Source organism: Trachinotus anak, unplaced genomic scaffold (assembly GCF_046630095.1).
Source record: "Trachinotus anak isolate AG129_WGS33_773 ecotype Australia unplaced genomic scaffold, CSIRO_AGI_Tana_v1 ptg000025l, whole genome shotgun sequence".
Taxonomy (NCBI): Eukaryota; Metazoa; Chordata; class Actinopteri; order Carangiformes; family Carangidae; genus Trachinotus; species Trachinotus anak.
The window spans coordinates 5849332-6137689 of record NW_027273876.1 but is presented as its reverse complement, the minus strand read 5'-3'; the positions used below and the strand labels follow the sequence as shown (position 1 = coordinate 6137689).

The following is a 288358-nucleotide window of genomic DNA, read 5'->3' as shown; positions in this document are numbered from 1 at the left end:
CTGGTTTGTATTTCTCCCCTCAGATTTAACAAAAATCGTGATCTGATCGCTTAAGACTATTTGTAGATGTGTCTTTAGTCTTTTATCCCTATTTATTGTAAAATTCATTCAGGTGATAAGGTCTGGCTCTGTTGGTGATCCAGTTTATCTGGATGTGGTTGTGGTCAGGACAACAAGAGGTTCCTCCTCACCAAGAACCAATATATTAATAACACTGACAGACCACAGATATGCATACGTTTGACCACATCATGAACGTTTATAATGATGTGAACAATGGTAGTGATGATAAAGACCATGGTGCAACTATTGTTTCATTTTTACCAAATTATTTGTTCTAACTCTAGAAACACGATCAAGAAAAAATTATGAATGAAATCGAATACAGAAAAAAGAAATGAAAATTTTGGAACAACTTTTAAAAACATACTTTTGTGGCTGTAATCTAAGTTGCATTTTAGATGTTCTGGTCTCATGTTTTCAGAATTATTATAAATCCTAAAATCTCCCTCCACTTTTCTTCTCCTCTTGTTCAGAGGTTCGTCCCGACTCACAGGAGGAACACGTCCGACTACAGCAGCGACAGCTCCAGCACAGGAAACTCTCCAGACACGCAGCATAACGTAAGTGGAACTCGTGTCGCACCAGTGCAGTCACGTCTGCTTGAAGCTGAGAAAAAAATGAGTTAGTTAGACGTTAATGCTGTTCTGTATCTCTCTCTTAAGGCTTTTGGGTTTAGACCCTGGAGAAACCCTTATTATCTGACCTCGAGGTGGCTGCGCTATAACGTGGGTTGTTAGTTTGAGTGTTCACCTGAGCTTGATCCATAGATAGCGTCTATCTATGATGGGGCAAAAGGTGTGACTGATCACTCAACAAGTGTTTGTTGTACTTGAACAGATGTGTTTCATTCCCTGCATCAAACACTGTGATCATTTGAACCATCTTGTCGTTCATATAGTCATGTTTTTCCCCTGTTGGGACAGGAAAATCATTGTGCTGTTGGTCCTTTTTTTTAATCATATCACCTCTCTGTTTCCCCAGACTTTAATGGAAGGATAGTATTAAAATTATGCAACATTGGAAGATACTAACTAGATGTGTGTGACTGAGGCCTCATAGTAGCTTCAGATAAACAATAGAAAGAGCTGTAGTTGTCCTTTCTTAATGCTTTACACTAGAATTGCATCAGAAAGTTATTTTTTTTAAGGGTCAGTATGAAGTGGAGGAGAGTTTACAGCAGGCAAAACCTGTCTTAATGTACACATGGGAACCTGACTCTTGTTTTAAGTTGGGCTTGAAAAATTGTGGGCCCCTTATTCAATCACAGTCCAGAAAAATGGATTTGTGTAATGGGCTAAATTCAGCCATAGGTCCTTTAATGTGGTCACTGATAAAATCAAGGTGAAAGAGGCAGAAATATAAAAACATGAAAAAACCAAAACCATCAATGAACTGATACGTATTATCTCTCTGTGCCATGGAGCTCCACTGTTTCCAAAAACTATTAAAAACACATCAGTGAGTCACACTGTTACACTGGGTGACATGTTCCTTCCTTACATGAACACACACACCCTCAGACAATAGTTTATTTTGACTCAATCCCACACACACTGATGTGCTGCTGGAAATACTCACTAAAAAAAACCAACTAAATCTCTGGCTATAAATTTGTGCCATTGTACCTTTAATTCCTGTTTTAGTGACGCAACAAAAATCTAGAATAACACCAGCCTAAACAGACGAGACCAATTTTTCTGTTGATTTGTGTGTAGTGATGCTGAAACTACAACTTTCTTTTATCACAGTTTACCACACAATCACAATTTGCCTCCTGGGAAAGTCCCCGCTGTGAGGAATCCATCATTGTTCACACTGTAATAGAGAAGTCTGGATGTGAAAGCTGCTGAATGCTGTCTCAATGCATGACTTTATTTAGTTACAGCATTGTAACCAGAAATGTGCGTCTCCCATGTCATCACACACCTTGACTTTACACATCAGTTCAACAATTATATATAATCAACAAAGCATTAAAATGTTGTTGTTTTTTAACGTTTTCAGGTGCAGAACTTGGAGAAAGCTGGGATTCTCAACAAAACAAAAGTGTCTGAGAACGGCAAGAAAGTAAGGTAAATTATAACCTTCTTTTTCTTGCAGGTATGACATTCTCACGTTTCGGATTTTGAGTTTGGGTGTGTTTGGAGTCATGTCCCCCCTCCCACCCCCACCCCCTGAAGCTCTCTGTGGCTTTGTTCTGTGTTAGTCACATGCTTATTCTCCCCATTTCAGGAAAAACTGGGCCCAGACATGGACGGTTCTCCACGGAGGAGTGCTGACGTTCCACAAAGACCCAAAGTCTGCAGCGACAGGGGCCTCGGTATGATACACGCTTCTTAAGTAATGGACTCGCAGGAGAATAAAAGCGTTTATCATGCATTAATAAGAAACTCTGACACATGAATGCTGCTGCTCTTGCTGCATTCTGTACATTTCTGAGGGGGCTGTGGCTCAGTGAGAAGTTACAGACAGAATTAATCACTGGCTTGTCTTTATCTTTTTTTCATCTTGAAGTTTCAATACATTATCTGAAACTTTTTTTTTCATATACCCTGCACTTTGGTGCCATGTTTCATATTCCTAAGAAGGGAAATGAAACATTAAACTGCAGCATAACGCAGGCTGTTGTGCCACCTTTAGAAGGAGTGACAAACCCTCAGGTCATGAGCTGACAGTGACAGGGACAGCTTGTGTTTAACGCAGCTCATCTCCTGGAATGCCGTGCCGTCAGTTTGGTAAACAGCTGTATTTAAAATTTTTTTTACTCTGTGCAGAACAAGACAAATCAGATTGTTCCAGAGGTTGCGGTGGATCTGCGAGGAGCGACGATTGGCTGGGCCTCGAAGGACAAATCAAGCAAAAAGAATGTTTTAGAGGTGTGTTCATTTGATGACAGGTCTCCTCTCCATGGAGGTTTTTATCTTGAGCAAACAATATGTGCTTGTACGTTTAGCATTTACAAAGCTTCTCCACTAAAACACGATCTCATACGTTTATGTCCAATATTAAAGGTCCCGTATTTTACACTATTCCAGTATTTTATTTGAAGTGATGAGATTCATAAGAAGATATATTTGTGGTTTTAAGAACCAAAGCCAATCTCAGTGTAGTTTTAAATCTCCTCTCTCAGGCTTTTCTCCGGAGCTTTAGTAACAACAGGTCAGTCAGCCAATCAGAAGAGAGACTCAGAGCTGACTGTTTTTTGAGTGATCAAATAAAAATATATCGGGTTTAAGGTAAACACTCAGAGAAACCAAATCATGCAAGGCAGGATGGTGGGTCCAGGTGGGCTGTGCTCAGGGCTGCTTTGTTGTGACATCACAAAGATACAAGTACTGACGGCTGGTTTTAAGGCTCAGTTTCTGAATACAGGCTGTGTGCATTTCTCTGTGGACTGAGGCTTTGATACTTTCACAGTATTAATATAGAACCTCAACCTGCTTTATAATCAAAAAAGACATGGACATTGCACTTTATACAATATGGGACCTTTAAATCAACAGTTGTGAGTTCAATTACTAGAAGCAGATGTGAATGATCTGTGATTTTTGAGTTACATCCTCATCTCTAATGGCATAAATAATGGCACTAAATTAAAAGCTGTGGGATCATTTACGTTAATAAGTCACCCTGAGGAGGACATTAACGTTAGCTCTGAATTTCACACTAATCCATCCAATAGTCAAGACACTGCAAGAGCTACGCCAGCATGGCAAAAAAGAAAATCAAATTTTATTGACAGTGATCACACAACTGACCCACTGTCATCAGATACTGATTCAGAATCAAAGCAGTTCTAACTTTGGCATAAAATAGTGAGTTCATATTGGACCCCATCAATCATATAACTGATATTAAGAGGTAATTTAAGATACAAGACATCTATGATTAAGTGTCCTCTTTAATGAATTATCTCTCCTTCAGTTAAAAGGCAAGAACGGTGTGGAATTTCTGATACAGTACGATACAGAAAGCATCATCAATGACTGGCACAAAGTCTTAATGGACACCATACGACAACTGGTAGGTACTTCCATTGTCTGCAACTGATAATTGAAAATTATCAGCATTACACTCCAAAGGAAAATCTGTCTGTAATTGAATAGTTTGTCACTGCAGGAAAAACACTTTCCTATTGAGAGTTATATAAGATGATTACAGACTCTATACCACTCATATTTAAGACAGACGTGAGAGGGAAATGAAAGTGATTAGATGCTGTTCAGTTGAGGTTTGTAATTGTTGATACAGAGGTCATTTATATTTCTGTTCATCAGGAGTACCAGGACCATCACTCAGAGGAGGAGGACGGGGATTTATATGAGAAGATTCCCAACATAGAGCGGGATGACAGGTCTGGAGGTGCCACAGACAAGCGAAGATGTAAGTTCAGCAAATTAGATTTCCCTTCACTGCGAGAGAAAACCACGTCTGATTTAATTGTGGAATGAATGATGTAATGACCTAGTTAGGTATATTAAGCCCATTCAGAGCGACATTTACAACCATTTTAAAAGTCTAACATTGCTTTGTGCAGCCACGAGGCCGAGTGTCACATCCTCATCCAGCTCTGCAGGAGACGCAGACCAGAAGAGGGTTCGAACCAAGCTGATGAAGTTCCTCATGAAACGCCCGACACTGCAGTCTGTCAAGGAGAAAGGCTACATCCGAGGTACTTTCACACCCCGACGTACTGATTTTAGATCAGTTCGGATCTTTATTGCCCTTTAGGAAGAAGTTCTTTTGGCAGTAAAGCAGTACAGAAAACAGAAAACATAGACACAAGTTGAGATAATAAGACAATTTAAGATATTAACAGTGTTGACACTACATATAAAATACACAATAAAATAAAAGGTCCGTGTGGTAAAAGCAAAGATAATCTTTAATAATAATGATAGGGATGAGTAATAATATTGGAATTAAGAGTTTTTGTTTCTCATAAGGTGAGTGCGATTTGAACTAGTTGCACCTGGATCTCTGTCCAAAGGGGAGGATATCAAATTACTCCAAGAGATGATGATCCAGACTTGGCTTTCTGTGTCATTTGAAGGCTTTTGCTCCCCACCACCTGAAAAACAGTGATAATGTTACCCAGTTAATTTTCTGATTCTGAGTTAATTCCCCTGACAGCAGCTCACTTTTATCAAGACTGGTTTACATATTTATGTAAAACTGCTGTAGCTGTTTTGTCCCTAGGAAAAGTAGCTGTTGCACTAACACATCCTATTTATTCATATTACTATGAATGCGATGTACTGTACATTTAGCCCATTGTGTGTATTTTTAATTTTCTGATACTCATTTGACTATTAAACTCTTTACATTTATTTATTTTGGAATTATTTTATACTGAATGTATGATACGTGCTATACATCTGTCACATTTCTGTTGTGATCTATACTTTTTATAATTATTGATGTTTGATAGACAGTCTCTACTTAGATGTACAAATGCTGAAATTGTAGTTCGTTTACAACTGTTTTACCTCACAAATATTGTCTAGTTTTTGTTTTTATGTTATTATTTACCAATGTAAAAACTACATTTTCTCAAACTGATTTTATTTTCATTCTGTCTTATTAACAGGATTAACAATATCTTCAATATGCACATCTTTGGTGGGATGATAAAACTGCTAATAGAACTACTACTACATTATTAATGCTAATAATAATAATAATTACAATGATAATGTTTCTATTCCTTTCAGAGAATGTGTTTGGTTGCCATCTGGCCTCACTGTGTGTACAGGAGAAGACCACAGTCCCTAGTTTTGTGGACAAATGTATCAAAGCAGTAGAAAAGAGAGGTAATCCACCTTGTTTACATCAAAATCACACTAAGGTTGTTTTGCTGTGTGCAGCTTAGCAGTTAACTAATGTGTTGATTGACAGGTTTAGACATCGATGGACTCTATCGAGTGAGTGGGAACCTTGCGGTCATTCAGAAACTACGCTTCAAAGCAGATCATGGTAAACATCAGGTTACAAGTTCACATGTATCAAACTGAGTAATACAGTCAATGAGCGTGCAAACAGAGACGGTAGATGTCATAGTGCATGCGTGGATTCACTGCAGTATCTCAGTGTAGACAGCAGTGCCCTCTGCTGTGTTTTAATGGTCTGTGCACCTGTTGTGTTAAAACAGAGGAACTGGACCTCGAGGACGGCCAGTGGGAGGACGTTCATGTCATCACCGGAGCGCTGAAGTTGTTTTTCCGAGAGCTCGCTGAGCCGCTTTTCCCATACAGCCACTTCAATAGCTTCATTACAGCTATCAGTAAGCAGATTTTATTGTTGTCCAGCTACTTGGAACACCCTAATATCACCAAATGATTATACAAATGATTGTATATTTGGTCTTACTACAGCAAATATATAAATTGATAATATGACGTTATGATAATGCATTTATAACTGATTAAGAACCTTTGTCCTGTTTTTCTAGGAGTTCCTGATTATAACACAAAACTGTGTCACATGTATGACCTGGTCAAATCACTTCCTCCTCCAAATCATGATACTATGGAACTTCTTTTTGGGCATTTACGCAGGTATACGTCATTGTTTTTACTTCTGAGCACTACATGTTTCATCACATAGTATGAGAACGAGTACAGGAGGTGGTTAATGAAGTTGATTTAATAAGGTAATTGGAAAAAGTTAAATTGAATGCACAAGTCTTGCCTTAGCTGCTCAAGGCACATCAATTATAAAAAAAAAAAAAACAATATCAGGAATATTACCACTCCTCACGTTGTCATTTTATTTCTGCTGACAGGGTCATTCAGTTTGGGGAGGACAATCGCATGACTGTGCAGAACGTGGCAATTGTGTTCGGCCCGACGCTGCTTCGGCCAGAGATGGAGTCGTCCAACATCGCGATGTACATGGTGTTTCAGAACCAGATAGTGGAGTTCATCCTCAATGAATATGAGCGTATCTTCTGCTCCAGCTAAAGCAGTCACAAGCCTCCAGTGCAGACCTGGGCAAATGTCTAAATGTGCTCAAGTTATTTGAAGTGCTAGATTCACATGCATGCACATAAACAGCTTCGGTGCAAGGCCTGAAAATGAAACTGTTCTTGTAAAGTAAGTGAAAGGGCTTTTTAGGTTTTCTCTGCTCAGAATATTTGAAGTGTAACCTCTTAAAACTACACAGAGGAACCTTCAAAGAGTCTTTTGCTGGGAATATTTGAAGCATGTTTAACCACTGTTTTGTCCAGATTTACTCCATAGGAGGCTCACACTGTTAGAACTATCTTTGGCAGTATTGTAGAATTGGAAATTGAGCTGCACAGGTGTAGATAGGTGTGGTTTAGTTTCCCGTCTCAGAGCTATTGAGCTTGTTTCTTGGCTGGAGGAAGGACTGTGTCAGATTCCTCTTGCTCCCTGAGATTGTAGCTGTCTTAATCTCACAAGTCACTTTCTGGAGATTTTAATTGTTTATTTTTATTTTCATTTTTGTTTTGTTTCAGTTTGTCTAAATCACAGTTATACTAGAGGCCAAGTCAAACCTGGACAGATGCATTAACTCTCTCTTTTAAAATGATCAACGATTGCTTCCATCTTTATTTTAGAAAGTTTAATGACCTTTAAATATTATTTTGGATTTGAAGTTAAAGTATATCACACATTGCAATAACTGGGATTGTATTCTAATATTGCATTTTTGTCTTTCAGTTTCATTTTTACCCATGAATTATTTTATTGTAATATAGGAATGTATAAAAAAGAAATATTAATACAAATATCTTGCTGTGAAGTAGACGGTGACCTAGAATACTTGTGCAACCCACTGAATTGTAAAACACCATTTTTCAATCATGCAGTACTTGAAGAAACTGTATAATAACAACATAGAAATATAAATAAGTAATACATCTTTTTGACAGTTGGCTGTAAAGTCAGTCTGACCATGAAATAGAAAAGTGGATATTAGAAGAGATATATGTCCTGTAAATAGAAATAGATGGCATATTTATGCTGGAAGTTGTTGAAAATGCACAAGTTATTCCATAATAAAATAACTTTGTAAAGAAAAAAGAAGAAAAAAGGTATAGTTGTGTGTTTTCTTGTCAAAAAGCTCATGAAAATGTGACAAACAATGTACGGGGCACGTGGTAGAAATTCAGTTGAACTTGATGGACGTTCAAGTCAGACATTTTTCAGTTCTGATTCAACAGAGACTGTTCATCAGGAACATACAAGTGATTCACAGTGGTGGAAGATGTGTTCAAGATCCTTTACTAAAGTAGAAGCAGCAATACTAAAAAAAAATACGCTCTTACAAATAAAATGTACTCATAAGTGATATCAGCAAAAGATACAAAAAGTATAGTAGTAGTCACTAAGCTGGATGCCGTTTTCAGAGTATCATTGTCAGGCTTGCTTTATTTTTATTTTAACTGATGCTTCACTGTGCAAGCAGGCATTAAATGTTGCATCTTCAGTCAGTCCAGGTAAGGCCTGTGTGTAGTTTCATGGGCAACAATCCATCATATTTTGTAAACTCAGCACTTGCTTTCTGTGTAAAACCTTAATCTGCAGAATAACTAGTAGTTACAGCTGATTACTAAATAAAGTGGGATTTAAAAAAGTGCAATATTCCCTCTGAGATGTAGTGGAATTTAAAGTAACATGAAATGGTAATGATATTTATGATTACTGCTGCTTTGTATACACTGTGTAACCCATGGATGTATTATAATACATCCATAGTGTAACCTCACTGGCCACTTTAGATTTAGGTTACTTCCGGGTTATGCGGCTCATAGAGACTGCGCAGTAGTGTCACTCCCATCATGCCTTTGGGCAATGAGAACGAGCGAAAAACGTTCTCGATCTGGCGCTGCGCGTTCACGAGCGCGTTCACTGTGTGCGCATCCTCCTAAACTTTGATTTATCAGTGAAAAAACTGTTGCTGAGTGACTCTCAGGAAAATGGAGACAACAAACATGTTTACAAGGTCTTTCACCTGCATTTATTTAGGTTTGTTATTCTGAGTTTACTGTGTGAGCCATCACCACTGGAAGTGATCAAACACTCATCAAGCTCATATCATTGTACAGGCTTTATATCTGAAATGAATTCAAGATCTCGCTGACTGAGAAGAAGAGTGCATTGAGGTGAGGGATCAAGGTGGAGCTGCAGAGGGAGCAGACTCAGGCCCACAGCTGGTTGAATCTCTGCTGTGACCTGGGATCAGAATAACGACCAGACTCCTGTCTCTCAGCTTCCAATCACTTATTGTGATACATTTAAATTCTTTAAATCATGTGTCTGGTCATTTTCATTGAGTTGTATTGATATAAGACACAGACGGGTAAAACAAGCTGCTGCTACTGCCCCAGACGAAGTGACGAGAGACGAGGAAGTGACGTCCTCACTGATGAGATGACTGACAGACTGAATTTTCATTTTGACCCCTACAGAGTGTAGTGATCTGTAAATGTACATTTTGTATTTGAATATTGCCACTTTTCAATTTTCATTTTATATGGTCATAGGGCGCCCACATGAGTGTGTGAAAATGAAAATGCTAATTGGATTGCTGCATTTTGTTTTTAATGAAATGGTGTGTACTGTGGGATGTGGGGTCACATGACTGCCGGCCTGAGCAGGACAGGTGAGCTGACTGGGCAGCTCACACAGGTGTCTTGAGTTTTCTTTGTTCTGTGTCCTGAGCTCATTCTCTGATTGGCCTTCAGTTGAGCTGCTTCCCTCTATCTTTCCACCTTTGTTCCTGAGTGTGTAGAGTGAGTAGTTTATTTCATTATATTTCCTCAAGTCATGTTTATCCTGTTGAACATCTCATCTTCTTGGTGAGCTGGACTAGTTACTTACTTGAGATTCAAATGTTGGCAGTTGTGTTGTGTTCACTTCACACTCAGACTTTATGACAGTGAAGTCTTGATTGGTGCGAGGTGTCAGATGAGGTTCAAGTTGTAAACTGGACACCACTGAAATCCAGGACGACCACAGCTGCTGTTTTCAGTTTGCTGCAGAGGCTTTTCTTTATTTTGAAGGAGGCTCAGTTAGTCTGGAGTTTGTGTTTGTGGGTCACCTGTGGAAAAAAAATCTCACTCATCTTAATATTTTTTAAAAATTGTATGAAACTCAACAGTAGTTCGCAGGTTTCTGGGGCAAGATTACTCAGCTTTAGCAGCAAAAATCCCCAAACACACACACACCAAACAAACCTATTCAAATGATATGGTTGTTATGGTTTAATATTTGAGTTCATGGTCTTCAAGAAAACGCATGTTTAAATAGTAGGAACCTTGTCTGGTTTTCTTGTTTTCTTCCTGAGTGTTGAACATAGTTCAGACACAGAGCAACACTTCAGTCCTGTCACTAGAGGTCACCACAGACCTGCAGCTCAGAGAGGAGCTTCCTCCTGTGGGCTCATCGTGTGCACATCCTACTAAACTCTGATTTATCAGTCAACAAACTGTTGCTGAGCGACTCTCAGGAAAATGGAGACAACAAACATGTTTAAAAGGTCTTTCACCTGCATTTATTTAGGTTTGTTATTCTGAGTTTACTGTGTGAGCCATCACCACTGGAAGTGATCAAACACTCATCAAGCTCATATCATTGTACAGGCTTTATATCTGAAATGAATTCAAGATCTTGCTGACTGAGAAGAAGAGTGCATTGAGGTGAGGGATCAAGGTGGAGCTGCAGAGGGAGCAGACTCAGCTGATGGAGATTCACGCCCAGAGATAAATTCTTTAAATCATATGTCTGGTGATTTCCATTGAGTTGTATTGATATAAGACACAGACGGTAAAACAAGCTGCTGCCACTGCCCCAGACAAAGTGACGAGAGACGAGGAAGTGACGTCCTCACTGATGAGATGAGACTGTCTCTCAGCATCTTATCACTTATTGTAATACATTTAAAAATCTTTAAATCTCATCTCTGGTCATTTCCTTACAGGGAACAAGCTACAACCACTGCCCCAGTGACAGAAACATTACAATTGACAAGGAAGTGACGTCCTCACTGATAACCTGCCTCAATTAGAGGACTGAGTGCGTTTTCATTTTGAGCCCTAAAGAGCGCAGTGACATGTAAATGCAGTGGCCTGAGGGCTGTTTGTTCATTATGTTTAAATACTGTCACTGCAGAGCAGGTTCAGTCTTTGAAAATCATCATTTTAATACGTTCGTAGATGAGTACACACATGAGTATGTGAAAATGCAAATTGGAGTACTGCATTTTCTGAGCAGCACAGGTGGAGAACTGGGCAGCTCGAACAGGTGTCTTGAGTTTTCTTTGTTCTGTGTCCTGAGCTCATTCTCTGATTGGCCTTCAGTTGAGCTGCTTCCCTCCATCTTTCCACCTTTGTTCCTGAGTGTGTAGAGTGAGTCGTTTATTTCATTATATTTCCTCAAGTCATGTGTATTTTGTTGTTCAGTGGTACATTTAATCTCCTTGGTTTGTTCTCCCACGATTATATATTTAAAGCGATAATGTTTGTACTGATTTTGATTTAGAATTGTTTGTTGATTTATTCAAGATAAAGTGACAGAATTTGACCTGTATGTTCGCTTTCTTTCATTTGTAGACATGTGACCACTCACACCTGACTGACTGCAAGCAAAAGATTAAACACCTTCAGCTGGAACCTGCTTGTCCTGCTTTGCTCACATTCATTCAGTCCAGTGTTTTATCCTAGAACACATACATGTGTCAGAAATCTCAATCCTATCATGGATTTTTTTTCAGTTTCAAGTTTAAATGATAATTCTGTTGAAGTCTTCTACAGGCTTTTGTAATGACCTTAATGTTTAATTGAGTCTGTTATTTTTCTGCTTTGAGGACAGACCACTATAATCATGGATTGAACGCTACAATCATGATCAGGACTGTGCATTTAAAGGAGAACCAACCCTCTGACAGAACTCACTGTTCTTATTCCTGAGTCTCAGAACAGTTTGGTCAGTATTTGTGAACATGCAGCTCTTCACTGAAGTTAGAAACCAAAGAGGGAACATTAATGTTCGATGTCGACCCGGTTTGCTCTTTAACAGTGAACGGGGCTCTGATGCTGTGAGGCCATAAAATGTTTATATCACTTCTTGGCCTGAAATGAGATTCAAATTTCAAATTTTGTGCCCAATTTAAAGCCAAATGAGACACAACACAGCTACTGTAGATTATAGGGTCAGCACGGTAACTCATTTAATTTCAGCTGTAGATGAGAACAAACCTTTGACTTTTTTAGTCGATCGTTCCAGAGTCTGTTTTTCTGCTGTGTTTGTTCATTTGCTCTCAATGTGAGAGATTCAATTAAAGACTGATGCCTTTCCTGCATTAAACATTTTCATTGATCACTGACAGATTTTAATCAGTGTTTTGATGGAGGACACAGCTGCTAACATTTCAGAGTCAGTGTTGTTGTGTTGTCTCTGGAGGATTCTCTGGTTTCCAGCTTCAGGACAGAGGGATGTTTTCAGACACAGACTTCACTGGTCCTGGGGCCCAGGAATCACTGGTGACATTTAGGCCTTTTATTTATTCAAAATGAACTGTATGTTTCTGAATGTTGTGATTATTATTTACCAGTAAGTTAAACTTTGTGCACAGCTGTTGTTGGGCTTCTACCTTCACTCACCGCTGCAGTTTATCAACTTTAAACATTTCCTTCACCGGCACTTCCTGGTTTTTCTGGCCTTCATGTTTCTGCTTTAATATTTCCCGTGTGTCCGTGAGACAAACCGGAAACAAACTGGTCAGACTCGGTCGAGTCTTTGCCAGAATGATGTGAGTAATGTCAGAAATATAAACCGGGAACAAACACAGAAACAGCTGATCCTTGTGACAGTGGTGGAGCAGGTGGAGCAGGAAGAGGAAGCCGCAGAGCCGCAGAGAGCCGCTGTTTATCCGCTGCCCTCCTGCGCTGATTGGGCAGAAAACGCGCGTTTTCTTCTTTAAAAAGCAACAACAAACAAACATGAGGCAGAAACTGAGGCTTTGCTCTGTCAACAGCCTCCAGCGGATCTGCTCCTCTGCAGCACCGAAGGTAAGAGAGGTCACTTTATTCATCAGAGCCTGTTTGGTTGGAGGACGAGGCCTTTGCATCATGAGAGAAATGAACTGAAATATTGATGCTTATTGTTTTGTTTGCAAAGAGGGAAACTCGGCACAAATGAGACGCTGAATATGTTGAACAGAGTTTTTGTAGCCGCTGAATCTCTGAGAAGTGATGTTATTGTTGGAGACACCAGTGGTGAGCTGATGCAGAGACGATGAGACAGAAGTTGTGCTTTTGTTAAAATCTTTGTGCAGACAACTGTGAAACCAGGGCTGGGTGATCTCACTTTGGCATATGATCAACTTTTAATATGAATGTACAGATGCCTTCATTAAAGCTGCTATATTCAGAGAGCCCTGGTTAATGTTCAGGGTTAACGCTGCTAACCTGCCCACTGCCACCTGTTAAACAGCTAGCATGCTAACAACAGCTAGCCTGCTGCTAACCGCAGCTGGCGACAGCGGCCCTTGTTCTGCAGCCTGGAGCATTTGGCTCACAGACATATATTATATTATATTATATTATATTATATTATATTATATTCTTCACCTGAGCAGAACAAGAGCTGACGTCACCAGCCAATGAGACACCTGCGGTAAAGGCGGCACACAGGAGGCGGGGCAGCTGGTTAGCAGCTGGTTAGCGGCTGGTTAGCTGCTGGTTAGCAGCTGGTTAGCAGCGACTTCACTTCCAAATCAAAGCGCTTATAAAACCTCATAAATAACCGTGCTGTTCAAAAGAATACTCCATATGAGCTCAGCGAGAAATGTGATTGGCTGTGGCACAGTTTGTACATGTAAGACAACATTGTTGGGGGAAGAGCTGCTAGCTAGCTAACATCTGGAGCTGGTGTCAAAGCGGCGGAAAAAGACGTCGTTACTTCCGGTTAGGACTTTCACAATAAAATCAGTGGAAACACTGTAGATCGTGATAAAGCTCGAAGGATTGACATATGACCTGTGGCCAGATCGCCCACCCCTATGCTCAAAAATGACAAGTACACATTCTGACTCCTTTTTTTTTTAACTTAATCTTATTGGACAGCGGCAATCCCACAAAGCAGAGTCCAATCAGAGAGCAGGTGGTTCCTTTACCTTCATCTCTGCCTATACCCTGAAAGGTGTAGTAGATTTTCAAGCCCATGCTGTCCTCCATCTTGAAAATCTACTCCACCTTTCAGGATCTGCCATGGAGCTGAACGCAACTGAATGATCTGCCCTCTGACTGAACTTTGTGATTGGATTGTCGTTGTCCAATCACTAAGGTTTAAAAAAAAAAACCAAAAAAAAACAACTTCTCTTTTTTTTGGCACCAGTAAATGCCACTTAAACCACAACCAAGTAATGTAAGGTTTTAAAAATCTTTCCAGGATTCCTGTTAACAGTATCTGCGGTTGGAGCTGTGTGCGGTAACCTCCTTTGAGACTGATGGGAGCTAACTTCATAACTTGCACTGAGTTTATAATGGTAAGTGAAATTAATTATTTAAAGCAAAAATGTTTCTCAATATTGTTTTGTGAAAAGCTGCCTAAAATGTCTTGATTTGCCCTGCAATGGAAAATGTATTTTAATATAACTGCATGTTTTCATAGAGATGCCAGAACCCACCTCAGGCCAGGACCACATCCTGTATGGTGCCCCACACCCAGCAAAAAATGGTAAGTCATGGGCATGACTCCATCACATACCTATACCTAAACTAGGATCAAAAGGATTTTGAGCTTATAAAGTGATGTTCACAAATAATTCCAAATGTAGTTTTAAATCAATCTTTGTAAACCTGCAAAATCTGTATGAGAAACTCAAGTATATACACGTCCTCAACACAAGCACACGACATTGTGCTTGTGGAGAGGAGATTTGTATTTGTAAAAAGGCCGTGTGATTTTAAAATCTGACCAAATGAAATGAGTGGTGAGGTAACACAAAGACACCGTGGAAGAACTGCTTTTGTCAATGTCTGTGTATAGAAACAAAGCAGACAACTCTGTAAAACTTGGTGTTCAAAGTTCCTACACAGTGTGTGACACTGAATTTACAAGCACACTTTTGACGCCATCCTTACACCTTGAAATGATTGAACAAAGACAGTCCAATCACAAAGCAGAGTCCAATTAGAGGGCAGGTGGTTCTGGTATCTTCATCTCTATCGCACATCCTGAAAGATGTGGTAGATTTTCAAGATGGGCGACAGCGCTGGCTTTAATATCTACTACACCGTTCAGGATCTGCGGCAGATGAAGGCAACAGAAGCACCTGCCCTCTGAGTGGAATCTGCTTTGTGATTGGACCGTCTTTGTCCAATCATTTTTAAAGTGTAAGGATGGAGTCAAAATTGTGCTTGTAACCTCAGGGTCGTACACTGTGAAGGAATTTTGAGCATCAAGTTCTCCAGTTTGCTGCTCTGTATCTGTTCACAGATTTGGCAAAAGCACCGTCTTCCACAGTGTCTTTGCGTTACCTCACCACTGATATCAGTTGCTCAGTTTTTATTTTTCAGTTCAGTTTTTCTTTTTACAAATACAAATCTTATTTGCCCTTTTCACTGTACACTAATAAGACATAACAAGCTGTACTTGGTATCAAATTAGACAAAACTAGAATTATGTTCTTAGAGGGTAATTTACAACACATTAGAACAGAACTATGTTGTAAACTTTTTTTTTTTTTTTTTTTTACAGCTTGCATAGCTTTGGTGAGCAAAGTGATGCATCAAACAGATGTTACAGAGTAGCTCCTCATTACTTCGTCATTATATCACAATGAATGACTTCACAACGAATAGAGACGGCAAGTTTCAACACAAGTATTCATATTTGTAATCACATCCATGTTGGTTTTTTGATAAATTAGTGATGACAATTAATATACTTGTTTGGAAACTTGCTGTCTCTGATTGGTTGTTAAGGAACTTATTTGATGATATAATGATGAAATGAGGAACTACTCAGTAACAACTCTGTTTGATTTATCACTTTACTGACCAAGACTCTACAAGGTGTAAAATATCACTTTATCTACAACTTTGTCCTGCAATGGAAAGTCATTTTATTTAATACAGTACCATTGTATGTTTTCATAGGGATGCCGGAATCCAACTCGGGCCAATACCACACCTTGTCGTCCTCCACAACCAGCAAAAATGGTAAGTCATATTCATGACTCCACCCCATACCGATATAGGCTCAAATTAGGGTCCAAATGATTTTGAACTTGTGAAGTGATGTTCACAAATAATTCCAACGTTTGTAGTTGTGAATCAACCTTTGTAAACCTGTGAAATGAATCTGTATGAGAAAGTCAAGTCTGTGCATGGGAAAATAATTTTGTCCTTTTGACAAAGACATTTGTATTTGTTACAAAAAAAAGACTTTGTGACTCAAAACTATGAACAAATGATCAGTGTTGAGGTTAAAAAACACTAAATAAATAAATGGTTTTGTCAACAACTGTGCTGATATAGAGCAGGAAGCTGTGAAACTCTGCTGTGTGTGACCTGCTGAGTTTTACAGTTTTCAGCTTTTTATCTGTACACAGACATTTACAAAAGCATTTCTTTTATGTGTGAAACCCTCACCACTGACCATTTGTGTAGTTTTATTCAGAGAGTCTGTCTTTGGAGCAAATACAAATGTCTTTGTCAAAGGATAAATTTTTTTTTCACATGCACAAACTTCCATTTCTCCTGCAGTTTTATTTTACGGATTTACGAAGTTTGATTTACAACTACAACTTTTGGAATTATTTGTAAACATTACTTTACAAGCTCAAAATCATTTGGACCCTAATTTGAGCCTATATAGGTGTCGGGGGAGTAAGTCGGGGGAGTAAGTCGGGGGAGTAAGTCGGGGGAGTAAGTCGGGGGAGTAAGTCGGGGGAGTAAGTCGGGGGAGTAAGTCGGGGGAGTAAGTCGGGGGAGTAAGTCGGGGGAGTAAGTCGGGGGAGTAAGTCGGGGGAGTAAGTCGGGGGAGTAAGTCGGGGGAGTAAGTCGGGGGAGTAAGTCGGGGGAGTAAGTCGGGGGAGTAAGTCGGGGGAGTAAGTCGGGGGAGTAAGTCGGGGGAGTAAGTCGGGGGAGTAAGTCGGGGGAGTAAGTCGGGGGAGTAAGTCGGGGGAGTAGCCTCGCGCGAGGCTGAACGAGCCCGATGGCTGGGCGCAGGGCCGCCTGGGGGTCGGGCTGTCCAGCCTCGCGCGAGGCTGAACGAGCCCGATGGCTGGGCGCAGGGCCGCCTGGGGGTCGGGCTGTCCAGCCTCGCGCGAGGCTGAACGAGCCCGATGGCTGGGCGCAGGGCCGCCTGGGGGTCGGGCTGTCCAGCCTCGCGCGAGGCTGAACGAGCCCGATGGCTGGGCGCAGGGCCGCCTGGGGGTCGGGCTGTCCAGCCTCGCGCGAGGCTGAACGAGCCCGATGGCTGGGCGCAGGGCCGCCTGGGGGTCGGGCTGTCCAGCCTCGCGCGAGGCTGAACGAGCCCGATGGCTGGGCGCAGGGCCGCCTGGGGGTCGGGCTGTCCAGCCTCGCGCGAGGCTGAACGAGCCCGATGGCTGGGCGCAGGGCCGCCTGGGGGTCGGGCTGTCCAGCCTCGCGCGAGGCTGAACGAGCCCGATGGCTGGGCGCAGGGCCGCCTGGGGGTCGGGCTGTCCAGCCTCGCGCGAGGCTGAACGAGCCCGATGGCTGGGCGCAGGGCCGCCTGGGGGTCGGGCTGTCCAGCCTCGCGCGAGGCTGAACGAGCCCGATGGCTGGGCGCAGGGCCGCCTGGGGGTCGGGCTGTCCAGCCTCGCGCGAGGCTGAACGAGCCCGATGGCTGGGCGCAGGGCCGCCTGGGGGTCGGGCTGTCCAGCCTCGCGCGAGGCTGAACGAGCCCGATGGCTGGGCGCAGGGCCGCCTGGGGGTCGGGCTGTCCAGCCTCGCGCGAGGCTGAACGAGCCCGATGGCTGGGCGCAGGGCCGCCTGGGGGTCGGGCTGTCCAGCCTCGCGCGAGGCTGAACGAGCCCGATGGCTGGGCGCAGGGCCGCCTGGGGGTCGGGCTGTCCAGCCTCGCGCGAGGCTGAACGAGCCCGATGGCTGGGCGCAGGGCCGCCTGGGGGTCGGGCTGTCCAGCCTCGCGCGAGGCTGAACGAGCCCGATGGCTGGGCGCAGGGCCGCCTGGGGGTCGGGCTGTCCAGCCTCGCGCGAGGCTGAACGAGCCCGATGGCTGGGCGCAGGGCCGCCTGGGGGTCGGGCTGTCCAGCCTCGCGCGAGGCTGAACGAGCCCGATGGCTGGGCGCAGGGCCGCCTGGGGGTCGGGCTGTCCAGCCTCGCGCGAGGCTGAACGAGCCCGATGGCTGGGCGCAGGGCCGCCTGGGGGTCGGGCTGTCCAGCCTCGCGCGAGGCTGAACGAGCCCGATGGCTGGGCGCAGGGCCGCCTGGGGGTCGGGCTGTCCAGCCTCGCGCGAGGCTTTTATTAAATGTTAATTATTAAATTAATTAGATTATTAATTATACAAAACCTTTTGGTGGGAAAACATAAAATCTGACACAAGCTATGATTCTAAGCAAAATATTTTTGTCTTTGAACGTGTATGAATGTGTAAATATTTTATTAAGCGTGACCAGGATTCAATTATTCATTCATTAGCTATACCATTTATCCTTTTAGGGCCACAGAGGGGCTAGAGCCAATCCCAACCGACACTGGGTGAGGGGGGCTACACCTTGGACAGGTCACCAGTCACAAGAAGGACTAAATTTAAATTCTTTTACTTAAATAACACACACTGTGGGAAGTGAGGTCACATGACCACTGGGCCGAAGAGCAGCACAGGTGTGCTGACTTGGCAGCTCACACAGGTGCCTTGAGTTTTCTTTGTTCTGTGTCCTGAGCTCATTCTCTGTTTTCTGTCTTAAATTGAGCTGCTTCTCTCCATCATTTCACCTTTGTTCCTGAGTGTGTCGAGTGAGTCGTTCAGTTCATTATGTTTCCTGGAGTCATGTTTATTTTGTTGTTAAGTAGTTAATCTGATCTCCTTGGTTTGTTCTCACATGATTATATATTTAAAGTCAGAATGTATTGATGCACTGATTCTGATTTAGAATCGTTTGTTGCTTTATTCAAGACAATATGATGGGATTTCACCTGTATGTAGCCTACGCTTTCTTAATCTGTAGAAATATAACCAGTTCACTAACTACTCACACCTGACTGACTGCAAGCAAAAGATTAAATACTTTCAAATGGAACCTGTCGACTGCTTCTCCTCCTTTGCCCATATTCATGAAGTCAGGTGCAGTATAATCCTAGAACACATGCATGTGTGAAAAATGACATTTTCAAGTTTACATGATTGTTTTAGTAAAGTCCCCTGTAAGCTTCTGTAATTACTTTAGCATTTATAGTTTTAGTCTGTTATTTTTCTGCAGCAGATGAAACACTATATTATAATCACGGTTGTGTATTTAAAAAAGAACCCAACTCTTTTTAACTATTCACATTTCTTATTCCTGTGCTCCAGAAACCAACGGTTAAAAATGTTGAACAGTGAGTAGGACGCTGTGAGGCCATTAAATGTTTGTGTAATCTCTTACACCAAGATGAATGTTTCAGATCTTAAACTTTATGTCCAATATAAATTCTGGATGAGACCTGTTACAGCTTAAACCACACAGCTACTGTAAATTACGGCTCAAACTACTTTCAACTTGAGTAGCCTGACTGAGGAAAGGAAGCATTCAACTTTTTGAGAATGAAATTTGCAAGCAAGTCTATACTGCCAGACTATGTTTTTGTTTTTATTTAGTTCATTTGTACTCAATAGCTCCTTATGTGGGGGCGGGGTCAAAGAGTAATACAATTTCTGCATTCCTCACTGAGGACATTTAATTGATATTTTAATGAAATGCAGAATCCCTGATACTTCATTAAGTCAGTGCCTTTTGATTTGTCTGTGGGGTGGCCCCATTTAAAGGTTCTACGGTGCATCCGGAAAGTATTCACAGCGCTTCACTTTTTCCACATTTTGTTATGTTACAGCCTTATTCCAAAATGGATTAAATTCCTTTTTTACCACAAAATTCTACACACAATACCCCATAATGACAAAGTGAAAAAAAGTTTGCTTGAAATTCTTGCAAATATATTAAAAATAAAAAACAAAAAAAATCACATGTACGTAAGTATTCACAGCCTTTGCCGTGACACTCAAAATTGAGCTCAGGTGCATCCTGTTTCCACTGATCATCCTTCAGATGTTTCTACAACTTGATTGGAGTCCACCTGTGGTAGATTCAGTTGATTAGACATGATTTGGAAAGGCACACACCTGTCTATATAAGGTCCCATAGTTGACAGTGCATGTCAGAGCACAAATCAAGCCATGAAGTCCAAGGAATTGTCTGTAGACCTCCGAGACAGGATTGCAACGAGGCACAGATCTGGGGAAGGGTACAGAAAAATTTCTGCAGCACTGAAGGTCCCAATGAGCACAGTTGCCTCCATCATCTGTAAATGGAAGAAGTTTGGAGCCACCAGGACTCTTCCTAGAGCTGGCCGCTGGGTCAGTCTGAGCGATCGGGGCAGAAGGGATTTAGTCAGGGAGATGACCAAGAACCCCATGGTCACTCTGATAGTGCTCCAGCATTGCTCTGTGGAGAGAGGAGAACCTTCCAGAAGAACAACAATTTCTGCAGCACTCCACCAATCAGGCCTGTATGGTAGAGTGGCCACATGGAAGCTACTCCTCAGTAAAAGGCACATGACAGCAAGAGTTTGCCAAAAGGCACCTGAAGGCCTTTCAGACCATGAGAAACAAAGTTCTCTGGTCTGATGAAACAAAGACTAATACATCCATGGTTGGACCCCCTGGTTGGACCCCCTTTTGTCTTCAGAACTTCCTTAATTCTTTTGTGGCATAGCTTCAACAAGGTGCTGGAAACATTCCTTAGAGATTTTGGTCCATATTGACATGACAGCATCACGCATTTGCTGCAGATTTGTCAGCTGCACATCCATGATCCACAACCCAAAGGTGCTCTACTGGATTGAGATCAGGTGACTATGGAGGCCATGTGGGTACAGTGAACTCATTGTCATGTTCAAGAAACCAGTCGGAGATGATCTGAGCTTTGTGACCATGTCTACATGCCTAAATGCATTTAGTTGCTGCCATGTGATTAGTTGATTAGATATTTGGGTGTATCAAACAGGTTCACCTAATGAAGTGGCCGGGAAAGTGTATATATTTTTTGATTTTTTTTTTTTTTTTTTTTTTTTTTTTTTTTTTTTTTTTTTTTATTGTACCAAAATTTTCACATTTAGATATATTTTATTTTGTATGTGTTTTAGTCTTTGGTAAATGGGTGTAGTTAGTTTGGATCATCCTTTATATTTCTCTATACATTATTTATTTGTCTGGTAAATCTGTGTTGTTAGTCGGACCCATTTGAGAGATCGGACGCGCTTCCGGAAGCTGTCAGCTGTGAACACCGCATCAAGTGCAATGAGTTTTGAGTGGCCCTGGCAGTACAATTTTCCTCCGTTTTTTACGTGAGTCAGCTTTTTCTGAACCACATTTTAAAAACACTGATTAGCTTTGCTTATTAGTCTCCGTTGTTTATGTGTTATTCAATCGAAGTGTGTTGATTTGCGAGCTAGCATCACGTTAGCCGGCTAACTGGCTAAACGAAACAGCTAGGGAAGTGGATTTACACAGCTACTGTCTTTCTAAAGTTTTTGTAACAGCGTTAGTCGATTTCGTTCAGCGACTTAGTAACACTGCAAACATTAAAAACACAACATGAGTGATTAATCATAGTGTCTGTAAGAACCACTGTAGCTGTAGCTAGCTGTTTTGATAGCCAGCTTTACCTCAATCTCAGCTGTCAGCTAACAAAACATGTTTATAAGCGTTTATAAATAAAACTTACAGGTCCATAAAATATTGACCAGCGTTAGTTAACCAGTCCTTTGACCTATTTGATTCTGTGACACGATGTGGAATTCCAGCCGTATACTGACACTTAAAAATGTTTTTTGTTTTTTTTATCATGGTCATCCTCAAGATATAGATAGATATTGCCATAACATCACAAGAAACAAACACAAGTTAAAAGATCGCGGTAGTGGTAAGAATAAAGGTGCAGGTTAACAAAACTGTAAAATAGGCTGGTTTGGATAAATACACAGAGAGTACATTTGTTATGTTGATGTTTGTGCTGGTATAAGTATGTAAAGTATCTAAATTAATTCAGTTTATGCGCAGTTTTTGCATACACCTTAATAAAACTAATACAGTCTAATAAAACAGTAAATCCTACCTTCATGATTTGTGCTGAAACTGTTTTAGAGAAATGTTGATTCAGCCATTTTTGAGGCTCTGATGGTCCAATTATTTTATCCACCCTGTTTATGTCAAAGAGGGTGGGCTAAATAACAGGCACATCTCTCACACTACTCTGACCTCTCACACTACTCTGACATACTTGTAGCCTGCCAGTACCTAGAAAGACCTCAGTGCTGAAATTCCTTTAAAACAAATGTAACAAAGATATAACAAACAGATACAAGGGGAATTATCATTTCCTGTGTGCTGATACCAAGTATAAACTGGATGTCTTGTGCTTTACACTGGCAACCGTTTTAAATTACTGTGAATGCAACACACAGACTGTTGAGAAGTGTTATCCCAGGAATTGTTTAAGTTCCATTGGTAACGTCAGCGATGCTCCATTAAAACTCACTGATAATATGTGATAACTATGTTTTATCTCCTGTGGTCTCTTTTATTTAGAAATGCTGATTATTTCTTATAAATCATTGTTAGATAAATGAACAAGGTTCAAACAGAAGATGCTGTAGTAGCCTTTTATTTGCACAATTTCATTGCTGCTGTTTGGCTAGCAGCCTATTTTAAAAAAAAAAAAAAAAAAAAAACTAAAAAAAAAACTATTAATAACAAAGTATGAACAATGATGCATCATGCAGTGATGTTTGCCACTTGGTGACTGTGCTTTCCATGTTTTGCTCATCTCATTATGGACAGGCTACAGCCCAATGTTGACACGAGACAGAAACAGCTGGCAGCATGGTGTTCCCTGGCTCTGTCGTACTGCCGGCATCACAAGCTCTACACCCTGGACGTCATGGAGGCTCAGGAAAGCCCCGTATTCAACAACAAGAAGATAGAGCGTATCCTAGCAGTCTGCCCGTGGTTCAGCCACAACCAGGATTTTTACCATACATTATACAGCTTAATTTATAAGCTGCCTCCATCACTGGGATATAAAATTACACTCCACCCAGAGGATATAAATGTTGACACACATTGCAATCAGGGTAGCTTTAAAATGCTTTTTTATGTACCACCTTAGTAGCTGCTCTCTTGCTCTGCCGTAGCTTGTGTTAAATTGAATTTGTGTCACTTGATGTCTTTTAATTTTGATGAGCATACACTCAGCTGCCAGTGTATTAGGTGCACCTATCTCAAACTAAACAACAAACCTGCAATAATATCAACAGTGATCCTTACTCCATGAACACGCAGTTTAACAGCACCACAACCTGAATCCTCCAAAATGATCATAAAGTTGAACCAGTTTTAAATAAAATTGAACTTTATATCCTTCGTAAAGGGAGGATTTAGGTGTTCTTGATAAAATGGCAACTGAATGTGCGTTTCACTTTAGAGGTGAAATCATGTCAAAATGATTACTGAAAACAGTTAACCTCTACAAGTCAGTTTTTCTGGTGTTAATGTGAGTTTTTGAACTTCAAACTACTGTTGTCAGCCCTTAATTGAGTTCCAGGAAAACTCTCAATGGAAGCAATTCAAGTTGTGTTTGAGGAACTGAGGAAAAAGGGTAAATTTTGTTCTGTCTGGATGTTTGTGCTGTGTTGAGATTAAGACTGATTATCTCTTTGTCTCACTGCAAATTGATTTCATTAGCATTAAACTTGTAGTATCGTTGTTTTTGGCTGACCTCAGGCAACCTGGAATGGCTGGACAAAAACAAGTCCCGGTGTTTAGTAATGTGGCGACGACCAGAGGAGTGGGGCAAGTTAATATACCAGTGGGTGAGTCATCACACCAAGAGACACCCTGTACTGTTTGTCACACGTTTGCATTTTGCATTTCTGTTCATTAGTGGAGCTGACAACAGATGAATGGAAAGCAGAGTGTTGTTTAGTGGCTAATTTGCAGAACCATGTAAGAACAAAAAGATCTAGACTGGTTGGACCTTTTTTTTATAAAAAATATGTACACATAGAACATAGAAGAACATAGAACATCTACGTGTTGTGTCACTACTAAAGTCAAAATAAGTAAATAATGCTTCCAAAATAAGTTCGGGGCTAGGAAAATGTTAACTAACTGATCTGATGCATGTAAACACATATATCTAGGTCGCTACAGTGCATGTCAACATGTTGTTGGATTACCATGGTAACCAGAGCGGTGTTTCATAAAGGAGGCTCAGAAAAGCAGAGCTTATTGTTTAAAGCCTGTGTTGAATTTTCCTAACAAAATCAAGTTTAGTTTATTTCATGATTTTGAAACGCACAGACCAAGCATCATGTGATGACAACAGACATGTTAAGACAAAACTGAAATGCCTGTGGCCACAGAGCAACAAAAACAAGCAAACAATCACTGCAATAAACACATGCAAAAGAGAACTTTTAACAGGAAGTTGTAGATGAACTGCATGCCTGTGGATGTGAAAGACTCAACTATTAAATAACTTTGACATGTCATATAGGACAGAGGTGTGTTGTTTATACTTACCCATTGCTCTGTATGTTCCACTGTACTTCTCAAACAGTTTATAATTTTATTTTTTTTTTTAAGAACTGAGTGCTAAAAGGATCTGTCTGGCAATATTCAGTATTATTGTCAACAGATGCTTTTAAAAGACCAAAACCAACAGTGGATCGATTCCACTTACAAGAATAGTGCTGTGTATTAATCCGCAGCTGAAAATAGTCCCCCAACAAATGCATTATTAACTCCTGGATGAATAATATTTGCTAAAAACTATGATGTTCAGTTGTTTCAGGAAATAACTGAATTTAAAAAGAAAAGAGACTGTATATGTGTGTATATGTATTTTAAAGCGGCAGCAGCAGCAAATGGGATTCATGCTGAGGAAGTCGAGAAGTATTGAGAGATGGCCTCACACATTGTTTGTGCACACCTCACTAAAGGTAGAAATCTCAGCTGGATGACTCACCATGAGCAGACCCAGCATTCTTCATGTCTGATGAAGACCTTAAGTTTGTCAAACCCTCATTAAATGCTCTATTTATACTCGTGCTCCAGATCTCAGCCCTCCTGTGTAAAAAAATAACCTTTTTTTTTTTTTTTTAATCAGACAATGAAGTAATCTAAAGAGAGCACGTGTTGTGACTGTTGAAGGAAACCATTTATTACATTAGTTAAATAACTCTGATGTTAGTTACTTTCCCAGAGAGTGACCATTATTCTGTTTTCTGACATTTTAGGTTTCCAAAAATGGGATGGTCAACTCTGTGTTTACACTTTATGAGCTGTCCAACGGTGATGACACAGAAGGTGAAGGTATGGCACCACTAAAAGGTTAAAATGAATCGGGATGAATACATTGTTTCAGGCTGATTGATTTTGTGTTTAATTGTAGATAAATAAACAGTGTAGACCTTGTTGAAGTCAACATTCAGGAAGTGCACACAGAACCAGTGATTTCTATTAACTCACGTGTCAAAACTACAAAAGTCGCTTTTATTAATGCACGAAGCAAAGTGCATGCACCCAACTACTGTAATTATTCTGAGGTACTTTAACTTAACTTGAGTATTTCCGGTTTGTGCTACGTTATACTTCCATTCCACTACATTTATTTGACAGCTTTAGATCTTTTCAAATTAATATTTGAAATAAATTATGATGCTTTACTGTTAAACTAACCAGTAGAATATTAAGTACCTAAAATAATAGTACCTATTAAGTACCTAAAATTACAACATGAAGTAATAATATCCTATAATACAAAGTATTATTGATAATATAACAGGTGTGTCTCTGCTTAATGAATGTTTTTACTTTTGATATTTTATGTACATTTTGCAATAAATACTTTTGCACTGTGTCATTTCTGAAGGATCTGAACACTTTTCTGTTTATTCCACTTTCTTTCTTTTCATTATTCTGTTTAATTATTTTGTACTTTTAATTGCCTTTTTTTTATTGTTGCCCTGAAATGTTTCAGTCTTGATTTTAACCCTTCAAGCACCTTGTCCTATTATTTTGAAATGCGCTGTATAAATAAAGTAAATTTTTATAATTATTACTATTATTATTATAGACAGTAACTGTTTATTTTAATTGTTCCTTCTGACATAAACTCTGCTTTGTTTCTTTCCCAGAGTTCCATGGTCTAGAGGACTGGATGCTCCTTCGCTCGCTGCAGGCTTTACAAACAGAAGGCAAAGCAGAGATCATCACCATGGATGATGGGAAGGGTGTCAAATTCTTCTGAAACGGTGCTGGAATCACACACACTCTGTCTGGGAGCCCTCATACTGTACCTTACAGGCAAATGTTAAGATTTAGCCAATTTACGGCTACACATGGTGCACCTCATTGCCCAGCCCAGAGGATGCTGGTCCAGTAAATGTTGTTGCCTTTTGGTTCGCCCAGTTTCAAAGCCTTTTCTTATTGGAAGAGAACCAATATCATTTATGCGTGCTTGGGGAAAAAGAGCATTTGAGGTGTCACAGGTAACATTTGTTGCCATTTAAACATGCAATGAGTCTATCAGGGGACTAAATACTATCATATCTGAATACTTTAGGGAAAAATCTTTCCCAACCAGCTGTAACTTTACTTTTTCTTTGTTGTAAATAAAACTAGTTTTATGCCAATTTTCCCTGTTAACAAATTCACGCAGTATAATTAGCTCTGGACCTCTGCTCGGCTGTTGTTCCTCTACTCCAAAGAAATCCCAGAACACAACACCAGAGGGACTTTTTATTTTGAGAATAAATGCTTCCAGAAGAGGAACACCGGGGAGACTTGGACCACCAATCCTGGCTCGACTCAGCTGAGTGTAATAATAGTGGACTTCACGTACAGATTGCTGTCATCCCATTATTGTGCAGTAGCTACTGTGACACTCCTGTTATCCTCTCTCTCTGTCTATATTCAGTTCCTTTTTTTCATATCCTGTAGGAAAATAAATTAGAAATTTGCTAAATGTGTGTTTTTCATGTCTCGACAGAAAGCTTCCATTTTTTTTATCCCAAAAATGTCCTTGAATTCTCTCAGAGGATGCGTGGAAAAACATGAGTGATAACGTTAACAGTGTGCAGATGTGCTGAGCCAAACCACAGTGATGGATGTGCTCTGCTTTCTGCCTGCAGCTGTACAGTGAATGAACGGGGCATGTTCCACTCACATCATGTCCCAGCCTGTGGGGATGATACAACTCCAGGGAATCCTGTGTGTGTTTGCTGATAACACCCAGTGTGCGTTCTTGCGGGACAGGTGGGCCCCTGCGTGGCCTTGGCTGATAAAAGTGTCCTGTTTCAGCAGCAGTGGGCGACAACTCTCCGCGGTATGGCTCCCTCTGCAGGTTAGGCCCGTCCGCTGCGCCCCCCCCCCCCACCTCCGTGGGCCCCATACAGTATCTCTCTCATTCACGCTAATCAAACGACAACATATTGACACAGATTGAGAGAAGCTGGTGGTGGGGTGACCCACCAGTTGGAATTAAATTCAGAGAAATTTGACGTCTTTATCAGTGAAGGGCCAACTGGAGGAGGAGGAGGAGGAGGAGAGCGCTTTCTGCTGCTGATTTTGCGGACAAGCTGTGAAGGGAGCAGCACATGTACTTTTGGGAACCTGTTCAGGTAATCAATACAGGGAAATACCAAAAAAAAAAATAAGTTCATGGATCCTCTCATAAACCCTTCCTATCCATCTTACATGCATCCGACCCCACGATACTGCTCCAATTTAGATTTTTAAAGATCCTTTTTGGACACCAATTATTCCTAAATGAAATGAAACATGAAAACACTAAGATGAGAGATGCTGTGGTTTTATGGAGCATTAGTTTGCAAACACTCCTTAAGTCAGGCTGTAATTACTCCCTCTGGCTCGTCCTATTAGCGCGTCAGAGCTGCGAGGGGCGGAGTCGGGAGAGCGCGCTGGGAGCGCACAGGACGCGCAGCCCTCCGGAGCTTTGTTGATATAGGCAGCTCCGTCCTTTCAGCGGAGGTTATGGCTGAGGACTTTGCAAAGAGAGGAGAAGAGGACAACGGGGATTATTTGATGGGAACGATGCGTTAAAGTGCGTTTATGAGAAATTTTTTCTACACAGCGCCTGTGATGAGTGAGTATGTCTTTATTTTTCAGTTTTTTTTAATAAACTTAGAAGTTATTTCTAAGGTTGACTAATGCTACAGGTGAAGGCAGCACAGATATTAAGTGAGTTTATGTTAAAATTTTGTTTTGTTAGTCATGAAACAAACCTGTTATTTTGTGGTCATCCATTGTTTAAAGCCACTGACATCATGGAAATGTAACGCTCAACTTAAAGTAACGGTACTCTGTTGCCCTAATGCCATTTCCACATTTAGGCTCTGAATCAAGAAGGCGTTGAACCTGCTGCAATGTCACACGCACAGGTTGAGATACCAGGACGCGGTTTCCCAGGCCTCTCTTTGGATATGACCGACGACTGCTTGTCCCGGGTGCCATCCGTGCTGAGGACGCACGGCTTGGGCGCACGGAGAAACTCTTACGGGCTGCAAAAAATCAGCATGGACATCGATTCGCCTCTGTACAGCGGCGTCCTTTCCAAAGCCTTGTCCTGGTCAGCGGAGAATATCCCAACACTGACAGAGTCCAGAGCTGAGGACGAAAAAACTGACGAGTCTCCGCCGTCTCCGTCTCCACTTTCCAGCCCGGGGACCAGCTCCAACACGCCCCCAAGCAGCAAGGAGCCCGACGCCGGGTCCCTCACTGGTAACTGGGAGCCCGTCCCGAGGGCCAACGCTCAGGAAGCCAGTTCGGACTCTGAAAATGAACTTCACAACAAACAGCACAAGGTCCTGTCTCGCATCACGTTTGATACGCAGTGGGAGCAGGAGGAGAAAGAAGACGTGGAGACCAAAGCGGTGGCGACCTCACCTGATGGAAGATATCTCAAATTCAACATCGAGATTGGAAGGGGGTCTTTCAAGACGGTATATAAAGGGCTGGACACAGAGACAACAGTGGAGGTGGCGTGGTGTGAGCTACAGGTAGGAGGCCTTGTTTTTATGCTTCACTTTAGACTCTAAAAGTCTGTAAACTGGAGCCGATCAGCCTCATTTAGTGTAAGTTAATTTAATCAGTTAATTAAATTCAAGTAAAAGCAGTGATAGAAGTTTTCAGCTTCTTCCTATTCAAAAATCAGTGCCCTCACAGCAACAAACCTGAGTCAACTATACAGGTTAATATCCTACTTTCCCTGCTTTCTTACCCCACTCACCTCTAATCCCACCCCCTCCTCCAGCCATCAGGGTTGATGGTGAAGCAGCTAATCTACTGCATATTATTCCTTGTTGACCTTGAGTTGGGCTGTGTCAGGCCTGCGCATGGTAACCCAGGTCATCCCGTCAGCAGTCAGCTCCAACTGAACCACTCGGTCCGCCATGATCCCCTCTAATCTCTGTTTTCATGATCAACCGGTGACACCAAGGCTGGCTCTCCAAGTGGCTCACGTGCAAACCTAAGAACAACCGGGGGGGGGGCAGCTGCAGGGTCCACCACTGTCATTGTTTGTGTGTGGTAATGGAGCCATACGTGCTTTGAAATGTTTCCATCCTGCAGGACCCAAGCCAGGAAGGGCATTCCTGCACACGTGTGTAGCATGTAAACATCAGAAGTAAGACAACGACTGTTTGCTGTTTGTCTTTCTCTCTGCTGATGTAAAAATTGTAGAGGTGTCAGTGCTCCTTTTTTTTTATGTTACAATGTTTGGCATGTAGACGCCAAACAGCCTGGGTAGCAGCTGCCGCTTCTCTCGCTTACATGGTTTGATAACACAGCGGGGGATTTAAAGATTTAAGCTTTAACTCCACCGTTAACATTTGCAGTTGTGTGTGACGTGCATCTTTAAACCACTGACACTGAACTACATACCTGCTGGCAACAGTTGCTTTTAGTCTGATCAGTCCGATCTCGGAAGTTGTGTTAAGATGAAGCTGCACATGAAAGCACCTTCTCCCATCGCTCGGTGACAGACGCACAGAGGTGGTCTTTGTCTTGCATTTAAAAATCTGCATGAAGCATCAGAGCACAGACAGCCGGGGATTATCTTGGGTGAAGTGAATCTGCCTCCAAGGCTCAAGATCCAGCACCAGCAGGTGGGGACTTCTGCCTCAAGGGCCCACCTGTCAGATCACACAACAGGTGTCTGTTAGGGGGAGGTGGAGACACCGTCACTCCCGAGGCTCTGGTAGGCACATATGTCCCTTCACCTGCGCTGTTACAGCACAGTCATAGACGTTTCACACCCTGGAGGCAAAAACAAGCAGGGGTTCCTCAGTATCTGTGGTTTTGACTTTTTAAAGCATCCCCCTGCTTTTAACTTTTGTGGACAGAAAAGTTGCAACACATTATGCTGCGGCTCTGTGGCTGGGGGCCGTGTAGGAAACAAGCATGTTATTTCATCTCTTTACTTGAGACATGAGCCCAGTTAAGCTCCTTAATCGTTCCTAATAAGCTTAAAGGTGACCATTGTTGATATGGTTACTGTTGTGATAAGTTAACCTCACAGAGACAGACTTGGCGGCAGCAGTATTTCTCGACCAAAATCACCACCCGCCCTCCACATGTGCCCCTGATTTCTTAAACGAACACAAAAGCTGGCTGTTGGTGGCTAAACACAATCACTCCTGTAGTGTTGACGGAGCAGCAGTCGAAGGTGCGTCATTACAAGTCAGGTAGAAATGCCTTAAGCTCTCTTAACTATGTATTATTAAGCCTGAGCTGTAATCTGCAGGCAGTTTAAATCAGCTATTCAAAATGTGGAGGAAGTTCAAGCAACGTCTGTTCCACCTGATTCCCACTTGTACAGATCGTCATTTGAATTGCTCATAATTCCCACTTCTCCTGTGCCTCCTGTGTCAGTGTTACACCGAGCGCAGGTCTGCCTGGGCGGTGTCCACAGGAACTTTTTGTTCCAGAGCACAAAAAATAAACAAAACATTTAGATTCTTCCATGACATGCAACACCAAAGATCAAGACAGTACAAAATCCAGACAGGGCTCACATCACTGCTCTTAAACTAACCAAATGTTTATATCAAGACTGTGATATAATAGAAAAATAACCAATCATTCATCCTTAAACTTGTATTACCAAAGTTTGGACCTTACACAGGTCTTCCTGTGTAGGAAGGAAATAAGTAATCACAAGATATTTATGTAAAACATAATTTTTTTTGATATCCAGCACTTAGCTCACTGAGGTGTTGAGTATGTACATATTCCAGCCTGATATACTGACACTACAACATGCACAAACAGTCACACTGCTAAAAGAGGATCAGAGTCTCACTGATATTTTGCATGGATCCTATTATTTCAGCTCATTACCAGTATGTCAAATCAAGAAACGTCTGCACAGAAATGCCAAAGACATTATTAGATTAATAATGTAATTGAGAAAGTGTTGCCATGACAAGAAAGCAAAATATCCTGCCTACTACATATCTTACAAGCAGTTAATAGCTTAATAGACTAATTTAAAAGGATCCTCACCAAAAATATTTGCATATCTTATATATTTACCTTAAAAAAAATGGAACAATATTTTATTAGATCTTTTAAACTCTCAATTATCCCAACTTACCAATACTTGATAAGCTTTAAAAATCGTGAGTTTCTATATCTGATTATTATTTCTTTACTTGTTTGGGGATCATGAGCAAACTGTCAGATTCTCAACCTCTGTATCCCCCCCTGTTTCTCCCCCTGCCTAATCCATGCAAACTACATTATGAAATTGGAAGGAAAATATCAGAAATTCCTTGGCTATGTAGACTGACAGAACACTCTGCTCTCTTTGATAAATGAACAGGAACTCTATGAGATATACTTTTAAACTGTGTCTGGACTCCTGATGCCAAAAGTCAAATCATCCTGATTTCTTTGTGCCACTGTGTCATTCTTTGAGAAATTGAAGATTCGAGACTGATGTAGTTTTTTTTTTTTAAAGGAATCTCTTACATTTATCAACCTGTAGACCTGTAGAGCTATAAAGACGTGTGGCTGTAAGTTTAGAGCTGCCTGGTACTGTTGCTAAAAGAAGCATGACAAAAAAAAAAACTTCCCAGGTGGCAGCTACCTAGCAACCCTTCCCCCACAGACCAACAGGTGAGTCAGGTGCAATTTAGTCAACATAGACTGAGCTTTGAAGGAAATGTGGAGGTAATAAAAAATAGATGAGCCATTGTATGGGTTCCTCCCACTTCTATTCATCTATTCAAAAAGAAGAGTTCTCAGCCTCCTGGAACTCTGCTGCTGTTATGTCATCGTCATTGCTTCCAGCACAAACCTGAACTAAGTATGAAATGCTGATCATCAGTGTCTGCGTGGACCTGGCCCCCCTTTTTTTTTTTTTTTTTTTTTTTAAAAGGGCATTGGTTGTGCAATAGCTGATCTTATTCAAGGTTGGCAGTTTCCAGCAGTTTCCCTCGGCCTGCAGCAGACACTCAGACACTTTTATACTTTCATCTTTCATTTTCAAACCCCAACCAACTCTGTAATCACGCGCTGTATAAACAGCTTCACCATGCTCTACTTCACCACAGCCACCTGTATTTTCAGTATTATCAGTGTTTATGAGGGACAGGCTTAACGCGAGATCGGCTTGAGTGCATTTAAAAATACTGCTGCACCCACAACCAATTAGTCAGTTCTTTTAATGCATAAATACAGAACTGTTGATTATGACGAACCAAGTTGTAAAAATTGGTGCACTCCTTGTGTGGTCATGGTTCTGTAGATGGTCACAAACTTTTTTTTTTTTTTTTTTGGCTAATTAGAAGATTTCATTGTGGTAACAGTTTCCGAAAACATGTATTATCAGGAGACATTCTGTCTCCTGGAGATACTGCACACTGGGTGCTATTATTACTCATTTGCTCGCTGGCGCTGCTAGGTGTAAGTAGATAGCTTCAGTGCAAAGAAGTCTGGCACAACTGCAGAATCAAGTCTATGGTACTAACAGTATTAAGTTTAAACTATAATGTACAAGTGAACGTTCAAATAGAGGCAACAGCAAGGATCACTTTTATGATGCAAACCAACCGTGGAAAAAGTCATTTTCATTGTCGTCAGTAGAGCCCGGTATTGAATCCCAATATGTTTTGGAACCAACTGAAATTTGTATTTTCTGATGAGTGTTGGAAAAATGCCAAACACGGAAAGCGACTTCCACCTCTCTGGTGTTTGTACGCTCAGCATGAAGCTACAGCCAGAAAGTGATTAACTTATCTTAGCATAAAGACTCAAACCACAGAGAAACAGCTAGCATGGCTCTGTATAAAGTTGCAAAACAATCTGCAAATCTGTCCGCTGATTTTTACATTTAGCAAATAACTTCCCCAAAATGTCGAACATTTGGAAAAAAGGGTTTACTGAGACTGTATCAGCACTGGTATCCAAATATTTCCAGTGAAACCCAACTATACTCATCATTTGGTTTCTGTTTTGTCTATTTGTGTTAGTGCAGAAGTAATTAATTGACACAATTACTAATCAGTTCACTGTTTCAGTAATTTATCTTTATTTATTTATTTATGTGATAAAAAGATTCAAAGATTCACTGGTTCCACTTTGTGAAATGTTTTTAAGCTTCTGAAGTTTTGGTTTTGAGAAAATTACAACTTTAAAAACTGATAGTAGATAATAGCTTCACTTAATCTTGATTTACTTTTACTTTAATTGAAATCGTGCATCAAGAATCTAGTGCTAAAGCAGTAATGGCAGAAAGTAAATCAACAACAATTTTGATGACTGAACTTAAAGTCAGACGAAACAATTCAATCTTGTTACTTGCATTTTCATAATTTTATGACATTTTAAAGAGTAAACAATTAATTGGTTGAAATTTAGTTAGTTGCAGCCCTTATCTGTTTGTGTAAAAGTCATTGGTCTCAAGGAAGCAGAGTTACCTAAGGACAGACAGGAGGAGGAGGGGGAGGTGTGTTGGTGGTGGGAGGTTTACATCAGCCCTGCTGTAGTAAGAGTTGGAACCATTACTGTAGCTGTGAAAATGGGCTCATGGGGTAGAAAGAGCTGGAAGCTGCACTGTTTACATTTCAGCTCAGAGTTTTAAAGCTCATATAATGACGCCAGATCAAATTGAATCTGTAAAACCTTATTAACGTCTTGCTACTGGGTCTGCACAGTTTGTATTTTGAGCCATGAGATTATACAACAAAACATTAATCTAGTTTGGCACCAATCCTGGATTTCTGATGCCTCTCTCTCTTCCTCTAGCCAGCCTGGGCTTGGTAAAAGCCTGGCTGTGTAACCTTTATCTGAATGTGGCTAGTGTTCAGTGCCATAACACAAGCTGCGGGCTTCCTATCAGTTCTACTGTAGCCAACATCAACACTGTCTTTCCTCACTGGGCCCACAGAGGAGCAAGATCCAGCTTATCAGAGCCAGCCAATGTTCTCTGAGGAGAAAGTGAAGGAGGTCCGCGGCGATAGCCTACATTTACACATGGCAGCACGTCACCTTGACGCGAGGGCTGTTTGTTATTTTGAATTAGCTCTGCACAGTCCTGAAAGGAAGGCCACACTGTGTCACCTATAAAACTTGTACTGTACTAAATGTGCACTCATTTGATGATTGCCCTGCATGATACAGCTTGTCTGTGTCATACAGTGTGCATTCAGTGCTGAAACTAGATAACTGTGTCGCAAGGGCTGCTGTTGATAGTGTATTAGTGTCTTTTTTAGGGTGGATACTGTAGTTACAAGCTGGGGCAGCATGGCTGGTTGTTTAGGGCCCTGGGGCTGGTATGTTTGTATGTTTCTGTTGGAAACTGAAGTGCTGGTGGATGTGACGATGAGCGTGAATGTGTTTTCTATACGTCTTAGCCCTGTGGTACTGTTGACTGTACCTGACCTCTTGGCTAATCCATGCTGGGGGAGGCTGCAGACCAGAAAATAGATGAATAGATGTCTGATGGTCTAAAAGCCTAAGAAAACTACACACAGAGGATCAAAAACTCTGCTTGTTGTGCTTTAAATTCAGGAGTCATCAATGTTTGTCCACGTAAAATAAGTAGCACATTTAGAATTAAACATACAGGAACCAAATAATAAATTAAAATACTCTTGCTTTGTTTGTAAGAAAGTTTTATTTCTATCAAATGGTTATAGATGTATGCTACATAAACAATTTCATTATTAAGTTTATGGATTGAAACATTATACAATAATGTGTTAACAATAGCTTAAGCAAGGTTAGGAAAGTTTTGATTAAGGGGAAGCTAAACACAATAGCTCAGATAAGCCAGTATTAGTCATGCTGCTGAGACCTACAAACACAGTAATCTGACTTTCTATTTGTTTTTCTATTATATTCATGTTCTGAACAAACATTCAGAATATTCTATGAAGTGATAACATTGAATATGTAAAGATGTCATTGATTTAAAACGATCTTCCTATCATAATAATGAAAGAATTAGGAAAATGCATCAATCACTAATGCAAAGCTTCTCAATTGGTGTTACATGTAACTCTGCCAGACACAAACTGGGAACACTGTGTGGAAAAAACTGATTAGAAACTGGTTTTCCATCTGCCAGATGTCATAACTGAGCTGTTCTGCTTTTGCGCACACAAGTGTGCCATTGGCAAAGGCACTCTCTCTGCTGAGTCACTGCTTTTATTCTTTTATTGGGTTCCCTCTGTAGATCAATTCTTCATGTGAGACATTTCAGTAAGTAGTCCAGGTTTCTTTACAGTTTTCCAGCTTCCAGTAATAGTTTTCTGGTGCCCCATATTTTATACAATCACTGCAATCTGCGTCATGTTTTCTCAGATGGAGCTCAATGGAAAGCTGGTTTCTTGTCATTGAGGTTATCCTCTGAGATCCTTTCAAAATGACATCAGTATCCATCCCTCTGGAAGGTTTTCAGTGTTTACGGTAATCGGGTTGGCTCTCTGTCTTTTAAAGGAGCACTGATATATTCCCTTTTTCTCTCATCTTCCCTTTCTACTCTTTGAATGTGTGTTTAAATCCTGGATGCTCATACTACTTTCAGATTTTAATCCTTAGCCAGATTAGCTCCTAACCCTCTATCACACTGTTTGAGATGGTTATAATGGTCAATCTGTGTCAGACAGAAAGATTTAAACTGGTCAGATTGTGTGATTAAAGTCTTTGATTCATTAATTGATTTGGCTACATATTATCAGAAAATATTGACAAATGTCCATCATAATTTTCCAAGTCCAAGTAGACTTCATCAGAGAACTTTTTGTGTCCCACCAACAGTCCAAAACCAAGATATAGAGAGTTGTTGGCATTTTGCTTGATAAATAACTTAAATGATTAATTAATTATCTAAATTGTTCATCATTTTATTCACTGTAATTTGACTTTTTTCTTTGTCTTGTAGTCGCATAATTGTTGCAGCACTACCATGAACAAGGATTTCTCTGTGGCTCTCTCATGACTGTCAATGTTTATCTGGGACAAAAAAAATCTGAGTGTATAGCAGCCTTTAGAAGAAATAGTTTGGAAAAAAGTCTTCTCTCCTCTGTGTTTTTGGTATTGACAGTGTGTGACTGTGCAGCCGTTCCTTTAGGGGAAAAACATGTGGTCACCCTGCAGCTTGGGCCCTGCAGAGGCCCGAGTCCTGCTTCCTAAACAAACCAAAGACCTCAAGTTTTAATAGCTGTTGCTGCTCTGAGGCCATAGTTGGTAAGGGAAAGGACTGCTCCACGGGGTAACCTCTGGTCACGTCTGAACTGACCATGTGTGTTGGAGCGTGCAGGACGGAGGCGTCAGGAGTGTAAAGTGCTCTAAGTTGCCTTGTGAGTCCTGGCATGAATCAGCCATTGGTGTACACTAATGGCTCTACCTGTTTTGGGTCCGGCACCTTGCAATACCCATCAACAAACACTATAATGTGTTTTCTCAGTCAACAGAAAACATTAATTTGTGTTCTCCCCAGACTTGAACTGTACTGTCTCAGTTCGCATTTATCTTGAAGCTCTGTGGGTTTCTAAAGTGGGCTCTCAAGCTATCGGTCATTTTGACTCTTTATTGGACACAGCTGAGCAGAGAGTCGAGGATTCATAAATCCTTCATGTTGTTGCCTTCCTGTGACGAGGGCAGCACTCACATACCATCACTTCGTAAACTATATCCGGTCCTGGTTGCCAGTGGCACTTGATAGCACATCCTTGTTTGTGAGTGTAACACTATGCTCCCCCCTCATGTATCCAGAGGTAGAGTAAACTAGCTACCAATCATACATTTTCAACATGTAACACGTGCTTCATATTTCAGTTTGTCAGGCTAGTACAAAAACATCCATCCAAAAAAAAAAAGATCTTTATTTGATGACACAATGTTGCAATTCTTTCGAGGTATTTGGATTTTAAAACGATATTTGAGGATTTCTAGCAGCTTTAACTTCACAAAAAGTTATATTAAAAAAGACAAAGCTGCATCGAGATGAAAGCACCTTCCCTGCTCGCTGGCTGTTGCTGAGCCTCAGGTCATAACAACTTCAAAAGGCTTTGCTTGAACGCCCTTGTGGTCAGATCTCTGTCAAATAATAGTTCCCGGCAAAGCTTAGTGTTACAGTATTGTCCTGTTTGGAGTACCAGATGTGTGGAGACTCTTGCATCAGGATGTTTTCATCCTTACAAGACTGTACTTGAATGACCTTCAAATACTTCCTGTGATTGTCTAGAAGAGAGACTCCCAACGTGGGGCTCACAAGATGAAATTATAATCAAGCTAGGAAAAATATTATTTTGGAGCCACTTTCTTGTAGAGCACCATTCAGGAAGTGTATTTTAAATGGTAACTAATTGCTTCATTAATGATCAATCATTTACAAATACTTTGCTGATTTTTTATGACCCATGCATAAGACCACCTTGTGGGTTGCCAGAGTTTGAAAAAATCCCTTTTAGATGCTGTTTATTCGGCTCCAGCATGATATTTGATTTGTCTTCATCAGGAAAACTGAATTCAGTTTGTTAACCACTACAATTTACAACTGCACACTCAATTGATTGATGTAAAAACTCTTTTGTGTGTAATGACTTACCAACATTTGTTACTGCACATTTGATGAAGAAAGTGAGAAACCCAAGAACATTTACTGATGGATTACCAACATGTGTAACGGCATTATTTCAAATAGAGAGTGAGAGTTTGTTCACAACCTGGGAACCCAAATGTTGTTTGTATTAATGGCTTATAACTGATAAAGCATGAGTTAATAATTTATTAACCCATAATAAAGCCATTACTTATAACTTATAAACTTCTTTAAAAAGTTCATTTTGTCCTCTACATAAAATTGGGTTTAGTTTTCAGACTTCCTCCTTTGTGCTTTTAGGAATAGTGGGGAGATGTTTGTCATTGGGCTTGTAGAAGACTCTTGAATTTAAAGTTTGGAAACCACTGACCTAGAGACTTCCACTCTCCTTCTCATGTTTGATAAAATCCACCTATGTATCACCTGAGTAGACTTTAACAAACCATAAAAGCAAGTATGTGTAAATACTGTTTGGCCCACTTCTTTCAAACTGTTACTGTAAAAAACTGGTGCCAGAAGGAATCCGCCCACAGGACATACCTTTAAAACTGTCAGATATGTATTGTTATGAACTTGTAGAGGCCTGTAGTCTGTCAACGGTAGCCTGCATGAGAAATACTGTACAGGTTTTAAGATAATTAGGGTTGAGGTAATTCTTGGAAGCAGATTGGATTTGGGGTTCCAACTACTGATGGTACTGATTAGAAGAAATTTTAGTGCTTCCAGGCTGCTATTACAAATGTCAGAGGTAAGTGGTAAGCAGCTGGCACATTACAGCATTTTCTATTCTGTGTACAGATCACAAAAATGAATTGCTGTTGCAACCCCCAGAGTGGCTTGTTCTTAGGAGGTCAGTGACATAATTCAAAGTCACACAGTAGCAAATAAACCATTCTTGTTTTATTATTCAATAAATGTGACCCCAAAAAGTACAAAAGCAAAGTACCAACAAAAATGATGACGTGAATTCTTGCACTATAAAATATTTACAGTCAAATATTTAGTTTAGTTTAATCAGGTTTAAGAGCCCACAGGTTTTGCCTCTGCCCTTTTATGACAGCGGAAGACGTAGCTGTGACGGAACATGAGAATCTGTTATGTCCGCTGTGCCGGTGGTACCTTACACACAATTTAAAATAATGTCCAGTAATATCCCTCAGTGTGCAGGAAGAGCTAAATATATATTTGTTTATTTATGGAAGTGCAAGAATCTCATGTGACACATCACTTGTTTATTGAATTCTCACACCGCGGCTCCATTAAATAGGCTTTTCACATCAGTTGCAGCAGGTTGCTAGTAAGCAGCGGTGAACACAACCAGGTAAAATCCAGTTTTTCAGCTCCACAAAAAATGTTGCTCTTTGTTAGATTTAATGCTTCAAATTGCTGCTGTTTATGAGATTGTTTGTCAGCCTGATATAGATATCGTAATCTTGTTTAAACACTGGTCATCATAGAAAGTATGTCATCATACTTGTGTGTGATTGCATTAGCAAAGTTAGATTGTATGACCCATAACTAAGCTCTTTCCACCTCTTTGCTGTTTCTCCAAGTCATCTTGTTGACCCAGCTTCTTTCTGTATTTTTGAGGACAAAACTCTCACAGGCTGTGTCCTCCAGGCGTCTTGTGATCTTTCCGTGGTTCGCTGAAGAGGACAAAGTGTTTGTTCCACTCACACTCCTCTCTTCAAATGCCATTACACTGAGAGCGCTGCTAATATACTCTCCTCTCCAGCATTTCACAAGCTTCCTTCCCTTGCAGGGTTATTTAACCTGAATGAAGCAGGAATGTCCTCTTATCTCTGTTTTACTCTGACCTGAGATGGCTCAGAGGTCACAGGAGCCACAGGTCAAGACTGGCCCTCAAACTGTTGCACACACACCATCCAAGTTGAGAGCTAAAACCACAAAAGCGGCACTGATTATAAATTACTGATAAATTACTGTGTGTGACCATCTTACATGTTGCCAATTCACCTTGAAGCACAGGGCTTATAGGTGAGAGGGAACGAGGGGAATGAAGCAAGGAAAAGCCACCAGTTACTGTAATTGCACAACACAATGCTCAGCTTGAAAGGCAAGAGGATTATTTAAAAAGAGACTTTTAAAGGAGTGTGCTATAAGTGCAGAGCAGTTTATAGAAGATGAGGTTTCAGTGAGTAACTAAAAGCAAACAGCAGAGAGGTTAAGTGATGTCAGGAATAACAAAGTAAACAGACTAAAGATACAAGATCTCCCAGCTCTTGAACAAATCGGTCTTAGTCTCTCAAACGAGGTGGTGCAATACTTTCTGTACAGTTCAGAGGACAGCCTTGTACTTGTGCAGAGGTAGACCAGCCAATCTACCAGACCAGTATCTTGGCTGATATATATCACTATCAGTCTGAATATCAGCCAATAGCAGGACAAATATGCTAAACTAGGTTTGTGCCACCTTTTACATTTACGTTTGTCCGCAAAGAAGCTGTAAATGTGCTGCACGTGAATTTAGGCCACAGTTAAAAAAAACAAGAAAGCTAAAAAAGTAATTTACATTATGTGTTTATAGTTGAGAAAACTCCCAAAAATATAATCTGATATATCATTATTTGATTTTTCCAAACTCGCAAATATCAGTATCTGCCTCAAAAATCCGGCACAGGTTGGTCTATGAAATCTGTTCATCTAAAACAAACATCTACCCCCATTTGGGCAAAGACGTGCTTGACAGTCCACTTTTCACTATTGAGACACAAGAGAGATACTACATCTAGGTCTCTTTAACTTGCGCAGGTAATTAGTCGGGCGCCACAGGTTAGGTCAGGTTCTCAGAGTGAGAGCAGCAGTCAGAGGCTGGTTTTGAGTCCTCAATCCTTATGAGATTAATGGCTAACCTCCCTCTGCCCGCTCCATTTACAGAACATGTCAGGTTTTCCTTGGAAGGAGTACACTGGCACCTCAGTTCTCACCGGCAAACATCTAAATGCAACACTGTACCAGTGTGAGTGCCTACGTGCATGTTTATACGAAGCGTGTGTCAGTCAAGGCGAGTATGTCAGTCTTAGAGGTGTGAGGTCAGACGTTTTGTTTTTTTTTTTTTCCCATGTTGCCTTTGACCTCAATCCCAGATCTTGGCGAGTCTGTCGTCACCACTGATGGACAGTGGTTTGGTAATGCTGAAGCTGCGCAGGTTCTCTCCTGCATACTCTCAGTGAACTCTGGTCTTTATCTGCAGGGCCGCTTCACTGTCAGCAAATCGAGCACATGAGTTATGTCCTGTTAACAGCACTTTAAATAATAAGTTAATGACAGGAAGAAGAGGGAAGCTTTACCTGCTCCCTAAACTCCTAAAAGGGTTCAAACAGAGGTCAAGGTAGATGGGAAAGTATGCCATCTTAAATTGATAATTTCTGTAATTGCACAGAAAGTTATGGCTCACCCAGCTACTATTAAGGCCTGCAACAGCATTAATTCCCCCATTATTTTGTCAGTTGATTGAATAATTGTTTAGTCTCTACAAAGTAAGAAAATTGTAAAAAATATCTATCACAATCTCCCGGAGCCCAGTTGTTTGAACGCCACAAGACGAGACAAACCAACACTTTGTTTGTTTTGGTCATTTCATGGTCTTTGTTGACAATAAGTGAAATATGGAATAAAACCAGCCTCATCCTTTTAATAAATAATCAAATATCAATACATTGATAGGGATGGGAATTGATAAGATTATATTGATACCTGAATACCTGATATCTATTATCAGTTCTGTTTATCAGTCCGATTCTTTATCAATTCCCTTGATTCAAATGTATGTGTAGAAAAAAAAAAGTAGGCCTCCACAGGTTTTCAGCATCAGTGCACCTGTTTTATTATCTCCGGGTCTGAACACAGTGTAAAAACAGAGCAGGAAAAAGCTGTGCATGTACAAAAAGCTCCACAGTTTAGCTGCTGTTCAATGAAAAAAAAATCTGCTAAGCCTGCCTGCCTGGCACTATTGTTATTATATAGTCTACCTTAGTGACGGGCGTGCGTAGAGCGTTAAATACATGGCATTCCTGAGAAAGAACTTTCAGCATATTGCAGATGTTTCCACCCTTACTTGAAATTACTGTTTTATAAAGTCACACTGTTGTCATCCTTTTCTGGAAACGAAGCCACATTTTGGGCCATTTGTTCCTCTCAACTATGACCGCCTCCAGGTTTCCAGCAGCGTAGATGCATGAGTTTGACGTCAGTGTTTTACAATACACCGTCAACCAACCGTCAGAAAAACACGCAGTATCCATAAAAGGAATTGATAAGCTCGAGGGCATATGAGTCTGGTGGTTTGGGCAACTTGGAACTGCTTCTCGACTCCCATCCCCTGTTCCTGAGTAACTGTCTGTCTGTTGACTAATCCATCCATCATCAGCTCTACGCTTAACATCATTTTCAGTGCAGATCTAAGTGTTCAAGACAAAAATATGAAAAACTGCAGTGGAAAAGCTGCTTCTAACCCTTAACACACATCCCTCCAGGCTATAAGTAGTATGACTGAATCCATTTTTGCACTTGCCCTACTTTTCTCTCTGTAGTTAGTTGAGATTCCTACAGAAACCACAGCCCGTCCACACACTGAGTGGACGTTCCCAAATCCTGGCTGCACCTATGGCATCTATCTGAGTGTAACATCAGAGCAGTGCAAGCTGTTCATTCCCGTATTAAGCCACGGCGTACAGCACCTGGTTTGGGGTAAATGTTGGCTGACACTTCGTGTCCATGTCCTGGTTGTCATAATAGGGGCGCTGACAGGGACTTCTTAATACCAGTGGCCCCTCTACCATCAACACTGCTTATGTAAGTCCACTTACATGGCACCAAGCCCAAGTATTTCCGACCCTGGCTATAGCAGACCCCCAAGTCAACACACACACACACACCTCCCAGATGCTAAGAATAAATGATCCAGCTGGAAGAGAAGACATTATAAAAGCCAAAGCTGATTCACACACTTCTGAATCTGTGCTGTTTTTATGGATATACCCACTTGTCTTTTCAAAACACAGATGGTTTGTTTTTGTGGCTTCCCCCCTGCATCGCTTTCTCCAGTGTTATGCAATGTTTTTTGGCCTCCTTAGTCAAAGAAGGCAGGCAGCGAGAGAGAGGTGGGGGCAGATAGATGTAGTCAAATATCCCATGGAAAAGTTAGATAAAAACCTTTCTCAGCTGTCAACAGACGATCCCTCCAGAGGAAATGCCAGAGGCCCCTGACTAAAGATAGATATCATTATCTCTAATTGAAGCAGTGTATAAGAATCAGTAATAATGAAAGGAATAATCACGGTGATTAGACTTTTCTCTGGTTAATTGGTGGCTGTTATGATGTGTGAACAGTCTTAGTCAAGCTTAAGCGTTACTGCATGGCTGCCTTTTATTTCTGCTGTTAGCCAGAGCTTAAGTGTGTGTGTGTCCGCTGGGAGGAGGCGTTGTTATGTTACCCTGAAATTAGCCAGTAACAGTGCAGTCAGATCACAGCCCGTACTTGTGCTTTTGTTGTCTCCATCTGTGCTTAATTTTCCACGACTCATTAGACTTTTAAAATGTTTTAAAGTTTGGTGTTTTGATGAGTCACATGAAATAATCTGTCCAGTTTGTTCAGCGGCTCACGTATCATGAACCGTGTCGTTCAGACCGGCCGCGGCAGGATTTTTTGCCCCTTCCAAGAAGGCCTGCATTTAGCATTTTGACATTTTGCAATCATGCCATCATCCAGCGTGCCAAGCGGTAGTAAATCCTGTGGTTTTGGAAGCGGCAGGTTCTCCAAGAGCCTCGGCCGCGTGCCACAGCTAATGTGTGTGTTACCACAGCCGTCATTTCTCTGTGCAAGCGATTATCCACAGGAGACAAAGCTTGTACGCGGGGGTCTGATGTTATCACACTTAGATACATAAATAACCAGATGCACATCAACCCATAAACCCACTGACTCACTCACTCACCCTCGCTCACACACACACACACACACACACACAAAAACTTCCATCCACGCCATGGTTTGTGTCACATTGTGTGCGTTTCCTTTTTTTTTTCAGAACACAGTGATCTATTGCAGCTGTAAACCTCAGCATCCACGTCTATAATTTGCGCCATAAAGCTCAATTGAGTCTATCCAGCACAAATTAAATTGCAGACTGACTCAGAGAATGTATGTATATTTGTATGATCCCATAGCCTTGTGTTTTAATTGTCACTACTTTTTTTTTTTTTGCAAACCACTCAGCATGTCTGACAGAAGTCTTACATATGAGGAATAAGCTGCAGCCTGTGTTCACATCATAAACTGATCACTATCTACAGCTGGGTCAGAAGTCACCTCTGTGTCTTGCTTTTGAGCTCGGGGCCTCATGTTTGACTTGCTGGTGTAATATGACAGTTTGACAGGTGACTGACGCAGGTAAAAGGGGCCTTGTCGTTGTGTGACTTCAGGCAGCGCAGGTCCTCAGACAGTCTGCCTCCTGTGTTGATGCGGCAGCACTAACAGCAGCAGCACCTCCTCACTTACTGGGGGAAAAAAAGCAGAAAGGAAGGAGAAGGGGTAGCGGTCAAGTTGATTGTAAGCATAAACATATGCAGAGCTTTTTTCCCAGAAATCTGCCTCAATGCAGGATTCATGGGCCCAAAGTCTCCCAGGAGTTTTCCACCAACCACCCACCACAGACCGAGCTACTCCAGCAGCAGTAAAATTGGGCCATTCATCCTAAAGGAAGCACAAAAATGTCTTTGTTCATCCAGCGTGATTGCAGTGTTTGGTTCAGTTTTACGTGGATTTTGGAAACCTCCTCCTTAAATCTGTAAAGTCAGAGCTCTCCTTATTGGAAAATGAATGTGATTATGTAACCGGGGGGTCACCCAGATGGATGAACCTGCGGTTTCCAGTCCCGCAGCAAGCTCATTAGCTAAAGTAACAGTGATTTATCAAATCAGCCCCGTGTATTTGTATGTTACGTTTATTGCTACTTGCTTACGTAACCACACACAACCATGACAAGACCGGAGCACGTGTGCGTTGAACCTTCAGAGCTCATGCATTTAGAATCTATTCTGGAGCTTTTGATTCTGTCACATGATATAATTTTATGGCTTCTTTTTTTTTTTAATGGCAGCACATAGCGTGTTTGCACATGTAAGCATTATATTCTTGTTTGGGTAGCTCAAAACAAACCAAAGCACCCACCCACCCAATAAGAAATTTAACTCAAGTTGTTCTGACTCATTTCCCCCCAGTGATCAAAGTAAAGTCTTATGTTATATCAGTGGCTTCGAGATGTTTAGGAATCGAACAGCAGCACACACATGATCAGAAACCCTGATACTTAACATGTTATTTCCTCCCTGCAGACCCGCAAGCTGACCAAGGCAGAGCGACAGCGTTTCAGCGAGGAGGTGGAGATGCTGAAGGGGCTGCAGCACCCGAACATCGTCCGCTTCCATGACTCTTGGAAGTCGACAGTGAAGGGCCACAAGTGCATCATCCTGGTGACTGAGCTCATGACGTCAGGCACGCTCAAAACGTGAGTCTGTGAATCCAGCCTCCGCTCTAAACTGCAGTCCTTCAAGTTATCCACGCTTAAAAGTGGTGTATTCCTTTTGTAAGACGGTGCCACATTTCTCAAATGGCGGATATCCTCTTTCCAAATAATACTTGTCTTGTCTTCTGTACAAACAGATCATTTGTGTTATGTTTGACAGCCTGTCTTTTACTTTAAAGCTGTGATAAAGGTGCAGAATAAGGATCCAATGGATCTAATGTTCTGGGAGCAAATTCAGGAAACTAGCTCACTTTAAAACTTCCTCTTGGATGTCAAAATAAGAGATGAATTATTCTGCGACACCAAAAGAGCTTCCTCCTCTTGCTGTATTTTGCTATGTTTAGACTGGCGTGTTTAGTCTTATCCTCCTTTGTTTTAGGTACTTGAAGAGGTTCAAGGAGATGAAGCTGAAGCTGCTGCAGCGCTGGAGCCGTCAAATCCTCAAGGGGCTTCACTTTCTGCACACACGCACCCCTCCCATCATCCACCGGGACCTCAAGTGTGACAACATCTTCATCACCGGCCCCACCGGCTCTGTCAAGATAGGAGATCTGGGGCTGGCCACTCTCAAAAGTGCCTCTTTTGCTAAAAGTGTCATTGGTAAGTGCAAATTTGGTCTGCGTGTGAGTGTTTACCGTGCAAAGATAATTAACACAGATTTCACTGTCCACTGATATCTAAAAGAAGTGGTGTCTAGAACATAAATATGCTTAAGTCCAACAGTTTACAGTTTTCTAAAACTTGACTGGAAATGGGCCAAAGCATGCCAAATGCCACCAGTCGTGAAATGTTGGGGCTTTGCAATGAAATGGAGCCTTTGTTTAAACTTTAAGGCTTCTTCTTTTGCTTAAGAACCTTCCTGATTCTCTGGTTTGTATCTTTTCTTCTTTTCCAAGAAGCCATGGATGCCTCTGTTTAAATCCCTGCCTGCATTTTTAAATACAGCATCAATTACTCAAATGGCTTTTAATGTCAGTGGGAACCTGCCCTTCCCATCAGATACACACAGGGAGCGGCAGTCATCGGAGGCAATATTAAGACTTGTTGATACTTGATTCTCGTTGAAAGTGATTTTCAAACATATATTAAGTTGGTATTTACCTTACAAACCACATGGAAGACAAGGAAAAAGCTCTACATTTGGATAAACTCCTTCTCTTTATTCTTGCTGTGGCAGTTTACTTGAAATTTATTTTGAAATTTTGCACATAAACACACTATCGGAAAGAATGCTGCTGTATCTATAACGTTATAATTGACGCAGTTTTGGTTTTGTATAATTGTTACTGGACGATATCTTGTTATGTAGCTGTTCTATATTGTACTGTACTGTACATATTCTGTACTATACTCAATATTTTTACATGAACAAGCTTAATCAAATGTGTCATAGTGAAAAAAAAACTGAGAAATACAACAGACGTTTTAGCGTCTTTCAGCTCATTGTTTAGTTTCATTTACTCAAGCTTTACTGTTTCTTATTGCATCTGTAGGGAGTTAAAAAACAACTCCAAATTATGTTGCTGTGTTGGATGTGTAAATAGACAACTGTTCACTAACAACCTCACAATATCATCTTTATGAAGTGACAATATGTCAGTGAAGTGAGGATGCTCTTTTGAAAAAGATAAGTCTGAGCTATCAGTACGTATATTACATGTTCATATCGCAGTAACTTTTCATAACACAAGAGGGAACGTTCTTCATAGTGCTAGAATGGGTGGAACAGTCAACTTCATGTGTTAGTTCAATAAAGATTTAGTTGAAGTGAGTGTAAACAGGAGATTTTCATTGATTGAGTCGTAATGATGGAATAAGTGTTGACTTTTACCGCTGCCCTCTGAACCCTGACAGGAACGCCAGAGTTCATGGCCCCAGAGATGTACGAGGAGAAGTACGACGAAGCGGTGGACGTCTACGCCTTTGGAATGTGCATCCTGGAGATGGCCACCTCCGAGTACCCGTACTCTGAGTGCCAAAACGCCGCCCAGATCTACCGCAAAGTCACCAGCGTGAGTAAAAGGAGAAGGACCTGCTCGTTTGTTTTAACCTGTATTTAATGTAATTGTCCACATGTGTTGGCTTTTTCCCATGTGCACATTAGAATTAGACAGAGAGGAACCAGGATTTCTTGTGTGTATGTCTGGATATCCTACATCCTTGGAAATAAGTGGGGCCCACGTGGAATGAAAGCCTCGTTTTGTCTATTAAAGGCTCAGAATTGACCATTACAAGCTCAGGGAGCAGAACCATACCATGATCTGACTGTTTTTACTGCTTTCAGCCCACGATCATGACGCAGGATCGTGCATATGTTTGACTGACTGATTGCCAGTGTCTTTACCAGTTCAAAGATTTAGTCTAACTGGTTCTGGCTATCATCGTATTCACTGGGATATTCTCTTCTCCATGAAATGCTGTTTGAATTGAAAACTAAAGTGACCTATAAGCGCTGACATTTGCAGAATTTCTATCTAAACTCTTTGTTAAGACTTGCAGAAAAAAATTTATTTTAAGAGACAACAGATGTGTTGGGAAATGAAATCCATTCTTGCATGGTAAGATAACTGTCTAAAGATGAAGAGGGCTTGAATCCCAGCCCAGAAATCACTTGCAGAACATAAACTGATGTTGGATTCAGGCCGTATCAGAGAATTTATACAGAAAAAGACACGTGGGACTTCTCAGGAAAAAAGTCCAAAGGCACATCAGTGAGTTTTTTTAAGAGCATAGCATTACAGAAGCTGGTTTAGGCTGCCGTATTTCAGGCTGCTCTCAGGATGCCAAGTACAGTGATGATGCCATGGTGGGCAAGAGCAGGCGACAGTAGAATTATATGTTTTGGAAATTGTGTCTCACTCCCCGCTCCACAAAGACGGCAGTTTCTTTCTTGCATGTCACATATGCAAAGCAAACACAGTCTGACGGAGGCTGGAAAGTGAGAAAGCGACGATGCCAACAAGCCAGAGTGGGTCTGGCTCCTCCACAAACAACACAATATAATAATGGTCCATGTGCAGACGGAGAGGCCGCGCAAAAAAGATTCAATAAAAACCATATTAACTGTGTAGCCTTTCACAATTTGTTTGCTTTACGTTTATGTGCAGCAAAGACAACATGTGTCCATTTATTACTATGGCAGTTACATTGACTACCTACCTATAAACTTTACGTGACTTTGCACTTATATCACTGACTAAGGGGCTGAAGCCTCACATATGAAAGGTGGAACATATACAAATGTTGTCTGGTTCTTGAAACTTGAATGCAGGCTTTTCATACTGATAATATTATATATCTGTCTGCAGGGATTATCCAATATTTGTTTATTTTCATTATCAATTAATCTGCTGTTTATTTTAGTCATCAATCAAATAGAATATAAAGCCCCATTATGGCTCATATTGGCAATAGCTTGTTTTTCCTGATCCACAGTCCAAAACCCAAAGAGTTTCAGATTATTATTATATAAGCTGAAGAAAACCAGCAAATGTTGACATGTTAGCAGGTGAGACCAGTGATTGTCTGGGGGATTTTTGCTTTAAATATTATAATATCAATGTGAACTCACTGTGCACATGGACAGGAAAGGGTGTTCCCCAAACTGTTTCCACAAAGTTGGAAGCACACATTTCTGTATTTTAACATTAACATTTCTCCCTTATTTCCCTTATATGTGCTGGGGTGTCCTCATACTTTTAGCCACAGAGTGATTTTCCCTCTGTGGACTGAAATCTGCATTAAAAAAAACAAAACACATTTTGCTTGTAAGCCATAAGCATACTTTATTTTCATATTTGTGCAGGGCAATTGTTTCGTGATTCACCAAACAAAGTCAATATGGCACCAGCATATTACTCAAGACCTTATCGAGACCTCTGTCATCACAGGAACGGTGCGGAGCCACAAATTAGATTTGGACTTATGGAAAAACTGATTTATTCAGAAGGTGCCTGTGAGGACAATGAAGCAAAGCGCTTGAACAAAGAAAACCTCTGTGCTCTGCCTCACATCTCACATTGTAAGAAAACCAGCATTTTCTAATCGCATTGAGGCTTTTTATGTGCTTCCCAGTTTGTGTTTGCATCAGACTGGGAGTCACATGTAGGAAGCTATAGGGTGATTATTATGTAACACAACAGTAATCATGCTGTGAAGCCAACAACAGAGGCCACACACAGTTGTTGCAGCTCCTTTGTGACATTTAAACAGGAAGCATAAATATCTTGAGAAAATGAATTGTGGTCATAACAAAAAAAAAAAAAAAAAAAAAAAACAGTTCCTGTGTCAGTCTTTAAATGTGATAACAAAATGTGTCGCTCAGCCCTTCACTGGTAGATCTGGTTATTTGGGTGTTTCGAGCAAACATCAGCTAGGGTTGCTTGGCCATCTGGAGGCCAAACATCATTTTGACCTTGGCTCTTTGCTTACTTATCAATGTTTTTACAGGGTTGGGAGCTCTGCTGTGATCTATGTTCATTCTCATGATAGCGTTTTTAAAAAAAAAAAAAAAAAACTCCCTTATGTCTTGAAGTGCCTGAATATTCTCTGTAAGGAGGACAGAGGGCATTGCGGGGTTTTTCCATTTTCATGAACTCTTGCTATTGTTTTCCCTCTGGTGTTGACACGACTGCAGAGCAGAATGTCATGCTGGCTAGTGGCAGATTTCACAAAGCAGTGCGTTAACATGAAGTGCAGGCTGGGAGTGGCTGTTCCTGATTGGCTCCTCTGACAGGAGAACTGTAGGATAACTGCACAAGGAAGAGATCACTGTTGCTGAGCACTTATTCTGCTTAAAGCACCAGTCTGCTCCAGAAATGTGTCAGAAAAGGACCTCAGGTTCTTGCACCATGAAACCCTGCAAATGAAGTGAAACTCACCTGTCTCCCCCGACTGTTCTTACAGGGAATTAAACCCGACAGCTTCTACAAAGTCAAAGTCCCAGAACTGAAGGAGATCATTGAGGGCTGCATTCGTATGAACAAAGATGAAAGGTACAAGTGAAAACATGTAAAACATTTAACAAACAACAATAATAAAATATGTGTATGTATATTTTGTTCATGGAGTGCACTGTTTCCCTTTTTTGTGCAGTAAAGTAACAGGCATTATCTAGTTTCCTTATCACACTGTGCAGATAAAGATTTTTTTCAGCACAGGAAACAAACTTGTAAGGTCAATTTTCACACTTTTAGGAGAAAGTTCTCTTGATTAGCTTCCACAAATAGCTAGTACAGGATAGGGCAAGTACGAACTGCAAGTCTTACACTTGTGTTTTTCAGTTTAAAAGTTATTAAAATGCTCTTATCTCTTATTTGTAGTTGCGCATATCACAACGTCAGCAAAAAGCTCCAAGTCAAAGATAAAAGGATTCTCACTGAGGAAAACACAGAACAATTCAGGCTTTCAGTTTCATAAAGATTAGACTTCCAAAAAAACTCATTTTGCAAAAGCGAGAATCTCACAATAAAGCCAGACTTGTCTTTATATGTTATTCTAATGAAGGGGTCACTAACCACGTCTTCTCTCAGGCTATATTTATTATATTTTTTTCAGTGTTTGTTTCAGTTGTCAGAGAAACATGGTCTAATAGAAAGCATATTTTGCAACTCTCTTTGCATGTTCGCTCAGTGTCTGAAAGTATATCCCCGATTTCCCTCCTTTCCTGCAGGTACACCATTCAGGACCTCCTGGAACACCCCTTCTTCCAGGAGAACAACGGCGTGCACGTGGAGCTGGCCGAGGAGGACGACATGGTGAAGTCGGGCCTGAAGCTGTGGCTGCGCATGGACGACACCAAGAAGCTGCACGGGAAGTACAAGGACAACAACGCCATCGAGTTCCTCTTTGAGCTCTACAAAGACGTGCCTGAGGAGGTGGCTCAGGAGATGGTGAGCCAACACACGGGCACTCGTGGTCCTGAGGTCAACCTTCACTGCTTTACCGGCCCAGTTTGTGGCAGCCATTAGTGAGGAAATTGAATAATTGATTCCAGATCAACAGATAGAGTTGACTTGTGTTCTCTGCATCCTGATATTGATTTATGAGGATAGCTTTTTATAGGTTTTCTGGGGGAAGGTTGACTGAATATATAGAAATGCCGGTAATGTTTTTTACCACAAATAAGCATGAGTTTCCTCCTCACAGAAGAATTGTCTTCATTGGGATGCTTTAAAGAAAGGGAAACTTCATTAGATAGTAGACTCATTTGTATGGGCTCTAATTATTTCCCCTTATACAGCAATGAGATTCAGATTAGACAAGAAGTGTACATTATTACATTATGTGACATTATTCGTGAAAGAAGGATTTCTCTTGGAGGTATCTGTTGACACTTGACCCCAGACAGTGAAAGCAGCCTCACTAATGCACCCCAGCATCGCCGTTGCTTCTTTTATGGTTCTGCTATGACAGCGGAGACGCTGAAATGTGCTACCACCCATAAGGAGAAAGCCTTTCGCCGCATGTGTCAAGGGCACGGCTCAACATTTAATCATCAGCGGTTCGAAATGTGAGAGCGTGTCTCAGGAAGCGGCCGAGGTCACGTCTTTAATAATATAATGGCTCTCTTGCTTGTTACGAAACCGGCCCTTATATCCTCAAGAATCCCACTCCGCAGAGGTCACTTTTAATGAAAATGCAAGCTACAATTCCTTACTTGTTTACCACTTTGTGGTAGTTTTCATCAAGATCAAATTTGTTATCAGCAGGGGACATCTGGTCCGGGCGATCTGCTGTAATCCGACTATGTGTTGAGAGGCAAGCTCAGACTGAGTGTCCCATTCTGCTGGACTGGGTGTCACAAGAGGTTGTGCAAGACGCCATGATCGGCATGAATGCAGTCCGTGTCTGTTGGTTTTACAGAACAAATGCTGTCAGCACAAAAGCCTCTGTCACATCAAAACACTGACCGCTGATGTCACAGCTTGCATGAGCAGGTCATCCAGTGCAAAAGATCTGCGTAAATTGCCTACATATTGCAGCAGCGCACCATGGACCATGACTTATACACTTGTGTATGTTGTGCCCTGACCGTTTTTGTGTGTTATTATACAGGTCGTGCTTGGCTTTGTGTGCGAGGCAGACTTCAAGCTCGTGGCCAAGGCCATACGGGACAGGGTGTCGGCCATCAAGCGGCAGAGGGAGAAGCTGAGGCGGCAGGCAGAGGAGCGGAAGAAGAAGCAAGAGCAAGAGGCCATAGACGAAGAACCCGAGCCTCAGCTCACATCAGTTAAAGTCAGAGATGTTGTTGCAGCAGAGTCCCCCACCCCTGCCCTGACACCTCCGGCCCCCATCTTGTCCCCCGTCACAAGCTCAGCGGACTCCGGTGTCAGCTCTAACTACCCTGCAGAACCAGAGGAGCCCGAGGCAGACCAGCACTTCCACATCCGCCACAACAGCCTGTCCTCCGCTAACTGTGAGCAGCCAATGCCATGAAAATGTTGGAGGCTCTCTCCATGTGTGGTGATTTTCATGTTGTCAGTTCAAGAACAAGGTGTGCAAGCTTTTAGGCCCGTGAAACACTTCTAAAACCAGTTGGATCATGACACGGACTCAACTTTTTAAACACGCCTGACAACAATGTACTACATTTTGAAATCAATGGTGGACAAAAAGTATTTAAATCCTTAACTTGAATAAAACTAGCAATACCTGACTATAAAAATACTCTAATGCTCTTACACAATCTTAAAAAGTAACAGAAGTCAGTGCAGAACGGCCCTTTTAAGAGCATTATATTACAAATATTAAATAATTGGATTATTATTACTGATGCATTCACAAGTAAGCGGCACTTTAATCTTGAAATTGTTCATTAAAATTAGGTGAAGATTATTTTAACTCTTTTATATATTGTTGGATGGTAACAGTGAATTATATTTTATAAGTCAGTCATGTTTTTATCTCAAAAGTAATAAGTAACAGCAAACAGTAATATATTTTCCTTCAAAGTCTAGTGGCATAGAAGTAGAAAGTAGCATAATATTTAAATATTCAAGTCAAGTATAATTACTGCAAAATAGCACTCTTATGTACAATACTTGATCAGACATACTTAGTTATATCCCAGCACTGCTTGAAACCAATTTTCTACTAAAACTTACTGACCCTTTTGTGCTTGTCAAGAACTCGTCAGAGACTCTGGAGACAACTGTTTTTCATAGTCTTCACTGTACAATTGTACAGCACAGAAAGCTGTTCAGATCTCAGAGCACATGAGCGGCGTACGATACCGTGGATAACTAAATTATTCAGTCCCTGTAAGTCTTATGTCATGCTGTTTGTGCGCGTATGCTATTGAATATTTCTCTGTTTTGGTCTAAAACAACAGCCCAGATATTGTTTTTGGAGACTTCTGACTTAGTTTCAATACGTCCAACATCTCCCATGTTTGTCCAGAATCCACTCTGAAGCCCTCTAGGTTTTCTGCGTTAGTGTCATTGTCATTGTTTATGTGCTTGTGTGCGTGGAATGTCTCAGTTTGGGTTCATTAGTTGTGTGTCTGTGTGTGTGTGTGTGTGTGTGTGTGTGGGGGGGGGGGGTATTAGTCCATCAGGCCACACACTTGGTCACATGCTAATGGTTGATGTCCTTTGTTGAAACAGCTGACTGCGAGACGGACGGCTATCAGAGCTCCTCTGGGCTTCATGATCCGCCGGAGGCCGGAAGCTTCAACACGCCCGCGACCCCTCCCACCACACACACCGAGACCTCGCCTGTAAACGGTCTCCCCATCCCAGCCCTCCGCTTCCCCTCGGTGAGTGGCCTCAATAAAGAGCTTGTTAGCAAAGAGGAGAGCTCAGGGTGGTGGGGGTGGGAAGGATGACTTTCAGGCCTTTACGAGACTTCCTTTATCAACATTACTCACTCTAATACAGTGCAGACACAGAGTTACGTAAAGAATATATAGCTGAAAAGGAAACATAAAAACCTGAGGGGTGGGTGAGAAACTCACACCATCATCAGGGAATGACTAATTTGCAAAATGGAAGATTTGTTTACTGATTTACTGTAAAGTATCCATAACTTTGTGTACCTGCTTTAATAGTTAAATTATTTTCCTACAAAGCAATAAAACTGCGTCTCAAAGTGTCAACGCTAACATGCAGATGTTTTACAGATATGTATACCATGTTCACCATCTTCATGTAACATGTTAGCATGCTAATGTTTGCTAATTAGCGCTAAACACAAACTCGTTCTGCAGGTATAGAGTCATAAACCAGAGTACAAGGCAAATTCTGACCCATTTGAGGTGCAATGTGAAAAGTTAAAGAATCCAATTCACCAAATTTATTACAATTCATCGAACCAGTGACTTGCCTGCTAAGAGCATCTGCGATCACGTGGTGCGAGCCCTAACCATTTGGCTATCGGGTCACCCCGATATGGGCTTGTTTTTACCAAAGTAAACTGCCAAACTGAGGAATCTAATGTTTACTTTGTGTAGAGAAAACTGCTTTGAAATAAATTAGATCCTGAAGCTTTAGTATGTGGAAAATGTTGCCTGGCTACTATCTTGTACTGAAACTTGAAAAGAAAAATCAATGAATGAAAGTCTTTATTCATGTTTACCATACCACATCCCTCGCTTCTATTCATAGAGTATTGCAGTTTCCACCAACACAGAACATGGCAACTCTGGGCCCCCGAGTGGCTTCAACTCCCCTGTGGACAGGTAAAGCTCTTCATCCTTCCTTTTTTTTTTCTTGCCACCCAAGGAACAATGGAGTTCAATAGTTCCCTCTGTATTTAAGCTGGAGACCTGAAAATCAATGCGAATCTAGTAGAAAAGTCTGGTCCTCCCTCTGTAACTCCTCCTCCTCCACATCTGTGGGGCTGTGACAACAAGCTGGAGGCAATCGACAGCCTCCTCTGTGTTTTTATTGCTGTGAGGCAGAGTGGACCCTCGCGGGTTTCTGTGCGACTGGGTCTCAGATGTTGTGGAGGCCCTGTTTTCCATGTTGGTGGGATATTGGAGAGAGAGGGGCTTTATTCTCGGCATGAGAGCCGTACATTGTGTCTGTGTCTGTGTGTGTGTGTGTGTGTGTGTGCGCGTGCTGAGGGGTTTTGATTTAGCCTCTGAGCTGCAACTAATGATTGTTTTTCTATTTGATTAGTTATTAGGTTTATTTTTTCATTTATCAATTAATAGTTTAGTGTATGAACTTTTAAAAAATAATTCAATGACAACAAAACCCAAAGATATTCAGTTTATAATGATGTAAAATGAATTAAAGCAGCGAATCCTGATTTACATGATTAATATATTGTCGAAACTCTTTTGTCAATTAATTTTAAAACTCATTTGTGTGATTCCAAAGTAAATTTTTCTGCAGTTTGTCCTCCATGACTGACGCTTGTCATGGCAGATTGAAATAAATGTCAAGTCTAGTTGAGCATCGTGTTTCATAACAGCTCAGGCACGCAATAGTCAGGACCCAAAACATCCTCCCAGTTTTTAAATCTTCCTCTGAGAAAAGCTCTGGATTACTGATGAGCAGAATTATTTTCAAGAATCATTTCCAATAATATTACAAATGATTGACCTTAGTTTTTTTTTTTGTTTTTTTTTTTTCATGTACTCAGTGTTTAAAGGTTAAGACAGGCTTTGCTTTGACCTAACGTTACCCATGAGGTGGAGGTTTTTAAATAGAGACAAGTGGACGCTGCCAACCAGTAGCCCTGTAAATGTTTGCAGCCAGTGCTTGGGGAGGTGGATGGAGGGGAGTCTGTGACCACAGTAATCTAAAAAGACCCAGGAGACGCAATTAGCAGAACCAAAGCTTTTTATAAAGAAAAGGAAAAAAAAGCAGAATGTTCTCCATTTCTCTGAAACCTAAAACTCGTTCATTGTGTAAATACAACAGGTCACATGAGCACATTGCTTCCTCTGGATGAACACCAGCTTCCTATAGCCTCTGAACAGGCCTGCGTTGTTTAACTTTAGTGTTTACACCCGAGAGAAATGTCACTGTAGCACATCAAGCCTGTATTTGACATTTCAGAGTGTTGTTTATTATTATGTGTGATGCCAAGATAATTAGCCGTGATAGATGGTCTATTCCTGTTACGCATAAGCTGCAGATGATGAACTGACTCTGTGAGGGAGGTTTCAGTGGCGTATTTTCTAACCAGTAGCTGTGTAATTTATTTCTTTGCAGCTACGCTTCTGATGTGACGTCGGGCTTGAGCGACGGCTATGAGGGCCTATCAGAGAAGAGTGACAAAACAGCTGCAAGGCGAACTGCTGCGAAGCTGTTCAGGAGGAGGGCGCGCTCAAGGCTGCGCATCACAGGGGTAATATAAATTATAAAGCTTTGTTTATTTGCAGCCGCAGATTCATTTAAGAACATCATAAACAAATCAATCAATCAGATGGACTGAATGATTGAGTTAGCGGAGGCGTTTTATTTAGGAGTTGAGCGGTGAGGCTCCACCCTGGTTGTGTAACATTATCAGTGGCCATGTTGTTCTTCCGCCAGCAGCCGCAGTGCATTTCTCTTCTGATCAGGACGCTCTGTGGTCTTTTAATGAGTGTGTTTGGACTGCAGGCAGAGACAAACAGATCACGCTCAACCTCACGTGCACGCAGTGGTGCAATACACACATAAACACAACTGTATGTTGCAGTTGACTCACACACACGTTGCAGCGTTTGCTCGCACATAGACAAAAAGCACATTGTTCCTCCCGTGTTTAACCGTGCTCAGTGTTTCAGAGAGTAAACAGACACCTGTCTTTACCATTGATCCTGTCCCTCTCTGCAGCTCTCTGATAAAGTGGACCGGGTGGTGGAGTGTCAGCTGCAGACACACAATGACAAGATGGTGACCTTCAAGTTTGATCTGGACGGAGATAACCCTGAAGATATCGCTGCTGTCATGGTGAGTCATTAGTAGAGCTCAGTCACCAGCCAAGCAATGATCAACAGATATCACGCTCAGAGTGTCAATAATAAAAGGCTTCGATCGGGTTAAAAGAATGAGGGTTTCTTTTGTTTCCAGTTATTTATTTTGGCTTTGGACCAAGTAAAAACTGATTACATACAGATCTGGGATATCAACTTTTTTTTTTGTTATGACTGTGAAAGAAGTGCAGATAGAGTCTTCAATCTATAACCTAAGAAATCTATTTAATTTCAAATTAGTATCATAGAAAGAAGGATGGTGGAGATGGCAGAAATTTGGACTCATTGTGGGTCCTAGATAAACGTGAACCTATGTAACCTTTGGTAGACAGCGGGCAGACATGCCGGGCACAACTACCAAAGGATTCCTAACATGATGTGGTCATACCACATCAAGTCAGGCAGTGCCAGCAAAAAGTCTGAGTGTATGGTAGTTTTTATTGATTTAATGATTAAAATTTTCGTCTTGAAGAGCAAGAATATGGTGTTCCTCCTTCCAAACATCACGTGTATCACTTGAAATGAGATACAAGATGTTGATTTTGCATGGCAGTCATTTAACCTCTTGATTCCCATAGATTCACCAGTGGGTGAGTCAGTTTATTTCATGTTATAGAGGAGATCCTGAAGTTTCCATCATGTAGCTTCTACAAAAAGCTAAATGAAGCTGATACAGAATATATAAGATGCTCTCAGACAATGTGGAGAGAAATGAAAGGGATGTTAAGGGGTAAACAAAATTATAATTCTTCTTGAGAGACTGAAGCTACTAGGACCCTTTAGGGTTTGAACAGAAATGAATAAATAAACTCATCCTGTCAGCTGATAAGTCTGGCAACTTCCTGTATCTCAGCCAAATATACACATGATTTATCCTGCCCCTAGTTAACAGCCTTTTGTTTGTTGATGTGAACTCTGGCTGATATAGTATCAGACTTACCGAGAAGTGAGGGAGTGACGCAGGTGAGCAGCGCCACCCCCCTGTTATTGTCTTTAAGCTTCATCAGAGGCTGGAGTGTAGGGAGGTGTGCAGTGTACATACAAGATGCCTGCGTGTTGAAGGCATGATGAGGCGGCGTGTCCAGCAGCACTTTTTTTGTTCACTGCATGTACTGTTTCCCCGACTCTTAAAACACAGTGCGCTTTTGTTTACCGAGTCTTGGCGCAGCGGGGGTGCCTGGCATCACAACAGCCCCTGTGGTTTTCTGCAGAGGGTTTTAAATGAGGTGAATTATGCCATGCTGACAGGAAACAGTCACCACGCCCCAACCCACAATTCACAGCAACACTCAGGACTGAATGAATATGCAAAACTCTAAACCTCGTTTAATAAACTGCTGTATTTTGGATTTATATGAGATGATTTATGTATTTTTTTCCAATGAATAAGTATTAGCTGAGGGGAGGTGGGTGTGTGTTTGAGTGGGTATGTTTCTCAGACAGTCACACAAATAGACACAAAGAAGTACATCTTGTATACTCAGAAGCATGTATTCTCTTTTTGCAGTACTGGAAAAATACATTTAGTCAAGTACTGTGCCTGAGTACAACCAAAAAAAGAAAGCATATATAGTATATAAGTATATAATTTATACTACTCTACTTCAATCTGGTGCAAAATGTATTTTTTGTATTGCACTTAACTAAATTTACAGCTATTGTTTTTAGTAACTTTGCAGTTTTTTTTAAAAAAAGAATGTGATAAACAACTGATAATGTATTAACAATTGAGTAATATACTACACCAACACTCTTTTCTGCATAATGAGAATGTTTACATTTACATTTGACTCTGATCTACTAGCAGTGTTCCCAGAATCAGAACCAAGCAAGGTGAAGCAGCTTTTATTTTCTCTGCTCCTCACCTGTGGAACAAGCGTCCTGAACACCTGAGAGCTGCTGAAACTCTCAGCTCATTTAAATCAGGTCTTAAAATATCACCAATTGCTGCAGTTTACCAATAAATTACACACGGAACTCGTCTAACGTTTTTTTAATCTTGTGCATTTGCTGGTTTTTAATGTCTTTTGCATCATTGCAGCAGTTCTTTTAAAACAGCATCCTAAGTTTCTTATCTGATTTTATGCAATCTTGATTTGACTTATTCAGATATTTTATTTTTATTTATTCAAATTTGTTTTTATTGTTTTTAAATGCTATTTAATGTCATCTCAATGTTCTATTTTTAATGTATTTCCATATCTCTGTAAAGCACTTTGCATTGCCTTGTGTCTGAATGGTGCTATATAAATAAACTTGGCTCACCTTGACACTTTATATACATTTTGCTGATAAAACCTGTGTACTTTTGCTTAGCATTTACATCTAAAATTGCAATAACTTGTAACAGAGTGTCTTCAGATTGTGGTATTGCTGCTGTTGCTCAAGTAAAGTATCTAAATGCTTCTTCCATCTCTGTCGCTTGCATCCTGTAGGTGCACAACGAGTTCATCCTGCCTTCAGAGAAGGAGGGCTTTATCCACCGCATGGGTGACATCATCAAACGGGCTGAGGCTCTGATGGCCAAAGAGCAGCCGGTGCACAACAGCCTGCACCGACTCACCCAGCCTGCTTTCCACAGCGGGGTCAACTCTTTGTCTTCCTCACAGGTCAGCAGCAGCACCTGCTCCACATCGCAGTGATATTAGCTGAGAACAGAGCAGTAACAGTGACTGTGCTGTCCGATCGTCATAAATTACATCAGCTATAGTGAGTCTAGCTGTGCTTATCTAAGGCAGACGCATAAATCTAGTGCAAATGGAAAGCTGTAGAGCAGAGCTTCCTGCACTGGAAGTAAAAAAAAAAAGAACTCACTCAGCTGAGTGCTTTCCTCACTGTCCTCAGTCCCTCCAGAGACTCGCCCCGAAACATAAAAGGTTAAGTGTCCATAAAGCCACCTGAGGGGGCTCCTTCTTTTAGAACATAATGTAACTAAAAGCACTAATGTCATAAAACCCTGTGATATGTGGAAACATACCCCATGCCTCCTTTTTTTCCCATTCATTTGTTCCAACAACCACAGATCCTTTCCAGTTCTTACACCATAACGAACTTTCCAGCATATCTGCCCACATTGAACTGGTAAAATAATTTATGTTTGGATTTATTAAACCTCTCTGAATCAAGCTGTAAAATGAAGACATCCAAGAAAAAAAAAGAGGAGCAGTGTCTTCCTGTACATGATATGACCTAATGTCTAATCAGATACTGTTTGTCCGCTGAAGGAAAAAAAGTGTATGTTCTGCCAGGACATGAAGAACAAATCTCATTGTGTCCTCTAGTAAAAATAGTCTGAGATTTTTGTAAATGATGGAGAAAAGAACAATGTGCTGTTTCATGTAGGAGACAAATAAGAGCGGTGAACCTCTACCTTCAGCTATATTGTTCATTACGTTTCCGACCCCCTGGCTACATAATTACCCCAAACCACTTTGGACAAATCTCTCCTGGCTTCACTCCAGCACTTGATTAAAAACACTGCATGGACCACATCCCCCTAAAAATCATTGTGGCTGCGCTCCCCGGCACTGTCCTGCCAAAAAACCAGACCCAGCCGGTTAAGTCAGGAAAAAACCCACAAGTCTGGAGACTCATCGATCTATCTCTGTTCTGGTTGCGGTGACTCTGAGGTAGGCTGCTATTCTGAGAGCTCTGGGAAGAGACGCTGTATAAATGGTGGTTGAATCCCTGGAAAGCTATGCTTGTCACAGCTGTGCTTTGTGCTAAACGCTAACATCAGCGTGCTCACAATAACAATGGCAACATGCTGATGTTCAGCAGGTATAATGTTTCCCATTTTTACCAGCATTTGCTAAGTAGTTTTCCAATTATTTAGTCTATATTGGAGAAATAAAAAATTATAACCAATGGCGATGGTGGATGAAAAGTAAAGGTAAGGTTGAGTCATTTCACTCAAAACCATGACTGTCATCCTCATGGAGGGAAAGTCAGGGGATCACCAAAATCATTAGGATAGACAATCTGGGAGCCACAGATGTCTGCACAAAATAGTTGTTGAGATATTTCAGTCTGGACCAAAGTAGTGGACCAGCCGACCCACTGACAGGCCTTCACTACCATTCCTCGAGCCATGCTGCTTTCTAGCACGGCTGAAAGATAATCAGCCGAGAAAAATTCTGTTTACGTGCAGATGGAGCTAGATTAGTGTGGCCAGTTATCCTGATAAGACTTTCCATAAAACCACCTTGTATAAATGCACAGTGAAGCAATAATAGCTACATTAACTGGTTAATAACATGGGATTTATTATGGAAACAGCTCTTCACAATTTAACAATAAAACCTTTACAGCCGTCTTAGCACTAACACAGAAAAGAAATCAACTTAACACGCGTTGTACTACACTGACAAGCCATACATCATGGTGTACCCGAGGTCAGGTCCCGGGGTCACCTACATCATCTGATGTCCAGGGCTTTAGTGGCTCATTTAAAGGGTCATTGCATGGATTTCACATGTCAGAGTCACATTACTAGGAGTTAGTTAACAGCCTGTGAAAACAGTTGCATAATATCTTTCATTGTTTTTGGAGTGCTACATTAATATGAACACAGTACGCTCCAGTCCAGCTTCTACCCACCTATTGGTGCCAGTGATCAGTGCTTAATAGAACATGTTCACATTTTTGTCAATAATGAATAGAGGTGGAGACTGAGATTTATCAACTGTGCTCTTTTACAGCCGAATCTGCACAGTCACACCCTGCCTCGAACACACTCGTCCTCTTCTCTGCCTGGTAAGCCTCACGTCTGCTCTGACTAACTCATTTCACCCATCAAGGAGAAACTGGAAAATCTAAAGCTCCAGGAGATTAAAAATGATATGAAAAGTGAATGAATGTCTCGGCTCTTTGGCTCCTGTGCTTTTTTTTTTTTTTTCATTATGTCATTAACATCTGAAATTCATCAAATAACATTAAGTGTGTGTGAAGTGCATAAAGACTTTCTTTTGCACAGCATGTCACATTAACTCACATTTGTGTCTTGCATCTTTTTTACTGTGCATGCTCATTGTGTGTGTGTGTGTGTGTGTGTGCAGACATGTGTGCACGGGCATCTACTCATGCATGTGTGTGTCTTGTCTTAGACTTCAGTGTGGCTAACCCGAGTGTAGGGGTACGTGGCTCTCCCCCGTGCCCAAATGGAGACGTCTTCAGTGCAGACATTACTTCATCTGGGCGACCTCTAATACGCTCACAGTCTTTCCACAACGCCCCAGGTAAATAGCCTCTCCGCCCCTCCCTCCGGTCCCTACGTGAAGAGGCCTAGCATTGTTTACTGTTTCAGCACACTGAAAAATTGTTACAGTCCTCTGGCAAAGAATAAGTCAAAGCAAAGCTCAGCTACCTCATAAACCACCCCTCCCCTCCTCAGTGCCCGGTTCTGGTATTGTTCTGACATTCACATGGCGCCATCCGCCATCCCCACACCTCAAAGCCTTCGTCTGTCTCTGCCTTGCAGCAGGGCCTCTTGGGTAATTACCTCACCTGAAGGGCGCTTTCTAGCTTTTAGGGAGCTGTGAATGCTGTCGCTGTAAACCATCAGCTTTTCTCCAGAGCTGCGATAGTCGGCAACATCTGTTTGCCAGCACAAACTCCTACAGAATTTCCAAGAAAACCTCCTCCCCCGTCAAAGTCTCCTTTCCCCACGGGGGTGGCATTTGAAGTAAATGAAAGAACACATATCCTCCATACGCCCCCTGTTTCAGCCTCAGCAGCCATCTGAACATCCTCATCCCCTCTTCTCCTGTGTCCTCTCTGCTGGATGTCCACTGCACGATCACTTTCGCAATGCCTCTTGGCCACCCGCCACCCTTATAGAGTGTTGCCTAACCTATGTTTCCGTCAGCATGGAAAAAGCAGAGGCTGGTTTGCATCATCAGCAACAGGAGGTGTGGTTTATAACTGTGGAGCCATTGTTGAGGTAAATGTCAAATCAATGGACGGAGCTTGGATATTGGCATCCTAAATTATTCCCCAAGGAGTGATGTCGAAATCCCGACTTCTTTAATCTCACAATCAGGCCCAAAAAATTTGCGTACGCACACGTGTGTTCCATTTAAACTCCTCTAAAGCGTCACGAGTAAAAGCCTCTCTCGCTCTGTCGATGCCGAATCCCTCACAGCCATGTAAGCCTGGTGTGCAAGTGCTGCGGCTTACAAATGCAATTATAGTCGGATACTGCTTTAAACAAAATGTCTTTGTTCACCATGGAAACCCATTATTTGAGAGGAAGGGAAAGATTTATGCTGCATGTGGCGTATGTCTTGGCAGGGGGCTGAGGGAAAGGGGAGAGAGGAGGAATGAGTGATCTAACTTGTCTCTGTGGGTCAGCTCAGTCCAGGCTGTTCGATTACATCTCTCAGGTTTTGATGGACAAATTGAACAAGGATAATAGGAAATATTTTTACTTTCCCATACACGTTTCTTTTTCCACAGTTTATACCCAAGTTTACTGACTTCAAACCACGTCTTTGTCTTCCAGGGTCTCCTCTTCACCATCAGCACCACCCTGCATCTCTCCTGCCCCAACACCAGCACTACAACTTACCCTACATGGGCCACACTCACTTCCCATTCCCATACCCAGGCTCTCCGGGTTCCCCCAAACCAGCAGGGATGCATCCTCCCCTCACACGTGTAGCCAGTAACCCCAACTTCCCTTCTGTGCCCTCCCCAGCCCCCGGGTCCCCCAGTGCTCACAATGACACCTCAAGCCCTGGCAGCAACGAGAGCATCACCATGTCCCCACCTGCTCCTCAGCATCCCAACATGTGGCCCCCCCACTCACAGCCCCTGTTTTCCTTGGCAAATGTCATCTCCATGGCCATGAGCATGGCTCAGTCTTTCATCCCTCCTGCAAGCCTGCCCACCCAGGGGATGCCCTCCTTTCCAGGCTTTCACCACCAGCTACCCACTCACATGGCCCCACAGTCAGGTTACCCCTCTGTCTACCCACAACAGTACCAAACCCCGGTAGAAGTCCCTTACCCCACAGTGGGCATCCCAGCACAGAACAACGTCTACCACAGCCCAGAGAATACGCTTCAAATGGATGGATCTGGTTTTCCTCAGAGCAGTCATCCAGGCTGGACGCACCCTGTCTCTCCACCTTCCTTGCCTTCCACTCCTCCACTGGCTCCTCAGGAGCCCCTGCAACAGGTCGGACTCTCCAGTCCCCCCTTACTGACCCAGGAGGACAGTCTCCACACTTATGTGGCCCCATACTCAGCGCAGGTTCCAGCCCAGGCTAAACCCAAACCACAAGTCTCCAGTTCAAACTCCTCATCAGATCTTTCCCCATCACCGCCAGAGAGCCCCGAAAACACTGTGAGTCGTTTTCTCTTATCTCAGGGATTATGTCTGTCAACATTATCAGAGCCATGTTTTGTGTATGCAAATTAGTGCTAAAGTAATCAGTCAATTAATCAACAGAAAATTAATCAGCAGTTGTGATTTTTGATTATTTATTAAGCACAGATCTCTGTTTTACATTTTTGTAAAGTGAATATCTTGACGTTATGGATGATTGATTGAACAAAACAAGATATCTGAAAGCACCAACTTTGGCCATGGAAAATCTTGGGAGGCATTTTTTGGCCTGAATTTGAGGACACTGACAAAGAACCATCTGGGTCAATATCCAATCTGCTGTTAACACAAATGCCAATAACATTTATTTTTCCTGTCTAGTTATCATCCTTCAGCGCTCAGTTGCATCCCGCTGTACCTGAGATGATCGCCAGTACCCCAAAACCGAAAGCCTCTTCTACTCAGTCTGGTAAGAAATTCTGTGCATGTTCTCATGTTCCTAAAAAATTTCCTCCTCCGTCTCTGGATCATAAACACCTGATGTGAAGCGTTTTACGAGCCAGAGGCTGTGAGAGCTGGAAAATGACATACTGTATGATGTTTATGTTTGCACCCAAAACAAACCTGCACACATGCTTGTGTATACACTCAAATCCACCCATAGCCAAAAGTTACAAGTCTTTCTCCTCTGCTGCATTTTATGATATATTAGGTCTAAATACAGCCTGATGTCCCAGTTACAGACAATTTGCCTTTCGAGTTGTTTTCAGTCCCTCATTTTTTCTCTCCATCGTTTCCTTGGTGACATTGTCATCTGTTGGTGGTGCCTCGGGAGGCGTTGCATAACCGTCTGGATGTAATGTTCCATTCGAAATGAACACAAACGTAGGTGTGATTGGGGCCCTACCCACCAACATTGACCAATCAGTGAGCAGCGTCGCTCATTACAGGCCTCTCCTCCCACCTCCACACCTGTCAGTATTTATACACTACTCGGGAGCCCACATTTAACAGAGTCCCTCTGTTTCATTGGGCACGGACCCAGATGCTTTCTGTGTTTACTGTAAGAAGGACACTTAGTGGGCAAACTGAGGCACTGCAGGATTTTAAGCCCTAAAATTGTTTGCAGCTGTGAGTGAATGCGGACACTTGGTTTAAATGTGGCATCAGATAAATCCCAGTAATCAGATATTATCCCTGCTGTAGATTAAGGCTCCTTAGAGGATATCCACCCACACTGGGAGATTACCATTTTAGGAAATAAGAAACCTTAAAAAAAACAGAGTGATACCTCTTTCAACACTGCCAAGAAACACATGATTAGATTATGATCAAACCAGATTAGTCAGAAATGAGTGGAGCTTTGTCCTAATGATCAATCAGCTCTGATCAGATTAGAGAACAATCACTGCTGTTTAGCCAGTGATTGGCTGTCGCTCATATAAATTAGCTGCCCAGATGCTATAACTTGTTATTCATGGGCAGTAAAAGTAAGTACTACAACTTACTGTCATTGATGTTAACCAATATAACCTATTTCTTAAAGAGAAAAAACATACATTTTTTTCTGAAAGGGATCTAATCAAGGTAAAAAACACACTTTTTTTTGTCTATGTTACAGAAGCCAAGTCTGCACCAGTGACTGTTGGGCGATTCCAGGTGACGCCCAGTATGGACATCCCTGCGCCTGCTGCACCTGTAGGTGCTGTGCCTGCTGCACTACAGCCTGAAGATGGGGGCAGCACCCCAACAGAGAGCAGCACAGAGGAACAGGGGGAGTCTGAGACCAGCCTGGGCACCTCCCTCACCATGTCCCCTCCTCACCCGCATCCCCAAAGAGGGTCGACAGGGCCCCTCCAGGAGGTTGACGGGCAGCCAGGATGGGCTGGGAGCCATGAGCAGCAGCAGCAGCAGCAGCAACAGCAGCAGCAACAGGACAGGGAAGAGGAGGATGAAGAGGAGGATGAGGAGGATGAGGGAGAGGTTGTTGGGGAACGACAAAGGTCGAGGAAGAGGAGCAGGAGGAGGGCGTACAGCCTCAGCCTGATGGGAACGTCTGCGGACAGCGGACTCTCGGTGACGGCTGCTGAGACAGAGGGGAGGCTGTGGGACGGAGCGGTGGGCAGCCCGCAGTACACCAATGCCCTTCACCATTTATGGATGATGACTTACAACCGCAACGCTCCCTACCTAAGCAGCGATGACTCAGACAGTGATGACGAAGAAATGCTGGAAGAGCTTCAGGAACTCAGAGAGAAGTAAGTGACACCAGTGACCAAAATATAGTTCTGTACTTTTTTTAAAAATGACTTTCACTATTGTATTTGATGGGACTTCATGTTTTGGGGTTACACAAGACTTAAGTCTAAAATTAGATTTGAGGATTTTTCCTATTCTGTCTGTATATTAAGAAATTAAGACTTAACTTCTGCAACTTCACAAGCTTCAGAGGATTTTCGAGGAGCCTGGTTTCATTTTTCCAGGCAGCAGCAGGAAACATGTAACTACTTATTTATTACTTAGTTGCTTATTTGTTACTTCTTGTCCCTTTTCAGACATCTGACAGAGGTGCAGGCCCTGCAGGCTGCCCAGAAGAGAGAGATCGAGGAGCTGTATGAGAAGATGGGGAAGGTTCCTCCTCCAGGCATCGTCTCTCCCGCTGCTATGCTGTCCAGTCGACAGCGCCGCCTGTCCAAGGGGAGCGGTTTCCCCTCATCCCGCAGGAACAGCCTGCAGCGCCTGGACATGTTGCCACTGCAAGGTGAGGAAGAATGTCCACATTTCTTTCTGATTATGGAGTTGTCAACATGGGACACTGTCATGTCTAAATGAGTTTTATAGCATATGTACCGTTTTCCTAGGTATCATTAGGAGAAACTCCCTTGGAGGCAGCAGCAGCGGCTCCCAGGATAAACCAAGCAAAGGGGTCACCTTTGCCACTGACATTAGTAGAATGGTGAGTTTTCCAGACTTCATATTAATATTATTCCCCCTGTAAAACTCAACAAAAATGCTAAAAAGGGTAAAGTCTTACTTTGTGTTTCTTCCGTCTCACTTTTCCAGTGAGAAACAATCAGCCAAGCACGCTGTATATCTGGACTACCTCATCTGAAGTGTGACTGCAGTGGTCAAACCCGTCCTGAAGGAGGATCACGTTAACACTTTTCACTGGCACACACATCAGCAAAAACTGCTTCCCTCTACAAGTGGTCACGAGGTTCTGCCAGTGGTCATTTACCTCAACTGTACAGAAACTGGATTTGCACAGGAAGTGCAACATCCAGTTTGCAGCCCTTTGTCAGATTTGGTGAAATTTGTTGCCGCTGAAACACAGAATATCTCACCAGTCTGGTTCATGTTAAAACTCACAAGTTCATTTTTTTGCTCTCTTGTAAATAAACCATCAGAGCCAACGGTTCAGAAGTAACCAGCTTCAGTCCAGGCAGCCACAGTTTGTTTTAAAGCTTTTTTTTTTTTTTTTTTTTTTGCATTAACGCAGTCAGGTGAAATACAAAGTGCTGCAGAGCTGTGGCCTCTTGAGCCGCGGCGGCACTTGGTTTGACTTTGACCCAGAATGACTACATTTGCCGTTTTCCTGCTTGTCTGACTCACTGCCGTTAATCAATCTGAGCACAGTAATGTGAACCACAGCCAAGCTCTGACTCTCACTGACAGTTGTCGTGCACAGATGACAACACTTTGGATAATCACAGTTTATTTGCTGTAGTTTGTTAATAATGTCTCAGCACCTGCTGACTGCACAGTGAATATACTCTCATTTAGAGGAGCTCTGATCTCTTCCCAGGGGCTGACGAGAGCAGTCAGTTTGATTTATTCTGAAAACATTTTGTTGTAGTACATCGCTGGTTCCTTTAGTGGTTTCGACACCTGATAAGATCACCTACACTCTCTAGACTCAGCCTGGGGAGGTTTGACTGCAGTCCTGACATTTTCAGATGTAGTGAAGATGATGATTTTCACATTTTGCATCAGTACAATAAGGGGATGTTATAAAGATGTTAATGCATCAGGAAAAAAAAAGTTGTACAACAGTTATAGAAGTTGGCATGCAGTTTGCTTCAGCAGGAAAAAAAAAAGTTTTTCAAACTGTTAAAAGCTGCAGAAGCATAGAAAACACTGTCAATTTTCAGTTACTATAGCTGGCTTAAAATGGAAAAAATATATATTTCTTCATATTGATTAGATGTGAAAAGTCCACCTAGGTTTTAGACTACTGGTTTTTCCTGTTGTTTGTACATGTGTATATAGTAGAGTGCTTTTATAGATCTTGTTTACAAGTTAAGAGTAAACTAAATATTTCAGCAACCTTAATTCTTGCTCAAGCAAAAATCATATTTGTTGCTTGTTCCATAGATCGAGCACCTTGTGCACTTTAGCAAATTCTACTTTAACTCTCAGACATTTAACACGTTTGTGGACAAAACTGTGCTCACTTGAGGAAGAGCCGATATGTTTTCCTGTTATTTTCCGTAAGAGAGGTAGAGGATATTCTCCGGTTTATGTTTGATCACAATATTTCATATTGGATCACAGTAATGATGATCTACCCTCCCACACTTTGAAATAATTAGTATATTGTGGGATATGGAGAAATCAATCCAAGCTGTGAATCTGTAGCTGTTGCCTTATTAAAAAATAAAAAATATTCACAACACACACTGAATTTTCTGGCAGTTAAACTCCTGTAAGATTCGTAATATATGTATTCAAAGAAATTTCTAAATTTTGAATGTAAATATATAATTGTATTGCTTTCTGAAGCTGCTGTCCTGCCATGCTGAATCTGTGCCTTTCCCTTACAATGTCTTATTTTATATTTTTACTCTCAAGATTTGGTGGCTAGATCAGACTCTGTATATCAAATTTTGACATAAATAAATGCAACTGTAAATACCACTGCTTGTATGTCATCCTTATTGCATATAATAACGCATGATTGTGTTAAATAAATCAAATACATTAGATTTTTATTCAACGAATCATCATTTTCCAACATAAATAACATGTTTTTACAGGTTAATCTATGTGTCATTTCAGCACTGTCACTGGCGGTCTTTGCTGTTAAAGGCCACTGTAGATTTAACATCATTTGCTGACTGAAATTTAGTATATTCCTCCTCACACTGTATTCACGTCACATGATCAGGTAAGGGTTTTAACTTCTCTTCTGGCTAGCATGTAGGATCGTGTTGAGGTCAGTGATTAGTCCTTATCACTGACAGGCAAGCTTAGTCAAAAAATCAAGACACATCTAGTTTAAAGTCAGCAGCAGAACCACACAATCACCCTTCGAAATCAAGACAAACAAAAAGTCCAGCGCTGTCTCAGCATGAAAAAACACAGCGACCAGTCCATGGAATATGAGTCAGTGGCATCAGTGTCCACATGAGTCCCTTCTCGGTTAAGTGCAGGACAGACACACAGTCCAACAACAGCCAGGCAATTCATGTGTCTCAGTTGGCCCCGGTTCTTGGTCCCTGCATTCTTGCACGTTTGGCCTCCTCATCTATTTCATCCATGATCTTTTCCTGGGAGACTGAGTAAAATGTGTAGCCGTCTAATGCGGGGAGAAAGTGGTCAAGGCAAATAAGTGGATGCAAGAAACATAACAGACAGTAACAGCAGAGGCAAAAACACACTGCCTTAATGTTGTCTTTACTCATTAAAATACTAAATAACACCCACCTCATCCACTGAGTTGCCAGTTTATGAAGTACACCTAGGTAAAACTAATGGAGTTTCATACAACAGTCCTAACCCGAATATATAGAAGCCCACATCAATCCCTAAAATCTAAAAATCCATTCTCATTCTCAAGGTAAGACAAAATCATGTGATAGTTTGTTACAATAATGCAGGTGAGAGCCAACATTTTATTAATGTCACTTTGTAATTGTGACATTGTAAGTGAATGTACCCTGTCTAACTTTTCATTGAAAAGCTGCAGGCTTCTATAAGAATTAGTAAAACTACAAATTAAAACTTCAAGTATTATTTTTCTTCTTATTTAGATACAAAAACAACATAGTGGCACTGGCTCGGACAAATGTTATCTTCAGGTTTCAAACATCAGCCCTCGCAGGCATCTATGATCTCAGGAAACAGGTTTGCCCGAAACACCGCGAAGGCACCAGGAAGCTCATCTTCCCCAACTCAGTTCCCTTTAAAACATTTTAAGTGTACAGTTAATTAACCATAGTGCTAATTAACCGGCTTGACGTTTGTGTTTTCATTTGCTAATAAGCTCCAAACCTCTTTACAGTCGTGGACTTTCTGTCCTAGCTAACCGCCATGTTAGCAATGATTCAGTCTGTCCAACGTTCAAAAAAATGTAGTTTGTAATACAAGCTGTGTGGATAAATTAACGCAAAGCTGTGATAAACACCGTTATCTAACTCAAAGCCAAGGACTACAGAGTGGCTGTAGCATGCTAAGCTAACGTTACATAGTTCACCTTGCGTTAACATTAGCGCGCTTGGCAAGGATACAGATCCCCAGAACCAGTGCTCCGATGGCGAGTCCCGTGACCGTGTTTCGTCCCCGCAGCATCTGTGTTTTCTTCTTCCACTGTGTTCGCTCCACCTGCTTGATGAAGTACATCTGTTCTTGAGAAAGACCCTCTTTAGTCGGGTCTATCCTCTTTGCAAAGGGGGCATCGGACTCCTTCGGCGTCTTGTCAGCCATGTCTGCCGTAAGCGTGGGGGGGGGGGGGGGTTGTCAGCCTGTTTCACAACAGTCAAACCCACAGCTACTTCTCAAATGATCTGCCAAGTTTGCAGCGTTTGTCTGCGACGGAAGTAGCCCATCATTACGGTGTGAGATCTGCACCGAGAAGAAGGACCCGGAAACGATACTGTGCAACATCGAAATGAGTCCCCGTGGCGGCTTTGGTTCCTACAAGGAGACGTTGAAACGGCTCTGGAGTAAAAAAAACCTCGGGAAAACAGCGCCGCCTTCCGGAAAATATAACATTCAAACACGGTTTACTTTTTGTTTTCTAATTTATTTATTTTTACAAAAGTAACCAAATACTTAAACATAAACGTGGCAGTTGATGATTTTAACGTTTGTGCGTTTAGCCGTTAGTGACTGTAAATGGCGGCGAGATTGTTTTGTTCTCCCAGTCACAGTGTCAAGTTTGGGGAAGCCTCTTTTGACCTGCTCACAGATTTTCTAATTAATCTCAACAAAAGAAACAAAGACAACCTCAACAGTTTATCAAAATGTAACGGGAACTTCAAAGATAAGAAACTCGCTGGTAAGGACAAACACATTTTAATTATTCTGTTAATTAGATGAATGTTAGTGAAACTACGTAAATGTGTCATTTTTAACGCATTGAATTAGGACACTTTTAATCATAATGGTAATTTCATGTTGCAGCCTTATTCTATATACATTTAAATTCACTTTCCCTCATTAAACCACACACAATACCCCATAATAACAAAGCAAAAAAGGAAAAACTGAAATATTGCATTGACAGAAGTATTCAGACTTTTTGCTATTAAGCTTCAAATTTGCCTCCCATTTCTATTGATCATCTTTGAGATGTTGCTTAACCTTGATTGGAGTTCACCTGTGGTAAATTCACTTGATTGGACATGAGTTGGAAAGGCACACACCTGTGTATACAAGGTCCCACTGCAACAATTCTCGGACTAACGGAGACTAAGAAGCAGAGGAAAAACTCAAGAGGCGATGAAGAGTTCAAAATGACAGTGTCTTTCCATACACAGGTGGTCAACTGTGTAAAGTCAAAAAACAAGCAAACATTAATAGGCAGGGAGCAGGCAAACAACTAAAACCCAACAGGCAATACTAAACCGCAAAACCTGGTGGAACAGATTGGGAATTGGGAACAGATGTGAATGATCGAGGGGCAGGGGAGACTCAAAGGCAGAAACTCAAAAGATGAGAGAGGTACAGGAAAACAAGACATACACCGAACATTGCAGGATCTTACGCCGACAGCTGACAATGCATATCAGAGCAAAAACCAAGCAATGAGATGCTTATGTCAGTGTGACATCTCAGTTTTTCCCGTTCTAATGAAATTTTTCATTCTCGGGTATTGAGTCTAGATTGATGAGGGGAAAAATGAATTTAAATGATTTTAGCATAAGGCTACAACATTAAAAAGTGAAGGGGTCTGAATACTTTGTGAATTCACTGTGCACTTAATGTGCAGACTCTGCACTGCTACAGTCACTTCAACAGTGGGATACATTTAAAATGTATAATGTATAATATATTTACATTTAGAGTGTATATAGAGAAGGCTATCATCAGTAGGCCTATAGTACATTATGTGTTTTAGTACTGCAAGCAGCAATAGTTTGAATCATTTCCTAGCAGGTGGGATTGACTTAGATGTTCAAGACTAACTCTGAGTGGCCCACTAAGCTTCACTGTACCCTGTCATCACTCCTGAGTCTTTGATACACCTGGGATTGTGAGCCCTGTCATTACTGAGGCCAAATCTCCACACAAACTCCAGGTAGCAGAGTATCCCAGCTGCCAACAGCTCAGCAGACAAACCCTGCCAGAGCAGAGGAACAGATGGAAAGCGGTTTTAATCACTGCTAATGAACACTCATATATCTCTTAGTAAAATAACGCCCCAAATACTATTTATTTAAATAGATTCTTAGGGATTCGTCTTTGATGAGTTCTCTTTAACATGCTTCTCGTGGTGTCACTGCTGGCTTACTGAAGTAACCTGCCATTCTCTCAGCATGGAGGGGATTTCCAAATAAATACTGTCTAAATAGTGTCTTTCAAACTGACTTGTCAGTAGAAAAAAACCTGCCAGTGTTTGGCTGGTGGGTGGTGTTGAGAGCCCTGCATGGTTGTGATTCAGTGTTTTACGCACATGGCTCTTAGCTGTTATTTCACACAAAATAAAGACTAGACTAGATAATCTGAATTTAAAATGAATATTGATTTATCCTTAATGATTCCTTTTTTAAAAATGTACTTCATTAGGCCATCTGGGCCTATGTGTTATTTTATATCATCATCCAGTGGATGATTTGTACCTGATAAAAGATGCAAGATATTGATAGTTTTTCATGTCCAACATGTTCAGTTAGCATGACTGCAGAGAGCTCATAAGTGGCAGTGAATGCTTGGAGAGTTACGGCTCACATTTCATTTTATTGATCCCATTTCACAGAACTACATGAGATCTCTCCCTGTGTCACTTTACACAGGATTGCCCAAACACATTTACTGCCTCCGTTTTACTGCATGCATGATATTGCCTTACAAATTCCTCTCTGCAAATGTATTTTGTATGTTCCATTATGGTCTCTCAACTCTTTCCCAACATGCTTTGCTCATGCTTCCGCTCAAAAAAAATGACTGTTCTGTTTTGTTCTCTGCTTTTGTGAACACCCTGCATCCCTCTCTGCTGTTACTTAGAGTACATCTTCCTGATAACTAAAGAACTGACACTGGATCCACTGGTTGGATACCATGCCATTGAATTGCTCCAAAGGTAATAAGAAGCAGCATGTTCGGCTCTCCCTGTCACGCCTTATATATTATGGGATTAGACATGCCTTTATGTGAATAATTATCTCCATCAGGTTTATGGTCAAGCACCTCACAGATTTGCTCACCACACCCACACCTCAAGGTGCAGCTGCTGATCAGCCAAGAAGTTATGAAGATGCCATTTTTGACAAGATCAAGGGGAAATTCCACCTCATCATCTTCTCCTGTGTGCAACTCGCGAGCAAACTGTCTTTGCACAGTCATGTAAGTTCTGAGATGTCTGTTATTTATGACTTTCAATTCCCTGTGATTAAAAATAAGGTAATCTCCCACATTTTTTCAAACAACTTAGATGATCGACAACAATACTGCTGTACACTTTCTGCATTCAGTCGGCCACAGTGTTTCCAAGCAGACTCTCTTGGAATCAGAGCTGATGATCTTGAAGGGACTTGAATTCAGACTAAATGTCCCAAATCCTCTGATATATGTTGAAATACTTCTGGAGGTGCTGGGTAAGATCTTTTTTTTTTTTTTTTTTAAAAAAGGGGAAATATAAATGGAAAGGGCTCTGTGAAGATAATTATTTCTATTTAGGTGTTGTACTGATTTGTGGTGATTAAACTTTTATAGGACACAATGAGCCATCCAGCCCTGTGGAGCGCCTCTATGACTTGTGCCACCATGTTCTCCAGTTTGTCAGCCTACAGAGGGCTGCCATCTACGACACCTTGTTAAAGACTACTGTTCAGTGTGTCAGACCATCCAGAGAACAGAGGTATTACATTTATCTCCAAGCCCCATTTTCTGATGTTTTGGGACAGGTGGTTACTGTCATAGTAGAGCAGACAAGCTGCCTGATTGACACTTGAGTAGACTGCAAGCAGCTGAGAACTGTCGATGTTGTTTTGGTTTCAAACTCTGTCTTGTCCTATCATGTTTTTCATGGCTCGTCGCCCCGCAAGACATTTACCCAAGAGCTATTTAATTATGACTGAGTACAGCCGTTTTTTGGACCACTTGGAGGCAGCAGAAACAAGCTGTGGACACAACATTGACACATGCTAGCGAACAGTTACACACCCAGCATGGAGCAACATTGTCATTCATTTGAAAGTTGTGTTCATGGCCACCTGGTGATTATAAGTCCAATATTGATTGCAACAAACCTATTTAAAACCAGAGAGAAGTTTGTGACAGTGACTGAAGACTGCATGCTTCTTGGTGTTGGTGTCATCGCTGTGGCTGCGTTCATCCTCCGTGTCAGAAAATGGGAACAGGTGAAACGGTTGTGATTTATATGAATTATGAAAAACCATATATTTTAATCAGACCAGCAATATTATTCATCCTCAGTGTTTTGAATGTCAAAACTGTAGATAATGTGCAAACATTGCAAACATATCAAGCCATTATCCAAGTTTAATAATCTGTCACAAATATATTCCATTCAAACTGCTTTTATTTATCTCTTTCTTTACATGCATGGCAGGTCGTGGGAGAACTGAGCCATATCACAGGAATCTCAAGGAAGAGCATCAGTGATTTCGCTCATGTGACACTGAAGCATATTGCTAGATCAACTTGAGTCTTAATAACACTCAACCACCAAACACTGTGCTCTACTGTCACTGTTTATGGTGGAGTTTATTTTGCAGTTGTAGATGTTGGTGTGGAAATGTTGCTAAAAGAAAAAATCACTATTAAAGTAGTCTGTTAGTGACTGACACGTGTCTAGATTATTTTTATTGTACATTCTTCAAAGCCAAATGAATGTTGATATTGCAGTTGTGAAAATACACTGAAGATGTTGACACACACACACACACACATATATATGAAGAAAGAATGAATAACCTCACTTGATGCCAAATACAGATTTTTAATTTTAAAAATATAGTCACTGATAGTTGGCAGTGGTGCAATACGAGGCTGCCTTATTTGGGGGTGAGGGGTGAGACTGTATTCGTCACTACCAACAGGTTCTGCCCAGTGAACAGTGAACTGAAAGACTGAGCGCTGTTAAGAGAGGCTAGTGGAGGCAGAGCTTGATGGGAGAAACTTTTCCCTGGAAAGGTGGTCAAATCTGTGTGTGTGTGTGTGTGTGTCCTGCCAGTCGACTAATGACTCATCATCTTCCTCCTCCTCTTCAGAGTCACTCAACAGTGTATCAAATGTGGGAAGATGTGGAACAGTGGTGTTACCTCCCAGGAAGTCGTCCAGAGCCTCAGCACTGGAGGGACACTCGCTGTCAAATGATCTCCTCACTGTTTGTTTTGTTGAAAAGGTGTTTCATCTTGTTCTCTGCTCTTCAGGATATCTTGGCTTTGTGTTTGTTTGCCTGCTTCCCCCATGGGTGGATCCGTTTAATACGCTGTCTTTAACATGCTCAGATCTGTGCTTGTTATGATACTGCGCAGGGTGTGCTTTGTTGCCTTGGAAAAGGAGAAGGAGAAAATCCGTGTTCAGAGAGAACTTGCAATAAAAACACAGCCGATATCAAATAACAGTTGATATAAAGAAATACCATAGAAGCTGAAAAAGTAAATGGATTAAAAGAAAAACCACCAGGTAGAGAGAAAACTGGCAAGTTGCATCCTATAACTTTCAGTGCAAAATGTATCCCAGAAAACTTACATCTGGATGCCAAGGGAGGGGGGCTTTCCTCTGTGGGGAATCTTTGAAGTCATTGCCAGCTCTGCAGTCATGCTATGGGTTCCACTGGAGATAGCTTGAAGGCAGGACACCGAGCCTTTGTTCCACGGGCTCCCTGGCTCAGACGAAGCACTTTTCCCAAAGCCGCAGGGGAACGACTGCAGGTGGCAAACAAAGAAGTTTTGGAGTAAGACTGTCTTGGAAAGCTGTATTTCTTGAGAGGAGTGTTGGATGTTGCTATTATGCAAGTAGGGTTAAATGCTGTGGGTATATTGCACAGCTAGAGTCATTTCAAAATCCTAAATCCATATAATGTGAGTTCTTATTGCTGTGTTGTTACCTTTGAAACCTTCTCTGCAGGACTGTGATAGAGGTGAAAAACTCTTCACCTCTGTATCTGCTCTCTCTCTCTCTGTCCCCACTTTGATCCTGACAAAGATTCAAAAGAAGCAATCTGGTTCAAATCTGGTCTTTCCGTTGTGCCCCTAACATATTTTATGTTACTCCGGTTTTCAGCACCGCGTCTCCAGGTTTTTCAGGTACAACCTTCAAACACAAAATAGCCTACAGTTACATAGTTATAACATAACAGATGGCAGCCAGCTTGTGTGGTAGAACATCTGCAGGCTCGGACATCATCAGGTGTGAAGTATACTTGGAGAAAGCGAGACTGTAGTGAGGGGTAACACCTGTTTCCACTGTCTGGTGGGTTAACTGTGTGGTAGGCTGCTATCATATTCTGCAGCCACAAAACCAAGGTCATGTTACAACGTCAGACATGCAACGTTATCCACAAGTTGTTATGAGAGGAAATGTCACCTGTTTTGACACCCAGAAACTGTTTCCATTTAACATTTGATGTTGATATACATTTTTTTAACCAAAGACATATTGTTTTTATTATTACTGTCCTGGAAATAAAAGTCTGTTTTATATGGCTGACTTACCAAATGAGCAAGTCAGCTCTTTGGGGCTCTGCCCTGTCTCATCCTAGCAACTGTTGCCATGCCCACTGTTGCTGCTGTATGTTCAGTGAGAGTAGGCACAGCCTGTCATTTCCTGTTAGTTGCTATTATCATTAGCTGCAGCAATCCCCTGTTTCTTTCCAGTCTCAAAAATTCTTTGTTATATATTATTATTATTCCACCGTTTTTTTATTTGCATAGACTACAAGGAGGTCTGTTTAAACTTTATAATGTTCAGCTCAATTAGGATGTTATCAGATTTTTTCTGTTTTAAAAAAAATATATATTTCATACATTGTGTATTTTTTATTAATTTTTACAAATCCCTGTTGTGTGATTAAACATTGTTGATTAAACATTACTTAAATTCACAATACTGGGAGCTCACAGTTACCAGTAACACTAAATACTTGTTTTTGCCCTGTCAGTCCTAACCTCCACCTGCCTGCACTGATACCCACAGCTGGGTGGGTCTCTGCTGTGAACTGGGATCGGAGTAATCAGACTCCTGTCTCTTCTTATCACTTGTTGTGATAGCTACATTTTTCCCACAGTGTGTGTGTGACCCTGCAGTGACAAGTACACATTTTGACCATGTTTTTACACCTGAATTTGATTGGATAACAACAGTCCAATCACAAAGCAGACCCCAATCACAGGTGCAGGTGGTTCTGTTGCCTTGATATCAACAGAAGATCCTGAAAGGTGAAGTAGATTTTCAACCCTTCATTGTCGTCCATCTTGAAAATCTGCTACACCCTGGACGCTGGTTGGCACATAATCAGCTCTGTGTTGCAGGGTTCTTCTCATTCCTGGTGATCTCTCAGTCTCATATTAGCATAACATCTGAGCATAGTTTGAAGGATACTCGCTGGCATCACATGTAGTTTTGCCAGACGAGCTAGAGCTCCAGTAGATTAGCAGAAGATCCAGAGCCAGGCCTCACTAAGTCGCCCTCTTCTCCGGCTCCCTCACGACTCTGCTGATCTCCCCACAATCTTGTGTGAGGCTCCATTAATCTCACCTCCCTTTGCAGTCAGTTAAAGGGAGAGTGGGCTCCACACTTTAATCTTTTCATTCTTCATATTCAGACAGAGGTAGAGTACAGGGGAAGGCAGCGGGGGGGGGGGGGGGGGGGGGGGGGGGGGGGGACTGTGACAGGATTTGATTCAATGCCACTGGTAAGCATATGTTGTTTCCAGAGGTGGGAGTGTGCCACTCGGCTATCTGCAACCACCTCTTCCTCCATCGCGCTCAGCAGCACACGTGCCCACACGCTGTGAGAAACCCTGCACCAATGCCAGTTTCCAGGGCCTCCCTGAGGTATTTCTCATTAGCATTTACACAGAGGGGACCTTTTAAAGTACAAATATGCCCTTTGGCAGGTCTGTTACATCTGCCAACTGAAGGATATATTTAGGTACATTGCTTACAAGCTGAGATCTATGATGTTGGCATGTCTTATGTGCATGTTGGATTATTTAATGAGGCTTTTTTGATATAGAGTGCACCATTTTTTTTTCGATATAAGAGAGTACATCAACCTTTATCAGTCAAATGATTATTGAAAAGATTCATCTTTATTAAATGAAAGACGAGCACTGAAGATACACATATATTACAATGTACACAAGAAAGTTACCGAACAAAATCAAACAAACCCTGCAGAGCTCACACCAGAAAGGACAAAATAATGTCACACAAACCTTTGATCCTACAGGTGTTTATTCACTATGTCTTGATAGGATGTTGGAGAGGGTGTAGTCTTCAAATCTGTGGTGCCTGAGAGCTAAATCTAGTTAGTGTTCACTGAAAAAGAAGAGGCTCCTCTTTGCAATGAAGAATTCCACCTCCTAAGTTCATATCTTAAGACCTACTGGCTACGAATTAATCACACAATAAGAGAATAAGTAGATTACAGCCAATGCTAGAAAAGTAGATTATCATTCACCTAATAATCAGTCTGAATCAGCACTTAATGCGGTGGTAAATAAAGAGTGTTTAAACTATTACCACCAGTCATTATAACAACAACAACAACAACAACCACAAATGTAATCAATGTAAATTGTTCTAAAACATTAATTTTTCCCTTTTAGCAAACAATGTGTATTAGTGTAATTATGATGCATTACAGTGATGCCTTACAGGTTCAGGCCGCTCATCTGAAGGCCATTCATATGCCACAGTTAAGCACTTTGTATCGTTAATTTTACCTCATACAGCAGGCCTGTAATGTTATTGACTGACCTGAGGAAGAGGTCAGGATAATGTCTGACACCGAACCAACCTCTTCTCCATCTATCATCTCTAATGGCAAGCGCCATGGTCTGCAGGGGGAAGGAATTGAAATTTGATTGGCATCGACCTTGTTTCTCTTGAATAATTATGAATGATTTAGGTATTAGTTCCTCCTTTGATCATGAATAATTCATTAGACCTGCCTGGCTCCCACCCCCACTGTGTGTGTGTGTGTGTGTGTGTGTGTGTGTGTTCCTGAGCTCCGTCTGTTCGCCGGGGACTTCAGCGGTGTCAAGCCGCCCACAGAAAAACAGATTCATACCGGAAGTGTGGCACAAGAGCGGCATGACGTGACATTTGTTTTTGTAATGTTCATACATTTTCTCAGTATATTTAGATTTATTTATTTATTTATTTATTTATTTTTGCGCTTTGCACCAGGTGTGGCGAAGGTTGCAAGTGTTAGGGGTTTTTATTTTGAAGGGAAATCCACCGGAAGTGCTGCATTTGCTCGCTTTGACTGACTTCACGCAGTGATAGGCAGGTCAGCGCTCCATGTTGCGGCGCTGCGTGGCACTGGGCACTGGCTGGCTCCGACTGCACCGCGCTCACACGCAGCGAATGGCCCCGACTCCTGGCACATTCTGCGGGCGAGAAGACGCCGTCAGCCCGGACACTGCTACCTGCTGCAGACCGAGCCTGCGCCGCGTACACCCATGGGTGTCGCTCCTGTGACCGTCTCCCGCATTTGGACTGAACGTAGCCGCTGCGATCGGTGCAGTTATTTTCAGAGTCGCTCGCTCGAGCTATTTCGGACCGATCGGAGACGTGCGGGCTGGTCCGGGTGATTTGGATTGAGGAGGCGCACGGAGCTCTGCAGCAGTCACGGTGCCGGAGCACCAGCAGCAGCAGCAGCAGCAGCAGCAGCAGCAGCAGCAGCAGCAGTGGTGGAGGCACGAATGTGATGCCAAAGCTGACCAGAAAAACAAAGGTTGAAGTCTAGGAAAGGTAATCTGTCTTCCTTTTGAACACCAACTCATGCTGCGTCTCAGCTGCGCCTGTATTTCATGTTAAAGTTTATTTGATCATAACATTAATAAAAGGTTTGTGATAGGGGTGTCAAGCTCCTGCAGCAGTCAATCCATAACCTATAATGCCTATATCTTGCCGCTGCTCATAGGCAAAGCCCAGCCAGCCAGCTAAGCCAATAAACACCCCCAGTAGTGTTTAATGAGATAGACTTAGCTGCTCCTTTGTATACAGTAACAGGCAGGTTTGGTCAGCACACTGCAACATGTGTAAATTACATTTCCACGACTTTCATGTTTGAACTGTGCAACACATTGTTTTTCTATAACATTATATTTTTATTTTGTTGGTGATGGTCATTCACAGACTTTGCTGATGATTTTAAAACACAGGCCTTGCTGCATTGAACAAGGTGAATGAATATTATCATTATTATGTGCTAATTTCTACACAAATATACAGTCACCTTGCATTGTGAATATACTGTAGGTTGTACTCTTCCTTTATGTGTAACCTATATTCATCATGTACCACCCCAAGATTAAAGGGGGGTTGCCCACCCAGTCAACAACCTGTCCACAAAGCCAAGAGGTTTATATGGAAGAAGCTGTTCTTACTTGTCCAATGGCTTCAGGCCAGCACCTACCTCACTCTACACAGCCTATTATCTGACATCTGGTCCTTCTCGACAGGGACTTATGTGGTAATAGTATGTTTCAACAAAGGCTGTTAATCTGTGTAATGCCTGTTGTTTGCAAGGGAAAACGCTTATTTCCCTATGATCACCATTCAGCGCTTTGTAAGGTGGAAAACAATGCTGCTTTGGATGGGGAACCTTTTGAGATGTGAAAACCTTGGCAGTTGTTTTTAGATGTTTTATGTTACTCGGTTATATGGTTTGGATTTGACATGGTAGAGGTTTGCAAAATAGCAAAACCATCACTGTAGAAAATGTCTTTTTTGGGGCATCGTTTACACTCACACACACACACACACACACACACACTGACTTACAATCACGAGCCATGCCTTCATGGCTTCTAGAGAACTGCTGTGATAAAGCATTTATCAGAAAAATAGGTCTGCAGATTGGTAAGATTTGAGCTCCAGTACTCATGGTTTTTGTATGAGGCTGGAGATGCTTGCTGCTGTCTCGCTGTGCTTTTTTTTTTTTTTATTCAAGTTCTTGGTTGTCAGCTCGGCTCGGCATAGATAAAAGACAGTCATCCTCAAAGCTTTCTCTCATCACATCAATGACATGCGCTAGTTTTGCTTCTCTCTTGCTACCCCCAGTCCTGACACACATCTGTGAGTTCACAGTGTGGAGGTTTTCCATTATGAGATCATGATGTTTTTCTTGTTTAGTCGACCAGCCCCAAACTTTTTGTCTTTCAGTGCTTATCTGTCTCTCTCTCTCCCTCTCTCTGCGCTCAAGGGGGGGTAGTGACAAGGCCTTGTTTTCCACAGCCCGAGCCAACATAGTCCCTTCTGTCACGCTCACTGACAGGCCAAAGGTTAAAATAAAAAGATTCTGCTGCAGCAAATGGGCGAAGGATTTCTCAGGAACTTAAGTTGACAGAAAGCAGCCTTCAGGCTCACATTGCACTTAAGAAATCAACTGTATATATAAAATGTGCCTCAAATCTTTGAATACAAACCGACTCTAAAAGTAGTCACTCTTAACTCACTATGCCACGATTGCACCAGATCAAATGTAATTCACTGTTGAGAGCAAAATCATTATCGCAGTTATTATATGATAAATTATGCAGCTCTGATTGAGCAGAATGATCAGAAATTCAGTTTTATTCAACAAATGAAATCTCAGTTTGCATCTCAGTGGCCAGTCTTTAACAGAAATACTTCCCCATAACCACTAAACCTCATTAAAAACAGCCGTCTGTGACATTTAGCATTCAGTCCATATTGTTGATTGGTATGTTTTTCCTATGTCATAGAAGCGTCCAGATATTTTTATTGCAGACTGTTGTGTTTCTACGGAACAAATGACAGTGTAGTTGAACAGGGGGCACTGAACCCCCAACATCAACAGTTTCAGCAACCGCCCTGAAACAACGTTCTTCGATACTGAAACGACAAAGGCTTCTGCCAGCCATAGGAATTATGACAAGAAACACAGGAGGTTGCTGTTTGTTATTGTAACCATGACGACAGACAAGTCTCCTAACCTTAACAAAGTAGTCATTTTAAACCAAACCAAGATTGTTTCCTAATCTAAATATGTATTTTAACCCAAACCATGGCCTTCCCTGTAAACCTAACCGAAACTTGTCTAGTCCTCAAACTGATTTAGAAAACAGGAAACACTTCTTCACTCTCGTTTTAATTTGGAGGACCTGTTGGTACAGGGGGAGATCTGTTGTAGAAGACACTAAATTACCAGTTTTGCTACTGATAAGAGTCTAGATTGATCATAATGTAATGCAGCCACAGGTCATAGTTACATAAGATGTAAAAATCCCTTTTTTCCAGACCCCCCCAAAAAAACCCTCTTATTTTGGCACGGCTATCATTCTTTTCACATAACTCACTGCTAAAACGCTCAAGCGCATTCGTATTGATTGGGCCACTGAGAGTCATTTTTGGAGATGTAGAAAATCACTGATTAAGTCAGGAGTGGATGTGACAGGCTGAGGCAACATCAAAACAAGGCACTTTGTCAGTAAATAATAAAGACTGTTATTGCACAATGTTGTCTAAGTGTAATAAAGTTTATGCCTTTCAGTTTTCCTTTGAAGAGGAGTCACCAGCGGCTGTTTCTAGACAATTTAATACGACTTATACTCGTAACAAATATACTATACCTGACACTGCACTTTGTGTTCTTTAAAGTGGTCCGAGTTAATTAAGAGACTTCTAACCGCACAAGGGTGTTTGACTGCTCCTTCAGATATGAAAAGGTCTGTTTTTTTTTAATGAGCTAAAATGGCTCTTTTGCTGTTCCATCCACGACCGAACCAGACAGCACTGGGTGTCGCTCTCTGAATCTTATCAGCTCTGAAAATGTGAGCTTGTTTCCTGCATGGGGAATAAAGGTGTCATCCTCAGGGATGTTTTGATTCATTTCCCTGAGCGCCGAGGCAAATGGCTCTCCTTTATGCCCTTTTAATCAGGAAAAGCAGTCAAGGAAACCAGGAAAGCCTACTGGAAAAAACGCTGGGCTCTTCAGTTTTTTATGTACATGATTGTGCAACGTATTGGTGTACTGTGGTATGAATAGCATGATCATCAGTTTAGAGAAAATGCAGCGTGAAGGGAATTACAATTGATATTTTGGTTGTAATTTATTTCCTTCTTTGCCAATAACTCAATTTAAGCCATTTAAGCCAAGAGTGAGCAAGGCACATTAGAAATGCAAGGCAAGGGGGACTTTATATGGAGTTAATGAATGGCAGTATAGTAAAACACAGGTGCACTAATTTAAAATATGTCTTCATAGAAGAAATTGGCTCATTTGGAAGAAACGGTGCACTGAACTCCTTTAATGAGGGACGGATTCTCCCCAGGCATGTCCCTCATCTTCGGTGTGGCCCTTTGATTATGTAATAATGATGCGGAAAAGGCGTCTTCTTAGCGCCTCGTTCTTTCTTTCTCTGAAGCAAGCCGGGGCTTTTTTTTATCTTGGCTTTTCAGCTCCTCTGCCATTGAGTTGTGATGGGTTCATTTCGACTCTGTTTCTCATCTACTTGCTCAGACAGACTCTTTGACTAGATGAAGATCTTGAAGTTTGTATTGGGAATGAGCCCTCTGTTGCCGCAGTTCAGTCCCAGCCAATTGTGCTTGTTCTGGGGGTATTATTTGTCACAAATACCACTTCACATCGCTTTCTGTGGCTGAGAGCTTTCAACAAAACCATGACAAAAAAACAGCGCACCAGTTTTTTGTGTCTGTGCAGTTCTACGCAGGTCTACGATTGCAAAAAAAAGAAAAAGCCCCAACAGAATGGGTTCAAAGAAAGGTGCTGGTGAGACTGTTGTGTACTTCTTGTACATGTTGTTGCCTGTTTCTCTTCAAAGGAGTTGGATATACACCTTAAACAAGAATCCAGCAGCTCAACCAAAAATACAGCGCAGGATCAAAGTGATGTAGTTGTTCCTCTGCTATGTACAAGGGAGGCTATTATGATATGTAGGCCTAGTTACGGTTTCATAACAATAAATGGGAGCACTGCATCAATTTATTATAACTTGAGGTTTGTTTTTTTTTTAACTTCATATTTTAGTCTGTCTGCTACACAGCCTTGTGTTTTGTATATCAGGCAGAAGCATGTGTTCAGTTGCCATGAGCCGTTGCTTACAGATCATTACAGTAGTGTGGTAACTCTTTTTAAATGTCCCAGAAGAGAAGGTGCGTAATAAGATCTGCTGTTTCAAATCTGAGTAGAAAAAAGTCTGTGTATGTAATATACTGTATAAGTCACTGCTTTTCATTTTCGTCTGTGCTTCCAGATTAAAACCTGCGTCTGATTTCTGGAGCCTGCAAAAAAGCCCTTTGATTTGCACATAAACAAAAACGCTCAGTGTGTGTGGGTCACAGTCCACTTAGCTGTCTGCAAAACATCTATCCGTGCAAGCCGAACGTCAGAATTAACAAAACTAGTAATAATCATATTCCATCTTTACCATCATTATCAGAAGTGACTTGCTGGCGCACTGTGTTCTGAGCAACAAACAATAAACAAGGCTTTGAAAACAGTGGAAAGCCACTTGGTGTAAATGGAGTGCAGCTGCTGGCTCAAGTGGCCTGTGAATGCCCTGCAGAGGAAATTTAAGTGGCACTCTGTTGTTTTGGCATCTCAGTGTGGATGCAGAAAATTTTCTTTTAAAAAGCCTGAAAGATGCTGACATGCAACAGCAAGTTCAAACTGATGTGTTTGTGTGAACACAGCCTGAGACTGGAGGCTTATTCTAGCTGAGCCGGGGAGGTGTGGGAAGTCATTTCTAGCCATTCCCACCCTTAGTTTGCACAGATTTATTTCACATTGGCAGGTACTGCTGGGACTGGAGACTTTTGTTGCTGCATTGCAGCTTTAATGAAATCAAGTTAATCACTTCTCTCTAGACAAGCAGAAGTGTTACACGCATTATTTTCTATGTGCCACCTCTTAAATTACATGGCATTACCTGATTCTGCCAAGATGGCTTGGCTGTTAGATAACAAAGATTGGCTATGCGGCTGTATCCAATCAGTCTGCCACTCAAACTTTCCTCCTGGGAGCCAAAGATCCCTGTTAGCCTATTAGGCCGCTGCTTGAGCCGGCCCCAGCTGCTGATGGCAGATGAATGGCAGAGCATTCATCAGCCTTGAAGGCTGTGTCTCAAAGCCGGAACAACAGCTATGATAGCAACAACCTTCGTTTTGCAGTGTTGTCGGGAGCAACCGTGACCCCCCGAGATGGTGAAAGTACATAGTTTTACACCCACCAGATACTTTCTTATGTCTCCTCTGCACACCAGATGCCTCATCATCATCATCATCATCATCATCATCATCATCATCATCATCATCATCATCATCCAACTGTTGCACTCATCCTCCCTTTTCTCGTCAATCACATCTGGTGTCAATATTAGCAGATTATCAGGGACATTTTAACTGTGCGCTATAAAAGGTTCAGCGTAAGATAAATAGAGGTTACCACCATGCCACCTACTTAGTGCCTGTACATTGACGCCGCCGCTGCCAAGGCTTTGTAATGTGATCTGTGGGCTGGAGTGAAGTTGTCAATGAAACACTAGTGCTCTGTCATATCTAAATAGCTGCACTGTTCCTCTGTGTGTGGTGCTCAGTTAGCAGTGGGAGATGGGCCTCAGCTCTGTGATGTGAAGAGCCCTTAATGGGTTAACTTCATTATAATTTGCCAGGCATTTCTGCGTCTGTGGAACATAGTGGACACGTTGTTGTTAATCCAGCAGCCTCCAAAATGGCTTTGTGTGCTAAAACAGGGTGTGACGATGAGTGTAGGAGTGTAGAAGAAAAGGATTTCATGAAAAGTAGCATTGTTTTGAGTCGGAGCCCACACTGTTTTCAATGATACCCTTTGTGCTAAGGAGCTAGAATGGATAAATAGCTATAAATCATGATGGCCAAGGTTTAAGGAAAGGAGGGTCTGTCTCACCACCTTACGTTACTAACATGTTTGACATGGTTGACAAACCATGTCATGTTTGTTTTGTCAGCCATTGCTTTTATTCTCAAAGCCTATGAGCTTGCATCTCTCTGAGGAGTGAGGTAGCAGCCAGTGAGTGGCCCGTTTACACTGTGGTCAGGCAGAGTAAGCTAAATTGGGCAGGTGACTAGTGTTTTAGATATTCACAGCTTTGTTTGAACATTCCTGTGAGCTGATGACATTAGTTTCTTATCGGTCGTCAGTGGGGAATTCTCCGGGTTTATCGTTTCATCTTGTTTGTGATATTTCATCCTTATCTCATCGTTTGGCACCAACTTAGACAAAGCGTCTCCAGGTTTTCATTCCAGCTCCATTGGTCCACATCTGCGCGCTCACATGAGCTGATCTAGGATGAAATGTTTGCGAGAGAGGAAAAAACTGTGACTCTGTTTTGTGTATGACAACAGTGCGCGTCAAATACTGAAAATGATTGATCATCATTACTAAAAATGAACCAAAAGCAATATAAAAAAGCTGTTTTATTATTAAATGAAAATGACAAACACTTGTAGAATCCAGCTTTTTCGAATCTGAATCTTTCAGCCCTGACTTTGGTCCAGGTGAACGCCCTGTGAGGTCAAAACCACTCGACATTTTATATAAGGACAAAATCAAAGCCTTTCTCCTTGCACTGCCTGAGATTGCATGAAAAACCTCTTTCATTCATCCTCAGTAGCACCTTAAGGTTCCTCAGACTCAATGTGAAACTGACAAGAGGACTTTGAACTCTCATCTCTTATGCTGAAACTGAATCCCTTGAAAAAGTTTTTTTCATGTTGTTGGCTTTACATCCTTGCCATACATTTGTCTTTATATCATGACACTTATTTAATAAGTAATAATCAATCCACAAATGAATTAATATCAGAATTGATCACCAGTTGCAGCCCATTTCATTACATTTATGCTTCCAACTTAACTCAAATATGCGATACAGCCGAGTTTACAGAGTGCAGACGCCCCACAGCTGAAGTGTGACTAAAATTGGACATTGTTGATCTTCCTGCTGTGTAGTGTAATTGTGTAGATTCAAATTAGTGTGGCTGCCAAATAAGCCAAACATGTAACATTTGCTGTTAGCACAGTAAACAAAGTAAAGCATCATTTCAAATTTATATATTTTTGGACATGTGCTTTTTTAAAATTTATATTTATATTTCATTTATATTTAGAATCCGATGTAAGCGTTACACACTGACAGTGCTTGACCAAACATACTGAATGCATTCCTCACAAACAACAAAATCAGATTAAATAAATCACAGCTAAGTGAAGTGGCTCTTGCTCTGCGTGCTGTCAGTCTGGAGGCCTGTAATGCTACGTGGCACAGCGTGCAAGCTATTTTTAAGATTCCTTTTAGCCACACTTTTGTGTTTTACTCAGGCCAAGATGGTTTTACTTAGGCCACGCACACTTGTAAATTTCAAGAGAGAAAGCGCATGTAGATCAAAAGATTGCACTCAGTTTTTTTTTTATTTTTTTAGTTTAACCAAATGTCAGATTATTGACCACAACGCTTGCAGCTGTATGGGCTGTATTAGCTCCGTAGACTGTGGGATCTTCAGTCCTCTACCCCCTTGGTGGCACTTGGTCCAACACTGGGTTTTAAAGATCCTGCATGTGTGTGTAAATGCAGAATATTCTGTGTGAGATGACCAGCAAAGCATATATAAACCTTTTTTTAAGGATTAGCCAGTTTTCCATGTTATGAAAAGATAAGTGGCCGTGGTGACAGACCCCATACACAGCAGCAGGGCTCGTCTCGGTGAGCGGCTTTCTTCAGGAGAGGCTTGTTTTTAAGGTAGGGGAGTGGTCTACTGCTTGGCCTCCAGTCACCAAAATATGTCCTTGTTCAGGCATGAGAGTTCATTGTGTTTGCAGTCAGAACACAGAGTCCCCTCTGAGTCTGTCTAAAAATACTCCATACCACCTCTGCCCCAAACTGCACAGCAAGGGGCAGGAATAAAGAAGAGCTGCATGAGGCTGGGTGAGTAAATATGCTAACATGCAGCACACACAGGGAGCCAAATGCATTTCTCTGCAATGCACCCTGTAAGCGTGAAAGCATAAGAGACCAACTAAGCTCTAGATTCAGACAGTATTGGAAAGTTACTAAGTACATTTATTCAAGCCTGAGGTATACTTAAGTATTTCCATTTTATGCCACTTAGTACTTCTGTGCTGGTACATTGCAGAGGTAAATGTACAGAAGACAGTTGTAGCAGAGCATCTTTTCAATGTGATATTGCTGATTTTAGTTCAGTAAAAGATCTGTGCACTTTATCACTGAATTCAGGCAACTGTTGGCCGTAGGTTTTGTGCGCACACTACTGTATCATCTTATAATAAAAGTTGTTGGATCTTGAATGAGGATGAATTTGCAAAAGCTACATCTGAACTGGTTCAAGACCTGGATCTGTTTTTGCTCTTTAGCTCTCATAGCAACATGTTTTTTTTCTTTTCCTTTTTTAGCATATTTCCAAAAAACAATGTGCTTTCTCAAATCTTAAGATTTCAGAGATGCGTGCCTGATGCAGTTGCTTGACAGCTGTTCTCCGAGCACTGAAAAGACCGAGAGTGCTGGCCTTCCCTCAAGGTAGGGGTCAGCCGGTTTCACAGTGGGGGGACAGGAAGCCAGAGGGACTGCCATGTCTAAATGCCTAATGAGCCTCTAATTGATATCCAGCTGAAAACCCCACAGAGTGTTAATGCCAGTTGCAAGGAAACTATATTATGTCCCCTTTTCATTTAGCCAACGAGACACAGGAGGCCCTGCAGCATACATTTTTAACGTGGAGTCACAGAGGTAATGAGAGATAATGACACAGAGGTTGGCCAGAGAAATTGTCAGTGTTAGCACAGATAACTAACAGAAACACACATACCTTTAAACATAGTATTTAGATTTTTGTACCATTGAAAACAGGTGGAAATGAATTTGGACCATGCTTTTTTCCTTAAAATGATCTTTCTTTGGTCAGTCATAGTTTTTATGCTTCCTCTAGCCATATGTCTGGGATCCAGGGAGAAACACATTTCCCTTGAGGATCCACTACAACCTTAGTAGCAGTATTACGGACCCAGTAATATTCCCATCATGTTCCACTCTTTTATGAGATGTAACTGCTGTAATGAGACAGATTTTAAGAAAGGGGCTAATCTTAGGCAATGCTCTAAACCCGCTTCCTTAACTATATCCCATTCTCAACGCTTTGAAGGCTCCAGCCCCTTCTGCTGGAGCAGCTTTCAGGCTGCGCTCGCCCTAAACGTTTTCATTCGTCTTGATCAACGCTGAATAGGATCAAGCCAGTAGCTCAAAATAGCAGTGGCTGCAAAGCATCTGCAGACTTTTTATTGTTGTTTGTTGAGTGTAGGCCGACAGATGGCACGTGTTTGTTTGAGAGAGTTGGTCCCTGTTAATTCAGAGACACGTCGTCATTCAAACCCGTGCCTGCCACTTAAAGCACGGACACCTGCTGGGCTGCTGCTCAGGTGTTCTATTTTTGTTTGCCATGATAAACTGGTGAGCACATTTTAGGTTGTCCTCTTAAAGTGTAAGTAGGTTGTTGGAGGTGGAGCTCACACCTATCTGCTTAGGTTCTTAAGGGCCCCATATTTTACACTTGTCTGGTGTTTTATTGTCCAAAAGAAGCTGTATTCGTGTTTTGAAGCACTCTCCCTGGAGCCCTAGTAACAACTGTTTGGTTGTGTAGGCTCTGAGCCTCTCTGCTGATTGGCTGACTATTTTCTGAGTGAAAGAATACATTTATGGTAGATTTCAGGTGAACCCTGAGAGGTTGGATGATGGGGACATAGCTGAGGGTGGAGACTGTTTTGTTGTGACATCACAAAGTTATAGAAGTTCTGACGGCTCATTTTAAGGCTTAGTTTTTGAATATGGGCTTTGTACGTTTTGTCCGTGGACTGAGCACTTTGATATGTTGACAGTATTAATATGGAACCTGGACCTGCTTCATACTGAAGAAAGACATGGAAATCTCACTTTCTACAATATGGGACCTTTAAGAGAAAGTCAAAACCTCTGTGTCTGGAAGCCACACAGTGCTTTTTCAGCCTCTGTCTACATCCTAACGATATGATCTTAGCACAAGAAGCAGCATTTCTTGTTTTGGGTCTGGGATGAAAAGGCACCTGTGCTTAAACAGTGTTGGGGCAGGTGAAAAAGAGAGTTGCGTTTTTCAGACTGTCACATTAGAAATGACATTTTGGTTGTGGAGGAGTTCGGGGGGGGGGGGGGGGGGGACAGTACTTCCGTGTCAATTTTAGGAGAAATGCTTCGTGTAGAAGCATGAGTGAGTGAATTGCCTCTGAAAACATTGTGGGACTAGAAAGCAACTTGGGAAAGAAAAAAAAATCTTAAAAGTTAAAATTTTTTAATTAACTTTATGCAAATGATGGTGAAATACTCCTGGAAGCTCTGAAGTGTTTAACTGAAAAAATTGGCAGTGGGAAAATGACGCAGTGGTGGTTCAGGAAGTCTAGTCTTAACCTGATGTGAATACACAGCTGTGGAGGAGAAGTTTGTTACTCTGGTTTCTTGAATTCTACTTTGATTGATCCTTTGCATTCAAAGTTACAGATACCAACAAAAGGCTCGTTTATTTAAGGACACAGTGATGAATGAGAAGGGGTAGAGGCGACGCTTTTGTTCCCCTCGGTCTTCAATGTAATTTGCTTCCCTTTGTCTTTAGTATTCTGTGAAATAACAGAGGAAAGTGTGAGATGACCATTTTGAGTTTTGATACGATGTAGACGTTTGTTTAGCCATATTCTGTTTTGTATATAATGAAGACATTTTTTGTAAGGAATCCCTAAACTTTAATTATTTAAGAGCTGTGACAAATATGCATGGACCAGGATTTTTTACAGTTAAGCAATAAACTTCATTATCAGAGATGACAATAAATAGAACAGTGGAAATTAAATGAATATAGATAATAACTGCAAATGGAACCACCAATAAAACAAACATATTTGGCAAAACTGTCAATTAATCAATCTATGTTTTGACAATTTGGCTTATCAACCATGTCAGTGAGAGAATTAGCTACAAAGAACATATGAACAGTTGATGGGATGTAGAAGGTTAGTAGCATGAAAGGCAACTAAAGACCCTGTTTACAGATTGACTCTTGTTCTCGGGTTTGTTAACTTGTACGTTGCAGAAAAGCATTTTCATAAATGATATTTTTAAAACCTTATTTTCTGTCTTTATTGTGTCACTTACTGCAATTTGCAAGACTTCAGACTGACTCACAGAATAAAGACAGTATTGATTTGACTCTCAATTTAGTCCACATCCAATACACAATTACAGGAGTCACTTTATTTGCTCTGAATTCACTGTGGCTTGTTTTCTTGATCTCCTGTTGTAACAATATAATGTAAATTAAATGGTGATAAAACTGGTAGGAGATTTCTTTTTCTTTTTTTCTTTTTTTTTAAAGCAGTCTGCAGTGCCTGGTGTTTTATTTCTTCAGCAAATAGAAAATATGGTCCGGGGCGAAGTCAGACACCTTGCTGTGAGCGTGGAGTCTGGTCTAAGCCGGCCAATTTGTCTGAGTGCCTGTTCCTCCGGTCGGCAGACGGAGTCTTGAAGCAGCGGTTTCTTCACGATGTGAAGCAGCAGCACACGTTGGCCAGTGATTAGAAGGCAAACACGGACTTTACACAGAGGCATTTGTATTACATGAAAGCTGAAACACCCATGGCCTCTGAGAAGGAGATGAGAGGGAACGCTTTAAATGCCATATTTATCAGTGAAGTGGGGATTTAGAGTGTCGGTCGCATAATTTGTTTTGATCTAATTTCTGGCCTTTTCAGTAAATAATACAAACGCCCAGTGGACAAAGGAGTATTATGCATTCTGTCACATGATTGAGATTTGAATGGGCTGTCTATGGGACTGAGATTTCTGTGGATGGCTTTTTTTTATATTATATGCCAGCTTTTGCTCCAACAATCCATTATCATTGTAAACCAGACAAATAGCACAGGGAGGTGTTTTGCTCTTGCTTCTCTTCTAATCATCATCTACTGGGGGGGGGGGGGGGGGGGGGGGGGTGTGCAGCTGCCCGAGCTTTTGTGACCCTACTAGCTCCAAGTGACAAGTGGAGCTGACCTTGGAAAATATTCTGTATTTTTCTGTAGCCTCTGCCATTTTTATTTAACCTTAAATCATTGGCTATCGTCTCCAGTAAAACTCTTTCACTCACACATCAAAGCTGTTCGAGCAAATCGAGAAAAAAACTAAACCCAAAATAGACAAGTAGTTCTTGATTGAGGAGATTGCATTTCATTAAATAGGATTTCATAAACATTTTTAAATTACTTTAAATCTTAAAAAAAGAAGCCACGTTACCCCAGGCATCACAGAAGCTACTTAAATTGGCCCTCTAAGCGTGCAAAGTGCCGAACAGAAACACTTCCAAAAAATCGAACTGAGAATGATGGAGATATGACTTTCTTACTGTTTCTCATTATTGTGGCTGTAACTTATTTAGACTCCCATTGGTTGGCTCGGCTTAATTAATGTGTTGGCAACTCAGTGTAAAATTCAGATTAAGTCTTACAAAGTGTTCCCCACAGAGAGCAATGTGCAAACTATAATTAGAAAGTGAGAAAAGTATTCAAAGTCCACGTGACACCCTCGAGGAAACTTGATTATGGTGTTGCAGTTTGTCACTTCTGCACAAAAGAAGTCGACAGACATTCTGCTTCCTTTCAAAATCGATGTCTTAGTCGTCCTTTATGAATAAGAGGAAGTTGACTGCATTGACGCTGGAGGATGTTGCAGAGGCAGAACTGAGGGGTGTAACAGGGGCTTTCTGTGAAGCTTGAAAGAATTTGTTGAATTTCACTGAGAGATGTTTTTAGTGTTAACACTTAAGGAATTTTTAGTTCAACAAATACTGGAGAACTTTTCTTGTAAATTGATTTTAAACTGAGTAATGTGCTCTTTCTAACAGTGTGGGCTAATTAATTCTCCATAGAGCAGCTTAACTGCTGTAATTGCCGGATAACTTGAACATAACTGGGCCATTGCAGCTTTAAAGGACCTATTTGTAAGTTTTGCAACTGCTACATAGCCATCGTTAGCATGAACAGCTCTTTAATTACCTGCTTGCGAAGAGCTTCAGCCATCATCGAGTAAAGGAATGAACTTTGAATCTGAACTTGGAACGTTTCTTGTTAAGTAGCAGATGCTAATGCCGATGTTGACTGTGGCAGTGGCGAAAGTTACAAATAGGTCCTTTAACTATCAGTATTTTTAGATATTTAGATATACATCATTTGTTTTATGCAGAGGATATAACAGGAAGAAAAAGAATAAGTCAAAGACTAAATGTTTTCATGTTTTGTGACTAGTTAAGATACGAAATAATAAACTTTTAGGAGGCAGAAAACGCGTAATATTTACTTCTCTCCATTTCTCATCATTTCTCACGACGTGACTGCTAACGTCTCCCACACAAAAGTTTCAGGCCCCTCTCCCCCGTCCTCAACTTAACAACTAATCACATAATGACACATTTGGTGTGAGTGCTTTAGGGGCTGTGTGGCTCTACATCACAGCTCTGAATGCAGCACTTTATGTCAGATACACCCCCTGAAGAGAGTGACAACTGTCCTCTGTCCCAGTCTGCCCTTTGACAACCAGCCTTTGTGGCCACCCCAGACAGTGCTGTTTGCATCATCGACCACTGTTTGTGCTCTCTGTTTGGAAAAAGATCATCAACAGTGAAGAGAGTGAACAGTGACAGCCTGGGCCATCCACTGCACAGACTTACCACGCCACATGTCAGATTGCCGTCTGCCGTTTCTGCTGTATGTCAATCAGGGGCTCTCTCAGTCTGTTCCTCACCTTGAGTTAAAGTTTTTTATTTCACTGTGGTTGCCTTTGTAGAGAACTGTCGGGTGTCCCCTCTGGAGAGGGATCGGGACCGTGGTTCAGCACAGCGCAATGTAGCGCCTCACTGCCCCTCAAAGCCGGATTTGGAGACCTGCCTGCTGTCTGCTCATGGTGAGTCATCTCTCAAGTTTCATGGCACTTGAACCAATGTATATTGCTGGGACCTCTTAACACCTATTGATGCATCACACCAGAGTCATCACGTGAAGTAACATTCAGAGAACAATAGACGCATTGTTAACCTTGTGTTTTGCAAATAGACCAAGGACGAGAGTACAAGTACATTCTTCTTGTGTAGTGTGTGGTGATTCCTATGGATGAATGGGTAAAATTGCAAGACTTGCATGTGTTCTGTTCTTTCCTATTTTAACCTCTGAAATAACATAACTGTGTTATTGTGTGGTACATTTACTTAAGTAAAGGATCTGACTACTTCTTCTACAACTGAAAGTCACACAGTAACACAAACAAACTAACCGATTGAAGTAGCGGTAGACCAGCAACTCCTGTGATTTACAAGGTAAAATTACTGTTTTTATCAATGAAGTCTGGTTGCTTTGAACACAGTGACGTAACGGCTGTTTCTGGTTAAATAAAGTGGATCTTATTCTTAAGGAAAAAGGTCTGTGTCTGTAAGAATCCTATCCATAATGTTATCAGACATTTATAGTAACAATCTGAACCTGTCAGTGGCAAAAACAAGCACTTTTATTGGACATATGTTGACGTGGACAAATTCATCATTTGATTACATGTGTCTCTATCAATTATTTACACCCAGAAACGTGGGGAAATGAGACGGGTTTGAGTTATCCTTTAATGTGCCTTATCAGTCAACTCCATCTTGGCATTTTATCTTGCATTATCATATGGGCCTTCAGCATGTTTAAACATGTCATGTAAAACAATTGGTGCATGAGTAAACTCATGGGACTCGTCTTAAACCACTTGTTAAAACTACCACACGTCATCAGACAGAAGAAGCTGTTAACACGATGGCAAAAAGTGACCAGAAATAACATTTACCCTTCCATTTGCTAATTTTCTAAATAAATTTAAGCTCGAGCTTTTTTCATTATTCAGGATAATTAAGAAACGTATTTGAATGCTTATTGGCAGCGCTGCAGAATTTTAAAGAGTATTTTCTCCAAACGGACCAGCTCAGCTAATGTCCTGATGTACTTAGTGGTGATGCATCTTTTCGGGAGAGCACTGCGGAACAACCCTGCTGTTTATCCAGGAAACCTCTATCGACATTTTCACAATACGTGTGGCGGAGGTGCCGTCGCCTCTTCAAGAAGCTGTCTGTCAAAAGTAGTCTTATTTTTAAGAAGTGTCCCGAGTACTGATCGATGTGTCGGCTTGGAGCCATATGTAATTACTGTGCGACTGGCCAGCCATGAAATTGTTGTTTGGCTCTGAAATGGATCCAAAGACATTTCATAAGAAGTTTTTTTTTAGAGCAAGCCAAAGTCCAAATGAATAACCATGGCAGCACCAGGAGATGTTTTGCCAGTAAATAAGGTAAGAAGTTTTAAAAAAAAAACAAAAAACATAAGCCAGTGACCTCTGCAGTCTCATTACCAGCCTTTAACGTCGTCTAATCCAAACACATTATGTCTGTAATCTGTTTAGTTTTTTTAAGCGTGCGCCTGAAGACAAACAGCTTCTGTCAGCTGTTAAAGGCAGTGTGTGGAGCCCCCGGTATGCAGAGAGGTATGCGCAGTGACAGTTGCTGCCTCACATGCATGCAGCTGTGGCCTGCAAGATGCGGGCCGGCAAATGGAGTGGAAGAGCAGTCCCATTAAACCTCAGCTCTCCTCTGAGAAAGAGGCTAACAGCTCTGAATGCTGGCCTCTCACTCCCTGACAGAAAGTGCTGACACAAATTTTTTTGTCTGACTAAAATGCCTCCTGACCGCATGACACTGGCTCTTTTCTTCCCCTGAGAGTCCATGGCTGTAAAGCCCAGGCTGCACAAAAGAGACACAGTCTGCAAGTGCTGCTTAGGAGATGGCATAAATTATAATCATGCCATAAACTGGCGCAAAGGTCTGCATTACTCACATTTTAGAGGGTGAGGAAGGAATTTTCTTTGTTTGAGCAGTTAATTGGGTTTGTATGTGTTAAACCTTTATCTTGCACATAACATATCCTGGGAAACAAATGAATTTTTGTTCTGCAAGCCTTTCTGTCAAACTCTCTCTCATCTGACAGCCTCACATATACAGTATGTTTCTTCGACATCTATTCAAAGATGCAAACCCTGTAATTTGCATGTGTCTTGGACTGGAGAAAGGCTGCCTTGTCCCTTTTTGGCCTGCAGCGTGGATCTGTCAGGTTGTGATTGACGCGGCATGGCTCCTGTTGGTCACTGGTGCGGATGTGCAGAGGCAGGACAGTGTTGCTAGGCGCATAAAGCACTGGCTTCTTGTCCTTGAATTGTGCAAGTCATCAAATGTGACGTGCTGTTAACCTCCAGAAGATTTTGGTGGTGTTTTGCAGAGGAGAAAGTGTGGTTACTCATTTCTTCAAGCCTCGTGTTCCTGTTACAGTAGAGCAGCTGCGTTTGTTATTCTTCCAGTAGTACTAGTCATGCTTTGACCAATCAGATGCTTTAGGCAGTAAATCTCTGGTGAGTGCAAGGGAGTTGGGTTGGGAGGTGGGGGAGGGTGACGATGATGAGAATGATCAGTGTTGTCAAGTTGGTGAATCTGGATCTGAAGAGGATGGTTGCTCCCCAGTGGGGTTTGTGGGTGTTGATACAGCCCACAGCTACTGAAGGGGAGTTGTGTCAAATCTGACACGCTGAAACCCACAAACGCCAACACTGACAGCCAGTTGTGACGAAAACCAATTTACAGGCAAAATAAATTCAGTTTGAATTGCGGGGGAGCTCTCCTCCCTGGCTTGATCTTGCTGCTGTAGTTTTTGTTTTTTTTTAAGTCATCCTTGTATGATGGTAGGTTGGCTGGTTTCTCTTTGGGCTCCGCTGGGACTTGTCATCACAAATCCACCAAAGATTCAGATCGAGTTGAAGAGTTTATTTTTCCAAGTAGCCACAATGTTCAAGGAACATGATGCAGGTAGCATCAGGTTGTGGCTACATCCACACTACTATGTTTTTGTTTTAAACGCATCTCTTTTTGCCACATTCGAACCTGCAGTCCACACTACTCCAGAGTGTCCGACCACCTACAGTGGAGTCTTCTGGAAATATTTTAGTTTGAAAACTCGTGGGTTGCATTGCAGTCCGGAGAGGCAGAAACCAGAGACCTTTGGAAATGATGACATAGACGCCGATGGTTGCTCCCTGACTGGGTCTTATCAGCCTTGACTACCAGTAGTGAAAGCAACACGAATAACAAATCACAAGTGTTACCGACCTTGTTGTCTTTGCAAGCAGCTGTTGTGCAGTTAAATACACTACATCTGCCTTTGCTGTTCCTCCTTTGTAGTTTTTTGTGCAACTAATCAACTGCAGAGCGGACAATCTGCTTCCTGTTTACACCGGCTCGCACATGCTCAGTGTATGGGAATGGTCATGTATGTGTGGGTTTTCAGTTTTGGGCTCCACTTAAGATGGACAGTTGAAGTCTGTAGTTAAATTGAAGGCTTTTAGCTTTACAAGCTTTGGTTTTTCTGAAAGGTGATTGAATGAATTCACTCATGACTGAATGACTGAAAACATTAGCAATGGCAAAATAATGAGGTGCAACATGTTCTTAAAATTGCAGATATTGTCAATGACAATTCTTATCCTTCGACACACCAGCAGCCTGCCCGTTGCAGCTCCTGTCATTTGCACTCTGGCTGGGAAAAAAAGATGCATGGCTCTATTGACTGTACAAATTCAGAATTCCTCATAGAGCAAATGGCATAAAAAGCCTCTTGAAGCTCTTTCATGTGCAACTTTCCATATTTCGCCCTGAATGAGCAATTCTCTGCTTAAAGCCAATGCAGCTGCCTCCCATCTGAAGCCACTGAGTCCAGAGCGAACCAATGTGTCCAGCTTCAAAGCTACCAGCGTGAAATGTTTTAACAAGCTGCACAACAATTAAGGCTATCAGCGTACAAGCCAGCAGACACTGTAGAGCATTTGTTTTAAAGCGGCGGCGTGTCTAAGACGTGACAGAGAACATCAGGAGTTAAAAGCACTAGTTGGCTGGTTGGTTGGTTGGTTGTCCCCAAGATGAACATGACACTGTCACCAGCCACTTCTTTTCAGGTCGTCCAGGAAATTCATGCTATTCACCTCGGATCCCAGCACACAGAGGGAGTCGTAAGTGCAGTGAAAAGAGCACAATCCCTCACTGGCTTCCCACTAAACTGCCAACAGCGGTAACAGGAATGGATGACTAATCCAGAGATCACCATACCAGGAATCTAGCTTAGGTTTCTGTGGCTGAGAGTTTTGCCCATGTGTCACCCCTGTATGATACTGGAGACACAACAGGGGCACAAGCATGCCACATGCTAGAACACACCAGCCCATTTGCACAACTACAAAGGCTCGTAAAGCATAATGGTGCCCGGCTTCCTGTCCACGCTATACTAGCCAGGCTCCAACACAGGAACTGAAGGGGACTGAAAGCAGTCTGTGCTAATGTATGGTTTGAGAAATAACACAGGATGAACAGCATGAATAGAGAATCTGTATTGTAGTCTAGACTGAGCTGTACCACAACCTCTTTTACATTTTTTTCTTTCTTGTTTGATTTCATGCATAATAATCGTGGGGGTAGAAGATACAGCCCAGCAAAATTGTAGTGAATTAATTTCCATTCTGTCAAAATCAGGACTTCTTTTCCACTACTCCACTCAAAAACCCCACCTCACTATGTCCTGTGCAATTTGTCGAACTGTGTTTGGACATAATGCAACATGACCACAACATCTTGTGGGTGTTTCTTAGATTACCCGACTGAATGAGCAGGAAACCAATAAGACATTTCATGTGGAGCCTGATTCTGCCAAGTCAATCATGTTTTCCGCATCTCTATCACAGTATTTAGCGTAATTAATGTCTGCATGGGATTGTAGATATGCAGCAGATGCAGAGGTAAACAGAGACATCAAGTTATCATCTGGGCTTTTGAGGGAATTCTTTAAAGTGATGCTCCATTGGGACTGTGTATGCACAGGTTTGTTGAAAATCAGCTCCTCCCCTCTCATCTCTGCCAGCCCTCATTGACAGCTGGGCCCAGCTAACAGCTGCCTCCCCCTCCCCCAGAATCTAATACATTAAAAAAAAACAAAAAGAGTTGGCAGCAAGCGTGCTTTGTAGGAGAGCAAATCATTTTGTAAAGCCGCAGTGAATTTGTGGGTGGTCCCTCTTGAACACAGTCACAAGGTGTAGATTGGCCTTTCAGTTCAGTTTATTTCAGGTCAGTCCTCACTGCCCAGGGGAAGATTTGGTGGAATTTTAATATTGGAGTATGGTAACGCAGCAATGGTTTGGACAAAAACAACAAATAAAGAGACACAATAAAGCAGATGATCACCTGATGTCGATAGTAACGACGATGATGGTGATAAAAAGGAATGATTTTGTTTAGTGGGCCAAGCCAGACTTTGGGGTCCATTATGAGGGTGTTCTCTCTCCTGGGCCTCCCAGGGCCTCTATAAAGTTCAGTAATGAAACCAAACCTGGAGCCTACAACGTGACTTTTTTCTCATTTTAATTGGTTTAAGTAAGATTATGTGGCTACCTTTTTATCCTGATCTTCTGTAGACAAGTTTCAAAGATATTATTGGTATTTCTTTGTGAAGGACACCCCATAGATTTGTGTTTTTCAATGTTGTTGAGAACAAGTGATATGAAATGTATTCATGATTATGGGTTTATGCACCTGCTGATGAGTGCAACCAAAACTGACAGGCATAACAAATAGATGGTGGCAATTTTATGTCACCTGCAGCTGACCTCCAGTATAAACTCCACTATTTATTCCCTGGTGTTGTCTGCTCTTGGCTGTAATTAATGAAATATGCAGGCTTTAGTTCGATCCAACAGGGCCATTGATGGACTTTTAGAAAGTTATTTCTCCTTCACTTATTCCACAGTCCCTCCCTACAGTCACGTTTTTTTTGTTTTTTTTCACTAGTTACACTCAGTGCAGACAGTGTGTATAAAGCTGACTCTTTCTATCTCAAGAGGGCAATAGAACCTCGTCTGTTTCTTTTGCTGATGTTGGCAAGGCCTCGCTCAGCCTGCTAATGTGCGTGGCAGAAGGCCCGATGAAAGGCGCACTCATCTGTCGGCGAGTGACCTTCAGCGAAGAAGGAAGGACTGGAGGTGACCCCGCGTGTTTCCATCAACATAATATCTCTGCACCCTCACCTGCATTACCTGCCGTTTCAGGCAGAGGAGTGCAGCCTCTATTCGCCACCTTAATCATCTTCTGTCTGATTCGCAGGTTCACATGTCTTCAGCTCGTGTGTGAGGACATTTCAGGCGCGCACGCACACACACACACACACACACACACACACAGACAGACACGTGCCTCCTTGAAGACACATAGCGGCTGCTGCTGTATGTGACTGATGTTCTGCAGACATTATCTCCCAGAGGAGGACGCTGTACTCTTATTAAGAATCCTCTGCCTTCTTTAAGTGAAATTAATAAGGACTAGACAGAATGAAGATGCCCTTTCTTGTATGTATAGATCATTAATTTTCACAACAGAGCCTCATCAACCCAACACTTTGGATTAGTCATAATAACACTAGACAAATAATTGCAATGTGACATGAAAGCAATCAAAGTCATTTAATGAAATGAGTCATGATTAATATCTCTCAATTACAAGCCACTAAAATGCTTTGCAGCTGAAGTGGAAATGGCATGGATGACTGCCAGCCCGAGACTTCATCTTAGTCTGAATCTTCAGACTTAACTAACTTCTTCCAAGCCGAGCTCATGGTGTTACGTGAGTGTGGGAGTAAACTGCAGCTCCGTCACTCTGTGCCTGAGCCCCGTTTGATTGACAAACGGCTCAAACGGTGGCTGCAGTTGTAACGGACATTTATTGGTGGTCATCAAATCGCCATCAGAGGTCAGTCGCCAGCTAACGCGCTAATTGGGTCTCGGATTTTCCCGTGGTCTTGTCTGCGCTTTCAATCAAACGTCGGTCCAGCCTGACAGCAATCTGGTGGTGGGCTGAACTGGAAGAGCAAGTAATTTAAGATGTTTTCTCTCTCTCTCTCTCTCTCTCCCGCCCACGCTCCCTCCTATCCTTTGTACCGTCTTCTAACATCCAGATTCATAGTCACAAATAGCAACCCTGAAGGTATCATTGTCCTTGTGAGGCCCACTAACGTGTTTCTTCTTTGTGGTGTTGTATTGCTGGCTGTGGAGTAAATAGTGAGTCTGGAGGAATAAAGGAAAGCACATCTCTGAATCTTGAGATATATGTAAGGGCAAAAAATAAATTTAAGATAGGCATCACATTTCTAATGACAAAACTGCAGTTGGTTGTAGAATTCAAATCCTTTTTTTTTTTTTGCTTTCCACAAGCAAGAGTGATTACATAAAAAAACAGTAGTGCAGCACATCCCTGGAACCTGTCAGCCCCTCTTCTCCACTCTTAAATTAAGTCATTTGCATGCTAAAGGCTTACACACTTATCTCCCGCAGAAACTGTCTGTGGATGAGATGAAAGGAGATTAGAGAGGTGCTGCTAATTCACAGTGGACAAAGAAGTTCTTCACAGAGTGAGTTTGAGCACGATGCTGGTGCACATGGAAACACAGGGCTGGAACAATGCATAATTCATCGAGAAATAGATTCGTCTCCTCTCTCAGTGAGTGTGCCTATGCTTTGGTGCTTATATCAACGCCAGTGTAATTCACAGATTTATTTCCCCAGACGTGAACGAAACCGGAGCCGCTGTCAACAATCACTTTTGACAATTGGACCTGTTTTTCTGTCTTATTTAAGTGTGGGCAGGCACAGTTGAGGGCAGAAACTCATTTGGCTGGCAGCAGATGTCATTATGGGCACACCTAAGCTACTCGCTTCTTTCCTTCTGTTTCTCCTCCTGTTTGGTCGGATGCTGATACTTTATTGATCTGTTCTGTTCTTGTCTCGTGGCTTTGAAACCGTACCCACCCTCTGAATGTCTGAGGACTCTCTGCCCATACCTTTGGGATGCGCTGGGCACATGGACTCTTTGTGGGTTTTTTGTGACATCACCGGCACTATCTGCAGATGTCAGAAATAGAAAGTATAAACACATAACCTCATCGTCATTGGTTCTTTCACCTTCACCTGACTGACAGTCAGAGATAATTATTTTTGCTTCTGTTGTCTCACACCACAGTGAAATGAAAAATGAAAAATTTAATACCTCGATAAAGAGACGAGATGTAAGTACATCAGCTCGGCAGCCTAAAGAATTTCCATCCATTTCAGACGATATAGCACCTTGTGATTCATGCCCCATGCAACTGAATGAAGTACTGTGCCCTTTATGTAGCGAGGCAAAAATTACAGAGTGGATAGGACTGAAGCGCTAATGACTTCAGTGCAGGAAACAACAGTTCGCATTCTGTCACAGAGCTGTAATCAAATTCTCATTTTTAGTAACTGTGACCTTTACCAAGTGTTTCAGTTGCCTAACCTTAGCCCTACCTTAAGTATAGTTTATTTGCCATAACTGGAGAGTCTCCAAGTCTCGCTTCTGATTGGCTTATTTTCTGAGGGGGTTGAATGAAAATATAGTAGATTTCAGATAAACACTCAGAGAAACCAAATCCTGCAAGATTGGATGGTGGATCCAGGTGGGCGGGGCTTGGGGTATGGCTGAAAATGGTCACTGTTTTGTTGTGACATCACAAAGATACAGAAGTCCTGACGGCTTGTTTTAAGGCTCAGCTTCTGAATATAGGTTGTGTGCATTTCTCTGTGGACTGAGGCTTTGATACTTTCACAGTATTAATATAGAACCTAGACCTGATTTGTAATCAAAAAACACATTGAAATCTCACTTTATATAATATGGGACCTTTAACCATGCAGTATCTTCTACTTCCAAAGTTTAAATTTGAGGTGAATCTGGTCTTGTATTTCTTGCACACAGCAAGTGTAAACATCCAACTGTTGGTGAATCTGACTTGAAATACAAAAAAACAAAAAAAACAAACAACAGTATGTCATTTTGTTTCATAGTGAGCTATAATTGAATAGTTGCATTGCTGCAGTGCAACATTAGAAAATATACGACTCTGACACTTATTTTGTAGCCGCAAGCAGCAATGCAAGTCGAAGCAGCTGAGCTTTGCAAGTCAAAGTGGTGCGCCTAGCATTTTTTTAAAATGATGGCTGAAGCTTTGACTTGTGGTTTGTAATGCTTTTCAGCTGCATGTGTCCATATGAAGGGTGAGACGTTATTCCGCACAGCTGCAGTGTGTCTCCTCTACTACACTTTGATTTAAGTTAATTTCAGATGAAGACTTTCGAAACTGACGATTCACAAAGGGAGCCAACCCCAGAGTCCCCCCATGGTTTTCTTTCACTTAGAAGCCACGTTAAGCCTATCAACCACCCAGCTGCACTTAATACACAATAGCCCCAGGCAACGAAGTCCTACACTCTATCTGGCTCTGCTGCTCAGAGATACAAAGTTACTACAAGCCCTCAGCAGGCCTCTGGCTGAGGAACGTGTGGTCAGGCATTTTAAGGAAATGAATTTAACTTGGATGCGCACATCAACTTAAAGAAGAGCCAGTGGCAGCTTGTGCTAGTTGGTTGTTTAGTTATTCCCTTGAAGTGGCCAGATCAACCCATTTAGGGACCATCTGAGGGCTAGTTATTTCGGGCAGAGAGAACTGACAGCGCACAGGGAAGGAGTGGCACTTACAATTCAGTGTGAAACCAGCTCCAGGCTGGCACTGGATCCATGTGACAGCTGAGCCAGGACAAGATGTGTGGGGATGTTATGAGAACTTATCACAGCCATTTTAGCTTCAATTTGGAGCCTTTAAAAGGTATTTGCAGCTTTTTATGTTTTATTCTTTTACAACACCAGATCACTGTGGATATGAAACTTAATTGACTAGTAATTTAATTAAATTCATAAATATAGGAATAGATGACATATAAGCGCAAAAATTAAATGATGTAGGTCTGAACACTAGACTTTTTCAAGACAGGGTTTCAAGATTAGGTCAGAAAGGACCCACCTTTAGGTGCAGATACAGTAGGGCTGGAGTACGGTGGGGCTCCTGATGTTACACGTTGTCACCAGCCGCGTCTTTTTTCACGTGCCAGTGATGAGCTGCACTGGCAGCTTCATGCCATCTGTTGTAAGTCCCACCAGCCTCTGTGCAGGCACCCTGACCAACCTGTAGGAGTCAGCTCTACAGGATGGGATGTGATCCCCTGCTGGCTTCCCACTGATGCACATGACCAGTTGTTTATGTCTTCTGACAAACACAGCCCAGAGTACCATGAGTCAAATGCAGAGTCTCTGCAGTGGTGGGTAAGAATTTTGTACAGATCGACCTTTTCTATTGATCAGTGTCAAATTCAGCTCAAATGCATTCACTGTGATTGAGCATGAGGGATAAATACCTCTGTCTAGACACTGCAGTTCAGTTTAAGATGCCTGTTTTCGTGGAATCCAACCCCCCCCCCATCCCCTTGTTACCTTATTGTCTCACAGAGTGTGATTACAGCAAATAAAATCCCAGACTGCACCCATAAAATGCCACTTGCAGTACACCAGGAGATCTCAGTCTGACATAAATTTAAGACACGATAAACAAGTAAATGAGGAGTGAATGACACCAGTAGATGCTGCAGGACCCCAGCCTGTTTAATTCCAAAAATTCAATCTCAGCGTCTGCCCAGACCAGAGACACCAACTGATTTTAAATGCCTCTATCTCAATGCAAATGTCGGCTTCTGCCGATGTTGATTACCTGCCGTTAGCGGGCTTCTGCAGAATGACCTTCCCTCCTCATGTCATGACTGTATTTGCCCCTTTAAGCTGCCTGTCAAACATCGAACCATTCTTCTTCCTGAAGCTCGGCTCTATTTGTTTGAGCAGGATCAGGACGGTAGAGGCATACAAATGGGAGCCTCTGGGAGGATTTATGCAGAACAAAATTTTCTGTGCATTGGACAGACTAGGTGATGGACAGATCAGTGTCATATGTCAGCAGTGAAGATGAAAGGCTATGATTTAGAGTAGGTTTAGATTTATCTTTTCATTAATACATCTCCTGGCACCTCTGCTCAGCGTGTCAATGCGGATGGTGCAGCAGCACTTCCAAACGGCCAGCAGGTGTAGCAGTGAGGACTGTGAATGAAGAGGCAGTGATGAAGATGGGGAGTGGAGGGAGGACTGGAGGCAGCAGTCAGCGGGATTAATCGAACTGTCTCACTTAAGCATGCTTCTCTCTTGTGGAATCCAATATTTAACACAGTGTTTGACCTTTAGTGTCGTCATTTAGATTCATTTGTTGGTAAATGGTAAACTTTTAAGGATGCTTCATTATGTCCTAACCTTGTGGGATTTACTGAAGGTGATGCTGTATCAGTGGGGCTGTCCCGGTACTTAAACGTCACAGTTTGGAAGATGCTGAGCAGCTCATTTGCCCTCGATTGTGTTTCTCCTCCCTCCTCTGTGTGCAAAGCATGGTTAACTTTACACCGCACATTCACTGCTGCTCATCCACACAGTGCCGGGTTATTGTTCACAGCAGCAACCAAAGGAGAGCGAGGGAGCAGTAAAGTAGCACATTCACAAGATATTAAAATCAGAGTTCTGCTGCTGTTGTCTTTTTGATGTCTGCGGGGGGGGGGGGGTGCTTTTTCATTAATCACTGACAAACCCCTGCTTCTGCACTGTCTGCCTCTGAAGAGATTACGAAGAAGACATGCAGCTGAACTTAAAAAAAAAAAAAACAGTGGTCATGCAGCTCTGAGAGAATAAATAGGTTTTATGCATTTAAATGATTTCTTTCCGTCCTCGATCTGGCGAGGGGAATTTTCTACACCTGCCCACATGGCTCACAGTATTTCATCCCATTATTTGGTCTTGCCGAGACATCCTCCAGAACAAACTGGGGGGAAATAAAGACAATGAATTATGTCCTCCTTCATTTGGCTCTCTTTGAGTCTGATAAAGGTTGACATGCTATTTCAGCCGCTTCCTTTGAATAGATTTGAACGAGAGGGTGAGAGAGGTCTAAGCTGGTTTAAACTGGGCATAGATTTGGTAATGAAACTGCGTGCCAGTTGGCCTGTGTAGGAGGACTTCTGTTTCCCCACGGGGAGATGACACAACCAAAGCACGTAATAATTCACTTGGCTATATGTGGGCCATGTCAGTGTGCTGTGTCTTTGCCTGAGCAGCATGGACCTTACTAGAAAACCTGCAAGGAGAAGAAACCTGCTCAGACCCACAGCTTGATGGGCCATTTTCTTAAAGATCAGATAAGCAGTCGTCAATCATGGAACATGTCACGTTCAGGGGCTCTTGGGAACCTGAAACTTGTCCCAAATGTTGACTTTGCTCTTTAGCATTGAGCCCTGAGGGGTTGAGGTCACAGATGGTGTCCTGACAGTAAGATTTAAATCATGAATCAGTGGAGAGCAGAGCGGGAACTAGTTTCCAGTTTGTGACAGCACACATGATCTGAGTTAACGTCAATTTCCAAAGTGTATTTTAGTAAAATTATCCAATTGCTTAGCTTAAGATAAAGTGAGTTTCTGGGTCAGTTTTAGATTAATTGTTATTGTTGTGTGGTTCTTGGTTCCCACACGTTCCGAATTTGGTAGATCTCTCATTCGGACCTTGTGCTGGCTTCTTCTCCATAACAACTGTGGCTGAGGTTCATAGGGATTGTAGCATTTAGAGAGGTGATTTCTCAGAAGTTGATGTCATTAAGTGATCCTGGCATAATTTTGAGGTTATCTTTAAACTGGAGGTGCACACGTGCATTCAAGCCCAAAACGGGGAAGGTGCTGGGGCTGAAAAACGAACGAACGAACAACGACAGAGAAATGGCTTATGCACAGCAAGGCTCCAATTTTCACTTATTTACTACACCAAAAAAAAACAAAAAACTGTGACGTTTTGAGCACCCCTGCTCTTCATCAGACCGGTGGAGCCCTGCAGTGTGCGAGGATAAATTTAAAACAATATATTTAAATAGGAATTTTCTGTCAGGAAAAAAACCTCCAGAGCCAGAAGGTCCATCAACTTTGCAACTCTATTACTATTAGAGATTCAGTCTTTTATAACAGGTGTTTTTCTTATAGCTGTTGTCACAATGTCAAAAGCTGAAGCACATTCCCATTCTTGCAAAAGTTAAACTTCTTTGGTAGGCTCTGTGTTTTGAAGTATGTTTTTTGAACATGCTTTATCTCCCATGAAGAACTCGTAATAAAGAGCTGAGGACAGCGATCCTGGCCACCCTGGGACCGGCTGTCTCGTGTGTGACTGATCGTACCGTTGTGTGGTGCATGGTGATATGGGTATCACCACCTTGCCCTGCAAAGCAACGAGTGCGGGGGCATTAATCTAGATTAATAAATAATCTACCGCAGGGAAGGAATAAAACTTTGTTACCAGCAAACTGTAAGAGGTTTCTGCATTACCCTGCGCAACTCTCACCTTGTGAGCCGGGCCCTGACACTTCCTCTTATTGATATCAGTGTGATTTATGGAGCTCTGCTCCCCTGGCCATCCTCAAACTGGAGATGGGAGTGTGATTTATCCCTGTCTGATGCTGCGGGGTGTCTACTGCTGGCGAGATGAGGGAGGAGGCTCTGACTGAATTAGCCTCCGGCCTGAGTCCTGCTTTTAGTTTTTAAGCATGACTATTTTCGCTGCTGTGTTCAGAGATGCAGGGTTTTGGTTTAATGAGCAGGCCCACTCCCTGAACCCTGACAGCAAGAATGTGTACAGAAACAAATGGAGGAAATCAATGGGTTGTGGATGACTCAGTTTGACTTAAATGACAGTGCTGTCTGTTGTTATTTACTATCTTGATTTGTGCCCTGTTTTTGCTCCATCTCAGCTGAAACCCTCTCTCTGCTTTGCGACTGCTGTAACGTCTGTGCTGTAGGTAATCACAGGAACAGCACTCCCATGGGAAACGTGCATTCTCTCTAATTCTTTGATTGTGTCTGTGTGGTTTCCTCTCAGATGAGTTTTAATTTGAAGCCCAGGGGTAATATGAGATAAATCCTATTGCATGCCCTGCAACACTGGCCTTTGCCATGGCTGGCCCCATTAAAGGATACTTTATTGATTGTAAATAAGCTTTGTAATTAATGGAGTATTATGGCGGTTCTCAGTCCAGGCTTAGACTCGGGGGGGCGGGGGGGGGGGGGGGGGGGGGGCGGCGTCTGCACCTGCTACCAGTTGGATTTTTATTTGTGTGTTTAAATTTTAGATGAGGCTTTAGTGTTTAAAAATTTAATTCATTCTACAGGAGGCCTGCAGTATGAAGAGAACTAAGCTATAATCCTTTAATCATAACTCAGGTTTCTCAACATTATGCCATGACGAAGCAGTTCTTCCAGCAAAGCCTACAGCTAAAGCTACATATTTAATGGCTAAAGCTGGTAAATCAGAACCCAGTTTAAAGCCTTTCACACAGGTGGCCGTCAAGCTCAAAAAGGCAAATTGTAGACCTTTTTTTTTTTTTTTTTTTTTAATGTCAATCCAGCCTTTCTCGAGCCATGCTTACCAATCAACCAAGCTGCGTCTGTTTTTATTTTTCATCAGAACAAACAAGTGTGCCCGGGGTGACCAGAGCAGATGAAAGTGGCTTGTCATGCCGGGCCGGTGAATGTGCCTTTAAGTGGTTTTTGAACACGCTGGAGGAGCATTATGAGCTGAGCTGTGGAAGAGCCTGAGATGGGCTGCATCCGCTTACGCACATTATCTGTGAGAGCATGCTGCTTCTTGGCTTTCCTTCACAAAGGCCGGTACACAGGGTCAGAGAGAGTGGGAATGAGAGATGTGTATGCTCACACCCTCAGATGAGACATTGCCTCAGCTGTGCATACGAGTACATTTCTGTTTGCGTGCCTGTCTCTCTCCGTGGCGACCTGCGTGTCCGTATGTGTGCGTGCTTAACTTGCCTACTCAGTATCCCGTCCTCTTAAGATTTCAAGCATTGATTGCCTCCTCTCGAAACAGACAGCAGTATCTCTCTCTCTATTTTCTGCTCTAGCAGTGAGTAAACTGCAGTAGCCTTGCCTGGTTAGCTCACTGCTCTACATGCGGGCACAGATTTATTGGGCGAGACTGTGAAGCCCTCGGTATTTCATCCCTCGTCCTCTCAGCTGCACTGACATGAAGCTACAGTGTGTACTTACTGAGTCATGGCTTTTTAAGATTTTGATTTAGTATGATAATCACAGAATACCTTCTGGCCTGTCGGCTAACCAGACCAGACATAATAAGCTGCTCCCTGCTCATATTTTATGCTGAGGTGACGTTGCGGTGAGTCGCACGGATTCTTGCGTAGATGCCCTCACGCAGCCGTTGGCTCGTACCTCTGGAGATGAGCGCGCATGCCAATAGACTTGACCCACTGCCACCTTACACTCTCTTACCGCTGTCTACATCTTGTCACGGGGAAGCACATGATTCATACCAATGAATGGATCTCAGACAGAGGGAAGGGCTTACGTGGCTCTACATGATAAAACCACCCCTCATTCCTGGAGTGTTTATTCAAGCTACGGGACATTATCGTCTCATTAAGATCTGTTAGGAGATGTGTGAGGATTAAAAGTGTTATTCTAAGGAAAATATACATAATTCTTTGTCGATGGTGATTAACAGTGTAAAATCAGCTCTTAATAAGTAAGAGCGGATTGTTAAAAAAAAAAAAAAATCTGGATCATTCCTGTCAGCCCACATCACGATGTCGCCATTCATGCCATGTGTCACTGCTCAGCTACCTTGAACTAGAACTGCTGCTTTTGATGTGACTAATGCTTTTCATCCATCCCTCTGGTAGGTGTAAAGATCGCCTGTGTCACTGTATCATAGAGCAGCTGGAATGATTGCTGTGATTAAGCTGCCTTTTAACTAGTTCATTCCCACAGCTCGGGGGACCTGATTAATACAACTGAGGTTGACTGAAGCACTAAAACTGTCATGCAGATACATTTTACAGTCCTGAAAATTGCAAAGGTGGCACAAATAAAAAGGAAAAAAAAGGAAAAATACTCTGAGGCGGCAGCGGTGCTACTAACCCCATTATTTCCACCCTTTAAGCATTTGGTCTAACATGACCAAATAATTTCTTAAAGTCAATTATTCCAGTATCATACAATTGCTGTCACACTCAACGCCAGTGGGAATCCAGTGGGAGATTAACCTTTAACATTTGCAGGATGATATTTCATCAGTAAACCTTTGTTAAAAAGAGACAAGAGGCCATGTTGCTGCCTCATTCTATGATTGTAAAATTATAACATTTTCTACCCTTTGTGTCACATGTAATTTAGTACACATAATTATGGCAAAAAGTAAAAAGAAAAAAAAACACCAAGTTGGAGAAATTTCATGTTCTTTGGAGGTCTACAGTATGTGCCTGTAGCATGAGTTAATTCACTGCCTCAGCTCATTTCCCAAGACAATCATATCAGGTGCTGATAACACATTTATAACAGACAACCCTGTAGGAGGCTCTTAATACAATCTCACACACTCTCAGGGCTCTCTTCATATTACCAGAGAATAGTTGCACCAGGGTCCGGGCCGAGCATTACAGAGAAAAATGTCAGCCTGTCCTTGAAGACCTACGCTCAGTCACATCAGGGCTCATTTTTTATTTAGAGGAACCCGTCACAATGGCCGGGCGACACTGCACTGCTTGGCATATGAGGTCAAAAATATTCATATTTACTGTCAATGATCCCGCTAAATTATTACCCTGGGATACAGACTTCGCTTGTAAGAATGAATCTACATCAACAGTAAAAATGCCATAAACCTAAGTTCCTCTCCAGACATGTTTTAAACTATGTAAAAATACTCTGCTATGATTCATGTTTGTTTGTTTTAACATGGTTAAACAAATCAGTTTACAGTTAGTATACAGTGACATGAATGTAGTGTAGTTGTGCATATAAAAATTTAAAAAAATTAATGTACATCATGAACATAGACCAGTGGGTTGTGATAGAAAGAGTGGATGTAACTGTCCCATATACAAGACAAATAGAGTGAAATACAAAATGTGAAGTAGCTATGAATTATTATGATATGTACACAATGAACAGTAGAATTGCTGGTCTGTGTTATCTACAGTAAGCAGTGAATGTGAGTGTATAAGATACATATATACATATATAGCTAAATATACTTGAGCTATATAAGCTGTATAATATTATATAGTAATATAACCAGTTAAATCTTGATAAGAGGGAGTGAGGAATAATCAATTCATTAGATTTTGTGGGTTATGTTGTGGTTGATTCCAAGATTAGATTTCACGACACGGGCCTGAAAATTGCCGACAGATGTGGGGCGTGTTGTAAAAAAACGTGTTGCATGTACTAGTGCGTCATAGCAGTCCACATCTGATGTCTCTTAACATCCTGACAGAGACACTAACACATCAGATTTTTTTTTCCTCCTCTTCTCTCACCTGGTTTGACAACTGCATAGATCTCTGCCGGAGCCGAATGTGTGAATGTGTGGGAAGAATTCACGACTGTTTCACCTAATCTAACATAATCTAATCTAACACAGTGACCAGCGAGTAAAAACGGCTGCAGTCACACAGCGTCTGGTTGTCTCCGCTTCCCAACTCCATCAACATTTTGCAAAGAAATAATACAATATTAGAATAACACATTCAGGAGATCATTAATGGTGAGAAAGGGTTAGAGTATCACCGCACACAGTCTCTCAAAACAACAACAACAACAAACACACAGTCATTTCCAGAAAGCATCTGAAGTGATATGAGCCTGTGTCTGGTCTCATTCTGGCTGCTGCTGACCGCGTCCCCCAATTTTCTCGTGGTATAGTTTTTGTTGTTGTTCAAATTGACTTTCTCTTTCAGTTCTTACTCTGTTCTTTTTTTTTTCCTTTTTGCACTTGAGCTAAACTCAAAATGGACAGCTGGTAGCTACCTGGGAAGTTTTCAATCTTGTTGAGACTTTACTGTAAACAACTTCATTTTCCAAAAAAAAAAAAAAAAAGCCTGCCGGACACATCCTGATGAGATCAAAGCTATGAAACCAAAAGTTGTTCGGGGCTGGAGTTGTTGGGGGAGTGAGAGGTCCAATCTCATCAAAAATTGAAGATAATCTGCACTCACACAATTGGTGCATTTGGTCTTAAATCATTAAGTGGGACTTCTCAAAAATACAAAGAAGAAGAAGAAGATCCTAAATGAATCAGTAAATACAAACAGACATGTGTATGGCTCTGGTTCATCCCACCTGACCATAATATCATCCATTGTCTCACTGTCATTGCCATTTCCCCAGTGTCCCTCGCACTGTCTGTACTATTATGATCCCGGAAGCCTTTTAGACCCCCTCTCAAGGTCGGGGGGGAGGATTGTGAAAAACATTGGTTAAGTAGGTTGGGGGAGGGGGATGAGGGTGTTTTTGAGAGCTTTTCCATGTTATCCACTTTTTTTTTTTTTTAATTATTATTATTGTTGTTGTTTGGGTCCAAAGCCGGCTCCTCAGCTGGAGCTTTTCCGTGGGGCTTTGCAGAGTCACTCCCACCTAATGGAGAACATCTGCTGCCTTGCTTTTTACTACTCACAGCAGAGAGATGTATGTCTGGGGTGGGGGCAGTATGTCTGGGGTGGGGGCAGTGGGGCAGGAATTAGCTGTGTAACCCCTGTTTTGTACTGAACCCCCCAGCCCCCATCCTCTATAGTCTTACAATACTGTACAGCATATGCTTTAGTTTTTCTTTTATCATTGTTAGCACATAAAATTGGCCGCAAACGACCAATGATATGAGACCAACTGTGCTGACGTTAGTGATAGCTGTTAGTTTCTTCTTCTCCTGTTAGTGCTTTCAAGGAAAGTCGTCGTGCAGCTACTGGATAAGCTTTTTTTTTTTTTTTAATGCTCCTCCACATCAAAGCTTTACATCACTATGCATGTAGATAGCAGAACTGCTTAATGAATTTGGTTTACGGGCATCTTCTGTCTTTTATCATTACCCAGTGTACATTTTGATGGAAGCTTCTTGGATTGATGACTTAAATGATCGATAAGCAACCCGGTTAATAACTATATACTGTATCAGTGATACTTTAGTATGGAGCAGGTTGGCTATGGCTCAGAAGGTGGAGTGGATGGAGCTTTAATTGCAGGGTTGAAGGTTTGATCCTTCACTTCTTTTGTCCACACTGTCAGCGTCTTTGAGCAAGACACTGAACCCCAGTTGCTCTCTTCGACCAAACTCTGGTACTTCCCTGTATTTTGCTGTAAATGAATCAGATTTCCCCCATTTCATTGTTTCCGGACACATGACTTCCCATTTATTTCCCATGAAAGCTCTTTCTCCTCTCCTGTCTTGACAATCTACTCTTGTTGAATTGCTCTGATATCCCTCATAATGCTTTTATCTAAAGAATCTAGTTGCTAATAATGTAAGATCTCACCGCAGACAGCTGGTCATACCACTAGTGCTCTCTCAGAAATATTAATATGTATTGTCTTTTCATTCCCTGACAGATTTTTCTGTAGTCTGGTCCAGGGCATCTGCTACAGTCATGTTCAGGAACAGCTTGAAGATGCTGCTGACGGGGGGGAAGGCCAACCGCAAGAGTCGCAGCAGTGGTGAGTCTGTCTTCTCATGCCAGCCACAAACAATGACGCATCTGCCTGTCAGCACACAGAAGGTGTTCACTAGTTCCTGTGGTTGTATTTTAGGAAGCAGAAGATGAAATGTATTCTGGTTGTTAAGAGTAATCTGTGACTCCTGACGACCCCCTCAGACCTGTTTGCTGCTTAAAATAGGCTCAAACTTCTGCTGCTGGATTAGCTGTGCCTCCTGTAGGGAGAACTTAAAGGCACAGTATGAAATTTTCTACCGCTAGGAGTCTCTCAATCAGAACAATAACAAAAGAGAAGTTTGGTGACATTGTGAAGTAGTGTGGAATCATGGGAGTTGTTGTTATCAGCCACTAAGGATTAATCTTGGAGGTACAGAGGTACCAGGAGATTTAATCCAGTAAAAACACTGAATTAAGCAATTTTATGTTAAAAGACAGTGTTTCTTCGACACTGTTTGGTGGCGTACACAAGATGTCTCGGTTGGGCTGGGGGCCAAGCGGCCACTAACGTTTGCTCAGCTTGTTTCTCTGATAACTTAAGCTCCAGACGTCTGATGACTAAAATCCTTAATCAGCTTAAAAACAACCAAAATCTAAAAAGCGTGTTGTAAAAATATGGCTTAAATCTGGATGCAAAGGCAATTTTGAGCATCCGACAGACAACCACAAGGCTGACGCATGCGCAAAGGGGGATATGACGCCACTGACAGGCAACCAAATGAAACAGACTGTTACCTTGATTAAAATCTCAGATTTCTCTAGTTTTGGAAAATGCTGGAAACATTTGGGTAATGTAATGTAAGGTCACATCTAACAAAATATGTAACACAGGTCTAGTTTTTTGTGGACATTTTAATGCGTAAAAGTTACATCTTATACCTTTAACACGGATTTTCCAGTTGCACTTGCAGCACGACCGTCATGCTGTACTATGAAGATTTTTCCATTATTCATTTACAGCAGATTACTGAGCAGCCCTTGATCATTTAGCCTTGAACAGCCACAACTTGATGATTCCTCACTCAGCCAAGCTCTCTTGACATCAGCTCAGTAGTGGAGGTGGTTCACTGGAGGTTAGTTTCGCTCCGTTCCTGTTCTTTCCTTCGTCGCACAGATAAGAACCATGCTGAGTTTGCAAGGCTAACGCAACACTTCCTGCAGCTGTTTCAGTGGAGGGAAGCTTTCACTGTAAGGCACCTTTTGCAGTTTGAGTGAACCTCAAACCGCTCAACAGATAAAGCTTTCAAGATCTAACCCTACATTTTTGTTCTTCTTGTATTTAAACATGTTTTTATCATGCATGTTACCGTACGCAGGCTATCCGCAGGACTTGAAAAGTCTTGAAAAGGCATCAAAAAAAGTCTTGAATTAAATTTACAAAGGTCGTGCCTACTGTTGGCAGACAAAGTAGTTATAATTTTTTTATATGTGAATGTGGGCTGTTGGGAGACACATGTACAAACTAAAAATGGAATTGTTGTGACAGTGGATTGTGCACACAGGAGGCTGTTGAGTCCTTGTTTTGTAGAGTTTCAGTCACCACCTGCCTCACGAGCTCTTGCGTGGGCCCGGGCTGCTGCACTGAATGCACTGCATGACGCACAGGAGTCACACAACATCACTTTCATTGACTGAACATGAAATGTAGGTCCAGAATACACAACACGCAGCACAGCTCGGCCGCAGGGAGAACGAGTTGAACTCTGAGCAATCTAAAAAGCCTCGTTTGGAAATACTTTTATCAGTAGACGGCAAAATTGTGGAACCTGGAGGTAAAGTTTTATGCAAGGTATATTAGCGACAGCTAGCCTAGCATTCCAAATGAGCACCTATACAAGCAGTTATGTCTGTCATTATATTCGCACAATGCACAAAAGCAGAATGGTTTGAACCTGTGTGTTTATTGCGAAGGAATATTACTGTGAGGTACCACCCCCCCCTTTTCCCACACTCAGGTAAAATAAATATTAAAAAGTAGTAGCCATGTTACTCCGAGGTCCTTGGGAAAACCACATGAAACCTTTTGTTCGTACACATGCATTAGTGTCACTCAAGCCTCATAAAGCTCTCACTTGCAGGAACAGGGCCTTTGATGTGGTTTAATCCCGGCCAAAAGCAACACCTGGGAGAGCTTTGACCGCCCATATTTGGAACGGTACGGCCGTTCTTATTTGAATGTAATAAGTTTCCTGTTATTGCCTGGTCAGTGTAACAGCCTCCACTCTCCTAACAGTCTCCCCAGGATAGAGTCTTTATTGCGGTGTGAAAATGTGCCTTCTAAGGGCTTTCATCCGGCCGCCCACTCCATTTGCACAGATGAATTAATTTTTTAAAGCCTGAAATATCCCACAGTATATTATATCACTACCTTTTCCCTCAACTTAACCACTCAGTGGATGTGTTCAAAAATCAGTGTTTGGAACCTGTTGTTGTGGTGGTTTGGGAGGCTTTTGCCAGGTTGCACTGATTCAGTGAGTTTCACCAAATAGTTGTAGGCTTTGCAGAAATGCAGAGCTATCCATGTGTATCTTTAGTGGCTGTCATATGACGATTAAAAAAGCGTTTCTGCAGTAACCTTGAGATGTTGAGTTAAAGATGTTCGATAGCTGCTCTTTAGCGCCCAGTATTCAGTTTTTTCAGTGTTATGATGACCATTTATTAAAAAATCCCTCATTTGAAGTTTGACTTCCTGGTTTATTATTTATCTTGCTTGAACTCTCTTCCCCTCGCGGAGCATGTGTCATCAACAAAATTAAAGATGATTTTTATTGTTACTACAGCAACTACAAGTTATAATAATCAGTGAAATCACACTTTTTTTTGGTCACAGTTGACATTTTCTAAACATTAACACATTTAATTGGTAAAATATAATCACAGAGATCAAAGATCTTTCATTGTGGGCAGCATTAATGAACGTTAAACTCTGAATGGTCCTGGTTGAACTGCTTTTTTTCAAGTAATTCATATTGTATAAATTCAGTGTACGTGCAGATATCTACTTAATCATTCATGTACATTGTGATGACCTTCAGTGCGACGCTTCAAGGCTGAAGTGAACTTGCTGCTAACAAAACCTACCTCCTCTGCCTCCAGTGTGTTTGTGTATTTATGTGTGAAGTGGAGAATAGACCGAGCAGCAGCGCCTGACTGGAGTACCCTGCAGTGTTGTGATATCTGTTGCTGTCACTTCGCGGGGAATCCACTCCTCCCAGCAGACCAGCGCTGCTCTTAACAATCTGGCTCCTCCACTAAAACATCTGTATCCAGGCGGTTTCCCCACACATGTACATGCTTCACCGTGTTTAACCTTTTTTTAAACAAATGATTTACCTTTTTGTCAAGAAGCTGAGACCCGCCCAGATATAAATACACACAAACATGTTTTCACTTAGCTGCTCTGCTCCTTCCAAGGACATCCGAAGGACTGGTTCTAGCAACCCTGACTTATCAGCTTACGACAGACGGGGACATTGCTCGTAAGCCACATCCGTCTGCTTCCACTGTGGGAGGAGCACTTGGCTCAGAGGACGTGTCCCTCTAAAAACTGCCCCCTGTACATGGACGCGCTGGCGGCTGAAATTGGTCTCTGGTTCAGATGTAAGATTGCGAGATAAGACGATCATCCTCTGTGTTTAAAGCTGTTACAAGCAAGCTTCTGCCTTCAGGAATGGCAGAGCTCCAAAGGGGAATAGGGACGCTAATCTGAAGACAACAGATGAGCCAGCTGTCCCTTGATCTGCACTGGAGAAATTGTTTGAGCCCCAAGTTACTAAGCTGGTGAATGGCATTTTTTAAATTGAATAACGCAGATAAGCGGCTCTGATTGCAAGGATGCAGACATGTACAAATCTCTGTCACGGGAATAGGGTGTTATCTTGTGGGGAAACTACACTGTTGTAGCCTATTTCGTCCTCAGACACTATCATTAATAGTTGAGTCAGAATGTAAGTTGCTGCCATTCTTCTCAGTCCAGCTACTCGGTGATTAATCAGCCGCCATTCAAGCTCTGATGTGAATGTTCACTTGAGAGAGCGTGTAATCTCACACCCTGAGATTCAGGCTGTTTAAACAGAAAGGACAAATGTCTTGGAGTTACTGCAGCAGCAGTGTTTAGATATCAGATATGCTCTTCGTCTCTTCGTTGAGACGCAGATCAGACTTCCGTGTGTCGTTTCGTTCTGACAAAGTGGCCCATTGTTGCTGTTGCCCGCGGCGGTTTCATGTACAACTACACTCGCCTTGGAAAGCTGAAACAAGAACAAGAAGGAAAATGTCCCCTCATGGTCTCCTATATTACGTCGTGCCTTAGACTTTCCAGCTTGAAAATGAAGGAGTGTGTCAGGCAATTGTTTCAATTTTGTGGCGTTATGGGGAAAAATTTTGACCGCCGTCTCCTTCTTGTTCCCATCAGGAGGGGTGGAGAAGTGGGTCTCGGCTTGAAACAGTGTCAACAGCCTGACACCGCAATTACAGTTTATGGCATCGGCTGATTGGGAAATGAGAAACGGGGTTGAAAGGTTGGGGAGTCTGGACAGGGAGCTGTTGCATGACTAATACGCACTGAGAGATGTGCTGGAGCGTGGCAGTTTGACGAGGCACGATGAAGTTCACCCACACGTGCACATATTCACCAGGAGTTGAAATGAATGTGGATTAACAAGATTTAGTCTTTTTTGCCTACTGGAAAACAGGGGGAAAAAAATCCCAACTAGTGAAAGTGTTTTGTTATGACATGAGTGTTAATATTAAAGATATAATTGCTAATATAACAGGCTACTAATAAACATCTTCACTGTTTTGCCCTATGACACGTTGTCATCCTGCATTGTCAGCGCTACATGGACCCACGTGGGGAAATTAAATAGAAATGCAAGTCATGCTCCACTTCACTGCACCTTATGTTTAATTTATTTCAGCTGCTGTTTGCAAAAAAAAAAAAGAAAAAAAAGAGAAAATGAGCTGATCTGGAGCATTAATAGTCCAGACTGTACCTGGACCTCATTATGTCATAAATGGTAGCGAAACAGGACGAAAAGAGACATCTTGTTCCCAATAATACAAGGACTGCGTGGATGCTGCATGTCACTTTTCACTTCATTGAATTGATGCTAAAATCTACACTCACAGTCCTGTGATTGGTACAGTTTTCACAGTTGTTTGTATGCAGTGTGTCGCTGATGCGCTGAGACACTTGTAAGATTGATGGTTCTGCACTTGACTGATCCAAATTGGCCCCTGTAGATTGGAGAAGACGCTCTTGCCAACCTGTTCTTCTTCTGGAGAGGAGAATGATACAGGCTGTTAGTTAAGAGCATTCAAAAATAAATAGATATACTAACTTAACACACCCTTTATTTATATATATGTATATTTCAAATAAAGGCAAAGAAATCCTTTTTTTAAAAAAATGTCAGTACTGAGATCATCCACGTTCCTCCCTTCAGTCAGATGTGGAACGTTCCAGTAACTCGACAAGTCTGAAGGCAGCAGGTGCTTGACAGGAATCAAATCGCTCCCCCCCCCTAATCACAGCACTCTAATTGATGGCTCATTTTCCACAGTGGTGGGGAAATCTAATTAGAGATCATCAGATCAGCAAACATGCTTTGAGCTCCAAGGCACGAGGAGTGACACAACAGCCAGGCCTAATGCAGTGTAAACACAATTATTGTCAATCTTAAACTGCAGATAAGCCCACTTGCACTGGGCAATTCTAGTAATGTCAAATAGTAAGTTTTACCTCTTAGATACTCCATGCAGCTAAATTGAAAGTCTTTAACTATGTTATATATATTATACAAAGTAATGCATTTTATCAGCAGTAGTATGGATCAATATGCACTTAATATATATAATATAGTGTGTGTGTTATTCTCTTCATGGTTAGGGTTGATCGAAATGAGAGGAAACAGCTGAATTTAGGCATTTTTTAAAAAATTGCACCAAATGTGAATGTGACATGTTTTATTACTTAGATTTGAATAATTCTACAGTTTGGCGTCTTGCTGCTTAGAATATGACACAGGAGCCTAAAAGCGGTCCACTTTATCTGCCATTATGTTCTTAAGTATTCGTCTGCAGACTCATTATGAACCTGTAATTACTGCACTACGACATTGTATTCTGTCAAACCCCTGGTATGCTTAATACTGTTGATAGATGGAGGGTATGGACTTGAGCTATATACTGTGTTTCAGTTCATTTAAATTCAAATATACAGTTGCCACGTTTTCTATGATGCGTGAAAACTCTTAGCTGACACACAAAGGAATGTTTAGGTTGCTGATGTCTATGAAAAAACGGTCATTGACGAGATGTTGGCTTAATGCATGAGCAATCCCTCTCTTGACTCTGATGTAAATCAACAGTTCTATCCAAATCCAGTCTGTGATCATTTGCGTACCATCTTTGCACCCATTACTTAGTTTATTTTTATGTTTGCTTATGTATTTCTGATTACTTTTTATCTGCCAAGTACTCTGTGCACTTTAAAATCTAATAAATGCAATGGGGGGAAAGAAAAACGTATATGCAGATGTTGCAAATTTACATATATATTGCTACTTACATGCAAATAAATCTATGGAATATCAAGGGAACATTAGTGACGGCATCGGCTGCATAGAAATGAATCATTCCACTGGGTGGAATATTATCAGATAGATGTGAGAGGCCACAGGAGGAGCAGCAGCAGCTTAGCATGCGCTGATTCTGGCTGATCTCCACAGTGCGACAGATTGGCACCTACTGCTCCACAGAATGTCCCCTTCCTTCCTGTATTAATGAACCCAGGAGGGAAAAAAAATGAATGGAGGGATTTCAGGGGATCAGGTCCTGTTAACATGCAGGAACACTGTACTCCTGCAGAGGGATATCATATTTAGCCCTTCATTCACTCCAGACTATAAAGTGTTCAAGTTACTCTGTTTCTACACCCAAAGAATACATATAGATCATTTTGGGAACTGATGGATGCTCTCTCTACTGTGGGCTACAACTGATGATTATTTTCATTATCCATTAATCTTCTCATTATTGTTCAAATTTACTGATTCATTGTTTGGTATAAAAATGCCAGAAAATTGTGATAAATGCAGGTCAAACCTCCCAAAGCCTCCATATGATTTGTTTTGTACGAGCAAGAGTCCAGATAACTGAAGAGATTCAATTAATTGCAGAAAATAAACAGAAAATCAGCAAAATCCTCACACTGGAAAGATGAACAGGAGAATTTTAGGAGTCTTTGCTTAAAAATGTTGATTAATCGGTTGAATAAACAGTTGCAGTTATGTTGTATCATTCTGCTGCTCTCTTGCTGCTGCAGAGCGTACGTTCATCTGTAAACTCCTTTTTATCTCACACCGTGCCTCAGTAACCTCCATATGTCTCAATTCCCTTTAAACGTGAACATCAAGATGCTGAGTAAACACAGATTGTAGCCGGCAATGCAGACAATGAATCTGTGAATCAATATGGCGCGCAGCTGTTGAGAGGAGCTTTGACCTTTGGTTACTAAGGACAACAGCGTGATGTCTCCTCGAGCTTCGCTGCGATGTGTCATTTCTTCCTTCAGCTTTTGACATTTATTTCTGAGCCGTGGTGACTGATTCGTGCTCTGTCTGCCAGGGTAAAGTTGCTGAATCAAGAGTCTCTCCAACTGTGGGTGGGATGCCTTCTTATGTAGATATATGCACAAGTTTCATCTGTTTTCCTCATCAGAGCTCAGGAGATAAAGTGTTTACGAAACTGTCAGAAAGTGCTTGTTTTCGGCTCTTGAGTTTGTCTCTTCCCCCTGAGGATGGGCTTGTGTAATTTTCTCTTCTCTCTAGAAAGCTCATTATCATTTATAAAGTCTGTTAGAAAACTCGGTGTGCAGTTGGCCTGCAAAAGAGTGGCGACTTGAAGGGCCCTCTGTAGGAAGACCTCATCACTTCCTTGCCCATGGCCTCATCAGCCTTCTCCCAGAACAACAAAGAGCAGGAGAAGTTACTCCCCGCCGGGGGTCAGAGCCAGCATTACCAGTGTCAATCAGGTGGGCGACACGGCTCCCCTGAAGCTGCCAACATCATCAGCAGGCACCTGTGGCCTCGTCGCTGGGTAACCATGGTAACAAAGCTGTGGCAAAACGAAAAGTGTGCTAAAGGTCAAAGACATTTCAGACGACCCTTCAAGAGGGCTGTGGGCTGAGAGACGATGCGTCCAAAGTGTCAGCGGCGGCACTCTCCCATCTCGTGGAGTGTGGGAGGCACTTATGGGCCCATCGTTATGCCACTTGATGCACATACCACCCTTGTCAAGGCCACCCGTGTTCCCCCTTCCGAGTGACCTCCTCAAAGTCCTTCAGGCTTAAGAATGTGAGGCCTGAAACCTCTTCAGCAATCGTCTCTGAGAGTCGCGCTTAGGGCAGGATGACGTGGGTGAAATCAATGTCATGATACTAAAGAGCAACTGGAATCTGCTGAAGTCTTTCCACAGAAAATCAAGCAATTCAGTCTTCTACACATACTGCAGCTCTTGTAGTACAGTACATATTCACCTTTATCAACACAAATAATAAAAGAAGTGAACTCTGGGTGGTGTGGCTGAAATGCTACACTGCATGCTGATTAGTACTGAGAAGCAAGACTGAAAATGTGGGTGAAAAGTGTCTGATTTGAACATATTTTTAATATGTAAAGGGGGTGTGTTAAAGCTGAAACAGGGGGGCAAGTTTCTTTTCTGGTATCAAAGTGTGTCAAGATAGTGCAAATGTAATCAAATGTAGCTCTGAGTCAATTAGATGATTTATTGATTTCAAGTCCCTTGAGGGATGAACACATCATTTCAAACTCTCCCATAGGAGTTCAGATTAGTTGGGGTGCGATGACTGTGAAGATCATTTCATATGATTCATATAAATTTCATGAAAGCTTTAAGTGAGCCCTCGTCTCCTGCATGTATCCGCTCACAGGCCTTTAAAGGTAAGTGTTTACTCTTGAGGTAGAAAAATTGGTGTGTCGATATAAACAAAATGTGGCAAAGTGCAATGGAAACAGGCTTAGTGGATAAATCGTGATGTACACAAAGTGTGTGACTTGAACATTCACTGAAGAGACTGTTGCCCTCCTCAAACATAAATGTGAAACACACCATTTGTAGTTTGACTGACGCTCTTTTCATAATCTCATCTTGTTGCATCCTCTTCTTCGGCTACGTTAGTTTGCGAATAGAGAATTAGCACCACCAGGATTCACGCAGCAGTAGAGGGTAGAAACATGCATTAGTTTGCATTTCCTTTTGCATTTCTTTTTTCTGGAAGTATGATTAAAATTTAAGCTGCTTCCAGATAAAAACCTTGCTACTGTCACGACTTAACTGTGACACTTTAATAGATCTGCAGCATCATCATTAACCTTTTCAGTAACACCCTATGATGAATCAAAATATCTGCAGTGAAAAGGGGCTGTTTATTTAGCTGGTTCCTTTAATTGATTCCTCATCTTTATAAGGTACATGTGCGACTTTAAAGGTGAGCTTTAAAGACATTTCTAGCTGTTGAATAGAAAACACAATACTGTCAAGTGCGTTCTTTGCTGTAATAGCGGGCACTCACTGCTGCTAATGGTGCTCAGCTGCACATTGTTCCTTTTGTATCACCATCGTCACAATAATCACAGTGAAGCACATCCTCTAATGGCTTTTTGCTATAGTACACTCTGATGTGTGAAAGATGTCTGAGTTTTTTCCACCAGCCTGCCCTCCATATACAACAGTTCTGGATTGATTGCCATCATAAATCTGGATTAAAGACCTGATGCATGTCTAAAATCAACACAGCCACATGTTAGCCCTAAGACTGCCCTCAGCAGGGTCTTTGAATGTCCCACTGAGGCTGACGCTGGCGGTGGTTTGACGGCTGTTCTCACACGTTCTGAGTGATTTCACTTTCTGTGTAGAAATACAGCGACATATAAACGGACACCAGTGGCTGCATGTGTCTCTCTCATGCAGCTCTTTTGTAAAGGGAACCGCGCTTTCCAGTTCTGGCAGTAGGGAGTGGGCAGCATGAAGCGTGGGTAAAGAAACACTGGTCTAACCTCTCCTCCACTCTCTGATCACAACGTCAATAGTGGGAACTCTCACTCCTGTTCACACTATCTCCATGTGTCCACTTCCCTTCCCTTCCCTCCTGCTCTAGTCACTTTCCTGCTGTCCCTCTATGGCCTTTTCCTCTTTTTAATTTCCTTACGGAAAGTTTGGGTAGAAAAAAGTACAAAAAGTAGACTTTGGTGGTGTATTGTAATGTGAGAGCGTTAGTTGCATCTTTACCCTGGATCAGTGTCAGCTCTCTGCTCTATGTTCACTGCTGGACTGAAGGGACGTGTCCACGGCTGAAGTGTGACTGATATTTAGCAGTTAGCAGTCTTACTGTGACCTAGATCTGGTGTCCTTTTTTAAGTGGCAGCTGAGAGAGATAATGTAGACAGTGCTTTGTGGTCATGGAAAAGTGATAGGCCTCGAACATGTGATCTGGTGGTGAGACCTTTCATGGGTGACTTTGCTGCGTTTTGAATGATGGTCCGAATTGTTTCTGTAACTTGCTGTGAACAGTTTTCTTTATTGGATCAGGGTGTTTGGGAAGATCAGTATTTGTTGATTAAAATTTCCACGGTGTCCATTCTTGTCCGAAACCCAAAGATGTTCAGTTTACTACCATAGATTTTTCTGCCTCTGCACCAGCAACAGTCAGGCTACCAATCGACCAATCAGAACACGGCTACAAATCAATCCATTGGGGTGAGGCTACAAATCAACCAATCAGAATAAGACTGAGAACCAACCAATCAGAACTTGGTGACAAAATCAACCTATTGGAATAAGGCTACAAACCGACCTATCAGAATGCTTCAACAAACCGACCAATCAGAACACATCCACAAACTGACCAATCAGAACACAGCTACGAATCAACCAACCAGAATAAGGCTACAAACTGACCAATCAGAACGTGTCTTCAGACCCACCAATCAGAATGCGGTTGAATTGTTGCATTAATTTTGTGTTCATTGACTAATCAATTAATTGAGGAATAGTATCGGCTTTAGATCAGGTAATACAGGCAGGTGTGGTACCTGCCGTTCTTCTGTTATCTGTGAACACACACACAAGTTGTGCGTTTGCTCAGGTGTCTGTTCATACTTCATATAATGTTACCTTGTGCCCTTGGTGACAGTGTTGCATTTACTAAACTAATTGTTCAGGGAAATTACATTTCAGCTCCTGAAAATTAATCTTGATGTGAAAATTAATTTGGGAAATCAATAAGCCTGAAAGCACAACCACATACCTCTACCAAGTCGAAAATTGTTATTTTAAAAGACATCTGAAACCTTGGCCTGTGGCCTGACTTTCTCCCAGATTTCATCTTTTAACAAGCTTTAAAAATGTCCTGCTCACTAAGAGGAACAAATTGGAACAAAAATAGACCTTCATCTGTGGTGATAATAACCTTGGTGTGTTATGCAGGACTTGCCCTAAAGTTCCTGGAAGTAATTTTACAACCAATTAACAAGAAAGAATGACAAAAAAAAGGTAGAGGTAGGAGGTAGACCGAGTCAGTCCCAATCCTAAAGAGCACTCTGTCTCTGTTTGTAACCCAGGACAGCAGATAGAGACATAGAGATTTTGAATGTAAGGATCTTTGCAAGCTTATCCTAACACACAACACAAGACAATTACATGGATCTTCACAGAGACTTGTTTCAGCGGTAACCCCCCGATGGGCACTGAGCTCCTCGGTGTATTATTTCTCTGTGATATTGGATCTTTTAAGATGTCGCCTATATCGATGTAGTCTTCGTCTATGTAGAAGCCAGGTAGACTTTAAGCAGTCTCTTCTTTATGACTAAAATAGAATAAAAAGGCAGTTTGACACATGGTGCATTGAATGTGGACTCAGGAGAATACATACTGTATATGTGGCGGTGCATAAACCTGCTTCCCTTCGTTTCTCTCTTGTATTATCTGGCCATTGATGATGCAGTTGTGAGAAAATTACTAAATGTTTATGTATTACATTTCATGCAACTCTCCTTGTTTTCAGGGTGAAATGAAGTTAGGCCCGACCCATTTGAGGAAAATGTGTAAAAATGTGTCGACACAAAATAAAAGAAGATGCAATTATACCAAACATTATCAAAAATTTGACTTTTCACTACATGGATAGAATTGATGATTAGTGAATAACCCACTTACATCAGTTGCATTAGTCAAAGAGAAGTCAACTTCTCTAAAAAACAAAAAAACTGATATTAATTTAGAGGTATATGTGACATCACTGACTAATGTTCAGGTATAATCACGACGTGAAAGTGGCTGGTATCAGCTTCACAATTGGTAATAATAGCAAACGGCTGCTAAGTCATGTCTGACAATGATGCAGTTGACTGCTCTGCAACCTTGCTGCTTATGTGGGAGGTCTTAAATTTAGCTTTGGAGGTTTGCTTATTTGCTTAAAAGTGTCATTTGGAGGTTCTGACAACTCTGTCCAGTAGATGCTTGTTTATCCTCAGCAAATAACGAGTTACACACTAGGTGGCTTCTGAAATTGACAATAGGCAATCACCTAGATCATTAATCTAGAGAAGGCAACACTTTGTTAAATTTCAATGGCAAAAAAAAAAACACAGCCCACTCTCTATTTCATCAGATATGAAGATTATGGAGTTGTGTTTCTTTCTCGACAAACCCTCTTTTTCCATCGTTTTAGTTCCTGGGAGGTAGTTTAACATGTCGTAGCAGGAAAATCACAGGTGTAAATAGTGAAATTAAAGATGGCTGAATTCCAACAACTAGCTTTGTTTTGGTCCTGGTATTCCATCGTTAAAAGTTAATTGCAACACCTGTGCTTTTCCTGCTACACTGCGCTGTGTATGGTCTGCAGGGAGCAAATTAACCAGGCAACAGTTTCTTCTTTTCCTTTGGTTCAACTCGTGGAATTAACTCGTGGCAGACAGACAAATATAGCAACTAGCTGGTGAACAAAGTGGAGCATGTAGCAGCTGCAGCAGCAGCTCTTTCCCTCAGGAGTTGGTAGAGACCAAAAACAGAGCTAAAAGGAGAGGGTGGCCAGAAATGCTAATGTTGCTCCATGTCTGCTGGAGGCGACAGTTTGCTCGCAAATCCACCATATCGAGTCTCTAAGGTGATAATATGTCAGTGTTGTGTTTACAGTTTGTGTCCGCTGCCCTCAAGTGGCCAAAAATAATTGTGCTTCTGCGATTTGGAAATTGCCCTCTTTCAAATCCTGCTTTTGCTATAGAAAAATTCAATCGCTGAGCCTTAGCACGAGTGGAAGTAAAAGAGATGATTGGCTTTGAAAGAGTTAAGGAATTCTACCATGGCTGAAAGAAGAGAGAGAGAGAGAGAAGGAGGATGAGGGAGTTATTGCCGCCAGAGAGCCAGAGGAGGAGGAGGAGGAGGAGGAGGTGGAGGAGGAGGGGGAGAGAATGAGAGCGAGAAAGAGTTGCCTGTCTGCCTGAGTGTGTGTGTGTGTGTGTGTGTGTGTGTGTGTGTGTGTGTGTGTGTGTGTGTGTGTGTGTGCGTGTGCGTGTGCGTGTGCGTGTGTGTGTGTGTGTGTGTGTGCATGCGCAGCTCACTGAGTGTATGCGTACTGACACCTGGCGCTCGCCCTTCCCTGCTGCTCACATTGTGGAGAGCTCTCTGCCTGTCTGGGCCATTCTTTACCTCTCTCTCTCTCTCTCTCTCTCTCTCTCTCTCTCTCTCTCTCTCTCTCTCTCTCCCTCTTTTCCCTTCTCTTCCCTCCCTCTATCTTCTGCCCTCTTCTCTCTGCCTTTTTTTTCCCCCCGTGTTGTTTTTTCTCCTCTCCGTGCCCCTACAGTCTCGTCCTTTTGTTTAGGATCTCCTTTACTATGGTGCAGGATTTTTATTGCCTGGGCAGACGAGGTGCTCGACTGACAAAGGTGAGCCAGATGAATCGAGGCAGGAGAATGGATGGATGGATGGATGGATGGATGGATGTAAATGTAAATGCAGGGATCCCTGGATTCTGAACATGGGGAGTGGTGGAAACTGGCTTTGGAAAGAGCCCCTGTTCATGAAGATTCAGCTGGTAATTGTTTGCCATGATTTCGGTCGTTTCACGGTGCAAGTCTGAGCAGCTCTGGATTTCAGAAGGGCTCTGTGTGGGCGTCTCGGTGTGCACTCTGAAAGGTGAAGGGTTTAAGTGTGTGATCTAAGAGCAGCGTTGAGTGTCTGTTTTTTGACTGGTGTCAGCAGCATGTGTCAGAGCTTTCCTCTGACTGATTTGTTTGTTCTGTTGTGGCTACTCTGCTTGGTGTCACCTTGACCCAGGTAGCGGGCTTTCTCAGCAATCACTGTCCTGCCGGCATCGTACCACACCTTGGACACTGTGTGTGTGTGTGTGTTACTGAAAATAAATCTAAAGTGAGAAAACTGGAGGGGCCGTGGTGTCTGACAGATGGCCATTAGAAGAGAAAATTGTGTGAGCGACAGAAATGAAAGATCAAGTGTGTCTTGATGGTGATTCACTCTGTTCTTCATGTAATATCTGTCGCTCTTTATGTCCTCAAGTTTATTAATAACACCAAGTCTCTCTGCTTGCTCTAGGTGATTGGTTTCCTCAAATTTATATCACCTCTCTGTCTGAACCTCTCCATCTTTCTGCCCCCCCTCAACTCCATCTACCCCTCTCCAGAGCTGGGTATCAAACCTCCATAGATCTTTTTTTGTACAGACCAAAAATGTCTCTGTAGAAGAGAACCATCAAATACTGGAAGCATGATTAGATTTGTAATATTGTTCACTTAAATCAGAATCAGGACAGTTTTAGACAATATTTATTTTTGTTTAAGATCTCCTGTTAGGATTTAAAATGTAAGAACTTTGGCTCCTTTTGTTGAAAGGTTTTGTAGAAAAACACAACTCAGAAAAGTCTTGTTAAGGTTTCCGTGCTGAAACTCAGGTAGAAATAATATCCAGAAATTCAAACAATAACCAGTTTAACCTCAGTCTTTCTGCTCATCCATTAAAAAGCAATCTCAAGTGCTCCACAGCATTTTCTCTTCACCCTGTGCTCTTTTCTTATCGTCTCATTAATAAAACTGCTTATTAAATGTTAATATTTTTGCATCAGGTTTCAAAAGTCAGTATCAAATGCTTTGTCACATTATTATAGTCTTGCTTTCTGAATCTGATATTTCCTCAAATTTATATCACCTCTCTTTCGGAACCTCTCCATCTTTCTGCCCCCCCTCAACTCCATCTACCCCTCTCCAGAGCTGGGTATCAAACCTCCATAGATCTTTTTTTGTACAGACCAAAAATGTCTCTGTAGAAGAGAACCATCAAATACTGGAAGCATGATTAGATTTGTCATATTGTTCACTTAAATCAGAATCTTAATCAGAATTTTATAAAGGACATTTCTGTTTTATCACAACCTGAATCTTACACACGAGCAGTCAGACAATCAGACAAGTTGTGAACAAGACAAATGTTCATCCAGATGATCTAAATTACTTTATTTAAAGGTAAAACTGAAAGTGACAGGTATGTTTGGTGAAAGTTGGAATTGCAAATTGGTTAAACTGGTTTACGATTGGCCTGCAGCTACAGGTTAGTTTAACTGTTGGTTAATCTGATGATTATTGTCTCAATTTGTTGCTTGAGTGACCAGTGAACAATCCAGAAACTAAAGATATTCAGTTTACTATCAAATGAGACAAACAAAAATCTCCTAATCTACCTAATTATTTAGCATTTTTGCTTGAAAAATGTTTTAAATCCAATATCCAAACAGTTTTCTGTTGATCATCTTATAATTAATAATCATTTTAGTGTTTACCTTCATTTTCTTCCATAAATAACTTTGGCTACTGTACCTTTAAACAGTTTTGCTGTGGCCTTTGCTGTGAGAGTCAGGGCCACTGTTTATTTCTCTGGATCTTAATGAACCAAATAGTTCACAATAATAATAATTTCTTCTGACATTAGCAATGGCAGAGCGACGTCACTATAAAACGCTCTGGAGGTATCGTTTAATTTGTGCTGATTTAGGTACTCCTGTTGTTTTTATTAGGAGAATATTGAACACTGATGTTCGGGTATAAAAGCAGGTTCATACTCAGCAAAGTAAGGATAAAAAAAAAGATAAGTGTTCAGGTATTGGCACCATTGGCATTGCATCTGAAGATTTCTAAAGATATCGGGCCGGCTCACTCGTCATCTCCTTCCTCTGTCACTCTTGTGCCTTCTCTCTCTCTCCCCCTCACTCTGTCATCACTTCACTTACTGTAACTGTTCCTTCTTCCTCGCACACTCTGTTACTCTCTCTCCCACCTACTCAGATATTTCTGGAGAACAAAAGGAGCGAGAAGAGAGGGAGATAAAACGGTAGAGCGGGGAAGGCTTAATGTACCAGCCCTGCGTAGGCTAATGAGTCTTCACCACTCTGTCCCCTCTCTTCCTCACATCCTCCTCTCTTTTTTTTCTCTCTTTCTTTTTTTACAAGTCCTTCTGTCTCCATTCATCCACATCATCTCATAACCAAACTTGTCCACCTTGCTCCTTGAAGGTGCGCCCACCTCAAAGTAATTTCCCTCTCCGTCTTTGTCTTCTCCATTCATCACTGCTGCTTCTTTTCCTCCTCCTTCATCCCTTTTAATCAATCCATACACTCTAACATTTTCATCACAGCTTCTTTTTACATCCATCCTCTTTTCTTCTCATTCCTTCTGGAGTGGTTATTTTCTTACTCCCCCTCATCTTCCTTTTTTTTTGTCAAGTCCCACTCATCCCACCCATTCATCATCCATTTATTCTCATTATTACAGGTGCTAACCATTTGCCATCCCTTGTCCTCACTTTCGTTTGTTTTTGTATCTTATTTCTTTTTCCCTCATACACATCGATCCACTCCACTGTCCTGTTTTGTTCCATCACTGTTTTTGCTCCACAGTCTTTTTTCTCCCTGGCGTACCACACACTGACATGCACATATATAGACTCCAAATCCTCTATAAACAAAACAGCCTGCTGGATTGTGCATTTGGCCGTGAGAAATATGAAATAACATGGTGGTGCCCCATTTAAATTTTTGATGCCATGCAGGACTTATCTGCCCCCCTTCTGCAGTGGCTTCCTGTTGTTCTTGCCAGTCGGGAAACTGGGCTTTCATTGTGCCTCTTGATGTGGATGGGCTCATTATTGCTGCTCAACGCTGTGTGGCTTTGAATAGCAGGAAGTGCCCTTGCTAGCTGAGCGTTCTGAGGGATATTGTGTTGTTTCGCGCTGCACGATAAAGGCAGCAAAAAACACAGCGTTGCATAAGTGAGCGGCGGCACTGGTTCACTTCACAAGATCTGCAATTTGCTAAGGACCACAACAGCAAGGCGTGGACTAAACCCACGCTAATGTGTGTGTGTGTGTGTGTGTGTGTGTGTGTGTGTGTGTGTGTGTGTGTGTGTGTGTGTGTGTGTGTGTGTCCAAATGCGTCTCCCCGACTGTCTCAGATTGATGGCAGTTATCGTGCCATCTCTGAATTCAAACCTACGGTCTGTCTATGTCTATACTTGTCTGTCTGAATGTCTGGCCCCCTCCTCCTCTTTCTGGCAGCCATGTTTTCCTCTCTCAGTGGCTGTAACTCCTGCTGACATTCACTGGGAGGACAGGATTTATCAGGCCCCCGGATAAATGTATCTGCTTTGACAGGTCGGGTGACGGTGCCAAACATATTCAAGTGCACATATGACAGGTGCATATAGGCTAAAACAATTAGTTGATTAAGTGATTGGCTGCTTGAAATTGATTTTTGATGATTGAGTAATTGCTTAAGTCATTTATTAAAGAAAAATGTCAAACATCTAATGGTTCCAGCTTCTCAAATGTCTGGATTTGGTGTTTTTCTCTGTTATTAAATCATTTTAAATGGAATATCTTTTTATTTTGGACAGTGGGTCAGACAAAACAAACAATTTGAGGACATAACCTTTGGGTTTGGGAAGCTGTGATGTTGCATTTTTCATATTAGTAATTGATTATCAAAAAAAGAAATGACAGATTAAATAATAGTGGAAATAATCATCAGTTGTAGCCATAACCCTTAACTCTCCAGCTAAACCTGCCCTGTGAGCTCTAGACTTTTTCCCTGTCCACATTTTTATTTTGTTTGTCATTGATAAAACTGACTGTATTCTCTTTTTTAAAAAGTAACGTCAAAGAAGACCAGACTCCTTGCTAATTTTAGTTTATTTTGGCTCTATATGTGTGTCGCCTAACAACATAACGTAACTGTGGGTCATAATAACCTGCTGCACAGACTCGACTCGACTGTATACAGCTCGCCATCAACTTAGAGATGAAACAGTCAGTTAATCAGTCAGTGAACAGAAACTTAATCAGCAGCTGTTTTGATAATCAGTTAACATCCCAGGTTCTTAAACACGAGCATTTGTCTGTTTTATGTTGGTAAGTTAAATATCTTTGGGTTGTGGAGTGTTTGTGGACTAAACCGGTTCTTTAACTTCCTCTTGGTTTGTAGGAAACTGTTGTGAGCGTTTTTCACGATATTTTTAACATTTTGTTGACCAACAATTAAACAGCTGATTGACAAAATAATTAACTGATGATAAAAATAATCAATAAGATCTACACCCAAACAGAATTAAGTACTCAGCTGAAAGCAACACATGAAAAATTGATGTTAGACCAGCATGGTGGACCTGCCAAAAACAATACTCGTCTGTCACACACACACACACACACACACACACACACACACACACACACGCACACACACTCTGACCCATATCCTGGAATTTGTGACCTTGTTTTTTTTCATCCATTTGTGAGTTTTCTATACTCAGCAGCATCACTTGTGTTGAATATTAAAAGTGCTTTTCCTCCGTAGTTTGTTTCTGAACCTGAGCTGATTTCACAGTAATTTAAATTCTATACAATATTCAGTTTTAGTTGGGTCAGTTATAAAACTCTAGGTGTTTAGTTTGATAGAACAGCACTAAATATGATGATAGCAGCAGCAGTTCAGGTGAGGGCATTTGCGTACTTTCATTTCACACTTCTAAATATATCCACATATCACACATACTGTAATATAGGGTGTAGCTGTCATAGAAATGATAAAAGACATCCAGCCACATACAGCAGCCTACTTTCTCTTCGCCATGTGTAAGTGTCGGTGTCTGCTGTGGCACTGCAGGCTCTACAATCCCCCGGTCTCTTTTATATTTAATGCCTATTTCATTATTCAGGCCTGCTTGTTTGGAGGTGTAGGCCCATCTCCATTGCAGTTGAGATGGTGTGTGTATTCTCCGGATCTACTGTCTAGTCCCCCCCCCCCCCCCCCCTTGCCCCCAACCCCCTTATCGTCACAATGACACCAAGAACAGAGTGAATTATTGCATTGCTGTGGACAAGCAAAGGATAAGAATAACAGAGCGCGATGAGAGAGGGCACAGCAGCAAGGACAGCCTCTGCCATCCCTCTGTTTCACCTCTCTCCGTCCTCCATTGCTTCGTCTGTTACTATGGCCACCTCTCCTTTTGTTTCTCCCCAGTCTTCCTCTCTTTCTTCCTTCTCTCACTAATTGTTACCCCCTTCCAGGTTGAAAGCTTTGCACTCTGACTGGAATGAGGAGAAAAACAAAATGACACTCTGCCCGTCTGCCGCTGGCCTTTTTTTTTTCTATCCAGCATCAAACACCCTCTTAACGGCGGTGTTTATGTGCTCGTGGCTGTTTTGGAGACAGCGTGTGCTGGGCTTTTTTATCTGCTGTTTGTTTGGTGTTCAGCTGGTGCTCCAAAAGGAGAGGTTGCACTCTGTGACTGTGGCCCGTATAAACCGGCACCAAGCATTAAATCATTATCGAAATAGATGAAAAATAATCATTTGTGAATTGCGTGCATGCGTCTGTTGTCTGCCTGGTCCTGTATCCCTATATGAGGTGGAGTCCTATGAAAACATGACTCATTTCAGAGTTATCGCTCTTCAAAATGAATATCTCCAAATGGCCACTCAAACAGGATGATGTACATTAGTCATACAGCTTGCACAAAAAGTACACGGAAAGTTAAATTGTAATGTAGAAACCTGCGAGAGAGGACTCAGACTTTAAATGTAGCATCATACACTAATCCACAGTCGCCCCTGTGGATTGTTTGTCTGAATTTCATTACCTGAGCTGAGCTTTGCATTTTAACAGGGTTCTAATTTTGAGATCCCTCATTTTCATAAAAATGTTTCTCAAGTTGTTAAAGTCTCATTTTCCTTGTGAAAGGCAGAGGTAAACATGGAAAACAATTGCTACTGATGGCGTCGTTGTAGAGGGCAAGCTAATGCATAACTTTGCAACAAGTGACGGTTGCAGAGCTGCTAACGGAACAGATGCGACGGTTGCTTCAGTGTTTTGTGCGGCAGAGTTGATGATTATGAGGCAAACATTTCTGAATCCCTTGAATATTGTTCTTGATGCACTTGATCTTCTAAGAGCTAATTCATCCCCAGAGGAGCTGGCGAAGGCGAGATTAGGGTGTGGTACAAACTTCTCCTTCCACAGTTCTGGTTTTGTTGTGAGGCTTACAAATCCCCACAGCACAGAGGAGCCCCTAAGCAGCAGAAAAAAGGATCAGTTTTACCTGGACGCGTCTTTAAGCCGCTGTATGGTAATAGCTCTGACTGTCATTCACCGAGGCAGCGATTTGAAAGGCAGAAAATATCTTCCACCGTAATGAACAATCAGGCGCCGTGTGAATTCATCAGGAATCCAACCTTTTCCCATTAAACACTCTTCTTCGGTGCAGAGAGGAGCATCTGCAACCTTAGCAGGAGTCGCGCACACCCTTCGCCTCACTGTAGACAGCCCGAGGTCAGAGGGAACTAGAGGTGATGCTGCAGACTGAGACGCGTAGATTAAACTGAAACAAGGGAAAAGCAGAAACCCACAATTCCTGGACAGCAGGTGCAGTCCAGCAGGCTGCCCACATGTCAAATGTTTACTTCAGTCTACTTCCTCATTTGCTTATGGCTCAGCTGGTCTTATAAACTGTTAATCAAGGAATTGATCAATCAGTCTACAGAAAATGAACACAGTGCAGTTTACGTTGATGACGGTGGCAGGTTTAAAGCAATGGCTCCTTGATTTCAGACTAACAGACAAATGCAGCTTCTCATTTCTAACAGGAGCAAGTTTTGTACGTTTTTTTGGCTGAAAGCTGATTTTAAGCTTGTTGTTGTGATACCATTGTTGTCCGTCATGATACAGATTCCAGTATCTGAACCTATGGCTAGCAGATACTGAGTACTGTCCTGATGCCTTTGTAAAACAGATACGTGAATGCCATTAAAGCTGCTCTGTCATTATCTAATTTAAACAGTCATAAAAAATAAATCTTGGGATAAATAACAGTTTCTACACTAGTTGTCTAAGGTTCTTTAAAGCTCCTCATTCTCCTATGTGTGCATACAACAGCACTGCTTCTCCTAGGAGAAACGCTGTAAACAACAATGGGATAATCAGTGTTTAGAGGAGGGGTTTTGCAGCTGAATACTAATGAATTGATCGTCATTCAAAAAGAAAAACGCCAAACATTTACCATTTTCATATTCATGGTAAATTAAATTCTTTTCGACTGTTGACAAATCGAGCAGTCTGAAGAAATCACCTCGGGCGCTGGGAAATTGCAAATCTTTTGAATATTTCCCGGCATTTATAGATTAAATCTTCAATCAGGAACAATAATTGGCAGATTGACTCAACGTGTTAATGAAGAGAGGTTTAAATTAAAAAGGAAACGAGGGAGATTGTCATTGTGGTATTAGCGGCGGAGAGAGGGGGAAATATGAAGGGAGATGGGACAGGTGGGATGTCATTGTCAGGGATTAAAAATGATAGAAACAAAAGCGTCATTCTTTACCGGAACGCCTGGAGGCAGACCAGGAGCATTACCAGCTTTTTATGTCTCTGCTCATGCTCTTACTCTGCGAGTCTCAAGGCAGCCACAGCAAAATCCTTATAACACTTCCATTTCCGTTTGGTTATTTTTGCTGCATGCTTTTCACTTCACTGCTCTGTGATGTAACCCCAGTGGTGTGTCAGACTGAAGGTAGGAGATGCTTGATGCAGCCTCTCTTTGTTTTCCAGACTCTTATTCACTAGGTTTTTTTTTTTTTGAACGAAGGCCACCCACTCAGTGCTGCGACACAGCTTTTTTCAGCATCGGATGGTAGCGTAGGAGTCGGGGCATATCACTCTTTTCTTTCTTTCTTTTTTTTTTTTCATTTTTCTCTCTCTCTCTCTTTTTCACGCTCTCTTTTCCTCCCTACTTCCTCCATCATAACACCTCCATCCATCCAGGACACTGCTGAGTCGTGGTGCTGTCAGCCAGAGCCTGACGCACTCAGCCACTCACATATGCGTCACCTCTCTGGCCCACCGCCACCGCCGTGCTGTTCACTGTCCTCCAGATATACCTCGGTGGCCAGGGTCACAGGCTCTGGGCTTTTCTGGAGGGTGGGAGGGGATAAAATGTTATTTTTAAGCCAAGGGAACACGTCTTTTTTTCTTTTTTGTTGGAGTAGAACATGCTTGGGGCAGGTACATGTATACTGTATATAATATAAACAAACATTTTTATAAGGATAAGGATTTGTTCTATAATGGGATTATTAGTTGTACTTGCAATACTTAAAGCAGCAATAATCAATAACTTTTATAATAACAAAGTCTGAAAATGTGAAAGGGGTCACTCATAGCGATGAACTATCACCTGAACCTGTAGATTCCCTCGGTTTTATGGAGCTTTATATTGACTTTTAACTTCATTGTTTAGTCCAGTTCACAACTTAATCGCTTTGGATCACTCCCACCGCTCTTATTGCGTCATTCTGGGGCTGCATCAGACACCTGTTTTCAGCGAAGACGCTCTAAAAGCCCACTGTACACTACCCACTCAGAGGCAAACAGCAGATGATCAGAGTTGGCGACTAGCTGGTGAACATAGTGGAGCACTTAGCAGCTAGAGAGACAGAGATTTCCCTCAGGAGTTGGTAGAGACCAAAAACAGAGCTGAAAGAGAGGGAATATTGGACTTGGATTCATCACGATGATACATGAATGATAACGTTGCTTTCTAACTGCTGGATGTGTACAGAAGAACTGTTTGCCAACTCACTTCGGTTCACTCACTTAAAAGTTGATAATATGTCAGTGTAGCGTTCCCAACTTACTTCCTCCTTTATTGCACGAGCTGTTATTGGTAAATTGGAAGAGATCATTGATTTACAGTTTGCTTTTGGCGGGAAAACCAATATGCAACAGCAAATGAGCCACAGATACAACAACGTAAAAGAGGTATTTTGTCTGAATTAGAGGTAAAGCATTTGCCGGTTCATCTTGGATTTATATTGATGATATATGCAAATAAGCCAAACTGTATAAACTAAAACATATGGTTGTGTGTATTGGCTGTTTTTGCAGGTGTAACATGAAATTTTGTTATTTTGTCCCGTGTTCATGGGGAAAGGTGCTCCACTATTGGGCCTTTTCAATACAACAAGTTCCACTTTGAGGGTGAGCTCCTGAATCAAAATTTTGGCAGATGACACTAAATGCATGTCCCGTGCTGGTGACAGGTCGGTGTGTTCAAATCCTGTGTGTGCATCCAGGATTGAGATTGTGTAGGCAGTGTGTTTTTAAATTCAGTTTTTGCTGCATTATTGTACTCTTCAGCAGGCAGTAGGCATTAGAAACATTCAGAAGTGTCTACTACCCACACAGTACTCCATTTTTTGCTTGCTGGCTGGCTGGGGTTGTTTTTTTTCATCCTTCTTGCTTGTAAAGGAGTAGGATACACACATTAAATCAAAGCTGATATAGGCATTGTCCTAAACGCAGTTAACAGCTTGTGAAACTGCCGGCTCCCCCCCACCTTCTCCCACCCCCAGTCTCCTTCCCACTACTTAGCTAGCACGCCTGCATTATGCTCTCCCCACAGACTCACAACTACAAAGGTCCATAACAGTGTCTTCTCCTCTACTGGGAGCCCTCAGAGCTGGTGCAGCTCGTCCTCACTCAATCTAAGATTGCTTAAGAGTTGACAGGGTTGTCTTTTGGCCTGTCACTGCAGGTAATACAGCCAGTGACAAACAGCCAGCGCGCCTCAGCCTCAGCCTCAGCCTCAGCCTCAACCCTCCTGTGGTGTTGCTTTAAAACCAATACAAGGTTGAAACATTGAGCAGCATGGCCTGAACCGTGTTTACAGCTGTCAGATGCTTAAACAACAGTCAAAATAGTTGCTGTTTAATTGTCCGACGATTGACTAATTCATAAATTGAGTAACTGTTGCAGATGTGATGTTTTTATTCCAGCAAGCGACAAAACCCATGATCTCAAACAGCTTTTTAACTAAGTAATTATGTTATTAATGAACACACATTTATATTTGTCAAGGTTCTGTCACATGAGACTTCTGTAGGTTTTCGTTTTGTCTGCGCTCTTCCCGCTGCTTTCATGTGCGTCGGGAAAAGGTGATGTCGTGTATTTATGTGCTCCAATCAGGAATTAGCTTTGAACCAAAGCTTGTGTCCGAACTCACTCACTCATTCACTGCTCCCTGTAAGTAGTAACCATCAGTTGTACACTACTTTTCACAATGCATTATGGGATACTTTGAGTCCACTATATATGTTGTAATAATTTTCACAATACATTCGGACAGCGCTACAGAATATCACTATATCATTATATATTGGACTATAGTGAGTGATTTTGTGTGTCATGATGGTCAATGTTCTCTTCCTGATTCAAACTTTAAGTATTATACAATCATTACTGGATTTAATGTAGAAAAATACCTTCCAGGAGATGCAATAATAAAGTACCACAGTACCTGGCTGCTGCTGGTATATTTGTGTTTTCTATGATTTTTGCAGTCCTGCTGTGTTTCCATCACAACTTCCCTCTTTCATCTTTGATTGAGCGAAATAAAAGTCTGAAGAGCTGATTCCAAACCAGAGGTGGACTCACCACCAGATCTACTTTTAATGAACTTCATAGTTGAATTTGAAATAACTACATAATGTGTCTTTATAATTGCTGAGGGGAGTGAGATTTACTGCAGCACCTCCCAGTGTCCCCTGCAAAGAATATTTAGTCTCATCTGAGCATAGCATCCCTGATCTTGTTGTGTAATGCTGTGCGTATGTATATACAGTATCTGTGTGTGTGTGTGTGTTGTGGTTCCCTATTGTTTTACATTGGCAGGATGTCAGAACCTTCCACTTCCTGTGGTAGACCAGGGCTGGCTCAGTGCAGCGGGGGAGAGACAGCACTCGACGAGCTCTCCCTCAGAAGACGTGCATGTGTTTATCATCCTGTGCATGAATTTTTGTGTTAGCTTACACCGAGGCTGATGCTAATGAAGACGTCTGCCAACTTTACATCTGAGCAGATGCCTGCACTCTCGCGCGGCTCGGTGCAGCGCACCGTGGTGTCGTGATTCATTAAGACGCTCCACTTTGTTGTGAACCTGATTAAATCCAGTTTAAATGGACGTCAAACCAGCGGAGCAGAGTTTTCATCTGAGACTCAAACTCAAACATCCGACCTCACACTTAAGCATCCCTGTGCTCAGAGGGTTCAACGACTGATCGATTAGTTGATTGACAGCTCGAATGCTGTGGTGATATTGGTGCTGTCTACTGACCAAATATCTTAAGACTCTTAAGATATCTTAAGACTCAAATAAAGGTAAAAGGGTTAGTTGATGAATTAATTAGACAGTTAATGGATTGGCAGAGACTTAATACACAAGTTTGATAATCAAGTGATTTATCAATAATTGATTTCAACCTCTAGAATATTAGAATATAATATTAGAATATTACATTATAATTTTTAGCTTTTCTGTGTTTGGTGTCATTATAAATTGAAGATCTTTGGGTTTAGACTGTTGGCCAACCAAAACTAGTGGTATGAAGGCCTCATCTTGAACAATTGTCACTTTTATCATTCACAGAGGCCATTGCTTAACAGAAGTAGTAATAGAAATTTGAGAGAAAAAACAAAACAAAAAACAAGACTCATTCGTCTGAGTCGTGATGTGGACAATAATGTCTGCAGCTTTGTAATTTTCGGGATAAACTTCCTGTAACACACTTGAATTGAAGTTCAGGGCCCCGCTCGAAGACACGCGAGCAGTAAATATCCCAGCCTCTTCTCCAGCGACATCAGCAGCTGCAGTTTGGCAGCGCCGACTGTTATTCTCTGACGGAATCAACACCTAGCACTGATTCATTCCTTGGCATTTACCTTTTCTAATTCTGAACTTTTCTTTTTTTGAACACTCTTTAAATCAATGTCTATTTTGGTGGATTACCCGTGGTTATATCTAGTCACGCAAGACAACGGCGTGTGATATATGGCGCGCACATTTGTTTTATTTGAGTGTGGGTTACCGTGCGCTGAATATAAATGTCAGTATGTTTATGTAGCTCGCACATGATCCTTCTGTGTCTACATCAGATAGTTGAGACGGTTTAACATTTAGCTCGCTGGAGAAAGAAGTGTATAATAGGACTGCAGCATAATGCAAGCATGGCGTGCACTTATTGAGAAATGAATCATTTCTTGCACCAGACTTGCACATTTATTATTGTGCTTTTAAGATATTTAAAGTACAAAAAGGGATTTCCGTGCATGGTGTGATGCATTACAAGAAAGAAACTGTGATAAAACAGGAGGAAAAATCTGTACCTACGTCGAACCTGGAGTATTAGTTTGATGAATGGTGAGAGGAATTAGCTGTGACATGGAAAGTAACTGGTGTTTAATTAGGCTACTACTTTGCTTCCTGGTGAGAAAGTGGGGGCTGACAACAAGTTGGCAACACAACAACATTAGGGCCCCGTGGAGGCAGTGAGCAAAGGTAAGAAATAAGCCTGAAAGGAACTGAGGCTCGCACTGAATCACTGTGCTGTCACTGAGTGAAGTCATCGAGCTGAAGGATGTAATTCTCCAGGCTCCTAATATCCGGGATGTGTCTCAGTTACACGGCTCAGTTGTAATCTCTCTTTTTTCCTTTTCCTATTGTTGGCTAGTTTGGAGGGTCCCTCAGCTGGAAGGCGGGAATCAATTGCACTTTTGGGGCAGTATCGATCCTGTTTGTGTGTGACGTGACTGATAAGTCATAGAAACAGAAGCAAACCCATTTTGACTCTTAATTTGTTCCACTTACTTCCCCCCAGATTAGTTATTCAGAGTTCCTGGATGTCCAGGGTAAATATCAAAACCCCTTTTATGTAACTAGTGATGACTTGGCTTCCCTGTCAGTTTTCTTTTTTTTCCAAAGGTGATCACACAAATGATCATAATTTACAGTAATCACACTCAGACAGCACCTGGGGAAAGAAGCCTCATTTCGGAGGTCACATTGAACACAGTGAGCTGAGGCAGGTTCATCAAAGTCGGCCTGAACGATAATGAAAGCGGAGTCCTCCGCCATGCTCCGTGGGATCACTATCAGATGTCACGCTGACTTTTCCCGTAATGACTCTTTGTCCAAGTGCGAAATTGGCTTGCTCCTTTGACATCCTTACACAGCTCCGTGGCATTACAGCTACAAAGAACGGCCAACACACTAAATGCACCATTATTTCTTTGGTTTAGGAGATGGTCTTTTACTTTCAGGGAGAGTAAAGCTTTTGATTTTACAGCTGAATAGGACACGGTTACAGAGTGCAGATCGGCTGTGCTGACTTTGAATCGGATACTGAGCCCTGTTCGGCTGTACTCTCACAAGTGGTTGACAGATGTTCGTTAAGGAACCACACTGATGTCCACTGTTTGTCTCTGCGGCTGGGAATGAAAACATGTCTCTGTCCTCTGTCAGCCACAGGTCCTCCCCTTTCATGTTCCCTGCTTAATATGCCATTGATCTGTGCAGCAGGACAATGCACTGTGATCACTGGTGACAAGAGAGCGATCTGAACAGGAGAATAGAAGCTTTCGCCTTCGAATAAAAGAGCTACAAAGATGTGTTTCTCGAGCCTGAAAAGAAATTGTAGTCGAGAGAAAGGAGGCTGCAGTAAAGAGGTAAAGCCACATTTGTGCTGTGTGGATTTTTTCCAAAACCTCACTAACAGTAGGTTTAACGTAGATATGTCATTTAGTGGGTGGAATGTAATTGGACCTGAATAAAAAATGTTTCATTTCCATCCTCATTTCTTTTTTTACACCAAGCTGCTTACCATGTGTAACTCACTGTGCGTATCACAGTCGGGAGAGCTGCTGTAAAATGAAACAATATAACCACACATCAGAAGAAGATAAGGCCCAAGAACTTTGTCATCTATTGCGTCTAATTCTGCAGCTTGTTGTCTTTTCCGTTCATTTAAATTATTAACGCCTCAGCTATGACATTTCGAGCCGCTGAACGCGTCTGATGACAAGCAAGCTGCTCGAAACGTCACCTGAGGTGCTAATCAGATACGCCACAGGAGCGTGGCAAGTGTGCAAAATCTATTACTGTACATCATTGAGCTTTCCTGCTCACAGCATCACACTCTTTATATGTGTGTGTGTGTGTTTTCACGGCTCACTGTGCAAGCAATGCTCGTTGGTAGTGTGCACATCATCTTCAAAGCCTGCATTGATTTTCGCGACATTGATTTTACAGGACAATATGGCTCATCAGGTATACGAGGTGAGAAGCTATTTTTGGTCGGATGAAAGAAATGGAAGTTGTCGGAGTAGTGTCAGCAGCTGGATGTTTGTTTGTGTCTGGAAACATCAAGAATGAAACAATCGTGCTGCTGATTTCATTTCTTTTTAAATCACTCCCAAATTGTATGTTTTTTGGATTCCATCACATTTCACTGCTTTATTTTGTTGGCGTACCTATTTGTTTGACACTTTTGACACATCTTGACAACGGTGGCTCGGGTCAGGAAGCGAACGCTGAAAATCCTCCGCGGAGGACTTCCCTCCCACAATCAGTGTCAATCTCGGGCTGGCCCAGTTCTCACACAATCATGCCCCACGGCTTATTCTATCTGTCCATCGACAAGCTTGATCTTTCCACCAGCGAGCCAATCCAGCCTGCTGTGTGGCTACTGGCACACAGTGTGTGAACCTGCGATGGGAGAGATAATACTCCAGTATTTGTTTGGGTTTTCTGGGCTGGTGGTGAGATCTGTGATTGATACACAGCGCGGAGCTTGACAAAACATACAATCCCTCTGCGATAAAGGACTCTACTTAATTCAACATGCCTTGATTTATCTACACATGGAAAACCCATTGACTTAGACTAGTGTCTTTTTTTAAATATATATATATATATATATATATATATATATATATATATATATATCCAAGTAGTTTAGAGTTTATTAATAGCTCATTTAATTCCAGTGGGATGTGTTAATTCTGAGTATCAATCGTTTGTTCTAACCCTCCTCTGCTGGCCTGTCGTACTGTACAGTAGATCCATCCACACTTGAACAGGATTATGAAACAATCCCCCAGTGACACTGACTGTGCTGCCCAGTGATGCTGCCCCCCCCCCCCCCCCCTTCCCTCCTCTCCATCCCCTCTTTTCAGCTCCATCCACTGTGGCTAATTCTGCCTGCCTGCACCCTTGGGCGTAATTGATCCTCATATCGTTAACGTATGTGGATCTATCTTGGGAAACGCCCACTGCTTTACTGCTAGTCCAGCGCTCATTGAACCGTAGAGCCCAGTGAGCTCTGTGATTGTGGCTCCACCACAGGGCTTTCTGCATGCAACAATGGCTGTAATGTAAACTGTTTGGTTATCTGCATGGGCAGGCCCCACAGATAGACTCAGTGACTGTTTAGTCTAACCATGGGGAGGCGGAGAAAGTGGAGTTTGGCGGCGCGGTCACCCTTCGCAACCATGAGGGGCCACTTGGGCCCCAGGAGGAAGGGTGTGGAGGGGCTGTGTGTGAGCAGCCTGCTGGGGGTCCTCCGGTCCCACACCTGGCTGATTGGAGAGGAGGATGTGGCCCTGCTGCTGGCCCACACCTCCTCTCACTGCTACCAGCACTACCGAGCTCACTCCCTGTCTTTCTCCTTCTGCTCCTTCTCCGCAGATGGTGGGAGCGAGGACCTGGCAGACCCCCGCTCGCCCAGTCTAGACCCTCACCTGAGCCACGTCGGCCAAGGTAAGCTAACAATTATTTCACAATTTTTTATCTATTTATTTATTTTTTAAATAAATTCCAAAAATGAGAAGAATGACCTTGCAGATTCATGAAATTCAGTGTAGCTTCTGAAATCTAAGCGCCCCAGCAGTAGCTCCTCTTCTCTTCTCTTCTCTTCTTATTATGGAGTGTACTGAGCTGCACCCAGCCGTGAATGTGTATTATGTGAGTGAATGAGAAACTGAGTCACTGAGAAAAACCACGCAAGCTCTTTTCCCACCTTTACCTTCTCATTTCCAATAATACTTCTCTCTTGGTACTCTCTTTCCAGACTCTATTTCTTCTCCCTTAATGTTTTCACTGTGGGAACCCACAGAGGCCTTCTTTGCAGAGTTGTATTTTATTCGCCTTTATAGCAGAACAGTTTATGACCACTGGAAATGAAGTTATATTTACAGGGAGAGAACTGTTTCAATTTTATATTCTTGCAAATTTGTCTGTAAATCAGGGGAAATAGACTATGTTCAGTATGACTTCAGATAGATGTTTATCAACGGTGGGAATGTCAGAGCATGGCAGGAAATGTTTTGGGCAATTATAATTTCATATTGCAGCCTTCTTTTTTTTTTTTCCTCCTCGTGCATGTTTTCAGCTGAACACCTCGATGAGTAGGTGTTTGTGTTTATTTCGAGGCATGGAGTGGCCCTTAAACATGTCTCTCATCACAGTCTAAAATAAAAGACCATCATTTCCCTCTTGACGTTTTTGTTCTCAGGATTTTACCGCTGAAGTGCGGCTTCTCCTCCCTCTCCACCCTTCCAGTCTTTGCCCTAAATCACACCCTACGATTTCTACTTCAATGTATCACAGCTTGTATGAGACACTTGAGAAAAATAATTTTCTGGGTGTTGAAACCGTGTAACAAAATTTTCAAAATTTGTCGTCTTTGGTGTAACTGGTGATTTTAATTAAATGCCACAAATTTCTTTCCCTTATGGAGGATATTTGGTTAGTAGTAGTTTAACCCAATATTGGATATGCATTAAAGGTCCCATATTGTATATAGGTAGATGTCTGTGTATTTTTTTGATCATAAAGGAGGCCTAGGTTCTATATTAATACTGTGAAAGTATCAAAGCCTCAGTCCACAGAGAAATGCACACAGTCTTTATTCAGAAACTGAGTCTTAAAAACAGCCGTCAGTACTTCTGTTACTTTGTGATGTCACAACAAAGCAGTCACCTTTCTCAGCCATGCCCCAAGCCCCGCACACCTGGACCAACCATCAAACCTTGCAGGATTTGGTTTCTCTGAGTGTTTACCTGAAATCTGCTATATTTTTATCAGACCACTCAGAAGAGAGTCAGCCAATCAGAAGAGAGGCTGCCTCTCTTCTGATTGGCTGACTGACTTGTTGTTGCTAGAGCTCCAGAGAGAAGCCTGAGAGAGGAGATGTAAAACTACACTGAGATGGTTTTTGGTTCTTAAAACTGAAAAGTGTAAAATATGGGACCTTTAAAATGGAGTTGGATCTTGATCACTGGTAATTTGCGACCAGAATACTAAGTTCCCACTTGGTATTCACGCCAGACTCTGCATATATGAGGAGAATTTCCATGTGGGGGGTTGTAACCACTGCTCTGGCTGTTATTTTTTGCTTTAGCAGTGACATTCCCCAGTGAATGGATGGAGCAACTCCAGCACTGCTGGAGCCGCATAGAGACGTGTGTGTTTGTTATTTCTTCCATGTGTGCAAGTGTTTCTGTGTCCGTGTGTTTGCATCACAGCAGCCGATTTGCCCCCATCCTCGCCGTAATACAGGCTTCCTGTGGGACTTGTCATGGCCTGGTGTCTGATAATGGCTTCGCGTCTCACTGTGGCGGCTGCTATCTGATGTGAGACTGTTGCTTGACCAGTTGGTTTTACAGCTTCGTCTGCAGGGAAATGGGCAGTCTGAGCCAGAACTGATTCACAAAATGGATGTTGTGTTTGCAGACAGCTGGCTGTTTTTTTGTGTGAAGTTTCAAAAAATGAAATCCCTAAGTTGTGATAATTTGTGGTTTTTGAAGCAAGAGAGGAAAAGGGAGTGGGTGAATGATGGAGAGTGGTTGTTTATGCTCTGTCTGTAATTACTGCTCATTGTTAGAGGGTTTTTTTGGGTAAATAAATGCTCTCTCATGGTCATGACTGCTCCTTTTTTGGGGTTTTGTTTAAACACATTTCATATGGTTAGAAAATCCTCTTTTATTATATCAAAATAGTGGGGTATCGTGTTACTGTGGGGCTTACAGAGGTCAGGCAGCCTGTAGTTTATAGCAGTGAATGTAAACAGCACGTGCTGCCTGCAGGGCTGTTCTCTCTTCTGGGTCACGCCAATCTTGTTACACTCAATACTGGTGCTGCTCTGATATCACAATCCCGGGACCGGGTCGAGGTTCTCCCACATAAACACCAGTACAATCCAACACAGTAGCCAAACCCTAAAACCACTATGAATGAATTGTTTGTCATTTATCAAGCAAGACGACAAACATTTGCTGTTTCCAGCTTTTTAAATCGGTTGATTGAAAGATATATTTTCATAAGACTGTGTCAGGGAGGATATGAACTGTGTTGCATTATTAAAGCATTTCTGTCGTTTTGTCCGGCCTCATTAACTGTTAGGATTAAATATCATCTGAATATCAGTGTCATGAAATTGAAAAAAACGTCCTCTCATGAATCCACAAAGAAGGGAGCGCAGAAGATTACATCGGTGACAGAGTGGTTCTCACATCCGCTGCTTTCTTTGCAGAAAGTGATTCTGCGTTTGACCCAGCAGTGTTAGAGCGTCATCAAATTTTAATGCACTACTCAAAGGAGTGAGGAGCATCTCATGCTACTTTGTGTTTGCCTCCCTCCCTGCAGGTGGCAGCATAGACAGCGACTGTGCCTTCGAAGGAGACTACGCCGTGCCCCCGCTCTCCATGACCGAGGGCATGCAGCACATTCGCATAATGGAGGGCGTGTCGCGCTCGCTGCCCTCCTCCCCACTGCTCACCCACCAGACCATCAGTGTCAGGCTACAGCCTGTGAAGAAGCTCACAGGTAAAGACGCTGCAGTGACAGAGGTTTCACACAGGGTGCACGACTTTGAACTAGTTAGCCTGTGTTGTCACATGTTTTTTTTTTTTTGTTTTTTTTTTAAAGCCTGTTTTTTTTTGGGAAGAAGAGCACAGCCAGCAGAGATGTGGGCTGAATCTGGTTCAAATTTGTCTTGTACGCACATCCTTGCCTGTAGCTGTCCTCCCCCATGGACTCATTGTACTAATACAGCCTCCCTTAACCCTTCACTGTACAACTGTAGGCAGTGTACCTAATCAGAGAATCACACACAGTGGATTTTATGAGACAACGTGAAGAGGAGTGGAATGATTTCTCGCCCTAATGCTTGCTGATAAGCAGTAATCACTTACCGTATTACTTACCCACTAATTCTGAGAAGAAACATGAAGCAGGGCCGAGCTCTGGCCTGCGGCAAACACTGCAATTTCCCATTCTTGTAATCACCAAAGTCCTACCTAATTGACAGTGCCAAGACCAGCTGATGGACTGTGAGCTATGGCCGGCTCGGCCTTCCTTTATGGCTCTTTATCTCTCACCACTAATCGTTTCCTTCCACACTCATCTCTGACATTCAGAGAATGTGGAAAATCGCCTCCCCTCCGTCTCCCCATTAGCTGGATTATGAGTCTGTGTCATGTTCGCTCTGCTGTTATTATGGGGAAGCTGTGGTTTTGGTACACAGGGCAGTCAGGACGTCCAAGGTTTCCTGCCGTACTGGGTTTCAAAATGAGAAATGATCATTGACATTGCAGCTTCGCCTGATATCAGTGCAGCCTCCACACTGAAGTAGAGTGGGTGTGAAGGACTTTAAAGCTTGATTCAGCAGTCACCACTAGGGTGCACCAGCCTCTCAGCTACCTCAGATCATTAACCATTTCTGATGTGCCAGGGGGACCGTGAGTTTTACATCATACAGAATGATTTATGCTCTTCCCCCCCGGGTCATTCAAGCTGTGGGTTTTTAAAGAGGAAACACGCCAAAACTGATTTTCTCTCATTTTAACTGGGTGTGCCACGACACTGTGACGGGATCCGGCTGAGGCAGTTTTTTGGGGATCAGCAGTTGAGAATTAGATTTGAGAGCAAGCCAATCTTATCAGGCTGAATCACACTTTTTTGCTTCTCTCAGCTGTTAGAGGAGCCATCTTTGTCTCTTCCATTTGTATATCTCTTGCACTTCATGTGTTGTGGCCTGATTTGATGGCTACACTTTGGTCTGTGTGAATCAAAATGAATATTTAGTCAGCTTATGTGAATCTGTGAAAAAATAAATAAATAAATAAATAAATAAATAAATAAATAAATAAATAAATAAATAAATATATATATATATATATATATATATATATATATATATATATATATATATATATATATATGTATGTATGTATATATATGTGTGTGTGTTTGTGTGTTGTCTTGATGGGTGTCACAGAGGAGAATGCTGTTTAAGAATAGCTTGATTAATGATGTGCAGTGCTGTCTCATGTGTACTATTCTTATTCCACAGTCGATGTGGGGACAGATCTTTTAGTCGAACATGTCGTCGTTTGCCTTGACATATTATATATCAGTCAGGTACTGGTGGTGCCGACGGCTGCTTTGTATTTTTAGATTTTAACGTGGGAATTAGGGATTGTCACATTTTGAACATGCAGCATGTCACAGCTGTTCACTTCCTGCAGCTCAGCTTTGTCTGATTTGTTTCACCTTTGCATAATAAGCGCATAAATAAGTGTTCATGTGTGTTTGTGTGCATGAAAGTATATGGTATAAATTTGGCAGGATCAGACCTTCACTGGAGCCACTGGAAAACAAAAACTATTTAAACTGTTAGATTTTGTCCAGCGGGTGTGACAGATGTAGCGCTGCAGGACGGAGATCTGTACATCACAAAAGGTGATTTGGCTCCTTTCCATACTGAATGTGAGGAACCCTCCCGACAAGGCTTCTTCTTCAGATCACATGTCGATATAACTTTAAACAGCTTATCGGCGCTGCATCAGCACGCCAGACTCTATGACAACATACACAAAAGCCCTCAAGTGCCTCGAGGTACCCCCTGTCCTTCAAGTCCTCAGACCTGCGTCTGCTCTCAAGTGGCATCGAGCACCAGATTGTTGGGTCTCATCCACCCCGGCTTTCTCACCCTTTAATTAATTCAACTCAGCGCCACTTCCTGCACAGCTTGACAGTCCTAAGCCTGTGTGTGCGCGCTTGGCGTCAGAGGCCACCACCCCTCCCATGCCAGAGATGGCAGAGGTGGGAGAAGGACTCGTGACAGAGCAGTGCATTAGAGAGCACACAGCAGCAGGTCTAAAGGCAGCTGCACTTTGATCTTCCCCGGTGGCCTCCACCTAGTGCCCCCTCCCTCTGCCCTCCTGTGCAGCCCCTGATTGCCCTTAGGGAGGGCAGAGTGAGGGGTGGTGTTGGTGAGGACTTGAGTTATTCTGCCTCGTGGCTCTGATAGCATGAAAACGCTATGAAAGCGCTGACCTTTTTCGAGAATCATTGAGTTTCTGATTTAATCCCCTCTGCCTGCGTGAAGACTCTTGAGGGGGGCTTCAGATGCTCGAGGGGTCAACTTGTAAAACAAATTGGTGAGGAAGGCAGGAGTCATACATTACAGGACTCTACCATCACAGTGTATTCATTCTAGGACATTTAATGATGTAACAGCAGTTACACTTTTTCACTGCATTTTTTGAAAATGTAAGAAGATATGTAGTAAAGCACAAGCCATACTCCCCGGTCTGATATATAATTTTCTTTTTACAAAAACACAAACTTAGTCAGAAAATAAACTTTATACTGAGAGATGATGTACTTGAAATTTAAATCAATTTAAAATATTGAAATATAGACAAAGCTATGTATATTAGTTATTATTCGACTTTCTAAACTTAAGGGTAATTCAAGTTTTCACAAAACAATCTCACTACAAGGTTCATTTGATATGATCTGGAGCTTTTGATCAAATCACATGAGCCTCCTCAGCAGTTTGAGTTGCCCAGTTGAGTTAATACTAATACACACATAAGATACTGCTAATAAAATACATATCTCTGCAGTTAACACCTTTCAGGTTCTTTCTGCATAATCGTCCACATACAATATACACCAGTATACACCAGTATATACTAATCAGCTAAAATAATCTAATAATAAGTGTCTGGTGGGCCATTCTGCTGCTTAATGGGTGTTTTTACTTTTGATAATTTACTTTATGTATATTTGGCAGCTAATATTTAAACAAATATGTAACTTGTAACGTATTTTTTATAGTGCTACTTTTACTTGAATAAAATATCTCAGTATCTGTCATGCCCAAACATCTGTAATACAGAATTAAAAAAAAAACTTAAAAGAACTGGAGTTTCCATCACTTTTAATCCAACTGAACAAACAATTATATTTTTATACTTTATTAAACTTCTAAGGGAGAGTTACTTTTAATCCTCCTGCCTTCTTGCCTGAAAGGTCAGACTAAGGTCAATGCTGACTTTCTGTGTCTAACTGAAGTGTACTTCTGTTGGCCAACGCTGCTGTTGCTGTGAAAAGTGTTTTTAAGCATAGTGATCTGACATATTTTCAAGCCTTTTGAATTTCTCCCTGAAAAATGTTCATTTTACGACACATTTTTAGAGCGAGTCGTGATGTAAGACTTTTCTGTCTCCTGCTGTGCACTCATGAAAACATATGTTCTCACCAAGGCTCAGTAGTGGAGGACGAATTCACATTCTTTATATCAGTAAAAATAGCAATAGCACACTGTAAAAGTTAAACACCTGCAGTGCAAAACAAGTACAGTACAAAGTACAATCAACGTTTCCAAAATAAAAGCACTCAGTACACAAAATTGATTGATTGATTATTTCTTATGCATGAATGTATGAATATGTTTAGTAACACTTTACTTTGTAGGTCCCAGAACTTCCTGTAATTTCCTAGAAAGTAAATGACTGTGGTTTCATCTGAAGGTTCCTGGGAAGAACTATTTTAATTTAGTCCTAATTATAAGAAACAGACTGTTCAGTTAGTGCAGTTCTAATGAATTAATTCCAATGAATTTTTAATGTTACCTAGATAGTCTTATAGTAAGTCATTAGGATTTTAATTGTTCTTTCATTGGAATTTCTTTGCAAATCAGTGAAATTACACAAAAGTAACTGTCACAGAATATTGAGACATATAATTTGTACCTAATTACACAGATATTTCCACAAAAATCTTTTAAAATTACTATAAAATCACTCATTTCACCACCACCTTGTATGCTGTTGATTAGTTTAATCAATACTGGTGCATTATATTCTCATCATATGTTTTGTATGAATTGAACCTTCTTGTCAGGGTTTGTTTAAGCAGCATTCCCAGATCACTGTGTTTACATCTATTTTTAGTTCTCTTTTTATTTATTTATTTATTTTTAGTTGTCTGAGACTATGAGTAGCAATGATTGCTCATTCTCGCAGTGATATCTCTATAGCTGATTATTATGAGTTGTAATCACTGATTGCTTATTTGTATCTTAATAAACCCCTCACTCAAGTGTCAGGCTCACCAGAGAGACGTCTCACTCACTTGATTGATTGGCCCTGCTCCACTCTGAAACATTTAAGGGGAATTATTTCAACATCCCTCGCCAGATTTCACATGCTTTCTCCTAATTAATGGCAGCAATCAATACAATTACTGCCTCCCCACAGATTGCCACATAAAGGTAGAAAATTGCATTTGGCCTTAAAGCCTGAGAAAAAGGCTTGATTTAATTATACCAGCTAATTTTTCCCTCAGTCTTGCTGCAATTATCACAGTAATATGAGTGTATCTAAAATCCATTGTGTCTCTGGTGCTTACAGTAATAGAGTAATGAATAAGTGGCAATGTAGTACAGTAAGGCAACATCTAAATGGGCATGATGTAGGCTTCAAAAAAGCTCAGTAGCAGTGTGGACGGTCAGGATTAACAATGCACAGTGTGCAGAACTGCTTAGTCAGGTTTTACAGCTCATTGTGTAGGTGGTCTTAAAGGACCCACATAAAAACAGCTGAGCTCTGAAAAATTAGCTGCTTGTGATGAATGCTGTTTCTGGAAATGTTTTATTGTTTGGTACTTTTTGTTTTTATTTTGCAGAACAAGGTGACAGGATCACTTGTTGGGCTACTTGCACACATATAATGGGCTCTAATGAGATTTTACTCTGCAGCTGAAATTCATGCCATTTTTGGGGGGGATTTTCATAAGGTATGTGGGAAATATAGGAACTCTGTTCCAGAGCTGCAATGATTAAGTGATGAAAACAACTTTGATAATTGAATAATCTTTTAACTTATTTTTCAGGCAAACATGCCAAAATCTCATGGTTACAATCTCTTAATTGTGAGAATTTGCTGCTTTTCTTCAACTTAAAATTTTACTAATTAAAATATCTTGGGTTTTTTACTGAATAAGTAACAAAATACTGGCATATTAATTGATTAATAATGTGATAATAGTTGCAGCCCTGATCTGGACCAAAAGTAGTTAGACAAGCTGAGGAAGAATCATCAAGAAATACCTAATGAGTTATCCTGATGTTCACTGATGGATGCGAGAGGCATTCCTGCAGTTTCAAGCTTTTAATTGCACCATAAACAAGAAACAGCACTTAAACATCCAAAGCTTAAACGATGAATAACTGACAGAAAAATAACTGACTTTGATTATTGACTCATCATTAGTCATTTTTGAAGTCAAACATTCACCACCTCCAGTTTCTGGATTGTTTGTAAATTGTGAGGATTTGCAGCTTTTCTTTGTCTTTTGTGATTGTAAACTGAATTTATTTATTTGAGAACATGAAAACATCATTTGACAGTGGAATTGTAGATTTCTCTCTATTTTTTTTCTAAGCACTTTAAGAATTTCTCATCCATTTTGATTGTAAAGCTGAGGTTCATAATGCAGTGGTAGTACAAGTACTATAGAAGTAATAATACTGCAGTGTGAAAATACTTGTAAAAGTGCGTAAAAGTCCTGTCTCAAAATTGTAAAAGCACCTAAGTATCGTCCGCACAATATAATTTAAGTATTAAAAGGAGAACTATTAATTACACAGAAGCATCCCTTTATGAGGTTCTATTAATATACATATATTATTGCTAGATAATTAGTTTTTAGATAATTATATTCTGTTGGATAGTTTAATTTATAACAGTGCATTATTTGTATGTAAAATCTTAACCTGCAAAGTAACAAGTAAATAAAGTAGTGAAAAACTTTTATATTTCCCTCTGAAATGTAGTGGAGTAAATGGAAATACTCAAGTAGTACCTCAGGGTGGTACTTAAGTACAGTACCTTCGTAAATGTATTTAGTTGCTTTAAGTTTTTTCTGACATTTTATAGACAGAACAATTAATCAAGAAGATAATCATCGGATTAATCATTAATGAAAATATCTGTCAGTTGCAGTATTAGCAGGTAAACAACATGTTGAGTTGCATCCCTAAGCATCGACATGCAAACACCCAATACTCTCAACATCATGTCAACAAAGTTAAATAAAAATGCAACAGTGCGTCAGGCCCGTTTTTCTGGAGGAACTCTGCTCTGATGTTTTATATATCAGTGGAGCTGCTGGTTTTTTGACATCATAATGTATAATATGGATGTTTCCTGTCACGATGCCATCAAACACAAACCTGCAGTGCACCTTGCCTTGAGCATTTTATGTTTCCCTCAGTGCATTTTTGAAAGGAAGACTGACATTTGGGACATCTCAATCTCCCTCTCTCCACGCCTCCTTAGCCAGCCTCGCGTTTATATGGCATCTGCTATCCTCTGTGAATATTTGAGATGAGCACTGACATTTGGGACATCTCAATCTCCACGCCTCCTTACCCAGCACTGCATCTCGAGAAAATCGCTCTTCAATTATTGTCATTATTTCTTGCGTCAACCGTCCCAGCCACCATGGACCCTCCAAATCATTTGTTCCGCTGAAAGGAAATGTCACATTTTCAGCTTCACTGTCACAGGTGAAAAATAAAGAGTGAAGGTTAAATGCAGAGAGGAGTAATTGAAATGGAGGTATGATGCCCTCAGGAGGAGCACTAAAGAACCAGTTGGATTAAGTGCCGTGACAGAAATTCTTGTGATATTTTAGTCATCAGCCAAACAGTCTGGATGCTTTAGAGATAAAATATCATCACTGAGCTTCATTAGTCTTCATTACATGCAAATATCAGTTCTTTTACCATGAGTTTTACAGTAAGGTTACATGAGGGAATTAATACATGTTTGCATGTGACATTATTTAGGAAGTTCTGCCAGCTGCTCGTGCAGAATATTAAAAGACTGAACAGTTAGAGTGCTGAGAGATTGAAAACTAACCAGTCACTGTAAATCTATTGAGAAAATCTCAGAGACAAGGAAGTATGTCAGTTTGATGAAATCTTGTCATGTGTGGACATCCAGACACCAAAAATCAAAAAAGTGCCGTACCCCCAAAAGACGACAGCATTCAACCAGTGCAGGATTTTCTAAACTGAAACTGTTGAGGTGTTCAAATGGGAAATACACTTTCTCACCTAAAGTTAGACAAGACAGTCATACCAGTCTTATATCTGTACAGTAAAAATGAAGCAGCCAGTTAGCTTAGCTTAGCATAAAGACTGGAAACAGGGCAGAACATCTAGCGTGGCTCTGTCCAGTGGTCACAAAATCCACCTACAACCACTGGTGAAGCTCCCATATGAACATGTGTTTTGAATAGTTGCTTTTACACTTTGGTTTTCATCAGGATTAAATAAACAAGATGTAACAGGTATATTATTGAACTTCATTTAAAATAAAACGAAATGAAAATACAGCACTTATTTTGACATATTTTGCAATTGTGATACAAGCACCATTTTTTTGGATTTTAATTTTCATTGAAAAAAATAAGTAACAGTAATTGTGATGATATTTTTGCCGGGGTCTGTGCCAAACAAGAAACAAGAAAGAACTGAGGCTCCTAAGATTTGGATAATGTACTTCGCCAAATTGCGATTTTAATAATATTTCAGTGAATTTTTCAGCCCTACTTTGGACTGAGCCCACTGTTTAACCAGCTGCTGTCTGTGGCTTCACATTTAGATATAAAGGAGTGGTATCAATCTTCTCATCTAACTAAAAAAATTTCAGTTTTTTGCCTTAAGAGATCTTGATATAGCAAAACACGGTGTTTACCTTGGAGTTTTATTTATTTGATTATGGCTCTGTGACACACAACTGCATATTTAACCAGAGGAATATTAGAGTTCAGTGAGGCACATCAGTTTCTCCATAACCTCTAGATTTCTCTATCTTCCAGTGTAACTGAAAGTAACAGACTCCTCCTGACGAGCACATTTCAAGATCACTCTGTTTATTTTTTGGGTTATAGTGTAGTTATATGTTTCATTTTACACATAAATAAACAATTTTAAAATCATGTTGGAGATGCAGACAGAATTTATCTTCAAGGAAATGTAATGATTAAAATAGCAAAGAAAAACACTGTTACTAAAAAATAATAATACTGCATAAAGACAGTAGAACAAAAAACCCAATGAAATGAAATCAATGATCATTTTATTAAAAATATTACAAAAATAGATATTTTTGGTATAAAGCTCAGAGGTAATGCTTCTGAACATGCAATAAAAGATTTGCAGGAAATTACATAGAAACATTACATAGTTAAAGATTCCAGAATTACTATAAATAGTTTATAATGTTTTTTAAAAGCACTTACAAATGTTAATTAATAAGTTGACATTATAATATATTTGATGGAAAGAATAAATAACTAGTGATATGTGTTGCTTATTGAAAAAAAGACACAAGTTATGATGTTTAAAAAGTAAGGAGGGAGGGTACAGATAGTCTGCCACCATCTTTGACAGGCAAATATGGGAACAGGTAATATAAAGTAGGAATAGTAAAAATGACAAAACACCACATAATATCTACGGAGCTGTGTTTTGTGGCAGTGGTAATAAAGATCATAGTTTATTTCTCGAGCTTTCAGCTGTCAGGAGCTGCATGAGGATGTTTAAAGATAATATAAAGACAACATAGATTTAAATTGCCTCAGAAGTGTCGTTTGTGATGCAAACTAAAACTTAAAAATCCGGATTGGATTGGCTGTTACTCCCCAACTGATTACAAGTCTCTTCATTTACAAGAAACACCAGTCAGCAACAAAGTCTTGGTTATAAATGCTTCCGGTGCCTCTGTCTCTAACACACTTATGCAACCTCCTTAAGCAAATGTATCTGTGCTCATTATAATGATAATAGTGTTTTACAGTTAAAGCCAGGCATGTGATCAACCACCCCCACTTGTCATTTCACTGGATTATATTACATTTTGTTGACAATATGCAACTAGGCTACAACACACACCACTTGTATCATAAATACATAAAAAAAATAAATATGGCAGAAAATAAACCACTTATTGTGCAACGTTTGACAGCAGGGATGGCTGGGTAAAAGACCCAGGTTTTATGGTTTGGAGGACTGGCGGTGCAGTTAGCCTGGCACTCAGAAACTTTAACCTGTAACTGTGGCACATCTTTAAGGCTTGTTGATATCATTTGCAGGTGGCTGGAGATGTCACTCCAGGGAAATAAGTGTGACTGGAGGAGATTAATAAAAAAAAAAAAACACTTAGGAAACAGCGGGCTTACAGCCTAACGGATATGAACCCCGACAAAAGCAAAGACGGTACACAATAAACTCTCGCCCCCGCGGGTTAGAACCCCTAAATAGCCGTAAAACATGGCTGCAGCTGTACAAATACAGTTTCAAGGGTAAAACAAGGACAGACAGGGATGCCTGAGCCCAAGAGGAAAATGGAGTAGGTTTTATTGAAACCCTTGTTTCTGTCAAATAATACCTCTGCTCCTTTTTCCCCACTTGTGATCTAATGTGTCCCCCCAGCTCCATCCACAACGGCAAAACTGCGTCCCTTTAATAATACCCTCCCTCCCTCCCTCCCTCCCTCCTTTTTTTTTATGCCATTTTCCTTCCTCCCCCAATACCCACCCTTCTCCTCCCCCTCCTTTTGCTCTGCGGTTGCCATGACAACAGCAGCACTGCACCATTCATCTGTTGGAGACCTGGGCTCCTGTTCCTGTAGAGAGAGTGCGCCTCTCACATCTATACATAACACGCTAAGCGCTAATGCAGTCACGGAGGCGAACGAGGAGCACACTCCTATCTGTGCTCACAGGCTCGTCACAGGAAAAGCTCCCCGTCCTGTTTCATTTGATTTTATTTTTTATTTTTTATTTTTTATTTTTTTATCTTTCGTGTTGGCGGAAGGTTTTGGTCACCTGTCAGCCCTCGGCGCGTGCTGCCACCACAGAGGTGTCACCTCTGTGTCCCCCTCTTTCCCCAGTGACACAGTGACTGCTGCGTTCTTCCTTCCTCCTTCCCTTTTCCTCCCTCTCCCTCTCCCTCTCTCTCTTTCCTCCTCCTCCTCCTCCTCCTCCTCTTCTTGCTCCTCCCGTCACTGCCAAATCTGCCTGGCTCTGTATCATTTACTGCGACTGAATTGAGCGGGCAGCATCAGCACTGAAACCTGTGGAGATTTCCTCAGAAAGGAAACAAGAGGGAAGGAGCAGAGCGAGCTTTTCTGTTCCTCCGCACTTTTCCTCCCCTGCTCTGCTGCAGGTGTTTTTCTTTCCCCATTTTCTTTCTTCTTTTTCTTTTCTTGTTTTTGATGAACTGGTCATCGCTCAGGGAGGAAGGACTGCTCGTGTCACTGGAGGGGGAAGGAGGGGAGCTGGTGCCGTACTCCAGCCTTCAGGAATGCGAGATCTGGTTTGAGAATGGTGAGCCCTGCCACACCCTCTTTTGCTCGTTTCATTCCGCCGTTTGTGCCAGCAAACTGTGCCCCCCCTCCCCGTCACCTGCTGCTCCACCTTTGCTCGGCCAGAGCCTGCTCCTGGTCTGTCTGCTGGGCGGCTGTGTTTGGCCGCTGGTTCGAATGACGTTGGCACAGATATGGGGCTAATGGGAGGAGTGCAGGAAAGTAATTTCTCTCCATGAAATGATGCATTTGTCAAAGGGCTGCACTCTAATGACAATGTAGGCTCGAGGACCTGTGAATCAACCAGAGTGCAAAGTGTTTTTTCGTGGCAAGCTGGTCTGTTTCATGCGTCAGCGTGGGTGAGCATTCAATTGTCTTTGAGTGCGTGTGTGCGCGTGTGTGTATACGTGTGTGTCTGTTACAAGTGTGTGCGTGTGTGTCTAAGCACAAGCTGTGGGTGGCTAATGGTGCTTGTTCTTGTTGTTGTGTGTCTCACTTTTCCTTCCAGAGCCCAGCGTCATATGTAGCATACGGTTGCGTAAATGGGTTGAAGTTGGTGGGGGAATAGTTGTTCCCCGCACCATACAGTCAGCAGCGGCAGCAGCAGCTTGTTGTTGTGTACCAGAATCACCCAGTCATGTGCTGGGATGTGGTTCCTCCTTCCAGTTCCAGTGCTGCAGGCTGCCTGCCTCCCTGCCTCATCCCAGGGGACTGCTAGCTGGTGTGTGAACAGAACAAAATGTCTCAATAACACTGTCTGCCAGCAAAACACAAGCACCTCATCAGCAGCTGCTATTACTGGTCTCAGGTGAATGGTTTTTGATGAGGCGCCCACAGCCGGTTTTCGCACCACTTAGTATCACCACCTGGAGAGTGCTTTGATGAGCTAAGCTTGTCAGCTGTCATTCAGACTGTATCGGGCACTGACAGTAAGAACTTCAATTTCAGGGCGGTTAGATAGCCGTGTTGATTGTGCTCATGGTGGAGGAATGCTTCCTGGTTTTAGGATCCCTCATGGACTTATTTGGACCTGATGGAGCAAGGTGAGAGAGAGAGAGAGAGAGCATCCTTCCTGTTATCCCACAAAGATGTCCATATAATTTCTCTCTCTCTGTCTGGACGTTTTAGCTACATGATGATTGTCTGACAAGCAGTTGTCACGCCTGAAAAATCCAAAGATAGCTAGGCACAGACAAGTCTTGTCTGAGACCGTTATAATCGTTGTAATCAAAAAATATAGGCTGTCTCATACCCAGAGAAAATGTGTGATACAGTGTAAGTGGTGAAGTGGCTGATACAGTATGTTTTTCCAAGGTTACCTTTCATCTCTGCATCTCTGTTTCAACCTGAGTTCTCCAAGTGCCTTGTATCTTTGTCAGCGCCCGGTGACTTTGTTTTTATTCACAAAACAAATCAGTTCAGCCTGGCTTTGAATTGCGGGCTTCTCGATTGATGTGGCCCACTTACCTGAAAATCAGCCAAATAAAACTTCATATACCCTCTGCAGTGGTTCAGAGTGATATTGATTTATATAATTGCTCAATTTCCCTCCCTTGCAATCCCCCGAGCCTGTGTCAGACAAATGGCTCGTAAGCCTAAGATGAGTTGGGAAATAAATATGACAGACCATCTAAAATCCAACCTCCTTGGGTCACTTTTTAGACATCACTTATCCTGACCCACAGCATATTAAATGAGCCTGTTTGGACTAAAATTCAGTGCCTCCGACAATGAATGTGGTGTTAATTTGCTAACTAGTGGATTATAGGCTATATTCACCATGTAGTGACAGTATGGCTTCTGGATTTCTGCCGGAGCTGCAGGACTGTTTCACCACTCAATCTTGATTACAAAAGCAGCCTGCTGGGTGACTCTATTGGCAGGTGGGCACAGTACGTACTATGCGTGACACCACGGCTATAAATCAAGCACTGACGACACCACTGTCCTTTTAAAATCCCTCACTTTGTTGCTCAGTGCAAAAGGTTAGAGGAGGAATCTGATTATCAGCTGCAAACTGGAGTTTTTGAAAATGAGTTGGAGGGCATCATGTTTCCAATGAGCCCCTGTCAGTCAGGTGACCCAGCGACTCTCACCCTCAGCTCTCACCCCTTACCACAAGTGACCTCTTTCCATTATAGTCAAGCAGCATTTCTAAGTTGTACAGAATTTAAATGAGTCATCAAGCGAGCCAGTGTTGCTGCCTCTGTAACAACTCTGGCATCTAGAATTACAATCTTTTATTATGATGAGAGAAAATGCAGTCAGTGCTGCCATTAGCAAGATGAAGTCATCCTCTTGTGTTCTTGATCCCCCTCAGACCAAGCTCTTTAAAGTCAGCTTCCACTATCAGTGCCAGGTAACAACCTGCAATTAGAGAATCTTCCCCAAAGCTTTCAAAACAGCTACCGTATACCTTCTGCTAAAGAAATGCAACCCAGACAGCGCCGGCCTCAGCAATTACAGGCCCATCTGTAATCTCCTTTCCTTGGTAAAATTCTAAAGAAAGCTGTTTTAACCACATACCCAGTCATTTAAATGACAACGGCATAATACTAAAGTTTTAGAATAGTTATCACACCAACCACTGCACTAAAATAGCCCTGCAAAAAGTAATGCAGAAACTGAGACTCATCGTTAGTGCTCACAAAGTGGCTGTCTTGACACAGCTGATTATGACACTTTGATTGACAGCCTTGGGTAGCGTACTTGTTTGGTTTCCTTCATACTTTACATACTTTTATTGTGATGTTGACTATGGTGTTCCACAAGGAACTCTTCTTAGCCCTCTGCTGTTTTCTTTATACACGACCCTTCTTGGTAACATCATAACAATGTCGTTAACCACTTTTATGCTGATGATGCACAATTCTATATTTTAGTTTTACCAGACAATCCTAATGTTCAGACCACATTAATGCACAGAGGTAAAGAAAACTTAAGAACTAAATGAGGAAAAAACTGATTTACCTCTTATAGGAGGTTGAAAGAGATGAACTGAATATTCTGGACATGATTCAAAGAATTAAGAGTTTTAGACTCAGAGCTGAAGGTTAATTTTAAATTGAACAAGGTTATGAGAAGATCTTTTTGTTTTTAATCATCCTAGGAACATAGCTGAAGAATTTTGCCAGAGCTTCGACAAATGCTAGAAGGAAAGACCACATTAGCTCACTGCTTATGGTTCCATACTGGCTGAACTGGTTCTTTTTCACTTGTTTTGTAAATCTTGAAATGACCTACCACCTCTTTTTGCCAAAGATTACCAGACCACTGTCTTCTTTTTTCACACACTAATGCTGGAGAGGCTGCCTTATGGGGAATAACTTGCCATTTAATCTGAGAAGAGCAAACTTGCTCTGCAATGTTTTATTTTATGAATACCAAAACCCATCATTTTTCCTTTGGATTTTAATTTATGATAATGTCATGTCCAGGACTTTCATATCTTTCTCCTTTGGTTTTACTCTTTTATCCTCCCCAGTGATAATTAATTAATCTCAATTAACATATTTTACTGTTTTATTGGTATCAAACAATGCATTTTACTGATTCTTCATCTTTCTTAAATGTACTCTTCTCATGTGAAGCATAGCGAAGGGCTACATCTTTGCACAAGATCCTATCTCTTACCCCCCTTAGTGTCGTTGTTTTGTGGTTCTTTTACATTTCCTTTTATCTGGATATTTAGCAGTGGGCTACCTTCTGAGAAAAAAAGTGCAAAAGAGAAACCCGCAGTGTGCTATTAATAGCAATGATAATGATTTGCTTACAAAACAGAGCAGTGGGTTACATGTACCACCTCAGTGCTTTCTGCGAATGCTGATGATGGAGAGCTGAGCAAACATTTCTCTGTGCGATACACACACAAACACACTGAGGCCTAAAGAAGTGTGTTATTGTGTGTGTGTGTGTGTGTGTGTGTGTGTGTGTGTGTGTGTGTCCATGCGTGTCCAAACCCATACGGACTACTGCACAGGACTGCCACCAGTCACTGTATTAACATTCACCACTTGTCTGTCTGCTGTTAACTTATTTGCTCAGTCATTTCAGGGCGCTGAACCGCTATGAGGCATTTTGTCTGGATCACAGCTCTGACTTTGCATGGCTGCAATCAGTCTGCTAAATATGTCTACAGGATTACATAAGAGCAACAATTGATTACAGCTTTTGTCAGACATGAAAGAAATTTGGGGGGTGGGGCTTTGATGTTCATTTCATGTCATGCTAAAGATGGTGGAAGATTATCAGAAACATCGTAATCAGGAGCTTAATCGGAAGACTTGACTCTGCTTCGTTTAATTGAATTCTTAATAACAGCAGAGAAACATGCAGCTCATCCTGATTTTCTCAATGACAAGGGCGTGGTTGCCGGGAGGTTATAAATACCTCCACTAGGGGCTGAACTCCAGTTGGGACAGAGAGTCTAGCTATTATTAGCCCACTGTATCAAGTGGTGTCCTTGGCAATTATGCCACTTTCACTTTCTAAAAGGGGTGTCATATTTAACTTTGCAGCTTGTTGCTGTCCCCTGTCGTCAGGAGAGCTGTCCTCTGTTGTCTCCCGCTGAGGAGGGGTACGTGAAAGGTTCAGGGACGTCGCTCTGCCACAGAAGGAGCCAAACCATATGAAAAGAAAGTTAACAATGTCGAAGCTGCTCAGTGTTAACAATAGCCGCTGCGCTTCTGCAGCTGAGTCATGAGGGCAGAGGCCTTCAGGAATGAAGGGTTTGTTCACCGGAGTAGACAGCTGCCCAGAAAGCCTGCAGTATGGAAATACACGACAGGGATTTAGACCAGAGATGGTGTTTTAAAAATAAAGCAGCTCAGAGCAAATAAATGTTCCAGTGTGGTAAATTTTAATAAAACAGTACATTATTAATCTCCTTGAAATAGCATCAAGCTGCAGGGCTCTTTTCAAACAATAACTATAAACGGCACATTTGATCAGCAGGTAAACAATGCTATAAAGAGCTATGAATAAAAAATTAAATGATGAAATTAAAAAACCCAGATATCAGTGCATGTTATAGGTCAATAAAAAATATAACCAGTAAGAATTTATTATAGGACGAACTTGTATGTATTTTCTGGCCTTGACTGTTCAGACAGGATGTTACACAGTGCTGTTCACCAGGTGAGAAGAATCCACATCATGTTTGGTCTTTCGAGGTCAGTCTTGACTTCAAATAGCCTTTTAGGCCACATGTGTGGACTACTAACTATGTTTCTCAAGTTCTTTTCAAAACCTTTTAAAACCAAACAAATTTCAGGTTGTTTCTCTTGTTCCAAGACTGAGGTTCTGCATACAGATTCATGCCTGTGTGTGATTTGGGAATTTTTGATGGATGAGCAGCTCAGAATACCTGCTACAAAATTCTCCTGCATAGATTTAGGTCCTGCAGATTAACCTGCTCTTTGTTGATGCAGCTTTGATGTCACTTGTATGCTGTTGGTCTAATCCACACCCAATAAGGTTATATGAAACGTTGAATTAACAGCCTTTTGGGCAAGGGAGAGCTCGGCTAATGACCGTTCTTAGAACATCAGCCCCTCCCTCCAGCCTCTTAAAATTCTGCCTGTGCCTCACCTTGCTTTGCTAATCCTCCCAAGGCTGTCATGATAGATACACACGTGCGCGTGTGCAGACACCCTCGCACACAGACACTCACGCATACATAAAAAAGGGAGAGGCAGCCTAACTAATGGACTTGCTGCTGACTGCCTGTCTTTCGAGGCTGTGACTGAACAGATCGCTGTGTTGCACAGCAACATCTGGTCCACATTGTTTTGTTCAACAAGTCAACAAGACAAGCACACAAAATCATCTGAGGTCTCTGAGCCAGATAACTGTATGCACACTGGGAACAAGCCTCCGGGTCACACATAAAGAGTGGTGAATTAATATGAAACAGCATGTTAAGTCCTGAGTATCGAGCCCAGACTAAATATCAGCCACATCTGTGTTTTGATTTATGTATAATGTATTCAAAGAGCTGCAAAAGATGAAAAAGTTTATTAAAATGATTAAAAACTTTGTACTTGGACCTTTTTGTTGCATCTCTTTTGACTTCATAAGCCTATTTTTTGGGAATCTCCTTTGAAATTCTTGACCTTTTCAGAGATGAGACATAATCAAATGAAAATTAAAGGAAATCAAATTTCTATGACAAATAAATATACCTGTACAATGTTCAGAAATAGGCATTCAAGATGAATTTAACATTTACATGGAGAATCGATTTTAAATTCCTCTGGATCGTGACACTGAAAAAACTTCCTGTAAGGTAAAATGATGAAGATTTACCCACATCCTCAGCTCTGTTGGAGAATATGTTGTATAAAGGGACTCAGACGTGGTAAAGCCTCTTCATTGTCCTTGCATCCGTAAAGAAACTTGATAACGACCGTCTCAGCTCTCTCTGAGGCACCAGCAGACAAGAATAGCCACAACACAAAGGATCAGAGCCTCAGTTGCAGCAGCTCGTGTCTTTGAATTGAGGGGACGAGGGGAAGACCTGGTCCTTTGAGGCAGCTGTCAGTACATGGAAGCTGCTTGATTGCATTTGACCAGCGAACGTGTTGGGACCTCGAAGCTTTTAGCGCCGGTGAAATCACCCTCGCCCTGCGTTACCACCACCTCGGAAAGGTGGACACGACTGGTCGTTTTCCTGCTTTCTGCTGTTGTTGCCATAGCTACCATGGCCACGTGCTCAGTTTCTGTAAAGCTCTGCTTGGGTTGCAGACAGCTGGGCAATGTACGTTCTCACCCACATTATTGTTCTGTTTGTGTGTGTATGTTAATGCATGCATGTGTGGGCACCTAGGCCTTTGTCTGAGTGGGAGCCTCAGGTCACATGTAACTGAGACAGAACAGACGGTGCTTCATTGCTATAGAAATGTCTCCATTTACTGGCTTATCAGTCGCTTATCTGCAGCAAATGAGAGATTGTGCGTTGCATATTGGAGTTTCCAATTCATATTCAGATGTTGTCATTTATTTGTTGAAAACCCAGGTTGAGTCTGAGGGGACTGTCATGTTGAAAAGAAGCTTCCCTCTTTCATATGCAGAGCATCCTGTGCATTTGAATCACAATATTGACTTGCTTTCTTATTTGTTGATAATTTCGCCAAAGGCAGTGTGTGCGTGTGTGTGTTTGTGTGTGTGTATATGCTGACAATCTTGGGAATAGAGATCACCTTTTTGAATTTTCACATTGTCTTATAGCTCATTTATTGTCACCAGCCTCTCTGCCTCCCCCTCCCCTTTCTCTACTCTAATCTCACATGTACACATGCATACATGCCACATGCATATTCATATTCACACCCCGACATCCAGAGCATGTAACAAATATCTATTTCACGGCCACGTGCATCTGCACACAGACGAGATATATTTATTCATAAGCTCATTAGAGGAGTGGATTTGCCTGCTGCCATCCATCACACTGTCACCCAACCTCAGCCTGGCGCACACTGACAACAGAACTGCAGGAGAAAAGTCCCTGGGATTTAGTCTCCTGGAGCCAGTGCTATAGAGGGGATTTACTCCAATAGACAGTCATACTTCACCATTTTATAGAGGTGAGATCAGGGAGGCAAAAAAAAACCCAAAAGAAATGGTAATCTCCAATTCACTATAGTTTATCCAAAAATTGATATAGAGGCGTTCAGTCTCTCAGCACAGACATTTTCAACTGGTGTTCAGCAGCGTGGAGCAGGAGGTGAACTGTTGATGTATACGAGGCTCTCCTGCAGACACGCTGTCACGTGAAGGCTCAGTCTGTCACTCTCTCCTTGTTGCTTGTTACAAGCTGTTGCAGGCACAAGAGCAGCTTATCAAAACGAGGCAGGACGCAGGTCTGAGAGAGAAACAGAGAAACTTTGTGTCCTTTTTGCTTAATTGTAGCAAAGAATGTGCAGACAATTAGAGACTTTTTCAGTGTCCTAGTGTGACTCACAAGCAGTGGCAGAAAAAAAAAGGTTTGGAGACACTTCCCCAACACTTCTTTTTTCTAGTAAAGGTCAGGGGCTCTTAACTAATTCCCGTCCACTGACTCGTTGATAGCAGCGATTCCTAATTGTTTAATTGCCTAAAACAGAAGACTGAAGTTCTGCTCAAGCATATTCTAAGTGCTCTTTTGCAAAATTCAATGTACTTTTGCAATTCAAATGTGCATTTAGTACATTTTTTTCTCTCTGTGATTTTAATCATCCTCACTTTTGCCTTTCATACGTCACTGGTCTAGTTAATAAAAGTTAATTGTTAAGATGGACATTTCTGTTATTTTAACTCGTAAAACACTGGATGAAATGCATAACTAGTCATTTTAAAAAAGGATCTCGGAGTTGCCTGTCAGTGTGTTTGTCAGGCAGAATATATCAAGTATGTCTCTGTCAGAGCTTCTGTCAGGGCAGTTGATCCAGTCGTGGATAACTGCGGTCTCTTCCTCCTGGCTGTCACTTGTAGTTTCTCACTGTGGCATCTGTGCTGGCTCACGTCCTAGATGTGGTCAATTACCAGAGTCTTCTCCAGCCCATACCAAGACAGCATTAACAGCGTGTGGCAAGTGAACGCGTCCACTTCACACGCACACACACAGACACACACACACACGGCTCTGACAGAGTACTTTCTTCTCTCCTCTGCCAAGTGGATTTAGTTTTTGTTTGTTTGACTGCGAGCTTGTGAGCGAGCAGAGTTTCTCAAATCTCGACAACAGATTTGAGTGATTTTTGGTGGAAAGTTAGACCGTGGGACAAGGAAGACGTTGTTTGTTTTTGGTGTAGATCTGGATCAAGAAGCAGACCTTTTTTGCAAGGAAATCTTAGAATTGCAAAACAGAAGCTTTATTGAACATTACAACTGTTACATCTCTCTGGCACTTGTATAACATTGTTTGTCGGTGTATCATCTCTGTCTGTTGTCTGGTGATCTTGGATGGCACTGTCACATGGTCAGTTGGTTCACTACTTTAGTCCTGACTGAAAAGCCTCAGTAACTACTGGATGTTTTACCATGTAATTTAGTGCAGCCATTCTGGCTCCCAACAGGAAGAGCTTTTAGAAATATTTAGTGATCCTCTGACCTCGGTGAGCTCCATCATCAGGTCAAAATTTTGGTCATCCTCTTTGTTTTATGACCAAATACCAAAAACTAAGAAGGCTAACACCCTATGCTAACATGCTAAAGTAAAATCGCACAGATGGTAAACATTACACCTTCTTAACATCAACATGTTAGCGTTGCCACTGTTAACATGTTAGCATGCCTAGCCCTTTAAAACACACTGAACACCATAAGGGGAAAAAATCATTGCAGCAGAATTGTCATTTTGAAGACAGTGGGCTTTGGACAGTGATGGTATCTGTCTTAATGCAGATTTGGAAGGGTGGAGATTGAATTGTTTTGGGGTTTTTTTTGTATATATCTGTACTTGAAATAGCAGGTGTAGAGGATTGTGCAGTGCCGCAGGAATGAGTCCACAAACCTGGAAATTATTTAGCATTTTAGCACTTCTGGTTCCCTCATCCTGAAGTCTTTGTGTTGTTTGAATGAGTTTTTGATTACATGGCTGAAATAAGGTCTGTGGTTAACACAAGCTCAAGACATTTTCAAGTTTTATTCTGCAACATAAAATTTTTACATCTCCTAAAAAAGGCCGGTTGCTAACAAGTGGCTAAATGAGACTACAGAGGTTGTCAGGGACGTTAAACAGGAACACCGAACATACTCAACAGTCCACCTTAAGAGCCTCGGTGTGTTTATACTTGCGCTTTTGCAAACTATTACAAAGCTTGTGAGAGGAAAGGCTTCTGTAGAAGACATAAGAGCTAAATCAACCTACAAGTCACACAGTTTATTTTCTGCAGTAATCAAAAAGCCCATGTAAACATCCCATTGCACTCTATATTTTCATTGACCAAAAGTCTGTGTCTCTGCAGTATGGTCTGATGTATCCTGTTTCTCTCTAAGACATCCAGCATATAGACAGAAGGATAACTGCTCTCCACCCATTTTACACACACACACACACACACACATACATTAACTGTAACACGAGCCTTAAACAAAAGTAGTAAAGAGCCTGTTCATTGTTGTTTGAACATATGTTTCAGCTGCTGTTCGTGACGTCCTGCTCACTGCGCTCTGCTTCAGCACAGTGTTGCTGCACCGGAAAGCTTTGGACATGTCCACTCACCCGTAATAAGACTGGTTAACAGTTGCAGCATCCAGTACATAATCTATTTTAAACCCTTATTTAACCAGATAAGTCAATGAAGAACAAATTATGCTTAGTCTGTCCATCCCAAAGCCCCACAAGTACAAAAAAAAAGATTAGATTAAACCAATGAGCCTTGCACATGGTTTAGTTAATATTAGCAGAATTTCTTTGCACAGTGGGCCTGTGTATAACTCCATCACATCACTTACTGTGATGTGATGGAGTTATATACAGAGAGTAAGTGAGTAAGTGAGTAAGTGAGAGTAAGTGTTTTATTTAGAGTTAAAAGACAAAAAAAGATTCTCAGAAATATGCAGTGGTTCCTGCTGAGGTGGTCACTCCTTGAGTTTTATTTTGCTCCATTTTCTCTGCTGTATTACCCAGATAGCTGTCTGGTGTAGGAAGCTTTATGGTGGCGTTATGACTCAAACACAATCTGCACATCTTTGCAAAGTTGTTCTTCTAACCAAGGAATTAGACTGAATGGATGGTAGCGTTTAGTTTGGCTGAACAACGTCGGTATAAAGACTCCTCTGCTTTGTGAATGGATGTCTGTTAAAGCTGGTACTTTGAATCCCTGTGCCATGTCCAGGAACCCAGGAAAAGATCGTGTCACAGCCACCACCCCCAGCTTTCAACACTCTCTCTCTCTGTCTGAACTTCTTGTCGAATGGACTCATTTCATGTCTCAGACGTTGTGCTTGACTCAGGCGCGAGGATGTGCCCAAAATGGATCTCATTTGCATCCTTGGTGTGATTATGTGATTGTGACACTGGACAAACAGACAGAACGAGCTTACACTCCATATTTTCAGTCCAAAGGTGCATCTTGTTTGCTGCTCTGGGAGTGTTGTGAGTCAAATGCAGAGGGAATATGGTGATGTTGTCACACTTCAGTGGCGTGCTGAGGTTCTGCTGGTGTGTTGGTTTGCCCTTGCCCAGCACCTGATTGCTCATGCTGCTTGTGTACTCATGCTTTAGCTTTATTTGACCCAAAGCAAATACAAAGCTGCCTCAGAGAGCCTTCAGGATGTGTTCATTTTATCAGTGTGCTGCTTCAAGTAAGCTCTCTGTCTTCCTCCCTCTCTGTCCTGTCCCTGTCACTCCTCTCTTTCTCGTCTTCTTCCATCTCCCTGATCTGTGTGTGTGTGTGTGTGTGTGTGTGTGTGTGTGCGTGTACGTGTGTTTCTGTGTGTGTGCATGTTGTCTCCTTCTCTATATGTGTGTATGCTTTCTGCTCCCAGCCCCTCTGCGGAAAGCAAAGTTTGTGGAGAGCCCTCGCATTCCACAATCAGAGCTTGGCTCCCCTACACACACCTCCACCACTGCCAAGAATCCAGACCTGGACACATACTGCCCTGGTAAGTTTTTGGCCAGCTCATCCCTCATTTCGTTGTGTTACTTTTTTTTTTTTTTCTTTGCATGTCGGTTCCTGTCTGTGAATGCGGCAGAGAGAGACAGAGAGCAATGGGGAAAATGTGTCCTTTTTTTTCCCCAGTTATTGTGCCGGCTGCTGTAAAGACGAAGACATTGCTAAGGTCATTAATGAGTTGCTTTGCTGGTGCCCACAGTGTCCATCCTCATCGCCTCCTCCTTCTCTGCCTCTCTAATCCTCCCTCGCTGCTTTCTCACTCTGCTCAGCCTCTCGGACGCAGAGCTTGTTTAGGTGCCGCCGCTGTTTTCTGCTTGCTCCATAATCCTGCAGACAGTCCAGATTTCCCTCTACCCTCCTCTGTCTATCCCTGTCAAAGCCCCTCTCTCTCTCTCTCTCTCTCTCCCCAGCCTTTGTCCCTCCCCTCCTCGCACAGGGAGGACAGCAAAGCGGGTCACTCGGGGATAGTGCTCTGCTGAGATTCGGTTCCAGTATATCTGCTTTCTCATCTTGCCTCTCCTCTTCCTGTTGCCACTGAGAAAGGCAGTGTAAGCTTCCTGACGTGTCTCGTTGGCTTGTGTGGACTTGAGCAGGACAATGCTGCAACACCCCAGCGTTGGATGAAGACATGAGGGAAATAGTGACGGGGGGTCTCAGGGCTTGACTGTTGTAACTTAGGAAGGAAAATGGTGGACAGGGTGCTGCCAGCCCTCTCCATCTGCCAGCCTCTACTGCTGAGTCTCTGCTCAATGGGAGCTCTAAGTAGGTGATCTGTCTATAGTGACATACTAGAATATGTATTTTCATAGTAATTCTTATGTCTGTATCAGTCTAGATGCTGTGCAGTACCTTAGGATAAACCCTGTAGCTCTAGCACCTGGATTTCTGTTGAATCTCATGGATGGAAAGACCGTTGACCCTGGCTTTATTTTTGCATCAACCCTGTGAAACAGACTGTGGAATACCCTTAATCAGTTGTGATGAGCTCCTGCAGATGTGACATATCAGGGTTGAAATTGTTATCTCTGCTGCCATTGAGGCAGGAAAAACAGTTGATTGCAAACAGGAATTCTCCGCCTGTGTGTGCAATAACAACTTGGAGCTGGAGAGGAACCAGGATGGCTGGGATGAGTTTTCATGGGTGAGGACTCACACCTCCCCAGGTGGACAGATGGACATCTTAGCTCTTAACAAGAGCTCCCTGGCATGAGTAGCAGCAGGGCAGTGACTTAAACATCTGATCGCATGCCAGTCCACGCTCTGCTGCTGACACTGTCTGTTTGCCTGGAAGGAAGTCAGGTATCAGCTGCTTTTTATGGCCTACAAAAGAAATTTGTGGGGTCATAAATATGGTTTGTGAATATTTTGTGAGATAGCTCATAAAATTCACAGCTTTCACTTATAATATATGGAGGACGGCTGCCTCCATATATTATAAGTGAAAGCTTTTCTAATGATGTTGGAGCTCAACCTTCTTACAGTACATACCCAGACTAGGTGTGGATACTACAGTTATAATCCTCTATCATGGTATATGAAATTTTATATTACAATAAACATATATAGTAGAGTTACCTTTGAGTTAAGTCCAAATGAAATCACATTATTATTATTATTATTATTATTATCATTATTATTATAGATTTTTTCCCTCTGTTTTTTCTTATTGTTTATTATTATTCATTATTATCATTAATAATGAGTATTTAAAATTTCTTGTCCTTAGTTTTTTTTATATTATTAACAGAAAGAAAAAAAAGTGCTATTTGATTGGCTGTATGGAATTGACAAATAAATGGGTAGACTAGGTATGCCATCATGAAAACAAAAAATATCAAATATGAAATTCCCCCCTTTGCTTTTGACATAGAGCAGATGACTATACTGTAGAAAGAAAAAAAACATGCAGTCTGGAGTCACAGAGCTCATCAAAACCATCACATAAATAAAGCATTAAAACAAACAAGTTACTGTAAATATAAAAGATAAGATAATCACAATATATCTATCTTAAAGTGACAAATGTTAACAATTCAATAATCAGATAACCTGACGATGAAAGTATGCCAGATAACAGAAACAATTAAGAAGACAACAATAAGACCTTAAAGAGCCTCAGGATTAATATACAAGAGTCATGATACAGTCGAGTTTCTGAAAAATCAATTACGACTCTCTTTGTGGATGAAATAACAAGATAATGTGTGTTTTTGATTGTTCTAGTTAATGAAATACCTGACGTATCAAATAACCGCTACGACCATGATGCAGTACTGCTCATTGACTTGCAACATTGCTCACAATGGCCGGAAAGTTTCTATGGTAAAGTCTCTGTCTGTACTACACACCAGCACATCACCCACTCCTAACCCAAACCTGGTGACCTGAGTCTTAGCATGCCTTTATATTTGAAACGTCTACGTGTTGTTGCGCAGATAAGATCAATACTGTGCACATGAGGAATGTGAAATTCACTCCTCTGATCTCTTGATCAGCCCTCCACTCCCTGGTTTCTTGATGATGTCATTGCCTGTGCCCACAGACAATACCTGTGCTTGTACGTTCATTGTTATTCACATTTTCCTTTGACCTGAAACTGAAAAATAAGTGTGAATCTACCTTGTTTTCACTTCCTTTAGTTGTCAACAGCCATTCTTCAAATTAATTTTCACCTTTTGATCAGTCTGCGTGTCACCTCCTCTTGAAGTGTTCATCACTTTGCATCTTTATCTGTTTTAAAAATGAGGTTGTGTTGCCTTTGGGATCCTGTCATCGTTTGTGAATTAGTATTTTCTCTCTGTGGACTGAGTTAAAATTGTCAGGTATAGGTGAAACAGGAAGCCGCCACAAGCTGTGTGTTATCTTACCTGCAGCCCAGGTCTATTAATACCATCTCCAGTCCTGTCCAGTCCCCTGCCTGCAGCACACATGCTTCCCTCTCCCTTCTCTCGATGCGTGAGGGCAGATCTGTGGATGGCCGGGGAGAAACAGATGCGCTTGCACAGAAACACATTCCTAGCTGCGCGCAAAGATAGTTGCTATGGCAACCATCTGTCTCCTTCGCAGTTCATGAATCCAATGGAGAGGAGTGTGTGTTAATGTGTATGTTAGTGTGTGTGTGTGTGTGTGTGAGAGAGAGTTAGGAGGGGGGCTGTTCAGAAAAATAAGAGATGTGTTTTAAGCCTGATGATTTTTTTTTTTTGTCATATTCAAATTTGATCATTAAGGATCTCATAGTGTCACCGTGATGAGAGACGCCTGGAGTTCCTGTCTGTTGTGTTCTCAGTGCTGACATGAGACTCTGAAGTCATTTAGATGTAGTGACTTTAGTAAGAGGTGATTGACATAATCTGTATTTAAAGAACAAAAAGTAGAGCTGCAAACAAAGAAATCAATACAAACATATTATGATAATGTATGTGTCCCCTTTGAAAGTAACTCATTAGTATTGGTACCATTCAGAGGAAGGTTTAAAGGTCCCATATTGTAGAAAGTGAGACTTCCATTTTGATTATACAGCAGGTCTGGGTTCTATATTAATACTGTGAAAGCATCAAAGCGTTCAGTCAGTGGAGAAATGCGCACAGCCTGTACTCAGAAACTAAAACGTGCCGTCAGGACTTCTGTAAATTTGTGATGTGACAACAAAGCAGTCACCGCCCTCAGCTATGGCCCAAGCCCCGCCCACCAAGACCCACCGTCCAGAACTTACAGGATTTAGTTTCTCTGAGTGTTTTCCTTTAATCTGCTATATTTACATTCAATCACTCAGAAAAGAGAGTGATTGAGTGATTGGCTCTGAGCCTCTCTCACTGACTTGTTCCAGAGAAAAGCCTGAGAGAGGAGATGTAAAACTACAATGAGATGGTTTTTGGTTCTTAAAACCACAAATATATCTTCTTATGGATAGGAACACTTGAAATAATTAACACCAGAAAAGTGTAAAATATTGGACCTTTAAAAACAGGTGTAGATTATGTTGATGAATAGAAAAGCTGCGATATCATCCTATCAAACATTTAGGTTTTGATTGTATTTGACAGCCCCATGATTACTGTGTAGTCACCCAAACTTCTACATCTAAGCCATGAGTTTAACTGTGTCATAACCTTTTTTTTTATTTATTTATTTTTTTTGGAGTTGAGGTTTGAGGTTGTACAAAGGGATAGCCTATGCTTAGCTCATGGGAGTGACTGTGGGCTCCAGCATCCAGATTAGAGATTTTGCCCCCACATCAAAAGAAAGGCAGACAAACTGTTCGCCGCTGCGCAGGGTCGTCCAACAGCTGGCTGCGACAGAGAAGCGGTAGTAAGAGGTAAAAAAAAAAAAAACATTTTAAAAAAAAGGGAAGAGAGAGAGAGACAGGAACTAAAACAGATACAGCACAAGCAGAGACAAAGAGATGAGTGGAAGGGACACAGACAAACCCTTACACACAGTTACACAGAGGCAGCAGAGAGACAGACAGAGCCTCTGTTTGATCACGGTCACGGCCGCAAAAACCCCCAGGAGCAGTTGACTAATCACTGCTAATGTATTCACCGCTTACTACTACCAGTCTGTCAACTGGGAAGCCTTTGCTGCCTCCATGTCCAGACACACAGGCGTACGCATGCTGCAGTGAACACACACAGAACACAGGGATCAGTGGACAGATGTTTTTTTTTTTTTTGCTTTTGTTCGCCTGCAGTTTTCTCCCATTGACGGCTGTGTGCATGTCAGCTGCTCCCTGTGATATTAGCTGCACGGAGGTGGACGACTAATTCCATCTACCTACATCTTCTCCATTGCTGCACGCTTCGTCAAGGGATGCTCTGGGATTCAGTGACCTTGGAGGCCCTCAGGAATGTATTTCGCTCCATATAAAGTGTATCCAGCTGCATTACTGTGCAGCCATATCAATCTCATCAAGGCTTATAGCTAATTAGCTGTTTTGGACCTAATGTGCTGTGATTACCTCATTATTGGTTGCTGCTCTGTGTGGTTTTTTTTTTATTGAGTCACAGCGACATGTCATCTCCATTTGCTTCAAAGCTTTTTTCCCCCCTCCCCTCAGAAGATGCCCATCTTCCTTACTGCCTAAGAGAGACTTGGAGTAAATCTAATGAGGATCCTGACAGTCGTGCCCTGCCTTTCCGTCCATGAGCAGATGCAGAGGGGAGCCTACCCACAGGCTTTAGATTGCCTGTGTGTGGGTCTTTGACTAGACTAGCAAGAGGCCCCAGGCTTCAGACGAGCTGTCTTCAGAGAGGTGGCGTGGCAGCTGGGACTGTGTAATGGTCGTCAGTCAGGACTTGGTGCAGCTACCTGCCGGTCTGGTCCAACCTGCCCTGCAGGAAAACAAGTGAGGAGAGGTGAGGAGAGAGAAAACCAGCCCTGCCACTAGCCATCTCCGTCTCGCCGCCGCTTATTTAAACACCGGCAATCTGGCGTTGTTGGCTTCAGTGTCCTTAATGTCTGGGCCAATTCAGAGGTTTATACATCCAATTACAGCTGTTTATACTGAGCCAGTAGTTACTCTTCTTACAACCAGCAGGGAGAGTAATTAGTAAAAGCTTCAGCCCAGAGAGTGACACCCTAGTGTATAAAGTGGAATTGAATTGAAATTGATATAGCAGGCACCTCGAGGGTGTTATAGCCAGGTGTTGTCGAAAAACATGACACCGCCGATGACGGTTTGTTATGGGTAGAGAGTAACCAGGCAACTGGGTGAGAAGATGAGGTCATTTAGGGATTTTTTGTTTTTGGTTTTTGTTCTGGTGCAAAGTTAGCAACTGAAACTGTGTGTGTGTGTGTGTGTGTGTGTGTGTGTGTGTGTGTGTGTGTGTGGTTGTTGATCATCTGATCATCACGCAGGCTCACCCTGGTGTTATCTTTTCTCTCTTCAGCACTAGCAGTCTTGTGTAAACAGGATAGAGAGAGAGGTGGATACACACCCACTTTGTCTTGAAAAGTCACACACACCACTGCGCTCTCTCTCTCTCTCTTTCACACACACACACGCGCACACACACAGGTGAAGGGCGTATCTCATTACGTCACACAAGCTGCAGCGGTGATGTGTGGTGCGGAAGGAGTTGTCGTCAGTGTGTTAGGCTTTTGTTCGTCAGCGTGGAGAGGTGGTTTTTGTAAACACTTTGGAAGGATTCCCGTTGTTGTGGCTGGTGGGATTTTGGAGTTTGTGTAAGAGGACACCTCAACCAAAATGTCCCGTTGTTGAGGAATGTGTGTGTAATGCACAGCGCTGAGCTCCGGCAGAACTCAGGTAGGGTGTTTCATTTCGTTGTCCTGAGCGCAGCTGCTCTGTGTCCTGTGTGCGGGTCTGTTGTCGCTGCTGTGGTTTATGCAAAACAAGTGTAGTAGATATGCTGTGTGTTTAGTATTTGCCAGGTGCACAGGACATGAAGCTGGATGTTGTGTTTTTTTTTTTGTGAACATGGTAAAAATAAGTCGCTGTACTGTTTCTGCCCACCACTGACACACATTCTCTATTTCTCTCCTCTCTCTCTCTCTGTGCCTTCCTCTCTCTCTTCTTCTTCTTCTCTCTCCCCCCACCTCCTTCCGCCTCCCTCCATGTCTCTGCCTCTGCAGGGGAGTCAAGCCAGGAGCTGGGCCCCCCTCCGTCGGTGGATGAGGCAGCCAACACATTGATGACGCGCCTGGGTTTCCTTCTGGGAGACAAAGTGAGTGAGGGGCCAGCCGGCACCCAGTACAGCATGGAGGAACCCGAGGCGAGACAGGTATTGGTTCCGCTAATGAACTGGACTTTTTTTCTTCATAACCAAATCTGCTTTGAGGACATGACAGACGGACTAATTTTTGTCTGGATTTCTGTGAAAATTAAGTCTTTCTTAAAAAAGTCTTTTCTCCAGGAGCTCCACTTCAGTTGATAAAAAAAAAAAAAAAAAACCAACAGACTTGCATTTTTTTGCTGACAATGTGCTAAGTTTGCAGCTCCCAAATGTACACAGTCAGTCTGAGTCAACTTAAGGAAAACATTGTCTTGGGTTGTGTAAGAATTGGTGTTAAAAAACTTGCTTTATTTACTTTTTTTATCGCCCTTCATGCTATTGATATGCTTTATCCTAATCTAATTGTCTTATAGTTTATGTGTTTCTGGCACATTTCTATTTTGAGATTGTTCTTGGGAACTTGAACAAACATCCAATCGTCTGATTGGATCTCTTCTGACATTTATCTCCATAATATCCTTGTTTGCACTCGGTCTTGACAGATGTTTAAAAGTCAGGATAGTCAGATCAAAAGACTTCTCTGTAAATTGCCTTCACACAACACGGTGCATTGGCTTCAGGATTTATCAGCGCCTCTCCATCAAACATCAGATATCTGCCCGTCTAATTAGATTTTTATGTAACAAATACGCTTAATTATTTATTTCCCAGAGCACTTTAAAAGTGTGCTTATTGAACGCAAGTTTGTGGAGTTGACGTGCAGCAGGTCAGGCGTAATGTTTCTCTCCTGCACCGTAACCTTTCTGTTTGTGAATTTGGCAGTTGTGCAACAAACAGCTCTTGGCACAACAAGCCTGCTCTAAGCTCTGTAGCAGATGCCCTGGTTTCTCTACCTAAACCTGATTTGACGGGTATGAATTTTCCAAGCCAGGGGAGAAAAACAGTTGAGGCGGTGGGAAGACAGAAAGAGAGAGACAGCGAGAGGGAGAAACGGGGAGGGGAAAAGGGGGGCGAACCTGTTGCTGAAGCATTTGGAGCAGGCCTAGGTATGGGTTTGCACTAAAGCAGTGTGGATAAGCGATTAGACTGATGGCCTGCCTGCGCTTGATGTGAGCGCTGCTGTAGCAGTGGGGGTGTATAAATTGAGAGAGGTTTATTCAAGCGGCTCTTTTTTAGAGACGTGACTCATACTAGCACCCTGTTGCATCGTGCACACAGCAGAAACTTATTATGCTGGATATCTGCCCCAAATACTGTTCTCCAGATTGTAATTTTGTTTGATTCATTAACCACCAAGAATGACAAGGATTGCCTCGAGACACCATCTATTAGAAAAATTACAACAAAATCCAGCTCTCTTCTATGCTAATTTGCTTGGACTTCACTAGAATGGACAGCAGGCATTACAGTAATACAGTAGAGTCACACCTTATGTTGCTAGTTCACCTCTTAAGTCTCTCTTAACGTTTGTCATCATAACCAGGTTACTAACCTTTCTTTATACTGGAGTCAACCAACAGTGAAGCCAGGCGCATATCAGCCCACTTAAAAGAGAAATAGTGACCACAGGCAGAGAGAGGGTCCACTCCTATTTATCTCCCATCTCCTATTTGAGATGGTTACAGTTTCTACCATAGCTGATGTCTTTGTTGCAAGACCTCTCCAGCTGATGGAACAAGGTGACCTTAAGTCGCAGAGAGTGCAGTTAATTGCCTTTCATACTCTCGTGCTCTCGCTCCCTGAATAGACGCACTGCTCCAAGTTCAATCCAATTCTCGTGCGGCGTTTAAGGTCAGGCCTGCACAAGGCGAGGTTCATTAGCGCGGAAGATAGAGCCACGGCGTCGCCGCGTTCGCATCGAGGTTCGGAGGTTGATCTGTGCATCGGCGTGTGTGTGTTTGTTTTGTGTCTGGGTCAAGCTCCTGTAAACATGACACCTGAGCGGTCCCATCCATGAAGAGGGCAGAGGGCAGCGGTGACTGAAAGGGTCTGACAAACTGTCTCTTACTCGATCAGTTGTACACACATGTCGTAGAGCCTGGAGGCCGTGTGTCATAATGGACGGCAGTGTGTTGACTGGTTTCCACATGTCACAGTTTATAATGGTAACATTGTCATTGAGAGTCTGTTAGGTTGAAGATTAGCTTTTAGATTAGCTTTATTCTTCTCACTTGATCATTTATGATGCAAAAATGTCAAATGTTCATTGCTTCTTTTTTTTTGCATGGTTTTTATGCTTTTATTTGATCAGGAAAAGTGGAGAGAGACAGGAAATATGAGAGAGAGAGAGAGAGAGAGAGTGGGGGAGAGACATGCAATAAAGGGTCCGACCAGCCGGGAGCCGAACCTGGGACCTGCTGCTCAGGGCTCAGTATGCCCATATGGTATTCGCCCTTACTACTTGGCCATTGGGACGCCTCCATGTTCACTGGTTCTCACTTGTCAATTTCCTCCCTTGTTCATCATGCATTTTATCGATGAAACTATTAAACGATTAATCCGAATTATTTACAAAAATAAAAAGTTAACAATCTACATCAATGTAGTGCTTTTTATAGTTAAAAAAAAAAAAAAATCTCAGTGTTCCTCACCAATGCACCCACCCACGCACACACACACATACAGCTTTCTAATGGGGAAGTGGTCCAATGGTCTCAGACCCCTCTCTACATAAATGACAGGGGAGCCATGCTGGCTTGGCCAGTCTGGATCAATTGGGGATTGGTGTCTCGCTCAAGGACACTTTGACGTGAGCGTGAGAGGAGCTGGGATTCCAACCTGTGATTAATTGATGACCTGTTCAATCTCCTGAGCCACAGCCACCACAACAGATAACTGACAGATCAATCGATGATGAAAATAATCATTAGTTGCAGCGCCGCCCCCCCCCCCCCAACTGTAAAGATGTATGGGTTTGTGTATTAGCTCAGTGTGTCCCTTCAGTCTTCCTCCTGCAGATTAAACCACACTCGATTTTTCCCTGAGCACGACTTCACCCCTCCTGTTCGCTCTGTGCTCACCCCAGTGTCGACCCGAACTCATCAACAGCACCGTTAAAGAGAGACCTCCGTGTGTTTGTGTGTTTCGGTGTCTGACACACATACTTAATCACTCGGCATCCTCGTTTTTCTTGTGCCGTTGAATATATATCTGTGGATGCTGTATGCATGGATCTTTTTAGTATGTGTGCCTGAGTGCATCTGTGGGTGTTCGCAGCAGCAGATTAGACGCAGCCGTGTTTTTATTTTGTCCCCTGTGGTCTCTTGTCTTCTAACCTGAGCTGATGCAGAAGAGGGTCACTGCAGGGTGCCAAAACAATGCTGCGACGGGAAAGAACATGTAGTCAGCGCTTGTATAAGAGTTCAACTTTACCTTTTTTTATTTTAAACTTAATTGTAGTCATGGCAATCAACTGAAAAATATGCATAAAAATAGGTCTGTCAGTGAGGATACTAAAATTATAAAATCCAGTCCCATATTTTATACTTTAATGGTGTTTTATTTCAAGCTTTCATATCCATAAAAATAATATATATGATCCTGCAAGGTTGGATGGTTGGTCGGTCGAGGTGAACAGGGTTTGAGGCATAGCTGAGAGTGACTACTTTGTTGTGACATCATAAAGTTACAGAAGTCCTGACGGTTGGTTTAAAGGCTCAGTTTCTGAATACAGGCTGTGTGCATTCTGTAAATTGACTACACTCTTTGATACTTTCACAGTATTTATGTATCACCTAGACCTGCTTTATAATCAAAAAAGACATGGACATCTCACTTTCTACAATATGGGACCTTTAAGGTTTTACTAGTGTTAGAATATAGTGAAGAAATTGTCACATAACTCCTACAAACCCCCCACATATGCAGGAAGATTTCTAAAATCACTCATGTGCCACGGGACTGTACAGAATCTGATTTTGGAGATGCCACTCCCGTTTGTTTCCGAAAAAGGGAAATGACTATTTTCCTGCATTTAAATGCTCTGCGTCACATCCCTCATGTGTATACTACCTCTCCAACATTTGGTTTGTTCTGCTGATATTAATCAGAATCACACAAAAAAGGAAATACTGAGCTGTAAGGTACATTTGTAAGGGTATTAAAGGTGGTTTTAGTAGTTGTGGAGTGTTTGTATGCGTCAGTGTGTTTGTGTTTTTCTTCAGCTGTGCAGTGTTGTCTCATTTGTGAAGCTCTATCAAACCTATATTTCAGAAAAATACCACAAATTATTAGATATTATGATGATTATGATGTTTTTGTTTGTGTGGGGGAGAGACAATCCTAAGAAGGACTGACTGCATGTGGTGAAGGCAGCAGGGGGGCTGAGCTCTTGAAATCTGCAATATTGAAGTGACATTTTCCTTTGTATATGACTCAGACATTAAAAGTTCAAACATTGTACTTTGCCATTTATACCCTTGTGTAGCGATTGAACTGTTGGAACCAAACAAAGCTTTTAAAGATGCGTGTACTCATGTCTGTCCCAGGGCCAGAACCAGAGGATCAGCCCGTGCTCCACCTTGACCAGCAGCACTGCCTCCCCCCCTGCAGGCAGCCCCTGCTCCACCCTCCCCCCTGCCATGCCTGGCCAAGCCGGCAACAAGGACTGTGCCTACGGTTCTGTCACCAGTCCCACCTCAACACTGGAGAGCAGGGACAGCGGGATTATCGGTGAGATCTGCTCAAAGGTTTACAGACCTGACAAACACGCCTGCATGTAAAATACATGGCACTTGTGCATTTTCTGTCAACAAATATCCTGAAAAAGACCAAGACCTTCAGTGCCTGAGTCTATTTCTCAACACTTTCTCAACACTCTGTCTGTGGCACCGACTGTAGAGGACACAGTAGATATATAAAAAAAACATTCCTGATGAAAAAAGGCTCAGTAATTTCTTTAAACAGCTCAATATTTTGTTACAATACCAGTTTTGCTTTGTTATGAATGAGATTCTCAGAGTAAAGTAATTCTGTAAATTTTACCTGTAATCTGGTCCATTATTAAAATATGAATGAGACCAAAGCAGTTACAGTAATGCACCAACAGTTTAGACACACATCTGAAGAAATAATAGGTGGGTAAGCAATTTGCATTGCTGACAGGCCTCGGCTTCTTCTATTGGCTTCTTGCACATTTTGCATATGGATTTGCTGTCTTCATAGTTTTGAAATACTAAATGCAACCACCGTGTTTATGTCTCTCACGGGACCACCTTCGTGGGGCTACAGCGTCACACATCCACTCACACATCCACAGGAGACTGTAAATGCATATATTAAAAGATTGATTATGGGATTTTATGAATCAATATTGGATTATTCAAATGAAAGTCAATTTTCTCTTATTTTAAATGTAAATATTTTAAAAGTTAGGCACTAAATATGCCTATAAAACAGGTCATTTAAAAAAAACATGCCTGAGTTTGTAGCTCGGTCTCCAGTGGTCGTCCAGGTGAAATCTGGGCGTGGTTCACCTCAAAATCTGAATGTTTTCATCTCCAAACTGGGGTGGGGAGCAAAGACCTTACCTGACTCCACTCCACTCGGTGTGTCATCAGTTTCAGTTCAAACTGTACTACCTGTCAGTCACAGACAGAAGCAGTGTGTACTCCCGGTGGCAGACAATTCAAGAGTGCACGTCATGCTGGCATCAACTGTGGCACTCTCGGGTTGTTAGCAAGAAAACTGGAGAGATAAAATGCTCGTTGAAATGGAGCACTTTGCGTATGTCAAGACAGGCGCGTTCATTGTTTCCCGGCAACAGCGGCGAACGCCTGCAGTTTGATGAGGAAAGCGTTACATCAACAAGCCCCAGATTGATTCAGGGCAACAGTAAATAAGTGGAACAGCAGACGGGTTGGGTAAGGTGAAGAGAGCAGAGTTACATTTAAACAGAGTGTGAGAAATGTGACAGCAGCGAGTTGAACAGTGTAGTTGTAGATACAAAGTGACAGCACTGATGACGGTGTCCTGCTTTTCTCGTTGCAGCCACTCTGACCAGCTACTCCGAGAACATGGAGCGAGGCAGCAAATACGGCGAAGGCTCCCGGGCAAACCTCAAACTGTGGCAGTCCCAGAAATCAGGCATGGACTCGTTCCTGTACAGGGTGGATGAAAACATGACAGCCTCCACCTACAGCCTCAACAAAATCCCTGAGCGCAACCTGGAGAGCATGTCCTCCCACTCTGCCCACTCCATCCCTCTGTACCTCATGCCCCGTCCTAACTCTGTGGCCGGTGAGTCCCTTCCTCGTTCCCTCCCTCGTCTATGAAAGTAGAAAAGGAGGGGGGCAGAAATAGGGTTATTTACCAGCATGCGGTACACAAATTCTGCCTAAATAGAGTTCTTTCTCTGGCAAAATTGGATTGAACTGCTAGTGTTCAGTCGTGTTACACCCTATTTCTGACTCCTTTAGTGCTCCCTCTTCTCTCCTTTTAAGCTTTCTGTCCTTGCCTGCTTTCTTCCTGATGAACTGTCTGTTTGTGCGACTCCTGTGATCACAAATCCAACAATAAAACACAGGGAATATATTTGTGTTTTGGAAGAGCAAGTCTGGCCTCATGCATGGTGACCTCGTGCTAGACTTTCCCTCAACTCATCTGTCAAAAGAAACCACGAATCCTTCAGTTTCTCTACCTTAGAATCTATCTCTTTTGCTTGGCTGTGATTGGCTGTTAGCAGTGATGAGCAGCAGATTTTCACCGTTGATCAGCCAAACTCCACATGACTGAGTTTATGGCACAAACAGGTTCTGTTAGGGGAATGTTTACAGTCTGCAGTGACATTATTGCTACATTTAGAGACTTTTTTTCAAACAGACTGGGTATAAACCTGGTTCATGACTGGACCATGTATGGATGCCAACCAGGAGCTTAGGGCCACACCTCTTGTTAAGGGCAATCTACCAAGCTGTGAAGCGAAGGAGGACTTCCAGTACACCAAGCCTCACCTCCATAACTCCATAAACTAAACTTAACACACAACAAACAAGAGACAGCAGGAGAGAGGGAGAGAGCGTGAAGTCACCAGTAACTGCTAAAGAATCAGCAGAGCTGATAAACAACAGAAACACCAGCAACCGGAAATGAGACAGTACGGTTACCTTAGCACAGCAATTAAAGCCCTGTGAAGAGCTGGCTGGCTTTTAATTTGAAATGGTTACAGGAAGTGTTAAGTTTGTATTAACACGTAATGCAGTAACTTTGATAGTGAAAATGGGAGCAACTGAAAGTGAGGACCAATCCTGCAGCAGCTGTTAGAAATAAAGACCTGCCTCTAATAAAAGTCTGTTACATTCTGAATAAAGACTAAACTGTTGTTGATCCCAGACGGAGACTTCTTTCTCTCTGAGTGATCATTTTATAAGTAAATATAGCCGAAAGCACAGCACAGCCTTTGTCTTGAATTTATGTTTATGTGATTTTGTCAGACCACGTTGTGGTTATAAAATCAGGATTTTGACCATAGGTCCTGACCGAGTGTTGTTCGTAAATGATCAGGATGTCAACCAGAAGTTCAGGAATCAAATGTTTAATCCTGAAACTGCTCATATTACTGGACATTACTGTGAACAAAAATTTATACAGATCCCAAAGCTCCAAACCACATTTCTCTTGCAAATCAGGGATAAATTAGTTTAAACTTCCTAAAATCTGAAACTGAAAGCTGTGGTTTGCCTTAATTCAATTTGTTGTCATTTTTACAGCATTTTTTTAAAAAACAATTTAGCAAGGAAACAGCTCTTGTTTTCAAATGTCATGGGGGTTATGTTGAAATTTCAGCTAGCTGCAAATCCGCAGTGGTATTTTTGTTAAACTCTCAGCCCTCTGGTGTGGAGTGAAACCACAGAGCAGAATAATACAGTCTGGGAAAAAAAACAGCTTCAGCAGAGGAACATACTGCGGCTGGAAGAATATCACATAGAAAAGCTGGCATTTGTCTTGCTGACAGAGGTCTCATTGATGTGTGTTTGTTATTGTGGGCCACAGCTGCCTCGAAAAAAGGCTCCCAAAAGTAACAGTAAATATATCAGGAAAAATGTCAGTTTCATAACACTGAGGCAGTCCTAATGGGCCTGATTGTGCTATTGTTCTCATCATCAGAGAGGCTGTTACAGACGATGAGCTCTATTATGCACTTCTCCCACTCCCACTGGAAAAAAACAGTGCGCGTGCACGTACTGTAGACTCACATTTATATTTCACTAAACACTGTAATACGCCTGACAAGGGCCGTCGCTGCAGCTCTGACCCTCTCGTTATGCTGGTCATGTTCTCCTGTTTGACACTGTCTGGCAGCGCAGAGACTCTGCCGGGTTTAGAGATTCACCCTCGATCTCATCTCCGCCCCTCAATACCCGAACCTTCAAAGGAGACCGAGCGAGCCGGAGACGGGCTTTAAAAAAACGTACTATAGGCTGCAGATGATGCAAAAAATAAAATGAAGAGGGAGTGAAAAAAAAAAAGATGACTTTTCTGATGGCATTTGTATTTGTCAGGAACAGGAATTCCATATTGAGGAGAGGGAGATGGGTGCATGTGGAAGAGGAGTGAAAGAGAGTTTCATAATCTCTCTCTCTTTCGTTCTCTCTCTCTTACTCTCTCTCCTCCACAAAGAATTATTAGATGATGTAGGGATGGGAGGCAAGCGCAGGCTGAGGATTGGCTGGGCTCACACAGCAGTGGAACATCAAAGCCCCAGGCATTAACCGTTTCTATCCCCCAGAGTGACAGAGAGACTCGCTTTGATGTGAGGAGAGAGAGGGAGAGAGAGGGAGAGAGAGGGAGAGAGAGCTATGGAGTGAGAGCAGAAGGCGACTGGGGAGGAGAGCGAGACGGGAGGGGGCTACTCTATTACCTAATGATGGCAGTGCGTTGGTAGAGCTGAAGATGGATATGGAGGAAGGAGTAACCGAAACAGAGTTGCTTCTCTCTCTACCTTCATGGTGCTAGGATTTAAACACCACGAGTCTTTATTGCCCTTTTTTTTTTTTCATTCAGTGAAAAATTGCAAGCAAGTAAAGACAAGAGGAGTGACTCATATAGAGCTAATAACTCTAAAGAATGAAAGTAGAAATGCATACTCCAGAGATTTATTTGAGGAAGGATTTAGAGGAATTGTGGAAGATGACTGAAAAAGTAATAATTAAAATTGATATGGAGAAGATACCCTGACTTTTAAACCCTGTTTCTGTCTCGTATTTGAATGTTATTTGTATCTGGATACAACATGATATATGATCTACAGGTCTTTGCATTTAAACAAAAAAAAAAAATCACGGCTTGTCCAGGAAGCAATGCCATGGATGGTGAGGGTCAGAGAAAGATGTCACAATATACAGACCGCAGTTACAACTAGTAGAGATGTGATTACAGTAAGAGCCAGAACAACTTCCATCATAACCCGACCTGAACAGGCCTGTAAACTGGCCGTTTTTAAAGGGTTGATTCACCCAAATTAAAAAATAGTTTGATTTGTCCAGGTTTTGAGATATTTATCTTTTGCTGCCAACACAAAAAAGGAAAAGTACTGTAGTTTGTGGTAATAAAAAAGTAATAAAAAAGAAAATCAAGTCACCTTTTCCTGTGGATAGAAAAGTCTTTATTTGGACTCTATCTATTGTAGAGTAGTTTGCAATGATCTCTGATGTATTGAGGCACAAGTATCAGACATTGATTTCTCAAGACTTTGACATATACTTTAAACTTAAAAAGAAAATGAGAAAATGTAATTTGTAATTTGGGTGAACTGACCCTTTAATACTTTGCCATGTTGATGGTTATACTGTACTGTATATGCACCGTCTTATGTAACTGCCTGGGGACTGAGGAATCCCTTCCAACTCATACAGAGACTAAAGGGATGTAAAGATTCTCACTCTATAGTCTCTAAATTCACTAAATGAAGATAACAGCTCACCCGAGACGGCATTTTTCAGTTTGGAGGGCGGACAAGTGTCATTGATTTCCTTCTCTAGCATCTTTTCCTGATTTCCTCTTTGTCCCTGGTTCCACCTCCGCTCATATACTCGTATAATTCCCGGAAATATTATTGTTTAAATACAAGGACCCCCATTATTTATCATCTCAGGTTATCTCTCGGGGAGATGTGAGAAGAATGCTGAGGCGTTTAGAGCGCCAGCAGCCACCTCATATCTGAGATGACTAGTCGGCTCCCCGGCTGATACTGTGACTGGCTCTGGACGGCAGCCCAGCTGGTCTTTGAGTGTGTGAGTGTGAGTGTGTGTGAGTGTGTGTGCATGGATGCGTTCATGCTATCAGTCACTCTTTCAAACAGGAAGTGTCTGATGTGGCTGTCATTGCCCGTGCAGCTGAGCTCTCGGCTGCACAGTTGGACTTTTCTCACTCTGTCCACTGACTCCCCATTTTTATTTCTCACTCTCCATCCTTTCTTTCTTTCCCCTATGTGTGCAGTCTTAGCGCATTGGCACAGGAACTGTGAATGTGATCCCCAGCAGCCTGCTGCATTGCAGATAGAGATGATGAGCACACAGATTTGAGTCTTCACATTCAAACACAGTTGAAAGAGAAGAGAAGAAAAAAGGAAACTTTTCAGCTCAGTAGCCCTGAGTCATTCCTCCTTGGTTTAGCAGCAGATTAATGCCTTCACTGTCTCCACTTTTAGCCCAGTTGGATGACCAGCGCATCCATTCCCATCAGGGCCAAGCCTCCGGCATTCTCAGCTGCCATTTTCCCTCCATTTTGGGAAACCCATGTGGCTCATTTTTGGGTCTACGGCTGGGGTGAATCAGGCAGTCAGCAACACACACAGGCACACACATGCTTAGTACTTCGCCGAGCTTAACTCCAGCAACATAGTAACTACTCTTTGAACTGAGGACAGTACAGGATCAGTGGCGGTGTGCTGGTAATTTTTACGCCGGTGAGAGGTGGCGGGCTCCGACCCCTGCCACTTGGAGGGATTATTGTGCCTCACTTTTTGGACAGACCGGAAAGAAAGAGACGGAGGATATCTCTGAGAAGAAGCAATGCATTGCCAGGCAAACCGTTCCCCAGCTCCTTGAGTCTGATGTGGGATCTCAGGAACCTCAGAGTATTTAAGGTATAGTGTTAGAGAAAAGGGATTCCCAGCTCTGATTCAAATAAATCCTTTATTTTGAAATCATTAATAGTAAAGGATCAATTGAGCTTGTTGCAACTTAGACTTTGTTTTCGTTGCTTCGTCCATCAGTTCCATCAACCGTAAAAAAAAAAACAACATACTCACCGAGGTAATTGCCAAGATGTGGGAACACATTAGTCAAATGGGGCAGGAAACAGCCAGAGGATCAGACAGCTTTTAAACAAACCTCCATGCCCATCAGGTTTATATGGCAGAGAAAATTATGGTACATTGTAAAATTATTACCAAACTGTCTGTTGTAAACTATCTGCCACAGTTTACAGACCAACTTCCTGTTTCCCTGTGCTTTGAGGCATTGTTACTGACATTTCAGTTGCACTCACTTTTGGGTTTGCATCCGAATAAAGGTTCAAAACCTGTCAGATCAGACCCAGATCTCAGAGATGACTATAGTGAATAAAGTGTTGTCTTAACAGATGGAAATTAAGGCAACAGCTATGAGTATTATTCCTTATTATCGTGGTTAATTTTGTGTCTGTTTTCCTGTCAAAGTTGGCTTCTGTCATCAGTGATAACCCAAACGACCCCAGCCTCGGTCTCCTCTTGATGCGGTGACTCAGCTCTCACCCATCAAGGAACCACCAGCCTCTGGATGGTTAAGACTGTTAATCCCTCCTGGACTTTATTGTTTAGACTAGAGTCTCAATCCTTTCACTTCCTTCACCTCTGACTGAGCCGCCCGGGTTTCAGGTGCGACGGTGAATCAAGTCCGCTGTTTACTCACGCTGGTGACGTCTGATCCCATTTGACATTCACTGGTTTCGAGCGTTGGCCCCGAAGACACGGCGTGGTGTGAACACTCGGCAGCCAGCGTCAGACGGCACTCGCTCCATGAATAAGACATTTGTCTGCTGAGCTAATTAATCCTGAGAGGGGTCGGATGGCATCTGCCTCCATGCCGCGTGACAGACACTGAGAGGAGGGAATTTTAGGACAGAACCATGTAGGGCTGGCTTGCTCTATCCTGTAGGAGTTAGTAAGTATGAGAGCGGGAGCCTTACAACGGCCTCCGGAGCTGGCACGACCACCGCCATCTTTTTTTCTGTGTGTATTATGGGCTTACTTACTACATATGTCTCCTAATGTACATAAATGTTGACAATAATATCTTTTTTTTGGTCCTCTTTTTCTGAAACATCCTCCCTGTTCCCCCTCTGTCTCCCTCTCTCCATCACACACACACACACACAACTACAGCTACCAGTTCAGCCCACCTGGAGGACCTGGCATACCTGGATGAGCAGAGACACACTCCATTACGCACCTCGCTGCGCATGCCCAGGCAGAGCACCACCTGCGGGCCGGGACGCTCTGGGCAGGACCTGAGAGGTGAGCAGCAACACACACACACACACACACACACACACACACACACACACACACACACACAGACCCTCCTTATTCCTCATGTCCACTGAAAGCTGTGAGGTGCATCCGGTGCTGCCTCCACTAAGTGATGTTGTCCAGTGTCTCTGTGCCATGTGAGCTGCACACGTGACAGACGCGTCTCTGCTTCACTGACATCAGAATAAATCCAATACGTTTACAAGATGAAGAAATGAACACATAACAGAGATGGTTCAGATGCAGCGTCCAGATATGAAGGACATGTTGTAGTAGAATAAGAAGGAGGAAAATACAGCCAAAAATATCAAGAGTAGTGGGCGTCCTGGTGGCTGAGTGGTTAAGATGCAAACTCACAGTGTCCTGCCTTTGATTTCAGATGGGGATCTTTCCTGTTTGTCATTCATCTCTCTCTCTCTCTTTCCCTCCTGTTTTCTGTGTGGCTCTACTTCCATTGTCACTATACACTAAAATTCACAAAAAACAAAAAAGTATTTCATGGTGGATGACATGAAGCAAAGGTTTCCCCAGTTGTACTGTATGGTCAGAGTCTTCAACCCTAAAGCTACCAGGACAGCATGTATAATGACTTAAGTCTCAGAAAAAAAAAAAAAAGAAAGAAACAAGCCGCCGTCTGCAGCAGGAGATGTTGCTTGGTGACAGTGGAGGTGCTTTTACAGGTGAAAAGCACCATCATTTAACTCTCACTTTAGTTTTAAAAAGGCTGTTTTGTCTCCGGGCTGGGCTGCGATTAATCAGTTGCTTCACATCAGACACAGTCCAGAAGTGAACAATAGGACTCTGTTCTGTGTTTCATCCACAAACGGCAGCTGAGCATCGCAAGGCGACGCTGCGTGACGAGCGAGTGGTTTTTAAAATTCTAATGAAAGTCAGTTGAAAGTGGTTGATTTGAAGTTTGCAAATGATGCAATTGTCTGCATGTACTGTACGGCTATGCTCTCAGATCGAAGGTCGTCAGCTGTTGTAGCCTTGTGTGTGTGCGTGTGTGTGTCTGTGTGAGAGACAGAGTGAGAGAGACTGAGGGAATGCACAAAGAGCGTTTTGTCAGGTTGTGTCACCGCTAAGCTAAAATTTGTCTCCATGCTTAACATTCACAGTCAGTGTGCGCTTCACTGCACATCGCGCACGTCTCGCACACAGCAAGCGCCTCCTCGGCCTCCTCATCAAATGGCCAAATGGCCTAATGTCACAACATTATGTGTCCCCTCGCCCTTCTTCCTCTGTCACTTAGCCAGTAATGAGCACCGTAATGGCAGCCCTGTGCCATCCAAGCGAACACAAATATGTGTCCCTGTGTATTTTAAACACATGTTAAGACCCCACTTAGCTGAGAGTGCGCTCGACTGAGCCGCGATGTGATTCCCCTGCCCGAGGGCGGCTAGCTGCACACAGCAGTGAGAGAGCGTTAAAAGGGAAGACAAAGGTAAGGAGAGAGATGGAGATAGACACGAGGGAAGGGGGGGAGGGGGCAGAGAAGAGGGAAGGCAAGAGTTAGCTCTTCTCAAAGCTTCACTGTTGCTGCCAGAGCCACTTGTTTCAACCTTCGTCCTCTAAGGGCAGCCAAGTGTGTTTACAAGCCATCCGACTGCGTCCTAGCATGCTTCCTGCCTCCTCGGATCAGTGTCAGAGCCTCCCTGAGTGCACTGCTCCTGCGGTCTCACCAGGAGAGACAGAAAACGAGACAGAGGGAGACGGGACGTGGAGGCGAGCGACTTGAGGAGCAGGGTTTTTCCCTGCAGATCACACCCAGACGAAATTCCAAATGGCTTTAATTCCCGAAATTTAAGGTAGTAGACTTACAGGTAGGGAGCCACTGAATGAAGTTGGTTACTTGATTGGTTATATGTTTACATCACATGGACCAGAGCAGGATAACCAGTGCCCTCAGGACGGATGAGCCACGATTTTGTGAACTAAAGTGAAATTAATGGACCACATCCACGCTCCACAGAACCTTTTCCACCAGGGACACTCCATGATCTTTCCTCCAGCACCACCCACACCATCATCAGCCCGTTCTCCACGTAACATCTAATGGCTGGATTGCTATTAAATACATTATAGGTATTCAGGAGGATGAACCATACTGCAGCAAAATGTCCAGTTTCACACAAGATATTGCATCATGTCATTTTCTTATTGCCAGGACATTTAAGTAGACAACAATCTATCAAACAGACAAATTAGAAAAAAAAACCTGACAGATGGATGAATCTGTTTTCTGATACCTGATTTATTTCATTATTATTAGCCTCAGAAAGTGCAAATATTTTGACTCATAGTGCGTCACAGAACGGGGCTCGTTCTACGAGAGGCTGCTGGATTCAGACTTACAGAGGAACTAGAGGAGAAGAAGACTGCTGGTTTTGTGTTGGTCAGGTGGTAACCAGCTGACGGATGCAGCTCTCTCTCTCTCTCTCTCTGGTTGGTTTAGTCGAAGCTTCTTCTTTTGATGCCGGCCATCGGGGGCCCGAGCTGTGCTGCTGTTTTGAGGAGAGTGAGTCAGACTGTAATGGACCTTCTTGTGCTCCTGCCTGCCTACCTCTAAGATTTACCACCCACCTCATCTCTTCACCGCAAACTCTCTCACATAACTGTACACTGCACACATATTTTCTCCCTCGTTTATCTTTACTCTCCCTCTCTTTGTCTTTGTCGCTCTCTGTCCCTCCTCCCTCCCTCCCCTGTCTTTCTGCTTGTGCTCACATACACAGAACAGGCCTTGTTTTGGCTGATGGTTGTAGCTTTTGGCTGCTGAAAATACTTTGAACTCCAGGAGGGGTTTATTACTCCCATATATACTTCCTAACAGGGGAGAAACATGAATAATAAGTCATAGAAATAGTTTTGAGCACTTTAATTGACTAGACATTTAAAAGATAAGGCTGCTGATATACAATATTTTCTCTCATTGCCAACAAATCTCATTTAAAAAAACCAAAAAAAAAACAAAAATGAATTGATCCTACTGACAAGTATTCTCTCTGTATCCAAAGCCTGATACAGTTTAGAGCTCCTGAAAATCTGCAGTGCCCAGCTGAAACTATACATTTGTAGGACCCTTTACATCTTCAGTAGGAACCAATGGGCTTGGGAATCAGAAAGTACTGAAGGACAGACTAAGGTCTTTGTTTTTCTTTGTTGACAGTGGGAAAATTCAGAACACCAGCCTTATAATTTTAAGTCTGAATATTGACAGACTCTGCAGGTCTGCATTAATTAGAATCACAGTTCTGTTTATAGTAAACATGTATTTATAGCAAACGCAGACTAAAGAAGGCCCCTATTGCTGCCTCAGTCCAGGGAGTTAGATAACAGTCTAGATTCGATGACAGTGCACAAACACGTTTACAACAAAACAACGACGAGTTTCAGGTGATTATCTAGTCTCTAACTGTCATACAGTTCACTTTGTTTGATACCAATCTGTTTCCGTTAATCTGATAAGTTTTCAGTTAAAACAATCTGGTCTGTGAGATGTGATATGTCAGTCTGTCTTGGAGTTCTGTTGCAGGCTTTGCTTCTTATATAACATATTGACATAATGATTCTGTGTTGCTTGGCTGTAAAACATAACAGAAAGTGAATAGTACGCCAGCAAGAAAATAGTCTGTGTTAAGTGAAACTTCGCAGGCACATGGAAGATTAGAGAATATTTTCTGAACAAATGCATCAGCCATAAGCACATTCTGGTTTATTATGTTGCTCTAAGCCTACTGTGCAAATTACATAAGATTTGATTCTTTTTTCTTTTTTTTTTTAAACAGAAATTATGTAAGATGCTGTTGCATATGCTGCTGTAGCTCCACAGCCAGTGTTAGAAGAAATGACTGGAATTTCAACTGTGTGTCTGAAAAACCAGACCAACTCACACATCCGCAAACTCCCACATCAGCCATGAGAAATGTCTTTGGTTTGACCTAAGATAACCCATCGTCGCACTCCCCAGACCCCTCAACAGCAAGCAGACTGATCATCCCAAACTGCTTCCCCTCCTCCTCCCGTCACTTCCGCTCCTCCCCCCACCTCCGTGCCAACTCTGCTCTCCTCTTCTCCTCCCCTCTCGTCCCCGTCCTCCACTTCCCGTCCTCTTCTCCTCTCCTCCTCTGCAGCTCATCTTCCTCCTCCTCTTCTGCCTCCTTCTCAAGGCTGTTCAGCCACCGTGAGTCATCCTCACCTGGTGAATAATTAAAACGTCTGAGACTCTCGCTCCGTCTGGCCATGGAGGGCTGGTGGTAGAGGAGGAGGAGGAGGAGGAGGAGGAGGAGTGGGGGGTTGGGGGGGTGATACCTTGCTCAACGTTGCCTGAGGGGGAGTGTTATGGGCAGGATTATGAGCAACTGCCATCCATCCATCCCTCACACACACACACACACACACACACACACATGCACATACACACATTCACTTTCACCAGCCTGGAAACAACTCCCTCAGCCCCCGTTCGCAACATGGCTGCCATGTTTTCCTGGAATACCTGACACAGTGGAGCAGTAGTGGATGCACGACTTGAGGTGTAATCGTTTGCCGTTTGGAGGATGGCGCCTGATAGTGTGAGGGTGTGTTTAGTAATTCCATGAGGACGGAAGGAGCATTGCAGGCACGTTTGGCATTCACTCCCCCCCAAGGATAATTGAATTAGCGCCACTTAAAACAGAGTAGCTTTGGGTGTTTAGCCTCTTACTTCGCTGGCCTGTGGTATTAAAAATGGCAGCACGGGGTTGTTTTTGCCTCTCCCACCACCAGACTTGCATCATGTCCATTCTTTCACTATATGACATCCAACTGGAAGAATATTACATCAGTTTGTGAATAATAGACATAATAGAGTAGTCAGTCTCTCTCTGACTCTGTGTGTTCATGTGTGTGTGTGTGTGTGTGTGTATGTGTGTGTGTGTGTGTGTGTGTTTGTTGAGTTAGCGCTAAAATAATCTGACTGGGGAATATGGATGAAATGTCTTTTATTACACTGGGCTGCAGCTGGCACAGAGCTCAGTGCAGCAAAACGCAGCGCTGGCTCTGTGTCCTCAGTATAAAGCGAGTGCAGCTTTCCACCCACTTTCAGGTGTATCTGCGCTTTTTGCTGATTGTATATAAGTATTGTATGATATACTTTCATTCTGCGCTTATAATTAGCATTCCTGGAAAAGAGTCGCGCTCGCACTTTAGGGTGATGTGTGGTAAAAGAATGCATTAAGAGCAATATCAGCTCGTTATGTCATGTAGCCATGCTCTAAATCAGCAGAAGACATACGGCTCTAATGCAACACTCAGCCCCTGCCTGGCCTCTGATGTATTTCTGCTCTACTGTACCTGCAGAAGATTCTGCACTTATCCCTCCAGTCTAATATATGATACATACAGCTCTGCCTCACAGTGTGCTTATTGCTTGTATGCTGCAGAGTGTGAAATGAACTACTGCACCGGCTATCATCTGACCAGCAGCCGATTTCTCTGCACGAATCTGATCAAATTTAACCTCAGTGAAGGAGCCGAAAGAAAGACGGGCGAAAATCTGGAACTGGCTTCTGTGTAATAACTCAGATTTGGGTCTTTTCTTGTACTTTCTTGTGCTACTTTATGTTCAGATGTGACTGGGGCCGCACAATTAATTGAAATATAATCAAAATCGCAATATGGCCAAGTACAATATCCAAATCGCAGGAGCTGTTTAGGTAAAATGTGTCACAACATTGTTGTGCATTGCTAGCACAATAAGGGTTGTGGTGCTACAGAGACGCCCCGGCCTGCAAATCATATTCTCTTTGGTACAAGCCCCAACAGCAGTCACATCATCATCAAAGATCTTTAGTGAAAATGAATCAAAAACGATCTTTCCAGCTGAATTCGTGACTCATATCACACTTTCTATCTGGCAAAATGATCGCAGTATGATTTTTGTTTGCATATCGTGCAGCTCTAGATGTGTCTAACTTTGGCAGCCTGTGATACACACACAATAGGCTGTGGAGTTGAGGTCGGAGCCTCCCATCCCAGGGTTGAATTACTACCAGTACTGGATTCAATTACTTTTATAGGGATTGATTGATCTTGCCCGGCGCATTGGAACCAATTAGATTCTCCCAAAAGTGCAAACCTTCCCCAGCCTTCCCTGCAGACAGGCAGAGCAATACGTTCAGCGTAATTCAAAGGATTTCAATTAGTAATCGACCCTGGTCTGGTGGTTCCCCTTTATTTCTGACATCATGATGTGATGATGCTCCTGCTGCTTCCTCTTCTGTTTTTTTTTGTTTGTTTTTTTTTTCTTTCATTGAGCTACACCTTGCCCTTGTGCTCTGACACACTGCACACTGCTGCCATTCCTGTCCTCACTGCCTTTTCTTTCTCCCCTCCCTCTCTCATTACTCTTGTTTCTGCTTTCGCTCTCTGTCTTTCTCTCTCTGTCTGTCTTTTGCTTGCTGTTCGTCTCAGCTTCCGCTAATAACACCCATGCCTGGCAATCCCAGTCACGTAAGTTACTTTAATTTTCATCTGTTGCATCAGGCGGCACGTTCTGCTCACAGTTGCCCTGCTTGCTGCCTGGCGCTTTTACAAGTCAAATAGTCTAGTGGAGTGGCACACACACACACACACACACACACACAGCAGAGTGCTTGTATTATTCAAGTACAACTCACATTCAAAATCAGGCGTAATTACCAGATGCTGATCTAACATTTAAAGAAACGACGCACCACATAGAAGAGAGCGCACTCTCAAAGCACAAATCAGTTTAAAAGACGAGACCCAGGAGATGACACCCAGAAGCAGCGGACTAAATTTTACACTGAATTTATCACACAACTTCAGAAGTTCATACCAGATTCATTTTAGCCTCATTAGTCTTTAACGGTCCATATGTTCTGCTGAAAAGATGCCCAACCTCTGGAGGACTTCAGTTTAATGACTCCCTCTAGTGAGTAAAATCAACAGTCGGCAGTGGCTGTTAAAAGAGTCGCTCCTTTGACTTTCTGCGAATTTTCCTTTGCGACAGAACACATAAAACAGCACTCTTCATTTTGATTGGTTTTGTTGTAAAATATAAGTTTGTAATCAAAGTGGGGACGGATCCAAAGATGATAATGTGAATAATGAGTATGAACTGTAAAGATAGTCTTCCTCTTTTAAGTGTGCTAAATATTACATTATCCCTACTTTATCTTTAGCTCACAGTGAGATCTTAGTGAACACACTTTATTTTTCCAAAAATAATCAAATTTAGGTCCAAGCCCCGACATTTTATAACACATTGTCCCATCAGTTTAGATTTGATTTCAGAAGATGCAGAGTATTGTTTTTGCAGTGATGTCAATCTTTAATGTGAAAAAACATCAATTTCATTGTTTTATGCTTTATTAGATATAGTTACATGTTAGATTAACATCAACATAAATACACTTACTTATTTTGTTGTAATTAAATGAGTAAAAAAATCAAATCAGTAGTGAATTTACTGAATAACTAACTGTCCAACTTCCCTTATTAGAAAATACAAGTATTGATTACATGTTTGGCTGCATACAATATGTTTTTTTAAATCATATACAGTATGTGTAGTGAGTATTATAAGTATGTTAATATTTTTACACACAGTAACTCACCCTATTTCAGTTTCCGGGGGGAGAGAGGGGGAGACTGTCGCTGCAACACATTAATACAATCTGTTTCCCTGACCCCACAGTGCGTTTTGCACCCTATCGTCCTCAAGACATCGCCCTCAAACCTCTGCTGTTTGAGGTGCCCAGCATCACCATGGACTCCGTGTTCACGGGCCGTGAGTGGCTCTTCCAGGAGATCGACGCCCACCTCAACAGCCCCAACGCCAGCACCAACCGCGGCGTGGTAGTAGTCGGCAACATCGGCTTCGGCAAGACGGCGATCATCTCTCGCCTGGTGGCTCTCAGCTGCCACGGCACCCGCATGAGGCAGATCGCCTCTGACAGCCCGCAGGCCTCACCCAAACGTAGGGGTCCACTCACAAGACTGTTTGTTTTGAGAGTAACTGTCAAAGAAGATCTCATGAATGTGACACAAGTTAGAGCTGTACCTGAATGTGTGTGTGTGTGTGTGTGTGTGTTTTCTTGTGTCCAGATGGAGAGGGGCTCCCTCTCACCCAGCCCCAACCCACACATGGCACCCTGGGAGGAGGCAGCTGTCCTGGGACCCCAGAGATGAGGCGGCGTCAGGAAGAAGCCATGAGGAGGCTGGCGTCTCAGGTACCAGATACACCTGTGACCATGCACGAGCACACGCACACACACACACACACACACACACACACACACACACACACACACACACACACACTCATAGTCACACACACATTCACATGTCAGCTTCTGATTTCCAGATAAAAAAAAAAGTCTTGTCTCTAAACACTTAAATACTCTCTTATGGTCAATTGGTGCGTTTCCAACTCATTCTCCTCCCATTGCTTTGTTTTACAAATGTAAATGATCTATTTTCAGCCATTTACTCGAAAATAAGTGTACTTGTAGTGATTTTAATATGAAATTTCCAGCTCTCATTTAATTGCCATATTTTACGAGAAGATAAGTGCACAATCCCAAGCCACTTAGGAACATTTCTGCCTCCCCACACCTCCATTTCCCCCTTTTCCTTTCACAGCTGTGTGAAATGAAAAAAAAAACATATCCATTTGCCAAATATTGTGTCAAGGGCCTCATTTGCATACTACTGCATTGTCAGTGTTTTTTTTCCTTCCTTTTTTTTTCTCCATCAAAGGAAATATAGTTGTATCACCACAATGGTCATCTTATTATAGCAGGAAATTCTGTTGTGTTTGTGGTTCAGCGTGAAATTTCTGAGCCTCAGTCTGTCTCTAATTGAAAAACTGCAAGATAATTTAAAACGGCTCCTTTTTATGTCTTAATTTTTCAGTTGGTGGCCACAGAGGTGGTCGGACAGGCAATGATATGCTCTTTTGAAAACACCTCTCCGTAAATACGAGCACAGACATGGCTGCGGGTTCTGTCAGAAACGATGCGGTTTCCAGCTTTTGAGGGAAAGTCAATGTTTCACATGACTGGCACAGAGCTTCCTCTGTAGGTGGCAGACTTCGGAATAGGTGGCGATAAGCTGCGACTTTGTTTTTACAGTTTTTGTGCAGCTCTTTTTTTAAAAAATTTTTTTAAACATTGCTTGGGTATTTAACTTCCTGTAACCTTCCTGCAACGTAAACCTTTATGATATGTGCAACCGGCTCTTGTTCCCACTCTTTTTTCCTGTTGCACCTCAGTGCCCCTCCCCTGCTGCTTAGCCATCTGCATCCCCAGTCCCAGCCTGATGCATTATGCAGATGTGTTTAAAAAAGAAAAAACAACTTTGCCAGGGAGCCTTATGAAATATTTATACCTGCAGAAAGCCATTTCCCAGCCAAGCTATTAGATCTTGTTAACTCTGTGCATTAATAATTGAGCTCACTCCCTTTTTCACCCCTTTTGTTTTAAAGCCCTTTATTCCATTGTGACCAAAAATTAGCATTTCATTTTGATTAGTCTTTTTATTTATATATATATTTTTTTTTTTTTTCTCACTGCCCTCTGATTGCTGCCACTGCCTCTGAAAATTCAAACCCTTTCTGATCTCTCAGTCCCCAGGAGCGCCTGGCCGCACCTGCTGCTGTTGTTTAGTCGGCTGACCCCTCAGAAAATCCACTCGCCCTCTGCTACTTCCTAATGTCACTACACTTCCGTCCTAAGATGACGTTCTTATTCATTCATTCGTTCATTTAATCATTCATTTGAACATGTTTCAAGTCCACAGCTGTGAAATATGACGGGTTAACACTTGACTCCTTCATGCCACAGTCTTCTCACACAGGAGCATGCATGAGCTGACTCCGGATCAGTCTCTCTTGGCAGGCAGAAACCATGAATTATTAATGGCTAAAACCGTACAGTGAAACGAGAAGTATTATGTTTCATTATACTGCAATCATCCACCATGAAGTTGACTCAATCTCAAATGAGTTGTAGCTGTAGTAGATGCTGGGAAAACCGACTGTGCACCGGCAGAGCCGTGAACAAAAAAAAAGAAATGTTATTTCTAAAATTGTGTCATCAGACTCCCATGCTTCTTGACACTGATCTTCAATCAGTTTTGCAATTCACAGAGGTTGGTCAAGGTTAGGATTACCATGAGGGAATGGAAATGCTCTTACTTCATTACACTGACCCAGCTGCAATCTTCTCCCAACTCTCTGTCGCCCCCAGGTGGTGGCGTACCACTACTGCCAGGCAGATAACGCCTACACCTGCTTGGTGCCGGAGTTTGTGCACAACGTGGCGGCCCTGCTGTGCCGCTCGCCGCACCTGGTCGCCTACAGGGAGCAGCTGCTGAGGGAGCCACACCTACAGAGCATCCTGAGTCTGCGCTCCTGTGTCCAGGACCCCCTTGCCTCCTTCAGGAGGGGGGTCTTAGAGCCCCTGGATGCACTTTACAAAGGTAATACACTTGCAGTCTAAAAGTGCATCAACTCCCAGAGGCTTCAGCAGCCGTGGAGTGTAACTAAGTACATTTACTCGAGCACTGCACTTAAGTACAACTTTGAAGTACTTTACTGGAGTATTTCCATTTTATGTTATTTTATATTTCCACTCCACCACATTACAGAGTGAAATAATCCACTACATTGATCTGGCAGCTGAAGTTACTCAACTTTAAACATTTAATATTTAAAATTTGACCTAGAAATCATTAAAATACAAATCATTGTTAAAGATTAAACCAGTGGTTTGCAACCTTTTTGGCTTGTTATCACTTCCAAAAAAAAAAAAAGCATCGCGTCTGGTTGTGGTCCCTTATCACATTACACATGCCTACAAGATGTAAAAAGTTCATCCAGAGACATTTCTCCTCTAACACTCACACTTGGTTTCATTTAAGTCATTGTTTGAGACCCAAAGACATGGAAGTATTTCAAATTAATCTACCAGAATTTAGTTTTTTCTCTCCCATTAATCATCTCACGCAGTCCAGTTTTATCTTGTTGCTGAATGAATGAAATTACCTGACTGTAAATAAAGTTATTAAAAATAAAATAAAGTTTCACAGGGGCCATTTTTCTGCTTCTACTTAAGTATGATTGTAACAGAATAGTTTAACATTGTGGTAATGGTGCTTTTACTTAAGGAAAGGATCTGAATATTTCCATGTGATATAATTCAACAAAGGGGTGAGCACTTTTAAAATGACAGATATGCAGCATAGACTTTTTTGCATGAGCTGACTTTTCAACAGAAATGTGCCTCCTGCGTTGTATTTATCTCTCCTGTGGAAACTGGATGCATGAGATCATTTGTATAAAGTAAATAATCCATTAAATAAAACCTTAAGTCGACTGTAGCTTGAGAACTGCAGTCGTCCATAGCTCAAAATGATTTAAAGGCCTCTGATGTTATTCTGCCTCTTCCATTTACCTTGATTTATTTGCTCAGTTGGTTTAAATTTCTGCACATTCTTCATAATAATCTGGCATTTGTAATAATTTAAAGTTATTTACTCCACAATTCAAACACAGCGCTTTCGGCAAATTATAATTGATGCATGTTCGGACCTCTGTCTCCAATTTATACTTTGACTCAGGTCCTTGGTACAAGTAATATCATGCACCAAGGACGGTGCATGATATTACTTGCCTCCTGTTCACAGTGTTCTCAATATAATCAAGATTAAAGTTCACAATCTCAGCGCTGGAGCTGAATTTTCTATAAGGCTCCTGACTTATTAAACTGTTCATTTGAAATAGACATGAAAGCAAAATCGGTGATGATCCATTTTTGAATATATAGTGAAATTTAAAGCTTTTTATCCAATAAAGAAGGAAGGTTTGACAAAAAAAGTATCTATTTGCATCTTCAAACTTGTTTTGCTGCCATGTGCTGAGGAAGGCCATGAGATTTGGTTGAAAGCAAATTGGACCTTGTGCCTGTGCCGATCATTTATTTCTTGTTAATCTGCTACTCATGAGGTCAAGAATGAACCTTGGTGCCCCAGGTGCTGATAGTTTTTTCATTACAGTCCATCATTCATACACAGATTTCCTTCATCTGTTTTCATGCCGGCTGTTGTTTTTTCAGAGAGGAAGATCAACTCCGAGGAGGACCTCATCATCCTCATCGACGGTTTGAACGAGGCAGAGTTCCACAAGCCGGACTACGGAGACACCATCGTGTCCTTCCTCACCAAAACCATCAACAAGTTCCCTCCCTGGCTCAAGCTGGTGGTCACAGTCAGAACCACGTTACAGGTGTGAACCGTACAGAACCACGCTGTTTGCATTTTTTATATTCAACACGGAAGGACGAGTCTTTTTCTTCACTGGATTATTGTTGCCACTGCCAGCTAAGAGAGTTTTACCTGAACATTTTCAGTGGGTTATTTTTTGCATCAACTGGAGGCCAGAATCTGACAATATTAAATTTGTCTTGAGTACAACTGTACCCTCTTTGTCTCTGACCTTTTCATTTTTCCTCTATGCACATTATGCAGAGGATGTGAATAGATATGAATGAAATCAGAGTTTTATTGGTTCAGGCTTTATTTGTCTGCTCTCACTTTATTTTTCATTCATGAGTATAGAGTTATTCATAGCACGTCTTGGTTTATTTTTAACCTGTATATGGCATGTCTTTTACCTATGTCGGTAAGTATGTTGGATGTATCATCAATGTATCAAGATGTCTGCACCAGTATCGCCTGACTGAAACGATTCTGATTCTTCAGGAGATCACCAATGCGCTGCCGTTCCACCGCATCTCTCTGGACAGCCTGGAGGAGAACGACGCCATAGACCAGGACCTGCAGGGCTACATCCTGCACCGCATCCACAGCAGCCCGGAGATCCAGAACAACATCTCGCTCAACGGCAAGATGGACAACACCACCTTTGGCAAGCTCAGCGCCCACCTCAAGGCCCTGAGTCAGGGCTCCTACCTGTACCTCAAACTCACCTTTGACCTCATCGAGAAGGGCTACCTTGTCCTCAAAAGCTCCAGCTATAAGGTGCGGCATCACTGCTTCATTTTTCCATGGTTTTCACAGGTTGGGCTTAAGCTGATATATCTAAAGAGAAGTTTTTCAAACTGTGAGGCATAGAGATGTAGAGACAAAGACACTGTGGGAGATGAAAGGGAAGTACATGAAGGTGTTCTAAAAACAACTGGAATGAAGGAACCCTTAAAATCCTGATTGCTTTGATTTGCATCATTCGAGTCATAACCTAAAAGTCAAATCTTAACACACAGACATATCACACATATTTTTAGATTTTGTGTGATCTATCCTTTCAGAGATTATCATCTTTCTTAATATCGATCATGAGAAAATGTCCATAAATCTGCTATGAAAAAGAGATGCTCCTTATAACAGAACTTGCCTGATAATCATCATGTTTTTAAGATTTCTTCAGCATCAAAGAAAACTAGTGATAGCTGTCTGCAGATTCATGGGCACACTGCAAACAGGACCTGCTAATAGCTAATGCAGCATGCATTAATGTTGCCAATTTGTCAAAAATGTAAACAAATAGAGGCTAAAAAAAGTTGTAGCCCACAGTGTAACTTAGTGAATGCATAGCAGAGGAGATGAGGAGGATGTTGGGGGAAGGAGCTGTCTCAACTTTGTCTGCAGTGGTGGCCCACAGTGTCAGACTTTGAAAACCCCCGATCTGAATTAAACATGTCGTTGCTCATAATTTGCAACAGCAACACTGGAAAGGCTTTTTTTTTTTTTTTATTTACCTGCACCCCGACCTGCTTAGTGTAAAAGTAGTTTCATGAAATCATCTTTCTGACAGTCAGTATCGAACACCTTTTTGATAAATAATGCTGTTGAATTGCTTTAGTGTGTTTTTCCGTAATGAAATATTTTATCTCACACCCCCCAGATTCATTTAATTTCATGTATTCAGAAGTGCTTGCAGGCGCCATAAAAAATGACAACTAATAAATTCACATTTCTCTTCTCTGAGGAAGACCATGTGGAATAGTTGAAGATGTGCTTCACAAACACTATCCATTATTCATTATCCCGGAGAGCCGATCCAAAGGAAGTCAGCATTGTAATTCGGATTCTCGCCTTCGCTCCTCAGGTGGTTCCAGTCAACCTCGCCGAGGTGTACCTGCTGCAGTGCAACATGCGCTTCCCCACGCAGTCGTCGTTCGAGCGGGCGCTTCCTCTGCTCAACGTGGCCGTGGCCTCGCTTCACCCGCTGACCGACGAGCAGATATATCAGGCCATCAACGCCGGTTCACTGCAGGTGAAAATGCTGAAGTACACAACACCTCACACCCTCATTTTGTGGGGTTCAGCCTGAATTACAGCAGATTTAGTATTTTTGATCTTAAACTTTTTAAAAGAATTTATTACTCTGTTGAACAGCTGGACTGTTATATTTTTAAGGTTTCTGTGGTCTGCACTGTTAGACTGTTTTAAAAAAAAGACCAGAAAAGGCTCTCATCAATAGGTACAGCACATATTGAAGTTTACATGTTGTAATTTGATGGAGCTTTTCGGTAGCAGCTCTGCATGGTGCTGGCTTGCCACAGGTGGAGCAGTGGATGGTAAAAGGTTCATATCTCAAGCTCTTTAAAGGAGTTAAGGTATTATGAAATGGTCCTGCTGGTCCAGTCACTAGCAAAGTCAATTTCCTTCCAAAGTACATTTAAAGAGCAGAATTTTAATAGGTATGAAATATGGGTTTTAGTTACCTTGTGAAGTAATCGCGTGTTAATCTGTGCTTTTACTCCATCCATGAGCTGAGGTTAATGAGTCAGTGAAATTCATTAAGTGTTATCAAATGTTTATTTAACACACACAGGCACTTAAAGGCACTGAAAACGTGTCCCAAATTTCAAACAGCTATAGTTATTTACTGTCACAAACGTCTGTGATTTATTGTCTGGTTCATGCTTTCGTCACTGGTTTGAGGTTGAAGCTGAGACGACAGAGAGGTGACACAGTTGGTGGGTTGGTTTTGTCACCCACACAGTCCTGATCCAGCAATTTATCTTCGTTTGTGAGTGTTAAACTCTTTAGAGATAATACCTCAGTAGGATTTTTAACTTGTTACATATTTACTCATTAATATTTAATATTTAATATTGAAAGTTTTCAACAGCCTGATAGAGACTCTTGCTTTTTAATTTGCATGAAACAGAGAAATGCCTTTTATATTGAGTTTATTTATTGAATTTCAGGAGCAAGGATGTTTTTTTTTTTGTTGTTGTTTTTTTTTGGGTGGAATTAGCAACATTGATATGTGTTGCTATGTCAGTGAGGATGTTAACGACAGTGTTGTTTGATACCAAACACTTCATCTGTGATCATGGGTAAATCACTTAGATTCCAATAACAATAAATGAGACCTGGCTAATATCAGCTGTTGGTTGAGAAACACCATGTCAGTGCTGTAGGGAACAGTATTCAGTGTCCAGACTAACATTGAGACAATGTGTGTGGCCGCAGGGAACACTGGACTGGGAGGATTTCCAGCAACGTGTGGACAACCTGTCAGTCTTCCTGGTGAAGAGGAGGGACGGCACCAGGATGTTTGTTCACCCCTCTTTCAGGGAGTGGTTGATCTGGAGAGAGGAAGGAGAAAAGACAAAGTTCCTCTGCGACCCGAGGTGAGGACAGACAGGAGAAATGGAGGAGTGAATGAGACGCTGCTAAGATAATGTCACAAGAAAACAGCAATTTAAATTTTTTTAGTGTTTTGCTTCAGGAGTTTTAATTGCCCCATCTGGAAACAGGACATTTGGATGGGACAAAGCAGAGAGGGGCCATAAAAAGCAAGGGAATTTTATTTTTATTGGCGGATGAATACCCAAAATACTCCTATACTCTTATATTGCCAAATGATTTTGAAAGTTGTGGATGTTGTGGATGTTATGGATGGGAGATCTGAATGGAGCTTTTTTTTTTTTTTGTTTATGTACATCTTCTGCTACACCAAGAGGTTATTGATATATCTCAGCAGTTTTTCATGAAGTAGAATTATAAATTCACATCTTTAAGCATTTATTGTCAAATATATTTACATTATAAGATAAAGAGTTAAATTGCAGGGTACCTAATCCCAGTCAAAGTTAATATTTAACACTGTGAATGATTCTTCTGCCAGCCATGACGGTGTATAAATAGAAGCCCCCCTGTTAGCCGTGGGTGCATTATTTTGATCCTAGAGAGGAAGTGTCATAAAACATTTGATTTCATGTACTATAATTAAAGACCGATTGCACCACCTGTGCAGGTGATGACGGTGTAATGACCTGATAACTCAGGCTCAGGTATTGAAATTGAAACTCTGTGTTTGTCATTTCTGCAGGAGCGGACACACCCTACTGGCCTTCTGGTTTTCTCGGCAGGAGAACAAGCTGAACAGACAGCAGACTATTGAGCTGGGCCATCACATCCTCAAAGCACATATCTTCAAGGTATACTACTATGGGCCTTCACTTACACCTATACACACACACACACACACCCACACACACAGCTGGGGTCTGGCGGCAAAGTAATGAATATTTACACTCTTTCTCTCTGTTCAAGGGTCTCAGCAAGAAAGTCGGGGTTTCCTCATCTATCTTGCAAGGCCTGTGGGTATCCTACAGCACAGAGGGCCTTTCCGCTGCACTTTCTTCACTCCGAAACCTCTACACACCCAACATCAAGGTACAGGCGCTAACATGGCAGAGAGAAGTCGTACTGAAAGAATATTTCAGCATGTTCTGGGTACCAAATCAACAGCAACTCTTGAAATATGCATCATAGAAGTCTTCCCCTCTCCTGATTTTCAATATTTGAAGCCTTACTTTGTATGTCCTCATTTTTTATTCATTTTCTGTACGTGTCCAGGTGAGCCGGCTACTGATGCTGGGCGGTGCCAACGTTAACTACCGTACGGAGGTGCTGAACAATGCCCCCGTCCTGTGCGTCCACTCCCACTTGGGCTACATGGACATGGTGGCTCTGCTGCTTGAGTTCGGCGCCTCTGTCGACGCCCCGTCCGAAAGTGGCCTCACACCGCTGGGCTACGCTGCCGCAGGGGGACACATGGCCATCGTGACTGCGCTTTGCCGCAGGAGAGCGAAGGTTTGGAGCTGCACAGATAATTCTCACCTCCTGTTTTTTACTTGTGTCCCTGATCAAATCCACATCCCGTTACAACAGGTGGACCACTTGGATAAGAACGGCCAGTGCGCTCTGGTTCACGCAGCGCTGAGGGGCCACATGGAGGTGGTGAAGTTCCTCATCCAGTGCGACTGGAGCTTGGGGCCACAACAGCAACAGCAGTCACCACAGACCCAACAACAGGCGGCCCTCACCAAGAGCCACGCAGTCCAGCAGGCCCTCATCGCTGCAGCCAGTATGGGATACACAGAGGTACAGCAGTGGTTCATGCTTAAGGGCTCCAGATGACCTCCTGTAACTACTGCTACGTCTACACTATCACTAACTCTATCTCCGATGCCAATATCGACTATTTTGCTTTGTGTAATTCCTCAGTTTTAAATTTCCACATTAGTTGAGGTAGACGTTGCTAGATTTTGAAAATGCAATTTAAAAAAATAAAAAATAAGATGCAAATTTTACTCATCATTGCCACATTTTGTGGCTTTATGCACCGCATTCACACTGAGGTTGTTTTAAATCCCAGAGTACAGTGAAATGTGCCCGATGGTTATGTTTACAGTCGGTGTTAGCAGGATGCACTGAGTATACCCTTGAGCTCCACCAAATGTGTTGAATGCATTTACTTCTTGAAAAAACATTTGTAAAGCTGATTATCTAAGAATCTTCCCCCGTCTTTGCTGGTACTTTGCAGCACATGTTTGCATGATGCCGCCACCTGTAAATAAGTGAACCCATTTGCAAGTATTCCAACACCTGCATGCGTGTGCATTCATATGTGTGTGTGTGTGTATGTAAACAAAACATGGACCCACTCACAGAAATACAGCTCCATAGCACTACTAGAGGTACAAAAAGGGAACCAAGAGGAATCCACCAGTCAGCACTAAAATGTTCACAAATGTGAACTTTTGATGATAATTAGCGTTAGAACCAAAGGGAAGCTGACATCTGCAGCACACGGTGCAGACGTGTCTGTTTTCAAAGCACGTTATTAAATGTTCAGAGAGCAGAGGAGAAAATTAATCAAATGGGGAAACAGTTGTCAAAGAGAGAGGAAGAGAAAAAGCACTTTGGAAATGTAACAGCTCTCTCTGCGAAGCAATAAAGTTACACTAGTTTGAATTTGAGAACGAGTGAAGGAAGGAGGGCAAACAGAGAGAGAGAGTGTAATGGAGGAGAAAAGACGTTAAATGAATAGAGACATTTAAAGAGTACCAATCTCAGGAGACCATGTATGAATTATAATACGTGGAAACTCCTTCTTTTTGCTCTATGATAATTATTATTTTCAGGAACTGATCGTGCAGCTGCTAATGATGATCGTCAGTCTTCTAAAATTCAATCAGATTCCAACAGATTCCAAAGGAAGTGATTTCACTTGTATTATTTATTTGTGTTTAACCTCTGGACTGTAGTAAACCTGGACATTAATCTGTGTCATCTTGAATCTTGTTCTCCATCAGATCGTGTCCTACCTGCTGGACCTGCCGGAGAAGGATGAAGAGGAGGTGGAGAGGGCTCAAATCAATAACTTTGACACCCTGTGGGGGGAGACAGGTGGGAATACTTCCTGTAGCCAGACGTCGCACCGATAAACCCTGAATTCAATACGGGCAGATGACTGTGATGCTTAATGGTTTGCGTACCTGTGAAAGTCCTTGGACAAATGTAACACTATCTAGTTTGCCCTGAGACGTACATGTTTTTTAAGGGTCTGTGATGTGTTTTGTGAGAGGGTTTTTTTTTCTGTGTGACACTGTGAGGCAGAGCGCTGCAGTGCGGATATGAGAGATCGTTCTCCTGTGTGTGTGTGTCTGTGTGTGTGTGTCTGTGTCTGTGTGTCTGCTGCTGCTGCGTCAGATGCTGATGGCAGTGCAGTGGTGTCATTGGAGCAGAGACAGGGCTGGGCTCACAGAGAGGAGGGGGAGGAGGGAGGATGAGAGTGCTCCAGGGTGCTTTAGAAATGACTAGTCTGATTGCACTGTGGCAGGGTGTTGAGAAATGTAATGTATCATTGTAACCTAAAGCTATGAAACCTCATTGCGAGCATTATTCCCCTGCTGGAGCATTGGAGGGGCTGCTCCTCGCTGTCATATGGAGAGGGGGCTTGTACTCTCTCAGCCGAGCTCTCATTGTTTATAAAGGATCAGAAGGATGACAGTTATTCTTGAAGATGGTTTCAAATCCCAGTCTTACAGGACAGGTCGACTGAAAATACATTATTCTTTGCATGCAGGGCACCGACAGCTTGTACAGATGCACTGGCTGAACAGTGTGTAGTAAAGTGATCCTCCAGCAGGCTGACCAGGGTCACCCTCCCAGGCCTGCTACCACTCTGATCACAAGACATGCATTAATTATTCCAATTATAATCATTACATTTGAGAGGATGTCTTTTCAAAGGCCTCTGCCCCCAAAGTCCCAAGTGCATCCTCTTCCTCTCCTCTCCTCCTCTTCTCTGTTCTTCTCTTCTCTCCTCTCTTCTTTTCTCTTCTTCAGGATTTGCTTTAAAGCAACTATAATATAATATTTTTCCAATAACAATATATAAAATGAGAGTGTGAAAATAACGGGACAATGTTAAAGGAGTTGATCATGAACCTACAGAGAATTATAATCTGAATCTGCAGCTCTCGTTGACTTTACTGAGCTTTACAGTGAGCTTCAACTTGTTGAGCCTTCTGGTTGTAACCTGTTTTAGTTTGCACTGGTTTCATAGCATTGTTTTTGGCCTCAGCAAACAGCTGTTTTCAGAGAACAGTCTCTAAAAACCCATTGTACGCTACCTGCTCAGCATCAAACAGCTGACAGACACCAGCCGGTGAACTCAGAGGAGCATTTAGAAGCTAAAGAGTCAAATATCTTACTCAGGAGTTGGTTGAGACCAAAAACAGAGCTAGAGGAGAGTTGATGTTTGACTTACGTCCCTTTGGTGGACTCATACAAGACTCCAATTTAATGATAATGTTGCATAAATAAGCAATTGTTTGCAAACAAGTTCGCCATATCAATTTAAAAGGTGATGTATGGGAATGTTTTTTGTATAACTTGTGTCTGTTGCCACCCAGTAACCAAAAAGTCAGTTACTGTAGATTTATATATTACATTACATGAGATTCCAAGGATCAGAAGTAAGAGATAACTGGTGAGGGGTATGGGGAAGGTAACAGGGAACCACATATCAACAGGGAAACAGACTTTACTTCCTCTAAAATATATAATAATTTCTGTTTAAAACCTACACATGCATGTAAATCTAATTTCTACACACTGCTCTCACCCTTCCTCTCTTCCCTGATTGTGATGTGCTTGTTTGTGCGTTCAGCTCTGACTGCAGCCTCTGGTCGGGGGAAGCTGGAGGTTTGCCGTCTGTTACTGGAACAGGGCGCAGCCGTGGCCCAGCCCAACAGACGCGGCATCGTCCCTCTGTTCAGTGCCGTCCGACAGGGACACTGGCAGGTTAGTTGTCTGCCTCGTCTCTTCCCCTCGTGTAGGATAACGTGCCTCCAAAAGTCAGTAAAGCAGTGGCCCTAGAAACCAACCATTTTTGTTTCATCTGCTTAAAAAATGCAGTTATTCCCTCATCTCACAAACACTTAACATGAGTGTTGTATTTTGGTGTTTTAGATCGTGGACCTCCTCCTCACACACGGAGCAGATGTCAACCTGGCTGATAAGCAGGGTCGTACCCCTCTAATGATGGCCGCCTCAGAGGGACACCTGGGAACGGTGGAGTTTTTACTAGCTCAAGGTAAATTATCAAATTTCATATAAAAAAACAAAAAAAATATAACAAAAAAAGTTGGGTTAAAAACTGTAGTTCAGTTGATTTAATTATTCATTTGCCTAATGGGTATTTTCATGCAAAACTAAAACCAGATTACAAATACAACATTGTAAACACAAGCATAAATACATAGACAAACAGGAGGATTTTCCCAAATGCCTCTATTAAAATACTTTACAGAACAGCTCAACAGATGGTGAATAAGTTAATAAGGAAATAAATACGTGCAACCACTTGTCGCCTTTTTTTGTGTAAATATGTTATATTTTGTAAAAAAAAAAATGAGTATCCACTGTCAAAAAATAAGTTTGACAGTGGATGCTCAGTTTAAAGGACATTGAGATTTGATGAGACGGGTCTTTTTAACTCCAATTATTATGCCACTGAAAACAATTCCTGTTTAAGTATTAAGTTTTTAACCTGTCCAAACCCCGTACTCTCTCATACACCCAGCGACTGCACTAATCAAAATGAAGATAATCCATTAGAATCAATTAAGACAGTTATAAAATGGCAAAAAATGACAAACCAGGTCGACACAGATGTAGCTTACAGATGTAACGACGGTTTGCCGTGTCTCCTTCTGCAGGAGCCTCTCTGTCTCTGATGGATAAGGAGGGTCTGACCGCTCTGAGCTGGGCCTGTCTCAAAGGCCATTTACCTGTCGTCCGCTGCCTGGTGGAGAGTGGAGCCGCCACCGACCACGCAGACAAGAACGGACGCACGCCCCTCGACCTGGCGGCCTTCTATGGCGACTCTGAAGTGGTGAGTAAGGGCTGGGTGTCGAACCTCCATACTTTTTTTTGGTGACAGCTGATTCATGCCTGTAGCAATCAGCGTTGAAAACTGTTAAGTTCCCAAAGCCGGTATCAAATGCTTGCTCAGACTCATACTCTTGTTTGCTTATTTTTTTATTAAGCAGTTCCTCATTAAAGTCATTATTTTGCCAGTTTTAATTGGTTTATTTCGTTCTTGCGCGGCAGCTTGTGTTTGGAAATTTGTGAACTTTGGCTTCTGAAAAAAAAAGGTTTTGTTCATGTTCCTCAGTGATTAAAAAAATGCTTTGTTTTTGGTAATGAAACTTGTGTGTCATATTTAAAAAAAAAAAAAATAATAAATCTCAACTATTATCTTTATTATTTTTCATCACTGGAGCCTTGAAGACAAATTACTAATCTAGTGTTTCATATCATGAGGTCAGTGGAGGAGCAGTGATCATTTCCTTGTGTTCTCTTGTTATTTGTACATCTGTTCAACCATCTGTCACCCTCCATATCTCAGACGTCACTGATTTTGGAGAATCCCTTCTGCTCTGCTGTTTGCATTTCCTGGTTGCACTGAAACAATTTTAATATTTATTGCACCATGTATTTGTTCGGTTCATCTGTTTTAATGTCCTTGTAAACTTGTTTTTGAAAAGAGCTATGTAAATAAAGTTCATTATTATATCATTAATATTATTGTATTAAAATCAAAATCGGGTCAACCCAGGATGACATATCACTATATCTTGACAGTGAAGTGATTGTGCAGTAGATGGATATAAAATATGCTGTTTTTCTCTTGCTGTCTATATGTTATATGCACCTTATCTATTCTTTAAAAGTAATCTTATAACAACAATAATACTTTATTTCAAATATGAATTCAAATATAGCAAGACATGACAGGATAAATATCGGAAACGCACTGCACACAGAACAACAACACAAAATGTATAAAAATATAAAAAATATATATGATGATACACATCAGCCTAAAGAAAAACTATTACTTCAGAAATCCAGTCTGCAACTATTCAACTGCAACTATACTCTACAGGCTCTAGCTTCAGCCTCTCAGTTGTAAATTCTTGCATTTATTTTAGACTTTACAAAGTACAACATTTAAAGTGCAACATTTCTTGAATATAAGCAGTTATCCAGCCGGCTGCTGACACAGCTATGGCTGTAACTGAGGCCATTCCTTCAGTGCTACACACCTGAGTGTGTTTTGATTCCTCTGTTCATGACAAAGAGCCAGCGTGGGTTTGAAATATTGTTCTTTTCTTTAAGTAATTAACAAGAAACTCACTGGAGTCTGGAGCAGCTGCGAGATATAATTCACAGTTTTCAGACTAAGCACCTGGACAAGATAGATAAGCTTGTGTTTTCACGCTGATTTCTCTTTCCCCAAGTCCCCCAACTATTCTCACTACATATCTTTGTCTTTCCAGGTCCAGTTCTTGGTCGACCACGGGGCCATGATAGAGCACGTAGACTACAGCGGGATGCGTCCTCTCGACAGGGCGGTGGGCTGCAGAAACACGTCGGTGGTGGTCGCCCTGCTCAAGAAAGGAGCCAAGATAGGTAAGAGCAGGTTGACAGACTGAAGAGCCCAGCACTTAGCGCACAAAGGACCTCTTCTTAATGCAGCATCGTTGTCCTGTGGCACCATTAATAAAAGGTTATTTGCCTGTTGCGAAAAAAAAAAAAACGAGACACAATTTGAGATTTTGGTTGGAAATGTCATGCGCTGGAGTTGAAGCATGAGCTGCATGAGTGACCATGAAGGGAGGATCCAAAACACACTCCCTTTTATTGTAGTACACTCTTCCTGCTGGTCATTGTAGAGCGCTGTAGCATTTTACTGCAATGAGCCATGGATTCAGCTTTGTGTCTCCATGTAGCTGAGACCACTTCCTACTACTGTATGTCATCCGCCCCCCCGCTGCCACACCGTGCTGCTTCTCCTCAGCTATATATGGCTCTGATATGTGTTTCTTTTTTATTGTACTACTGTTGCTGCTGTGTTGTTTTGCTTTCTCTCTCTCTGTCCTGTTCTGTTTGTCTATCGCTCATGATATCTCCCTGTTTCTCTCTCAATCACATCCTCGCTCGCTTTCCCTCTGCGGTTGCTCAGAGACAGGTTGTTATTAGTGCTTGCGGTGTTTCTTTTTGGTATCTGTGTTTCCTTTTTTTTTTTTTTTTTTAATACCTTATTTTATTTTATTTTATTTTTTTGCTGAGGCACGTATCTCCGCTTCTCACTGCTGCTTTTTTTGTGTTCCTTTTCTCACTTTTCCTCCTCCTCCACCACCACTGCCATCACCTCTCTTTCTCTTTCACCCTCCCGCTGTTTCTCTCTCTCTCTCTTTCCTCTCGCTCCCTACGCACTTCCACACCCCTGTTTTCTCTGGCAATTCTGGCCCCCCTCCTTCCTCTGCCCCTCCCCACTTACAATCCTTTCCCCTTGCTCATGACCTCCTTCCTCCTCACCCTACACCCCACCCCTCTCTTGCCCCTTATCCCCCGCCTCTCTCTCCGGCCCCAGGATGTCAGACGCTGCCCAGTCGGCCCCGAGGTAAAGCCAAGGCTGTCGACTTCTCACCCCACCAGGCATTTTGACAGCTCTATCTCCTCTCTCTGTGTTGTCTGTGTCGTCCTAAGTGTCGGCAGGCCAGCTTAGCTACCAAATCCTTCTCAAACTGACAAATAATAACATGCAAAGGTATTAGCACTGACAGTGATGCAGTCGGGATTGCCTAGAGGTAGATGCTAACGTTCAAGTGGTTAATGACAGCATGCCCGGCCTCCAGCCTGTGACGTCGTACCGAGGTTTTGACCTTCCATCCCACAGATGCATGACGGAAGCTCTCAGTAACACTTGCGTGGTAGTGACTTAGCGCATGTATTTGTAATTCCTTTTGTACCACCGCCACCACAGACTGAGGTGATAAACCACTGTACCGTGCATCGTCCATCCTCCAGACGATTCCTCAGTGTCAGCTAGGCCAGTCAGCAGCATTCCTACCCTCACCTCCACCTCCACCACCACCACCACCACCACCACCAGCTCAGAGGGACAGCTAACGCCTGCAGAGCTCTGTTATATCCCTCCTGCTTGCCTCTTTTGTTTATTGTACCTGCCCCGTGTCTCCTTGTGCAAGATCCCCCTCCTTCTCATCTCTGTGGTGTGTGTACACGTGTCAAGGATTGCTGTTGCGCAGATACACAACATACACAACAATTTCAGACAAGGGATTGTTTTTGATTTTTCAGTTTCCAGGGACAAAGAGTGTTTTTTTTTCTTTCTTTTCTCCTTTAAATACATAGCTCCCATTTGTTTATATTGGGAGATTAGTGTTTTCCTGTTTTTCTGCTTTTCTTAATCACATCCCGGAAACAGTCAGTAGTACAAAGAATTACTGTACATCTGCACTTCTTGACAAGACAGAAGATGTGTCTCAATAGAAAGATATCACAGTGTTTTATTTATTTTTTATTTTTTTGTACTGTACATCCACACTGGGTTTGCCTGGGTCAAAACATATTTGCAGATAATTGCTAAAATTCGTTTGAATAGACCTTTGGAGAAAAATTCAAAAGGTGCTTATTCTAGCACTCCAATTAGGCCGGTCCTCCGCGGCTCCCAGCAGGATTATAAAAGCCTCATAATTATTGGCAAATAGTATTTGACCCAGGTCTGACTCCCCACAGCGAGGTCACAGTGTTCTCTGGGTTCCAGAGCAGATTTTTTTAATCTTTTCTCTGCAGTGGATTGCCTGTCTTTTCTCACCCATTCCCCCATTTTGGCTGTTGTCCTCACCCCCTGTTATTATTGTTGTGTGTAGTGTGACTCCCAGTCGCTCCTTCCTTCCTTCCTCTTCTGCTTATTTCTGTGTGTCTTTCTCACTGTATGTTTTTTTTTTTCATCTGCTCCTTCCTGTGTTACCCAGGTCCAGCCACATGGGCCATGGCCACCTCCAAACCCGACATCATGATCATCTTACTCAGCAAACTCATCGAGGAGGGGGACAGCTTCTACAAGGTCGGAGAACAGGCCTCGGTTTTCACAGTGTGAATTACAGATACTAATAAATATAATATAATAATGATAAATAATAATAATAAATATAAGAAATAATAAGAAAATACAGACAATGTGACATGATAAATATCATTTAAATGTGATGTGATCTGTTGGGAGTAATATGGTTTTCCAGTATAAATTATTTATAAGATACTATTTTCTGCAGACTAACATTAATTGAGGTTAACCATGTTTGTCTATGTATGCAAGCAAAGCACATACTTTAATTTGTTTATTTTATAGGCAATAAAAACTCAATCTCTCTCCTTCCAAGCAGATGTAAGTCTTTACACGGTAGATGAAAACAAGCCTCCCTTCTCTAAGAATAAACTCAAGAAGAACAGATTTTTTTTTTTAAATGATAAACGTTTAACTCTAGTTTATACCTTGAAGGTTTTGGATTAGATTTTCATTTCACTGTGAATGAAGGATAACCAGACTTTTTTTTGTGTTCGCCCAGCAGAAGGGGAAGGTGAAGGAGGCAGCGCAGCGCTATCAGTATGCCCTCAAAAAGTTTCCACGGGAAGGCTTCAGCGACGACCTCAAGACATTCAGGGAACTCAAAGTATCGCTCTTCCTCAACCTGTCCCGATGTCGGAGGAAAATGAACGTAAGTTGGATTTGTTGAAGACCAAGAGCAGGGTCTTTTTATAGTGATAGTAGTATAGTGTAGTCAGTTTCTCACCTGCAGTGGATTCGGATCAGGGCGCCCTCCGTTTAGAGAAGCAGTCGGTGTGGCGGGGGCCAGCTGCAAAAATGTGTTTTAGCCACTTTAAAAAAAATGCCCACAGAAAAAAAAGCTTATATCAGTTGAAGTGAACTCTATATTTTGAATATTTTCAGCGCCTTATCAATTCAGTTCAATTCAATTCAATTCAATTTTATTTGTATAGCGCCAAATCATAATATACATTATCTCAAGGCACTTTACAGGGTAAGGTCAAGACCATACATTGTTACAGAGAAAAAAACCCAACAGTTCCCGAGCAAGCGCTTGGCGACAGGGGGGAGGAAAAACTCCCTTTTAACAGGAAGAAACCTCCAACAGAACCGGGCTCAGGGTGGGCGGCCGTCTGCCTCGACCGGTTGGGTTTAGGAGAAGATAAAAAGAGGGGGTGGGGGGAGGAGAGAGGAGAGAAGAGAGAGAGAGAGAGATCAGGAACAGCTGTATAGGTAATGGTGTTATCAATAATAATGACAGGTAACAGTGGTTAATGGTAAAGATGAGTAGTGGTGGATCTGGATCCTGCTGCTCCCGAGGAAGAAAGACCTGCAGAATGAGGACAGAGAGAGGGAGAGAGAGAGAAACAGTCAAACAGTCAAACAGCCCTTTCCTTTGGAACTACATTTTTTCAACCGTTGAATTACCATATTCCTACGCACAAGGCTCTACCTGACTCAAACAGCTGATGTGCGGAGTAATACGGTGTGCGCCGTAGTTGCGGTTAGCTCAGTGGTTCACAAACTGTAGTTCAGAAGGAAAGTGCTATTTGACGGCAAGATAAAGTGGTGAAGTTATTCAAAATATGCCTTACACTTCAACTGGTATTTGCTTTTTTCTGTGGGTATGTTTTTTAAAGTGGCTAAAACACATTACTGAGGATGGACCTATCCATAGCAGCATATCTCAGCTTCTGCACTAGTGCTCCCAGCAGCATCTCCAAACTGGCGGTGCACTAATCTGAATGTACTGCAGCAAATACACTGACTACAGAAACATGCCTCACACAAACCCATGTCAAATCACCCGAACTATCATTATAATTATTTACTAAACCACAAATAGTCTATTTAGATAGACTTCTGGCAGGTTTTGAGACATTTATCACATGAAATAACCAAACCAAACATTATTATACACCACAAGGTAGTGAGGATAATGCTGTGGACCACATTTTCCTCTGTGGTCAACATTTGTTTCGGGTGTTGTAGTTTTGTTCTCCTCTGCTCTGTCTCTCCAGGACTTTGGGATGGCTGAGGAATTTGCTACTAAGGCACTTGAACTGAAACCAAAATCATATGAAGCGTACTACGCCAGGGCACGCGCCAAGCGTAGCAGCAGGTACACACTTTTATCCTCCTACACATCACAGTCTAAGTGAAACCCTTCATTCTTTGATACACATTTTAAATAACCTCTGTGGCTACGTTCTTCACCCACATGTCCATACTTGCACAGAGACTCCCACATGCTCTTCCATAAACTTCTGAACTTTTCCTTAATTGTTAGTCTTTTTAGACAACCACGACTTTTTCTCCAAAAATACAGTAACTATCATTCTCTTATTTTCAGACAATTTCCTGAAGCCTTAGAGGACTTGAATGAAGCCATAAAGCAGTGCCCCAACAACCGAGAGATCCAGCGGCTGCTCCAGAGGGTGGAGGAGGAGTGTCGCCAGCTCAACCAGGAGGAGCACCAGCAGCAGGACCTGGAACTGGAGCCTCCTCCCTCCCCTCCTCCTACACCTCCCCCAGAAGAGGAGGAGTCCCTTTCCCTGTCCATGCCTCTTCCCCCTCCCCCAGAGCCCCGTCTGGAGGACATGGAGCCTGTCCAGGACCTGTTTGAGGATGAGGACTACCTGGAGCAGGAGCTGGAGGCCATGTCTATGGGTCTGCCCCCACCTGAGTCTCTCACCAATCCCTCCAGCCTTCCCATCATTCAGAGCCCACCGCTCTCCCCCACACATCCAGATCAGATCTATTTAGCTGGAGGTTCACCCATGGGCCAGCCTTATGAGTATCACCCCACTTCCTCCTCCATGTCCTCTCCGACCCGCGGGACATACCAGCCCACATCGCCCTCTTTATCCCCAACACATCAGAACTCCCACTATCGACACAGCCCGCCTCACACCTCCCCAGTGCATCAGCCATCCTACCGCTTCAGCCCGCCTCCTATGGGTACCGGGGGTCAGGGAATGGATCACCAGAGCCCACCGCCTTCCCCTTTACGTCGGGCTGCTCAATACAGAGCCAGTCCGCCAGTAGAAAGTGTTTGTCTGTACAGGTCCCAGTCTGGGTCTCCTGTACGCTACCAGACAGAGCAGCTCCCTGGCCGACCCAAATCCCCCCTCTCTAAGATGAGCAGCCAGCGTTCATTCCAGCTGAGCTCGCAGCCCTCTTTGTCCTCCCAGCACCACCAAGCCCAAGGCCTTCGTCTTCAGCCCTCTATTGCCCAAATAGTCCGCACAAACCAGCCCAGCAATGTGATGGGCAACAGCAGCTACGGTGGCCAGATGGGCCACTCCATTGGTGGTCGTTACCAAGGGGGTTCAGTGGACGTGGAGAGCCGGCTGGTGTACCAGCCCTCCCTGGATGGACGGTCCATGCCCCAGGTCCAGGCCAGCCTCAGTTCTGGGGCCCTCTGTCAGCACGGCGGCCGAGGAGGGGTTATGGAGTCGGGCCTATTGAAGGATGAGCTACCCCAGCGCCCCTCCTCTGCCTACCGCGCCAGCAGCGGGGGCCCAGGGGGCATGCGTTACAGCCAGACACCCCAGATCAGCCGCAGCCAGTCAGCCGCCTACTACCCAGTCTCTGAACATGTACTGGAGCGTGCCAATGCCATGCCCCCCTGTCAGCTGGGCTCTCCTGAAATTCCCCATATGGTGAGACGCCCCGTCAGTGCCAATACTACTGAGATGAAGCAGCATGTGCCCACCCCCAGGCCTCTCATCCATTCTCAGAGCGTAGGCCTCCGATTCTCTCCCTCCAGCAACAACATCTCAACTGGATCCACCTCGAATTTAGCACCAGGTTTCCGGCCTTCCTCTTCCATTCAGCAGATGGAGATCCCCCTGCAAGCCACATACGAGCGCACCTGTGATGACATCTCCCCCATCTCTCCCTCGCAGGGCGGCGGGGGGCTGTATCAGGGCGAGACCACCCGCTCTCGGAACACGCCCTTCATGGGCATCATAGACAAGACGGCGCGGACTCAGCAGTACCTGCACCAGCCCTCGCGGTCCAGGGCCATGACGTCCATGGACTCTGCCATTAGCCCCACCTCGCCTGGCCAACTGGTCCAGCAAGGCTCCACCTACAGCCCCCCCGCCTCACTGGGAAATATTGCCTACTACAACAAGACCAACAACGCCCAAAATGGACACCTGTTGGAGGAGGACTACTACTCCCAAACCCAGCCCCCCTCACTGGGCAAGCTGGCCAACGGCTCCCGTGGCAGCGGGGACATCCTGGAGAGAGTCAGCCAGGTGCCCACCTACCCGGATGTGAAGGTGGCGAGGACTCTGCCTGTGGCGCAGGCCTACCAGGACAACATGTACCGCCAGCTCTCGCGTGACTCCCGCACCCAAGGCCCCACCTCCCCTATCAAACCAAAGAGACCGTTTGTGGAGTCAAACGTGTGATGGCCTGTCTGTGACTGGTTGGTTGGACTGGGCTTGTTAGTGGGCGTGAGAGGAGAAGAACAGTTAGTGCAACAGCAGACACTGCTGACCCTTGTATATGTGACACGGACAAACTTGTCTTAAAGAACTCACGAGAGACAGATCCAGTCAGAGAGAAACCCACACAGCCGGCACACACACACTTAGGGTATTAGACATTATCTTATATGAAAAACATAACTAACAGTGAAGCGATTATTTCATTATCATATTCCGCACACAGGTAGGAAACAGGAGGGTCCTAAGTTCTGATCTTATACTAAATCAAAGACCAGTGCACTTCCAAAACGTTGTGTGGCACAAAGCTCCCACAAGTGAACACAACAGGTGGGACTGTAAGAGTGAAAGTACTAATCATCGGACTCTACTCGTGGACTCTGTATCCATCTTCTGTTCTTTCAAAGTGTGCTCTTAACCAAGGTTGCTAGTAGGCTCTATTCTATGTAATACAATATTATATGTTCAATACTGTACATTGCTCAGAAAATACAAATGGCTCAACAACTCAGTACTTAGAGAAAAATGACAATATTTATAATTAAGTTATATATTGTACATAGAAATAAAAGGAAACATAGTTTGCGTTTGAATTGTATTCTGTTAACCCTGCCTTTGTGTCCCACTGCTAGTCATATGGATGTGGAAAAAACCAACCCAGGGTAAGGAAGGAGGGACACAGACCAACTTTGAATGACATTATTACCTCTTTTGTGTCAAAATAAAAAAGAGTTTGTTGTGGTGTAATGCAAGAGAATGCTTTTTATGCTGCAGTATGTCCTCAATAATGTAAACTAGGGCTGCAACTAATGATTATTTGCATCATCCATTAATCTGCAGATTATTTTTTGATTCATCTTTTTTTTCCAGATATCAGTAAAGATATGCCCAGGATCATTTATACAAGTCCAAGACGATATCTTCAAATGTCAACCATCTGTCAGACATTCAGTTTACAGCAATTGAAAAGAGACAAAGCAGTGAATCCTCAAATTGGAGAAGCTAGAGTCAGTGAATTTCTGTTATTTTTGCTAGAAAAATGAGTGACGTGATCAATTGATTAAGCACCATCTCTGAGTTAATTAACATATACATTACACAGAATATGAGAAAGTGCATTTGTGCACCTTTAAAAGTCTTAAGACTTTAGGCTTTTGTTAAAACGACTGTGTCAAAAATGAAAGTTATTTGCACACAGCCCCTGCACCACCCAACACTGCACCATCATTTTACGTTGATTATACCACTTTTGAAATGAGTCACTTCACCTCATTTCTGAGGTTCAGATACGTAAATTATGATTTTCTGTATTTCTGTTGACTATCATTCCTGTGTCACAGACCTCATGATATGCCTTAGTGTGACGCTGAACCAGCTGTCAAGGCTGCAAACCTCTAACTTTTACCAACATAGTCGTCCAGCTCCCTGTCATTAAACATCTTTAAATACTTGCTGAACCATCTGCTTATATAAACAAGCAAAGCATCAATTGCTATGGTTTTGTACAAGCTCATATGATTTTTTTTTTTTGGAGAACTCATACATCTTGCGTTGAGGACAGATTGCTTTGAGATGGAAAAAAAAAGGCCTCGAGTGCAATAAATGTGTTTCTAGTGTGAATCTTTGGCTACAGAAATGTTCAGTCACCTTTATCTGAATGATGCTGGTCAAATCCTGTGGTGGGTGATTTTACCATGTGGCACATGACTGTCAAAGTTCGCCTTTGTCCCTCCTCAGTGCGTGAGGACACTGTATGTTCATGAGAGAGAGTAGAACCTACAGTACATATGCTAGTGATGGGTTAACATTGATAGTGCTCAGCGACTAAAAGCAAGCAAATGCATACACGACCACTGTTACAGACGTTTTCCCTTTCTCCTGCATTTCTTTTGTGCTGTTTCTTTTTACCCATAATGCATTTTTATTCCGCCACCTCTGCACTAAAAATGCCTGTTAAGTTCTTAACTAAGGGTGCACTTTATGTATTTTACTTACTGTGTTGTTACGATTGTTGAATTTGGAGAAAGTGGGTGTGTGATGGGTCAGACCTCTGGCCATTGATAACAGACTATCATAGACACTATTATTATTATTATTATTATTATTATTATATGATTTACAAAGCAGTGATGAATGACAATATGAAGAGCAAACAATGTTTTTAAACTGGTGAAGATGTATAGACTTTCTAGCACAAGTTGTATATACTGGCTCAGATATTCCACTCCGTCCAGCTCGGGTCCGTTAGTTAAGCAAGTCTGTTTCAAGAGGTCGGTCATATTTAAGTATTCACGATAAATAGCCATCAAAGTCCTCAAACTCCAAATCAGCCAGTCTAATCCACTGGTCCTGCACATGTCTTGAAAATAAGTTGAATCTACTGCAACAATAAAAAAAAAAAAAAAACAAAAAAGACGACTGACATCTCAGTACGCAGAAACTCCATATTTGGAGTTTGAGAAAGTGGAGTAATGACAATATTCAAGTTATTTGTATATGTGCGAAAAGTTATAGACCATTTGTCTGTAACATTTATTTTGGTTCTAAATAAAGAATATCTAAAGAGAGACAGCTCCTCCTGACTGTCTCCTGTTCATTCTCAGTTTCACCTGCTACCAGAGAGTTGCCCTACGTATCTTTACAGAAATGAAGGTATAAACTGTACTATACTTAATTTAAACAAGACTTCTAAGTTGAGGATATTTGAGGGTGTATGGTTTCAAGCTGTCTGTGTATATTAGTTTGCTGTAAATAGTCTGATGCATGTTCTATTCTTTCCATGAGCTCAAGCAGAAACATGTATAGCAGTGTCCTGACGCTGGTGTGTGATACAGTGTTCGGATCAAGATAAGGAGACTGCTATCCCTGAACTATCCTTATCATTTTCCTTAAACCTCACCAGACAAAAGGGAAAGGTTCTTTTATTTTATTTTAATGTATTTGCTTGCTGAGCAGAGTTCTCTTGTCTGTAAATGTGAGCTTTCAGATCGCTGTGATAAAAAGTTTAATTAAAAACAATAAAAAGAATGTGTTTTTATCTCATGATAACTGATTGTAATCTGTACAGTCAAACCTATGTATTGGGGGGGGGAGAGAACATATTTATAAACGGTTACCAACTGAAACACGCCCTGCATGTCAGTTATTTATTTTACTTACTATGTGCATTTAACATACAAATGTAATTCATTTATTTTGGATGATTCTGGACCACATTTAACACCAGTGTGTCGACACAATAATAAACTTCTATAACATATAATGCAATTCAATACAATGACCGTGCAAAAATATAGAATATTTATAAGTTTACAGTGTTTAAACCTGCAGTAACTGTTTTTCAGTTCACTTGGTGGCACTAGAACAAACTGTAAACACAACCCTGACATCTCCTTATGAGGTTTTTTTTTATGGTAAACAGTTGCCTATTTACACATCTAACGTCCATGGACCAATATTAGCGTTCACTGTTGGTCGTGTTTCAGATTACCCAACAAATCTAAGTCCAATATTCACTCTCTTTTAACTATGGTCTGGTCTCCAACTCCTGAGGGAAACATCTGGCTCTTTAGCTGCTAAATGCTCCATTATGTTCACAGGCTAGTCACTAACCTTGTCTGTCTGCTATTTGGTGCTGAGCAGATAGTGAGCAGTGAGCTTCTCGAGCTTTTCCGCCGTCAACAACAGCCTGTTGCATCTGAAAACGATGCTGTTTGAGAGCAGTGAGATTGAACCAAAACTGTAAAGCTGTGGGCTGTACAACCAAAACAGTGAGCTCAAAGAGGCTAAAATGCTCTGAAGAGCTGAGAGAAACTGCAGAGTCAGGTGACGATTCCCTGAGGGTTCATCACAACTGACAACCCCTCAAACATTCACATAGTGATTTAATCCACTGTTAATTGATTACAAACAGTTTTTTGTTTCAAGTAATGGTTTTGTTGCATGGGATTGCATTATTAATGTAAAATGTTCACATAATTACAAAATCATACATCTGTTGACCTTTTCCAATCCAAGCAGTACATCACTATAACCAAAACCATCTGAGTTTTTACACACATTAGACATAACGTTTGTTGGATCAAAATTTGTGATTATGACAAAAACAAAGACTTCTGCTCAGTGTTGACTGTTCACTAATTTTATTGATGTTTTGGGCCTCAGACCTGCATTAGGGGTACCTTTGTTTTCTTTTGATATACCTAATCTTTTACCTAGGTCTGGGGACCAAAACATTGTGAATAAAGTGATTACAAATTACTCACAGCTAACGCTTGCCTAAAAAATTTCAAGTCATATAATTTTCTTAATGCACAATACCTCAAAACTGCACTTTTCCCACAAAAAAAGTGATGATTTGACAGAAAAACTTTAACAGTTACAACACAGTGCAGTACACGCATGTACTGTAATGGTAATAAGTGTGCAGTAAAGTAAAAATAAGATACATTCCCCTCATTTAAGGTCCACGTACTCTCATTAACAGAAAACACACTGTCAAAAACACTGACCGAACAAAAGACAACTGCTGATTGAATTCTAAAAGAAAAAAAGCAATGTGGAGTGACTTAGTATAGCCTTTACCCAGATCAGTACCCATGAAATACAGCAATAGTGTTTACAAGAACTACTCTTACAAGAAAGCTATAGTCCTCAGAGGTGGGAAAGACACCTGTAGCAAGGAGAGAAAACAGTTCCTAGTCTTTCTTCTTTTTGTGTGTGAAAAGGTGAACCAGTCCAGGTACAAGCACCATGACAATCTGAGGCACTATGACAAATTTGACGAAGAAGAGGCCATAAAAGAGGCCTTGAGGACGGACCGGAAGTGGCAGGCGATTCACGTGATATAGTCCCATGGATGAAATAGCCAGAGATAAAGCCCTCGGAGCCCATGGCAGAGACCATCCTCCAGGCTTCCAGTACTGGGCCAGCCCCAAACCAAGAAGGGCCCCACAATCTCGAGTCAGAGAGGAGAAGGGGGCTGTATCCAAACGAATCCACTCAGCATGGCTGCACCATTTCTTGGCCAAAGCAATAGACCTGTGGAATGGAATATGTCAAGTCAAGGCAGGAAATCTTTCCTCAGCTTCATCTAATATATATGATATAGAAGACTCACCAGGAGAGGTCGATTCCCAGCTGCTGTAATCCAGCATGCAGCATCAGAGCACCGAGCAGCAGACCAATGCTGAAGCTGAAGAAGAACAGCAGGGGGCGACCTTCTGGTACTCTGCGGCTCAGGACAATCCCCAGAATGAAACCTGACCAGAGCAGTTCAATTGGTTTAAATTTGCAATGAAAATTTGTACTGTATGTTCTTTCATTTTTCCTGCTAACACAGACAATCTCCATGATATGATGATATGTACCATGTGACAATATACATTTTTTTCCTGAATTTTAATTTGAAAAAAAAAAAGACTACTGTAAGGGGAATTTACCCATTTAAGGTTCCTCTTTTTTCCAGACAAAATATATACTGTATATATTGATACTTTTATGTAAAATGGATTTAATCAATACAGCCCATTCATATTCCATATTTCAGCTTGCACATGACCCTGTATACAGACCTGTAATGGAGCCGGCAACAACCTGGTGAGGGAAGTGGGCAAGGATGAAGATCCTGGAGATTCCAACTGCCATCAGCAACAACACATAGAGGAGGTAGGGAGCAGCTGATAACACCACACTGGAGGCAGAGAGAAATACAAATGACATTCATTAAACAGTAGCTCTGATATCCTACAATTTCTTTACTCACTTTCAAAGCCAAAACAGCACATTTGTTTATTTTAAAGGGGGATACCTGTGAGTACGGGAGTACAGAAATGAACCCAGTGAGGAAACGACAACCCACCAGACTGCTGCTGTCACCATCGCATGTCCCGACGGACTACCTGAGAGACAGGTGCCAGCTTTAGACCTCTGGCTGTACAATTAAGTAAGTGTTCTATCTATGAGTGATACATATTTTTCTTTGGGGACTTCTCACCTGGCCCAGTTTCACAGGTGGAGGAAAACTGGTGAACTTCAGGCTGCTTATTGACAAATAGACGTGATTCACCTATCCACCAGAAGGGCCTTTCTCCAAACAGCATCCTGGGAAAAAATAAATTTACAACACATAACTTACACTGACTTACACGACCGCCACCTACTGTCCCAAAGTGTGTACTGTGACTTTATGTAGCGCTTGTGCTCCTATATCTTGAAAAATAATTTCTACAACCTGAGCCTTAAGTCTGTTACATTGAACATTTTACATCCTATCAGCACATGCTCAACATCTTTTCGTACAGTTACAAGCTTCACATTTATATGATTCACATATAATCTTGGATTAAACCCTGTATGTCTAACCTAAATTTTGACCAAATATTTATTCTCTCTAAAAGCTAACCCTATAAATTCTACCTCTTACTGACTTAGAGGTAGATTTTTTTTTAAATTAACCCCTATCACTTTATTGTATCCTATATTACCTTCCAAGAATTCATTATTCCATATAATATAATTTTAATGCATCTTTTAATGAAAAGTTTAGCTAGTTTAATGCCCACTCAATCCAGTGTAAACTAATGATAATAGCAGTTATCCAGTTTCCTTTCTGGCCACTCTCTTCTGTTTTCCTATATCTAGTTCTTGATAAATCCATGGAAATCCATAGACTGTACTTTCTGTATAAAAGGTTCCGGGGGTGTCTGTTTCTAGTCGGACAGTACATAGGGTTGGACAGCGTTTATTGTCACGGAAGCTGCGACGTCAACAGATTAAAATGTAAAATTGTGCCTTACTTAACTGTCGAAAATAATAATAGAAAAAATAAAAAAAATATGTATGACATAACAGCTAAGTGATAGCTAATGAGGCTTAACTTTAGCTAGCAACATGCTAACAAGGTAACTTGTTGGCAGGGTGAGTAAAAGCTACACATTAAAGCCCTGTTAAAAACACTTTGGCTGCCTTACCATTTAAACACCAAGTTTAACCACTCTGATATAGCTGCTACCCAAAGCACCGCCACTCCGGCTCGTTTGCTGATGAAGTAGGTGAAAGGAAAGAGGAGCAGGAAGGCAGCTTTAGGGTCGCCAATATGAGTAACAACCAGCCAGAATTTTTCCTGACTCCTTGTCCTCTGTTGGAGAGTTTCGGCCATCCAAATGCCTTGAGTATAAACCGCCTCCATCCCTACGTCCTCTGCAAAGACGTTCAAAAAATTAAAACGCAGTCCTGGTTGTTTTGTGTTTACGGGGATGCTGCAGCAAAGCCCGCAGTACCGGTACATCTCCGGTAGGGAGAGCACCGTGACAGGATAGCGGCTGAATAGGTTTGAATGGGAGACAAAGCCACAACTTTCTTTTTCGATTAATGAAATAAAAACCACATTTAATCGACAGTGAAATCATTTGGTATAATATATAATGACACAACGAAAGGTTAAATAGAATAAATTGTAAATATAGGTCAAATATTTAAATAAATGACCACAACGCGACGTACGTCGACACGCCCAGGTTGCGTCACTATACGAAATCACGTCGTTTTACGTAAGGCAGGCGCTCCGGTTTCCTGGCGGAGAAGATGGCGGCTCCTGGACCGGGGGAGTATTTCAGCGTCGGGAGCCATGTCTCTTGCCTCACCTGCTTGGGCCAACGTCTGCAAGGAGAAGTGGTCGCGTTTGACTACCAGTCCAAGATGTTGACTCTGAGTATCCTTCGTTTGTTTCGAGCTGCGGATGGCTAACTGGCCTGCCTGGCTGCAAGGGCCTGTAGGGTAACCGAAAATATGTCAAATAGTGATCCGCGCAGGCGTAATTGGTGGTAGCTGAGTTACACATCTTTAACCGTTTTAAAGATTTTCATTTGAGAGGAGGGTGCCCATCCATCCCTCATCTGTAGAAGATCTAACCGGTGTTGCCGGGTCATTTCATGGTTCACGTTATCCGCTAGAAGTGCATGTGTTTTGAATCCACTCATTGTATTGCCAGACCTCAACATGGATCACTATCTGGCAACGGATCCTGTAAGGCATCATGGCTGTGTGCTCTCAACAGGCACAAACCGTTGCTAGTTAGCAAGCTAACTGACATTCAGCGCTTCTCGCTGTGGCTTGTGTACACACAATTACCCCTCACAGTTTGTGATCGCATTGCTTGGAGACGCTATCGGAAATTTCCAAAAGCTAGAGATGAATGGACACCGTGAACCCTCCACACTACAATCGAGCTGCCGTTAGCGCGGCTAATGTGCTAAGTTTCGGTCAGCCACACACCGCCGCTACTAGCTCGTTTAACGGCATTAGCATTCACAAGATTATCAACTGAGCTTCTCCCGCGTCTCGTCCGATTCTGGCGATATTGTAATTTTAGCGCAATCGTAGAGTGAAATATCGGTTTCATTTCGACATAATTCAGGTGGCACGGCCATCATGAGTTCATTTTAACCAAGGCTAGCTGGCTTGGTGAACATGTCTACACCCATTCATGGGGTGTGTGTATCGTGGACATCATTAAGGTTGCATGCCGGATCCCCTCCTGACTTGCAATGATTTTAAATCCTAAAATCAAGTGGCCGCGATGCGGGGCGAGAGACCAAATGAATGAAGTTAATATAGCGGGGAGGTTTGACAATTTGCATCACAGGCCTGAGTGTTTGTATGAACCTTTTGACAGTTTATCCTGGAAGGTATTTATGTGACCTCACAGGCAAATTAGCTATTAGTAAACCAGCCAGTTCACTAGAAGAACCTGTACTTTAGATGATTGTTTCTCTGAAGTAGTCTTGTGATATTTTGCTCAAAATGAAACTAAGATCAGACCATTTTGTAGGTTAAATTACACTTGACATTGAGATTTTTCACACTTAGGTCAAACTTTGAGGACATACCATCCGTGTCATAACAGATCAAATTATGGCCTTGCTTATCTTTTTTATTTTTTTTTTTGATCAAATTACCCAGAATCCCAAAAACAAATGTGACGAGCTGTGTCTATATTACTGACAGGGAAAGTGAGGTTGGTGCCCTGAGGCCCTCGGCTGTCAGGGTTTCAGAAAACCGCAGATTTAGTGATGAGATGAACATTTTCCTGTAAATTTTTCTCTATATTTCTGTAAATAGGTTAAGAATTTAGCTGATTTTCACTCGAAAATTTTCATCTTGGGGTAAATGAAGAAGGGCTACACCCAATGGGAAACCAGGGCAAATAAAGATCAAGAACTCATGGATCAATTAAATTTATTAATCAGGAACTTAATCCATAAAATAAGCCAGGATTTATTGAGAAGAATGCAAAGTTTGGAAGGCTGCCATTGGGTAATTTTCCTAAAAGCCATTTGATTCAGTGGACGTTTCAGCAAAGAAAGTGGTTCAGAATCGCAGATAAAGTACACAGTTGCTTTTGTGCTGTTTACATGTGTATAAACTGTACATGATTTAACACCCTTCCAACAAGTTCTCATTCATTCATCCATGGTTACTAGAGGTGGCAGCACTCCTTTTGGTAGTCGCATGCTGTAACTGGCACTACCTCTCACTGTCTGCGTCAATCAGCCACAGTTCTCTGTATCATAGGCTTCTCTGTTCGGTCTAACTGGTGGTGTTCAGGTTCATCAGGGGTCAGATTTCAATAAGTCATTTTGTGTTGTCGTGAAGTTGTGTGCCTTGACTTTTTCTTTCCAAGAATGTGCTTCCTCCAGCGGTAAGCCAAACCTCAACGACGTCATCCTGATCAACTTAGCCTATGTTTCCGATGTGGACATAATAAATGACCGCACTGAGACTCCACCCCCACTAGCATCACTGAATGTTAGCAAGGTGAGTCCATCAGCTTTGTTTCTGATCTTTACACGTGTCGGTTTGTGCCTCCTTTGATGATAATGACTGTGACGGGAATGAGGAATTTGGTCCTAAATAAATCAAAAGTTACGCCACAAGTGAAGGTGAGGTTGAACGTGAAAACATGTAACTGGAAACTTGTCATTTAGTCTGACCTGTGATTCAATTCAGGGCCTGGATTTCCAAAAATATGTGGCCCCCAAAGGCTGCTCCCACACAAAATTGAAGGCCAGGGTTGAGCCTGAGTCTCTTTTCAAAATAAGGCCATCTAGCCCCACAATGATCTAAACTAATGGTGCATTCAGGTGATCCTCGCCAACTTTAAAGTTTAAAAAAGCGGCTTGTGACGAGGCTGGAAATGTGGCTTTCTACAGATTCTGCCACTGAACTGAGACACAGCAACAACAACTGCAAAGCTTCATGTTTAGAGAGTCATTGGTAATGTAAGTCAATCATGTCTAGGTGTAAATTAAACCCTGTGATTACTTGTTAAAGTTCATGCTGGGATTTTGATTTCATAAAGATCAACCAATCGTGTCCATTTCCAGAGTATTGCTACTGAAGCAAAAAATTGCTCAGAACAATTCCCAGAGTCTGTAACCACAACACACCAGAGGATTCAAACTGTCATGATTTGTTGTTCCAATTTAAAAATAAGGAGCTGTTCCAAGTTGAAAGTTTCCAGTTCCTAGTTTCATGATGTTTGATGTTAAGAAAGCCTTTTGTTCTGTTCATCTCTTCACAGCTTGCCAATCGAGCACGGACAGAAAAGGAGGACAAGCTGTCCCAAGCCTATGCAATCAGTGCTGGGGTTTCTGTGGAGGGCCAACAGCTATTCCAGACTATTCACAAAACGTAAGAACTTCATGATGTTGTCCAGTCACTGATCAGGTCACTAGGGTCAAGCAGGAAGTTGCTAAGCCAAACTAAGGTCTTCTGCAGTGAAGATCAGAAACATCAATATGTGATGCCAGACTATTATAAGCAATGAGTATGTTGTTAAAGATGAGATGATGCTGATGTTTCAAGTATTTTATGCCACCTGTTAGTGGGTTCCTCCACCTTAAAGGTGGGTTTTAAGGTGGAGGATTTAAAACAACCTGTGGAAAACCCACCTGAACCCAACTGAACCATACATTTAAATTCAGAAAGAGACCTGGTCTGAAAGGGACCTGAGGGCATTCAATAGACCACGAATATTTAGACATGATCAAAAAAAGCGCCACACCAAGCAGCTATGCATGTCGTTTTTCCCGCCGTTCATAGCTTAGCCTCTCCATCTACCTCCAATAACACATTTCACTCCCCTGATGATTATGCTGCACCACATGATTCGAGCTGATGGATAGAGAGATGGAGCAGGACCGTGCCCAGTGAGACTGAATATAATTTGGATCTGGCCTGACTCAGGCTCTGGGTCTTGATTAGTAGGAACTGAGTGGATTTGTGAAGGCCTCCAGTGTCATGTCAGTCTGAAACTAAAACTGAAAGTCTTAGACAAAAAAACAAAAAAAAATCAATAGAAACCATGTGGGCAAATCTCTGAAAACAAAACCAACAGCTCGGCAGAAACACGTGGCTGATTTTCAAAAATGAAAGTAGCTGAGAAAATATTCTAGTGTGGGAATAAAAATGCATTTCCTCTAAGAAGTCTTGTCTGTAGGGTATATACAGTGTACATTCCCTTCATTACTTTACCAAAAAAAACGTGATGGTGACTGATTGTGTTTATTTATAAGTCCCTAACCTCTCCTCCACTCCAACAATCCCAGAGACAAAATCACAGTCCAGACATCATTCCTCCTCCTGGGCTTAGGTTTTATTGCATTAAAATCCTTTTTGTTTTGGGGTGCATTGTGTGCTGGATGTAATGAAAAAGCACCTGTGTGTGTGTGTGTGTGTGTGTGTGTGTGTGTGTGTGTGTGTGTGTGTGTGTGTGTGTGTGTGTGTGTGTGTGTGGCAGTGGAAACAAGACTATTAACTCGCCTTGTTTGGAGCTGTGGTAATCCAGCTAGAAAAAAAAACGCATTCGGGACACAATTTGACAAACAGAATTAGTGCTGTTTCTCAGACCGGGTGTCAGGTTTTCACTGAAAAGAGCTGGTTCCAGACCAGTTTTAACAGATGTGTAAAGAAAGCAACGCGCAGAAGAGAATAGAAAACTAGGTTTTGTTTTTGAACCATTATCTTGCAGTTAAGAAACACAACTTGTTTTCATTCCATGATCTTGATGTGGCTGTCAAACATTTTCTTGTGATAGCTGAATACCTTCAGTCACAGGAAAACAACGCAGTTAATGAGCCGTTTATTTTTTGATCTTGAGACAAAGAAAACATGATACATTTTACATCCAAATTCATGTTACTTTATGTGATGTATTTGATGGGATCAGATTTTAGTCTCGGATATCTGACCCTATTTTAGCCCAGTATCGGATCGTCATTGGACACCAGAGTAGGTGTTCCTCCTGCTCTGTGGGACAGATGCGGCTTCAGTCAGTGGTCACGCCATGATTTGATGAATCTAATCTTGTAGGGGTTTCGCCCTCACGAGTCTTTAGTGCTACCTGCAGATTTCCAGTTAAATTATTCAGATGTTTCTGGCTCATGTAAAATCCTGTTTTGTTTCCCAAGGCTTCCGAATTTGTTGAAGATTAAAAGCATCCAAAGAATTTTAGAATCAGCAACTCCACATTAATTAACTTAATTTTTTATGCCACCCCCCCCCCTACACACAATGACCACATTTAATGTGAAAAGGAAACCTGTCTATTATTAGATCTAGTTCCACTTTCACACACTCGCACCCCACATGACAAATATCCTGAGGGCTTAACTCAGCAGTTTGGCTCTATTCATCTGTCCAACATATTTCACATAGAAATACTGAGTGGATGCTGTGTTTGAACATCCACCGGTCGTAACCATGTGGTGGGAATTGTTTGGCGGAGAAATAGAAAGACAAAAGCAGAATGATAAATCGGTGTCTAATCCCCTCCAGCCAGGTTACATTGATTTGCTTCACAAACAAACAACTTTTCATCTGCAGATATGATGATGTTTGATTTTCTTTGCAGCATCAAAGACTGTAAATGGCAGGAGAAGAACATTATTGTGATGGACGACGTCGTAATCTCACCGCCTTACCAGGTTGAGAACTGCAAAGGCAAAGAGGGAAGCGCTTTAAGTCATGTACGCAAAATAGTAAGTATATTTTATATCTACAATATTTCACTAACTGTATTGCTTACAGGTTAATTTCTTTTTCTTTTTATGAATAGCATCAAGTGTGTTTAGCCACTGTAACGTGTGGCTATATATAGAAATTGAAAAGGTAATGGAACCTCACAGCCCACGCTTCAGAGCTGTGGAAAAGTTAAAGTTTACTTCAGCATCTGCTGCTGTTTGACTGTAAACTGATGGTGAATACAACATCACACTCTCTGTGTTACAAGTTGCACACCAGTACAACCAAACGGAGAACATCCGTTAGTACAGAGAGTTTGGTGACATCACGTAATTCCCAGCATAGCTCCACCTGAGGAGGTCTGATCAGGCAAGGTCATGGAAGCGCCTGTGTGAGTGTGCAGAGCCTTTACCGCCTCAATGTGATACTGGCTTTTTAAATCCGCCCACTCTGAACAGTTTGGTTTTTCAGGGCTGGGAATGATTGACTTAGTATGGACGGAAAACCACAACAGGAAAATAAAATATAATAAAAATATGGTTATTTGCTTTTTTTTTTTTTTTTAAATCAGCTAGTTAGTGCACGATGATGTCTGCAGATTCTCACATGCTGGAAGACGGGGCGAAAAGCTGGCGTCAGAGAGAGGAAGGGAGTGATACTAATACTACATAACCAATGATCATTTTCATTATCGATTAGTCGAGATTTTCCTGTTCATATTCGATGTCCTGTTTTGTATGAAAAATTCAAATCTTTTCAGTTTACTATCATCTATGACAAATAAAAGCATCAAATACCCACATTTAAGAAGCTGAAGCCAGCAGATGTTTGGCTCTGAAAATGGTTATTTTATTATAACAGTTAATTAATTTTCTGTCACTCAACTAATGGTTAATTGTTGCAGCAGTTTGTGGATCTGCTGATTCCGACATGAAGTAGCTCAGATAATAAATGACTCTAGGAATTGCTGTTGTATATTTTATATATTTATTATTGTGATTGATTTCTGATTTAAATCAAAGTTTTGTAGCAGCCCCACGTAATTCTTGTTTACAGATTTTTATATATATATTATATTCTCAGAGCTGATGTGGAGGCTGCCTATAAACGTTGTCATTTTCACCCCTACAGGTTGAGAAACATTTTAGAGACGTGGAAAGTCAGAAGTCCATGCAACGTTCACAAGCACAGCAAACACAGAAGGACTCCACTTTATCTTCTTGAGTTGGCAGCGTGGGTCAGCCAGGGAAGGCGACGCGAGTGGTTTTGTTCCCACTGCCAGACTAAGTCGGCATTCCTTGTCCTCAGTCTGAGACCACAAGGAGGAGCGCTGAGGGCCCTGGATCCAGAAGATCAAAATACCATTAAATGAAAAAGACAAAAAAGAAAGAGGAAAGATTAAATCTTAAATTAGACTTTATAAAGAATAATTTAAACATGAACCATAAAGCAACCATAGTTTCCTTAACTAACTTGTCTCATTCTGCCCCCACTCCTCCCCTCCTGTTCCCGAAGCCTTTTCTTTTTTCCGCCCTTCTTCCTTTGCCTTCAGTTCCATTTCAAAAAGAGAAAACTAGAGCAGTCAGAAAGGCTTGTTAGCTTTATTTTCTGTCATTGTTTCCTTTTTTTGCTGTATCCATGTTCTACTGTCTGTATTTTCTGTATTTTAAACAAAATGTGACTTGAAATGCCACACTTTAAAGGACATTTTCTAAAATAAAAGTAACAAAAATTCTGACTGTTAATACTGTAATTTTCAACAACTTTTTGAAGGGCTCACGAAAAAAATGATTTCAATGCAACAGGTCATGCAAACACTCTGTTGGTTCCAACCCCAGGGTGATGGATCACGTCCATGTTTTTGAACAGATCAGGTTTTTATGGGCAACGCTCAGGTTTCTTCTCAGGGATTGTCCAGTCACCTTATTGTGATGCAGCCTTGTAATTACAGGGAACTGACGCCATCACTGTTTGAGGTTAATTATTCAAATGTCTTAAGCCTCTGGTTTCTGCAAAGCTGCTTGATGACATTTACTGCTGCACTCTGTGCAACAAAGAGCACTTGACAGTCAATGTTTTTAAATCATTAAAACATGTAGGTTATACAGTTAAACAAATCCTACCAACAGAGCTGGACATGTGGGGGAATGCGTCCAGAAAGGCAGTGATTTCTGTGCTTTTTGGGTGGAAATGCAGCTAAAGTTCAGGTAGGCTGGTGTGTTCTGATGGTTATTGATTGTTCACTGATAATTCTTGTCGCTATCTGCAGACTTTAGTCTGGACTAATCTGAGCTGGTTGACCCTTATGAAATGTCAAAAAATAGTGAAAACACTGACAAGTTGATAGATTCAAATGTCTTGTTTTATCCAACCCCCAAATATTCAGTTTATTTTCACAGAGGACAAAGAAAACATGCAAATAATCATATTTGAGAGGCTGTTACCAGAGGGCTTTGCTTTTAAAAAGATTTAAACAATTGATTATTAGAATTTTATAAAAGCTGTCATTTCCCCTCAGTGACCTACAGTGCAGCACATTTAATAGTTTGGGAACACTTCCTGTTTTCTGACTGTGATGGGTGAAGCCTATACTGTTGATTTCATTTTGAGCTCATACTAATTACACTAAACAGGAATTTGCATCATATAACTACAAATTAAGACCAGTGTCCTCTTTACCCTGGTGGATAACAAGCTCATTCCCTCTGCGATGAGACTCAGTTCTGAAAAATCCATATAATCTGATGTAATGTGATGCTGAAATACCAGGATAAAGTAACTACTTTCATTAAAAAAAAGAACAGCTTTATGTTACACAGGAGCAGGTTTAAATCCTTATTCTAGGAGAGGGTCCAAACCAGAGCAGGTTTGTTCCCCAGATAGGGTGATGTTTTCTGATTATCTGTTTAAGCCCATAATCCCTCTCTAATCAGGAATACCCAAAGTCTGCTCAGACAATTTACTGAAATGACATCACTCTCACTCCATTCAAACTGGTTCTCCTGGTTCATCTGCATGTGTTGCTCTTCGGGAAATGCATGAAGAAGGTAACCATGCCCTTTAACAGGAGTGAGCAGACTGTGGAGTGAGCTGAAGATGTTCACCAGTTGCTGCACAAAGCTCGGTGCGATGCCTCTGCTGCCTCTGCTGCCTCTTCTCCTGCACGCAGCACTGGGATTCAAGCTGTGTCCCAGCTCCTGCCTCTGCTACGAATCCTCAGACCTGGTGGACTGCAGGTCTCGTGGGCTGGTCCGGGTCCCTCCCAGTGTCCCCCACGGCACCTGGCTGCTGGATCTGAATGGGAACAAGCTGACAGTGGTACACACCAGATCCTTCATGGGGCTGTGGTCCCTGAAGATCCTCCAGATGTCCAACAACAGCATCCAGACTCTGCAGCCGCAGGTACCCAAATATCTCAACGTTTTATTTATTGTGCTTATTTTAATACATCTCATGCTTTAGTTTTGGACCAGCGGAGGAAGAAGTATTCAGATCTTTTACCTATATTCAATATTTATTTGTTTTGCATCAATCACAAAGTACATCATCAATGCTGTGAGCTGAACTTAAAACTACTCATTAAGCTAAAAATTAAAAGAAATTGCTCATATAAATGTTAGATTACTGTTTATTCTATTATTTAATTATTACTGCATTAATGAGTAAGCAGCATTCAATGCTGCAGTTTCTGAAGGTGGAACTCATTTATACTTAAAACAGTTTATATAATGGTGGTTTAATCTGTAAAAATCCACAATATTTTATATTTAGGTTGTAATTTAGTTAATACAAATTAACCACTAACTAAAGCTGTGAAATAATGATTATTTTCAATACTGATTAATCTTAATTATATTTTCAATTAATAGATTTAATGTTAAGTCAATAAAAAATAAATAAAAAAAGATATTTTGTCCAATCAGCAATTTTCAAATTAAAATGATGTAAAACAAAAAACTGTGAATCATCACATTGGAGAAGCTAAAACAAGCAAAATGTTTGTAATTTTTATTTGGTAAATGAATAAAATGATTTTTGAAAATTAAAAAGAAAAAAATCTAACTAATCAATTAACTGCCTCAGCTTCTTTGTGAAATAATGCAGTGGAGTAAAAAGTACAATATTCACCTTTGAAATGCAGTGATTTATAAAGAAGCATTTAATAGTACAACCTCGATGTTTTTGAGTAAATGAACTTGGTCACACCTCACCACTGTCACTGTTTTCAACACACTCCTTTAAATCTTCTAGTCAGACTGAAGCTTCATTTGTCCTTTTTCTGCATTTCAGTCTCTGTCATCGCTGCGGTTTCTGGAGAGGCTGGACCTGAGTTTTAACCAGCTGCACTGGATTCCTCAGGACTTCTCTCAGGGTCTGTCCTCCCTCCTGGAGCTCCGGCTGGACCACAACCTGCTGGAGCACCTGGGCCCCGGTTCACTGGGAGAGTTAGAAAACCTGAGGAAGCTGGACCTGAGTTACAACCATATCCGAACGATAGACGTCAGGGCTTTGAGCAGCTTGTCTCGACTGAGCCTCCTCAGCCTGGAAGTAAACAGGCTGGATGTGCTTAAAGACGGCCTGTTGAACAGGCAGCAAAGCCTGGAGGTGCTGCTGCTCAGCCACAACAACATCTCAGTGATCGAGACCGAAGCTCTGGCTCCTCTGTGGAGACTCACTCTGCTGGGCCTTCGGGGAAACCAGCTGGATCGCATCAGGTTCAAGACTTTCCTGCAGCTCCAGACCACCAGCACCGAACTGCAGATGTCCCTTAACCCCTGGACCTGTGACTGCGAGCTGCAGCGCGTCTTCGGCAAGATCCAGCGTGTTCGCCACCTGCATGTGGAGGACTACAGAGCCATCATCTGCCACGCTCCCGCTCAGCAGGCCGGCAGCTCCCTGGCCTCACTGGACAGCCAGCTGTGCGTGGCCGAGACGGCGTCAGTGCTCGTCATAACCATCACTGTGATGCTCGCTGTGATCGGTGCTCTGGTCAAGGCTGAGCACAACCACAAGAACAAACAAACTGCAAGTGATAGTGAGAGGCTAGAAAAGTGATGTGTTTCATTCATGGCCAGGTGTTCTGGGGCTGATGCGTGGCCTGCTATTCGATGCTGCTATGTAATAGCCTGTAGTCGACCACATCAGATCATGTTTCATTCTATATTTAGATCTCCTTTAAAGCTCTTTTGTATACTATAATCTTCCACGTCCTCCGGGAGTTTGTATGGCAACCACTCCCACAAAAAGGAGGGAAAAGAAAGATTTTAAAAAAGAAGTGCAGAATACCCCTTTAGAGCACTGGAAGAAGACAAAGTAAGGGGATACATGATTTACATTTAGTTTTGAAGCCAACTATTCAGATTATATTTAATTAACATATATTTTTAAGAAACAGCATGATGATTATTTTCCCCTCTGGCACCCAAACATTTATTCTGAATATCTGCAAACGCCTTCACTTCAAAACAACATGCCTAAACTCAATTTTTATGTCTACAATGATATGCACCCTGCATTATAAAAGCAAACCAGACATGGCTCTCAGGGATGAGTGCCTGCTTAGAAAGAAGAACCTGAACTATATATATGTTGGGTGGGTATAAACATTTTTGAAATTCCCATGACTAGCTGACACCTCAGTTACGTCTCTGCGTCCTCTAACCCCGCCCTTCAGGCATTTTGGGGAAGAGTTTGTTCTCCATTATCTGATCTTTCTTTCAGGTGCTGGCCTTATTAAACTATGAGAGCTGAACCTCACACTGCATGATAACCTCTAACATTTTCAGCATTTGGCTGTGAAGCAGTACCTCCCTGATGTAACTGGTCACAACATCATGGTTTCCTCATTGCTCAGTAACTCTGATATTAGCGTTGGACATTTTGTGTCACCTGTGGCTACTTCATTCATACTTTTACAACAATGGTCAAAGAAGCAAAAGAGCGACAACTGCACAAATAAGCTAAATTTGGTTAACCAATATCCATGCACTGGGCCTGAAGAATTAACTAATGCGATCATTCAACAGTCCTACGATAAATTGCAGCATATTTATAGTAGGATTTACAGTGTTGTACATGTGTTTTTATCTGCTCCATTAATATCAATGAGGGTAGACTAAATAACACACAGGTCTCTGTATGACGCAATGCAATTCCACAACACCACAAACTGAAGCCTCCAAAATAATCAGCACATCTCTACGACAGTTTCAACAAAAACAAAACATTCTTGTTTTAGCCTGCATTAGCTTTAGATAGACGCACTCAATAAACCAGCAACTGAGTGTGTAATCAGACCGTTAACACTGAATTTTATGCTGAGATGCATGAAACAAATAAAGATAAAACATCTGAAAGTGTTGCATACACATTTTATATTTAATCAGTAAATATACAGTTGCACCATGAACAGTCTCACAACACGCTCACCCTAACGGTCTAAAGTCTGTTCGACATCCATTCCATTTATCCTCTCATCCTTTGCAACACTGTTCACTTTAATGGAAAGTTGGTTGGTCATTTATCAAAATAAATATTACTGCAGTACAACTGAAGTTTGCATTATTCAGTAAAATAAAACTACTCCGTTTTACTGATGAAAATACTCAAACTTTGACAGTAATCTTCAGCATCCCTTGCACCACCATGTAACTACATTACTTCATATAAAAATGTGTTTTACACACAAGATATAAAAAGCAGTGCTTATTAAATGTAATGAAACTCTACATACACTGATCTGAATGCACCAGTTAATAACAAAGCAACAAATGCAGTGTTTAATTTTTATTTTTTACCAAATGGTCGGAAGCAGTACTGCATGTTAATTAAAGTTTCCCTTTATTTGTAAAATATTTCAACCATATACAGTAAAACATTTAAGAAAAAACTTTTCTTACTCTTTAAGACTTTAATTTTTTGGAGTAAGTTTTGCCTGTAGCTGTACAAAACCGATGCTCATGATTCAGAGCATAAGAGAGACAAAATGTAAACATGAATACAAATAAATTATTAAGTTGCAAAAAAGGAAGCTCTGTTTTTTCTTTTTCTTGCAAAAGCAAAATTACCAACTGGTAGGCCATGACAATCAACGGCTTGGCTAACATCCAACCGTCTCAGCTTAGAGAGTTTGAATCCTGAGGGGTCACTGAGCCACAGCTGCTTTGAATGCAAGGTCGGGCAGTGATGAACAGTGAAGGCCGACAATCTCATCCCGCGCAGACATCTCGCTGTGTAAAAGAAGTTGTCTGTGAGAGCCCGAGGGTTCAGCCGTCAGTAGCTAAGATCAGCGTGGCGCCAAAGATGCCCACATTGTGTCCTATCAGCTTCATCTGGTTCCAGAATTCCACCTTGCGAGTGTGGTGCCAGTAGCCCAGGTTACCGTCGATGAGCAGGACCACCAGAGGGAGGACGGTGGCCAGAATCTGAGCGGCCAGGCGGATGTAGCAGCCAGAGAGGAAGGCCAGAGCCAGCACCCCAAACAGCACCTCCAGCAGCATCAGGGTGATCTCTCCCCCAGCGATGTGGTTCAGATAGGCCTGCCTGTCCTCTTTACTGTGTTGGAGAGAGTACACCTAGTGGAGGAAAAGTGGTACTGCAATATTTAAAATAACACTGAAAACTGGCTTTGGTTTGTATTTCTATGCTATTATCTAAACTGTAGGAATTGATTTCAAGTGGCTCTTTTTCATGTATTGATCAAAAGAAGATATACAAACAAAATAATCCTGGACACTTTGAATTCAAAATAAAACATCTGAAACTTAGTTTAGAACAATGGCAATGATTTTTTTTAATGTTTATTAAAACATTTTCATTGTTCATTCACTGACAATTTTTAATCTTAGATGTTATTATTTTGTTTCATATTTTATTTGAGATGTCTTTATAAACATTTTTTTTTAATCTTAGCGACACAATTCCTTCGTCTCCTTTAATATGTTTTTATGTTTTCATACTAAAAATCTAAAATTTTTACTATTTTGTGACATTTACGTAGACAAAACAATTAATCGACTAGAAACAAAAAACAACAACTGTAGGTTGCAGCTCTTGTTCATTGCGCAAAAAAAAAAAACTAAATTAAATTAAAACCAAATTAATGGATTAATACTTCTATAAAATGTCTGGCAATACTGAAATCATCACAGCTTTTCAGAGTTCAAGATGATGTCTTTAAATTCCTCGTTTAAAACACAAAGACATTTGTACTGATGTGTTTACCAGGTGAGCCACCAGGGCTCCCCCAAATCTTCATGTTCAAGAAGATGTAACCAGGCGAGTTTTGGGGGTTTTTGCTTTGAAAATGCCTTATCAAATTAATTGCCAATTATTTTTGTCTTTTTTTGACGAATCAGTTAATTGGCGAATCGTCGCAGCTGTAGTTATCTGGTCAACATGTTCTTTTAATGAAGTGCACTTCATAATAATTTGGGTGCAAGTTTCAGTCAGTTAATAACGTGTACTCTGTGAATGCTCTGCTCTTGTTCGGATAGTTCAGACACATACAGATCATGTAATAAACTTACCATGCAGATGAGATAGACTCCCAGGAAAACCTGTCCTGTAGATTGCAGGGATCTGCTGCGAGGTTTCTGTCTGTACACCTCCCCCGCCCCGCTGGCCAGAACCAGAAAGCCGCCAATAATAGCCAGTGCTCTGGAATACATTCGTACCTGAAGGGCAACAGGGATCAGGCTGTGACAATCTGAGGCAGGTTTCTACCACAATGACACACTCTGATAAATCCACTTTCAAACCTGTCGTGGTGACCCAGATCCAACTTGTCCCTTCATGTGTGACTCTGATCTGTTTCTGATTTATATTTCAGCACTGATCTGAGTCACTTTCATCTGTGTTCTGAAATCTGACACATATCTGTATCTGTGGCATTGTGACCTCTGTGAACAGTCAGAGTTCACGAGGTGAGGGACAGAAGTGTGAAAGGCCGCATTAGAAACAAGAGAAGCACCCATGACTGGACAACACGTCTATTTTAGACATTTCAGAAAAGTATCAGATATTGGCCAGAATAAGAACATTTGTTAAGTTGTTAATCAAATCTGAGTACTTACTTATTGCAATACAGAGTAAATGAAACATAGAATATATATAAAATCCTAAGAACAGAAAATGAAAAAAGATGTAGACCTGGAAAAGTGATCCTAACATGGACAAGGACAAATGGAAAAACATAGCAGCTGCTGCCAGCTGTTAGAGATACAGTGGATAAATCTGCACTCCACAAAAAAAAAACACGGATATTATTAAAAAACAGGACTAATGGTGGACTAATAATGGCTGGTTGCCTGACATTGGAAGAGTCAGACAAAGCCTGAGTTTGTGAATGGTTAAACTCAATGATGGACATTGCTTCTTTTGAATCTCTGATTGTAAGGACAATTGTCAAGGAGATATATATATATATATATATATATATCATTTTATCATAAAGAAAGAAACAAAATAGGATGTATATATTCCTCCTCTTTTTTATGTTTATGGGTTTGTCTAATTTTATTTGTATTAGCTACTTTTACGTGCCCAGATTTGCTGTGTTTGTTCTGTTATCTGCTCTTCATTGATTTACTGTAAGATGTGCTGCATCATGGTGTTTGTGTGTTGTAAAGGTTAATAAATCTTTTTATTTTAAAAAAGAATAGAATAAAAAATACTTTACGGTGATGATGCTGAAACTTTACTTCTTGCTAAATCACCTAAAATAAATTTGTGTTTCTTATTTGAGGAAACATCAAGAGGAATATTTCCTTCATGGTATCAGATAAGCCTTAGTCTGACTTCTTCAAAACCTTGGTGTTATTTACAACAACACAAGGGGAAAGGCCTTCCTACAATATAATAATTAGTATTAGAAAAGTGTGACCATAATAAAAAGCGATGTCTGACTCACCTTAAGCCAGTCCCCGTAGTACACCTGTTCTCCGACGTACGATGCGTAGGTGCTGATGGCCAGTTGTATGGCAGCACCCATTGCAAACCACCTCCTCTTCACCCCAAATGACATGAAGCTGGCACAGAGCACAGCAGCCCCCATATCCACGTACAGGTACGGTACATGGATGTCTGGCTTCCTGGAGATGACAGTGAAGACAGCGTCAAATCAAACTTACTCATTTATTATGTAATGTTTGTACCATATTTTGTGTTATGTGAGTATGTATAAATTATTGTGTACTGCCCTGGAATCAGCTGTCAGCTTACAATAACTTATTTAATCCCAGAAATGCATTAACAAAAATACTGCTGAGCAATTGTTCAGTCTTGTCCACAATAATTTTACTGTCTAATGTAATAATGGTATTATTGTGAAAATCTGCTGCTCTATCTTAAGGATGCACAACCTAAAGTACTGCACTTCAAGTCCCAACAGGCCCTTACTGTGGAGCAGACAGATGTGGGCACTTTCTCATTGAACTTAAATAACCCTAAAGGAGGTTACTGTGTTTACTGGATCAATAATTAATCATTTATCATACTGTAAGCAATAAAAGACCACCAACTCAAATATTCTTGCACCTACAGAAAGCAGACAGGTACAATAAAAGCTGCACACATTTGCCTTTTAACTGATGTGGTTACAGGATAATTTAAAGGGGTGTGGTAGTCCAAATAAGACCAACCCACCACAGACTTAAACAATACACACCCAGCCTACTTAGGAGATTAAAACCACAGTTAGACAAGGAAAATTACAGACCATCCGCTGCCCGACAGAAAATTACAGAGCAGGCAAAAATGTAACTTGCTGTTTTAATTTAAACAACTACATATGGCTGCAGCCTTTTAAGAACTGAGGGTTGGTCTAATTGCTGAAATACAAGCCCTGTTAGCTAGCTGGCAGGTTTACGCTTTCAACAGAAGATGCATGGCAAGGTCGAGAAGCACGCAAAAGCTGTCCTGCTATAAAGTCTTTTAACAATTATCTTGTAAATGAAGTTTAAAGAGCACAGTTAGCTCGTTGGCTAACGCTAGCTTCGTCTGAGCTCCAGTCGCTCCTTTTTTTTTTTTTACCTTTTTGAGTCAGCTCGCTCAGCAAACAGCATCAACATACAGAAGCAGTTCCAAAATCCGAACCGGGTCAAAATAAACCCTCCAAACTGGCTGAGAAACTTTAAAACCTGCTTCCTGCTAGGTGCTGCCATGGCTGCTTCAGTTCCCAGTGCTCGCCTATCCGCCGAGCAGATGCTGAGTGGACATCCGGCCAACAAAATAAAAGTACACATCTCTTTAGATGCTGAAGAACAGTCATCTTTGAATCAAACTATTACTCGGAAGCTCTTATTTTGAAAAGACGTTCCGGCTCAGGGTAAAGACGGCCTCCTATTGGTTGACAGAACGAAGTGGGCCGGACAAAAGAGTAAATAGGTTCGACACCGCCATCTACTGGACAACACAGATCACCACAGAAAATGTTAGAGGTCACTGGAGGAAAATGTGTCAGCTGCCACAACCTTATTCTGGTATGTAGAGGTCAGCCATCATGGAATTGCAGTTTAGATTTAAACAGTGTTTTTTAATTTACTGGATGATTAGGGGAGTTTATCTCGGCCTTTGCACAGTCAATGAACAAACATTATTTATTTGTCTTTTTTCAGTCTTTTGTCATAATCTCTGTTTCACTTTAAGGGGAAAAAAATGCAAAACAGTCCTAATGTGGACCTGTTTACCCCTGTCCGGGTTTTAATAGACCCATGTGTACTTTGCAGAAAATTCTGCCAATTCCGCTGCAGCAAGAAATGGTAAGTAATGCACATGACATGACTGCACCCCATACCCATGTGGGCTCCACCAGTAGAGATTAAGGCCACAGAATCACCTTCCCTGTGACGGGAGTCTGCTTTGTGATTGGACTGTCACCGTCCAGTCAGATTCAGGTTGTAAAAATAGAGAAAAAAATTCCTCCTGTTACTTCAATGTCACACACCGTGTAGGAATTTTGAGTGGCAAGTTTTACAGTTTTCTGTTCTATATCTGTACACAGATTTTAACAAAAGCACTTTGTGTTACCTCGCCATTGATATTATTTGTTCAGTTTTATTCACAAAGTTTTAATCCAGCAGCAGGGCCCCCTGGGGGTCGAGCTGGCCGCCTCGATGGGCCCCCTTTGCTGGCATTAGTATGCTAACTGAGTGATCATATTTCCACCACTGGTCTGGTCAAGTCACTTTTATTTATACAGTGCTAAATCACAGCAGAAGTTATCTCAAGGCGCTTTCCAAATAGAAGAGGCCTTATCTTAATGGTATTATTTACAGAGACCCAACAGTTCCCACCAAGAGCAAGAACTTGGCAACAGTGGCAAGAAAAAACTTCCTTTAAGAGGCAGAAACCTTGGGCAGAACCGGACATTGGTCTGTCGAATGCCACGTCAAGCTAGCTGCCTCCCCCCTCTAACTTTTAACAACCTGTTAAATTCTTTAATTCAATCTTCAAAATGATTGTTGATTAATTTTCTGTTCATCCACTAATCAATACATCATTTCAGTACTACTGTCAATTAAAATGCCTGAAGAAACAGACTCATCAATGTCATTAAGACAATTTCCTGCAAATGGTTGCAGTTTAGTGCAACAGTTATTAGTATGGCAATGAAAGTATTTTTCTTCAGGTGCTGAGTGACGATCAGGAGCATCTCCACACTGCTGTTAATCCACTGTGACGTATATGAGGTTAATCTTGAGTGGATGAGACTAACCCAGATCCTGAAAATGGCTTACTGTGAGTCCTGCTGAAGGTTTAGTTAAGGATCAGTACCTTGTCATGTCTCAGATGAAAGGTCAGGTGGACGGGCAAAGAACAGTGGTTTTATAGAACTAACAGGAGGTGGAGGATGGAGAAAGTTCTTTGTTCCACCCCAGCTTCATGATCACCATCACTTTTAATGAAACTTTGGGTTTTCTGTTCACATTCAACAAACCACTGCGAGGAAGTCAGTCTGTTTTCAGATACAGAAAAGGCCCCAGATTGCACTGTAAATAACACACTAACACACTTAGTGTCAAGGGAAAAATATGCTAAACAGAATGCAGGATGTGGTGCGATACTACTGAACGAGCTGTATGCAGTCCACCAGACCTTGCACAAAAACAAATTTATTCACAAAAACATGAGCATCAGTCCATAATGTGAATGACATTGGACGACTAAGAGCAACTGATTGGATAGACTTAAAGATCAAAGTATATAATCAAATCAGTGATGAAGACTTGGACTGCTTCCTCTTGGTGCAAGGCCTGGTGCTCATGATGTGCAGTATAAACATACAATGACCTCACCTCTAATATTAACTTGCAGGATAATACTCTTTCTCACTGCCTTTGTATCCCAAAGCCTTATATTTTCAAAGTAAAATACTGTTACATCTGCTGAAATAACTTGAACAGTCACTGAGAAGCAGTGCATGGATGAATCGATCCCACTATCTTATAATTTGGCACGTGTACCACAGTTTACAGATGATATGATGTTCACACATCCATCATTTCTATTTCAGTGTCTCACTTTCTCCACCATGCTGCCCACAGATCTATAAGGATCTGTGTATTCGTTCCTTCCTCCTTCCTGTTCAGGGGTTACGGCACCTGATTGTTTAATCTCATCACGGGGGATTGGTGACATCAGGCCCAATCCTGTGCCGACCTCTCCCAAAAGCCAGCAGCCAGGGATCAGCTGGGATGAAGAGCAGTGGGACAGCACGGATCAGTCAGTGAGAAGAAGCGACCGGACTAGAGCAGGGCATACAGTTGATGAGCTCTTAGGAGCCAACACTTTTCTCAGATTGTTGGAGATCCTGACATTCAACAGGTAAAGATTCATGATTAAGATCTTTGTCTCTGCTGGATTTATATCTGTTCTGACACTGAGAGACTTTAGTACAGATCGGAATTAGATTAAACTAAGGAAACTACAGTTTATAGCATTTTCACAAGAGTGCATTTGTAGGCATTTGTGGTGATATTTAACACCTCTCAAAACAAGGATCTTGATTTCTTCTCATAGCCAAGATGGCTCGGGATATGTCAGATAAGGAAATCTTGAAAATGGAGCTGGAACAATTGAAGAAGGAAGTTAACACACCTAGGACAGCAGTAAGTAAACAATCTCTCACACAATTTCATATTTTCTTGCCATCAATTGTAAAAAAACTCATCTTTAATTTAAAGTACCAAAAACCTTTTGTATTAATATTAGGAGGAAAACAATAAGAGGAGATAAATGTTCAGGTTTTTTTTTAGCATGCAGTTTTAATGTTTCCATCATGGTGCCTGTTGAAAGTGCTTACATTCGTTTTCATCTTTCCTCTGAACAACAGGTGAGCGCAAACTGTGCAGACACGATCACTTTTGTTGACGGACTGCTACCAAATGACCCGCTGATTAAGGGCGTTCCAGATGACAAGAACCCCTACAAGGGAGACAAGGGAGGCTGCATAATAACATAGCACACATGCATCCAGGGGAAAGTCATGCAGTTTTTTTTTATGGGAGCTGGTTACGTTGCTGTGATATTCCTGTAGAAATTCTTATGGATAAAATGTACAGTAGAAAGAGAACTAAGATCTACAATGTTACTGCAACCAGAAAAGACCCTTTCCACCACTGGATTACTGTATGTATCTGTTGATATGAAAATATTTGTCAATTTGTAATTAAATGCAAATAGCTGTATGAAACTTTGACCTGATCTGTCTGCTGTGATTATTGATATATATTAGTAAATCACACTTTTACTGCACTTCTATTGCACTTGTATCCCATTTTATTGTATTGGTTAATATTAAATAGGGTTGACTATATATTTTTTGATGTCTAACATCTGACTGTAAATCAGGGGAAGTCATCATGACACTCACCTGTGTTTCTAGACAAAGCAGGGCAAAGTCAAAGGAGTCGTGCAGCTACTGCTCAGTCTAATCTTAATAGGATTTCTTTGGTGCGGCACAGTCGGGCACTGTTGACACAGAGCTGCTTCCTGTATCAAAGTCTTTAAGCTTATTCCTGCGGCTTCAATCCCGGCTTCCATTTCGAGCTCTCCATCCAATTAGTGTCATTTTCAATCTGGGAAACATATAATATATATACATATACATACAGCACATAATTTGTTCAACATTTGCAACTTAACCTCTTTCCACGAGTATAGTGACCCATTTATGGCCCCTTATCATTTAAAGGACCATGATCAGACTTTTACTACAAAGTCAAAGTTTTAGCTTGGCTTAACACAGAAAACAAAACAACCTCTAAACTTTGAGCTCCGTGCTTCAGTTAAAGGGCAAAGGACATTGTAGCATTGGAGCTGGCGAGTGCAGGTTACACATCATCAGTGCAGTAGTCTGATTTTCATGCTCCTGAGATTTTACAGACACACAAAATAACATACTTCTTCAACAATTATTCAATTAATTAATTATTCAAACAATTAAGATAACATTGGTTGTGTATAACTAATAAACTGTAATTATTGGCCATTTATGGATTGAAGTCATCTAAATGGATTTAATTTATAAAATAAGATGACCATTCGATTATATAATTAAATACAATATAAAGTCAGGTGAAAAAAAGGAAAGCAGGAATCAAATATAATAATTATACTTTTGATTATACTTTTATTGTTTTTGTGAACATTATTCAGGTACTTGAAGACTAAGAAACTTCAACAGAACCCTCTCACAGTGGCTATTATTACCCATTAAACACAGATGTTACTAACCACATTACTAATGGCTTCATTTAAGAGTAACAGGACGCTGGTAGGGGCACACCTAAATGGAACAGAGCCATATTAGTTAACACCTGTGCTTTACCTGTTAAGTTACATCTTTGGCTGAATTTCATGTTTTAATCGGCCCAGCCATAACGGTTTGTTGCTTTGTTGTGGTTCATGTTATCTGTAGCTGTAGATTAAATCTATGGCTCAATGTCAACTGAAGTAATGTATAACCGGAGCTCAAAGTCCATGCATGGATTATATCAAACTATAGTGCATTACAAAAACTGTTATCACATAGATCACAAGATATTTACGTTTCTTTTTAAATCCTCTTTCAGAAGAAATATATTGTGGATATAGTTGTCTGATGCCTTCAGAGTGATTTTAATGATTTGCACAGTAAAATGTCCGGATTTCTTTCTTTTTTGAAAAAGTCCCCAAGGACAACAACTCTGCTTATCGGACCAGTGTATTCTTTATCTTAATTGCCTTATCAGATAAGAGGAATTGAGGATATACATATCTATCTAGGTTTCCTACAAGTTTGCTATGGTCACTGAATATTCACACTGTGTGCAGGCTGAAAACAAAATGTTTCACAACCTTTTAGATTACAACCTTAGTGTAGTCATCTACACAGAGAAAGGGACTTTTTGTTTACTTGTTTACAAAAACCACTGACTTCCAAATATTATGCAGATACCTTACATGGTTTATGTTTATAGTTGACTGTTAACAGTAAATCTCTTCAATTTTTAAGACTACTGTCTTTAAAATTAGGTGAAAAACATCCATTTGGTGACGTCAAATCCAACTGTTACAACATTACTGCAAATGTACATGTAAATATCTTTCAAATATCCAAAATTTCAAAGACAGTATTTTTTTGTCAGTCTATGCAACTGTACAGCAGCTGGCACACAATTACTGTGATCTGTGCACTGTCATCACTATAGATCAACACTTAATCTTTATTACTTGTCATAAAATGAATAGCTTTACGTATCAAGACCTTTGGCACCCAGCATAATAAAAGGGGCCTTATGAGGAGAGCTGCGTTCAGACGCACTGCTGCTGTGAACACTCCACTACAGACCAGTCACCAGTCAGTGATTTGATCATCTCCACGATGTGGCTCTTGATTTTCTTAGTCTGGTTGGTTGTATGGGCCGGCGGCACATACTGGTACCTGTTTGGGAAACCGAGCCCTTTCTCCCTGGAGTCAGTGAGACCTCCCGGACCTCGTGAGTTTGATCAGAAGAAGCGGGACAAAGTCATCAAGCAAGGTAAAATAATTGCAACCTGCAGAAAATGTGTGTGTACAGCATCACAATCAATGCGACATAATGCTTTGATAAAGAAGTATATTTTATACCAGGTGATGAGCTCTGTGGGTACTCGAACACGATACAGCACATTGAATGCTTAAAATATTATACTAATATGTTAAGGTATTACTTGAAACAACAATCAACTGAAAATTGTTCTGAGTGCACACTAATTTTATATATCTTTACAGCAAAAATGGACAATTTCAGCAAGTAAAGCACCAACTCTGCCAAAAATAGAGGAAAAACTAAAAAAACTTTAAAAAAAAAATTTCTATTAAAAAAAAATTACAAAAGAAAAAAAAAACAATACAGCTACTAACTGTGTAATAGTTAAAATTGTAAATATCTGTGGCAATATTTCTGATTTATTTTTTTCACATCACCACTAAATTCCTGAAACTGGAATGTCTAAATGAAACACAGCCAATATTTATGTTATTATTACACTTTTAATCCTATGACATTTAAGTCAAAATGTGCACTGTGAAAAAGGTCAACCGAAGAATAAATATGCTCATTTTGGTTTTCATATTTTTGATGAAATTCACCAGTTTACAGGAGGGTTTTGCGCCTCCTGTAAAACTCCTGTTTTGAACTGTTACACTTTATGTTTACACAAATTAAACAAATGAGATACAACATGTTAATTAGTGAGATTTGGAGGTGCTGGTCGGCTGATTTTCTTTAACTTTGCCCTGAGAATGCCTACCTGTTTTCCTGTTTCCAGTGTTTATGCTAAGCTAATGCTAAACCATGCCTCTTTGTAATATTTAAAACCTTTAAAGTGCACTCAACACGGTCTTTTGTGACACTAAAACTCTCCACTGACATCAATCACAATGACCTTTAGAAACTGTCATAAATAAAGTTAACAAGTGGTAGATGAAAGTAGGATCTAAAAGATATTATAATACCGTACATAAAACTAACTCTAGTTTTTACAACTGCTGGGCTGTGCTGATACAGTTTTATCTAAATTACCTCTTTGCTGTGTCATAACTCAGTCTAGATTAGGTCAAGTACAGTAATTGGTTTTCATGTATGTGTTTTATCTTAATTAGATTATGATCCGATGAATATGTTAGCACTGTAATCTACTGTTTATTGCCACCATGAGAACACAGATACAGAAAATAGTTCAGCAGTTGTGTACTTACGACAGACTGGATTATGTAACCCAATTATGCAACACATTTTGACGTCCCAGTTTCAGCAGTTGGTAATAGTTGATAACATTTACAATGCCTTTTTACTGAAAGTATCAGAACTAGAGAAATAGATTTTATCATGTCATCATCAGTTCTGTATGTTTTTGTCCAGGTTTCAGTCTTGACAGGGTCCCTCAGAATCTGGATGTCATTGTCATCGGTAGTGGTATCGGTGGGCTGACAGCTGGAGCCACATTGGCCAAAGCCGGGAAGAAAGTCCTGGTGCTGGAACAACATGACCAGGCAGGAGGCTGCTGCCACACCTACATAGAGAAAGGCTTTGAGTTTGATGTTGGTAAGAAGACTTGTCATGTATGCTACTGGCACCATCATGTACTTATTTTCTTAAAGGGGCAGTATGATTTTTTTTTTTTTTTCAACTTTGAATAGCAATAGTGTCCATCATTTTTTGCAAATTAATTAAATTTGTTAAAGTGAATGAATCAGACAAAGGAAAAACAGCTCTTCACTTAAAATTAATGTAATAGATTACTGATTCAGGGGCCTGGGTGATGTGTTATCTGGGGACCTACAATATCTAACAGCACACCACAGCATTTTAGTGAGTGTGTTCAAGGTATAACCTGATAACATATAGTAGTAAGTGTGAAGGAGGTGTGGCGACATCATATGAATGAATGATTTCTGACTTTTCCTTAAAATGAATGCATGAAATGGCTTTCTTAGACATTCAAGTTAGCAATAGGACATTCATAACAATATGGCAGCGCTATATAATGTAGAGAAACATGGATTTAGAAGCTTTCAGAGGGGACATTTTTAAGCTTTAAATTACCACCACCTGGAGCAACAACATCCAAATTCAGATTTGGTCAGAGCCAAGAGTACTAGGCTGGGATGAGGGCTGATAATAATGGCTATTTTTATTATTCAACAATCTTCCAATCATTTAATAAAATGTCAGGAAATTTCCCAGGGCTCAAGGTGACATCTCCATATAATTTAATTTGTCCAAACCAACAGTCTAAAATCCAAACATACAAAGTTTACTATCGTGTATGATGAAGAAAAGCAAGAAATCGTCACAATAGACAAGTTTAAACCAGAGAATGTTTTCATTTTTACATAATTCCTGTCTTTTGAACAGTTAAGACAAGAAATTGTGGAAAAAAAGAGTAACTGTGCATTTTGAGAAGAACGTTTTAGAGAATATTTAGAGCCAACAATGCCCAGTCATAAAGGAACTCAAGATTTAGGCACTTCCACTTTGACTTTTCAAGTAGTGATACAATAGTGATACTTGCTACTTGGGCAGCCCTGATTGATAAGATGCATTTACAACAGATTGTCAAAGTCTTTTTTTAAAAAGCGGATGGAAGTTGAAAAAAAAAAAGTGATTCATATTTCTCTCCCTGGTGTTACCTTTGAGAAGATATGAATGCAACTGTACCTTTACAAACAGGAAATAACTTTGCACCATGTTCGGCTCTTTCCTCTACAGGGCTTCACTACATTGGTCAGGTCCATGAGAACAGTCTGTTGCGTATCGCCTTTGACCAGATCTCAGAGGGCCAGCTGGAGTTCCAGAAGCTGAATGAACATTTCGATACCATCCAGATCGGCCTGGGGGACGATAAACGAGAGTACACCATATTCTCTGGTAAAACCGAGATGAAGGCTCATCTACTGAAGCAATTCCCTGACGACACTGAGGCCATTGAGACATTCTTCAAAATCATGAAGGTACTAAGGGCAGGTGGACACATATTTCAGTCTGTCATCTGTCTCCAAAGTGCAAACTCTACATTTAAAGGCCTTTCAAACTTCCTCCAAATTCAAACAGGTCTCAGCTAAGAAGACACACTATCTGGCTACTTTAAAACTGATCCCCCAGTGGGTGTCCTTATTCCTGCTGAAGTCGGGCATCGCAAACCTCGTCTCCCCAGTCTTCCGTCTGACTGGCACTGCTGCAACAAATTTCGTAAACACCCTGACTAGCAACAAGGATCTCCACGTCATCTTCTCTTACTTGTTTTATGGTGGGTCTACAAAAATGTCACTACTGTGGCTTTCTGTATTTAGTAATATCTTCAGAAAGTTGATTGAGGTCAGAGGACTGTTACGTTCCACTGTTTTGCCATGTCTGTACTAGAATCATTGTCCAAGATGTGACATAGGGCCAGTGAGCTACACAGTATGAAACTAGATGAGTGGACTTGAAACTGGTTTAAACAAGGTGACTTTGAAGAAGAATTAAACTAAATTAATAGTCCTTTCTCTGTGTGTATTTAGGTGTGCCTCCAAGAGACTCCAGCATTCTGATCAATGCCCTCCTGATTCATCACTACAAACGAGGCGCCTACTACCCTAAAGGTGGTGCCAGTGAAATTCCCTACCACATTGTCCGCACCATTCAGAAATATGGAGGAAACTGCCTGGTCAGAGCTCCTGTTACCCAGATCCTGGTTAATGAAAAGGGAGCAGCTTATGGTGAGAACTAAATCCAGCAGTTCAATCTTCACTAGTTAAAGCCAAGACGCTCTTCCAGGTAACCGACTTTCCCTTTGTGCCTCATGACAGGTGTGAAAGTGAGGAAAGGTCAGGAGGAAGTGGAGGTTCATGCACCTGTGGTTGTCTCAAACTGTGGCATTTTCACCACCTTCCAGAAACTTCTTCCACCTGAGATTCAAGTCAAGCATGGTGAGCAACACAAATAATCTCTTTTACCTAAATGGATGGATTCTCAAATATATCACAAATTCTTTTGTAACAACAGTCAAGATGCTGCAAGGTGATTCTACATTCTCCCATGTTATAGATATTCAGGAAAGACTGAACATGATGAAACACGGCAGAGGATCCTTCTTGGTCTTCTCTGGCTTTGATGGAACAGAGGAGGAGTTGGGCTTTGTTTCCACTAACTTCTGGCTTTTCAAGAACAATGATATGGACAAGTCGTAAGTATGCAGGGCAGTGACCACACTGAACAGGGACTTGCTATTTATTAACCACAAGGGTGCGCTACTGTATAAGCAGTAAAGCTGCAATGAACTCAAGAGGTAAAACTGATTCCTCAGTATAGGCCTTTCACCAGGACCATTGACACATTTGTCATTTTTCTTGTGGGTCAACTTTCACTTCCAGAAGACATAATAATACAATTTACACAAAGAAACAGACTGTATATCATGTGGCTTATTCAACAATCAAGTGGAGAGTTCCCTTTTTCATCCTCTAGATGGAGTAAAGGATCAGTCAGGTTAAAGATCCAGGATGTCAACTTCATACTCATGGATTCTTTTATGCGTTGCCATACTCCTGATACCGCTCTGACTTAGGGATGATGATTTAAATGTTTCATTTTTTAAGGATGGATGACTTCTTTGCACTGAGCAAAGAGGAAGCTCCAGATAACATCCCCATGATGTTCATCACAATCCCATCTTCCAAAGACCCAGAAGCCAAAATCAGGCACCCAGGTACAAACAAAATCCAACACTTTTTAATAGGACATTATAATATAAAGAAAGGATGTGCTAAAATGAAAGATTAAAGGGTTGTACCCTTTAAAACATGTTTTAAAGCTGCACTGCTATGAGAATATCATCTTATCTTTGTGTATGTAGATATGATCTGATATTAATTACCAGAAAATAGCACATCTGAGATTCCAGACATACTCAGTGTGATGTCTTATGCGTTTCATGTTCACAGGAAAATCTTGCATGACGATACTGACCATGGTGAAGTATGAATGGTTTGAGGAATGGAAGGACACTACTGTGCGCAAAAGGGGTGATGAATATCACAACTACAAAATGAGATTTGCGAAGAACCTCTTTGACTGGGCCTGCACTTTGTTCCCTAAAATCAGAGACAAGGTAGACTTGAGCAGATGTTTCTATTGTCTGTGCAACTACGAGTACGACAACAAATGATCAATTTATAGCTATTAAAGCTTTAAAGGTTACTGTAGGTTCTCCATTATTTATTTTATTTTTTTAGTTTGTTTGTGTTTGAATATGGACAGCAGTGTAACTTATATGACTTGTTCTCCAGCTGGTTTTCCAGGATGTGGCGACCCCACTGACCAACACACACTACCTGGGTGCCCAGCGGGGAGCCATGTACTCTGCTGAGCACAACCTGGACCGTTTCCATGCTGAGGCTGTGGCGAGGAACAGGTGCAACACCCCTGTCAAGAACCTCTACATCTCAGGTACTGAAATTTTAACAAATTCTTGGCCAAGGATTTTATGGTAAAAATTTCTGCAAGCACAAGCAGCCTTTGTGGTTTGTGACTGAAGGTTAATATTATGAAATGCATTACAAAAGTAGCCAGTTTTTGCTGTATTAGTTTGGTGGCACTTAAAACAAAACTGTAAGAAAGCCACAAAGCAAAATAAATTGTATTATCTTTAAAGTTGGTGGAGAAAATCACAGTCTAGACGGAAACACAGACAAGAATGTGAGTCCTGACTCCAGGTAGTCTCATCTCATCCAGCAAGTTGTGTGCATCTCTCTGTTCCAGGCCAAGACGTGTTCAGCTGTGGGATAGCAGGAGCTCTACACGGTGGACTGCTCTGCGCATCTACGGTGTTAGATCACATAGTCTACATCGACTTGCTCCTCCTCAAGAAGAAGCTCAAGAGGAGGAAAGCAAAAGAGCTGGCCCAGCTGGCTCAGAAGAAACTGCAGTGAGTACGCTCTGTACTTCCCCTGCAGGACATTGGTATAACTGCACAAACCTGGTGCAAAAGGACCCTCGATTATTAAGAGAAGCTTAGAGGAATACGCCACCACTCTGTCCTAACTCTGTCCTAGATGACTTAGATTATGTCTATCTATGCTTATGCCCTTTTCTGACAGTTACAAGGAACAGATGTAATGTCCTTTTTGTCTTTAAAGGAAATAATCTAACAATGATGAAAACATGGGCCAATTTCAAAACTGAAAAAGCTGCCATGCCATCCTAAGTGGAATCATGGTGGATCATTCAGTCTGGTGATCTGTGCTAACACACTAGACTGCCTTGTCTTATGCAGCTAGAATAACAAAGTACACAGACAGCTGGTTCACTCATTAAAAGGTAAACCACTCATTAAATTAAGATAACGATATAAGTTTGTTATGGAAAAATTGTACCATTTTTTATACTTAACAACCTACTGTAAATCTTTTACAAATTTTATAGTAAATAATATGTTTAACCTAGTGTTTACTTGCATATAATATATAAAATTATAAAAAGCTTTCAGTTTTCTTTTTATGATCATGTGCACATAAAGATAAATTATGAGGAAAAAGTGTTTTCTTTATTTTATTGTCTTATTTACTGATCTCTGTAAAATACTATTTCTCCATTGTTTATATTTGTATTTAGGTATATTGTGATCTTTTTATTAACTTTGTTTTTCAATTGTGCAAAAATGTTTCATTGTACATGACCAATAAACTTGATAAACCAAACATTTATGTGCCATCCAAATGCTCAAAACATTTTCACTGTGTTAAGATAGACAGAGATCTAAATTATTGAATCAATTATTATGTATAAAAAAAATCAGTAAATTACCAAGAGTGATTGTATTATAGCATCAGGTATAATGGGTGATTATTTTTACAAATTATTTATGTATCACTTACTGGTGAACTGACACTGTTAAACCCCTCTGGATTTAGTTCCCACCTATGTTGTTCTGACCTGACTTATAACCCCGGTGTTGTTTGGGTAACATCTGAAATCAAACATATGGGGGAAACCTCAGATTTCCTGCACTAAGTGAACATTTCCTCAGTAAACGGTGGGTAGATTGGCTGACAAACTGTGGTCTGTTGGAGACGACCGGGGGGATCCAAAGAGAAGAATGCCCCTTCTGTCCAGACAGCCGGTGGGATGCCAGTACCTCTCTCACTCTGTTAACCTTCGTCCCTCTGCTGTACAAACCCAGGGAAAGCACTCTCAGTCACTGCTGCTTGGTGTACATGTTCGCTGCTCTCACCATTTTTTCTGTCAGTGCTTTAGAATAAAAAGGCCAAACTAAGGCGAGTTTAAGGAATGAAGAGCAAACTGGGAGGGACAGAAGTTAATTATACTGACTTTGCCTGGCTGGAAGTTGAGTCGACCATAACATATAATTACCATGGCACGATAAAGTGCACTACTTCACCAGAAATAAACGTGACATCTATAGTAACTCTTACTTTCCTGTGCTGTGCTGTGCTGTCTGACTAACACGGTTATAAACAGACCCACGTACACTCAGTTTATCCATCTTTTGAGTAAAGGATAAACCCAACCCACTGTTTGAGCCATGCTAGCAGCGTGGCTCTAGGGATGGCAGTGTTGGTTGGCTGGTCACTCCACTTTGGTCCAAGCTGAAATATCTCAATAACTACTGGATGCTTTGCTGTGAAATTTTGTGTAGCTATTCATGGTCCCCAGGGAATGAATGGTAATGGTTTTCTTTAGTTATCTCTTGACTTATCCCTTTCGCAAAACCATGAGGTTAACATTTTTGTTTTTTAGTAAAATGTCTTGACAACTATTCTATGGATTGTCATGAAATTTGTTTCAGCCATTCACGTCCCCCCACATGCTGAATTGTAACTTTGATGATCTTCTAACTTTGGGATAGTTGTAGGAGCAGCATTTGGATTGGCGGTTCAGGTTGTAAAAGACATCTGTCTCCCTGTTACAGCCTAAGTGGTTAGGTTTTTAACCCATTATGAATGACTGACTCACTTTTTCATTTAACATATCAAAAAGTTGTTGACGCATTGATAATGGTCTTGATTCCATGCAATGCTTTTCCAGAAGGTTACGTGGTCAGACTGTCCATTGGAGGGTCCTTTATGATGAATTTAAGAACAAGATAAAAAAGACAAGGTAGTTATACCAGATGTGGGTGTACACCAGCCAAATTGATTTTTTTTCCTCACAACCTGGCAACCTAAAAAACAAAAAAAAGCAATGTCCTCATAAAGAGCTTATTACCCATTTATAAACCATTACTTTTATTGTTATCTATTATTATCTCAATTAGCACCTTCCCACCAGACCAGCGCTTGTGTGTGTGTGTGTGTGTGTGTGTGTGTGTTTGTTGAACTTGAATAAAAAACTGGGTACTTGTTCTTTTAGGTTTTATGGTGCCAGGAACTGGAATATGTTACTTTTGCACATAACAGGAAACGTGAAATGTTCTTTTTAATGTTTGATTTAGAGTATTTTCATTGTTGATGTTTCTGGTATTTATTGTGTTGGTTATTATGTTGTCTACTCACTTGGACTCCTGCATTTTTAAAACTTTCTATGGAATTTATTGTTTTTATAACTGTGTATGATTTGTTGTCCTTCTTGCAATGTCAATCAGTATCAATAGAGCCTTTAGTTACCATTTATGAACCCTTTATAAAGTGTTTCTTACTGGAAAATGGTCCCTGTATTTATTTGAACAAAAATTGTGAATATGTGATTCATCTTGGTAATTTGTAATGGTGGCTTTAATTCCTTATAATGATCACTGACCCGAGGGAACAGTTAAGCTGCTATCATACTGCACCACTGCATTACTGGCTGTAGAAACTCATCATCACTGTGGTTGCCATTTGTAGCCTCTTTATAAAACATTTCAACTCGGCAGTGACAAGACGTTGTTCTGTGAAATTGCAGAAACTAAGTACGGAGAGTAGAAGCTGAAGAGGAAATGTCATTTTACTAAGAATGACATAAATATTTCAGAAAGAAAAGCAAGTCCAAAAAGGCAGATTTGAGGAGGAAAAGCTTTTCTTGACCAGCTCAAGCACCACCTCAACCCCCTTTCTCCTTTTTCCTCTAACAGGCGGCTCCCACATGTTTAGACATGCTCTGACATCAGGAGAGGCCCACAGGGTCGGATCTCAACAACAGCAGCCCACTCTTTCAGCTGCGTCGACCACTCTGTCTTACACTCTCTACCAAACAGATGCACACTTTTAAATGAACTTCTTACTGCAGAGACTGTGGTTCAATGCTGACCCAACAACACTGGCACCTGAAACCTTTTATTTACACCAAGCAAACAGTAAAGCTAACACCACTGCAGCAGGATTGGCTCAGAGAGTACTCATGTTGCTGGGCTCTCGCCTCTGCCTTTCAGCCAGCTTTCCTTCTTTTCCAGATGTTGGAGCTCCTCCCTGCTGGCCTGCCGCAGCCTCCCACAGCTTGAACCCAGCCAACAGCCACAGCTGCTACCAATCTGAAGACTCTCATAAGAAAATTTCAGACGACCCAGATGAGAGGAAGACTCAGTCTGAAGATAGCACCCAGGATCAGACTGGGCTTACAGGGACGAGCAGGTGATAAAAAAAAACACCACCAGCAGTTTTTAAGGGTCACCCTTACTTAACTACCATCATTTGGTGATGTTTGATGCCCTAGATTGGTGAAAACTTTCAAACCAACTTTATATTTTACTATAAGGCAAATGCACAGATTTATGTTTGCAAAGGAAAGAAAAAAAAAAGATTTCTTCCATTTAACCAAATAAATTTGTAGCAGTTTTCCTGTTCTGCACAGATAACACGCCTCCTCTCCAATGTCGGCTAAAAGCTGCTGCTTCAGGCCAACTTTCTGTTGAGCTAAATGGAAAATCCAAGGAAAATGGCAGCTTCCCCAGTTCTCTCCTCTCCCTTCTACAATCTGAAACACAACTGCTTTGCTCAAGTCCACATGTCTGCATACTTAAAGCCAGGGGCCAGGGGTTGTACATTATGTGTAGGTTAGTTTAGCATTCTCTGCTATATGCATGTCACTGTTATATGCACATCGATGAGCACAGAATTTTCAGTTTGAGCTGAAACAATTAGCTGATTAATCGATTGGCAGAAAAACAAGTAGCCAAATACTTGATAATCAGTTAATTGTTACAGTGGTTTCTCAAGCAAAAATTATATATTTAAAAGTTCCAGCTCATCAGTTGTGAGGATTTACTGCTTTTCTTAAAATGCAAGCATTTTAATGACATCACCTTGACTTTGTCCCCTTGAAATTGTGAAGGAGTAACTGGGACAGAGGAAACGAACTGTGAACACAGACCTAACATATAATCACCTTTTACAATATTATGGGAAACTTGCTAGCAAATAGTTGCATATTTACACATGCAAAACCCCTAAAGCAACATTATCATTGATATGGAGTCATGTCTGATGAATGTTAAGTCCAACATTAACTCCCTTTTAGCTCTGTTTTTGGTCTCTACCAACTGCTGAGGTAAAACATTTGGCTCTTAAGCTGCTAAAGGCTGCACTATGCTCACCAGCTAGTCACTAGCTGTGTCTGTCTGTTGTTTTTAGAGGCTGCCTGCTGCAGCTAAAAATGACACTTTGAGAGCAGCAAGAGTGAACCAAAACAGTAAAGTTGGGGGCTGGACCAAACAAGCTGAAACTCACCATAAAGCTGAAAGTGAAGCTGCAGATTCAGGTGATAATTCTGTATAGTTTCATCACTACCAAGCATCCCTTCATTGTTTCCACACTGTTTCTATAAAGTCTTTAGAAGTTATACATTATCATTATAAAAATATAGATTATAGCTGTAACTTCAACTAAAGAAAATAATGGGGAGACTAACTGATAAAGAAAATAATCACTGGTTGCATCTATAATTTCAGTGCTCCCAAATTTCTATAGTATCCATCAATAACATGCTCTTCGCCACACCCCTGTGTGCAGAGGAAGCTGATCAAATGTTTATTTGAACAGTTATTTTGAAGCACTTTGTTGGTAATTGATGGGCAGGTACTAAATCTAAATCACACTTTACATATGACTGTCTTCTTCCACTAAATTTCACAGTTGAACATATCTACAACACAGCGTCCTGTGGATTTACTTTCGTCACGTTGCCACCTTGAAGAACTACGTCATGATATTATCGTTGCTTCTTCTCAGCCCATCAATTAAAATAGGTCCAAGAAATCTATACTGGCAGGCCTCTATTTTCCCCTTTCAGCTGTTTGATATTTCCTGTGAAGCTGTTGTGCACATTTGATTGTAAATTATGCTGCATGGTGGAGTCTGGACAAGACAGAGCGAGAGAGAGAGAAGGACAGGAGGCAGGACTAGGGAGGCCCAGAAAAAGGAGAACATTCAGAGCTTTATAAAGCAGTACCATGTCTTTTCATATACAATCCATAATAAGTATGTACCCAGTCCGCTGCTACAGTCAAGCTCCATTGTGAATCATATAGAGAAAGTATACTTCACCTCTGCACCTGGCTACAACAAACAGCTGATATTTGACCTTGACCTCCAGATTGTTTTTAATGGCACGAAGATCCCACCTCAACCTCCATGTTTCTGTGCCATTGTAGCAAAGTGAATGGGAAGGAGACACATTGTTTTAGAGAAAACAAAAGTAATCACTACCTGCTAAACCACAAAGCCGCAACACTCTATTATGTGATCAAAGTTTGCTGTGCTGAGGATAAGAATCTCTGCCTTTAATCCACCCCTGGCAGCGTGATCTGCTTGTCAGGTTAAGAGAAAGAATTTGGGAATATTGCATATAAATAATTACAACAGAGGTGCCGTTAATACTGACATAGTTGTGCAATCTTTAATAAATCTTGCACATAAGAGAAAGAAAAGCATGTTGCACTAATAATAATGATCTTGCGGTTGAATGAAAGAGTTAATTTCTTTCCTCTTTCACACCCATCTGCACTATGTGGCTGCAGCTCCTCCTTCCAGCGGATGCTTCAGACATGACCCAGAGTGTCACATTTCACCGTTTTGTCTTAAAGTTCTCCCACCCACCACCACCACCACCACCTCTACCTCCACTTTCCCCATCAAATAAGCCCACCCTCCACTGTGTAAACCTCATCACAGTAATGCATCCGCATTCGTCATCTGTGCAGTTTACACGCTGTGCCAGCTTGTGAAGTTGGGGTGAGCCTAAAGCAGGAGACAGTATGCACTAGAGGGGGCTCTTCTGTGGGTGTGATCCCAGCCTGCACTCACAGGGGAGATGACTCCTCGACACATGGCTTGGATACAGACAGTATACTGTAGATTTTTACCTTACCTTACCCATTCTACCTTACCCAAGCCAAGACTCTAAGGAAAGGTGGTGTTCAATGCTGTACAGATTTTAAAACCCCTCTGGGCTGTACAAGACAACATGACTTAACTTGATTAACCTGGCATTAACTGGCGCTATTTATAAGTGAAAAGATGCAACAAAAGTGGCTCATTAACCATGGATCGTCTCTACTTTAACCTTTTCAAGATGTCTTCTAGAGCCCAGCTTTAACACGTTTTCTGAACGTTTTCCAAAGTGTTACACAGTTTGCTGAGACATGCTTAGGCCTTGATCTTCACACACTAACTGTTTACTTTACAACTTAGCGCTGATACGAGAAACATTTGGCCAGAAGGTGGCATACTCAGTTCTAAATAAACTTTATTTATTTGATACTTTGCATAAGTAAAGGTCTAAATTTCCTCAAAATGCTGCAATTAAACTAAACATGACATATCTGTTATCATTAGATTTCCCACTTTATCACAACTGTTTCCTCTGAGAGAAACAAACTTGGGCACGGTTTAGGATGTCATCTGTTGCCCCTCAGCTCCGGTCCCCAGCTGACTGACACTAATTCCTCGGTCCTGATCTCCTGTGAAATCTCAACTGCAGGCTTTGCTCTCCCAATGGGAGGGGCTGTTTGCTCTGGCCTCTGCTCGCTGGCTCCAGGTCTGAGGACAAGGCCTCACAGCGAGATGATCCCAGAGGGGTCGTACCTACATGTTTTTACTTCGGCACTGAGACCATGCTGGCAGAATGACCTCTCAGTTTAGACAATACATCTGAGGGGTTCCAGGTGGAAAATATTGGGAACTATCATTATTCTCTTCATTATACCTGATAACAGAACATTTTGTAAGGATTGTAAACATTTTTAACAAGATACTTTCAGCTGTGTCCTCTCTGCTGCAGACATAATGTGAGATAAAGAGTGAGGACAGACTGGAGGGTATTATACTGACGAGTTGCTCTGACTGGTGATTCATCCTCTCTGAACTCAAATGTCTGGTCTTCCAGCAGGCTGAGTGTGATTAAACTATCCCAGTGAAACTACTGTACCACAAACAAAGACATCATTGGGCCACAATTAGAGACTCCACCTTTAGCCTTCTGGTCTCAGACATTTTTTTCTACAAAGAAAGCTGCCAGTCCAGACCTTCATTATGTCCCTCATGCCTGTATTTTTGCACACATTTATATATTATCTCTTCTCACTTTTCTGCATTTGATGCTGCTTTTGTTTGTATTATAACTGGAAAAAGCAAAGCCTTTTTTCCATGCTTTTTTTTTCCGGATTACTGAGCTTTTTTTCCTGCCTTTAGACATATAGTTACAGTATTTAGTTAGTTTTTTGTTTCCACATAGCACAACAGCATAAAATCAGACAAGAGAAATAAAACAGATGTGTTAAGAGGGCAGGATAGCAAATAACGATTATTATTATTATAACAATTAACAATTGATTGTTTTCCCAATTAACAGATTAGTTGTTTCGTGTATAACCTGTCTGTAAATGGTGAAAAATGGCTGTCACAATCTCCAAAGCTGAAGGTGACATCCTAAAATGTCTTTTTTTGTCTGGTCAACAGTCCAAACCGCAAAAATATTCAGCTTACTATCTTAGATGCCGAAGGAATCCAGAAAATATTTACATTTGAGTAGCTGGAACCATAGAATCTTGGTATTTCTTTAAAAAAAAAATAACTCAAAATGTAAAAAAATAAAATAAAATAAAAATTAAATCAATTATCAAAATAGTAGCAGGTTAATTCTCTGTTAAACAATCTCTTTGCAGCTCTACAGGAGAGGCCAAGAAACCACAGTCTTCAATGGATCTCCCTGCAACTTAGGAAGAAAAAAACTAAGACTAATAACTTATATATAAAACATAGATTAGCAAAATCCAAAGAAACCTTTGAAGAACTGAGGAGTGCTCATGTTATAGAGACTGTATAGCTAAGTGAGTGGTGTGGGTGGGTGGAATATACATGGCTACAGGTGATATAAAAGAGGCAGCCAACTTGTTATGGCTTGTACTGCCCTGAAGGGACTGGAGCAACATACAGAGACTGAAGGAATCACTTTCCCTCTTTCCACACACAAAACAAAGAATAAGACTTAACACTACTGACCACAGTTGGTGTGACAGGAGTTTATGAATGACAATAAGAACCAGTGGGTGAAACAAGTATCCAGATGACTATAAAAGTTCATCATACACTTGGAAATAGTAGTTTGACAGTGTAAATGTAACTCAAGGTTGACTTACTTAACAAACATCTTCAGCTGATGTCGAAGCTGAAACCTCTGGAAAAAAGTAGAAAGTGGACAATGAGTCATTCCTTTGTCTTCACATATTTATGTGAAACAAAACCACAGAATAAAAATTACAAATAAACATCCTGTTTTCAAATGCCAGTAAAAGTGTGGAGTTATTATCAGTAAAAATGATTTTTATCAAAGTAAAAAAAAGAAATACTCATACTAGAGTAAATGCATTAGCATTTTCATGTTATTGAATGACAAAATGAAGCAAATTCTAGCTTCTTTTTGGACATCTATAGAAATGTATTCTTTCAGTGCACTCTACCATGTATAATGTGCAATATTTTCCTCAGAGATGTAGAGGAGTTAAAGCGTAAATTTGCACAAAATGGCAACAAAATGAAATTTAAGTAATGTATTTGAGTAATATTGTAATATTGAATAATTAAATTAATTTAAAAAACCCACTTTGTTCTAGGTTTTCTGGCCATTAGTACAAATACGTTTTCTCTGTATAGTTTTACTGGGTGCTCCACTCGGTCTTAACTCCAGCAAATACGTGCTTTTACTTTTTTACACCATTTGCAGGTGACGTTTGTAAGGAGTTAAATTAGCTGTGTGGATTTCATGTTAAAATAAAGATTAAATTAGTATGTCAGACAATTGTCATGTGAACATTTCTGTGTGTGTGATAACATATACAGACACTTTTCTCCATGACTAATAGGTGTCATGATATACTGGTATTGACAATAACTGTGATATTTTAAAAAATAAATATTGATTCTGTGTTAATAATACACATATGATACAATGTGTTGTGATGGCAGATTTTTGGCCTTCTGTTTATCAGTTCACCTTTTCCATTAAATGTAATTGTTCTTTTTGTTCACTTTTCTACAGTAATAGTTACACACTCTCTCTCCTCCTCCCAACACTTGAATTTGAGTCCAATTCATTTGCCAAAAAAAGGACAAAACACACAATAAACAAAGTTAAAGATGCATTTGACTGATAGCACCATTGTTATTATTATTTCTCAAAAGTGAAGTATTTTGCCCACAATTATCATGCAGTGAAAATTTGACATTGTGATTGATAAAACGTTTCATCCTTAAAACTGACTGTTTCAAGGCTGTTCGTTTTTCCTCCTGATGGTTTTGTTTCTGAAGCTGAAGTCACAGTGCAAAGCTGAGCACAATGCAGCCAGCAGCACAGCTTTAAGTGATTCCAGATGCTTTAAGAATTGAACTCATGTGCAGGGGCAGAACAAAAAGATGTCTCCCTCTCCCTCATTTATCCAAGCTGTTCTCTGTCCTTCTCTTCACTTAGGGAGTGTTACCTGTGTTTTGGACATGAAAATGTGAAAAAAAAAAGTCTTCCGTCAGTGTGATATCAGATTTCATCAATATGGAACAAAAAAGTTTGGAAAATCTGGAACAAAAGCAATCCTGGCTAGAAGTGGGAGGAGTATCTCAGGGCTGTAATCGTTTCTCCAACTTTACTGCTGTGAAGTAGACAATAAAAACCTCTGCACAAGACACAGAAATGACACTGCACTGCAGTGACAGTCTCTACAACTAATGTTGCATCCATTTGCATTAACAATAACAACAATCCAAAGACAAACTGTAGGATCTGTATGAAAAAAAGCTTCTCTATGGGCAAGGCGAGGAGAGGCAGGGTGGGACCGGGGCTGGGTGGGAGAAGGTGGAGTCTGACACACGGTCTGCACTCCTACCTCGTGAACTCTCATGTCGCCCCAGGGGGGCTACTCTCTTTTAAGACTGGGTGCTTCTCTCCCTCCCACTGCTGAGGGATGTTTAAGGGGAAGCATGGAGTGAGTGGGGGGGGGGCAGGGGTGAAGAGAAATGAAGAACTTCAGCAATGCGCAAGACAGGTAGAGACAGGACAAAAATTAAAGGAGAGAGAGAGGAAGAGAGACAGAGAGAGAGAAAGAGAGCAAAATGTGACTGCAGAGGTGGAAAGTGAAGATGTGGCAGACACACAGAAACAGATGAAACATAAACAATTAAATATTGAGCTGCTTAATGTCTGTTCTTTTGGTTCTCATGATTCGATGGCTGCAAGGCCAGAATATAACAGTGGACGTACACAGCCCAGCATTATGCCAACAGATGCTATTAGACTACATCACTTTTTCTATTGCACATGATAGGGAAAGCAGATTGTTTGGTAATGGTGTCTTGTTAAACGGCTGAGCTCCAGGAAAACTGGAGTAGGAATGCAGACTGTTCAGTGTCTGGACATGTGGAGGGAGAGGCAGAAGGAGTCCAGTTCTGGAGGTTTAGATCCTCCATAATCTCAGGGGTTAACATCTATGATCACTGTTGCAAAATGCTAGATCACAGGCTTTTAGCATGCAGAAGAGCCTTTCTGGTCAACATGGACCTAGGCCTATGAAATTCCTCAACATCTGGATTTTTTCCCCCCATTCATGATGCGCATGTTTTTCAGGTTTTTGAGAAAACAGAATTTTAAAAGGGGAATCCTGCAGGAAAATGTAGTTGCTCAGCCCAGGTGGCTCTGCAGCTTAAGCGCCGTCATTAGAGTCAGAGGAGTTTGAAGGGGCAGGAAGCTGTGGATCCTGTCTTAAATGTGGGCGGCCACTGTCATTATCAGGTTAAGTATAACCATTACACTTAATGAAAAGTCTCACTTCTTTGACACACTGACGTGATTCTGACACTGGGAGGTGCCCACCTGATACCCTGATGATGATATACCCACCTTTCCGTCTACTGCACTGGATGTAGATGCATATCCTGCACATGCATAGAAATATTAACATTTAACTAGTCTGCAGATTATATTCTATTACAGGATCTTCAAATTCTTTCCTGAGCGAGACAATGTGCTTTAACTAAGACCATCTGTTTTAAATGAAGTCAGATATTTGCTGTACTGCAAAGATGAGTCATTCCGCTCAGACCTTGCCTCACAAAAAATGTTTCCTTCATCAAAAAACTCTCATCATCATCATCATCATGCAGCGCGGAGCAGATTTCATATATAAAAACGTGCTCTGCTCTTCTTTGTGGATTCAGATTCATTATGTTCAATCTAAGATATGCTGTAGCTTTATTTCCCTAATTAAGTGCAGTAACAGCAGCAGCATCAACACTAGAAACTGGGACTACATGTGGGTTAATGGTGTCAGAGGGTAAAATAAGTGCATATTCATCCACCATCACCATACAAGCTCAGTTTTGCCAGAATGGACTGCTCCTCCTTCCCTTTTTTTTCTCCCCCCCTCTGTGGTCGATTCTAACATTTTTTGTCTCGACACTGTTTTTGTTCCTCCTCTTTGCGCTTGGGCCAAGTATACTCCCTTTGTTGATGTGGCAGGCCTGGGAAATGAAAAGTCTATACTTCATGTCAGGCGAAGAGGAGCACCTCCTCTTCTTCTTTGCTTGCAAACGTGGACAGAAAAGAAAAAAAAAAGATAATTTGGGAAGTTAACACAATGACACAGAACGTCAGGTTTAACGGGTGGTCAGTGGTGGCCACGAAACACAAACTGAGCCTGTCTGTTCTTGGTTGTTTCATTTCATTTTCACAAATCTGTATCTATTAAACAGTGATCTCTGGTGAGCCAAAGTAAAGACAGAGGAACAAGGGGATTGACTCTTTCATCCCAGTCTGTTGATACACAATTGGGCACTCATCTCCTCATTGTAAACAGAGTCTAGGACTGGTATCCCCTAGATTTTGTCACTATAAGCCAGACTTCATCTTCCTATTTGACTGTCTGGGGCTATAAGGGAAAACAGATCCTTACAGATAAATTATTTGATTTCCATCTACATCATCTATCAGAAGCCAGGAAAAAGGAGCAAAATTTTCATGGACTTCAGTTTCAAAATCTTCAACATATAAATCTGTCCAGGGGAGAGAGAGCTAATAAATGACAGAGCAAGGTGCGTTTTAGGGCCAGTGAACAAGCTCTCAGTGAGTTTCCATGATGTGATGTGGAGCGAGAGAGCAACCAGACATCTTGCCTTTCATTCCAAAGCACAGCTGAACACAAACCAGGGAGGGACATGACACTAATCTAAATATGGGCAACTGGCTGTAGCCAATCAGAACCTGAGCATCTATTAGCACCCCCCGCCCACTCCCAACTCACCCTAAACTCTCTACCACTGCTTATTGTAGTTAAACATGTGACGTGGAGGCCTTTTGCTGCTGTTCCGTCTTACCATTCCTAACCCGCTTGGCTCAGAGTATCTGCTCTCTTCTTTTCTCCTTGTCTTCCATGGTATTTCCTCTGAAGAGTCTCGTGTCCCATCTGAAACACAGAGGCTGTACTACAGCGTACAACAATCTCTGCAGACTGCTATCTCAGTATCCTGAAACCTGTAACATCTAAAAAACCTGCAAATAAAATCATTCTATAACTGAAATTCACTTTAGCATCAACCCCATTCTTTATCTATCTTACCCCGAGCTCGGTCATTAGTTGCAATCTGCAGAACAGAAAACCAAATTCAGCATAAAAATCACAACGTTTAACAGTCTCTGTGAGATTTCTTTGAAGAAAGTTCCAAAGCTGCCCTTAAAGTCAAAACTTTGATACAAGCGTGCTTCATCTGGGCTGTGACGTGGAATCTTAACCCAGATTGCACAGCTTCATGTGGGCCGGCCTGACTGGAGCTAAATCCAGTTAAATTCTTGTTGAGTGCATCCAGGCTTTAAGGTGTTGTCCAGTTGAGTCAGGGCACCCCTCCCCCTACATGTGATCAGCTGCCAGCATCACATAAATTGTGTTTCCCATCTCCGCCGACAGAAGGCGTTTAGGCTTCAGCTCCTTAAATCTGGTTTGATGGACACAATCTGAAGATACTGAACCACAGAGCTGCTTTTCACTGTCAGAGTTTGCCTTATACAATAAGTAGCAACACAATATACCTGGTTGTAAGTGATGCAGTCACGTCAGCAGGTCATAAAGCTTAATTACCAGCTGTCTGTGTTCTACATAAGGAACTGCAGCCCCCTCCCTCTACAGATTTCTGACAGGCAGGGGGTAAGGGGTTTACACATCCAAGGTTTGACTGAGAAAACAACATCTCCCTCTGTTTGAAATTGTGTAAAACCTGCCACCCCATCTTTGGTACCCTTACCCCTCTACCTACCGTATGCTACCCATTAGCTGAGTGGAAGCAGGCGGCATTATGGAGCCCTGTCGCTGGGGAGTCTGATCCTGAGTTAGCTTAAACTGTTGAATAACCAGTAAAAGCCCCGGGGCATCAAACAATTTTGGCTCAGATAGAAAAGACCATAAACATTATTCTAGTTAGATGTCATGCCAGTCAAGTTTACATTCACATGCTCCTTTGATTTAAGACTTAAACGTGGATGTCAGTTAATTCAAATAGGTCAGCAGCAAACAATATTTTCATTATCGTTTTATCTTTTGATCATTTCTTCAATCAACTGCTTAATGTTTTGGTCTTTATCACATCAGAAAACAGTGAAAAACATCCATCCCAGTTTCCCAGACTCCAAGTCCAAAACCCAAAGATATTCAGTACAGAATAATGTAAGGGCAAGAAAAGTTTCACAATCAAGAACCTGAAACCACTGAATGTGTGGCTTTGACTGAAACAATTAATGCATTATTTAAAAAAAAAAGTCACTGAGTAATTTTCTGTTGATGGATTGACTAATTATTATGTCTTTAAATTCAGTCTTAGTCATCAGCAGTCTTGACAGCTCTAGCTCAACACTGACTGACTTAGTGATGAAGTCCCACCACTGGTCAGCCAAATGCCACGTGACTGAGTGACAAGATACATCATTGGTCGGCCGGCCTGGTGTTTGAGTTTCCTCATTAGTCGTTGCTCTTTCAAAGTGATTTGGCGTGAACAGTGTTACTAACTTAGCGTCTCTGCCGCTAGATTTTCTGACTTTTCAGACCCCTTTAGTTGCTTAGCTACTGTCCACAGAAGACAGTGGCCAGTGTTGCCCCACGAAAGCGAGATCGAGCTGTCCCTCCACAGGCACACCTCTCTATGCTGACCACACAACAGCTGACGTGAATCAGCTTCTACATTGTTTCTGAGTGATCATTTTACAAGTGAATATAGCCAAAATCAAAGTGCAGCCATTGTCTTCCACTTATGTGATTGCTGATTTTGTCAGATGACATCGTGGTTATAAAATCAGGATTTCAGCAGCAGAGCAGCAGCTTGGAAAAAACTGAATGCTGGTGAACGTGTAGACTTAATGGGCCGTGTTTTAGTCACTACTTGTTCTGTTGTCTGACAGACACAGAAAACCATGTAAGTGTAAATGAGAACTGGCTGACACTAGGCAGAATGCAGTTCAGCCATGTGCTCGATTTTGACTTAGTCTCGTCTATATTAGCAAAGGATAAAATAATAATAATAATAATATATAATGCGAAAGGTGTTGCTTGAAGAAAAGAGACTATCACCTGACTCTGCAGTTCCCCTCAGGCCTATGGAGCATTGTAGCATCTATCAGCTCGTTGTTTTGGTTTAATGGCTCCATGATATGTTATTCCAATAAATCCTTAAATGCATCACATTTAACATTACCATATTCTGTTAATGCCACAGTTTTGTCGCAAAGAATATCTCATATCTCATCATGAAGCATTGTGATTACAGTATAAGAACAGTTACGCAACAACAACACTTTTCCATGTAAATTTTCCACTACCATAAAACATTACAATGCAGCCCTATTTAGCCCTCAATAGGGGCCTTTGAGACCCTCAGCCCCCTACTGTACGTTTTGCAAGGGGCACAAACTGGCTCCTAGTTAAACAACAGAAGCACTAGAGCTATTGTAAAACACCCAGGGGTGCTGAAAACCCTTGATCTTCTCAGTTAGTAAATAATGAAGGCAGAAACAGGCTCTTTTTAACGTGGACTTGCTACTGTGAGAGCCCTTGCATATCAATCTCAGCTTACTCTAATAAACAGTCATGTAAAAGCGTTTTTTTTTTTTCCTTCAAGCAAACAAGCTGGTCTTTGAAGTAGTCTTAACGATGGCAGAGGCTCCCAAATACATTTTTATGATACAGTAAAAGATAACAGATGTGACGTGTTCAAAAGATGCAGAAGAAAAGGTGATTTTGTAAAGCTGTGAACAGCACACACTAAATATTACACATTATTCTTCACTGAGGAAGATGTCCAACGAGGCACTTGTTTCACTTTGAATATCTATCACTCAGTTGGCTGCTGCAGGGACAATGTTCGCTCAGGTTGCAGCACCAGCGTCCAAAAACATCTGGTTTTGTCACTCTTGGACACATTCGTGGCTCAGATATTAAACACATCTTACAAGAATGTGACTGGAAGAGAAATTCTGAAGAGGACAGTGTAGAGGAGCAAAAGAACAGTGTTTGGAAAAGTTTTGGGAGGATTTCTCTACCTGTGTTAGATAAGATCCACTGGAATAAATTTATGTTTACGTGACAGTTTCTGTTTATTCATTATTTCTTGGCCGTCAAAATATCAACAGCAAGTATGAGGTTCCAACTTGGATCTTTCATTGATTCTTTTGTTGACGCTTGAGCTAATTGGTAAATAGCTGTAGCTAACTCGCTCACCGCTAACATGCTACCAAGCTGGGCACATGCTAGCGCATGACTCAGTCACAACTTATCTCCAAGCTCATTTCTATTTCCCCCTTTATTATGTAAATGGACATTAAGACACACAGTTCATTCAAAAGACGTATTTGTGCCATAGACTTGTGTCTCATAGTTGTCTGCAAACTATTTCTCTTTCGTGGATCAGTTTATTTCCAACAGAGGAGTGTTAAGTAAAAGTTGTTGGTCCAGCGCAGCTAAGAAGCTATGATAGCTAAGCACAAATAATCTAATTTTTATGCCAGTTCCAATGAAACTTATTGATTTTGCCACAAAAAAAATTTTGCATGTTAGGGTTTTGTCACTTGGCATGCATATGTAAAATTATATTAGAATTTGGTATCCCTATAAACTGCTTCGAGAAAAGCATTTGTTACCAAGGGAGCTGAGCTTTTCTATAAAATTTGTAAATAATAGTGTTGATTGAAACCAGAGTTCTCACAAAATGGCTGCACTTGAACACCTCCCAAGTTTTCAACATTTACTCTGTGATTCAAATCCTGCTTTTTAAACACTGGAGGAGGCAGAGCAGCCGATCTGTCCCGCTCCCCCCACCTCTCCCTGCCATCTTCTCTGTCTTTCTCTTGCCTCTATGTCTGTCTGTCTCACTTGTACTGTCTTACTTCTCCTTCTCTTTCTCTCTTTTCTTCTTTTCCTCTAACTCTCTCCCTCTCTTGACTCATCCAGGCAGAAGACCAGGAATAATAGGAGACAGGAAAGAAAACTGCACGGCGACTGAGTGCGTGGGGCCAAGAACCAAGCCCAGTGGCCTTTTTTCTCCACTCTATAACCCTCTAATTTTGCATTTATTTTAGGATGGGAGTTTATTGAGCCCAAGTCTAAGTGCAACGCCAAAAGCCTGGGACTCAGTCACCGTGATATTCACTCACTGCCCTCTCCTTTCATCTATAACTTATTCATCTGGAGATAATGACTTTTACTGCACTTAATTTCAAGTCATTGTGGTATTAAAGATCAATCTACGGTAGGATATGAGAATACAGAAACTTCCAGTACAGCATAAGACTCAAAGACAAGGCTTATGATCGAAATCAATCACCACACCAAGTGTTTCAGGAAAAGAGGAAATAGAAATTGTTACCCGAGACGTGGACCATGTCAGGAAACTGAGGTGCCAAAGGAGAGACTGTTTTGTCTTTATTTGACATTTTTATAGATGCAGTTAAATGCAGCGTTGCAGCGGGTGATGCAGGCTCTGTTAAAATTCCAGTTGCCACACGGTACAGTAAAAATGGGAGAATCTGTATGCTGAGCAGTAAGCTCACCTGGTTTCCGAACTATCCAGGTGTCAATGCAATGTAATGGCATGTGCAGGTGCATAGAACGGAGCAAAAAATTATAGTTCTGTGTTTTAATGACAGCACAGGGATTCAGTGGGAGTGGCCTGAGCCCTCACTGTCACTAAGGGTGAATGATGGAAGGAAGCATTATGTGAGCTGTCAGCGAGTCATTATCACCTAGCTTTAATATAGAAACAGAACATAATTATGCTATTAAAAGTGCTGTCTGATTTGAAAAGATAACCATGAATCAAAATTTAACATAATTCACAATGTACTGTAGCAACTGGACCTGTTACCACATTCACCACCTCTACTACGCCATGTGCTTCAGCCTTGAAATGCTACCATATCTTTACTTGTGCAATGATATGCATCATATTTCACTACGGACCAGTTGTGGCTCTAGGCGAGGGTTGGTGGAGTTGCTTGGTCGGTCCACCACTTTGGTCCAGCCTGAAATATCTCAGCAACTATTACATTAAATTTTAAACAGATATTCAAGGTTCCCAGAGGATGAACTTTGGTGATTCCCTGACTTTTTTATCTGGCGCCACCAGTTTGTTAAACTTCACTTATCCGGTGACATTTCACAACATCTACCAAATGGATTGGTGCAAAATTTCATTCAGAACCAACAACAATCAATAGTGTTCAGACTGTTTGATGGGTTGACATGGGAGGATAAATTGTTAAAACTTTAGTGATCCCCTGACTTTTCGTCTCATGCCATCAAGTCAAAATTTGATTTTGCCCATTAGTGTTAGCAACTAACATCCACAATGACAAAACTACAATGTTGTACAGCCTAGAATTATATCAAATAATTGTATAATTGTGTCAACACACTTGAAACTGAAACAGCAGATGACAGAAAAACTGATGGTTTAAGTGTGATATTTTTGTAGTGCTTCTAATCTGGATTGCATTACATCAGATAGGTGTGTCTATTTTTTTTTCTCACAGAGGAGATATAATATGAAAAGTATTAATATTAGCTCCACACATGAATGAATCAAATATTACCGAGGGAAAGGAAATGAATACTTTATATAGTATCATACATAGCTGACAAACTGTCACAGCTTCTGTTGCCCTGCAGCTACATCCAATGTGCTACATACTGTAAATTATAAAATTCTAAATGCCTACATTAGAAAAGATCATTAGTATACTTTGCAGAGCATAATCCAAAACCCCTCCAACCCCACCACTACCATCCTCCATACTTCCTCCCCAACCTACATCTGAAAGCTGTTAGTCCTGCATTTTCAGGGTGACACAGGAGGCAAGCATAAATCTTAACTCCTCCTCCAGCAGCAGCAGTAGTTTCTGAACATGTGGCTGGCACCAGGATGCCTCATCAGGCATTAAATATCTTCTTCTGAGGCCTTCACACAGTAGAATCTCAACATGGAAAAAATCAGAGACACTAACATGATGACATACTGTTACGACTTCTAACTTGATAAGGGGCAAATAATTTGGACTTGACTTTCAGATTTCCATCATCTTCTCTGTGTCTCTTTTGTATTTACTGTATCTGTACCTATTAGATTGCTCTCTTCTTTCAACTTGTCTACTTATCCGTTGCTGTAAAACACAAAAGGGGACAGGCAAAATAGGCCAGCACTACTGCAAGCACTACTGCTCTCACTACTGCAAGCAGTTGTGCACAAGCTATCAAAAAAGGAAGGCAAGGCATGGCAAAAGGAAGTTCAAAACTGCTATCAACATGTGTGATCAGATTATGTTTACTTGACTGAAAGACATGGTATTCTCAATGCCTCTGCTTAGACCAGAGAGGGTCTGAAAACATCAACAAAACCTCAGCATATCTGAGCAAAATGTATAGTATAGGCATAGCTTTTGATTCATGTTGTAAACAATAATGAATAAGGGATCAATGTGTGCGACAAAGATGTTTACCAGCAAGGGAAAGAAGAGAAAGCATTTAACGTGGCAACTTTACTCACATCCTCCCCACGAAAAGCGGAGGTGAAAATAAGGGAGGAAGAAGAATAAGGAGGTAGAAGAAGGCGTCTATGTGGCCATTTAAATGGCTCAAGTCATATATACACTCCCTCTGCTAAACAGTAGGTTAAGAGAAGTCTTCTTTGCCCGTGCTGGATGTTAGGGGAGGGAGATCAGACCACATTACATTCTTTTGTACTGAGGTCACTTTTTTTCTTCTCAACCATTCTGAAGCACTCAGCAAACTGAGAGTTCAATCTAATGGAGCACCGAGTGATCCACTGCACATGCTCAGAAATGACACTGCATACTCGTCTTTCCTCGTTTCAAAACAGAAAGAACTTCTCAAAAAGCATCACAGCAGATTAATTAGAAGGCTGAACTCAGTGCTGCAATGGTCTTCAGAAACCTGATTACAAACTCAATCCATCCATCTTCATTTCAGACTGAGGGTTATGAGAAAAAGGTTGCAACATTATTCAGACTGCTTTAACCAATGCTGATGATGTTTTTGAGGAATTCTACTATTTTTCCTGCTTATCTAAAGACTGAAAGATGCCTTTCTTATGACTCAGCTTCAAGTTGGTTTGCTTTACGGTGACTAAACTTTGCTCACATCACGTACTGTCTATGTGATCAGCCCCTCTGAAAAGTAGAAAAACACACCATGAAACTTATTTCAAGGCCAATATCATATAAACAATAACTACAATAAATGTATGATCACGCTAACGTCACTAAGCTGATGAATAACAGGCTTAGACATATACATAATTTTTTTTAAAAATTAGGTCTAACTGTGCCAGTTCCCCCACACCTTCTAGCCTTCCAGTATGCCCAGTTGTTACTGGAGAAGCTGCATTACTCGTGTTAAACATAAAAATTCAACTGAATAAGGCTAGCACACATTGAATTATGATTTGACAATACCTTGAGGAAATTTATTTTTGTTGCATTGCTCCTTTTGCTGCCAGACTGTGCATAAACACAGGAGGAGATTAGATAAACTTCACAGGCTGGATTCTTTGATAAGCAGAGATGTAAATATTATAATATCACTGTAAAATGTAAGCTCTGACAGAAACCAAGTCCTCAAGACTAAATGATAAAATACAAACTGCTTTCAAAATGACCTGCATGAGCATTTCCTGATCTATCAGTAGGACGATGTTGAGTTAGAGCCTTTCAGAATCATTACAAAAACGATTCACTGATGGTTTTCTGATCTTCCACTTCTTTGGGATCAATAAGTTTTGATGGATAAAGACTGTCTCATGGTCTGTTGACCAGGTAATTGGATACAAACTGTGTGTAACAGTGACAGACAGATAAATAAAGAGGCCTTTGGCAGGTTGTGTAGTGGAGAAAATATTACCAATGTCTGCGGTAGCGTCTTGCTATCGTACAAGATCAATGATGGGTAAGGAAGTAGTTAAGGAACTAGTTAGCAATGTCATTCCCTTCTTCAATGAGTAATGAGTAATCTCATTACAATTATGGAGTGATAAGTAATGGATTACTTTACTGGTCTGAGCACCTTAACGTTAAAAACACAATTTTTCTCACACAAATAAAACAAACAAACACACAGAGTGTCGTTTACCTCAGCACATCATTCCTGTGGTTTCCTGCTCGGCCCTGGAGGGAGTCGAGTCCAAGCTGAGAGCCATCTTTTCATCCTTCACTGCCATGTCCTGGTGTAATGTCAAGCACTGGGAGCTGGGGACCTTAAGCAAACAACATTGGCAGAAAGTGATGAGAGGCATTTTGCCCTTTACTGTGGCTGCCATCAGGTAACACTGATTCACAGCCTTGTTAAAGGATGAGACACATGTTCCCGTTAGAAACACAGCAAACACAAGACATGCAGGGTTCGGGAAATATTCAGATAATAAGGAAATCTTTATTTAATATTATACACTCTAAACAGAGTTTTTCCATTCTTCCAACTAATGTGTGATTCTTTGTATAAAACAGATTTTCAGCAGCTCACAGCATTTCTCCCTCTATGTATGGTTATACTTACATTTGATATGATCACATATGGTGCACAGATGAATATTACTAGTAGACGGGTGTGTCCTCAAAGATGAAGTGCTGCAAAGAGAAGGTAAAATATGAGGATTTTTTAGATTGTTACATTTGAGAGGGCCCAAAATGTCAGATATAGAGAAAAGACAGGTCTGCACACTAAGCACATGTATGAAACTGATGTTGATCTTTTTAACTAAGACTCAGACAGCAAACATGCGCACTTCTGCAAATGTCTGAGTATTTCTTTTAAACAAAAACTGGAGAAGGGTGGACTCTGCACATTTAGAGGCAATGCAAGTATTATCATTATAATTAATAATAGTAATATCTGCCCTAATGAAGCACACTTGTTTGCTGAGAGGTAGATGAGACAATCAATATGAAGTCATCTGTGGATTTAGTAAACGTAAGAAAACATGGTCCAGGAAGCTGTAAAAGGTCGTCAGCAACCTTATTAATAATTTAATAGTTTTATTTATTATGTATATTTTAACTTAACTACTGATTGTCTGTGTATCCCTGTCATCCAAGTTTTCTTAGGGATAATAATACAGCTAACGTTGAAGTTGGACGTATTTGGTTAAGCTAGCTTAGCAGAAAAAACAAACAAACAAACAAAACAACAACAAAGAGTTGTTGGGAAAAATACACACAATAGGACAAAGGAAAACAACAGTTTAGTCTTATTTACATGTCCTACCAGCTATCTTGTGAACTAGCTTGCTAGCTTACGCTCAACCGACACGTCCAGCAGTAGCTAACCTGTTAGCTTCGCGGTGAGGACGGACTTCAGAGATGTTGCTTGTAATCTCCCCGGCTGTTGTTGGTCAGTAAAGAAATCAAAGTCCACACTTCTACCTGTGTTAAATACACAGGATACAACTAGGAGTTGTTGGAAAGCATCTTTGGCAGAGCTAGGCTAACCGCTCCCAGCTGAGTGATATTAAGCTAACAAGCTGAAAATGTAAACAATCCGGGTGAGAACGCAAAGATTTGGCCTGAATCATTAATTGTGGTTGTTTGTTAGTCCCTGAGCTGCACAAATTAAACTCTAATGAAGGATTATAGATAAGAAAAAAGTCTTATTCATTATATACTTATATCTAAATGCAATGAAGTTCATATAAAATAGTATTTGCAGAGTCAAAAGTAGCCTATATATTAAAAAAAGTACACTTATCAAGCCCCTGTATCTCACTGTGTTTACCCTAAATGACTGTCAGGTTGAGTATATGAAGGAATTGGAAGAGCATATGTGGAAACTTCTGATATTAATATCAGATGAAGTGTCAAGGTTAAGTGCAAAGACATCACACAGTGTATTTTATGATTTGGGTGCACCCCTTGTTGTCATAGTACCTGAAAACACAGGTTAAAATCACTTGCAATCATTTGCAATCATCTGATAAATGCATGTTATAATGTGTGTAGGGGCTGAATGCTATCCATTACAAAGGAAATTGAGGTAAGTTTAAGTATTAAAGTATCTTTCTTTCTCCTTTTTCTGCAGTCATACGGAAGACCAAACATCCAAAGCTTGGACAGCATCGGAGCCAGGTAGACTAATGCTTTTAACTTCTGCTCGTCTGTATTGGGGAAAGTTACTCAGAGAAAATCCTGCCAGGACTGATAACATGCCAGCTTGTATTTTATTGTAAAAACCGTGGGACAGGTAGTACAGGCCAGTCATTTTCTTATCATACAATCACAAGTATTAAAAGGCTTCTTCAAGGTCTATGAATGTTGACATAAAAAATGTAAAGATCAGGAATGTATTCAAATATTTGCAGTTAATAAGGAATTTGTATTCTTGAAATATTTGCCCAGAATATCATCCTTTTAGCAGTATAAAAACTGGGACGTTGTTAGTTTTCATTTGTGTGGCTGGAGAGTATGAGTCATCCGACAGATGGGAATTTTTTTCCCCACATAGTTACAGGCTTCCCTATTTCCATTCCCGGTCTCCTTTAGTTTGAGGTTACCTGCTGCCTGTTCTGCTCTTTTCTCTGTTAGTTCTATAGAAATAATGGAGCTTTAATGCGGACAGTAAATCTTCCACTGGATCGTTTTGAATCCAGTGCCTCCTCCAACTCATTTATACTTTTTTTCTCCCCTTGCTTCTCTTTGTTCACCTCCCTTGCTCTGTCTCTCTCTTTCTCCTCTCTCATACTCAGCTGCACCTCCTACTTTCCCCACCGTTTTCCTCACATGTGAGCATCTCTGTAGGCCGCAGTATTTATGAGTTCTTGCAGAGGGGCGACAGGGCAGCTGGAGTAATGACATTTCCAGACGGGATCTCTTAGCTCATTTCACCCCCCCGATCATTCCTTGCAAGCTCACATTCTGACAGAGACTGACTTTAGCCTGAAATTGTGCTTTTGAGACACTGTTTATAAAGCAAAAATTTACAAATGGTACGGAGGGGAAGCCAAAGTGCTCAGCATGACTCAGAGATTTGCAAGATATAGTCTTGTATTGTAAGGATGGTTATGAAAGAATTAGAAACTTTAGAAAGTGGATGATTCTACAATGTTGGCCTTTATTAAGGATTCGATTTGCAGTGCAGATGCAGCAAAGGAGCAAAAGAGGAAAACCAGGGCTAAAAGGACAAGACAGTGCTGTTAAAGCACTGACTAACTTTCCCAGATGTTGGGAAACACCGGCGTCAAACCATCCTGAAGAGACTGCAGGTCAACTGGAAACTACATTCAGAGAGGATTGAAAAGAAAACTTTAAGTTTAGACACCAAATCATCATTTTAGTTAGATTTCTCTTCAGGAGGCATGAAAGCTTAAACTACCAGGTTTAAAGTTTTAAAAGAAATTTGGAGATGATGATTCAAGATAGCTTTTGACACATGTATCCTGTTTGGAGACACACAGAAGAAAACTTGTGTCACTTTTTCCTTTTGTGTGTGTGTGTGTGTGTCTCCCATCCAGAATAGAATATTCCATCCCAACATCATTGTTTTAACCCTGCCTGCATTGCAATAGACCCTCCCACAGTTTGAGCTATTGTGGCAGGGAAATATGACACCCACATACACTGTGGGGCTCTTTGGGTTTTGTCTTGTGGCCTCTGACGTTGTGCTAACGTGTAAATAATCAACATAAACGTTGGATGAGGGGATTATTTGAGGGCTTCCTCTGATTCCCTACTACTGTCTCGGGAGAAGTAATTTGTTCTGGAGCCTATGCACATCATCTATGGGCATATTGTCAACTGTACCTATTTCATGATGTGCAATTAACAGGCAGGCCCGTCAGATAAACTTCTCAGTGCTCGGTACGCTCTTTCTCTTTCTCTCTCTCTGCCTTTCCCTGTTTGTAATGCTGCCACGCTCGCCAGCAGCCTTGCACATTATCTGAAGTCAGGGAAGGATCCAGTCATATTTTCCATCCACTCTCTGTGTCTGACTCGGTGTCTGCGCTGGTGGTGGAGTGGAGGGATGGGAGAAAAGAGAGCAGGCAGGGAGAGAAGGAGGGAGGGATGGAGAGCTGGAGTTTGGATGGGGGCTGGGACAGCGGAGGAAGCCAAAAGCAGAGACGAGAAGAAAACCAGACCAAGAAATGGGAGGAAAAGGGCCTTTTTTTTTTTTTTTCAAATTTGTGTTCTGCGAGAGAAATGAAGCCAACAGATAACAAGTGTAGCCAGCAGATAACAGTGCAGCACACCCCACATCAAAACCTGAAAAACCAGTTATCTGACCTTTTAACATTTAACATTTAACTGTCAATGGATATATAGACCAATGAAGGATGTGGTTGCATGATGGTGGCTATTGGTTTGTAGGTTTGGGTTCCCCACCATTTTCTCTCACGCCCCAAAAAGGAGGTGATGTGTCATGATGGGTGGAGCTCATGAGAGACTGAGTTTGTTAGGCAGCAGAGCTCTCGTTTCAAAAACAGTGAAATATTTGACAGAACAATGCTGACATATTGAGTCATGGGACGAGTTTGACACTTTTGGAAATATGCTTATTCATCTTTGTAGTTAGTTGATAAGACCTTGGCCCCTCACATGTCCGTGAAGATGAGGTGGTTAGTTTAGCTTAGCATAACGACAGCGAGAAACAACTAACAGCTAAACAGTCTCTTGCAACTAGCCAAGAAATAGTCTCACATGATCTTATGTAAAAGTGTGAAAAGATTTAAAGTGTAAAGATATCATGAGCATTATAGGTGTTGGTGGGCAGGTTGTGTTACCTTTGGACAAAGCCGGGCTAGCTGTCCCCCTGCTTCCGGCCTTTGTGCGAAGCTAAGCTAACCTTCTCCTGGCTTTATATTTAACAGACGTGAGAGTGGCATCAATCTTCTAATCTAACCCTCGTCAAGAAAGTATATAAATATTTTTCTCAAAATGTCCAGCCACCTCTCAGCTGCTGTTACGATTAAAAAAAAAACAACACAAAAAGCTAGTGGCCTTTGGGTAGGGAATATTTTGTCAAACTGCTGAACCACGAGACCCACCCATAATACTGTAATAATAATGATGTGATAGATAGTATAATACATCAGAATCCAAGCTTAACTACTGTAACTTCTAGAAGAGTATCATATATAATCCATACTGTATCATACAGTTTCATTCTAACTATCCATTGCCTGGTAGTGCAAAAAATGTAAATGACTACTGTAGAGTGAGTGTTGCTCAGCCAGCAAGCACCAACCCCAGCCTGGAGACTAAAAAGACAAAAGTCGGGCCTTTATGAGATGATTACAGTTCACATAGGGCTCTACTTGAAGTAACAGTCAGGAGTGGGCTCAAGCATTCACCCTGTAATTGAGCATTTACCCATAATGCCGCGTGGAAGTCCCACTTTTTTTTTTTTCTACTGATGCTGCTGCTTTGAATGAACTTGCAGCGTCTGGGCCAGAGCTGGAAGGTTTATTTTCATGGAGGCGACTGCTGAAGTCACACTAGTCATTTTCCCGTCTGTACACGTACACGGCAGACTCCAGTGGTCCTGACTGTGAATGAGGATTTCTGCTGGAGACAAAATAGTTAACAAAGTAGTTGACTCATATCAGATTTTACTAAATGAGCTGTAGTAATGCTTTGGCTTAGTCACTAACCTTATCTGAAGATTTGTCTTTTAACAGTTTCACAGCAGCAGGTCACCTATTACCTCAAGAATCACTCTGAGGAGGAGATGTCATGACATGAGCAGGCATGTAATTATTTGCCATTCACAGTGGTCTGCTGCTGTATATAGTCTGTTTGCTGTTTTGTAAAAGGTCTAGTGAGAATTATGAAACATGACACCCTATAGAGTGTACTCAAATCATCTCACAGGGCAGCGTATGAGGTAGTGTATAGTTTATGGTCACAAACTGGAAATAACTGCCTTCATCTCTATGCAGACAACAGGAAAAAGGCTAATTTTATTAGAAGGAATGACCTGAGTAAATAGCTTCTTTGCTATTGGACATATTATATACTGTATATTGTCGGGTGTGGTGAATAGCCAATGTATAATTTTCCAAACTTGAAGCAATTCTTTTAACTATTCTCTGTTAATTTCCTAAACACACATTGTAATGGTAAATAAATGTTTATTTCACACAACAGCAGCAGTGAAACAAATAGCTCAACAAGCTTAAACTCAAAATAAGGATTGGTATCAGTTGTAATGGTACTTTAGGTATCAAACCACTGACACCTACCACTTGTAAACTGACTGTAAGTTGCCCTTGTGCTTTACATTAATTCAGAGCGTTGTCCCAGGAAAAAACATAAAACAATACCCACAGTATGCTCACTGTCCTCTGTACATCATTTTTAACAGTTGATTAGGAAATCTACTACTACAGCTGAAGGTTTTTCTGCATCAAAATAAAAGTGTCTGTAATTCATTTTTAACATGATTATTTACAAAAGCAACTGAGCAATTGTTGAAAACAGTTGCAGTTTTCACTTTAAGAGGAAGAAAGTGATGAAAAAGCTGTAGCAGTGGAGGCAATTTTTCCCACAACCTGTTACATCTTGGGCTCATGTACCTCCACAAGCTGCCAATGACAAACATTAAATTTCCTCCCCCGAGACGGCAAAGCTTGGTGGCTCTAATTCATTTATTTTTGTACTCCTCCTATTATTATTTCTAGTGATTATCTACTTTGGCAATAACGAGAGTTAGAGATTGCTTTTGATTATCTTGGCAGGGGGAACCTGACAGCAATTTCTCTGCTAAAATCTGCTAAATATCTCATCCACCTGTTAGAGATCATGTAGCTTCAAACACGGTGAAAAAGTGCCTTAAATTCATTTTCATCATGATTATTTACTAGATGAGCACATATAATTTTGGAAAAGTGTTAAGATAAACAGTATTACGGTTTGGTGGTCCACTTGATAACAGCCATTTAAACTTTAAGGATACACTGTACAGTGACTGATTTTATTTGAGATACTGTACAATTTTCCCCATCATACCCTGTAATTTGTCTGCAGCAGGTGGGCCAACAATGGGCTTCTCACTAAACAAAGCATGAAAAGTCTGTGCAAAAACCCATAATTGAAAATAATTAACAAACATCATAATGGCCTGGGACAAAGGTTTAACAGCAAGTAATGGTGGCCTTATCACAGGAGACATTATAGTTAGAAAAGCGAAAAAAACAAATAAATGCCCCATGGCACCTTAAATAGGGGTGGAGGAGAACAGGCCCTCAAGTGCTAAGTGACAGAAACAAGTGAGAGAGAGAGGTTGAGAGGTTTTAGCTTTGTTAGAGTTTGGAGAAGCGAAGACACAGAGTCTTACAAGTAGAAACACGTGGACACAGCCAGGCAGATGCTACGTGTTGCTGGCTACAGCTCAGAGGCTTGCTGGGGAATGCACAGTTTAGACCATCTGAGTTACTTTGTGAGCTCTGCCAAGTCTTACTGCTACATGTTAATATACTTATGCATAGGTTTTATTTATTGCCAATTGCCTTATAGTTCCTAAAAGTCTGTTAGCATCAGTACAAGACATGATTCGAATGCAACAACTCTTCCAACCTGAACAACCATACAACCCTCCCATACAACCCATAGGAGTGTCTCCTGAAATAGTGCCCCTACAGCGGCAGGCATGCTGGACCTTGGTTGTCTGTAACAAGAGTGGCGGTGGCGTACCTACCTTTGTCGCCATGGTTACTATAATAACGGTCATGGCCTGGTTAGGTTTAGGCACTAAAACTACTTGGTTAGGTTTATGAAAAGATCGTGATTTGGGTCAAAATAAATACTTCCTCAACGTTAGGCGATCTTTGTTGTTATGGTTACAACAACATGGTTAACTTTGTCGAATGGTCATGGATAATAGAAACAACATAAACTGTTTCACATGGGAATCAAACTCCGCTCTCCTGTGTCATAATCCTGTGTTTTGTTGACCCATCCATCCACTCCAATCCTCCTGATGTGGACTTTGTCGCTCTTTAAACTACGTCACCGCACTTTTCCCTTTGCTCCTGTAATAATTACAACAGCCGCTAAATGTCGCCTAACAACAAAAAATAGCTACGGGTCATAAATAATCAGCTGCGCAAACGACCCATAGGCTCATTTTTTATTGGAGGACAGTCTCTTTAAATGAGAGCTGCGTTTACCAAACATATCACCCCTCCACCATCAAACAGCTACAGTTTCCGTTCATAAATGCTTCTCCAGTGGAGGCCTGTTAGGTTTAATTGTGGAGAACAGTTGCAGTTTTCTCATTAAGATGAAGAAAGGCATGAAAAAGCTACGGCAATGACTGTGGAGGCACCTTTTCCCACAACCTGTTACAACCTGGGCCCATATACCTCCACAAGCTGCCAGCGACAAACATGGAATTTCCTCCCCTGAGTCGGCAAAGCATGGTGGCTCTAATTCAATTATTTCTGTACTCCCTCTTCTGTTATTAAACGAAGGTTGTCTGACAAGGACGGATTTCTAGCCATTATCTACTCTGGCAATAACGAGAGTTAGAGATTGTTTCTGATTCTCTTGGCGGGAGAACCTGACGGCAGTTTTTCTGCTAAAATCTGCTATATAGCTTATCCACCTGTGAGAAACCAAGTCGCTTCAAGCACAGCAAAAGGCTGTTTGAATGCAGCTAAAACGCCACAAACTCATTCTGAGCACTTCCACCCAAACCACCAGTCTGAACTCTGAGAGACTCGCCACAAAAAAAAAATATATTATAGATTGCAGCAACTTGAGTCCAAGGCAAACACCAGAAAATTACCAGTTCTATTTAAACACTGTCCTGTGAGCTTCGGCTTCATTTCACTCATGGAAAGTCACTCTGAATGTGCAAGTTACTGCCTAAAAGACTGATGCCATTTATTCATCTATTGATCACTTTAACTGCATATTGCCTTTTCAGCACATGGATGAAAGAATGAGAATAAAACCAACAGTCATATTGTGGAAAACATTGTTTTTTTTAAGATAAAATCACAGAGACAGCACACAGGCACAGGCCTTATCAAAGGGGTTTCCTCTCAGACAAACAACAGCACTCTGCGAAACAGGACTTCCCTATTTACATTTCATTCAAAAACACACTGAAACCTGTGATATTCCGTAGCTTCGACAATTCCCCTCTCATCCCTCTCTTTATTATCTAAAAAAAGTCACTCAGATGGGTGTGTCTTGTCTTGAAGCTTCCTTGCTTTGCACTTGTGGCACTTTATAGTTGCATTATGCAACTATAAATATGCTGCAAACAATGGCTTAAAACTATCTCCCTTTTTTCTAAGCAACAAAGACAGTTTTGTTGCTCCTATCATGTCTTATGTGGAGTTACAGTATCAGAGAAGAGTCACATATATGTTAAATAGCAGTATGCAGGTTATTCAAGCCTGGACATTACACAAAAGCGTGACATAAGGTGAGCTGCAACACTTTACTGAGAGTGAGGAGACAAAAATGTGCAGAGCCACTGAAATGGAGATTGACAGCTGTCTTTTTGGCAGGTGTTTGAGCAGACACCCCTGCTTTCATTAGACAAGGAACAGATGCTAAAAAAAAAAAAAAAACCTGCTTAGTGCAAACAAAATCACTAAGTGCACAATTTTCCCCTGGAAACTGTTCATTTTCCCTGCAGCTGAACCGTATCATAAAAATGACCTCTGCGCTGACTGTGTGTACGTGGATGAGCAAACATCAGGATTATAAATATACATCAGAATGAGTTGTTGTTGGATGTTGTGTGTAGCCTTTCAATCAGAAGTCATGAACATAATTTGGTTTACACCAAGTATGATGATTTCATGCAGCTAGTTTCCCTTAGATTCTTCTATCTAATATTCTTTTATGATTGTTTTGCATCTTTTTTCATTGTACCCCTATTTTTGCCTTCAAATAGCTACAGTTTTGTTATGTTTATTAGTTTGGACTTTTGTTTTAAGATCCTGTAAGATATCCGTCAAGAAGTTTGGGGTGTTTTGCTGTCACGTACGTGCAATCTTCACAATTTGATCGTTTCCACCACTGGATCAGCCGTCAGACATGCTTTTATGTTTGTGACACGTTTGTTAAATGTCTAATGTTGAAATCCGTCATTGATTCACACTAGAGGAGGAAACTTTGGAATTGAATGTCACGAGACAACAGCGGAGAGGAACTCAAAGGTCGAACTAGGCCATCCTGTAGTTGTAGAAGCTGCAACGTGTCCACAGTGTAACCAGACTGCTTTGTGGATATGCCAGGTTTTCTTCTCCCTCCCTCCCTCCCTCCCTCCCTCAGTGTCTCTAACATCATGGTATGGCCATGCCTCTTTTGGAGAGGTAGATTTTGACACTGATCGTTGTACGTCTTTTCAAATTTTTTGCCCCTTCTGTTTTCAGATTACTGTTTAATTTGAGGGATTGACAGAGATGAATGCATCATCCTTATTATTGGCACATGTTATTCACTACAAAGATGAAAGATGGTGGAGGAAGGGCTCCGATGCTTAATAATGAGAGGAAATGTAAAAAGTGAATTCTGGATACAGTGTCTTTGTGTTACATTATGTTGAATCATTAATATGTTTTCTGTTCATATGAAACTGCAGTGGCTTGTAGGTGCTTGATTGGCTACTCAGAAGGCATGTAAACCCAGAATTAAAGATTTTGGACACCTATATTACATTAAGATTTCCCCTCAAGAA

At 41.6% G+C, this 288358-nt stretch overlaps 11 protein-coding genes and 2 long non-coding RNA genes across 29 annotated transcripts in view; 8 read left to right on the top strand and 5 right to left on the bottom strand.

Annotated features, from left to right (window-relative positions):
• Positions 1-27307, top strand: part of vps25 (vacuolar protein sorting 25 homolog) — a 45198-nt gene extending 17891 nt beyond the window's left edge. For 3 of the 5 annotated variants that reach the window (XM_071463144.1, XM_071463146.1, XM_071463145.1), the window contains 18 exons: positions 537-623; positions 2068-2135; positions 2296-2383; positions 2838-2939; positions 3988-4086; positions 4341-4446; positions 4601-4735; positions 5778-5876; positions 5962-6039; positions 6215-6346; positions 6515-6620; positions 6848-9056; positions 9137-9291; positions 10791-13099; positions 14481-14577; positions 14703-14768; positions 16193-16255; positions 18741-19321. In XM_071463144.1, coding sequence (XP_071319245.1) covers positions 537-623; positions 2068-2135; positions 2296-2383; positions 2838-2939; positions 3988-4086; positions 4341-4446; positions 4601-4735; positions 5778-5876; positions 5962-6039; positions 6215-6346; positions 6515-6620; positions 6848-7025 — 1278 coding nt within the window. In that variant the 3' untranslated portion in view covers positions 7026-9056; positions 9137-9291; positions 10791-13099; ... (2 more) ...; positions 16193-16255; positions 18741-19321. Of the gene's footprint in view, positions 1-536; positions 624-2067; positions 2136-2295; positions 2384-2837; positions 2940-3987; positions 4087-4340; positions 4447-4600; positions 4736-5777; positions 5877-5961; positions 6040-6214; positions 6347-6514; positions 6621-6847; positions 9057-9136; positions 9292-10790; positions 13100-14480; positions 14578-14702; positions 14769-16192; positions 16256-18740; positions 19366-21509; positions 21624-23118; positions 23265-23881; positions 23936-24060; positions 24150-25577; positions 25654-26477 lie in introns of those variants that run through there. The other 2 variants (XM_071463148.1, XM_071463147.1) reach the window with 2 other exon arrangements.
• On the bottom strand, positions 9327-12822 carry LOC139608974 (uncharacterized). Its single transcript, XR_011685122.1, has 3 exons — positions 12692-12822; positions 9912-10131; positions 9327-9810 (listed from the first exon to the last, which is right to left on the bottom strand). It is a non-coding gene; the product is annotated as an uncharacterized lncRNA (long non-coding RNA).
• A 124-nt stretch (positions 27308-27431) lies between the features above and the next one.
• wnk4a (WNK lysine deficient protein kinase 4a) lies at positions 27432-70117 on the top strand. 3 transcript variants are annotated; one of them, XM_071463141.1, is made up of 22 exons: positions 27432-27962; positions 28225-28447; positions 28695-29360; positions 45770-45942; positions 46340-46560; positions 47815-47972; positions 50866-50954; positions 51632-51851; positions 53017-53377; positions 54567-54718; positions 55566-55639; positions 57126-57261; positions 57732-57848; positions 60307-60480; positions 62572-62626; positions 62977-63108; positions 64374-65218; positions 65582-65669; positions 66822-67458; positions 67756-67961; positions 68062-68156; positions 68264-70117. In XM_071463141.1, the coding sequence occupies exons 3-22, from the start codon at positions 28728-28730 to the stop codon at positions 68264-68266; spliced, it is 4569 nt and encodes a 1522-aa protein (XP_071319242.1). In that variant the 5' UTR covers positions 27432-27962; positions 28225-28447; positions 28695-28727; the 3' UTR covers positions 68267-70117. The 3 variants fall into 3 exon arrangements, with proteins under 3 accessions (XP_071319242.1, XP_071319241.1, XP_071319243.1); XM_071463140.1 differs by having other exon boundaries at positions 27432-28447; XM_071463142.1 differs by lacking the exon at positions 62977-63108 and having other exon boundaries at positions 27432-28447.
• Positions 70118-70171: 54 nt separating this feature from the next.
• Positions 70172-72047, bottom strand: coa3a (cytochrome C oxidase assembly factor 3a). The gene is made up of 2 exons (XM_071463152.1): positions 71710-72047; positions 70172-70778 (listed from the first exon to the last, which is right to left on the bottom strand). The coding sequence occupies exons 1-2, from the start codon at positions 71903-71905 to the stop codon at positions 70675-70677; spliced, it is 300 nt and encodes a 99-aa protein (XP_071319253.1). The 5' UTR covers positions 71906-72047; the 3' UTR covers positions 70172-70674.
• A 61-nt stretch (positions 72048-72108) lies between these two features.
• On the top strand, positions 72109-76449 carry cntd1 (cyclin N-terminal domain containing 1). Of its 2 annotated transcripts, XM_071463150.1 has the most exons (7): positions 72114-72479; positions 74648-74723; positions 74815-74986; positions 75075-75237; positions 75356-75500; positions 75906-76002; positions 76215-76449. In XM_071463150.1, exons 1-7 carry the CDS (start codon positions 72317-72319, stop codon positions 76308-76310), a joined length of 912 nt encoding a protein of 303 aa, XP_071319251.1. In that variant the 5' UTR covers positions 72114-72316; the 3' UTR covers positions 76311-76449. The 2 variants fall into 2 exon arrangements, with proteins under 2 accessions (XP_071319252.1, XP_071319251.1); XM_071463151.1 differs by lacking the exons at positions 75906-76002; positions 76215-76449 and adding an exon at positions 75688-75897 and having other exon boundaries at positions 72109-72479.
• Positions 76450-81102: 4653 nt separating this feature from the next.
• On the top strand, positions 81103-223097 carry tanc2b (tetratricopeptide repeat, ankyrin repeat and coiled-coil containing 2b). Of its 8 annotated transcripts, XM_071463497.1 has the most exons (31): positions 81103-81591; positions 95730-95846; positions 115431-115535; positions 145681-145752; positions 148639-148818; positions 171138-171254; positions 177857-178005; positions 182445-182628; positions 183946-184194; positions 190319-190450; positions 196919-196957; positions 198168-198449; positions 198578-198702; positions 200722-200953; positions 202588-202757; positions 203234-203512; positions 204600-204767; positions 205976-206136; positions 206838-206946; positions 207062-207184; positions 207368-207604; positions 207683-207895; positions 209110-209203; positions 210972-211105; positions 211274-211397; positions 212023-212198; positions 213649-213781; positions 216151-216242; positions 216748-216894; positions 218246-218346; positions 218578-223097. In XM_071463497.1, the coding sequence occupies exons 3-31, from the start codon at positions 115469-115471 to the stop codon at positions 220646-220648; spliced, it is 6360 nt and encodes a 2119-aa protein (XP_071319598.1). In that variant the 5' UTR covers positions 81103-81591; positions 95730-95846; positions 115431-115468; the 3' UTR covers positions 220649-223097. The 8 variants fall into 8 exon arrangements, with proteins under 8 accessions (XP_071319598.1, XP_071319600.1, XP_071319599.1 ...); XM_071463499.1 differs by lacking the exon at positions 171138-171254 and having other exon boundaries at positions 81104-81591; XM_071463498.1 differs by lacking the exon at positions 196919-196957 and having other exon boundaries at positions 81104-81591.
• Positions 223098-223796: 699 nt separating this feature from the next.
• Positions 223797-228176, bottom strand: g6pc3 (glucose-6-phosphatase catalytic subunit 3). Its single transcript, XM_071463507.1, has 6 exons — positions 227656-228176; positions 226680-226786; positions 226494-226584; positions 226258-226376; positions 225804-225945; positions 223797-225724 (listed from the first exon to the last, which is right to left on the bottom strand). Exons 1-6 carry the CDS (start codon positions 227970-227972, stop codon positions 225382-225384), a joined length of 1119 nt encoding a protein of 372 aa, XP_071319608.1. The 5' UTR covers positions 227973-228176; the 3' UTR covers positions 223797-225381.
• Positions 228177-228222: 46 nt separating this feature from the next.
• lsm12b (LSM12 homolog b) lies at positions 228223-235442 on the top strand. Its single transcript, XM_071463509.1, has 5 exons — positions 228223-228395; positions 230367-230500; positions 231267-231376; positions 233598-233724; positions 234839-235442. The coding sequence occupies exons 1-5, from the start codon at positions 228269-228271 to the stop codon at positions 234929-234931; spliced, it is 591 nt and encodes a 196-aa protein (XP_071319610.1). The 5' UTR covers positions 228223-228268; the 3' UTR covers positions 234932-235442.
• A 127-nt stretch (positions 235443-235569) lies between these two features.
• On the top strand, positions 235570-240733 carry LOC139609219 (leucine-rich repeat-containing protein 4B). Its single transcript, XM_071463512.1, has 2 exons — positions 235570-237109; positions 237998-240733. Exons 1-2 carry the CDS (start codon positions 236804-236806, stop codon positions 238760-238762), a joined length of 1071 nt encoding a protein of 356 aa, XP_071319613.1. The 5' UTR covers positions 235570-236803; the 3' UTR covers positions 238763-240733.
• tmem101 (transmembrane protein 101) lies at positions 240065-244927 on the bottom strand. The gene is made up of 4 exons (XM_071463508.1): positions 244739-244927; positions 243618-243798; positions 242236-242382; positions 240065-241281 (listed from the first exon to the last, which is right to left on the bottom strand). The coding sequence occupies exons 1-4, from the start codon at positions 244867-244869 to the stop codon at positions 240973-240975; spliced, it is 768 nt and encodes a 255-aa protein (XP_071319609.1). The 5' UTR covers positions 244870-244927; the 3' UTR covers positions 240065-240972.
• Positions 244928-245144: 217 nt separating this feature from the next.
• On the top strand, positions 245145-248405 carry gngt2b (guanine nucleotide binding protein (G protein), gamma transducing activity polypeptide 2b). 2 transcript variants are annotated; one of them, XM_071463510.1, is made up of 5 exons: positions 245145-245187; positions 245434-245466; positions 247297-247531; positions 247727-247815; positions 248040-248405. In XM_071463510.1, the coding sequence occupies exons 1-4, from the start codon at positions 245160-245162 to the stop codon at positions 247752-247754; spliced, it is 324 nt and encodes a 107-aa protein (XP_071319611.1). In that variant the 5' UTR covers positions 245145-245159; the 3' UTR covers positions 247755-247815; positions 248040-248405. The 2 variants fall into 2 exon arrangements, with proteins under 2 accessions (XP_071319611.1, XP_071319612.1); XM_071463511.1 differs by lacking the exons at positions 245145-245187; positions 245434-245466 and having other exon boundaries at positions 247376-247531.
• A 2071-nt stretch (positions 248406-250476) lies between these two features.
• LOC139609209 (inactive all-trans-retinol 13,14-reductase) lies at positions 250477-257539 on the top strand. The gene is made up of 11 exons (XM_071463495.1): positions 250477-250728; positions 252094-252276; positions 253444-253685; positions 253786-253981; positions 254235-254432; positions 254523-254642; positions 254761-254899; positions 255312-255421; positions 255657-255823; positions 256002-256161; positions 256474-257539. The coding sequence occupies exons 1-11, from the start codon at positions 250572-250574 to the stop codon at positions 256641-256643; spliced, it is 1842 nt and encodes a 613-aa protein (XP_071319596.1). The 5' UTR covers positions 250477-250571; the 3' UTR covers positions 256644-257539.
• LOC139609210 (uncharacterized) lies at positions 252105-279138 on the bottom strand. Of its 2 annotated transcripts, XR_011685178.1 has the most exons (5): positions 278998-279138; positions 278228-278298; positions 277805-277928; positions 265283-265320; positions 252105-252244 (listed from the first exon to the last, which is right to left on the bottom strand). It is a non-coding gene; the product is annotated as an uncharacterized lncRNA (long non-coding RNA). The 2 variants fall into 2 exon arrangements; XR_011685177.1 differs by lacking the exon at positions 278228-278298 and having other exon boundaries at positions 278998-279137.
• Between the last annotated feature and the right edge of the window lie 9220 nt (positions 279139-288358).

What these genes read in the sequence shown, in the direction of transcription:
- wnk4a (XM_071463141.1), top strand. Translation starts at nt 28,728, where the DNA reads ATGTCACACGCACAGGTTGAGATACCAGGACGCGGTTTCCCAGGCCTC. An exon ending in CTCGTCCTCTTCTCTGCCTG is followed by an intron (nt 62,627 to 62,976) that starts GTAAGCCTCACG and finishes GTCTTGTCTTAG; the next exon opens with ACTTCAGTGTGGCTAACCCG. An exon ending in GTCTTTCCACAACGCCCCAG is followed by an intron (nt 63,109 to 64,373) that starts GTAAATAGCCTC and finishes TTTGTCTTCCAG; the next exon opens with GGTCTCCTCTTCACCATCAG.
- coa3a (XM_071463152.1), bottom strand. Translation starts at nt 71,905, where the DNA reads ATGGCTGACAAGACGCCGAAGGAGTCCGATGCCCCCTTTGCAAAGAGG. An exon ending in AGCACTGGTTCTGGGGATCT is followed by an intron (nt 70,779 to 71,709) that starts GTATCCTTGCCA and finishes TCCCCGCATTAG; the next exon opens with ACGGCTACACATTTTACTCA.
- cntd1 (XM_071463150.1), top strand. Translation starts at nt 72,317, where the DNA reads ATGGCGGCGAGATTGTTTTGTTCTCCCAGTCACAGTGTCAAGTTTGGG. An exon ending in CAAAGATAAGAAACTCGCTG is followed by an intron (nt 72,480 to 74,647) that starts GTAAGGACAAAC and finishes GCTGTTACTTAG; the next exon opens with AGTACATCTTCCTGATAACT. An exon ending in AATACTTCTGGAGGTGCTGG is followed by an intron (nt 75,238 to 75,355) that starts GTAAGATCTTTT and finishes AAACTTTTATAG; the next exon opens with GACACAATGAGCCATCCAGC.
- tanc2b (XM_071463497.1), top strand. Translation starts at nt 115,469, where the DNA reads ATGTTCAGGAACAGCTTGAAGATGCTGCTGACGGGGGGGAAGGCCAAC. An exon ending in TTTGCCGCAGGAGAGCGAAG is followed by an intron (nt 207,605 to 207,682) that starts GTTTGGAGCTGC and finishes CCGTTACAACAG; the next exon opens with GTGGACCACTTGGATAAGAA. An exon ending in CACCCTGTGGGGGGAGACAG is followed by an intron (nt 209,204 to 210,971) that starts GTGGGAATACTT and finishes TTGTGCGTTCAG; the next exon opens with CTCTGACTGCAGCCTCTGGT.
- g6pc3 (XM_071463507.1), bottom strand. Translation starts at nt 227,972, where the DNA reads ATGTACCGGTACTGCGGGCTTTGCTGCAGCATCCCCGTAAACACAAAA. An exon ending in TTAAACTTGGTGTTTAAATG is followed by an intron (nt 226,787 to 227,655) that starts GTAAGGCAGCCA and finishes ATTTTTTCCCAG; the next exon opens with GATGCTGTTTGGAGAAAGGC. An exon ending in CACCTGTGAAACTGGGCCAG is followed by an intron (nt 226,585 to 226,679) that starts GTGAGAAGTCCC and finishes CCTGTCTCTCAG; the next exon opens with GTAGTCCGTCGGGACATGCG.
- lsm12b (XM_071463509.1), top strand. Translation starts at nt 228,269, where the DNA reads ATGGCGGCTCCTGGACCGGGGGAGTATTTCAGCGTCGGGAGCCATGTC. An exon ending in CATCACTGAATGTTAGCAAG is followed by an intron (nt 230,501 to 231,266) that starts GTGAGTCCATCA and finishes ATCTCTTCACAG; the next exon opens with CTTGCCAATCGAGCACGGAC. An exon ending in TTCCAGACTATTCACAAAAC is followed by an intron (nt 231,377 to 233,597) that starts GTAAGAACTTCA and finishes TTTTCTTTGCAG; the next exon opens with CATCAAAGACTGTAAATGGC.
- LOC139609219 (XM_071463512.1), top strand. Translation starts at nt 236,804, where the DNA reads ATGTTCACCAGTTGCTGCACAAAGCTCGGTGCGATGCCTCTGCTGCCT. An exon ending in TCCAGACTCTGCAGCCGCAG is followed by an intron (nt 237,110 to 237,997) that starts GTACCCAAATAT and finishes TCTGCATTTCAG; the next exon opens with TCTCTGTCATCGCTGCGGTT.
- tmem101 (XM_071463508.1), bottom strand. Translation starts at nt 244,869, where the DNA reads ATGGCAGCACCTAGCAGGAAGCAGGTTTTAAAGTTTCTCAGCCAGTTT. An exon ending in GAGCGAGCTGACTCAAAAAG is followed by an intron (nt 243,799 to 244,738) that starts GTAAAAAAAAAA and finishes TGTCATCTCCAG; the next exon opens with GAAGCCAGACATCCATGTAC. An exon ending in GAGTCTATCTCATCTGCATG is followed by an intron (nt 241,282 to 242,235) that starts GTAAGTTTATTA and finishes TTCCTCCACTAG; the next exon opens with GTGTACTCTCTCCAACACAG.
- gngt2b (XM_071463510.1), top strand. Translation starts at nt 245,160, where the DNA reads ATGTGTCAGCTGCCACAACCTTATTCTG. An exon ending in TTCCGCTGCAGCAAGAAATG is followed by an intron (nt 245,467 to 247,296) that starts GTAAGTAATGCA and finishes CTTCCTGTTCAG; the next exon opens with GGGTTACGGCACCTGATTGT. An exon ending in GAGATCCTGACATTCAACAG is followed by an intron (nt 247,532 to 247,726) that starts GTAAAGATTCAT and finishes TTCTTCTCATAG; the next exon opens with CCAAGATGGCTCGGGATATG.
- LOC139609209 (XM_071463495.1), top strand. Translation starts at nt 250,572, where the DNA reads ATGTGGCTCTTGATTTTCTTAGTCTGGTTGGTTGTATGGGCCGGCGGC. An exon ending in AGGCTTTGAGTTTGATGTTG is followed by an intron (nt 252,277 to 253,443) that starts GTAAGAAGACTT and finishes TTTCCTCTACAG; the next exon opens with GGCTTCACTACATTGGTCAG. An exon ending in TGAAAAGGGAGCAGCTTATG is followed by an intron (nt 254,433 to 254,522) that starts GTGAGAACTAAA and finishes GCCTCATGACAG; the next exon opens with GTGTGAAAGTGAGGAAAGGT.